At 50.6% G+C, this 263031-nt stretch overlaps 27 protein-coding genes, 3 long non-coding RNA genes and 2 pseudogenes across 80 annotated transcripts; 18 read left to right on the forward strand and 14 right to left on the reverse strand.

Annotated features, from left to right (window-relative positions):
* Positions 1-18548: 18548 nt before the first annotated feature.
* scrt (scratch) lies at positions 18549-32134 on the forward strand. Its single transcript, XM_076523523.1, has 3 exons — positions 18549-20953; positions 30094-30874; positions 31478-32134. The coding sequence occupies exons 1-3, from the start codon at positions 20620-20622 to the stop codon at positions 32124-32126; spliced, it is 1764 nt and encodes a 587-aa protein (XP_076379638.1). The 5' UTR covers positions 18549-20619; the 3' UTR covers positions 32127-32134.
* Positions 32135-57929: 25795 nt separating this feature from the next.
* On the forward strand, positions 57930-62657 carry LOC117221511 (acetylcholinesterase). Of its 4 annotated transcripts, none has more exons than XR_004490517.2 (10): positions 57932-58529; positions 58727-58933; positions 59022-59175; positions 59327-59512; positions 59593-59792; positions 59937-60102; positions 60242-60544; positions 60694-60826; positions 60942-61239; positions 61737-62657. XR_004490517.2 is itself a non-coding variant. In XM_033472538.2 (9 exons), the coding sequence occupies exons 1-9, from the start codon at positions 58320-58322 to the stop codon at positions 61177-61179; spliced, it is 1797 nt and encodes a 598-aa protein (XP_033328429.2). In that variant the 5' UTR covers positions 57932-58319; the 3' UTR covers positions 61180-61278. The 4 variants fall into 4 exon arrangements, 2 of the variants coding, with proteins under 2 accessions (XP_033328430.2, XP_033328429.2); XR_004490518.2 differs by having other exon boundaries at positions 61740-62657; XM_033472538.2 differs by lacking the exon at positions 61737-62657 and having other exon boundaries at positions 60942-61278.
* A 1401-nt stretch (positions 62658-64058) lies between these two features.
* On the forward strand, positions 64059-66859 carry LOC117221484 (juvenile hormone esterase). Its single transcript, XM_076518875.1, has 8 exons — positions 64059-64354; positions 64472-64609; positions 64712-64865; positions 64968-65153; positions 65255-65454; positions 65687-65849; positions 65927-66229; positions 66301-66859. The coding sequence occupies exons 1-8, from the start codon at positions 64148-64150 to the stop codon at positions 66531-66533; spliced, it is 1584 nt and encodes a 527-aa protein (XP_076374990.1). The 5' UTR covers positions 64059-64147; the 3' UTR covers positions 66534-66859.
* On the reverse strand, positions 66747-70820 carry LOC117221482 (juvenile hormone esterase-like; annotated as a pseudogene). Its single transcript, XR_013033834.1, has 8 exons — positions 70458-70820; positions 69912-70058; positions 69571-69727; positions 69295-69482; positions 68824-69032; positions 68539-68701; positions 67317-67455; positions 66747-67226 (listed from the first exon to the last, which is right to left on the reverse strand). The product of XR_013033834.1 is annotated as a juvenile hormone esterase-like (transcript).
* Positions 70821-70937: 117 nt separating this feature from the next.
* LOC117221500 (prestin) lies at positions 70938-84596 on the forward strand. 2 transcript variants are annotated; one of them, XR_013033818.1, is made up of 15 exons: positions 70938-71473; positions 75406-75519; positions 76067-76228; positions 76342-76452; positions 77655-77869; positions 77994-78161; positions 79771-79872; positions 79963-80096; positions 80181-80343; positions 80621-80797; positions 81093-81365; positions 81944-82105; positions 82360-82486; positions 83450-84233; positions 84309-84596. XR_013033818.1 is itself a non-coding variant. In XM_076523481.1 (14 exons), the coding sequence occupies exons 1-14, from the start codon at positions 71323-71325 to the stop codon at positions 83611-83613; spliced, it is 2223 nt and encodes a 740-aa protein (XP_076379596.1). In that variant the 5' UTR covers positions 70938-71322; the 3' UTR covers positions 83614-84272. The 2 variants fall into 2 exon arrangements, 1 of the variants encoding a protein (XP_076379596.1); XM_076523481.1 differs by lacking the exon at positions 84309-84596 and having other exon boundaries at positions 83450-84272.
* On the forward strand, positions 84432-85358 carry LOC117221502 (signal peptidase complex subunit 1). The gene is made up of 3 exons (XM_033472525.2): positions 84432-84590; positions 84769-84828; positions 84905-85358. Exons 1-3 carry the CDS (start codon positions 84546-84548, stop codon positions 85118-85120), a joined length of 321 nt encoding a protein of 106 aa, XP_033328416.1. The 5' UTR covers positions 84432-84545; the 3' UTR covers positions 85121-85358.
* Positions 85359-86382: 1024 nt separating this feature from the next.
* Positions 86383-87275, forward strand: LOC117221466 (signal peptidase complex subunit 1). The gene is made up of 3 exons (XM_033472478.2): positions 86383-86649; positions 86835-86894; positions 86975-87275. The coding sequence occupies exons 1-3, from the start codon at positions 86605-86607 to the stop codon at positions 87155-87157; spliced, it is 288 nt and encodes a 95-aa protein (XP_033328369.1). The 5' UTR covers positions 86383-86604; the 3' UTR covers positions 87158-87275.
* A 4784-nt stretch (positions 87276-92059) lies between these two features.
* On the forward strand, positions 92060-94435 carry LOC117221514 (uncharacterized). The gene is made up of 3 exons (XM_033472543.2): positions 92060-92284; positions 92939-92997; positions 93460-94435. The coding sequence occupies exons 1-3, from the start codon at positions 92264-92266 to the stop codon at positions 93713-93715; spliced, it is 336 nt and encodes a 111-aa protein (XP_033328434.1). The 5' UTR covers positions 92060-92263; the 3' UTR covers positions 93716-94435.
* A 225-nt stretch (positions 94436-94660) lies between these two features.
* On the reverse strand, positions 94661-95919 carry LOC117221481 (uncharacterized). The gene is made up of 3 exons (XM_076523697.1): positions 95774-95919; positions 94996-95072; positions 94661-94906 (listed from the first exon to the last, which is right to left on the reverse strand). Exons 1-3 carry the CDS (start codon positions 95789-95791, stop codon positions 94783-94785), a joined length of 219 nt encoding a protein of 72 aa, XP_076379812.1. The 5' UTR covers positions 95792-95919; the 3' UTR covers positions 94661-94782.
* Positions 95920-98184: 2265 nt separating this feature from the next.
* LOC117221480 (uncharacterized) lies at positions 98185-103826 on the reverse strand. The gene is made up of 5 exons (XM_076523545.1): positions 102844-103826; positions 101662-101723; positions 101383-101510; positions 99204-100383; positions 98185-99017 (listed from the first exon to the last, which is right to left on the reverse strand). The coding sequence occupies exons 1-5, from the start codon at positions 102859-102861 to the stop codon at positions 98903-98905; spliced, it is 1503 nt and encodes a 500-aa protein (XP_076379660.1). The 5' UTR covers positions 102862-103826; the 3' UTR covers positions 98185-98902.
* A 4407-nt stretch (positions 103827-108233) lies between these two features.
* LOC117221515 (uncharacterized) lies at positions 108234-113389 on the reverse strand. The gene is made up of 4 exons (XM_033472545.2): positions 113230-113389; positions 112577-112626; positions 111767-112090; positions 108234-110739 (listed from the first exon to the last, which is right to left on the reverse strand). Exons 1-4 carry the CDS (start codon positions 113239-113241, stop codon positions 109929-109931), a joined length of 1197 nt encoding a protein of 398 aa, XP_033328436.2. The 5' UTR covers positions 113242-113389; the 3' UTR covers positions 108234-109928.
* An 8163-nt stretch (positions 113390-121552) lies between these two features.
* LOC117221492 (uncharacterized) lies at positions 121553-124319 on the forward strand. The gene is made up of 3 exons (XM_033472508.2): positions 121553-121814; positions 122325-122386; positions 122842-124319. Exons 1-3 carry the CDS (start codon positions 121800-121802, stop codon positions 123254-123256), a joined length of 492 nt encoding a protein of 163 aa, XP_033328399.2. The 5' UTR covers positions 121553-121799; the 3' UTR covers positions 123257-124319.
* A 632-nt stretch (positions 124320-124951) lies between these two features.
* LOC117221479 (uncharacterized) lies at positions 124952-126581 on the reverse strand. Its single transcript, XM_076523658.1, has 2 exons — positions 126121-126581; positions 124952-125731 (listed from the first exon to the last, which is right to left on the reverse strand). Exons 1-2 carry the CDS (start codon positions 126303-126305, stop codon positions 125053-125055), a joined length of 864 nt encoding a protein of 287 aa, XP_076379773.1. The 5' UTR covers positions 126306-126581; the 3' UTR covers positions 124952-125052.
* A 488-nt stretch (positions 126582-127069) lies between these two features.
* On the reverse strand, positions 127070-128196 carry LOC117221508 (uncharacterized). The gene is made up of 3 exons (XM_033472535.2): positions 127909-128196; positions 127535-127590; positions 127070-127453 (listed from the first exon to the last, which is right to left on the reverse strand). The coding sequence occupies exons 1-3, from the start codon at positions 128098-128100 to the stop codon at positions 127285-127287; spliced, it is 417 nt and encodes a 138-aa protein (XP_033328426.2). The 5' UTR covers positions 128101-128196; the 3' UTR covers positions 127070-127284.
* A 2187-nt stretch (positions 128197-130383) lies between these two features.
* Positions 130384-135948, reverse strand: LOC117221477 (uncharacterized). Its single transcript, XM_076523509.1, has 3 exons — positions 134618-135948; positions 133881-133936; positions 130384-133234 (listed from the first exon to the last, which is right to left on the reverse strand). The coding sequence occupies exons 1-3, from the start codon at positions 134639-134641 to the stop codon at positions 131479-131481; spliced, it is 1836 nt and encodes a 611-aa protein (XP_076379624.1). The 5' UTR covers positions 134642-135948; the 3' UTR covers positions 130384-131478.
* Positions 135949-136084: 136 nt separating this feature from the next.
* LOC117221512 (uncharacterized) lies at positions 136085-139397 on the reverse strand. Its single transcript, XM_033472541.2, has 3 exons — positions 139094-139397; positions 137701-137764; positions 136085-136758 (listed from the first exon to the last, which is right to left on the reverse strand). Exons 2-3 carry the CDS (start codon positions 137728-137730, stop codon positions 136459-136461), a joined length of 330 nt encoding a protein of 109 aa, XP_033328432.2. The 5' UTR covers positions 137731-137764; positions 139094-139397; the 3' UTR covers positions 136085-136458.
* A 1183-nt stretch (positions 139398-140580) lies between these two features.
* On the reverse strand, positions 140581-144335 carry LOC117221473 (palmitoyltransferase ZDHHC3). Of its 2 annotated transcripts, XM_033472488.2 has the most exons (7): positions 143559-144335; positions 143238-143421; positions 142992-143177; positions 142739-142875; positions 142049-142133; positions 141768-141980; positions 140581-141677 (listed from the first exon to the last, which is right to left on the reverse strand). In XM_033472488.2, exons 2-7 carry the CDS (start codon positions 143316-143318, stop codon positions 141516-141518), a joined length of 864 nt encoding a protein of 287 aa, XP_033328379.1. In that variant the 5' UTR covers positions 143319-143421; positions 143559-144335; the 3' UTR covers positions 140581-141515. The 2 variants fall into 2 exon arrangements, with proteins under 2 accessions (XP_033328379.1, XP_076379765.1); XM_076523650.1 differs by lacking the exon at positions 143559-144335 and having other exon boundaries at positions 142992-143122; positions 143197-143421.
* A 314-nt stretch (positions 144336-144649) lies between these two features.
* Vps26 (vacuolar protein sorting 26) lies at positions 144650-148847 on the forward strand. Its single transcript, XM_033472487.2, has 6 exons — positions 144650-145076; positions 145199-145342; positions 145796-146190; positions 146274-146380; positions 146555-146766; positions 146874-148847. The coding sequence occupies exons 1-6, from the start codon at positions 145074-145076 to the stop codon at positions 147141-147143; spliced, it is 1131 nt and encodes a 376-aa protein (XP_033328378.1). The 5' UTR covers positions 144650-145073; the 3' UTR covers positions 147144-148847.
* A 1565-nt stretch (positions 148848-150412) lies between these two features.
* On the forward strand, positions 150413-153604 carry LOC117221444 (motile sperm domain-containing protein 2). The gene is made up of 9 exons (XM_033472424.2): positions 150413-150584; positions 150869-151012; positions 151143-151320; positions 151399-151768; positions 151837-151912; positions 151982-152091; positions 152197-152397; positions 152469-152600; positions 152672-153604. The coding sequence occupies exons 1-9, from the start codon at positions 150500-150502 to the stop codon at positions 152849-152851; spliced, it is 1476 nt and encodes a 491-aa protein (XP_033328315.1). The 5' UTR covers positions 150413-150499; the 3' UTR covers positions 152852-153604.
* Positions 153501-154910, reverse strand: LOC143259858 (uncharacterized; annotated as a pseudogene).
* On the forward strand, positions 154623-161697 carry LOC117221440 (uncharacterized). 6 transcript variants are annotated; one of them, XM_033472412.2, is made up of 13 exons: positions 154623-154763; positions 156680-156852; positions 156935-157158; positions 157236-157600; positions 157681-157850; positions 157989-158125; positions 158223-158373; positions 158472-158613; positions 158709-158981; positions 159096-159232; positions 159481-159596; positions 159701-159931; positions 160033-161697. In XM_033472412.2, the coding sequence occupies exons 2-13, from the start codon at positions 156723-156725 to the stop codon at positions 160093-160095; spliced, it is 2139 nt and encodes a 712-aa protein (XP_033328303.1). In that variant the 5' UTR covers positions 154623-154763; positions 156680-156722; the 3' UTR covers positions 160096-161697. The 6 variants fall into 6 exon arrangements, with proteins under 6 accessions (XP_033328303.1, XP_033328309.1, XP_033328306.1 ...); XM_033472418.2 differs by having other exon boundaries at positions 158871-158981; XM_033472415.2 differs by lacking the exon at positions 154623-154763 and adding an exon at positions 154834-155186.
* Positions 161698-163059: 1362 nt separating this feature from the next.
* On the forward strand, positions 163060-168740 carry LOC117221439 (ubiquitin carboxyl-terminal hydrolase 35). 3 transcript variants are annotated; one of them, XM_033472409.2, is made up of 4 exons: positions 163060-164681; positions 164818-165035; positions 165094-166076; positions 166229-168740. In XM_033472409.2, the coding sequence occupies exons 1-3, from the start codon at positions 163210-163212 to the stop codon at positions 166074-166076; spliced, it is 2673 nt and encodes an 890-aa protein (XP_033328300.1). In that variant the 5' UTR covers positions 163060-163209; the 3' UTR covers positions 166229-168740. The 3 variants fall into 3 exon arrangements, with proteins under 3 accessions (XP_033328300.1, XP_033328301.1, XP_033328302.1); XM_033472410.2 differs by having other exon boundaries at positions 166235-168740; XM_033472411.2 differs by having other exon boundaries at positions 163062-164681; positions 165133-168740.
* Positions 168741-168889: 149 nt separating this feature from the next.
* LOC117221442 (facilitated trehalose transporter Tret1) lies at positions 168890-172129 on the forward strand. Its single transcript, XM_033472420.2, has 4 exons — positions 168890-169203; positions 170057-170322; positions 170731-171155; positions 171324-172129. Exons 1-4 carry the CDS (start codon positions 169173-169175, stop codon positions 171949-171951), a joined length of 1350 nt encoding a protein of 449 aa, XP_033328311.2. The 5' UTR covers positions 168890-169172; the 3' UTR covers positions 171952-172129.
* On the reverse strand, positions 172092-197788 carry LOC117221446 (uncharacterized). 15 transcript variants are annotated; one of them, XM_076523619.1, is made up of 9 exons: positions 193902-194456; positions 188950-189064; positions 183882-184005; positions 183508-183593; positions 180187-180279; positions 176912-176974; positions 176274-176417; positions 175430-175655; positions 172092-174494 (listed from the first exon to the last, which is right to left on the reverse strand). In XM_076523619.1, exons 2-9 carry the CDS (start codon positions 189013-189015, stop codon positions 174361-174363), a joined length of 936 nt encoding a protein of 311 aa, XP_076379734.1. In that variant the 5' UTR covers positions 189016-189064; positions 193902-194456; the 3' UTR covers positions 172092-174360. The 15 variants fall into 15 exon arrangements, 14 of the variants coding, with proteins under 14 accessions (XP_076379734.1, XP_033328336.2, XP_076379741.1 ...); XR_013033841.1 differs by lacking the exons at positions 188950-189064; positions 193902-194456 and adding exons at positions 175106-175293; positions 185189-186659 and having other exon boundaries at positions 174355-174494; XM_033472445.2 differs by lacking the exons at positions 188950-189064; positions 193902-194456 and adding an exon at positions 197510-197788.
* A 148-nt stretch (positions 197789-197936) lies between these two features.
* Positions 197937-210157, reverse strand: Galk (N-acetylgalactosamine kinase). 8 transcript variants are annotated; one of them, XM_033472429.2, is made up of 10 exons: positions 210015-210157; positions 207327-207495; positions 206823-206990; positions 204882-205089; positions 202013-202127; positions 201681-201838; positions 200856-200996; positions 200241-200355; positions 199133-199337; positions 197937-198527 (listed from the first exon to the last, which is right to left on the reverse strand). In XM_033472429.2, exons 2-10 carry the CDS (start codon positions 207476-207478, stop codon positions 198362-198364), a joined length of 1428 nt encoding a protein of 475 aa, XP_033328320.2. In that variant the 5' UTR covers positions 207479-207495; positions 210015-210157; the 3' UTR covers positions 197937-198361. The 8 variants fall into 8 exon arrangements, with proteins under 8 accessions (XP_033328320.2, XP_033328316.2, XP_033328319.2 ...); XM_033472425.2 differs by lacking the exon at positions 210015-210157 and adding an exon at positions 208543-208796; XM_033472428.2 differs by lacking the exon at positions 210015-210157 and adding an exon at positions 208502-208796.
* On the forward strand, positions 209672-213496 carry Cog6 (conserved oligomeric Golgi complex subunit 6). Of its 3 annotated transcripts, none has more exons than XM_076523496.1 (10): positions 209672-209985; positions 210555-210913; positions 211011-211285; positions 211370-211514; positions 211584-211795; positions 211936-212159; positions 212226-212617; positions 212701-212862; positions 212949-213110; positions 213189-213496. In XM_076523496.1, exons 2-10 carry the CDS (start codon positions 210836-210838, stop codon positions 213420-213422), a joined length of 1884 nt encoding a protein of 627 aa, XP_076379611.1. In that variant the 5' UTR covers positions 209672-209985; positions 210555-210835; the 3' UTR covers positions 213423-213496. The 3 variants fall into 3 exon arrangements, with proteins under 3 accessions (XP_076379611.1, XP_076379620.1, XP_076379613.1); XM_076523505.1 differs by having other exon boundaries at positions 209672-209875; XM_076523498.1 differs by lacking the exon at positions 209672-209985 and adding an exon at positions 210180-210477.
* Positions 213497-213709: 213 nt separating this feature from the next.
* ValRS-m (Valyl-tRNA synthetase, mitochondrial) lies at positions 213710-218939 on the forward strand. 7 transcript variants are annotated; one of them, XM_033472406.2, is made up of 17 exons: positions 213710-213870; positions 214611-214699; positions 214790-214982; positions 215055-215301; positions 215391-215619; positions 215696-215875; positions 215959-216083; positions 216157-216419; positions 216508-216736; positions 216868-216990; positions 217233-217340; positions 217416-217575; positions 217667-217935; positions 218017-218229; positions 218312-218423; positions 218509-218687; positions 218766-218939. In XM_033472406.2, exons 2-17 carry the CDS (start codon positions 214612-214614, stop codon positions 218841-218843), a joined length of 2796 nt encoding a protein of 931 aa, XP_033328297.2. In that variant the 5' UTR covers positions 213710-213870; position 214611; the 3' UTR covers positions 218844-218939. The 7 variants fall into 7 exon arrangements, with proteins under 7 accessions (XP_033328297.2, XP_033328296.2, XP_076379574.1 ...); XM_033472405.2 differs by having other exon boundaries at positions 213710-213866; XM_033472404.2 differs by lacking the exon at positions 213710-213870 and adding an exon at positions 214012-214167.
* On the reverse strand, positions 218472-221319 carry LOC117221443 (kelch domain-containing protein 4). The gene is made up of 10 exons (XM_033472421.2): positions 221300-221319; positions 221030-221226; positions 220729-220899; positions 220382-220617; positions 220146-220312; positions 219941-220090; positions 219643-219861; positions 219201-219560; positions 218971-219111; positions 218472-218777 (listed from the first exon to the last, which is right to left on the reverse strand). The coding sequence occupies exons 2-10, from the start codon at positions 221141-221143 to the stop codon at positions 218746-218748; spliced, it is 1590 nt and encodes a 529-aa protein (XP_033328312.2). The 5' UTR covers positions 221144-221226; positions 221300-221319; the 3' UTR covers positions 218472-218745.
* A 192-nt stretch (positions 221320-221511) lies between these two features.
* Positions 221512-222555, forward strand: LOC143258859 (uncharacterized). The gene is made up of 3 exons (XR_013032800.1): positions 221512-221904; positions 221988-222336; positions 222420-222555. It is a non-coding gene; the product is annotated as an uncharacterized LOC143258859 (long non-coding RNA).
* Positions 222556-223087: 532 nt separating this feature from the next.
* fmt (phosphatase 6 regulatory subunit 1-like protein fmt) lies at positions 223088-229700 on the forward strand. Of its 3 annotated transcripts, none has more exons than XM_033472401.2 (19): positions 223088-223215; positions 223287-223533; positions 223992-224071; positions 224142-224293; positions 224366-224487; positions 224570-224740; positions 224889-225067; positions 225140-225253; positions 225350-225485; positions 225581-225733; positions 225842-225955; positions 226043-226107; positions 226191-226389; positions 226497-226565; positions 226707-226804; positions 227051-227129; positions 227214-227373; positions 227675-228272; positions 228348-229700. In XM_033472401.2, exons 2-19 carry the CDS (start codon positions 223474-223476, stop codon positions 228496-228498), a joined length of 2700 nt encoding a protein of 899 aa, XP_033328292.2. In that variant the 5' UTR covers positions 223088-223215; positions 223287-223473; the 3' UTR covers positions 228499-229700. The 3 variants fall into 3 exon arrangements, with proteins under 3 accessions (XP_033328292.2, XP_033328293.2, XP_033328291.2); XM_033472402.2 differs by having other exon boundaries at positions 223103-223215; positions 223390-223533; XM_033472400.2 differs by having other exon boundaries at positions 223105-223533.
* Positions 229701-230726: 1026 nt separating this feature from the next.
* Positions 230727-232673, forward strand: LOC143259854 (uncharacterized). 7 transcript variants are annotated; one of them, XR_013033862.1, is made up of 6 exons: positions 230857-230871; positions 230952-231653; positions 231722-231859; positions 231933-232075; positions 232155-232332; positions 232414-232673. It is a non-coding gene; the product is annotated as an uncharacterized LOC143259854 (long non-coding RNA). The 7 variants fall into 7 exon arrangements; XR_013033866.1 differs by having other exon boundaries at positions 230737-230871; positions 232138-232673; XR_013033861.1 differs by having other exon boundaries at positions 230743-230871; positions 232155-232673.
* LOC143259861 (uncharacterized) lies at positions 231143-233692 on the reverse strand. The gene is made up of 2 exons (XR_013033875.1): positions 233379-233692; positions 231143-231343 (listed from the first exon to the last, which is right to left on the reverse strand). It is a non-coding gene; the product is annotated as an uncharacterized LOC143259861 (long non-coding RNA).
* Between the last annotated feature and the right edge of the window lie 29339 nt (positions 233693-263031).

Raw genomic sequence — 263031 nt, forward strand, 5'->3', positions numbered from 1 at the left:
AATTTCGTTTCCTCGTTCGTTTCTTAGAACGGAGTATATCGGCGGAGTACGCTCGAGTTTTATGGAGAAATCGATAATGCACGAATCGTTGGACCTTCCAGAGGTTCTAACGTAGCGAACTCGCGCTTCCTACCGCTTCGACGAGCGAGATTCGAACGCGTACCGGGGATCTTGAAACTCTCGAATCGGTTTGTCGCGGGTAAACGTTGGACGGGGCCGCCCGAGAGCAAGGTCCGCTAAGATCGGGAAATCGGGAGGATCCCGTGGCTGTGCGAGCGAGCGAAAGATCGAAACGCGGAAACACCCGAGGTTAACGATTGCCGACAACGTTGAATTTGCCCCGGACGGTAACGGCTAGATCGTCCGTCGCGAACTTACTCGAGCATTTAGCCGGCGTTCCAGGACCAATTAGGCAGCATTTTCGCGAATCGCCCCGTTCTGTGTCGCACGGTCTCGGGCCCTCCTCCATCCACCTACGCGTAGGAATCCACGGAACCCCGTGCCTCGTCTCCCGTTATGCTAATCTTAGAAGACGATCTCGCCGTTTCCCAGGGTGTATCGTCCCTCGCGAAGCAACGTAAATACTCGGGCCTTGCATCGAAAGGGTTGTCCTCGATGGGCGCGCGTCGTATTTATAAAGGAAAACTCTCTCGCCGAGTCGTACGAAGGAGATAAAACTTGGAGCAACGAGACGGAAAGATGTTACGGGGGCCGATGCGGGCGAGACGAGATTTATTCCGGCGGCGCGCGAAGCGTCCGCGGGAACGCGAAACGCGAAACGCGAAACGCGAAACGCGAAACACGAGGATCGAGGGCTGCGCGCGATATATCCATGGAGATCTAATCGAGGGAGAAGGGTGCTCGTGCCGCGCCCTGCCGCAATTCCACGGGGTGAATCATGCCGCCGCGATACAATCGAGCCCCCGCGCTCCGCGATCCCGCGATCCTACGATCCCGCATCGCGCATCCACGCGAGCGGTCTGCGGCTCGTCGATGAGCGTCGAGCCGCTCGTCGACGCGATTCCATTTGTATCCTCTTCTATCAAGATGCAATCTGATCGCTGCCGAAACGACCCTGCAATTTCCTCGAGTGTTCTCCGGTGCGGAGCGAGCGTTCTTCAACCGCCCCGGTCGCGATTATCGTCGACCGTTCGCGCGCAATTTATTAAGAAATCTCGTCGAAAAGGAATCCTCGTATCGCCGCTCCGTCTTCGAGCTGGTATACGGTCTACGGCCTACAGGCCGAAAGCATCGAGCCACAGGTCCTGCGAGGTCCATCTTTCCGCGGGGGAAACTTTTAATCGATTCGATCTCCGCTAAAACTTTATTTTAATAACCCGGTAGATTCGGAGTTTCAACTTCGGACTATCTAGGATCGCGTAAACTCCCCGCGAATCGTTTTCCATACGTCCGTTTATAATTTCGTGAGAACATCGAATAAACGAATTTTGAATCGGAAGAAAGATTAAAAGAACGCGCGAACGTCGATGCGTCGCAATCGATCGAAAAAGCATCTTTCGTTCGATTTCCGCAGCTCGATAATCGAACGATCCATCGAACCCGCTCCTCGATTACGTTGCGATGCCAACTTCGACGCCGTTACGCTACAGCGCCCTTTCCCCTCGCGATCCTCTCGGCGCGAATTCCGCATAGCCAACCGGAAGGAGCCGGCAAGGAGCAGGCAAAATTGGAGCTCGAAGAGGGCTCGTCGAAACGGCTGCTGCTGCCGATGCCGCGCTGGTCTCGCCCGGCATTCGGTTTACAAAGAGAAGAAGAGCAAAACGAACGAAGAAAAGGAATTGCGGAAGGGAAAGAGTCTCCGCGGCTCTCGACTAGCGGCGCTCGATTTAAAAGGAGGAAAACTAAATCTCCTCTCGGGAGCGTACTACGTAGTTTTAATAAAATCTGCTCACCGCGGGGTGCATTCGATTAAGGCGAGCTCGAGCAGCGGGAGGGGGGCAATGGGGGAATGGGGGAATGGGGGAATGGGGAAACGGAACGAACGGATGGAACCACCGCTTCGCGGGTGACACGGTAAGCGAGCTCGGCCCTCTCGACCACCCTCGGCGCGGCGCGGAGCGGCGTTCCCGCCTCGAATCGCTGCGAGCAGCTTTCCTTTTCCTCGCGCGGATTATCGGTCGGAACCAGTTTCGCGAAAGAGCTCCCGGCGCTCGGATCTCGAATCGCAGGGCTCGGGGCGCGGGGCGCCGGGTTTTCCAGGAGCGGGCGGCGAGGGGAAACGCGGCGGATTCCGATCTCTCCCGCGGCTTTGCGCGACGCGGCTCGACGCAGCCCGATGCGACGCGACGCGACGCGCGCGACGAAACGAGCTTTTCGGTCGGACTCGAACCAGCCTCCCTTCCCCCGTTTCGTCTTTTTCCAGTCTCGCGGCTCGCGCCGTGCTCGTCGCAGGGGGTGCAGGTGGAGCGACCGAGGGACGGACGCGTTCGACGAATGTCGCGCACGCCGAAAATATCGACGCGACGCTGGAATTTACTGCTCCGACCAGGAATTTCGCGTGCTCGGCCCCTTCGCCGCTTCAATTTTCATCCTCCGCCCCTCGTTTCGTTTCGCTCTCGCCCTTCGCTGCTCTCGACCGACTCGGTAGACCGACCCGAGTTTTTCACGAATTATGCCAGAGCAGTCCGCGGAGAAGTCTTTCGTTACGATTTTTTTTGGCGGGGAGGAAGATCCGAAGCCCTGCGGAGGGTGGCGCGTCTAGGACGCAGGACGGAGCGACGACACCGTCGTTCGTCATTGCCGCGGTACCGCGCCGACGGCTAGGTCTTCTTCGTTTTCGGGGAGAGAGGAGAGACGTTTTCGAAACCGCCGATTATCGAAATTGTTTTCTCGTTCGGACAGAAATTGTCCTCGACTCTTTTTCGCGCAACTTTGTCTTTATTCGACAGGGTTGCCGATAGACCGCGCATTTTCTTGGTCGCGTTCGATAAACGCGAATGAAATTCGTCGACAATTTTTATCGCGTACGAACACAGCCGCGAATCGCAGCCCAGCATCTTCTTCCGTCGCAATCGAAGCGAAAGATCAAAAGTTGCGCGAGCTACTTCGAAAACTCGTGGAACGTTGTCGAATCGGCGCGACAACGTTCCGGTCGCGTCCGGAACCGTCCGAATCGTCGATCCTCGAGCAAACGCGTTCCGGGGGTGAAACGCCTCGCCGCCATCTTGGGCATCGTCCCGAATCCCTCGGCTCTAATCGGGAACCACCGGAAGACCAAAATCCTTCCAGAAAATGCCCCGTACCTCGCAACCCGCGTACCCGAACCATCGGAAAACGGTAAAATCGATAACGTCGAGTCGGCAACAAAATGGTGGCCGACTCGATTCGCGTCCGCGGCCGACCGTTCGCGGCCAACGAAAGCGAGCGAGCGAGACGAAAGACGGCCGCGAGAAGTTCGATCGGCGGTCGCTGGCTGGCCCGAAATTCGCGTTATCGAAAGTTTCTCGCTTATAATTGGCGGCGGTGGGTGGCGCACAGTCGCTTCGGCTCGGCTCGGCTCGGCTCGGCTCGGCGCGGTCGTTTAAGTGGCATCCACAGGTAGTTGATTTCGCTGGTGGCCGCGTTTCGCAGGCTCCGAGCGCTCGGAGCAGATGGCAACTAGTGGCCGAATACGACGCGCCGAGAGATCTCAAAATATTTCAACCCTCGAGGTGTCGGGGCTGCGAGCCGCGAGCCGCGAGCTGCGAGCGTGCTCGCGCGCGCAACCGCCCTCGCCGACGCAGGACACGGCCAGAGATACGCGAATACGCGCGCCGAGGCGTAGAGAGCGGAAGCGGGAGCGGGCGCGGGGGTGGGAGCGCTTTAATTAAATTCTTCGAGGCACTTCTTTTCCCGGATTTAAAAAACAACGTTCGCCCCGTACAAATACGAGGTCCTCGACGTCGCGCGATCGCGTCTCGCGGCCGATGCGCCGACGCAACGTCGAGCGTCGAGACGCCGCGGCCGCTGCAACGAATCCCCGAGGAAATTTTTTTTCGCAAGCTCGACTCGATTGTTCGCATCGAGGTGTTCGTTCCCTTTGTTCGATCCCGTTCCAACGGCACGGAACAAGCGTTCCAATTTATGCACGGTTCGTTGTCCTTGGGAACGTCCTTCCGCGCTTCTTCTCTTTACTCTTCCGCTTCCTCTTCCGCTTCCTCTTTCTTCGCTGGTTCTCGCTGTTCCTCGCGCTCGGCGCGAGTAACTATCCACCTCGAAACGCTTTGTCGGTTTCCACGATGATTTTTCTGCCGAATCTCGCGCGCTCTTCGAACGAAAAACTCGTCTTCCCGTCTAGGCCAGCGATCGATCATTTTATAATCGATTCGAAAACGTCGAGCGGTGCGCAGAGTTTTTATTTTCATTCGAGAATTTTCGAGGACACGCGCGCAACCGTGCGACCCGTTTGCAACGATCGTCGGTCGGGTTAAATTCGTCGAATATTGGTGCAAAAATGGACCGCGAAGAGTTCGCCGATCGTTCTTGTTCTCGGCTGTTCGTCGAGATATTTCCACGAAACAAAACGAGTTTCCAATCCGCAAATTGAAACGGAAGCGAGCGAGGAAGTTTGCGAGCTCGCCGACCGCAACGATCCGGGCTCGCCGAGCGATCCAACCGGAATCGAATAAAGCGACGCGTTACGAGATCGCGCGAGAGGGATTCGGCGGGATTACGTCGACGAGTCCCGGTAGATTTATGAATCTCGGATACGTTATTCTCGCATTGACCTTCCTTCGAAGCGGTCGGGGTCGGGGCCGTGGTTCGGGAGAGGGACGCGAGGCGAACGCGGACACGGACGACGCGGTCGACCGTCGAGAGAGAGGGGTTCCGTTTAAATCGGCCGGACGATAAATCTAACCGGGCAAATCCGTTTAACCGTGGACGCATTAGTCGCGCTCGAACGACATATTTATGTTTCGGTTTGCTCGAATTATTCCTGCGAAACGAGCCCGTATCGCAACATAGGACGTTCGGGTACGCGTCGGTTTCTCGATAGCTTCCGCCGCGCCCGGGGAAAGAGTTGGGAAAAGCTCGCGTTTCGAAAGTTCCCGAGAAAGCGTGGAAACGCCGTGGGAAAGCCGGAATGCTTCTTATCGTCGAGACGCGAACAAGGAACGCGTCGTCTCGCGTCGCGACACGGCGGCTTCCCCGAGGAACGGAAAGCCAAGGTTTCTTCGGTTTCTTCGGCTGGTTGCAGAGGCAGCTCGCCGCGAGTTCCGCGCTGACTTTTTAACGGACCGTGGTACTCGTCGAGCCGAATACGCCCGCACCTCTTCTCGGAACCCCGCGAATAATAGTTTACGAGATACCGACGCTTTGCCCGGTCGGAAGCTCGGTAATAGCTCTCTCAATGTCCGCTTTGGATCGAAAAGTCGCCGAAGGTATTTCCTTTTGCGCCGTAATCTCTCGAGGAGCCGCCGGTTTCGGCGAATAATCGGGCCGCGGATCTTTCCCCGTCCGCTATCGATTCCGAGGGTAGTCGAGTCCTCCGTCAAGGACGTCGACCTTTTTTACCGGCAGCGGACAGCGGACAGCGGACAGCGAGCAGACTCGAAAGAAGCCTTCCCGTTTATTCGGATTTCGTATCCGGAGGAATTAGGAATCAACGGCCGGCGAGCACGTCGATCCATTGTTATCGACGCGAGAGAGTCGTCGTTATCGCGAAGGTCCCGTGGAATTTCAGCGAGGTAAAAAGAAAACAGGAAAATCGTTCGTCTTGCCGTTTCACGCGGCACAAAGGTTCCATTTCAATAGCAAATCCCGACGTCTCTCTGGGACGGGAAAAGGATCAAAGGGGAACGCGATGGCAAGCACGTGCTCTCCCGTAATTGACTCTCACCCCGTTCGTGCCCCGATTTTTCGCGCTTCTTTTCTTTCTTTCCTTTTCTCTGTCTGTCTCCCTCCCCCCTCTCTTTCTCTCTCTCTCACACACACTCTCCCTCTGTCTTCCTTTCTTCCGTTCGTTTGCCCCTCCCCCTTGCCCCTATCCCCTTTGGCCGCGAAACTGTTTGCCCCGAAAAACGAAACTCTTCGACGATGCTTTCGAACCTCGCCTTTGTACTTTGTAGCACGCTTCCCATCGGCGAGGGCTGTTCGCTTTTTATTCGGTTCTATTCCGCGCGTCGTATCACCGCGAAATGTTGCTTCTCGCCTGAAACGCTACGGAGAAAACGGACGCGTTTCTTGTTTCTATCGACGACGCGACGCCGTCGAGCGGTTCCGAAGATCCACGATTTCCCTGAAAAACGATCCATCGATCGAAACTCGATCGGGCCTTCGTTGTCGCGTTATCGCGTAAATAATAATTTTCTTTGCCGCGTAAAAATTCGCGGCGGTATTACGATATCGTCGCGATTCTCTCCGGTCTGTTTACATCGGCGACGCGAAACGAAGCGAAACGAAGCGAAACGAAGAGAGACGGCGAGTTCGAAGATCGAATACGATGTTCGGTAATTCCCGATGTCCGATTTCTGTTCGGAGTTCCGCGGCGGAAGATTCCCCGTCGAAGGACAGGAAGAAAATGCCGAAACGCGAAAAGGGAAACGGGAAACGGGAAACGGGAAACGGGAAACGAGGAATCGGGAAAAGTTCGAGGGTGGAGAGGACGAAAGGAAGGAAATAAGCCAGAAGTACTTTCGACGTACGATGGAAGCACTTTGATCTCCCTCTCGGATGCAAGTAAATTGTGTGCTCTCAAAGGGCATCGCGATCGAAGTCACACGAACCGTGCAACGATCCTCCCTCCATTTGCCTCGTTTTATTTCTTTATTTAAGGAATCGCCTTAGGGGATCTCTCCTCTCTATAAATAATTGTTTGCTCGTTCCGCGCGGCTCGTTCGAATATCGTCCCATCGAACGGTTACGCGCGAAACGCTCCGTACTCGTCGCGTTTCTCGGAGCTGTCGCGATTTTCAGCCTCGACGAATCTTCGAATCCTTGCTATCAGGCCTCGGGCAAAGCGCAACGTCGATCGGCGAATTCGATTCTGTGTCGCGTCCGCGAAGTTGCGCGAAACGAAAGTAGGAGAACTCGCGTCGCGGCACGATAGGGTATTTCCGGTAGCGTTTCGCCGCGACGCGTCGAGCTATCCCGGTCCGGGTCCTCCGATTGCTTTTGTTCCAAATTCAATTACGAGCCGGTCGACGAAGGAACGAGGAGGTCCCGAGTTCCGCGAACGATCGATTAGGTGGCTTATGTAATTTTCAGAACGAGATCACGAAGTTTCCCGAGGAGCCGAACCGACGCGCGTCGTCGTCGTCGTCGTCGTCGTCGTTGTCTCTCCCCCTTCCCCCCTTTCGCTCTCGTCCACTTTCTTTTCTCCTCCGCGCGGAGAAACGCGGAAAACCGTCTTCTCTCTTCTCGCGACGTTTCGTTTTCGACGACGATGCTTACAGCGTGCTCCGGCTCCGCAGTTTTCTTCGAGCGGGAACACGCGAACGCAACAGCGAACGAGATTCCGCCGCGGCTCCACGGGTCCGCCGTTTCTCGCGATTCCATTTTTCCGCTCGTTTTCAACTCGAACTCCGCTCGTCGACGAAAAGTTTCCGCCAAGTTGCCGCACGCTGTCGCGAACTTCTCGAAAATTGTTCGAGACAGTTGGCGTACGCCGATTACGAGACCGCGGATTTTCTCCGTTCGCGACGACGATCGATGGATCGCGCGTAAAACCGTAAAAACGTGGGACAAATTTATGGATGCCGTTACAATTTTTTCTACTGCCTGCAATTATCGGCAAAGGAAAAGACGTTTTAAAACAACGATAAAGCTCCACGGCTCCGTCCGACGAATTATCAGCAATTCGTTCGAAACGATCGGCGTCTCCGCGCGCGCTGCGAAACGAAATAATCAACATTTTGTTTGGACCGCGCTGGAGGAAACATTTTGAAAAATCGTCGGAATAAAGCGCCGACAATGGCTGTCGAGCCGAAGCGCTATCCGATGATAACCCGCTGCCATGACAATTTCGCGTAGCAACCGTTCGGCTGCTAATTTCGAGGATCGTCCATCATTTTCGAAGTTTCGACTTTCCATGGATGTAACCGGCAGAGAAGAGCTCTCTCTCTCTCTCTCTCTCTCTCTCTCTCTCTCTCTCTCTCTCTTTTATTCTTCCGGTTCTCTGTCCGCTCGTCGAAAGTTCGAACTTTTAGCGAACGATCGATCAGAAGGGAGCATAAATTAATGGCTTCCTCCTTCCTTCGGCCGTGGCGAAAATCAAGGACGACAGGGGGTCGAAGGGGGTCGGAGGGTTCCGGATACGGCGACCTTTGTGAGCCGGCTCGAAACCTCGCCCCGTCAACGGGAAGAAAGAAATAGAAAGGAAAATGGAAAGGGAAAGGGGTGGGGATTGGGACGGGGATGGGGATGAGTCATTACGGGTGACTCGATGCAGCCGAATCCGGCATTAACTTTTCTTTCAACCGAGGCTATCGCAGGATGTCGACGTTGGCAAACTAGGATCCCGTGTTTGGTCCAAACGAGAGAATCCTTGCGATTCGACCATCTCCATCTTCGTTAACGTTAGCATCCATTGCGCGATCGCGCGCGCGATGTCGCAACAATCGACGAACAGCGTCCATCGCGCGCTTCCATGGTTATATTTTCTCAACTTCTCGTATGCTGTATTTATTCGGTGCCTCGTTCCTTGTTCCAAAAACTTGTGCGAAACAAAAATAGTCTTCGCGAAGCATCGTCGTCGAAGAGCGAAGTTTGCCCGATAAAATTGATCGGAACGGCAAGCTGTCCGGAGGATAAATTGCACGAGCAACAGCCAATCGCGTGGCAGAAGTATTTTGAAAATTTCGGAGCAGAGAAGATCCCCGGACAGAGGGAGCGAGCGCCGTTCAGGGGTTGCTCCCTTCGGTCTCTCCCCGAAGATTTATGCGCGCCGTCGCCGTCGCCGTCGCCCATCGCCCGCTGCCCGTCGCCCGCCGCCCGCCGCCGTCACAGATTATCGCGGACTCGAAATTATCTGCCGAAAGTGGGGAATGGTCGCATCTCCCCTATGCCCATTGCTCGTTGCCCGTGCCGGCGGTGTTCTCACCCTTCCGTAAGTGCGTGCCAACTGTTTGCAGGAGCAGGCTGGACGCGGTGGAAGGTAGCGGCGCGAGGGGTCCGGGCCCGGGCTGGTTGTTGCTTCGAAAACAATACGAACACGAACACGCCGCGCCGACGTGTTCCACGGACGCTTTATCGCGATACGGGACAGATTTACGATTTTCGAGGGAATCGGGATCCGGATTTCGACCCGCCCGCGTTCCCATCGACGATATCCCGATCGATCTTCGATTCGATAAACCTCCACAGCCGAAATCTACGTTGCTCGTAGATCGTGCTCCCTAAGATCGAGCCAACGATATTTCCAATATTTCCGCCAATTGCCGGAAGAACGATACAAATATTTATGGGGTCGCGCGACTTTCCGAATCGAGAATTCGAACGAAGGATCGACCGAAACGTTTTCGACTGGACCGCGCGGGGTTGCGTTACGCGACGATCAAGATCAAAAGCGACCGTGAAATTGGAAGGAGGTTCGCGCAACGCGCGTGTTTTTTTTCCCGGTTGCTCGAGGAATTTGCATTCGAGCGTAATAAATATCAAGCTTTTCGAGTCGAGCGACGCGAGGCGTCGCGGGGCTACGGGGGGAATATCGCGGCGCGGCTCGACCAGTTGCGCTTTACGCGCGCCTTCGCGTTTCAACCCCTCGAGGTCGAAAGCCGAGTATATTCCCTGCAGCATATTACTTTCAGCCACCCCTTTTGGCGCGGATTTAAATATTAGTTCGCGACGTCTTCGCTAAATATATTCCTCGCCGAGATTTTCATTAGCCGGGCCGCGAGGCAGCCCGGCGCAGAGACCGGGCCGAATCGTCTCAAAGAAGCTGCTCGCTCGAAGTTAACGAAGCCGAATTAACCGAACGGGAAAGCGATAAATAATGGCTCGGAGCTCCGATGAAATTTCCGAATCCTCCGCTCCGTTTTACGGGTCTCTAGATCTCCGATCGAAGGTCGAAGCGAACGCGAAACGGTCCTCGCAGTTCGCGAATACAATATTTAAAGCGAACGCGACGAGCGTATCGGGTCGGCCCGTAAGCGGGTCGATCCTTCCTTACTTTTGTTTGATTCGCGCGCATCGTGGACGCGGTTGTTCTTATTTCAGCTCTCTATATTTATGGAAGAACCTTTCTATCGATTTTTCTAAAATACTTTTATAAACATTCTCGTTTACGCGACGCGGATTTACGGAATCGCAATCGTCCTTGCAAACGATAAAGGTGTAACATCGATATCGTAAATATTAAGAAATCCGCGGCTCGTTTCGTTTCTTCCGACCGCTCGAAACCAACGTCTTCCGACGCTGTCGCGAACGGTGTCTTCGCGCGTGCAACGAACGCGCCGCGACCAAAGCCGTCGATCGAATCGTCGCTCTTGACGAGCGATCGTAATCGTAAGATCATCTTCGTTGACTCGAAGAAAGATCGCACGATTTCGAACAACGTCGAAACGTGGCAAAGATCGACGCGCGAACGATCCGTCCATCCTCGTAGCGTTCGCGACGCGATCGTCGTCGCGCGACGACGAACAAAATTGCGCACCCACGCGCTGCGAAAAACGTGCTCGAACAAACCCTCGCCCCGTCGAACAGCGACGCTAATGTCGTCGCCGCGATCGCCGCGTCGCGTCGCGCGGCCTCAAACTAATTTCAATCGGAAGCGATAATCGATTGCCAGGTGCCTCTCCCCTTCTGCACCCTGATTCGTCATCGGACAACATTAGCGCGCGCCCTCTTCCCCTCGTTCGTTATCCCCGATCGTTCGACGATAAAGTAAACATTCGTCCCGTCGCGCGTCGCGCGTCGCATCGGATCGCTGACGTTCCGAAAGGATGCGTCGAGGTCGGTCTATCCGCGTAAATCTCGAGGGTTTCGTTGAATTTTCTACGCGGGCGTAGCCTCTCTCTCTCTCTCTCTCACTCTTTTACACTCTCCGCGAATGTCTGGGACTCTATCGGATCCTGCTTGCGCGGATTTCTTGGCAGTTCGCCCTTTTGGTATCCCGGTGGCGACGCATTCGGCGGTGAACCGCGAGGATCGGGAACAGAGTCCTCCAAGCTACGCGCCGAGATTGCTCGACGACGCGAGTACTCGCGCCACCGATCGCATCGGGAGTCCTCCGTTTCGATCTCGACCACCTCCCAGGAGCACGGAAGCACGGTTTCACCTCTGCGTCCTAAAAATTGGAACCGCGAGGTTCCCGAATCTCCCACTCGCCGTTTGCGTGTTCGAGCTTTGCATAGGTTCGAAGGTTGGAGCAGGTTGGTCCGTGAAACGGCTCGAAGTTTCGAATCGAAAAGTGCCGCGTGAAAAAAGTTTGCAGTTCGAACGCGACGATCCTTCGAGGAATTTAAAGATTTCGAACGCGAGATGTTCGAAGCGGTCCGAATTGGAATTTGAACGGCTTCGGTAGAAGGTCCGACGTTGGAAATTTAAAAGACCGGCGCGCGAAGAAGCTCGAACTTCGAGACGGTTCGCGCCTCGAAAGAAGCTTTTCCCAAAACGCGGCGTGCAACCGTATCTCGAGGCACGGATTTCCAGACATCGATTTTCCGAATTTGGCAGAAATTCCAAGGACGCGCGGTATCGAACGTCGTCGATCGACGCGCACCCGGTTTCCACGGTTCGTCGTTTCCCGTTTCGCCGGGGAAAAGGCGATTTTCTTTTCTCTCTCGATTCCACCCCTGCCCCGCGCAGCTCCCCGCTCTTCGCTCCGCAGCCTCTCCGCCTCGTGGATCCATCGAATGCAGGCTCGCCCAAGGATTTTTACGGTACAAGGGTGAAATATCTCGTGGTTCCCGAAGCAGTCGGGCCGAATCGCGCGACTCCCTTGCCATTACCCGTACCCTCGCCCTCGCCCAACTGGCAACGCAACGCAACGCGGGGGGCTATCGGGAGGCCATCGAGTAATCTGGTAGGATGCGGACTCTATTCCCATCGTCTCACCCCTCCGGTGTCAAATTCGATCTTCTTCGCCGATCGCTGCGGCAAACCGAACGCGACGCCTGAACGTCCGAGATTTAAACGACTCGGTTATCTTCGTCTCTTCGGATCGTTCCAGGTTGGAAATTCGCAAGAATCGGCGCAGGAGTCTTCGGCGAAACGTCGAAACGCTGCGCTATGCGCATTCGTCGTCGCGCTCGTCGGCGACGGCTCGTTTTTACAGGACATCGAAGTCCGACGCTACTCCGCTTTCGGTTAATTTATGGTAGGCTCTCGCGTGGACTCGAGTCTCGAGTCCGAAGGTGCGGCAGTTACGTTACCGATTCCATCGCCCAGCCAAAACGTTCGACGCATCCGCGTCTCGCCGGTTCGAAAAATCGCTGGTTCGCGTCGCGAACTTCGAATACGGAATCACGGTGATTCGCGTATATAGTTCGCAGCAGTCGTTAACGGTACGAGCGATTAGCAAGAAATTCGAAAGGGGCGTTCCGAACCAGCGCGAATCCAAGTCGCGAGTTCGAGTTTCGCGGCGCGTGCCGCGCGGGGGCAGGTATTCTTCGCCGTCCTCGAGTTCCGGAGTGCCGGGATCCTAAGACGAAACTTCGACGAGACGCGAGAGCAAGGATTTGGATCGCGAGAGCCGTTTTCGTCGGGAACGGTGGTTCGGAGCACTTCGGAGCCGGGTCGATCCGGGGTCGCGCGACTCTCGGCGGCCGTCCGATCGAACGGAACCCGTGGATCGTTTTCGCCGTTCCACCATCCCGGTAATTGGTAATCGAGCAGCGAATAATTCGAATAGTTCAACGACCAGGGACAACGAAACTGCCGGAACCTCCGAAAATATCCGAACAATCTCGATATTTTGCCCACTTGTTGACTCGAGGGAGGAACCGCGACGATTCTCGATCGTACAAGAGAGGGGCGACGAACTTCTCTTCCCGAGGGAGCCACGCGAGCCCACGGCAATTACGCCAGGACCAGAATTCGGAACTTCGAAAAGGAACGCGCACCTGTTTCGATCGACGCCCAGCAAAACGTTCGAATGTATCTACGCGACGCGGATAGAATTCGATCGCGTTTTAGTTTCGTGTAGCGTCGAATCGAACAAAAAGAAACAAAAATTTGCAGAACGGAGACAGATGGATATTGTATTATATGTAAATATAGGCGCGTACCACACAGGGTCGTCGAACGTCTTTCTCGCGTTATTTTTAGCTCGATTTCGGATTTGGGAGAAGAGCGCCTGCTGCCTCGGCAGTTGGCACCGCCGCCGCTGACGCGTAGAAACGAGCGCGGAACGCGGACCGGCCTATCGCGTCTCTCCGTTCATCGTCGTTTCTCCGTAGTCCGCGAAAACCTGTCGCATCGTTCGAGCCGTATCTTTCGCGATATTCGCGAATTTTCTCCGTATCCCTTCTCCCTGTAAAACTCCGATCGTTCGTACCGGTTTTTAATTTGCTTTCGAACGCGTTCGTTCCGAAAGCGTTCGACGGAAGCTCGCGGAAATTTACTAGCGCGTCGCGCGGTAATCGCGGCTATCGAACGTGGAAATCGGTCAACGATCGACGCGTGATCGATCAAAATCAGCGCGGAGCCGCGACGCCGCGACGCGAAATTCGCTTTCGTCGAATGCACGGTCGACGAGCCGGACGGCGCGCGGCACGCGCACCTCGTCGTCTCGACGACAAAACTGTGCCCGACGGTACCGACGGACCGTCGACGATGGGGGACGGTCGGGTCGCTCGGGATGGCCGATCGGCCGAAGCGGCGAAAATCTCGAGAATCGTGAAAAGATCGCGCGAGATTCCTCCGCGACGACGCGTATCCGCGCTCGCGCGTCCTCGCCTCGTGCGTCCTCGCCTCGTGCTCCAGTTTCCTCGCGTAAACGAGTTTGCGACGCGCGAATTCCGATACGGAGATTCCTCGTCGGAGGTCCGCGCGCCAAGTATGTATATCGACGAGCATGGAAACGCCGAATCTTCCGGCCGGGCGTAATTCCTACGGATTGCCACAGTTTCGAGATTCGTTCGCAGTCTTTCGAGGGGGTGCTGCTCGTTTCCTTTCGCCGAGCAGCGCGTTCGGTTCCGGAGAAAACGAAAATCTCGATCCTGGAACAGGACGGTGGGCCCTTCGGCACGGTCCGGGACCGAATTCGCGGATACACGCGAGCGCGAGGGTGGCACGCTCGGACGGCGTTGCACCTTTCGGAGAATTTATTATCCGATACCTGGGTATCGGGTGGCACGTGCGCGCGTCGGCCAGGTGGGAATCGGGAAAAATACCGGTCGGACCGCCGCGCCGCGCCGGGTCAATAAACGAGATTAGGTCGTCGAGGTGAGAGTATGCACGGACACGCGCGTTTACGGGCGTGTACGAGCGTGTGCGAGGCGTGCGGGCGAGGAAGCGTGACAGGGCGGGGGCCCGGTGCCAAGGATGCATACGCGGAGGTCGGATAAATCACGGCCGAGCGGCGGAACGTGTAATAAGACTTGGCTCGCGCCGCCGTTTAATTAGCGATCGATTAGATAGGCCGGCCGGGACGAATGCGGCACGAGATACTGCCCGTGGAGGGACAGCCGGGGATATCTGGTCGACGCGAACCGGGCCGGCCGAGCCGGCGTAATCGCGATCGGAATTCGCGCGCGGTCGTACGCGGCATCGGCGCATCGAACGTCGAACGCGAAACGTCGAACATCGAACGCGAGGCACCAAACACGAAACACGAAACACGAAACAAACGTGAAACGCTACCGATCTCTTCGCGCGTCTCGAATTAAGCGGCCCCTGTTGGCTCGCCGACGAGTTTATTCGTCGGGATTATCGGATCGAAAGGTTACCGTCGCGCCGCGCCACGGCGTACGCCTACGCTGATCGATGACGGTCATTAAAGGCGAACGTCGTCTCGCTCTCGCATCCGATCGATTCTCCGCGCCTTCCTCGTCGTTTCTTCTTTCCCTCTTTTACGCTTTTCTTATTTTCCCGTTGCTTGTTCGTTTCCATCGCAAGAAGCGTCGATCGATCGATTTTACAGGTTCGGAAAAAAGATAGCGTCTACCAACGGATCATCGGTTGGGATTATTACGTTTAGGCGCACAGGGTTCGCGTTTACGCGTTGGTCGGAACTTTGTCGCAGGATGCGAACAACGGTCGCATCGAGTCGAATCGGCTGCTCGCGCAACGCGAACTATCGTCGAGAGCGAATTATTCCTTTCGGGTCGAGCTTAACTTAATAACTGGGACCACCCGGTAGGCGCGTGAATTTACGATAGCCGTCATCGATCCTCGGCACGCGTTCCACGACTCTTTTTATCAACCGCGAGACGCGAGGATCGAACGATGTCGGACGACTCGTCCCGCAGTCCGTTGCTATCCGATATTCGTCGGACGATTCGAAAAATATGGTTTACGGCTTGCGAGAATCGTCCGACTCCTGTTCGTAAAAAGGCCCGCGAAGAGGCCCGGTATTCCTGGCAGAGCGATTCGAGAAGCACCGTTTAAAAGAGTCGCCCCGAAAACGTCGGGCACGATCAAAATCTGTGCGCGACGATCGAAACAGGGCCGGCAACCTCGCGCGAGAAATCGAAGAAGGTTCGCCCTTGGCTCGTTTCGAACAGCGAAGCGTCTGCTTTCGCTTCTCCGAACGGGCTTTTTTAGGTCGTTTACGTAGTCGAGAAAAACCAGCCGAAGGCGATCCCTTTGGTCCCGAACGGTCGCGAACCGTTAACAAAAGTTCGTCTCGTCGAGTAAAACGACGCCTCGCGTACGCGATATCGGCAAAGGACGCGGCTCGCGAGCTATTTTATAACCCACTGACACATTTTCAAAGGAAATTTTCGGACAGACTGTACCGTGTACCCGGTACCTGTACCGTGCGAGCGCGGTAGGTATAATATTCGATCGCTCTCCTCCATCGTTCGTTTCGCGGAGTTAACCGATTTGTCGAACGAGCAGCTCGCATTAGTTCTTCGAGCCATAGCGTGCCTCTGGTCGTTACCGTTATTGGATCGTCGGTGGGACGCACCGTCGAGCGTCGCGCGTCGCGTTGCATCGATCGATCTCCGAAATTGAGAGGCAGAGTCGAACGCATCAGCTGTTGCGGCCCGGTTTTGTCATATGGCGCGCGGTTATTACGAGGGCCGCCGCTTAGAAAGTTTACACGCCTCTGGAAGAACGACAATGGCCCGCAAATGGGACACGCCGAGGCTGCCGAAGGAGCGAGAGGGAGAGAAAGAGAGAGAGTGTGTGTGTGTGTGTGTGTGAGAGAGAGAGAGAGAAGGGAGCTGCAACTGCAGGTTCGTGGAACCCGCGGCGAAACATCTGTTCCGCGAAACGGAGCTCCGAACCAATTTCGATATTGTCGGTTCCCGATCGGTACCCGGAAACTCCTTGGTTGCGGCAGAAATTGCGGTGATCGCTTGCGGTTCGAAACGCGCGTTACCCGCAACCGTTTCTGCTTGCGGTCCCCGCGACATGCTCGTTCCTGTCCTCGCCCTCGCCCTCGTCCTCCCTCGCCGATTAATTCGGCTTCGGCCCGCGACCTATCGATAGATTCCGCGAAAGCAGGTATTTCCAAAAACTGGATTTCTGTCCGGGATGGATCTTCCGTGGGCCCGGATTCGTCCGATATTCGTCCGCAGCGTGCCGCCGGCCGAACCTGGAGCACGGAAACGTATTTTTCGAACCCGCTTCCCCGTTTTATTTTAGCATCTGTCCCGAGTACCGAACAGGTGTTTCTCCGACCCTCGCTGCGCTTATTTTCGATCGATCGACGACTTCGATCGTCGTACATTTACGCGTTACGTTCGATCGCGTGCCGTCTCGTCGAAGTTTAATCGCTTCTGTCGCGCGTACGGTACGAGAAGCAGGCTTCGGCGCGAACGCGAACGCGTGTTCCGTTCGCCGATAAAAATCTTACGAAACCGTATCGCGACACCGATCGCGTCGCCGCGTTCGCGCGATCAAATATTTAAGGGCCGAAAAAAATGAATCGCGAATGCTGGGTCGACGATGCGCGCGCGTAGACTCCCGCTGCTCGTACAGCTGTCCGAACGCGACTCGCGTAGGAGAGGAAGTTCGCGTCGTCGCTTCGACGCGTATAATTTTGTAAACGGATAACGCGTCTTTCCGAGCGTTCGTCGAGGTTTACGCGGGGCACCGGGAGAAACGATTAATCGAGCAAAGCACGACCAGCTTCGTCGACCGCCCTGTAACAGCGTACATGCTTCGACTCGCGTGAGCCGCGCGGACCGTTCCGATATTTATCATTGATATGTAGATTAATGGAAATGAAACGATAAATCTGATTACGGTTTGTGCATTTAGATACCGTACGTAGACACCGCCATCGAGGAGGTACAGTTCGAAGCAAAAGCATCGCCGCGCGGCCGATCGGTCCGCGAGTCGCGACTCGAGTTCTCCTCGCGTTCGTCGGTTATTTTATCGCGAATCGACGCGATAAATTTTCGCTCCCCTCCGCGAGAAGAGCTCGCTCGATTCCATCGACGTCTTTGCCTGTCCCGGCGGCGACTCTCGACGAACCAGACGCGACGGAAGCTGCCGACCGTTTCCATTTTCCACGGACTACCCGGTATGTTTCTGGTCGGATGCTACAAATTGTCGTATACGGTGTACCGTGTATACGCGAGAGGCGCGCGTCCCGTAGCGGAGGGCCGCGTTCGCTATTAGAGAAAGCGGCGAGCGACGAGCGACGGTCCGGATTCGTCCGTTCCATTAGGAGTTTTCTCGTTGAGAGAGATGGAAAGAGACCGATACGATGGTTGGATAACGAGAGAAAGCGCGTATGCGTGTGAAACGAGAGAGAGAGAGAGAGAGAGAGAGAGAGAGAGAGAGAACGTTGAAAGGCACGGTTGGCGTGGGTCAGTGGACAGGACAGGGCAGGACGGGACAGGAAGGCCAGCGTGATATTCGATACGAGGGATCGCGTGCGCGGGGTGGCTGGTGCCACCCTAACGTGGCACGTGGGGCGCTACCAGGTGTTCCCTAGACGTCGCGCGTCGGGTCGATGCCGAGGCTCGGCGCACGCGCCGCTCGCCGCTCGACGAGCCGAATCGCGCCCCCCCGCGGCCCTCGCGGACCTTCGCGTCCCTCCGCCTAGCCGACATTCTCGTTTCTGGCTCCTCCACCCTCGACCTTCCCCCTTTTCGCAAAAGGGGAGATAGAGAGACAGAGACGGACGGCCGAGTACACCCTGTACAGCGAGCGCAACGGCGTTCGCAACGGCGTTCGCAACGGCGTTCGCCCCGACGAGCCGCGCGCGCGACTCTCCCCTATCGGCCTGCACCAACACCGACGTCGCCCAACCAACAAGTTCGCGTCGAGTCGCGTATCGGCGACACAGCGTCACCGCTATGCAGCCAATCTTCCATAGGAATTGGAATTACCATCGGCCCCCGGCTTCGCCCCTCCTCTCTCCTCCGCTCGTCTCGTCGCCACTCCTCTCTTCTCGGACGTTTACGTACTCGTTGCCGTTGCCGTTCCCGTTCCCGTTGCCGTTGCCGTTGCTATTGCCGTGGCCGGGGCCAGGAACGAGGCCGGTGCCCGTGGCACCCTAGCCAGCTGTTCTCCCTCTTCCGACCGCGACGTCTACTTTCGACGCGGCCTGTCCCGACGACGGAGCTACCGTATCGCCAACGTTTTGCTCCAACACGTGCCCGCGCTCGCGCCATCCTCCTCTCGTCCCAGGTTCAGCAGCCTGGAACGTCGCTAGATTTCCCGGATTTACGATCCGCGCGTAAATCAGCGAAAGAAAGGGAGAGAGATATATTCCTCGAGAACGCTTTACTCGGGAATCGCTGGTTCCCTCGGACCGGAGGAGTCTCGATCCGCGTCCGCGTTCGTTTCCGCCGGCACACACCCCCGCAGTGGCGTCGACGGGCGTCGACGGGCGTCGCTCGGGGGCCGGAGAAATTTTCGGCGTGGAATCGATACGCGGATGGATCGGCAGGGGTTAAAGGTACCGGGTGTCGCTGCCAGGAGCCAACAACGGCGTGCTCGTTGCGCAACAATGGGACGACGGCCGTTGGTACACGCCGGTTGATCCGGAGCCAACGGGCAGCTACGCCAATGGCCGCGCGTGCACACAGCGGCATCTCGAAACCGTGTGCCCGCGCGCGCGACCGAGCGAACGCATCGAATCAAAAGGCCTGCAGGAATCGAGAACTACCATCGGCAGCCTCGAGGGGTTGCGCCGCAGCCATCCCTTGCTCCTCCAGCATAAACCATCGGCGGCGGCGGCGGCGGCGGCGGCGGTAGAGGCAGAGGCGGAGGCAGCGACGATGACGGCAACAGCAGCGCCACCCCAGAATGCTGACTCAAGGGGAGCCGCAGCGGCGGGACGACGGGGGTTCCCGGCTCTGCGGCGGTTGGACTGAAACGGGGCGAGGTTCGACGAGGGCCGACGAGAATCGCCGTGGAGGGAAGAGGACCGGAGAGAGCGCGCCCGGTCGGAGTAGGGGTCGAGCAGCGGACCGGCAGCGCCACCGACCAAACAGTCGCACCCCGACGTCGTGATCGTATTCGAGGGCACCCCCTGTCACTGGCGAGAGCCGCGACAGGGAGCGACCAGAGTATCCGGACAGACGGACGGACGGACGGACGGACAGCAGGAAAGACGGACGGTCAGTCAGTCAGTCGGTCGGTCCACTTGGTGCAGCTCGTGGACTAATCGGTGATCGGAGAGGGGAGGCAATAGGCTCGAAACTCGAAACTCGAAATAACCCACCTGCAAGAGGGAGAACGGAATCGAAGCGAGATATATATACATATACATATACATATATATATATATATACATATATATATATATAGAGAGAGAGAGAGAGAGAGAGAAAGAGAGAGAGAGAGAAAAGCTAAAGACGGAAGCGGAAGGCGGAAGGCGAGAGACGCAAGAGGGAAAATCGGCGATAGACAGCAAGTAGAAAAAGCGTAAAACTAGTTCCGTAGCGGTAGAAGATTTCGCTCGAAGCGAATAGGGTAGAGAAAGCAACTGGGGTGGTTCCGGCGGAGGAGGGTGGTCGGTCGACGCGGTCGGAGGCTGGCATGGTGGCGGTGCATCCTACGAAGGAGCTGCCCTCGCCGTGCCGATGACGAGGCTGCAGATCGCGACCGATCGTGAGAAAGGCAGGTCGACGCGGAAGCCGTGCAGCAGCCGGCGGGCATCGTCCGCTTCGGTCCGCGAGGTAACCAGGAGGAGGTGGTTGGCGACAGGCGCGGGGCTGGGCAGCGACGACGGACGGCGGCGACGGAGACGGCGGCGTCGCTGCACCGGTGGCGGCCGGCTAGGCGGCCTCGTCGCGATCCTCGACGTCACCGGGATCGACGTCGCGGCTAATCGGTACGGTGGTGCGTTCGTTGGTGCGGTTCGTGAGGGTGTTGCTAGCAGTGCTGTGGTAGCCGAGGAGGAGCGGGACGAGGATAGCTTCTCGTCGTCGTCGTCGTCGTCGTCGTCGTCGTCGTCGTCGAGAGGATCGTCGGTCGATCGTCGCCCCCCGGTGATCGATCGGACCTCGACGGAATCGCCGGACGTCGACAACCAGCGTCATCGTCAGCAGCAGCAGCAGCAGCAGCAGCAGCAGCTGCGGGGAGAAGAAGTCGCGGTCGTCGGTCAGCATGCCGCGCTGCCTCATGGCCAAAAAATGGAAGGCCTACCCGTGGCCGGACCGCGTCGACGACACCCAGGACGAGGAGACCGATCCGTCCGGCCTGAGCATGCAGGAGCACGCGACCAACGGCGTGGTGGTGCACGAGATGCAGGGGTCGGGCAGCCTCGAGAAGAGGCAGCACAGGCATGAGCCGGAGGACGAGGAGATCGACGTGGTCGGCGACACCGACAGCAGGCAGGTCGATCATCAGCAGACCTGTTGGGGCCCGCACAGCCCGACCGCCGGGGCCACTGCGCCCAGTCCGCCGCCCCTCAACGCCTCCGGAGCGCTGTACTACCACGGTGAGTAGCGTGCCCGTCGACGACGACGGTAACGGTAACGGTAACGGTAACTGTAACGATAACGGTTACGGTTACGGTAGCGACAACGGTGGCTCTCTCTCTCGACCAACACCCTGCGCGCGTACGGTCCTCGTCGTATTCCCCACGTGGACCCGAGCATCGGCTGCCACCGAAAACCTGTAGAATATCCGAGATCGCGGTCGTCGAAACGATCGACGCTGGCATCCCCCGAACTAGACGTCGATAGACACCGGTCCTAGGCGCCACGCCCTGACGGTTCTCGCGCGGCTATTCGGAAAAAAGAGTCGAGCCAGCGGCCGCCAGCAGCAGCCAGCAGCAGCAGCCAGCAGCCAGCAGCCAGCAGGCCGCAGCCAGCAGTCGGGGAGAGAGTCTGGCCATGCGTCGAGCCACGGGGCTGACACACCCGCCGATTGGCCGATCGGCTGTGCTATAGAGAAATTGCGGTAGTCGGCGCGATAACGCGGCAGCCAGCCGCCCCATGGGGACGCTCGCCGGATAACGTCTCCTTTCGGGCCGGGTTAATGATTTTCCTCGTTCCGGCCATGCGAATTCCGGCCATGCGTGGCGCACACGCACGGGGCGAACGCGTCGACCACGAAGAGCCGCGCGCGACACACCCGTCGCAGACCCGATCGTTGATTTTATTGCGGATCTTTGGGCGGATCGAAGCGAAAGGGGAGGATATCTCTCTCTCTTTCCCGCTCCGCGCGTCTCTTTTCCACGTTCCATTTGGGTCACCCCGCTCGCGCGCACGGAGCGGCCAGCCAGCCGGTCGGCCAGCCTTTTACCCAGCAATTTCTCTTCTCGCGAACCGGAACGCGGAAATTCGGACACCGAACGGCCCCGAGGCTCGCCGGCGTCGCTAAGCGTCGCGAAAACGCAGTTTTTGTTCGGCGCGTCGGGCACACGCGGCGACCATCGGAGGCTGTTGCACGCGGCCGCTCGAGCCGTCGCGTCGCGGCCGATTAGCGCGGGAGGGGCTCCTCCGCGGAGCTGTTGGACGCTTCGAGGCTTCGAGGCTTCGCGGCTTCGAGGCTTCGAGGCTCGAGAGCGATTTTAGGGGCTTCCGGATCGGTTGGTGGCCGAGCTCTCCCCAGGGACAGGCAGGCTTTCGCGTGGTCGGGGCTCGGCGCTCGACGCTCGGCGGCGACCGGTATCGATGCGCCAAGATGCCCGCCGCCGCGTTTGGAAACAGATTTCTCTGGCATTTGGGTCAAGTTCCTCTGGAGTGCTGCCGCGCACCGGCGACTGCTTTCAGCAGCGATGCCAAAAAGCGCCGAGATTTTCGGCGACGCTTTTAGTCGCAGCCGTAGAGCCGGTAGAGCTTACCGGAGCCAGTTTATTTTGCGCTCAACGAGCGGAATTTTCGCTTCGTCGCGAACAATGGCGAGAGCTCGAATCGAGCCCCGAGAGCAAGCTTCGCGGCGATCTTTGCGCTTTATTTTGCCGGGAGTATAGATTTTCCGACAAATTTCTTTGATTTTCGTAGAATCTTTCGAGGAAAACGAGTCGCTCGACGGGCGAGAATCTTCCGCTTCTCCGCGGCACGGAAACTCGAACGAGCAAACTCCCGAGTAAAACGGAATTGATCGCGTCGCGAGGTGTGCGAAGTAAAAACGTTCGAACGTCTTTCGTCCGACCGTTCCAACCGTTTCTTCTATGAAAATGCCCGACAACGATCCGGTAACGACGAGCTCGCGCGATCGTCGAAGAAACGACTGAACGAGAACGAGATTCGAAAAATGCGACAGGTAACGTCCCGCGGTTCGCACTCGATCGTCGCTACCTGCGAGTATTTACGTGTTGAATACGCTCCACAAGTTGATTTACGTCCCCGTACATCGTACACTGTACTTATACGTATACACGTATACGTCGCGCGGCTCGACCTCGACCGACGCGGCGCTATCGGTTCGAGCATGATTTAAGAAACCGCGCGGGCTTGTAAATTGATAAGAGGACGTTCTAAAAAGATCGTTATCTCCGGCAATTTATCGCGTCGATTCGTTGGTTTCGCGAACGCCGCGCAGCCTCGGGCCTCGAGCCTCGGCCAACGTAATCGCCATCCGCTTTCGTCGATAGAAGGCTCCGCGTACGAACTACGAACTACGAACTACGAACTACGAACTACGAACTGCGAACTACGAACTATGAACTACGAACACGCGCAGCTGATAATTATAGGAGAACGTTACGTAACCGGGCGCACGTGAACCAAACGCGTAAGCGAGCGAATTACTGCGAAAACCGCGCGAATCCAGCTGTTAATTGAATTTCGTTATCGATTGTAACGCCCGACCGTGCCGGGTCTTTAACATGGCGCGAACTGTTATGTAACACGTGCGCCTCTGCGACAGCGTGGTCGACGTTGGGCGACGCCAGGCGACGCCAGGCGACGCGCGGCGACGCGAAGCGCGGATCGAACTTATGAAAATTACAGCAACTTGTTCGCCCGACCGTGTTTAGCCGCCCGTTCGCGCGCGCGTTCCGCGAATCGCCTCGCCGACGACGAGATTCTACGCCCTTTCGCGAAATTACGCGGCACTCGAACCATCGTCTTTCTCGTTTCTCTTACTTTTTCTTCAAACTTTTAACCCCGTCGCGGTTTCTACGTTCCGTCGAACCTCGCTCCGCTATTCCGTTCCGGTTTCTTTAATTTTTCTCGCGTCGGAGTTCGCGAGTTCGGTGGAACGTTCGTCGCGTCCGAATTTATCGTAAATTTGGCCAATTTATCCGATGGTCGCAGTTTCTTTTCAAATATTTATCGCGTTCGATAAACGTTTATCGCGATCGATGCTTTTACAGCCGTGCCCGAATTAAAAGGAACGACTGCGTTTCAAAGTTCGCGAGGTTTCGGTCGTTCGTAAAAGCGTTTCGTTCGTGTCCTTTTTATTTTGCTCGTTATCGACGTCGAGCCACCGGCGTAGGAGTCGTCGCGAGGCGATCAGAATTCAGGTCGAAAATATGTAACGACGGGGCGGCATCGATTAAACGGCTTCCTTTTGCCGTAATTCCATCGTGAATAACGAATTGCATTTTCCTCGTGTAGCGGTCACGTAACCCTTCATCGTTCGGTCGGGTTCCGCGCGACTCGATCGTTTTCGAATATTTTTCGCGCCGAACGATTCGATTCGAAACCGTGGTCCACGATATCCACGATCGGACTTGGAATTTCAATGAGAATGCAATTTTGATTTTTCCCGTAAGGTTAGATTATCTTTTTACGCGGTCCATCGACGCGTTGCTTTCTCGCGATCGGCCAAAAGACGAAGACGAACTCGAAGGCGACGGCGAACAAGAGGAAGAAGAAGAAGGTTCGCCGGCGTGTCGCGCGGCGTCGCGTTACCACGGTCGGCGGTGCAGCATCTGCATATTCTGCATATTCCGCACATGTTATTGCACCGGTGCGACGCAGCCTCGTCGGCGCGGCGCGGTGCGGCGCGGTGCGGCGCGTCGGCTTGGCTCCGTTTAAGAGATATCGGCGGAGGAGGGCTCGCCGAGGGAGCGGCGACGGATCGGGTTCGATCGCGGTCGGAACCGATCGACGAATAACAATGGCAAAGGACCTTACATCGGCCTTTCAAAGGCTAGAATCAACAGACTCGTGGGAGCGTGCGGAGCGTTCATTCGACATTATTGATTCTCACCCTCTCCCCTGCTGCCTCTCTTTGTCTACCCCCTCTCCGGACCACCCTCGCCCATCCTCTCTCTCTCTCTCTGCTCCCGTTCCTCCGGTCCCTCCGGTCCCTCTCGCGTTGATGAAATGCACTTCCAGACACGGCCACTCTCCTTTCCCTCTATGTGTCGACGTCGACTCCCTTTTATTTCAGCCAATAATAGATGCGCGCCGGCTGATCGATCGCCGGAACAGTTTTCTGATTTATTGCCGTCACGCGTCCCACGAGCCTCGAATCCTACGACCGGCGAACATACGTACGCGTAGGTGTAAGCGTAGGCGTAGGTGTATGCCGCGATTCGTCGGATCCGGAACGCCTTCGGCCGAGACGAGGGAACGTCCATCTTCGGGATCCCAGGGTCCTCCTCGGAACAGGTGCGATCGGCGATCGACGACTGCTCGCCTCCCTAGATCCTGGAGATTCTCCAGGCGCCGGAGACTCTCGCGGATCTTCGGTCTATCGTTTCCATCTTCGATCAACGAAATCTCCGAACGGCCGTTGGTTCGTCCGATCGACGCGATTCGACGTTTGCTTCGCGGAAAGATTCGCGACGTATTCGTTCGAGTTGCAGCGAGCGAGCCGAGTCCTTTTCGGGAAAGCTCGTCTTCGACGAGTGCGAGGCGTTCGGGCTTCGATTCGAGAAAGGTTTCGTCGTCCCGTCGGAATTCCATCGAAACGCCCGTTCCGGACACGGGCAACAAGTCGGTCCGGCGCGGTCCGAAACGTCGAAATCACCGAAACGACCCATACATAATTCATAACGGTGATCGGCGACAAACCTCGAACAAAAGCAGCAACAGTATTACGCGATTAACCGGCTTCGTTCCATATTCATGGGAGCATTACCTACGATTCCGGCGTCCGAGCGACAAGCAACAGCGTTCCGACTATCTCCGAGGACGAGGACGAGGACGAGGACGCAAGCGCCGACCGGCGCCAACCACCGCCGATCAGCGACGACCAGCGACGACCAGCGACGACCAGCGACGACCAGCGTCGACGAGCGTCCGCTGAAACCGGCACGGCGATCGTCGACGAACGACTCGCGATCGATCGCGCGACGACCGCCGGTCTCCTCGTTTTCTCGCTTCGGTTCTCGGTCTCGAAGCTCGCGAGTCCGAACAGGCTAATACGTTTCGTTTCAACGAAAATCGATCGGCCGATCGATCTTGGTTCGGTTACTTCGATTACCGAAGTAAACCGAATCAAAGCCGATTTTCTCTCTCGAACGATCGAACGAAAAGCACTCGATAGGAAAACATCGGCAACGAAGAACGTTCGACGGAGGTTGTTAACTGCGCGCGTATCCGTAACGCGAAGGGCTTCTCGCCTCGTTTCGATCCGCTGGAACAACCCGCGCGTAATTAAAAGCCACGGTCTCGTTGCACCGGCCGGTAAACAACGTTCTCGTTTGATCCGTGCAAATCGAAAGAAGCTCTCGACACCCGACGCGCGGCATTTTCGGCGGCGCGTCGCGCCGATGCCGTCGATGGGAATTTCGCGAATTCGTGCCTGTGGGTCGAGCGGCGGTGCGTTCGTTCCAAGTGTCGGAATATTTATCAAATTTCCTCCGCATTCGCGCGAAACGTTCGAAAACCTTGCCCGTCGTTCCCCGCGTTCCGCATTCGCCGCGTCGACGTCGATACGCTCGGATACGGATACAGATACACGGATACGCGGGACGGATGCGCGGACCGCGGAAGCGCCGATTTTTGTACGTCGAACGATCGGTTCGTTAACGCCGTTGTTCGTATCGAACTTCCGCGCGTTAATTTTTGCAACGATCCGCGAATAGAACGTTCGCCTACCGGTGTCCGACTCGTTGTACGTATGCGAGCGAAGATTTTTTTAGCGTGTCGTAGCTGCGAATGAAACAAAAATTCGCAACAAAAATTCCGGTTGGCGGAACTTGATTTACCGGAGGGGTCGACCGTAATATCGATGCGGGAAACAATGGCCGGTCGAGTGGCAGCGCGACGATCTTTAATTATACCGGAGCATTTTCTCGAGTGGAACGGAACGTTCCAGCGCGACGAAAATTAAAGGGCGCCAATAACGCAACGTTTCTTCCCCTCGCGCGCTGTCAGCTGGTTGCTGCTGTTCGCCCCCCCCCCCTCTCTCTCTCTCTCTCTCTCTCTCTCTCTCTCTGTCGACAGTCTTGCCATGAATATTTGAATTCGTGAATCAGACGGAACCGGTGCGCCGTTTTCATTTCCTGGTGCCGACACACGCCAGCTGCTTCCACCATGTGCCGCTGTTAACGAGAAAACGACGGGGTCGAAAAACCGAGAGGGTAAAAAGGCTTCTGTATAATATAGCGTGGGGTAACTGTTGCGCAGCCCGTTCTCCGTTCGCAACGAACGCGTCCCAGGCGTCCTCGCGATCGCTCGATCGGCTTCTCGTCGCGACTTTTCCACCGTGCTTCGTCTTCGCGGCCGTTCGATGCTCGAACAAATTGAATTTTTCATTTCCTGGGGACGCGGCGAAGCGGGCCAACGTGGACCGATGGAAAAGACTCCGAGGAATATTCCGATCGCGTTATCGACCGCTGCTCGCGGTCTCTTCTACGAGACGAAGTCGATCGATGTGAAACGGTCGAATCTATTTTCCGAGAAGAGCAGGAATCTTGGAAAACAGTTTTGGTCGAATTTCGAAAGAAAAGAACGTTTCTAGAATGAAATGCGAAGCGGACATATTTTTGGAATATAGAGTACCGTGTACGTGACATAAAAAAAAGAAATAGTACGAGTAGAAAAATAGACGAGTATTTTGGCCAACGAAAGAAGTTTCTTTCTCGTTTCGGTTTTTACCGAATCGATTGCGAACGCGAAGATGCAACAATTCGCGCAACGATCCGCCTCTGACGCGCGTCTCCGAGCCACGGTCTCGATGTTTTGTACGTTGAATCCATTCTTTCGTGGATGTAGGGAACACGAACGGCGAGGGAAATTACATTCGTGGTTATTCCTTTAGAAGTCTTTGTTTCGACTCCGACGGAAGACGGCTTTCTTTTGTTTCGCCTTGTTCGGCCTCGTCCGGCCTCGCCTCGCCGCACCTAGCGTTGCTTCGCGCCCGGCTATCTTTTGAACCACAAAACTGAACGCCTTAAGAACCCAATACGCGTTCGTTTCGAAACGAAAAAATCTATTGAAAAATATGTTGAGTCTATCGGTGATATAACCGTTGTTTTCGAGCGACGTTCGACATTCGGAGTTCCCGAATATCCCCGAGAAGGAATCGGAGACGTTCGAGGGCCACAGAGAGCCCCCAAAGAAATAGGGAAGCCCTTCGAATTGCGTGGAAGGTCACCGGAGGGTCTTTGGGAACCGACAGAGGTCTTCCACCGATCGTTAACAGCTTCGATCTGCGCTGGGAAACACCTAAAGTGGCCGGTTCGGCTGCCGACGCGAACGCGCGAACGAAGGCGCGACGAAGACGCGAAGTCGGCGAGACCGAGGCCCGTGGCCCGCGAGGCGGGTCGGCCAGTTCGCAGGAATTCGCGAAGGAATCCGTCGGGAGCGAGCAATTTTTCGGACGCGCGCGTCGATTCGCCGATATCCGAACGTTGCCCGAACAAATGAGAAAGTGGGAGAGACGGGGAACAATTACCGGGCCGGTAGTTGCGAAAGCAATTTCCCGAAACAGTTGGGGAACTCTGCCCGAAGCGGACACTCGGCCCGCGGTACTAATTAATTGTTCCCGTTGCCGTTGTCGTTGCCGTTCCCGTTCAACAGAAGCGAATCGGCCCGGTCCTGGCTCGACCTTCGAACTTTCCTCGAACCGTCGACCGGAGGGACCGGTCGAACGGTCGGCCGATCGGGTCTGGCGGCCCAACGTCGGCGAAGGGACTTTGCTCGGTATCGAGTATTTTCGATTCCGTCGGTTTCCTCTCGCGTGACGCGCCTCGCCGCGCTTAAATTGTTTAACCGGCCGAGCCAGTTGCCGTTTTTATTGCTCTCGACCACGCGACACGGTCAGCCTTCGATGCCTCGTTGCCTTCCAACTGGCAACTCCCAACTCCCAACGCCCAACTCCCAACTCCCAACTCCCAACTCCCAACTCCCAACTCCCAACTCCCAACCGCCAACTTCCAACCGGATGCGATCGATACCGTCCGCTGCGACAATCTAACGCGACGGTTCGCATTGTTGCGAACCCCGAGCCTCGAATACGTATACGTATATGTATACGCGTAGATGTACGAATACGAATACGAATAGGAATACGAGAAAGGAGAAATTACCCGGCCGAGCAATTTCCTTCTCGCTCCCTCGCAGCAGCCAGCATCCCCCGTCCCGCAATTTCTGGCTTCCGTCGTCCCCGTCGTCCCCGTCGTCCCCGTCGTCCCCGTCGTCCCCGTCGTCCCCGTCGTCCGACCGTCGGCTGTGCTTCGCGAATCTCGAGTCTCGAGTCGCGAGCGCGACAATCCCGACGACCGGAGAGCGCCGAGCCTCGGCGAAACACCGAAGCCGGAAGTCCTTGTTGCTTTTGTGCACGAGGACGGCGAAGGAACTCCGATCGATACACTCGTTAGAAACCGGTCGAGAATCCTCCATTGTTCGACCCGACAGGACCACTCGCGATGCGGATCAGCAGATTTTCCGCGTTTCGGGTGGTAACGAGGGGAGGAAATTGAACCACGGCGAGTTCGTCGCCGTCGAAAATGACCGAACCGCTAAAAATTTGGCACGCGACCGGCCGATAATCCGATCTTCGATCCCTCGATTGCCAGAATCGTTAATTCGCGTTACCCATTAACAGCCTCCGATCGGCTTCGAATTTCCCGTCGAACCATCCCCAACGCGCGCATCCGACCGATTAATATTCGGATCTAATTTTAGGCTCGACAGAGGCCGAACCGTTTCGTCGAACGAACCGAGTCAACGAGCGCCGTTATAACGTTACAATAATTTCGGAGAATGGCTTGAACTTTCAACGGTTTCCATTTTTTATCGTTCGTCGAACAGCCGCCTCCGACCTCGACGATCCAACTCGGACGCGACTTTTCAACCTGTCGGATCGTCGATCCGTGGATCCTCGAACTCTCCTCGGGACAGTGCATTCCGGCAATCGCTTACAAACGTTCGCCGCGCTTCCATCTTTCCCTCGTTCGGCGTACGAGCGAAATGAAAAACGAGGGTGCGAGGCGGAACGTGGCTTTTTATTTTATCGTAGCCGTCGTAACGGTCGTATCGGATCTATAACACCGTCCGTCGAGCGAAACTGTAGGAGTACGCGCGGTATCTCTACGTATACGTGGTCGGAGGTCTCGGCCGATCGATTGCCTCGGTAATTGCGCGAACCTCCCGCATGCATTCTCGGCTCGGTCTCGCGCAACTTTCGAGGTTCTACCGCACCAATCCGTATCGGGTCGCGCATTTCTTCGTTACAGCGTCAAACCGGTTCTCCCGACTAACGATCGTCTTCGTGTTCCCGTTGCAGGTTACACGCACGAGGCCTGGATCAACCATGAAGAGCCGCCAAAGTACGCGACTCTGCGCTCGGCGGCGGAGTTGGCCCGACCGGTGGTTCCGTCGCCTCCACCGCCGCCGCCACCGCCGCCGCAGCAGCAGCAGCAGCAGCCGCAGCCGGCAGCTCCCCAAGATCTGGCCGCGGTGGTAACCGGCTCCAGCTTGCACCAGGCCCATCCAACCGCGACAGCGTCGTCGTCGCCGTCGTCCACCTCGCTCGGCCTGCCGCCCCGCAAGAGTCTCGCGATGTGCTTCACCAGCACCGGCACGGCCCTGTCGCTGCCGCCGAAGAAGAAGGACATCTACCGGCCGTACAGCCTGCAGCCGACCTCGGAGATCCGGACTTCGGCCGAGGAGGATCTGTCGGCGGCGCAGGCCATTCTAGATCTGAGCGCGTCCCCGGCGGCGCCCACGCACTCCGTCTTCATCCACACGCTGTCGCCTCCGCCGCCGGCGCCGGCGCCGCCTCCGCCGCCGCCGCCTCCGCCACCGCCGCTGCCGGCAGCGGTCCCGCAGCCCGGCGCGGTGGCGGTGGCGGTGGCGGTGGCGGTAACGGCGGCGGGCCAGCTGCAGCCGACGCAACTGCAAACGGCGCCGGCGGCCCAGCCCATCCCGGTCTCCGTGCTGGTACCGGTGCCCGGCTCGCAGCCCACCGGCCAGCCGAGGCAGCAGGAGCAGCAGACGCCGCAGCCTCGGTCTCCCGCGACCGCGGAGGTCAACGCGAACCTCAACGGCAGCACCGGTAGGGACGGGTGAGTAGCCGCGAGCTCGACGATCGCGGCTCGCAACTTCTGCAGCGCGAGAATACCACCGATCCCTGTTTGCTCACCGATCGCGCGGGCAATCTCGAGACACAGTGGTCGCTCTTGGGAACCGAAGTCGGGGGCGCCAATCTTTCGGACTCGACCGAAATCTTTCGATAGAATATAATGGCGGTCGTATCGACGCTCGGGGTCACGGATATAGGCCTGATCGGCTAGCAGCGACCCGTTCTTACAGGAAACGCGTCGCAGTCGACGCGGGTTGCTTTTCTCGCTTTGGAATTACTCGCGCGCCGGGTGTCTCAAAATCGACCACTGTGCGCTACACGGAAAGCCCGTTTACCCCCGAACCAATGTTCGATGTGACGCTATCGTTGCTTCGATGTACAATCTTGCTTGCTGGATGTTGTTTCGAGACCGTCGATCGCGTTTCTATGGTATCTGGCTATGGTGGATGTTGTTGCGTTGATCTGTCGCATGATCGGCCTATCGCTAGTTAATTTCCCGAAACCTCGTCCTCGGACCACGAATCTCCGAACTTTCCGGAGCCCGGAAAACGATCAATCCCGTCTTACCGATCTTCTTAACCGGCAGCGGCGGCAACGGCGGCAACGGCAGCAAGACGGTCGCGTACACGTACGAGGCGTTCTTCGTGTCCGACGGCCGGTCGAAACGTCGCAGCACGAGCACGAACGGCGCCGCCGTCCCGGACAAGGAAGCTGCGCAACCCGACAGGCCCAAGTTCACGTGCACGGAGTGCGGCAAACAGTACGCGACCTCGTCGAACCTGTCCCGGCACAAGCAGACTCACCGCAGCTTGGACTCCCAATCGGCGAAGAAGTGCATCCACTGCGGCAAGGCGTACGTCAGCATGCCCGCCCTCGCGATGCACGTGCTGACCCACAAGCTGGCCCACAGCTGCGGCGTCTGCGGCAAGATGTTCTCCAGGCCGTGGCTGCTGCAAGGTCATCTGCGCAGTCACACGGGCGAGAAGCCGTACGGGTGCGCCCACTGCGGCAAGGCGTTCGCGGACAGGTCGAATCTGCGGGCCCACATGCAGACCCACTCCGCGGACAAGAACTACGAGTGCTCGCGCTGTCACAAGACCTTCGCGCTCAAGTCCTACCTGAACAAGCATCTGGAGTCCGCCTGCCTTCGCGACGACGAGATCCCCGGCCAACAGCAGCAGCAGCAACAACAAAGTGCGACGCAACATCAACAGAACACGAACTGCGACTTGTAGCAGCGCTACGCAGCGCCGCCGAATGTCGTCGGGCGTCCCGACGACGCCAGCGCCGCGGTGTTCGTTTCGGAAAGCTAGCGCTCGCATCTGGCGACGCCCGGATAAAGTTTTAAGCTGTCGGGGGAATTCGGGAACGATCCGGATATACGAAAAGGTTTGCCCGTAGGTTTTAAGTAGAAAAGTGCCAGTAGAGAATGATATGACGCGTAGCAAAACAAAAATGAAAACAAAAGAAAACGGTAATACATGATCGCGGAAGAGGATCGATGATGATGACGATGATGATGATGATGATGATGATGATGATGATGATGATGATGATGATGATGATGATGATGATGATGATGATGATAATGACGATGATGATGATGGTAATGATGATGATGATGATGATGATGATGATGGTGGTGATGGTGATGATGATGATGATGGTGGTGGTGGTGATGATGATGATGATGATAATGATAATGATGATAATTATGATGATGATAACGACGACGACGATGATGATGATGATGATGACGATGATGTTGATAATGATGATGATAATGATGCTGCTGATGATGATGATGATGATGATTTTGATGATGCGGAATAACGCAACGACGGTGATTATGATCGATGAGAGTAGAGAAGAGGTGGTGGTATCGGTTTCTTAAATAATGTCTAACATTAACAAAAACGTCCAGTAATGTTTAAGTCTTAAATCGAAGCAAACGAAAAGAAAACGAGAAAAAAGTAAACGGGAGTCGAACGATAGAAAATAGAGACGAGGATGATTCGAACGATATAACGGTTTCTCGAAGAAAAGAGTGAGAAACGAGAAAACGAAATGGGAGAGAGACGCGTCGAACGGTGACGTCCACACTGCAGTCTAGTCACTCTAGTCGATTATACCTATTACATTATGATATTATATTATTATATTATATATTATATTATTATTATATATATATAGTATATATATATTTACTAGCGCGTACGGTTCTAGTCGCGAGCTCGTTACGGAGACACTATTTATTAATACTTAGCTGCCTAAAGCGACGAAGAAGCACGACTCTCCGCGGATAAGATGACCGATGCAATGGTTAGGGGGGTGGGGGCAGGGGGGGGGGTAGATTCTCTCCGCGAACGTAGGCAAGCAGGTCGCGACGATCGCGGATTCGAGATACAATAATTGGGAGCTAGGTGGCTCCGCGGTTAGGGGAACGAGACTTCCGGCCGGAAGATACGCGGACATCTTAGTCGTCGCGTCGAACGGTACATCTCCCGTCAGGACCGTGCGACCGGGACGCACGGCGATCGCCGTCGACTCCGTCGCTTCCGCACCTCGTGGCTCGTGGACGTGGATCGTCTCAGAGTCCGCGACGATCCTCTCGCGTGTTCCTCTCCGACGAGTCGGAATTATAATCGACCGGGATCGCGACGCGACGCGTGGACGATCGACGCCATTCGCGGAGCCGATCGTGAAAGTTCTCGCGTTCCGAAGACAAAAGCCTCGCGCGCGCGCGCGCACGCGCGGGCCGACGCTCGTCGCGTCTACTTTTCGTCGCGATGGACGAGGGATGGTTCCCTTTCCGGATAAACGAGGCGGGCGAGTTTGTTTCCATGGGGAATTTATAGAGCCGGGTGTACTCGCGAGGCAGCCGACGCGGCTTACACGTACACGGTTAGCGTTAGAATAGAATCGGAGTCGGGGTTCGAGCCGGAGCCGGGCGACGAGGATACCGATACTTTCGGTCACGGTGTTTCACGGTTACCGACTCGGAGGGCTTCGAAGATAGGCGCGAAGTTGGCAAGACTCCTCTACTCCTCTACTAGGTTGAAAGTCGAATTATACAAAGCACAGTCGGAGAGCTACGTTGCGGGTATACCTTAAAAATGTTCTGTCCGTGGAACCAGCAGCCGCTGGAAATTACGAGAACGTATTTTGTAAGACGACGTGGCGTTGTACAGGAAAGGAGAGAAGGAAAGAAGGTGCGCAAGGGCCTCCGTTTTGGTCTCGCACGACTATTTATTTACCGTAAGAATAGCCAAGGGGGTCCGAGAGTAGCTCCGATCCCCCGAATCGTCCCTCGTCCACCGGGATATAGTAATTTTCTATGGAAGAGTACGATAGTTTTTCTAAAAACAAAAAAAAAGTATCGCTTCCGCCGGACATAGTCGTCTTTCTTTCGCGTCGGACGCGACGAGGTCGAGCGCTACCCGCGAGCTTGGACGCGCGGACGCGAAGAAACCAAAGACGCGCGCGTATTTAAATTACACTCCCGATCGTATTTACACGCAGAAAAACGTACACGTACATCGGACACTCACAATTCGAACACCGCCGCTACAGGTTTACACGCGTCGACGCGCAGCCACGCGCGAACGCGAACACACGCGCACCCACACGCACACCTACACACAGAGTAATATCTAGATCAGATTTCGACTAATAGACGCGTAATATTGTTATACACATATTTTATAGAAGCGATATAACGAGTAAGGGAAAATAAAAACTAAAAAACACATTAATAACGACGGCCCGTACGGTCAAAAAGCAATGTTTCGACACAACGAATTATATAATTATACATATAGAGGCGGACATCGAAGTTTAACGTGATAGGGAAACGACGATTTGCTTCGGCACGGAAATCCTTTTTTTTCGCGATCGTTTCGCGGCCACGTGCTTCCGGCCCGACTCGCGCGACGCAATTTCGGACGTCTTTTTCGAGGACGGCGCGCTCTTCGGTTCGCTTCTTCGACTTCGATATCGTTCGTCGATCCGATCGATCGTTGTAGAAATTTGCTCCACTCGTTTCATAATTACGATAGCTGCGAGATTTTTGATAATTCTACATACAACGAAATTTCAAGTGCCCTTTCGAGAGCTTCGTTCGGCGAGGTTAGCATCTCGTATGTATTTCTGATTTCGCGAGTACCGCGAGATCGATCTTTAACGCTTTATCTATCGGGTGGTCGAGCATATCGGTTGCTTCAAATTTCTGTAATTCCGTACGCTTCTTTTTAGATCGTCCATCGTTCGATGGACTTCGTAGCCTCGAACCGTGTACACCCGAAAGCAATTTGCTAGGTTTTCGCCAAGATTTTAGCGCGACCACCGGCAAAAGAGTTCGGCTGCTCTTTCGTTCGGGACAGGCTTCCGGTAGACGAAGCGAACAAACTTTCGCGTTTCCCTACTTTTACACCCGAAACTGGACGAACCCGCTTCGATCGAATAGACGTTTCTGTGAACGAACCGTCTTCGTTCGAAGTCTGAACGAAGCTTCGACGCGATAGATAGAGAGAGAGTTCAACGAATCGATCGTATCGGTTTCGAACGCCGTTCACCGTAACTTATTAAACGCGATTTCCTCTCGATCGTACCGAGAAACCCTTCGACCAACGAAACGGTGCGCGTTCGGAAGCGATAGAAGCACGGAACGAACCGAAGAATCGAACCCCGGTGCAACCCTCGCCGCTTTCTACAGACAACAATAGCACGATGTTATTCGACGAGAAAGAAAGTCCGACGAGCAGTTGGTTCGCGCGAGACAGTTACGGAAGATCGTGGACCGATGCCGGACGATCCGACGAGTCCTTTTGTAATAACGATTTGCCGACAAATAATTGCCGCGTTGCATGTACAGAGTAGCCGACCTCACCGCCAAGATAAAACCAACAAAACGATAAAAAAAAAAGACGGGAGAGAACATGGCAGAACGTGTCACGATCGCGATGCTTTGCGTACGGCGTCCGTGGATCTTCGCGATCCTTCGAGACGGATCTCAAGGATTCGCTACGATTTTTCACGCCGTGAGCGAGAATGGGAGAGAGAGAAAGAGTGTGTATGCGTGTGTGTGTGAGTGTGAGAGAGAGAGAGACGCTTTTCTCTAGTCCTGCCGTTGGCGACGTTTGTTTCACGTATTTCCCGACGCTGCGATCGTGTGCAAACGTAGAGCAATAAATCCCTAAGCAATATTAAGTAATTAACAAAGTTAAATTAGTATATCGGTGCGAATTTCAAGAGAAAGAAAGAGAGAGAGAGAGAGAGAGAGAGAGAGAGAGAGAGAGAGAGAGAGAGAGAGTGAGCGAACGAGTAAGAGAACGAACGACGTTAAAGGAGAAACGTAGAAACGAGAGAACGAAGTGCACCGTTTGACGCGCATTCGTTTAATTACAATTACAATTAGCGAAATAGAAAAAAGTTACAAGCGAAGCGTAAGAAAGCGTAAAGAACGACCAAGCTCGCTTCCGGTTCGTTCGCTTCGCTTCGATCGAACATCTCGACACCACCGACCTTCGCTCGATTTTTTTCTTAGGTATTAGGTACGGATCGATTGTTCGTTAAGCGACCACGGCCTATGCGATAAAAGATTACATACGCGTAGCTTACGTTTTATTTATATTTGATTTTTCTCTTTCTTCTTGCGAATTGTTGTCAGTATTATTATTATTATTATTATTTTTATTTTTATTATTATTATTATTATTATTATTATTATTTAATTATGATTATTATCAGCAACGTTTGCAACATTATTTATTATTGTCATCGATATTTATTATATTTATTATTATTATTATTATTATTATTAACCGATCGAGCATTTTATTTATCCTTACGCGGTCCTGGGTTTCATTCGTGATGGCGATGTTATTTGTTATCATTATTATTATTATTACTATTATTATCATAATCATTATTATCATTATTATCATTATTATTATTATTATTATATTTAACATTGTTGTTATTGCTGTTACGTTTGACGAACGATGTTGTCGGGGAGATATTACTGTCGATACAACGACCCGAGACAACGATCGGTATCGCGAAACGCAACGAAGAATTGGACCGTCGCGGAAGAAGAAAAGCAATTTCCGTTTTCGACGAGTCGGTATGTTTGGTCGGAACCGCGCGTACGCACCGGGCGCCGCGTACTCGTCGAGCGAGGTACACGCTCGTCGACGTTTTTAGGAAAACCGTGCGCGTTTAGGTCGCAATTGCGAAAGCAACGGCAAGGCGAAAGCTCCGAAGCTCTCGGATAACTTCCTTTTTTCAATCTTTCTCGCTACGCTTCTAGACGAGAAAGCACTTTTCCTATACCTGCTTACGATCGGTCGTGGGTCCACGTGGTTGTCCTTCGAATAGTATTTTTGTTAAACGCCGACGACTCTTCTGTTACACTCGTTCAACAATATTGAGCAACATCTTTCGTCTTTGGTAAACGCTCGAACGATTCTTTCGACGATCGTACTCCTGCGATCTCGAACGAGTATTTTCCGTCGGTGGCGGATCGTTCGAATGGGAAAAGAGAAGAATGGCCAAAATAGTTCCTAATTTAGTCATCGATGCGACGGAGAAGCTGTAGAAACTCCTCGGATAGGTATTATCGATAGACAAATTAACGTTTGTACACAAACTCCGAGAAGTTCGCGACTCGTTTCTAAGAGAGAAGCCCAAAAATAACGCGTCCGCTCGAGCGCGTTAAAGACATCGCTGTTCGTCGATAATCTGTAATCGTCCATGTATTTCTTACCGTTAGACGCGGCTGAAAATCTTCTCGTAGTATCTGCTTTTTCTTTCTATTCTACAACTTCTCCTCTCGGACAAACAATTTCAATATTCTCCGACGTAATAATCCTCGGAGACATCGAAAAGTCTCGCGCGCGATATCCGCGGCGCCGTTTTGGCCGTTCCCCGTCTCGAAGAATCTAGAAAGCGAACAATATCTCGCGAAGCGATTCTCGCGGATTTAATTTCGTTTTTCGGGGCCCGGCCGAGCCGAGTCGTCGTCGTTAATAATCTCTCGACGTTGCGTCTCGGACGCTTGGAGCAGGAGCGGACGGGCGCGATCGATCACCGATCGAATCGATCGACGATGGGAAAGAAGAACGTTCGGGGCTCGGTGCGACGAGGGCGGGGAGGTAGATAGGGGAGATCGAGGGCGCGGACGCGGATGGACGGAAATTGTATTCGCGTAAGCGGCATCGGGTGCCGTCGAGGGAGGTCGGAGTTCGTTACCGGGGAATCGCGACGGTTCGTTGGGAGAAGTCTCGCGGACAATTGAAGTATTTTAATTGACCGTCCAGATTTCCACGTTTGTCCTAACTCCGGGACATTATCAACGACAACGACCCGAAACGAACCCCGCGGCCGTTCTCAATGATCGAAATAATTAAGAGTTTTCCGAGCCACCGTGCGCGCAATCTGCTCTCTCTATTTTCGAGTATTTTCGAACGTTTTCGAGCAGTATTTTCGAGCATCGTCGCGGCCGCGGAGGGAAGGGAGGGAACGATCGTTGTCCCGCGTCGCGGACAGGAACGTTTTCCGCCGCTCGAACGCGTTAACTCAATTATCAGGGAACAATACGTATAGTTTTCGTTTCTCCCGAAATATCCGTCGGGAACCACTCGCGCGACAACGTTCGTCTCGTCGATCGGGCCGTCGCCGATCGTCGCCATTTTTCTCATTTTCGTTCCGAGCGCGTTCGAACGAATCGATTCGTTAGCATTTTAACGAACAACGTCGATATTACGGTTCCGCGGACAACGGGGCACGAATTTGAACGGAAAAGCGTACGAAAGAATCGAACTAAAATTGACTTTGAATCGACTCGATCGGCTTGGCAGTTGTTAGCGCTTATCGTAGATTGTAAACTATAGATCGTAGATTACGGATGGTCGTTTCGAAACGCGTGCGTGGCCAAACCGGAGAACCGACGCGACGATCGAGGCACGCTTCTGCGACCATTCGAAGGCGTTCGATTTCTAAATGGCGATCGCACCAAACTCGAGATAGGCAAAGGCGATGGAATCTATATAGTATTACGGTTCCTATAAACTCGGCGGTCGTTGTTATTTTTATTTAAAGTGCTTCGTCGATTCGCAAACTCTGGCCAAACTCGAACGCTTCACGCTTTTGGCCGTTGCTCCGAGCTGCTCCGAGTTGTTCGAGCGCGCGCACGTCGAACGATATAGGATAGAAATAGCGAGCGAGTTATTTTTCGCTAATTTCGAGTGATCGACGGTAACGCTTTCCAAGATCTCCAAGGGACGAAGACCGATAGATCGACGACGACGACGACGACGAGAGCTTCGCCACCGGAGAACGATGTTCGATCGAGTTCGGGGGGACCATTTTCCTCCAACACCCGAAACACCAATTTACACCAAACGGTTAATAAATTCCAATTACAAAGTGTTCAAATCTCGTAGCTCCTCGCGACGCGTAAGAGCGTAGATAGCATAGTACGCTTAATCGCGACGTTCGGTATCGTCGCGAACGTCGGTTATAAACGAGGAAGGTGTCCGCTGTTCTCCGATCGACCGACTGTCTCCATTCTCCGTTCTCCATCGTCGACGGCTTCGCGGTTCGTGCTACGGGCCAACACCTCCGCGATACCGCCCGGAAGCGACCTTTCGATCGACGTCGCGTCTCGTGCCCCTGTCTACGGAACATTCGCCAAACGCCGATCAAATTAACAAAGTTCCGCGACGTTTGCGATCGCCCGCATACTTATTCGACGGGTTCGGGTATAAAAAGCTGTAGCGACAGGAAGGTCCGAACGGTCGAACCCGTCGTTTCTTCGTTCGGCGCGAAATTTAGATCGAGACGTCGTTCGAAGCGTAACAGACTTCTGGGAAAACGTTTGCACGGTAATTTGCAACGACGTTTCGCAAGAGACCGATTTAACCTGGACTTTCGAGACAAGACGCTGCGCGCTGTCCGCGGCGAAACGAGCGAGATAAACGAGCCTATCCAGAGTTATCTGTGCGTCGATGCGCGTCGACGGTTCTAGCCAGAAGCACGAGTCTCTCTCGAGAGAGCGTTCCTCCATCGAACGCCGCTAATATTCGCGCGTTTTCGGAACGATTCGAACGATCGAAACGTTTCGAAGCCCGACGAACCGCGTCGTATCGTCGAAAGTTCGGGACTCTTTCGGCGGACGATCTCCTACGCTCGCACGCCTGTACGCTTGTACGCTTGTACGCTTCTTCGCCTGTATATACGTAGAACGTAGGAACGCGCGTACGCGACCAAATAGGCGCGCGCGCGCGCGGTCCGTAGAAAGATCTTCCTCCCAGCGGTACACCAGCGATTAGGATCTATTACTCTCTAGAACACTCGCGAACCAATCTAATAACCCTACGATCGAGCGGCCGCTCGATCTACGATTTCGAATCTAGAAGTTAACGTTACTCTTCTCGCGCCGATCGCGCGTCGGTGCTGTCCGGCGTTCTCCGTGCCCGGGAACAGCGACAGGATACTGGTCCGATCTCAGCTTCCGAAATCTCGAATCTTTTGCGGAGAAACGCGTTACGATTCGAAGTTGTCGAAGCCGTTTGCGGCGTACCAAGTATTTTCCAAAAGAGGGACCGCGATCGTCGACTTTTACAGAGAATCCTCGAGAGGTCTTCCTTCGTCGAGGAGTCGAAGTCGAACAACCGTTGCTGTTCCCGGACTTCGTGTTTCCTCGCCTCGACCCTCGACCGGACAGCCCATGCTCGAACACCTTCCGTTGCTATCGCTCGCGATGGCAGCGCACTGTCCGTGACCGGTACCTTCTCTTCTTCGGATCTTCGCCATCCCTATTTCCGGTCTCCCTCGAACGTTCCGCGACCAACGATCTTCGACTCGCTGTCTTCTGTCAAACTCGCCGGTCGTCCATCGGGAACCTGCCGGCCGGCTCGTCTCGTCTCGTCTCGCTTTAGACTTATCGTTAGACCCGCGTCGCGTCCATCCTAGTTTCGAGATAAATACGAGATAGATACTTCCAGTCCGCGTACGGATCTTTGCGCTACTCCGATCTAAATACGATTTAACGCAGTTTTTTTTTTTTAAATAAGGGTTTTCATCGTTCCGCTTTCCCATATTAACGAATATAAAGTAAAAATAGAATCGTTGTATCGTTGTTAAATTAATCAGAATTCTGGCCTCTCGAAACTATGTTCGTCCATTGTCGAGAGAGGGAGCATCGAAAAATGGCAGAAACGATGCATCCGGCTAAAAAATACGTTTCTCGCATCCACCGTCATCTTATAAACTGGAAAAAAACCTGCAACCTCGACGGCGAACAACGTGGAAAATCGCGGTCTCGAATAGAACGACCAGGGAGAAAAGCGAAACTATACGCCCCGTTGAATATATGTCCAGGGCTACGTCACGGGTCGCTTTTGCGCACTGTTCCCCGTTCTGCCGCAGGATTGCGTAACAACGTAAACACGTCATTCTTCGATCGCTCTCGGTTCCCAGGCAGACGGACGAGGATCCCGACGATCCCGGCCGATCGACGACTCGCTCGTTCGATCGTTCGATCGCCGTACCTCCCGATACGCGATCTCGAGATCCCGTTGTTTTTCGCGCAGCCCGCGCAACCCGGCTCGATCGAACGCCGACAAGCTCCGAGAGCTCGTTTCTCGTTTCGCGTCGAACGTTTCTAATCGGATGTCGGATATCCCGTGGACGAGCTGGCTCGGACTCTCGATGAAACGACCGATTCGTTGGGTACGAGTACTTTCGGCGACTCTCTGTCCCGACGCGAACCGATGCGAACTTGGCCTAAATCGAAACTCTGCATCCGCAACTTCGTTCCTTGGAACGCTTCCGGACCCTTTCGAACGCTTCCGAACTTCTCCGAACGCCGCTTCGACCGATCGTCGGACCAGACTCACCGGTCTCGCCGCGCACACCGCTGTCTCCATCTTCCGCGAAGGGCGCGATCAGCGGATCTCGTCCCTGGATCGTGATCCGGGTTTACCGCTACACTTTCCGTACCAATTCTACCAATTCGAATTCTTGTTCGGTAATATATCCGCGATGCTACGCGTACAAAGACCAGGCATTTCGCGCGACGGTTCCTCGTTTACTCTACTTTGCGCATTTATTCGTGTACTTTCGTATTCTCTTTCGAAGTCGATGCAAATTTCGACGGACCGAACTCCTACCGAGAAGAGCAAAGCATTTCCAACTTAAAAAAATATAAATTTTCCCCCGGATAGAAAACGGTAGGTGTAGCGTAGAATGTAGTCCCAGAAGCGACTTCGAACTTCTTACTTTCGCGGCGTGCTCGAGAGAAGATTCGAAACGAAACTACGTACGAGATCGAGAGAACCGACGCGATCGTTCGCGCGTAGACCGTAGACGGTCGAATTTCACGGACGAGACTCGCGCCCCGATAGAATCGTTCGATATTATAGGGCATAGGGTATAGGGTATAGGACATAGGACATAGGGCATAGGGCATAGGGCATAGGGTGTCGCGTCGCGTCGGAACGATCGCTCGCGAACGTTCGACGCGTCGCGTTTTGTAATCCTTCCAACGAGAGCCTTGACAATTTTTTAACTATTCGTTAGTTGCCTTAGCGTAAACGAAGAGAGCGGGAAGAAACGCGGAAGAACGGCCCTCCGGTCCAATTTCAAGCGATCCCTCGCGCGTTCTCATCATCGCCGGACAACGTTTCTCCCGATTCCCGATCCAGCTTCGAATCCGAGAGAAACTTCATGGTTTTCGATTTGTCGGGTAAGCGATTCGTTCCGCGTTTAATCGTTCGAATCGGCAGAGGGAGCGAGAAACGTTGTCGCGAGTCGCGAACCCAACGACCATCGCGGCGGACCATTTTCTCGCGACACCGTGCTCCGAGACCGAACGGACACCCGTCGACACGGCGAATTGTTTACCGGACCCGAGCCGGTGCCGGTAACGCCCCCTCCCCTCCCGCCGTTCCGAACGCGAATGTACCCTTGGAAAAATTCTCGACGTTTTTTGCCGCGCGGTTTTTTGCCTAATCTTCTTCTTCCTTGTACGTTCTACGATATTTTGTATATCGCACGTGCGCGCACGATGCTCCAGCGACGTCGAAAATTTTAATCGGACAAGAAACGCCAACGGATGCTGCAACATCCGCGCCACGTGACGCCGCCTCGCGTCGTTTAAAGTTTATTTTCTCGCATCTTACACATTATCGGGATCTTAGAATTTTTCAATTTCTGTTTCCCAGGAAAGTAGCGCGGTACGATGTAACTGTAGGCAAAGAGTGTTCGGTTCGGCGAAGGGTGAATTATTTGGGAACCGTTCCGACGAGAATTCGATCGGTAGGTCGCGCTCGGCGACGATTCGTCGACGGAATGCTGGGACGATCGGTGAAATCGCGAGTCCTTCGTCTCGATCGGATACAGCGATGGCACTCGGTCGTGCGACGTCGATTCGGACAAAGCGAAGAAAGACAAGGAAAGGAAAGGAAAGGAAAGGAAAGGAAAGGATAGGAAAAGGAGAATCCCTCGGAAGAAGGTAAACTGTAAACTAACGGAAGAGTCCGCGTGGAAGAGTATATGTAGAGATTCTATTATATGCATATGTAGGTATATGTATAATATATATATATAATATACATATATATATATATATTTTAGCAACAGATGCAACGAAGGACACGTTCGTTATATTTTGAGGGACGCAACTAACGACGAAGAGTCACGTAAACCCGAACGCTCACGCACATTCTTAAATGCATAAACATAATTCTACGATTATATTATATATATATATATATACGAGACAAGAATATACACCGATCGAACGATATACATAGACGTGTACCGTGGCGAGCATGAAACGAGAGAAACGCTAGAGGACTGCGAATCCCCTGATCGCATACCCGATTACGCAATTTATCCGCCGTTTCACGGTCCGCGCGGATCACGTGTTCGCGAGAGAAAGACGAAACGCGTTCCTTGTCCCTACCCTCGCCACCCCCTTAGGATCCGAACGCGTAGACAGAGGTACGCAGCCTTTCCTCGACAAGCGCGGAAAGGCTGTCGCGCGTAAAATGTAAATAAAAGCGAAATCTTGTAAAGAGAGCTCGTAGGGTTCTGAACGAAACGAAAACACAAAAATATTGGAACGGTATTGTAGAAAGGAGAGCGATAAATACTCGATTAAGCGGAAAAACGCGGATAGAAAAACCGCGCGAGGCGTTGCGTAGCTTCTAAGGGAAACTAGACGAGATACGCTATAATAGGGAATAAGTAACGTTATACCGGCGAGAAATGGGCTCCCCGGTCGGGCCAATATTCGATAAATATCGGTGTCAAGATAGACGGATAGGCTCTTCTTTTCCCGTTGTACTCTCGGTTCGTCCGCGATCGAGCGAGCGATCGTTGCACCGCCAAGCCAGGATGCCGATTGTCGGTTGTCCGTTGTCAGCGTCGGTCGTTCTTTCTTCTTGTTTCGACAGTTACGACCAGTTACCCCAGTTTCGATATTTCTTTCCACGGATTCTGCGATCTTCTGGATTATCTATCCCGCTTGTCGCGGATCTTCGTTCTCCGTATATAAATTTCAAAATATTATACGATCGATTTTCTTAGCAACGATAACGATAATATAGACGGAAAACGATTACGGGCCTTTCGGTTTCTATCGACTTTTTCGAGATTAAATTTCTAAAATAATATTGATATTTCTTACACGTTCGATGCTCGTTTTGGTCGCTAGGAATTTTCAAGCGTCGGAATAATTGCGTCGGGCCGGTCTTCGTTCGGGTCCAATGATTTCGGGGCGTTGATCGCGAATCGTTCGATGTTTCAGATTCTAGAAGAGTGAAACGACGCGCGGAAAATTGCTATTTCGTAACTATAGAGAAGCGACGCGCGTTTCAGTATTTTTTTCGAACCGAACGACGAAGGCGCTCGACGGACGATCGACCGTGACGCGGAACGGACAGAAATGGTACAAGGGATACTCGAGTTTCGCTATTTCGATGCCGTTGACGGGATCGAGTCCGATCGTATCGACGGTCGAGTTCGATTCGCGAGGATGACAAAGTTTCCGGCGCAACCGATCGAATTTTATTTCGCACGATTATCGTTTGTACTTTCTTCAGAAATATTGCGAGCATAGGATGCGAAACTGCGGTTGACCAGATTTTTTCGACGGTAGGTTCGAACGTTCGCAGAAATTCTCTCGGATAGATCAACGGAGAACGCGACCTCGGCGAACGTTTCCGTAAAAACGATACAAAAAGCTGAACACCCTTAAGTTGTTATTCCATCTCGAAGCATCGAGCCAAAGTTCTTCGAATCTCTCGTAGAAACGATTCAAAGCAGAGACACGTTTTTCTTTAACTTTTGGTTATCGCGATCGGTGCGAACAATTTCGTTGAAAAGTTCGCGCTGTCCAACGATCGAATTTCGCTTTTAAAGTATTCGTAGAAGACTCGCACGGAAGATCGTCGAATTTTAGAGAGGCTCGCACTCGATCCCACCGGAGTTGACCGCGATCGATTTACTCGAAACATCTGCAAAGCGGACATCGGCGAATCTCCTCCGAGATAGACGACGCTCGTTCGCGTAGCTGGATCCGCGTCGTCGATGTTTTCGATGATCGCGGAACGAAGCCAGACGAGCCAACGAAGCGTTAAACGTTCGATTATACTCGGAACCGTGTCGATAATATTTAAAATTTCAAGGAACACCAAACTCTTCTTTAAGGCGGAATAAAATAAAACGCGTCCGGACCAGCGAACTCGAACGAAAGAAAAACGAGCAAGGATAATTTCGCGCGCGCGCGCGCGCGTATCCGTTCGTCGGTGCGCACCAAAAACGGATGTCACGGATTGCCGGACACCGTTTCCGAGCGTGTCCACGATCGACCATGCTCGACGAACCCGAATCGTTCGCGACCGTATTCGATCGGCGCGACGCTCGGAACGGGCTCGGAACGCGAGACTCGAATTTTCGCGATTGCAAAGTTTTTCAAGGTTTTCGTTCGACCAACGCGAAGGAAAACGCTTCCAAAAAATTCGGAACGCTTTCGAACGCGTCGTCGGACTCGAAAAATTCTAAAGATGCGCGGCGTCCGCGGAAAACGACTAAAATTTCAAACGCGTTCGAAATCGAGCACGAACGCTGAATCGCCGAGACGCCGAACGCGTATCAAACGAGTTCTTCGAAGCGTCGCGTCGCGTCGCGTCGCAACGGAACAACAACGTTCGTAAGCAATAATATATTATTAACGCGATCGTTCGGGGAACAACGACGATAAACCGAGGTGCGCGTCGATCGATCGACTCGAATTGCTCAAGAACTAGAAACGAGTCAATAATCAGTCAATACGCGCGGCGACGATATCGAGTACAAATGGACGGGGCGGACATAACGGAGACCGTATGCGACTATCGGGTTTCGGCTACGTTCGATACGCGCGATTTCGTTGAGTCGTCGATCGCGCGCACCGTGCCGCGTCGGTTCCACCGAAAGATCGGCATTTCCTCGTTAGCGTCGCGGCGAGAGAGGCGAGGAAGACGCGCAACGATAACGAGGGAAATGGAAGCGGGACGCTAACGAGCGAAGCGGAGAAATACGATATGTAAGTACTCGTTAGTACTCGCATACCATTCGACGGAAGCGTTCGACCTCCCGGAGGTCTCGCGACGATTCGATCGAGAAGGGAGGGCAGAAGGGGAGACGTTCCTCTCCGTCGTCTCTCTCGCTCTCGAACAGCGTCGCTCGGAAATATTTATCGGACGCTTCCACGCGATTTTTGGAAGCTTCCCGGGCTCTCGGAACGCGTCGGGGAATCCGAAGGCGTATCAAAGACGACCGTTGACAAGGCCCACCTTTCGGCACAGCTTTGAATTTTCTATTTATCGGTTAATCGCACGGTGAGTCGTCGTTGTGCCGTTTGAAAAGCAATACGAAGCAATAAATACGAGTAGTATCGAGGGTTGTGATAGGAGCCTAAACGTGGATAGGATCATGGTTAAATTATTTAAAGTCCTCGACGACGACGCGATCGAACTACCGTCTAGGCGATAATAAATCGAGCACGCGCGGCTCTAATAATTAAGTACCTAAGAAAATTGCGGCCACTGTCGGCAAGCGGATATCCGCGGAACGCGACGAGACGCGATAAATATTTCCAGCGTACGCACGGCGACCGTGGCGACCATAGCGGCCATGGCGAGCGAGCGAACGGCGTGCGCGATTCGTCGCCAGGCAATTGCAGCTCGACGAATCGCGCGCGTTCGTTCCAATCTCGCTAATATTTCATGGATCGGAATCCGACGCTTTCGTATCGCGATTCGTCGAACGCTGCTTCGGTCCAGATCCTTCTTCGTCCGATCGGACGAATCTCGAACCATCCTCGAGAAAATCTTTCCGCGACGCGAGCGTTGCGCGGTCTGTGCGGGTAGGTCCGAAATATTTCGCGACTCCGTAAAGCAACGAGTCTCCTCGTTCGGAAGCCCACTTTCTTCTTCCAGTTTCCGTGAGCGCTCGAACACCGACGCGTCGGGATTTCAAAGATCGAGAATCGAACATTTTGCAGCAGCGGATATTTCGATTTATTTTTAGACTCTAGACTCTAAATTGGACGGTTGTTGGAAATTCGAGACCACGGAACGACTCTATCCTCCCTGCTCTTGTTCCCGCGTTTTCATCGCCTCGACGCCCTTTCGCTTTTCGCTGTTCACCGTTCCCCGTTCACCGTTCGCTTTCCACCCTGTGTGGGAAACGATACCGCGAATCGGATCCGTACGACGATTCCTCGTCGACGCGATACGCGCGAGATACGATTCGATCAACCTGTCGACTACGACCGTAATCTTTCGACTGCGACCGTAATCTTTCTTTCTAAACTCTCTCCGTTTCCATTTTAACCCTTGGCATCTTTCTTCGCGTACGATTCTTCGCTTCGCGAGAATCCTTCGATGTCTGGCGACGAGTCGACTCGCCACGCTCGAAACAAATCCAAAAATCTCTGATCCGTTTCGATCCGGGTGCGATCTTTTACGAGAGATCCTGCGACGCGTTTCCAGCGAGTACCTATGCTTCTCGCGACGAGTCAACTTGGTCGCTCTCGGAACAAACGGAACTATCTTCGGCCTGTTCCCAACAACTGCGACGCTCGGTGTCTCGCAACGCGTTTTCCCTATGTTTTATGTCCCATACCTTCTACGTTCTTCGACGGGTTAACTCGTCACCGCCAGTTCACAGGTTAATGTGTCTAGCTTTAAGAGACAGTTCGACGAAAAACTCCTCTCGATCGAGGAATCCTAAAAGTATCGACGAAAGAAACTTGGCGGAGCGATAAAACGAGTCTTTCTAAGAAGCGAGGAAAAGAGAGATAAAAAAGAGAGAGAGGGAGAGAGAGAGAGAGAGAGTGAGAGCGAGCGAGAGTGTGCAAGAGAGAAAGAGAGGGACTGAGACGAAGGGGGGAGGGAGAACGAAGAAAAAAAGTGCCTATACACATACACCAGTAAAATTATTCGTTAGCGTGTATAATGCGTTCCAACGAGTACGGACAGTGTCAATTACAGGTTAACCGAACAGATTAAGCGAAAAGCTGTAGGTACGGGCGTGCTTAAATAAAAAGGAACGCGGCGGACGAAAAAATCCGCGCGCGAACGCGCAAGGTTTAGAGAACAATCGGAGAAGCGAAACGCTACGGAAAAGGAAAAGAAAAAGAAACGAGCAAACGAAAAGCAATATCGAACGACGATCCGAAATTAGAAACGCTTGGGAGTACCAATTAATTGACAACGATTACGACGACGACGATGAACGATTGCGATCTACGATTACGATTATTATTACTGTTATCATCGATTGCGAACCTATTTACTAATTTGCTGGCCGTCGTGTCGTGGGCCGCGTCGATCGCGATCGCGATCGCGATCCGATAGGATAGGTTACGATTACGATTACGGTTACGGTTACGGATAAATCCGGACGAACGAGCTACAATTTTCTTTCAACTTTAATGCGAGATCTCGCGAAGCCGTTCCAAAGATTCTACTGTACGAAAGCTCGACGATTTTTCGAACGAAGGCGAATTCGGAGAATCGATCGCGATCGAGATCGCGGCTGGCCAGCGACGGATGTGATATAAGGCGAACCTTACCTATAGAAACGCGCATAGATAGCGATATTCTATCGCGATTGTGATAGCGAGAAACACGCTCACGCGAACGCGGAAGAGGAAAGCGAAAAGGAGGGAAAAACGAACGAAGAAGAAAAACCGCGTACCGCGATTCGAAAAAGCGATGCGAAAGACGAGGAAATCGCTCGACGAAACGAACGAAACGAACGAAAAAATCCCTGTCTCCTCCGAAGTGCGACTGATATTTACAGGATATTGTTCCAATTGGATGCTCCCAGGGAAGCCGGGGTATTCAAAAGCAATAACTTCGTAGAGACGGTCGCGGGTCCTCGACGAGGCGCACGCGCGACCGATTTATAATATAAATTAATTAAATTACGGCGCGGAGGTGAATGCGAGAGAAAGGAGAGAGAGAGAGAGAGAGAGAGCGTAAATGGACGAGTAAATCGGGAATAGCCGCGTAGACGAGAGGCGACAATTTTTATCCTTACACAATTTTAATCTGTAACGAGGGCTCGCAATTAGCGCTCGCGCTCGCACACACACGCGCGAACACAAGCACGCAAGACCGCGCACGCGTTCGGTGGAACGCGTGCGCGCAGGTAGAAGCATTCGTTACCCGGTAATAAAGCTGTCGAACGAAGCAATAATTAGCGGAAGCTGACATAGAGGTAAAGCGACGGAGAGTGTGCGGTAGAAACGTAGAGGATAACGAATCGTTTAAACTTTAAACACAGCTCACGTATTATACAAACATAATCGACACGCGTACCGTGCGCCTAATCGACGGTTTAGCAAGACTTATTACATTGTAATTATCGAGGGTGACTAGCGACGGCTTTTGTAAGGCGAGGACGACGACGACGACGACGACGACGACGACGACGACGGCGATGCAACCCGGTTGCATCGATGTACACGTAAACTACCGAGCGCCGAAGTATTTGTGTGTACGCATCGAGAGACGCGTGTGCACGTATTTACGTTGTTAACGTATGCGAGAAACGTACGCGACGCGTGTAGGTACCTAGGTACGTGTACACGCGAGGAAGTTTGAAAATCGGCGCGACACGCGTGACCAGTGCACGTTACGTATACATATTTATGATACATTACATTACGTCCTGAGAGAGAGAGAGAGAGAGAGAGAGAGAGAGAGAGAGAAAGAAAGAATCGCGAGGCGAGATGCTAGGAAAAACGGTAGGAGAAAGCATGAGAGCGTGTGCCCGTGTACGAGCGAAAGAGAGTAGTACGATAACGAAGGTAAATAGCGAAAGAAATTGCGCAAGTATCCATATTTTATAGCTTTTACTTCAAAGTATAGTACACGCGGATTGCGAAGTTAACTATATTTATAGAGGATACGTTGACAAAAGGTATTACCGATGAAATTCTATCGAGCAAAGGCAGGCTGGTAGAAGCTCGGTCTTCGATCGGCGAGACGGAGATCGAGATCGAAAGGTACTTCGCGAACGCGTTCGATCGGTCTCGGATCGGTCTCGGATCGGCCTTGGGATCGGCCGTCGAGATCTGGCCGAGGACGAATCGTTCGGGATCGATCGAAGGTGGTCGGATCCGCGTGGAGAGTACCGTAGCGTGGAGCGAAGGGGGGGCTACCAGTCGCCGCTGTGCTCCGTTTAACGAACGAGAAAAGCGAAAAAAAAAACATAAGAGATTATACCTTGCATGACTACGTAGGGCTATACTGCCGCCGAAGCAATACAAAGAGCAATATAGAATTAACGAGTAAAGAAAACAAATAAATCGCAGATAATTAACGAAACAAGTTAAAAAGGTAAACTAAAGGTAAACATTAATTATACCTGAGAGGGGACGCCGTAGGTTACGACTTCTCGTTACACTCGCGTACAGACGCGCGCGCGCGCGCAAACGCGAATACAAATACAAATACGAAACACGACTCTCGCGCCCGCGCGCGCACACACACGTACACACACGCGCGCTCACACACACACCGCGGTACACGACGCAAACAGAGACTCGAACCACAGTTATACCCGATACCTACTCGGACACACGCGAACATTATGTATGGTCATTAATTTATTCTGACCGTAGTGCTAAATGTATTTAGCATTTACGTAGATGACACTAATTGCCTAGGTCGAGCAGCTCGTACGGGGATCCACGGGCCGCCGTGGATCGTCCGCCATCTTGTCGATTGAACTTTCGATCGCGAGAGTCCAAGCACGAACCTCGCCGACAATTTCTTTTCCGTATACCGTATACCGTATACCGTATACCGTATACCGTGTATCGTATACCGTATCGAACGGGATACCGTCGAGTCAATATCTCTGAAAGATTTTCAAGCGAAGCCTGCAGAAAACGCGGAGCCAACGAATTCTCCATTATGGCGGGAGACGCGCGGCGGCAACGATGGCCGCCCAGCCCGAGCGAATTTCGGCTAACGAGAAACGGTAGTGATATAGAATTTATCGTAGTGATCGCTAATGTATTTCACTCGGTGCCTGTGACAGCTAAGCTCGCTATATCTGTTCAAGAACGAAACGATTGACAATACATTGTTGAGTGGAGAGCAACAGGCGTTCGGAAACCTGTTCATCTTCCTTCGCGGGCTTGGTGACGCCGCCACCTCCTCCTCCTCCTCCTTCTCCTCCGCCTCGTCCTTCTCGCCTTCTCAACTTTTTCTAGTGGCAAACCTATTTACGAACCTACGTTCTCCGCTCTATTCGTTCTCCCGATCCGGGTCCGATCTTCTCGCCAACTTCTCGCCAACTTCTCGCCAACTTGTTCGCCATCGATCGTCGTTTCTCCGCTCGGAAGCTCGAACCGAGCCGAGCCGGGTCGACCGACCGCCTCGCGAATCCTCTTCGGATTCGTCGAATCCTTTCGATCTGTCCTTCTCTCTTTCTTATTTGATCGCTGATCCGCTTTTGTTCTCGCGACAGACTCTCTAGCCGTTTTTCTCTCGGCAACAGATTTCTGTCGATGAAATTCGAGACGGCGAAAAGATTCAAAGTATTTTTAATGGAAGAATAGATAGAAATTTGTATTTTATATAGCATATTCGACTCGATGAAACGATCGAATCGGGGTCTCGACCGATAACCGGAGACAAAGTTTCGAAGTAACGCCGTCGAGACCGCTTCGAGAACGTCGCGGACGAAGACGCCGTAGAGGGGAAAGTCCGTCGATCGCGTAATTTCCATCGAAGTTCGGTCGATCGAAACGTCGTTAGTTTTTTCCTGTCGGCTCCGTCGGCTTCCGACTCCGACGCGTACAAATCTCCGAATCCTCCGCGGTCGGTCGACCCGAGCCTCGCATCGAGCGTTCGTCGATCTTTCGTCGAGAGCCTCGGCCTCGATTTTCCTCGATCGTCCTCCACCCCGCACCCCTCGCGCTTCTCGCCCTGTTTCTCTCAAGTCGGGTTCCGAGTTCCGAGTTCCGAATTCCGAAACACGTCGACGCGTCGACGCGTCGTCGCGTCGACGCGTTCGACCGACCACGACACGGCTGTTCACGGGTACCACCTGGAACACGTAGTATTAGCATGGTGTGAAACGAATAACGAAAAATAAAAAAACGCATAAAATAAAGTAAAATACCAAGTAAAAGTAAACAAGTAAAAAAACGTAAAACGCGATAGTGGAACGCTAGATGAATTTAGCTTTAAGCTTCTTTCTCGCTAAGAGGGAACCTATTATTATAACGAATATTTACATACATTTGTATTATTTGTAAACTAGCGCTAATACAAAACTCCAATTGTGCATCGAAACGCGCGAAACAAGAAAGAAAACCACGTCCCTCCAGCCCTTCTCCAGCCCTCGAACAACCTCATCGAACCAAATTTTTCCACGCCTAAACCCAATCTATTCCCGAGAATCCGAGAGAAATCGAATCCCAGACCGAAAACCTCGACATCCCCGATATCCTCGCGTCCTTGTCTCTTCGTCTCCGGATCTCCGCGTCTCCTCCTATCCTTGTAACCTTGCATCCTCGAGAGAAAGAGAGCTCGGGGAAGGAAACGAGCGATACGGTAACGCCCTTTTTCTCCGCCGCCAACACCCCCTCCAGCCCTTTTCAACGTCCCCTTCCTCGAATCCTCGCCTACTCCCTTTCCAGCAACCAGAAACCAAAAACCAGAAACCAGAAACCAACAAGCAACAACCAGAAACCAGAAACCAGAAACCAGCAGCCAACAACCAGAAACCGACAACACCCTCCCCACCCCCCCCCCCACCCCCACATTTTCACATTCCCTGCAGTTCCTGTTCCGCTCGATCGGACGATCTTCTCTGAAGAGATTCGGAAAACACTGAAACACACGAAAGAACACTAAAACGGAAAATCCTTTTTCTCCTCTTTTCTCCTTTCGGTTCGTAATTCTGCTCTATAAACGTCTCGTCTATTGTAATCTTCTCTGTATATCGGGCCTTTCCTTCGGACGAGGTTTCAAAACCAAATGAAAACCAACAAAAAAAAGAAACACGAGCGACGAAAAAAAAAACGTAATTACGAAAGAAGAAAACAAAAAAGATAAAGAAACAACGTAAACAAGCGAAACGACGACGAAGAGGATGAAGAAGACGACGAAGAAAGAAGAAGGCGAAGAAAGAAGAACGAACGAACGAACGAACGAACGAACGAACGAACGAAACGATGATAAAAGAAAACACGGAACGATAAAGTAAAAAACGCGAACGAACGTGGTAATAAGCGAAACACGACTTTACCTATCCTGATAAATGCTTCACATAGTGTTGGATGGTAACGTTACATGACGAAAAGGGAATGAGGAAAAAAACGTTAATTGAGCATTGTTATCTATGTAATACAACATAGGATGTTTTGTATTATATTTTCATAATAAATAGACACGTAGAAAAAGACGTATTAACCATATCAGTGTTATTTGTTCTCTCTCTCTCTCTCTCTCTCTCTCTCTCTCTCTCTCTTTCGCTCCGTTGACTGGACACCTCTATCGGTTTCCTTCGATTTTTATGTTTCTTTCGGGTCGGTGAAATTTTAATAAACAAGAACGCTTCGTTCTCGTCGCAATTGTTCGCATCGCGGAAAATGTTTCGTTATCGTATCCGTTACAATTTTTGCTTATCTTTGTCCGTTGTCGCTTATTATTTCCGCGATGGTAGCGCTCTTTCGGCCTGGTCGATCCTAAAGAACGTTTCGTTACGCAAACGAATATAGAAAGCCCGATTCTTTTATTTTCCCTCGCATCGTTCGGAACATGGAAAGCGTTTTAATTTCTGTTCCAACGATCGGAACATCGTTCCTTCTTCCGCATCTTCCCTATTTTCCACTTTTCAACCGTTTCAAACTGCCGCGGTCCATTTGCTTCCATTTGCGCGGCACGCAACAGCAACAAGATGAAACAACGCGCGAGCGACGACCGTGGCGCGCGTTTCACCGATAATTATCGGTTGCAACGAGCGCCGCTGCTTAAACCCTTGAATCTAACGAATCGTCGCATGGTGTCAACGATAAGCTGTCCGTTGGGCGAATCCCGATAAACGCGAGTACCGCCGCGTGGCGTCGTCCGTTTCATTCGTCGAACCGTTCCACCGCGGAACAACCGTTTCAAAAATCACAATAATTTATACGATATCATCGAACATCGTTCTCGAAGCTCTCTCGAATCGATCGTTTCCAGCTAAATCGCGTTTATATTATTCGTAGCATCGCTTCGCTATTTTTCTATCTTTGGGAACGTAAACTTTCATACGTGTACGTACACGTGTTAATCGAAGATCGTTTAGGCGAGACGCGAGATGCGCGATGCGATCGCGAAAGAAAGTCAGAAGCGAAAACGACGCGGGTATCGATGGCGCGAAAATGGCACGCTCGTAAGGCTATTAACGCGACGCGCCGGTTGAAAGTCTGCGAACGGTTGCATAAGCTTGTCGCAACCGGTTTCTAATCGATTTTGAATTCTTCCGACGACAGCGAATTCTTCCAACGACTAACGACAAACGACGCGACGGACCGCGCGAGCCACGAAACCCGTCGCCCGTTCGCGCGGATCGAGATTTCCCATCGATCCGGCGACGCTGTGCCAGGAGAACGATTTATACGCGTACACGTATATTCTACGATAACGTCGAAGGTCGAAATCGCTCGAAAAATATCTCGCAGCTAAAAAATCGCGCGCCTACGGAAAATTCTATTTCGCGGGATCGCTAAAAGCGAAAGCGAATGCTCCGTGCCCGGGTTCGGTAACAGATTCGACGTTGGACGGTGATGCAACCTAAATTCGTCGATCGAAGATCGCGAAGACGCTGAAACCGCTTCGGTCCCGTTTCGAAAGAAAAATCGGTCGCGTTATTGCCTGCGCCTGCATAAATTTACGTGCCGGAACAACTGACGGTCGAATGGTGAAAGAAAAAAGATAACGAGCAAACAGAGAGTAGACCGACTCTCTCGAACGCGCTCGCGACGCGACGGATCCAGAGATTCTCTCGCGTTTGTTGGCCGTTCTCGTTGCATCGTTGCATCGTTGCTCGTCTCTACGCGAGACATCGCGAGGTTACGACACGGTCGGAGGACGGGACGCAACAGAGGGAACGGTTTCGACGGCGTGGCACGGCCGTTATCTAACATCTAACGGCTCGCGCGGTCGCGGCGCGGCTCGTTGCACTTTCAGCAACGTTCGGAGAACCTATACAGCCGGTCACGTATTCACTCTTGCGTGGTAAAGTAACAGCTTCGACACCCTTTGCCGCCGACAGACTATAAAAGCCTGTACGTGTCGGATTTAGGGTGCCGGCCGTGGCCGCGGCCGCGATCCCGGTCGCGATTCCAGTCGCGATTCCGGCCGCGACCCGGTCGACGCCGAACAAAGGCTAGTCGGATCTTTCGACTTTCGAGCGGCCGACCGACGCGAAGCGTCCGTTTCGCCAGCGCATTTCCGGACGCGCGGCTGCCGATTACCACGAATCGCCAGAAATTCGAGATTGCTCAGGATTGTTCGAGCAGCCTTCTCTTCGACCGAATTTTTATCTCGCCGTTTCGCTCGTCCTTCTTTCCGTTTCTCTTATTTCGAACGCGAGCAATATTTTACCCGTTCTTCTCGGACGGTGCTCGTTTCGTATAACCGCGTGCAGAATATTACATTCGGAACTCTGCGTTACGTCGCCGACGACGAGTCGCGTCAGCGATTCTTCGCCGCGTCGCATCGTACAACTAAACTTATTAGCCCGGCACCGTTGGCGGAAATTAGTTTTAACTCGATCAGTGTCCAACGTTACGAATTTCTGCGAGTTTCGCAATGACGGAGATCGAGGGATGGTGTCGAGAGAGATCGCGAACGAGGAAAGCGAGAAAAGTCGCTGGAAGGATCGACGCGACCGATCGTCGCGAGGAAAGAACGAGAATCCGCGATATCCCGATCGCCGAAACTGTGCCGAAGCGAACGGATCCGGTTCTAGTGTTTACTACTCGGACGAAGGAAGCGCGTTTCTCGGAAGAGGGTGCGACGCGAACGACGCGACGCGACGTCCTTTCGACGTCGATTTCCTCGTTCTCGATGCAGAACTCTCGGAAAGGATGTCCTTGCTTCGAAAGCGCGTAAATCCTTCGGAAACAACGTACTCGTCTTCGAGGAGAACTCGAGACGAGTCCTCCGTATCCTTTGGACGTTTACCCATTTCCCTCGTCCCACGACAGAAACTATAGAAGTTCTCTCAGAAATCCGTTCTCGATTTCGAAGCGAATCCTCTAGAAATAATCGCGTTGCCGCTCCAGGTGTTCGATTTCTGGCTGGAAAAAGGCCAGACCCGGCGAACGGTGCCCGCGCGCGTCGACGCGAACCGTTCCACCGACCTTGACGATCTCGCGCTCCGCACCCTATCCATCATCCACGTGGCTTCGAAACTTCGAACAAACCGAACCGCCTCGATACAGGTGGTGCTCGCGCGCTTCATAAATCGCTCAACGAGGGTAAACATCCGAAACGTAATTCTTCCGCTCGACAGCTATTTACTATTTAGCATCGCGACACGGTGCGCAACCTTGAATCGACCTTCGAGCGGCATACATATAAGCCGGCAGCCGATCGATCGAAGCACGTTCCATTCTGGAAAGCAACGAAGCAACGACAACGACAACGAAGATGAAGTTCTTGTTGCTGGTCGCGATAGCTGTCTCGATAGCATCGGTGGAGAGCAACCCGCTCCCGCATCCTCTGAAATTGCTGGTTCCCGTCGACCCCGATTCCGGCGTCGTTCGCGCGGCAAGGAGAGACGCCGCGAGCGATCCGGCAGGAGTCGCGAGCCGCTCGCACCTCGCGAAGAGGGGCATCTGGGATATGATCAGCCAATTCTTCCACGATGTCCCGATGGGTTATCTCAGCGACATGGCCGTCGGTGGGAAACTAATGGGGAGCAAGGTCTTGGACGACCTGGGAAAGAGATCGATCCGGGAAGGACACCGCCTCGAGAAGAGAAACATCTTCTACGACCTGTTCAACATGCTGGTAGGAAACATCGAAGGCGCTGTAACCGGCATGGACATAATTTGACGAGACACGACCGTCTTCCTCGTCCACGATATTTCTATCGACGATCCGTAGAACGATCGCGTCGCTTAGTTTTCTGAAAATTCTGCAAATCTTTCGTAGATAAATAAAACGAACCCGTTTATCCGAGAACACCCGTCTAATTGATTTTACACGGTCCTCTTTCCCTCGTCGTTCGTTCGTCCTTCGACCAGCGTTGTCCGAGCGTTCTTTCTCGCCAAAACCTTCCGGCGGAAGGAAAAGACGCGTCCTCGATTCGCGAACGAGAATATCCGCGAAAATCCGCGGTCTGCCAATCGTCGACAGCGACCGTTGAAAGTTCCTGTATCAGCGATTACGTGGTTCGTAAGAGACGACGTACAATTTTATTCTTCCATCGACGAGTTGGTCGGGTGCGGGGGGGGGGGGGCATCTATGCATCGCGCGAGACGAGTTTCTGAACCCAGCGCGTCGTTGGCACGGTTCGTCCATAATAAGTTCGTAAAATGTTCATCGTAAAATGTTATATCGTATATATTATAAAACGTTATTCCGATTTAGACCGTTCCTCGCGGAATTCCATACAGGTCGGCGTCTGGAATTCTCCTATCGCGCGACGCTCGTATCGCCAAAATTTTTCGCTTCGCCCGATGAACGCTATCGACCGATCGCGCAACGTGAAACGCGAAACGTGGAACGTGACAGCACGATCAACAGTCGTCCGCGCGTAACGAACGATACCAAAACATTTCGATCAGCGTTCTCGGTATATAAGCGGTACGTTTCGGCAATCTTTTAATCCCGTCGCGTCGCGTCGCGATCATGCTGGAGCATCGAATACGAATAGCTATTTTATTGTTGGCGTCGTCGAGGCGGTGTCTGGCCGAAGATCTTCCTCGAACGGACGTGGTTCGTACCGCGAGCGGGCCGGTGCGAGGAGTAATCAAGGAAACGGTATGGAATTCCGTGGAGTACTCGGCCTTTCTGGGGATTCCGTACGCCGAACCTCCCCTGGCGAATCTCAGATTCAAGGTAACGTTCGAATCCCTAACGAAATTAACGCGTTCCGCGAGAAGAGAAAAATTCGACGCGATTTCAATTTCTCGCGAAAAGCGAGAAAGAAATTCGAATTGGAAGCGCGCGGAGAGATCGCGTTCGCGATACGAAACGAAAGACTTTGAACGGGTTACGTGGAACGTTTGTCTCGCATGCCTGTCCGTGCCGATCAGCCTCCGGTTCCGATCAGCCCGTGGAACGAGGTGCTGGACGCCGTCGAAGAAGGCAACGCCTGCCCGCAGATAGATTTCTTCACGGCTCGGTACACGGGCAACGAGGACTGTCTGTACCTGAACGTGTTCACTCGACACGCGAAGGTTCGTCGACGCGCCGCAGCATCGATATTCGAGTCCTCGAGGAATCTACGCCGACGTCGAAAGGTCTGTTCGTAGCTTCGGTTTCGAGTATTCGCGAACGTATCGCGCGTCGCGAGGATCGAAATATTCGTAAAAATCGTGTGTTACAAAGTTTCGAAACGGAACGGGACCGAGACCCGTGATGGTGTGGATCTACGGGGGAGCGTACCTGGCCGGCTACAGCAACGCGAGCTTCTACGGGCCCGATTTCTTCCTCGAAGAGGACGTCGTCTTCGTCAGCTTTAATTATCGCATCGGCGCGCTGGGTACGTCGTTCGATCGTACATTATTTGAGGAGAAATCTGTTTCGCTCGTTGCTGAAAAAAAAAACTTTGAAAGAACGTACGCGGCTCGATCGAAGGCGGCTCTCCGTCGAACCGTTCTCGGCGATCGGCTGATAATTCGACGCGTTCGCAGGATTTCTCTCGTTGGACCATCCGGACGCTTTGGGCAACGCGGGTCTGAAGGATCAGCATCTGGTTCTGCAATGGGTGCAGAAGAATATCGCGGCTTTCGGTGGGAATCCGAGGGAAGTGACGATTTTCGGGGAAAGCGCGGGCGCCGCTTCCGTAGGATTTCACATTTTGTCGGAGAGATCTATAGGTAACGCGCGGTCTCGGGGAAGACGGCTTCTCCGGATCGGAATCGAATGATAACGCGTCGACGCGTCTGTTTCGAATCAGGGCTGTTCCATCGATCGATCGGCATGAGCGGAACGCCTTTGTGCCAGTGGGCGTACCATACTCCCGCGGAGGCTTACCGCAGCGCCGCCGAGCTCGCGCAGCTTCTGGGCAAAGCGGAGATCACGAAGTCCGGTTTGCTGGAGCTCCTGCGCGACGTTCCCGCGGACGCTCTGGTCAACCAGGCGATGAAACTTAATCTGGTAATGTCGAACGTTTCCCGACTACCGGCTCTTACCCTACGCGCGCGTATCCGACGAAATCGATCGGTTCGCGTTCGTTCGTTCGTTCCGCTAGAAATTCGTGGGACGAGAGAAACGAAACCTGCGATTTTTCACCGTTTTCAGAACGACCTGCTGCCGTTCCGACCGACGATCGAGGATCCCGCGGTTGCGACCGACGACAGCGCGTTCATGACCGAATGCCCCATCAGGAAATACCTGACCGGCAACTTTACCCAGCACCCCATGATGATGGGACGCACTCACGACGAAGCGTTGTTCTTCTTAGACGGTGAGCGCCGTTCCCGAAACTATTTCCTCGTCGCCGATCGGCGTTCTTTCTTTCATTCGTCTCCCAAGATTCCTCCCTCCCTCCAGCTGTAAAAACGTTGGCAAGCGCGAACGGATCCCTGAATTTTCACGATCGACAGACTACGTCGGCAGCCCGTCGGACCGTGCCAAGACGATGTCGAAATGGCTCGGACAAGTCACGAACATCGACGAGATCTTGACCGATCGAATCTCCGACGCGATGGCGTTCAACTTGGATCAGACGTCGCCCGAGTTTCTCGAGCAGATTTTGACTATGTTAACCGACGTCTTCTTCACGGCACCCATCGACTTGACTCAGAGAATCGTCTCGAGATGGAACTCGGGTTATCCGATTTATTATTACCGGCTCTCGTACACGTCCACGTACAGCGTTCACTCGCTGGTGGGTCAAACCGTGAAAGGTAAGAGGTCGACGCATACCACCCACCCGCGCGTTCGGCGAATCGAGTTTCCTCCTCGATCCGGCTTTTACGAGATAACCTGGGAACGTTCGAACCCGCGCAAAGTTCCGCGATCTTCTAGAACGTTTTAGAGCGATTCGCGGTTTCAGGGACCAGTCACGTCGACGACATCGGAGACTTGTTCAACGTGGCATCGTTGAACGCGCCGACGGACCCGAAACATCCGTTCAATATCTTCCGAAGAAAAATGGTGAGGCTGTGGACGAACTTCGCCAAGCAAGGGTAACGTCGAATTCCAATTTCAATTTCAATTTCAATTTCAATTCCAATTCCAATTCCAATTCCAATGGAATACGCTGGAACTGAAACGGCACGAAATTCTTGTTGCTTCTCTCAGAGATCCTACGCCGAAGGTTTCGAGCCGTCGGTCCGGCGAAGAGTTCGACGTGATTTGGACGGACAGCACAGAATCGGGGATGCAATTGGATATCAAAGAGGAATCGGTGATGCGACCGCGTCTGGTCGACTACGTCGCTCAGACTTACGAGGAAGCTTTGTTCGCTCGTCTTCCGTTTCAATCGGCGTGCATCGATTTGTCGCTGATTCCTCTCGGCATCTTCAAATTGCAGCTTTGACGCATTATTCTCCGCTTCGAGCCCTGCCAAAGAATGCCACCGAAAATCTGTTCGTCTCGTGTATGTAGAACGGTACCTGGAATAAAAGAATACGCTATACGTACAGGCTCGTGCTTCGCGCGGACCACGTTCGATTCGCTTCGCGAAACTCGCCCCCCTGCAAAAATTCTACGGTCGACGTTGATCTTGCGCGAAAGCTGCGCCCGTCGATCGAACGCCGAAACGCGATAAATTACGTCCGGATCGCGTAGCTCCCGCAGCTGGCATCGACGCGACGATAGCGTTTCCCTGGCCTGTCCAGGCACCCACGTTCGCGCATCCTCGATCGACGCTATATAAACCGATCGACCGGCGGAACCCGGAACTCTTTCCGTTTCGAAAATCGAGCGAGCGAAGATGAAATTTCTGCTGTACGCGGCGATCGGGGTTTTGGTGTCGTCGGCGCGGTGCACGGTGACGAGAGAGATCGGACGAGGTACCGAATTATCCGCTCGCTATCCGTCGGAAAGCGCGTAAATCGTGGACGGTTTTTCTAGCGGAAACTCGTCTCGTTTCAGAAGCCGGCATCGCGACGCGACAGGGACTCGAAGCTTCGGCGCCGGCTCCTCGAGCATCGGCCGCGAGCAGCGGAGCAACCGACGTCCGACTCGATCGATCGACGGAGAGCTGGCTCTGGAATTTCGCGCCAGTTAGAATTTTCCGTCGACTGGCGGAATACCTGCTCGATATTCTGAATCCAGGCGGTCGAACACCGGCGGCTCTGCCGCCAGCAGCGCCTTCGACTCTTCCAGCAGCGCCTTCGATTCTCCCAGCAGCGCCTTCGATTCTCCCAGCAGTCTCGGGGCCCCCATCGGGGAAAGGGGACGTTGGATCGCCGTTGCCCGTTGGCGGAGACCTCGCGAGCAATCTGCTGCACGCCGGAGAAAGCTTGCCGAAAGCTTCCGTTCCGAAAATAGGAAAGAGGGATGTCCTCGAAGAAAGCGCGTCGGACTCGTACAGGCGGAACGAACCGTTCGGAATCGCGTAGAATCGCCGACGTCGCCGAATTCGAGCGACGTAAGCGCGATCGCGACTGGCACGCGGTTATAATTATCAGACTGCGGATCTTTGCGCGTTGTCCGAACATTTCTTCAACGACGGACAACGTTTATCGGTCGAAGTTGCGAACTCGTTCGTTTTAGTTTTATCCCGGGAAACGTTTCGGTCGGCGAAACCGTCGATTCGCGCGAAGATCCGCAGCCTAGCGATTAAAAAGTTCGTATACGCGGAACATCGATTGTCGCGAGATCGTGAGATCGATTCGATGAAATATTATTTCTTCCGTTGCCGCGTAGGTGCCGCGCGCGCGCGCGCGCGACGGCTTCGGATACGTTTCCGAAGAGCGTTACCGCGAGTGCGTCGGCTTTCTTCGCCCAATTTCTGGCCTTCGATTTCTACCTTACAAAGTTATTCAATAAATTTGTTTGTCGCAAAATAAATGTTTTCTTTCCTTTCTGTTCCAATCCTTCGTCTTCGTTGTTTAATTTACGCATCGATATCCGAAGAAACGGAGTGGTCGTTCGATTAAGCGGAAACGATCTAAACGATCTTTAGACGGAAGTTCGAATATTTTTCATCGTTAAAACTTGGATTTCTTTTCGAGGTACAGATGCTACACCGTCGATAACGTTTCTAAAAAATAGGGAAGCTCCGAGGACGGTTCGCCTTCGATGGAAACAATTTAACGATGAAACCACTGTATCGAACGGTCTTTTCGCCTCTTCGTTCGCGATATAGAAAGAAAAAGCAACGGTTAAAAATTAAATTAGGAGAATAGCACCTGTACCGTGTAGCACGCGTACGCGCGTATACGTGGAATTACAGTTTGCTCGTAGACAGTTTGTAGCTAGCCGGTACTCGAGATTATTTCGAATCGCCGTTGGCCGTGTATTTCCTCCGACTCTAAAGTACGATTTAACCGATGAAACGGGGAACGCGATGGGCAGCGAAACGAATCGTTATCGTTGACGTCGAATTCTTGATAACAGTGCCGCGTGCATCGACGAAACCATCGAATACGATAAATATTCTTGCGAGATCGACGCAACGATATTTCGTTCGAGAAAAAAAAACAGGAAATCTTTTCGTCCGGTATTATTCGAGCGATTCGTTTTCGATCCTGGCAATAAAAAATATTGTCCACGGAACGCGCGCGCGCGCGGTTTATCGAACGAAACGTTCAAGGAAGCAAGCTGTCCCGTCCGGCGACGGTTTCTCGCGCCAAAGAAATGGACCGCCGCCCGCGTCCGCCATTTTGTCGGCAAACCGCGTCGAAGCTTTCGGATCGTTCGAAGACGAACCGTTGCAAATCGTTTCTTGCGAATACGACGATATCGTGTCGACTCCTGTTTCAACGACTCTATGTAATAGATAATAGATGGGCAGGTTTAATCGAACAAGGAACAAATACATATATATTTTTATCGCGACGCGTTCTATTTAGCGTACGAACGTTTTTCCTTTTCTTCCTTCCTTTCTTTCTTTTCCTTTGTTCGTATTCGAAAGACTTTAATAATCGTAAAATCGTCGTTGAAACGATAAAAACGAAATGCTCGAAAAAGAATTGCTCGACGACCGTCTGGCGGTCCGGAACAAGCGTCGCTCCTAGATCGATTTTCGTCGGAATCGTTATAATCGGTCGCGATAATTCGAACGTTCGGTCGGAGCGTCCGCCGTCGTCGTGCCAAGTGCCACGTGCCGATGACGACGATTTTCGAAAAAATATATATCGCTTTTCCATCGGCAAACAGCATCGATCAATTTTCTGGCTGGAAAACAATCGTGCTCGGCGTTCGAACCAGCTGTGCAACCGACGCGATCGCGACGGCAACGGCTACGGAAACGACGTTCGCGACGACGTTCCCAGGGTATAAAACCGGGCGTGTCCCGATCGCGGGCATTATCGGATCGGGTCCCCGGGTGAACCGCGATGGCTCCTGTAACGAAGATTGTCCTCGTAGCGGCGTTGTCGGCGGCGCTGTGTCTCGGAGAAGAGTATCCTCGAACGGAAGTGGTTCGGACCAGCACAGGACCCGTCAGAGGTATCGTGAAACGGACGCCATGGCACAACGTCACCTACAACGCCTTCTTGGGCATCCCCTACGCGGTACCACCGCTCGGTAGCCTAAGATTCAAGGTAAGAGACAACGTTCGATGGACCGCGCGCGAGGATCTTCCATATATTTCCGATCCACTCGTTAAGGATCGAAATGGTGTTCGCGAGGCGCTGAACATGGTTCTCGCGCATTTTCAGGCTCCGGTTCCGATCGAGCCATGGAATAAAACTTTCGAGGCTACGCGGCAAGGATTAGTCTGCGCGCAGATAGACTTCTTCTCGGGCTATTACATAGGGGTCGAGGACTGTTTGTCCGTAAACGTGGCAACCCGAGAGGTAAGACGCGTAGAGAACCGCAACCGCGGCAACCGGCAACCGGCAACCGGCAATCGCGAGGACTCTGTGTAAGAATAATTATCGAAACGATGTTACGGTCAGATCGGCAACTCGTCGCAACTGAAACCGGTGATGCTTTGGATCTACGGAGGAGCGTTCTTCGCCGGATACAGCAACTTCTCCCTGTACGGGCCCGATTTCTTCCTCGAAGAGGACGTGGTCTTCGCGAGCTTCAATTATCGCGTCGGTGCTCCAGGTATGGTCGAGAGCTGTTTGGACGTTTCTCGAAATTGGTTCGACGGGGATGGGGGATGATTCGGTAGGATCGCGCGCGCGCGGTGACGGTTACGATTTTTAGGATTTTTGGCGTTGGATCTTCCCGATGCTCGGGGCAACGCCGCGATGAAGGATCAGGTTCTGGCTATGCAGTGGGTGCACAAGAATATCGCGGCCTTCGGCGGTGACCCCGACCGGATCACCATCTTCGGCGAGAGCGCCGGTGGCACTTCCGTCGGATTGCACCTTCTGTCGGAGAAATCCAAGGGTACGTCGACGAATGCCTAGAAAATCTTGTCCCCGGTTTCCCCGGTTGCTTCCCGACGAGAACCGTTGATCGTGCACGCTTCTCTCTTTCGTTCGATTCAGGACTCTTCAAACAAGTGATCATGCAAAGCGGAACACCTCTGACTCAATGGGGCATCCACACGCCCGACAAGGCGTACGTGAACGCTCGAAATCTCGCCGCCATTCTCGGCTACAACGGAGTCGGCGACGAGGGATTGCTCGAGTTCCTTCACGGTGTTCCCATAAAGGAGATGGTCTCGACGACCTTGCAAGTGGACGTTGTGAGTCGCGTCTCGACGACGATTCGATCGGAATTCGAGCCTTGTCGAAGTTCGATCCCAAACTCGTTCGATTTCGCTGCGATTCTATAGAACGATCGGCGATTTTCGCTACCGAACGCGCGCGAACTTTGAAAGGTTTATCGGTTCGAACGATCGGCGTTCGAAACACTCCGAAGGAAGGTGTGTCGGGACGCGTCGAATCGTGCTCAGCCGTTGGTCGAACGTCTTTCAGGGTTTCTTGCCGTTCAGACCGACGATCGAGAATCCTAAGAACTCGCTCGATGGCAGCGCGTTCTTGACCGAGTGTCCCATACATTTGTTCGAGTCCGGAAAGTTCAACAAGGTGCCTGTCATGATGGGTCGCACCTTGGACGAGAGCCTCTTCTTCATAAACTGTGAGTACCGGATCGTTCTCGCGTACGTAAACGCGCGTAACTCGACGATTTCTACCGTTTCTTCTTTCGTTTCGCAGACATGGTCGGCAAGGACGGGAAGCATTCGCAGTCGATAGCAGCGCTGCTGAGGTACGCGATGGGTGTCAACAAAATCGTGGACCAAGTGCTGGGGAGCGTGACCGCCATGATGATCGACATGACGCCCGACGCCTTGATGGAACTCGTCGTCGATCTGGGAACCGCCACCATGTTCACGGCTCCCATCGATCTTACGCAGAAACTGATGGCGAAAGACAACGGCGGTTTTCCCATCTATTATTACCTGCTCTCTTATCGAACGCCGTGGAGCGTGCACTCGTTGTTGGGCGACACGGTGAACGGTACGCGATATTTTTCTCGATCCGATCCGTCGCGAGCCGAGGAGAACGGCGAGTAACGCTTGCGATTTCAGGAACCGCTCACGTCGACGACATCGGCTACCTGTTCAACGTTGAAAAACTGAACGCGCCGAAGGATCCCGAGCATCCCTTGAACGTGTTCCGGAAGAAGATGGTCACCTTGTGGGCGAACTTCGCTAAATACGGGCAAGATTATTTTTCGATACGTTTCGCGACGCCGCGCGACGCGCTCGCGCGGGTCCGCCCGCTCGGTCTCGAGGTTAAATCTGCGTTTCCTCTCTCGTAGAAATCCAACGCCGCGCAACGTGAAAACCAAGGGACACGCGTTCGACGTGATCTGGCCCGACAGCACGGCGACCGGTGCGCAACTGGAGATCAACGAGGACGCCGTCGTGAGAGAGCGCGCGATCGACGTGCTGACGGCGACCTACCAGGACGGTCTGAAGGAGAGATTGCCCTCGGAAACCGCCTGCGATTTGTCGGCTTCCTCCGCCGAGTCCACGACCAAGGCGTCGGGCCTCCTGAGTGTCCTCTTCAAATGAAAATAACAATTACGCTTGACACGTAAAAACATTTATCGGCAAAATAATAAATATCGCTCTGGCAATTGAACCGCTTCCCTGTACGACGTCTAAGGCGCATCCCGAGTCCCGAGTCCCGAGTCCCGAGTCCCGAGACCCGAATCCCGAACGTGTTGGCAGAATCGGTCGACGATATCTCGACTACACCAGCGTTTCGGCCGTTGACGATTCCAGAGATGCTTCGGTTGCGGAAAAGTTGATCGTACGACGTTTCGTACGAAACTTTGTGGCAGCCGGAGACATTCGGTAGGAGCAAGTAGAACAAGATCTCGGGAAGGGGGTCTCTCAACGCTCGGTTTTTCATTTCGAACGACGAGCCGATGTCGAGCTGTCGTCCGAGCGCTCCCGACGGTTCCCAAACCACGTCGATGGGATTGGCAAACGCGGGCGTAGGATCCCTGCGAACGTAAAACGACAGATTTCAGCAAGGCGCGAGGCGAAAGATGCGCGGCACGCCTCGATCGGAGGAAAATTACGTTTCAACGTACCCGTGCTTCGCATAGTTCACCCACAACCGGACGAAACGGCGTCCGAAGATGCTCAGGCGATCGTTCGGATCGGTCGAACCGGCGATCCCGAATTCTCGAGAAACGAACGGAAGAGCGATGTCGTCGCCGTGAGTGGAAACTGAAAGTCAACGTCGATTACGATCCGGCGAGCATGGAAACTGGAACATGCTTCGAATCCGTCCGCGCGATAATTACCGTTCCCTTGATGTTGAGGACTCATCAGATGGATGACGGAGATCCTCTGAATATTGCACTTGGTGCCGACTACCTCGAAGGACCACCCACTGTAGTGGGACTATTTGTAACGCGCAACCTAACCGTTACGCGTATCTCTCTATAAGTTCTGTTCTGTTCTGTCTTCTGTGCTTTCTGTCTATCTGTCTGGAATGTTCTGTCTGTCTGTACTCTCTGTATGTTCTGTGTGTCTAAGAGTGTTCTGTCTCTCTGTACTCTAAGACTGTTCTGAGAATGTTCTGTCTTCTAGAGGACCGGAGTCATGTCTCATATCACCTCGGTCCTCCCTACTTCTCTTAACTTAGGGTGGGCGGCAAGGAATTACGGTCCAATCACTGCAATCCCAAATCCAGCGAGACTGCCCCAAAACGGTGGGCCGGGAGTTAGGAGGGAGAGTGACAAAATCTGCTCCTGCGAGACCTCCCGCGCTGATGGGCCTACGTGCCCGAACAATGCTAGACCCAACCGTCATTGACTGGACCGTAATCAAGGACCAGGAGACGTTATGACGGTGCCACATGTGCCCGGGAACGGCCCGGGACAGACCCATACCGTCCGGGTACCCAAGCACATGGCCCCTGCCATAAATCCTGGCCACTTGGCCCTAACACTTGATACGGAGTGAGCAAGTGACGCGGAAAGTCTTTGTACGTCATTAGGTAATAATAGACGGGACGATCGCCGTTGTGCGCAGCGAAGAATCTTTGGGTGAGGTCGATCTCGGCGGAGTAGCTGACGTTCGAGACGAACTGCGCTCGGAACAAGAGACACGTAAAAAAAAACCTTGCGAGGCTCCGCGCGTACGAGACCAGCGCCGTAACATCGGGCACCGCGATCTTCAAACGATCGATGAGTTGTGTAAGAAAAAATTCCCGTGAGAGAAATCGCGGACCGGCGTGTTCGCGCGCGCGCGGTATACATCGGCGCGGACGATGGACCGTACCATCGCGCGAGACGCGACACTTGCCATTCAAGAATGCCAATACTTCGTTTCTCACGAAGCCCAACATCTTCGGTCCCTCGCGTATCCGGCCCGTCGTCATCGACGAGATGGGGCACTCGTCGAGAAAAACGGCGTCGTTGCCGGCTACGGACGCGTCTTCCACGGTCGGCAGGAACGGCCTCGTCAGCTGCGGCATTCGACGTTCAAAATTACCGATCGACTCCCCGAGCACGATTCCACACCGCCGCCATCGTGGCAGCGGCGGCATCGAAACTCGAAGCCCAACGGGTTCGCGGGTTACGGTCTTACATAGTTCGGGAAGAGGTACATGTCGCTGGTCGCCTCGACGAGATCGTACGCGCTGGCTCTCAAGTAAGATCGCAACAGTTTCTTCTTGTCGGGCGTGTCGAAATCGAGGATGCGCGCCAAGAGGCGCGCGGCCACGAGGGCCTTCCGCGGCGATCGATAGAGGTAGAACAGCGAAGCGCCGCTCTGACCGATGCTTTTCTGGTAGAGGCCTGTCGACGACGAAACCACGATTCGATTCAACGTCGTTTCGCAACGCTCCCCCGAAAGATGCTCGTTCGCGAGCGCCGACGACGCTTTTACGAACCTCGGACAACGATTTTAGGATTTAGGAAAATGTCCGGAGATCGAAACGCGCGTCGGCCGACGTTGCCCGGGAACGAAGCGGAACATCGTCGTCGAATCGATCCGGAGCCTCGATCGTCGAGCGCGGATCGGACGATCGAGGCTCCGTCGTATTCAGGATTCGATCACCTTCCGACCGACGGGACAGTTCGTGCAGTATGACCGAAGAGGATCCCCGGCGCTTTCGCCGAACAGCGTCACGTTCCTCGGATCGCCGCCGAATTTCTCGATATTCCGCTGCACCCATTTCAACGCCAAGACTTGGTCCTTCATTGCCGCGTTTCCCAACGCTTCCGGTATTCCCAGGCTCGGAAAACCTACAAAACGGAGAAGAGAGGAAAATAGGAGATCCGCGAGCTGCTTTCGACGACGACGAATAGTTCCTAACGAGCCGAGCACGCGTACCTAGAACGCCGAGACGGTAATTGAAGGTGACCACGATCGCGCCTTCTTCGATGAAAAGATCCGGTCCGTAGAGCACCTGGTCTTTGTATCCGTCGACGTACGCGCCCCCGTAAACGAACACCATGGTGGGATATTTCGTCTTCGATTCAAAGTTCAGCTGCCGAAATCGACGAGAGAACGACGAGATCGATAACTCGGAACGACCGACTCTTGCCGCGGATACGCGCGTTCGTCAGATTTCAAAAGACCAAAGTCGGCGAAAAATCGTCGAACGTCGGTAAAAAAAGTTTTCGGTATCGTACGTTCGCGAATCGGTTACGAACGGTTGCAGAGATTCTTACCGCTGGAGAGTAGACGTTCAGGCGCGAGCAATCTTCGTCCCCCGTGGGCGCGAGAGCCCTTCGGATCAACTTGTCGATTTGCGGACAAATCGGACCCTCCTCGGTAGCGTCGGGCACTTCGGTCCACGGCGCGATCGGTACCGGAGCCTGTCGCGTCGATAGAAAATCAATTCCCACGATTCCACGGCTCGCTGGCTCGAGGCCGGTCGACCGACGAGCCGCCGACGAATCGAGGAGCTCGAACGTTCGTTCGAATCCCGAATCGTTTTCTAACGAAATTCTCATTTTCTTCGACCGCTTTCGAAATATTCCCCCCCCCCAAAAAAAAACAAAGAAGAAGAAGAAAAAGCAGAAGGAGAGGAAGAAGATTTCTCGCATCGACTAGAAAGTTTCGGACGCGATAGAATTCATCGATAAAGAAGCGCGAAGATCCGCGGGCGACGTATACGGTAAAAAAAGAAAAATCGGAACGGCGGAACAGCGTGCCGATGAAAATCGTAACGAAATCCGTAATCGGAGAAATCGGAACTCGTTGTTCGACCTTACCCTGAAACGGAGATTTCCAAGCGGCGGTTCGGCGAAAGGGATTCCCTTGAAGATGGAATAGTCGAGATTCCTGAACTGCGTTTGCTCAACGTAGCCTCGCACCGGTCCGGACGCCGTTCGAACGACGGCCGTTCGAACAACGGCCGTTCCACCGTGTCCGTAACAGCGAACTCGCGTCGTCGGTAGAACGAACAAGAACGCGGGTACAACCTTCATCGTTCGACACCGCCTATTTTGTCAGCGACGCGTCGTATCCGCTACCCGCATCCGGTGCTCCGGGCAGACTGGACCGGACCGGCGGTCGTCCGCGACGGTTTTCGCGCCGATTCCCCATGGCGGTACCTTTCCCCGCTGTCGCGTCGACCCGACGCGACACCCGTTAACTTTTTGCGTCCACGATCGCGGGAGAAAAAAAACTGGGCTTCGTCCGCGCGACGCGCGGCCGTGGACCCGTGTGAAATTGTACGCGCGTCGTTCGGATCTCGTCCTACGCGCGATCCGATCGCGAAACGTCGCGCGAGTCGAGCAAGAAAATCTGGCAACGAGTCGGACGAACCGCGATCGAGAAAGTCGAACGATGCTTATCGCGCGCGGCGAGAACCAACGTTCGAGCAGCCGCGACCGTAAAATATATCACGCGTTCGGAGGCGGAAGGAGCTTGGGAAATAAGAGCGGGTATTTTCTGCGATACGATCTCGCTCGCGTAACGAACAAAAATCAACCTTCGATCGATACGCGAGCGTCGCGTTTACGATCGATTCGAGCACGGCAGAAAACACGGTACGAACGCGGGAAACCGATCGGCCGGTTGCAGCTGGACGTTGGTTACTCGAGAGAACGACTTTGGACTCGACGCGGATGACCGATGCACATCTGCGTATACATTATCTACGATTACGCCGTGGGAACGAGAGAGAGAGAGAGAGAGAGAGAGAGAGAGAGAGGCGACTGCCGATTTCCGAAGAAGCATCAATTACCGCCCGACACCCGACAACGAGGACGACTCAGCGGTTACGGTAACCTTCGTCGCTCGCTCAGAGATGGCCGGCTCTGTCTCTCCACGGCGCGTCGCGAGACAACGGCGAACTCGCGGTTATCTCGCCCTATCCCGAACGCGTCAAATTCGCAGCAAACGCGAACGCGCGACGTATTCGTTGCGCGAACGAGGAAGCGCGGGCATCCGATTTCCGATTCGAACGTAAACGAGCAAAGAACGGCCGGCGGAACGTCGTCGCTTCGGATGCATCGCGCCGGGAAAAACGATCGCGAACCGGCGCGTAACGAACGAATCGATGCGTATCGTCGCGGGCAACGATAGGTACGCGGATACGATCGCGACAATTCGCGCTTCGGAAGTCGTTCGTCTCGGAGACGAACGCCGAAATTGTTTCCATCGCTTCTCGCCCGATCCTTTCGTCGACCGTTTCGGCTACTCGCTCGACGGCTTTTCTCCGAAATTCGTTCGACGGACGGTCTCGCGATCGAACGGACGAAACTGCTCGAAACCGATCGTTCCGATCGAATCGCGGCATCCTCGGACCCTCGCGAGTTTCGACCTTCCGTTTTCGCGATCCATCGTCTTCCCGCGCGGCGTAGGGATTAAGAAAAACTCGATCGCGAAAAAACGTTACCGAACGTTTCGAGAGACGAAGGAATCGAACGACGGATCGCGAGCTTCGACGCGGGCTCTCGCGCGTCTCGCCGTACGATTTCTTTTCTACGAAATCGCAGCGGTTTCTTCTTTCCGTTCGAAGATTCTATTCCCGTAACTTCCGGTTACCTCGCTTCGAAACGTTTCGTTTTTCCGATGGAAAATCGGGAGGTCGCGCGCGCTACTCGGAACCGACGATTTCGTCGGCGCGACGCGACGCCGTTATCGAAACGGTAGCAGCGGCAGATAAGGGGCGTTACGCCCATAAATGATCGAGAACCGCGATGCACGGTACCGTTTTATGTTCACGATCGTGAAATTTCAACGATACCTGTACGCGGGCGTACGCGAACGTCGCGCGACGACGCGTTCGAGAGAGATTAATTCGGAGAGAGAACGCGCGTTCTCGTCGTTTCCGCGGTCCGGGAAACGCGACAGTCGCGAACGGGACCGCCTTCGCGATGCACCGGTCGCCGGGTGCAGCGGGATAGAAATAGAAAGTTGTTCGAAATCCGTACGACGCGGCCTCCCAGCCGATTCGGATCCAGCCGGATCAGAGTGTTCGGAACGATCGACGTCGAGCGACGCCTCGATCCTGTCGGTCGCGATCGCTGGAAGCTGCGACGGGCGACGCGCGATACGCCATCGATCCCGATAACCGAGGCAATCTTGCCGCGATTACCGCCAAGTGAGTTTCTCGTTGCCGTTTCGCGATAAGATCGCTCCTGTTTCCTAGCTCTTTCAGCTTCTCGGGATTCTCGAAGACGAGGCCGCGCGAAACGGTGCCGAGTTCCGCGTTCTCTGTTCCTTTTCTGCTTCGAGACGGCGCGAGTATCGGGCGGTCGAGAATACGCCTCTCGAACGGTTTTCGAGAAGCCGCGCAGCTTTCGTTCGGAATCGCCGAAAACGCGCGCGATTCGACGGTCTCGGAGAAGATCGACGGGTCGCTCGCGGATCGCGCGTCGATTTCACTTACCGAGAGAGCGGTCGGCCGAGCGCGCTAGGCGGTCGCTGCGACAACCGTCGCTCGGGCGACTTTGACAGCGTCGACGTCGCTGCCATCCTATACCATGTACGCGTACACTATATACCGTGTATGCAGAGTACAGAGAATAGAGTATGGAGTACAGAGGGGTAGCCTGCATAGACTATAGATTGTAATCTACGAAGAAGACAATGGTACGTACGGACGAAGATACGGTGCCTCTCGTCTAGTCTCGTCTCCGTCTCGCCGATCGGTTTCGCCGTCTCGGCTTATACTTGGATCGGTCGACACGTGACTACGTAAGCCCGACGAGATGCAAGGAACGGCAGCGGCTCCCGTCGTCGTCGTCGTCTTCGTCGTCGTCATCGTCGTCCCGTACCGGATTCGTTCGCTCTCATTACGTTCGATTCGTTGGTCCGCGATAGACGTCGCGACGCCGCCGCTACTCTCGCGCTCGATCCGCCGCCCTTCGCCTCCTGCCTACCGCCTTCTGCTCGCTGCTCTCCGCTCTCGGTGCTCTCCGCTCGTCGCCCGACGACGCGACGACCTGCGTCTGGGTTTTGGGTCCATCGACGGCTCGCAACTTTGCCTTACCTCGCCATGACAGGTTTTCTTCTTGAATTTTTATCGCTAATTCGACTTTTTCGATCGGAGCGTCTTCGTCGTTGCGTTCCTCGAGTACGAGAAACGACGACGACGACGACTACGACGAGGGTTCGTTGTTCGCGGTATCGAGGTAGAAATCGGCTCCGACCGGTTTTTCGTTCGAAACGGAAGGAAGTTTGGGAGTCGATCGAAACATCGAGGACGCGCTCGAAAGAGGAAAAGCGAGGCCGCGATCTCGAATGCGAAACCGCGCTCGAGACGCGAGCGACGGGCCTCGCGGTCGCCGATGCGATCAATTTTTTTTTAGGCTCGCTATTCGAAGGAGTATCTTTAAGTTCGCTTTCGATAAGATACGGTCGACGAGAGTCTAGTCGAACGATCGCCGGTAGGTCGAGAATAGTTTCGCGCGTCCGCGTTCGCGAATCTAGCGGCCGATCGCGAGCGTCGCAACGGGAAAGACGTTCGACGCGTCACCGTTATCTTCTTCGGCAATTTCGGTTGCTTCGTCGAATAAGTTCGTAACATCGGATACTCGCGATACGATTCGCGACGAGGTTCGAATTCGAAGCGTTCTCGTCGCGTCGTATCGCGACGATATCGCGCGCCGCTATTATCAACGTCGTGAATCATCTGCCCGCCCGCCGGTTCCCGGCTCCCGACTTCCGACCGTTCGAATTTTACTTTCCACCGTCGGTGGTCGGTGGTCGGTAGTCGGTGGTCAGTGATCGGTGGTCGCTCGAACCTTCGACGCGCTACGTCGCGACCGCCTAACGTGAACGTTCGTACATCGTCGACGTTCGTACCGTGAAAACGATAAAAACGATCCAAGCGACGAAAACGTAAAGTTGATCGGTAATGTTGCCGTAAGAAAATCGTGCACGTGGTGAAATAATTGTCGCGCGTAACGTGTCCATTGTCTCCATTCCTCCTCTCTCTCTCTCTCTCTCTCGCTCTCGCTCTCTTTCTCTCCCTATACCTCTCTGTCCTCGAAAGGGAAGAGAAAGCATCGCGCCGCCGATCTTTATTCGAATAGCTACTTTCGATCCTCGGTCCGCCGAGGTTTCGCGGAATCGAGCGCGATGCTCGGGGGCGCTTTCCAGCGGTCCCTGAGAAAGACCCTCGCGCCACGTGCCACGCGCCACGCGCCACGCGTCGCGCCCGTGCAACGCGTAGGAATCTGGACTCTGAACGCCGCGTTTCAGCCCCGGTTCGATCGCGCGTCGCTCGCGCGCAGCTGCTCGTATTTCCCGCCGATTCTCGTCGGTCGCGCGATCCTTCTTCGAAACCACCCCGTATATCAACGCCGCTTTCCGCATTCGATAAACGCGCGTTATGCGTCAACGCTGTTGTTTTAGGTCACGCGTCGAGGCTCTCGCAAGACGTTGGCGTCCGACCAGTTCGCGCGTCCGAGAAACGCGTTCGTCGGAAGGTCGAGCCGCCGATTTCTCCGACGCGTTCCGAGATGCCTGGTTGAAAAAGTTGCGCAAAAAAATGTTATATTCGAAGTTAAACGATTCGAAGGCCGGAGAGTTTTCTTAGGAACGACGGTTCGTGCTCCCCGATTCGAGCGGGCCGTCGCGCCGATAAGAAATCGCAAGGCCGCGCGAGGTCGCGCGGAGATCCGAAGATGCCGTCGCGCGTCGTTCGGCGAGAACGTTCGAAGACGTTCGGCCAAACTCTGACCGGTTAACGCAAATTGTTCGCAGATTATCCGAGCGACGAGATGTCGGCGACCGCGCCGGAATTAACGGTGAGGCGACCGGTCTATCATCAGGACGAGCTGAATCATTTGTTCAGATACGTCAAGCCGAAGGAAACTCGTGAGTATCGCGAAGCGCGTTGCGAAACCACTGTCCGGAGTCTGGAGTCTGGAGTTCGAGAGTGGCGCGACGCGACTTAATTCCGATCGGCTGGTCCGCGTCGTTCCCGGCAGGATGGAGCCTCGCTTATCTAGTCCAAACAGAAACCGTCTGTGGACAATGGATCAAAAAGATTCGGTTCCTTCGCGATTCCGCTGCTCCGCGACGCGGGACGCCCGGTTAAATATCTATCACGGTTTTAGAATCGTCCGCGTCTTTGGCTTCGTCGAGCCCGACGAACGAATCGACGTTGAAATCTTAGCGGTCGAAACTGCGCTCGTCTCTAGGAACTCGAATCGGTCTCGAGCCTCTCCAAGGACCGTGGAAACTAGAATCGACCCGAGACGCGCGCTTCTCAAAGTCCCCGAAAACACCGGAGACCCCGAAGAGTCTCGAGCGTCCGACGAAGGCGGACTCGCGTAACTCCGATCGCCGAGTTCGGACGGTAACCGAGCAACCGAGCCGGTGACTGGACCGGCAGAAAATGCGAGAGCGGTCGATGTTACAGTTTTGCGGAGCATCTCCGCGAGATGCAAGAAGGTGCAGCCGCTGCTGGCTCTGAGGAATGCCGTGCCTCTGATCGGCTGGCTGTCCAACTACGATTGGAAGAACGACATCCTGGGCGACGTCGTCGCTGGAATCACCGTCGCGGTGATGCACATACCTCAAGGTAGCAAGATTTTTCCGCATCGGAATAAATAAGCTAGAACAAGTTATCGGTCGCGGAGGACGGAAGAGATTCCGAAATTGACGAATTCGTCGATTAAAACGATTGCCCGACAGGAATGGCGTACGCGATCCTGGGCAACGTGCCGCCGATAGTCGGCATCTACATGGCCTTCTTCCCCGTCCTCGTTTACTTCTTCCTCGGCACGTCCAGGCACAATTCCATGGGTAAGCGATCGACGCGTTTCGCCTTCGGGGATCTCCCCGTCGACGAACTCTCGCCGGGACGGTATTTTCCCCGTAAAGTTGCAAATTTGTTCGAGGAGCGTTAAAGTTACGACCGACGCGGACGAAGCTCGTTTCGCGTAAAAATTCGCGCGATCTTCGTCGATCGTTATCGGTCGCGCGATATTTTTGGCACGATGGCGCAGAGTCCGCGAATCGCAGCGAATACCGCTTCGAAGAATATCTTCGAAGAATTTTCCATCTTTCCGAACGATCCGTCGAACGTCGTAATTTCCGCTTCGCTCTCGACCGCCCTTTTCCCGTTTTCCTCTCCTCTCCTCTCCTCTCCTCTCCCTCTTTCCTTCTTCTCCCTCTTTTCCTCCTTTTATCAACCGCATCTCCGACTACTTCCTATCAAATATTTGCGGACGCGCGTGCCGATTACGGACCGACAACACCGACGACGCGAGATTACAAGTTCGCGGGTTAGTCCGAGTGCTCTGAAAAACATTCGAACACGCGGAACAACAGCGATTCCAGTCCGCTTCGACGTTCGCGTCGGAGGAAGTTTCGAAAGCGAAAACCTTCGCGTTCTTATCTCGCTTCGAATCCGCTCGAACGATTCGTTCCACGAACTCGTCTATCGGTCCTCGCGGAACGCGGTGTGTCGCCGACTTAGCAAGATTTCTCGATGTTCGTAGAAAATTTCATCTCGGTCTACGCTCGCGGTCGATTCGGACCGATCGATCGGAGAAACGATAACGGCCCGATACCGCGATACGCCGACGACCCGTGGCCCCGATGGCCCGATACCCCGATACTCCGGCGAACGGACGGAATTCGAAACGGTCCGAAACGGTCCGAAACGGTCCGAAACGGTCCGAAACGGAACGATCGACGTCGATTCCGGATACTCGCGATCGCGCACGGTCGAAGGTCGCGCGCCGCGGCTCCGAGGTCCTAATCTTTCGAAAACCGAACGAACCGTTCGGCTGGTACGCGGTTCGGTGCATTTTGCAGATTCGACCAGGCTGTAAATCGTAAACCCGCCAGGAGTCCCAAATCGTCGAACGATTTCTATTTCCACGTTCGTCGACTACCGCGAAGACGAACGACCGTTCCTACCCGATAATTACGCACCGCCGACGATTACGTCGTAAGTAGCGACGATTATTCTGAAGAGCAATTATTTCTTCCGTGTGAAGGCACGTTTGCGCTGATCTGCATGATGACCGGAAAAGTGGTGACGACTTACAGCTCGCGGACCGACGGCCCCGGCCCCGGCCCCGGCCCCAGCCTCGGCCTCGGCCTCGTCCTCGGCAACGGGACCGGAGCGAACGAGCCGCCGAACCCCGTCGCCGATCAATATTCACCGGTGCAAGTCGCGACCGCGGTCACGTTCACCGTCGCCGTCGTACAGGTAATTGCGCGTTGCTCGTCCTCGTGCCCTCGGCCCGAGAATCGAGGGCCGCGTTCGCGTTCGCGTTCGCGTTCGTTCGAACGCGCGCGACGTCTCGTTTCACGACACGCGGTCGATTCCGCAGATAGGGATGTACGCGTTGCGGCTGGGGATCATCGCCACCCTTCTCTCGGACAGCCTCGTCAGCGGATTCACCACCGCCGCCGCCATTCACGTTTTCACGTCGCAGGTCAAGGATTTGCTGGGTCTGAAGGGCCTGCCCAAAAGAAAGGGACCCTTCAAAGTGATCCTGGTGAGCCCGATCTTCGTCCTTTCACCGATTCGACGAGAATTTCGGTTCTCTCCGGAGAAAGTTCATTCGGGTACGAGGTCGGACGCGCGGCAGAGACGATCCGATAGAAAAGACTGTACACGACCGTGGAATGATTTTGTTCAAGGTTACATCGACGCGCCGGTAGTCGTGGAATCGACGAATCCCGCGGGTATCGCCGCATCGGTCGGCGATTAACCGGTTGATCGTCGACGATCAACGGTCGTCGGTCGATGGAATTTAAAGGCAAACCGGTGTTTCTCGGTAGGCGAACGTACGAATTCGTGCGACGCCAACGGCCGACGCGTTCGGTTCGGTCCATCGGTAGCGCGTCGACCGCGATCGTAAATTCGAAGCGATTAGTCCGAGGACGATCGTCGAAGCGAAACTCGTCCCCGTCTATTCGACGCGTTCGATCGGTCGCGCCGGTCGCGCGGCCAGCCGACGAACGAACGTTTCCTGCCTCCGTAAATAGAGACTCGGCGCAACGGCGCGCAAACGAATAGAAAACGTTAGGGAACGCTTATCGCTCAATTAACTTGCACACTTTTTATCGCCGAGCCGCGCGCGCGCGCATCTCGTATTCGTACCGCGTACGCGCGTACGCGCGTATGCATATGCATCGCGAAGAAAACGATCGAGGCTGGTAACGCTCGTTAACGGCGAAGGTAACGTTGGCTCTGGAACGAGTACGAAGCTCGAACTTTTCCACGCGATAACAACGTTTGCTCCCTGGTGGGACTTACTGGCGCGTCGAACGTGCGCGTGCCCGGTCCGCTGTATCGGTATCGCTACCGCAACGTTGGAAGCCTGAAAATCGTCGCGTCGGTACGATCGCGCGACGCGCCGACGACGGTACGCAACTTTTCCCCCCAACGGAACTTGGAAATTACTATCTTCGAGAAAATCGAAATCGCGGAGAAGGTATCGGTTCGCTCGCCGACGATGTCGATCGATCGATCGAACGGAGGGACGGAACACGGTTCCGTCTCGGCCGACGCGAGGAAGCGACATCGGAAACGCGCGACGGATCGATCGTTCGCCGCGAGCCCGAACGCTCGATCGCGTCCCGTCGCGCTGGAGGCGCGCTTTCGGTTTCGACGAAGAGTCCGTTCGAACGCGCAACGATTAAAAAGTAAAAGCAGCTGATAACGCGGCTCGCCGGCTCCACTTTCGTTCGTTCGGGCCAAATACGCCGATCGACCGATCGACCGATCGACCGATCGAACCGCGCGCAACCGTGTCGACGATTGCTAGTCTATTCGGGAAACGTAATCTACCGCCGTTTCTCCGCGGCAACGGACGGCGACCGTTCGAACGCCGGATAGAATTCCCGAGTTATCTAACGCCTCTTTTATCGAGGCGCGCGAGTCCGCTGCTATCGGATCTCTCTTCTCGGGGAACGCGACGAGACTCGCCGATCTTTCCGCTACCTTGAGATTTATCGCCTCGCCTAAAATTATGCCCCCGCGTACGCTTCGCGCGTCGAGCCTCGCGATCAAGATTTCGTCTCGTCTCGTCTCGTCTCGTCTCGTCTCGTCTCGTTTCGTTTCGTTTCGTTTCGTACTCGATCGAATCGCGACTTTTTCAGACTTACGTGGACGTTTTGAAAAACATCAACGGCGTCAACCCGATCGCCGTCGCGCTCTCCTCGGTGACGATCGTCGTTCTCGTCGTCAACAACGTTCTAAAGGTTGGTTCGAACACTGGCTATCGTCGAGATAACGAGAATCGCGCGAACGATCGCGGATCGAAAAGATGAAATCGATCGTTTTCTCCACAGCCGAGAGTCGCCAAACTGAGCCCGTTCCCGATTCCCATAGAAATGCTGGCGGTCGTGATCGGCACGGTGCTCGCGGTATACGCGAACCTCGAGGAGGCTTACGACGTCGCGACGGTGGGCCACATACCAGTCGGGTAATTAACGATTCTCCCGGAAGGCGAGACGGGGAGACGAGACGCGGAAACCTTCGAATAGAAGACGATCGCTTTTTTCCGCAGCTTGCCGGCACCGACGTTGCCGCCGCTGGCCCTGGTGCCGAACATCCTGATCGACAGTTTCGTGATCACGATGGTGTCCTACACCGTTTCGATGTCCATGGCGCTCATCTTCGCGCAGAAGTGCGGCTACGAGGTGGACTCGAACCAGGAATTGGCCGCGCAGGTGAGTTCGATCGATCGAATCTCTCGCGGACGATTCCAGGTATCTCCGTCGAAGATCTTTATCGGCGAGAGGCGAGGGCCGTGAAGCGAGAAGAATCCGTTCCACTCGTCGACCAACGACGAGCCGCTGGGACAGACGCCGCCTAAAAAAATTCCGCGATTACAGCCGGCCTAGTTCGCCGAAGTCGACTTCGATCGGACAAGGCCGGCTCCTTGGCCGCGTTGATCCGCGACGTTGATCCGCGACGTTGATCCCGATTCGACGCGATGGTTTTCAGGGCATCGGTAATTTGGTCGGCTCCTTCTTCTCCTGCATGCCTTTCACCGCCTCGCTCTCCAGATCCTTGATCCAGCAGACCGTCGGAGGACGCACTCAACTGGCCAGCTTGATCTCCTGCTGCATCTTGGTCAGCGTTCTCCTCTGGATCGGCCCCTTCTTCGAGCCTCTGCCTCGGGTAAGCGAAATCTTTCTTCGTTATCTCCGTTATCGCGATCGCCGACCGGATACGCGGCTTTCGTTTCGCGAATCGGCGAAAATTCGGCGCGCTCCGCAACGATGTTTTCCAAAGCCTAGAATCGCGACCAACCGAAATCTAAACGATCGCGAAGAAGCCGACTCTCGCTTTCGACCGATCGCGCGGTGTTCGAAGTTCGAAGCGCGACACCGGCTCGCACCGGCTCGGACGTTGTTCGCGTCTCGCGAAGCGAAAGATCGACGACCCCTAACGGAAGCAACGTTTTTCCAAATAGTGCGTTCTAGCCAGCATAATCGTGGTAGCTCTGAAGGGCATGCTGACGAAGGTGACGGAATTCAAGAGGTTCTGGAAGCTGGAGAGATCGGACGGCGTAATCTGGGCGGTGACCTTCGCCACCGTGGTCCTGCTGGACGTCGAGTACGGGCTGTTGGTCGGCATCGTCCTCTGCGTGGGCAAGCTGATTCTGTTCGCGGTGCATCCCTACACCTGCACGCTCGCTCCGGTACCCGGCACCGAGCTCTATCTGGACACCAAGAGATACAAAGGCGTACGAAGCAACAGTAGTCGTTTTATTCCCCTCTTCCGTCTTCCGTCGCTACGCTAATTTAGCCTTCGACGATGCCAATTTTTTATCTATTACGGAGGAATTTATAACGTAATTTTGCAACGTCGCGAAGCGGCCGCCGCCGACTGTGCCGCCAAATATTACAAATTACCCCACGCTAACGTGTGTGTGCGCGCGTAGTAGTAGTAGTAGTAGTAGTAGTAGCAGTAGTAGTAATAGTAGTAGTAGTAGCAGTAGTAGTAACAGTAGTAGTAGTAACAGTAGTAGTAGTATTAGCGGTGTCGGTTATATTTAGAGCCTCGGTGGAGCAAGCGAACGAAGCCTCGTCCTCGAATCGAGTCCTAGACCGCGCGAGCCAGGTTCTTCGGCTGCGAGAAATACGAACGGCAGCTACGGAAGAATTCGCAAAGTCTCTTCGTTCTCGAAAACCGATGCTTCCGAGTAGACGCGCGGGCCCCAACGACGCTCGGCCAACGGTCCGTTGCCTCCCTTTCTCGAAACGTCTCGGTCCAGGCTAAAGAGTCCAGAGGCGATTCTAAACGTTCGGTAAACTGTTCCAGACCGTCGAGCTGCCGCGGATCAAGATCTTCCACTACTCCGGAAGTCTGAACTTCGCCTGCAGACAACACTTTCGCAACACGGTGTACAAAGTTACCGGCCTAACGCCGCGGAAGGAGCCGGACGCGAGCTTCAGGCACGACGAACTCAAGGATATCGAAAGGGTGAGCTCGCGTCGCGCGCCGGCAGAACGCTTTCGCGGGTCGAACGTGGAAAGCGACTCGTAGAAAGCGACCCTACGACTTTCGTCGACGTTCGCGCGATCGCAAAAATAACCTAAACCCCGGTATTGAAAGCAGGGGATAGAATCGGCGAGAAGTCGATAACCTTCTATCTCTACCGGACGAATAACCGTTGCGCGACGGCAACGGGCCGGGCGCGTCGAAAAAAAGTCAATTTCCTCGTGATCACGTTACAGTTACGCACCCTGATATTGGATTTCACGGCGGTGAGTCGCATGGATCCGGCGGCTGCAACGACCCTCGGAAATTTGATCGACGAGTACTCCGATGCGGACGTGTTCGTGTACGTAGCCGGCTGTTCCGGTGAGTAAAATCGTCGCCGACGAAGCACGGGACTCCGACCAAAGTAGACCGTTCGTTCGACCGTTTTCGACCGCTGGGAAAAATGTCCGCGGACGGTTCGAGCGATCGGAGGAACGGTCGACCCGCGCCTATGCCCTGTGCCCTGTGCCCTGTGACATATAACCTATGACTCGTGCTAACCGGGAGGGCTGCCGCGATCCGCGGTTCGGTTTCTCGATCCGTTCGATTTCGCCGGATCTTCGATGGACCGCTCTCACCCCCTCCCCCTCCCCTACTGCCCATTTACCATCTTCGAGTTTCTCTCCCTAGTCCCTTTCCCAGCATAATTCTCTGTCCAACGTTTTTCTTATCGTTCGTTGGAATATGTATCGTTCGTTATCGACGGAGGCGCCTCTTGTGGGAAAAAACCGAGGCTCCGTTCGAGGTCCGTACGCAGCGTCGATCGGTGCGGTGTAGCTTCGGTTTTTCTCCGAAGGAGGCGCCACCGTCGTCCGCGTGTACGCGGACCAGGGTCGCTTAAAAACATTAATTACGGCGAAATTGGGACACGAAAAACTGAACCAAGGGTACGGAATTGTTCAGGAAAACCTACCGCGTCGATATTCTATCGAAAAACAAACGATTACATTTGTAATTTAACGCAACCGATCGCTCCTTAAATTATGGTTAAACGTTACGTAACTCGATTATATTTTGCGTTATCGATGCAGCAGATCCTTCCGGACGGTTCTGTGCTCTCGGTTCGCTTTTCCGTTGTCCAATTTAATCGTAATCGATGTTTAACGCGACGCGAACGTCGCTGGTCCACGGCTGTAATCGGCGAACGATCGCACAGTCGGTAAACCGAAATCGATCGAAAGCGGAAGCTACTGGAAGCTACGAACGATCACGGATCACAGCCGACGAAGAAGCGTCGCGCATTGTGTAATTACGAATCGCAACGTCCGTTCGAACGTGTTGCAGGCCCTGTGTACGAGATGATGAGAAAGTGCAACCTGACGGAATGCAGGGGCGGATTGTTCGCAGTGTTTCCCACTGTTGCGGACGCGGTGAATTTTGCGAGATCCACCAACGAGCCCGCGTGGAGCTCGCCCGTGTACGAAGATTCTGCCATCGCGAGATTATGATCCTGTATTCGGTACAACTATGCGCCGACTTCTCTCGATCTTTTTAGTAATCGGTGACACGATCTCGATTGTTATCGGACTTTGGATCTTTGCACGGATTTCGATCGTTTCCGTTGAACGCGAACCTGCGTAAAATCTGTTACACCTATTTACGTGCTTGTTTCGCGTTACCTATTTTGCGCACGTGACATCGTCTCGTTTCGGATATGTAAATTTTTGGTAAATCTACTCGATCGTCGACTGCTTTGGCATTAATTTAAAAAGAGATCGTGAAATTGGTAGCTATGTACATTCTTTTATACATATTTTGTTGTAAATACTCCGGTACTTCTGTTAACCGTACTTGTAAGAGAAATAGTTCGTACGAAAGACTCGACGAAGCTGATCTCGAAAGATATATTTCCATTGCAAAAATATTTTAACTCGGTCTCGTTCCAGATTCCGAGCATGCAAAAAAACTCGTGTCACTCGTGTCAAGGTTTTTCGAATCGTTATCGCTCGTTGTACGTTGCTACGAAATGCGAATGTCCGATATCGTTCTATGCCGTCGCTACAAGTGAATTTTCGATCCTGTGACATCACAAGATTGCTTTATCGTAACAGTATCGATACTCGACGTTGTACGTAATATTTTACATAATATACAATTGTAAACTTAATTGTTTTTTTTAATAAGAATTATTCCTTGACCGTAGACTTCGTCTGGAACGCACGATCGAATTTATTATTATTATTATTATTATTATTATTATTATTATTATTATTATTATTATTGGCAAACGCTAAAAATTTAAGCGTTTGAAATTTCCGCCACGGAGGAACGTACGCGCGGTGAGCGCGTGCGCGTGCAACGTCAACACTGGGCAACTCGAAGCAAGCTCGAAGCGGAGGTTGTTCCAATACAGCCGGTACATTACTATTATTTATTTACAATGAACGCGTGGATGCAATACTTCAAATCCATTCCTGTGCATATGGTAAATTTAGAAATTATCTCGATCGCGATGGAAACGCGTACCTTCGTAGTATCCGTTTAACCTCTTTGCGCGAGGTTATGTTCTCCGCTACAAGATTACAGCGAGCGTTACGCGTTGCGATAAATAGATAGCACGAGTGGGATCAGGATAGATGAACGATCGCGTTGTTCCTTTTCAGGATTACGAAGGCCAGGCACGAGCAGAAAATTTGTCCTGGGTCATCATAACGCTTTTTGGAGTAAGAGACCGTGCTCGAAGTACTCGTCGCCACCCAAGAGAAACGATTGCTATGTAAAAATAATTCGCACTTCCAGGTGGTCGGATTCATATGGGGATACGCGATACAGCAATTCTCGCAAACGATTTACATCATCGGTGCTGGATTTCTAATGGCTGCCGTAATCACGTTACCAGCCTGGCCCATGTACCGCCGTAAACCTTTGGACTGGCAGAAACCACAGTGTCAACACTGCGACGTCAACGTTAAAGCAGAAACCAATGCTTTGTCGAAATCGAAGAAAAAGAAGTAGTCGGTTGCCTACTATCGTCCTATTTAAAAATGTTACGTAAGAATACTTGTTCGTGTAAGGAAAGAAACGATGCTGTTGGAGCGATCTCGCATTTAAAAGCATGTATCCCCCGTGGCCGTTGAAACCACTGTATGTATTTGATCGCTCCGAATTTGTATAACGACAGCGAATGAAAATGAAGCGGTTCGAGGAATACGTGTAATAAGCATTAAACGCATTTCAATACTTGGAAGGAAAAGTGTGAGTTTGTTAACCGTGGTTTGCTATGTTCGACGTATCGTCGTAACGTTGCAAACCGTTGCAACGCGACGATTTCGACTCTCCCATTCGGATTCGATAGCATTGCAGAACGCGAACGACCGTCGCGTGTCGTTGCACCGATAGAAACGCGTTTGTTTTCTAACAGGTGTCGACATTGATCGGTCTCGTCAACATTTGAAAAAAGTAAAGCGTAAGTAAGTATCCGATCGGTGACACGATCTTTGGCACGAACCATAATGGAAACGTCGTCTGCAACCTCTTCCTACGGTTCGCGAAAGAGAAGGGGGGATAGGGAACGTGGAGGAATTTCAAGTAGAAAACTTTTCGTATCAATTATTTCTATAACGTGTGTGTGTGTGCGCGCGCGCGCGCGTGCGTGCGTGCGTGCACGTTCGAGCATAATGTAATATCTCTGGTCCGAATAAAATAATCTCCCTATACGAATAGAGAAATCCATCGTGTTCAACCGTTATTGAAAAGAAATATATGTATTATTGTATTATTAAATTTCTATCTCGACCCGTTCTCTCGTTAAATTTGTCCGACTTTTAACCGCGTTATTCGTAGTCGAACGCATTAGAAAGCAACGATACGCGTAATCCGTGCATCGCGCATCTGAAAAAATGAGAAGAAATCGCGCAAAGAGGAAGTTGGGCGAAACGAAACGATCAGGTTTAATTAACGATTACGTTGATTCTTTAATTGCTGTGCGCGAAAGTGTGAATCGATTCGCTCGTTACCTCATCGATGCGTGCACCGCTACGCGCAAGGATTCTCGCCGTTGATTACGATCGTTGAATCTCGAATTCGTTACGAGATCACGCGGTTATATTGTAGAAAATAATTTCGGAAGAGATTACGAATTCTCTCGGGCGCGTTTTCATGAAACTCGTCGAATCTGGCGCCAAAATTTGCTTCGCGAGACAACGATTCTTCGTCCTAGACGGAATTCACGATCCGGTCCGCGTTCCACGATTCCTTATGCTCCGCGTTGCTCCGCGTTGCTCCGCGTTGCTCCGCGTTGCTCCACGCCGCGCCACGCTCCGCAGCCGCACGACTGCACGCAGGCCATAGGCTATACAAGCTACGCGCCATGTGCCGTACATACGGCCGCACCGTAACGCGAACCGCAACCATCGCCGAGACCGGATAACCGACCATAACCATACTGCAGTTCGTCCGCGTGTACACTGCAGCTGGTACGTTCGTGTTATTTATTTAGAATGAGTGCGTGGAAGCAATATATTATGTCCATTCCAACCCATACGGTGAGTTCGTAATTGAACCTTCGATTAACGATAAACCACTGATACCGTAAGTAACGTATAAGCAATGTTTTGATTTCTATACGCATAGGTTATGTGCCACCAGCTGTCAAAGTCGAACACGACTTGTCCAGGTGACGTTGAACAAAGATACGTGTACCTTTTATTGAAACTGCTTACTTTTTTAGGACTACGAAGGCCAAGCTCGGGCAGAAAAATTGTCCAGAGTAATCATAACGCTGTTCGGAGTAAGACATCGCATACGAAACGCTCAAACGCCGAGTCGTAAATCGAAATTTATTCCAACACGGTTTATTATCGTTCGCAGGTGGTCGGATTCATATGGGGATACGTTATCCAACAATTCTCGCAAACGATTTACATTATCGGTGCTGGATTTCTAATGGCTGCCGTAATCACGTTACCACCCTGGCCCATGTACCGCCGTAAACCTCTGGACTGGCAGAAACCGCAGACAACGATCGCTACCAAACTAAAGAAAAAAAAGTAGCTACACGATCCTGCCACTCGTACTTAACGCATTCCTGTTGATATAAGATATATTACAACGTTGTATAATAAGCGCAGACGCGTTATTGTTTTGTAATTAAAATTCACTCACGATTCAATCCGTGCTTCTATCGACCGTACCGTCGTTAAATTCGGACGTATCGTTTAGCAATCGAGTGGCTCGCTTTTGATACGGTTATCGTAAGATCCTTGCGATCACGGTGCCGCTGTATTTCCTTCCGAGAAACAGAGACGCCGACCGTAGAGGCTCGACACTTTTGAAAACCACGATTTACGCGCATTCGTCGAACCGTTGCAAAATTAGCTCACGTAATTAGCGCCGCATCGCCGCGCGTCTACGAGCGAAATATTAAAATACACGTCGAGTCGCGGCAACGGTAACACACGTCCAATCGTGTAAATACGACGAACGCGCGATCGCGCAACGATATTATTTATCGGTGGAAAGCAACGGACAACGACACGGCTATTGCGAAACACGGCCGACCCGATGGTACGAGATATCGAGCTCGGAATTTCCCTTCCGCTTCCGAAACCGTCGGTGTTGCGCGATCGGAGGAAGGCGTCCAACGGAGGATCGGTCTCGATCTCGATCGCGAACAATTAATCGGCAATTACGATCGCGCGCGCCGCTCCCTGCGTCACCCGCGTTGGAACGGTTCCAAGGTTCGACTTTCATCGGCCGTGTTCTTCATTTTCTCCGGTCGCATATTTCCCTCAAAATTGGCCCAACCGTTGACTTTCACGGCACCGGCACCGGCACCGGCACCGGCACCGGCACCGAGAACGAGGCAGAGCGATCGTTGCGTAAACGAGCAGGCCGATTACGCGTATTCCCGCGTCCATCTTACGCGCGTGGTCGCATCGGAAACGCGAACGTGCCGCAACACCTTGGAACGCCGCTTTTGTCTCCTTCGTTGCTTTTTAACCGGCGACTCTTGTCTTTCGTCGTCGATGCGCGCAGAGACTCGTATCGCGATCGGAAAGAAGGACAGATTCGCGCGAACGTTCGATCGTCCCACGAACTAGAACGAAGAACCTAGAAACTTCCTTTTCCAATGTCCACCCTTGGCACTGTACGAGCCAAGGATTCTAAGCAAGGTTTACGATCGAGAAATCGACCACCGTAATACCATCGTCGTCCAGATTCTATTCAACGTTTTCTCGTACCGAGAAGGTTTAATTGCTCCAAACTTATCAATGGCCCCGAGATTTCTCACGATTCCCATCGAGCATACGAATTGTACGATACGCGCGCATCGTATTCGCGGGCCAATCGTAACAGCTTGGCCTCTCTCGAGCCTGGAGTAATCAGAGAGGGGGCTGCGGGGGGAGGGGAAGAAGAGTCTTCGCGACCATGTAATTTCCTCGGGTCTCGGTCTCCGCTTTCGAGAAACAGGTTACAGGATTACGCAATCGATTGCGAGCGTCGGGATCGCGATCGGTTCGTTGGAAACCAAAAATTGACCGGAGAATTCTTCGACCTCCATACTCTACACGCACACGTTGGACGATGTATCGCACGGTGTACGCGCACGCGCCAATGCATATACGTATAATCACCTAAATACGTTCTTTGTCCAAATACTCTTGCTTTTCGGCCAGGAACACGAATCGATACGGCCTCCCAAGAATACGGTCCAAAGTCGGTCGCAGCCTTCGGTTCCATAAAACGCGACTCGTTCCACCCCGTCATGTCGCATCCGAGATCGCGGAGCGAGAACCAAACGTTCGTAACAGCCGAGTCCCGGAAAGAAACAAGGACAATTAGGACATGCCCGGTGAAACGTTTCCTCCGTTCGTGACCGTAGAAGAAATCTCTTCCGGCCGCGGGACCGATTAACGCGAAAACACGAACGATTCGGGCAATCTAACGTGAGAAGAAAGGACCAACGAATCGGTCTCCGGGAATACCGAGGTCTGGAGTCGGGTTACCGAACTCGGAGAGACCACTTTCACCGGGCGAATTCGACCGATGGGCCAGGTCGGTAGGCGGACCAGGCCCGAAACAGCCCTTGCGCAATCGCGCGATCGCGCGACCACGCAACCGCGTAGCCCGCTAACCCGGTAGCCGCGACGATTCGAGCCACCGGAAAATCACGACGACGGGATCCCGTCCACCTTTCTCGTCTCACCTTGTTACCGAGTGCACCCGCCGCCGCCGCCGCCGCCGCGCAAGATACGCGCAGCTTACGAAACGCTTTCTCCCTCGTATGATGGATATTTTAAGTATGCGGCCTGCACCGCTTCCTGCAACACTGGACGGGCCAGCGGTGCGTGCACGAAAACGACGAAAATCGACGGGGGAAAAAAGCGAACGACGCAACGTGCAACGCGCGCGCGCGTATCTTGCGGTGGAGCTGTACGCGCGTCGCCGAGACCGTGGATCGTGGACGCGGTCGTTACCTTGCTCTCAACGCCGACTCCTTTCTGGAAGCGAGTCGGTCCGCGGCCGTTCGACCGGAACGCGACCGAACCGATTCCGCGATATATCGCGCCGGAAATCCAACGAGCCGAACGGACTTCGCATCCCATTTTTTCTTTCCGCGCGAGCGAACCGTGACGCGAAAACATTTTCCCTGTCGCTGGCCGAGACCGCGCGATTAGGCGAGCGTTACTCAACCTTGGTCGCTGTTACGCGCCGATTCGACCGTTGACCGTGATCGGATCGCCACCGACGATCGATCCGCTCGGACGGCTTCTTCCTACGGCCGGACCGGATCTTCGCGGATTCGCGCGTCGTCCGATCTTCGTAGGTTCCACGGAAATCGCGAATTTTCTAATCGATCGACGCGGTAAACCGTGCACCGGAACGAATCCGTTTCGAGCAAAGGGAGTTTGGACGGTTCTCCGGCGCTCCGTTGGGAAGCGTTGCACCGACGTCGGGTCCGCCGCGACCTCGTCTTCGTTGATCGGAAGCGTCGCGCGTCGACGGTATCGCGAGTTCGCGGACAAAACCGGGCCCGCGATCTTCCTCCGTTCGAGCCGTTCGCAGCTACGGTCGATAGCCCGAGTTATCGGATACCTACGACGACGAGATCTTCCCGGCCCGCTCGATCCACCGTGGTCGGCCGACGCCGAGCCAGACGCTCGGCTCGGATACGATTAACGCGGAATCGCGTAAGCGCGTTTCAATTTCGTACTCGCACTCGCGCGATCGTGTCAGCGACCCGATGTCAAGGTGTCTCGCGCGCGCCGACCGCGCCGAGATGGATCGGGAGATGTTTTCGGCGCGTTGCGTCATTCGGAATTCGAACGAGCGACACGCAACCGAATTTCTCTTTTTCGTCAAACGACGTCGATGCTCGCCGATCGACCGTCGCGGAAATTGCGGGGCGCGATCCCGACGCCGGCGGGATTATGACAACGGCTGAAATAGGCCGAGACAACGAGAACGCGATTTGCCCGAACGCGATTTGCCCGAACGCGCAATATCCTTTTCCGAATCTGCCGGGTCAAATCGTTCGCGGAATGCAACGTTTCGACGACGTCCGCGTCGGCACGGTCGTTTTCGGGGCCGCTCGGAAATTCCCGATTCGAGAACAGAGGATATCGCGAAATTGCCGAGATCGCGTCCTCGAACCGACGTCGCCTTTCGTCGGTTCGTCCATCTTCGAAAAACGTAAGAACGAACGAAACGAACACTTTTCGATTAGAATATCCATCCGACGATTCGACCGAACGGTTGGCGCCTGGACGCCCGCGTCCACGCCCGCGTCCACGACCATGCACGGAGCGCGCGTACGATTTACTCCACTTACCGGAGATTTTCGCAGAGCCGGATGTTGTTCGCGCAGCGGGGACCGATTATGGGGCAAGAGCGAGCGCCTAGAAAAATCATTCGACACGCGTTCCACAAATTACGATAACTCGTAATACGCCCGTTCGACGGAGCTTTCTCCTCGGCGCGGCGTCGTTACACGGGTGTCGATGTTTCGCGAGAAAAATGTATTCGATGCGCGATTCACGATGGATATAGGAAACGATTCGATTCGAAAGCGGCTACGAGGAAACGATATTCGCCGGGATTCGCCCGCTCCCCGATATCCGAAACGTTCTTCCCTCCGTCGGACGTCGTAATTTTTGAAAAACGTCGCCTCCGCCGAGTCGCTTCCGCTTTCCCGGATTCGATTCGATCGTACGACCGGTAACCGGTAACGAGCGGATCCAAATGTTCCGCTGCCGGACGTTGTTCCATGCTATAAAACCGCCGTCGATCGAGACCACGCGATCTCGCTACGTTGCAAAGAGTAAACTTTTCGTTCTTCCGTTCCGTTTGCCGCGAACGGATAAGTCGATGAAATATTTCGCCGTTCGAAGGTGTCCGGTAAACGTCGACCGACGACGCTGCCGCGGTCGCGCCGAGCCGCGCCGGGGAAGGGACGCGGAACCATCGAGAAGGCCGCACGGCCTCGGACATCGCAGAGATTCGCTTTCGAGCGGCACTTTTCCCGGATTTTCCCGCCCCGTCCCGAGCGTCCCGTCTCGCTCATCCATAATGCAGGCGATAATGGAAAGAATCGGCGCGTTACCGTTTTCTATCGACCGCGCAACGATCCCGCGCGACGGCGCTATTCGCAAAGCGTTCTCCGCCGTTCGAACAGCGTGCACGACTCGTCGAGACTTTATAGACTTTGTATCGTGAAGCGACGCAGCGATTGGCCCACGCGCTGCTTCGCGCGATTACGCAGTCGAGTTAGCCGACGACGCGTCCCGTCGCGGAACACGCGGAACGAACGTAACCGGAGAGACGGCCGCTTCCTAGCTTTTACGTAACAGCAAAGTCGAGCGACTTTACCGCTTGCCGGCTCTCCCACCCCGGTGGCGGTGTTTCGCCGGGTGGTTTTGGACACCTCGGATCCTCCTTTATAAGCACGCATCCCCGACCGTCCAAAGCCAGAAACGTATCGACACCCGTGAAACAGCGGTCGTCGCGTGTTCGCCGATCGTCTCATTCGTCGCTTTCGTTCGGTTCTCGCCTTCGCCGGTTCCCTTCGTTTCCGTGACCGTGCGTCGTTCGACGACGAACCGGATCGCCGATCGCCTAGGAAAACTTTACCCGACAACACCCGGACAGCCTACCGAGATGCGCTCCCAGAGCATCGTTGTGAGTAACGCGGATCGCGCGTTCGACGATTCACGATCGAGGTTTCCGCGATCGACGGCCGTGGCTCGCGTCTCGGATTTCATTCGTAGTCCGTTTTTAAACGTTCGTTTCTCCCGTTAAAGCCCCGCGCTCGGTTCTCGCATTTTTTCGCTTTTTCTCGTTTCATCTCGATTTCGATTTTTTCTTCTTCGAAGTCTCGCGCGCGATCGTCTTTTTTCTTCGTTGCATCGCGTCGCGTCGCGCCGATGTTTTATTTATTTTCGCGCGTAACTCTACGCGATTCTCTCGCCTACGTAAAAAGCAGGCGAAGCGTCCAGCTCGCGATCGCGAGGACGTTTGCTCCTTTCGAACGGATTTCGTTCGCCTGTTTCGATCGAGTTCGATTCGTTCGGCAGTCCGGTAATCCGGTAATCCTAAATATTTTCGAACGCGTTCTCGGTTATTTCAAAACGCGACGTTTTCGCGGAAGAAGCGCGCGTAGCGGCGAATCGCGACGCGTGCACGGTGTATACAACGGTGTGCACGTCGCGCACGGTGAAACGCGAAAGGGGAAAGAATATGCGGCCGCGCGTACGCGATATCGAAGCCTGCGAGCGAATCGCGAATGCGGTTGCAGTCTTATGGACGAATCAGAAATTCGTGTTCGTGTTGCAGTTGATCGTGTTCGGAATACTGGCCGTGGCCTTGTCTTCGCCGGTGCCGGGCTACCACGGGTAAGTCGTCCAAGCGTCTCGTCGCGTCTCGCGGATCGTTCTCTCCGCGATCGATGGCGCGTCTCCGCGGAGGCTGTTGCGCGATCGGTCCGGAGATACGATCGACGAACCGTGGATCTTCGCGCGCATACGTATATCCGCGAAAGAAAACTATCGGCGAACGTCGGTTTCGTTTCGCTGGCGTCGAAAATCCATCCGACGTCGAAGATTCGAGCAAGAGACGTTTTTTCGTCCAGCGACTCGAATCGCGCGGGAAACGTTCGTCGCGGGCGACGCTCGAACATCTTGGGAAAATTTCGAGCGTCGGCCGAAAGAACCGCGGAACGAATCGTTTCCGTCGATCGGCGCGCGGCGATCGCCGATACCTATCGCGAATTTCTGTACGTATGCTCGCGCGGACGCGGAGTAGCCCGACGCGGAAATAACCTCGTTTCGAAAGATAATCGATTCGTCCGATTGCAGTTCTTCGCACCAGCACGTCCGCATCCACGTGCCTTATCACGTGCACACGGTCCATCATCATCACGTGAAGAAGGTACCCGTGCACCACGTCGAGAAGGTGCCCGTGCCGGTGCCGATCCCTGTCCATCACGTGGAAAAGGTTCACGTCCCTGTCCCGGTTCATCACGTCGAGAAGGTTCACGTGCCGGTGCCTGTCGTCGAGAAGGTCCACGTGCCCGTGCCCGTACCCGTCCACGAGGAGAAGAAGTGGTGGTAACGGGAGCGCGCTTCGCCGTTCGCCTCGATCGTTGCCCGGGTGCGCGCGGATACTCGGACTCTCGAACCGTTCCGAACGCTTCCAAAATCCTCGCTCGTTTCGAATATATTCCGCCGGGCGCGGCGTCGCGCGAATCCAACTCGTCCAACGACGAGACTCCGACGGAGGATATCCGACCGGGGCTAGGATATCCGAGGATATCCGTTCGGATCGGACGGACGGACGAGGTCGATGCCGGATTTCTTCTTTCCTCGTCGAAAAGCTGCGCGACGACATCGAGATCCACCGCGCTTCGAAGAGCGGACGCTTTCGGAACGGGGTCGAAATGGAGGATAAATTTCTGGACGAGGAACGTCGGATCCGCGAATCGCGCCCGTACGACGAGCTCGCGTTTTTCGTTGCAGGTCGCGAAGCGAACGCGTTCGAGTTACCAAAACTACTACCCGATCTTGTCGCTCGCATCGGTCCACGCCGCCCAAAATTCGTTCCAGGTGGCGGCGGCGGCGGCGGCGGATCTCGTTCGTGCCGGAAAAGGAGAAGGCGGGGAATGGTGCGAAGCTGTCTCGAACGGGGTCTGGGTTGGTCGCTCGAGTACGCGCGTACGTAAAACGCGCTTCCGCGTACTTGCGATCGGAGTCTTGTATCCAAGACGCTTCTATGTACATATATTGGTATTACGTTGCATCATGTTATTTTTATACAATACACGTGTTTGAAAAACGTCGCGTCGACCGCATTATTTCGAGCACACCTTTCACCCCGGAAGAAACTTTGCCGTCTTCCTCGAACCACGGCGCCGAAGAATTCTTCGGTCGGTCGTTTTGCTCGGACAACGCGGCCAACGGGCAACGCGCGGAAGAGACCGCGCGTCGATCTCGCCGGAGGTAGAAACGAGATGCGTCGTTTTCGGAGGTCGGGGATAGAGTTTCGACGAAACGCTCGAACAACGGAACAAAACGTTTAATCGACGGTCAACGATCGCGTATGTACAAAGGAAAACGTAACGAACGATAACGAATACGGATAACAAATAACAAATAGGTAGAGAAACACTTGCTCCCGCGGCGTCACCACTCTTCTATGTGTTTGTGTCCATCGTCCTCTTCCTCGTGCTTCACGTGATGAATCTTCTTCACTCGAGTATGGTAGTGCTTATGAATCAACTCGGGCACGTGGATGACGAAGTGCGTGCTGGGGGAAACAAACATCGTGTTTCGAGTCGACGAGGCGAGCGATAAATATTTGACGTCGTTCGTACGAATATCGCGAATAATATTTACTGTTCGTGGTGACCGCCGCCGGGGATGGGCATCGAAGACACCAGGGCCGTCGAAACGACCAGAACGAAGAGGAGAATCTGAAACGAAGCACACGATTCTCGCGTCAACGAAAATGTCTCGGCTAAAAGACTGCTAAGGAAACGGAGACGAAGGAAACGGACTCGAAGGAAAAGACGAATTCGAGGATTCGTTGATTTCCGTTCGCGCGCGAATCGAGACGAGTCGAGTCTACGGCGGCTCGAGTCCGGAGCGATTCGAGCAAAATCGAAAAAAAAACGAACGAATCGTGTCGCGTTACGAGTTCGGGTGAAAGCGTCCGCGATTAAATCGACCGAATCGCGCGCGTCGTTCGGATGCTGGTCGGTGAAACGATCGCGTCGAGATACGTTCGTCGAACCTGCCGTTTCGACGTCGGCAACCGACGAATCTTCGTTTCAAAATTCTCTAATTATTCACGGCGAACGAATAATTTTCCATAGAATCGATCGTTCCGCGAAAAGATCGGACCGAGGCGAAAATTCCAGAATCGAGGTACGATCCGTCGCGATCGAAGCGAAAGAGGGCCAGAGTATCCGCGCTCGTCCGAGCTTACGAAATACGGAAGCGGAATATCGGCGATCGCGATAAAACGCGCGCGCGCGCGTTAGGAAACGTTTAATTTTACGGAAGCCGAGAGCGAATCGATCGCGGTTCGCGTGAAAAATATCCGCGGGAAATTCTTTGCGCGGTCGGATATTCGGAAAAGGCAGATTTTCTTTTAACGCGATTCGACACCCACGTGCGCTTTCCGGTCCATGGCGTCGGCGCGGCGCGTCGCGGCTCGGCTCGGCTCGGCTCGGCTCGAAGGCAAGGCTCCCCGAAGGCAAGGCTCCTCGAAGACGAGGCTTCTCGAAGGTAGGTTCTCCGAAGCTAACTAGGAATCGCGATTCTGCCGGGCCTTATAAACGGAAGCACAATCAGTGAATGGTACAGGAACCGACGGAATATTTCCTGCGCGCACCCCACCCAAATCCGTTTCCTTCCCTCTCACTCGGACGTAACAACGCGGAATTTCGCGCGTTCGGGTTCGCGCTCGCGTTCGCACTCGCTTCGAACGTTCCATCGTCTTGGCGTACGCAGGGTAGGCGTAGCGGTCGTCGTCGATCGAGCGAGGGCCCTTCGACGCGTTCTCGCTCGCGCGTCGCTTTTACGGAGAGGCTCCCTCGCGGGACGGAAGTAAGAGCGCGATCGAACCCGCGGGCAAGGTCCGTGTCCGAGGAGAAAGGATCGATTTTTCTGGAGATTCGACCGGAGCTTTGCCCGTGAAAGTCGGAACGCGATCGGCTCCACGCACAAATGTCACCTTTTACGACTTTAGGACCCGTCGCTCTTTCGTTCGGTCAAAGTTTCGGAATTTTAGCAATTTTCACGAACGCGAATAAATCGCGGTTCGGCGATGGTGCTTCGAAGGATTCGAGTGCGTCGAAAAGAAGGTACCGCATCTTCCTCCAAATAATAATCTCGGAAGAAGTCGATACCGCTGTTTCTATCGAAACGTTGCCAAATAATCGATGGCAAATAACAATTTAAGAACGTATTCGATTCCGACGCGAGCTCGACGTAAATTCAACGCAACGCCGTCTATCCTGATTTTGAAGAATATCGTAGCAATTCGGGTTTATCCGTCCCGACGCGACGCGGGTCAAATTCGATCGACGCGAACGCGCGTCGCCTCGACCCCGCCTCGTTCGGCCCAGCCGCGGCAGCGCGCAGCGTATCGTCGGCTTCCCGACAGATTCGTGGCCGATGTCTTTCGACGAGACGGACAGTCGCGACGAACGCGACGTTCTCTCGAGACGTCCGCGCCCCTTCGAGAATTCTGCGCTTCCCCTGCTCGGGCAGTTCGGTTTTGGTTTCGGTTTGCATACGAAATTTCTTCGGATGAACAAACGGGGTTCGTGGCCGAGGAAAGCAAACGAATCGGCAATTTTTGTATCGCGGCGTCGACGGACCGGGAACGTCGAACGCGCGCAGTCTTCGTTACGACGCAGAGCGTTCGTTCTTTTTTCGAGACCGCGCGAAGGCGAGAAAAACGTTGCAGTCGCGTCCAATCCTTCTTTCGCTTTCGCTGCTTCGTTGCTCGTTGACCCGCGACGCTTCCGAACGAACGTTCGCCGCTGCGAAAATTCGCGGCGCGATCGATCGACTTTCTCGTAAAAGATCGGGAAGGTCGTAACCGTTCGCATCGACCGCGACGATATTCGAGGCGTCGTTCGAACGAAAGGTTCTCGGTCGGCCGTGGACGAAGGACAAGATCGGTGCGAGCGGCGCGAATCCAACGACGCGCGAGTGAAATCGTTCTCCTCCGTGCGGCGCAACATCTGCTGCTCTCTTTCACTTTCCGCTTACTTTCCATTTCGAGTCGATTCTAGAACGTGCCGAACGCGCGCGACGCGCAGAACCTGCGGAACGCGCGGAACGATTATCGTCGTCGTTATCGAAATATCGTTGCGCCTGGATCGGAAAGTATCTCCAGGAATCGTCGGGCGATCCCCTCCGATCGAACCGAGATTCGATATCGAATTCCCGAGACGATATCGATTCCTCGGAAGTCGACGCGAAGGAGCGAGGACGGGAGAGATTTCTCTGGAACAAAGTCGTTCGACGTCGATTATCGGCACCTGCCGGTAAAATTAGGAGAAACCGTGAAATCCTTTGCGAGCCGCGAGCTACGTATCTCCATGCGAGAAAACCCGATTCGAGAGAGACGCGGAGCATCTCGACCGATCGACGAATCGCGGATTTTTATGAAAAAGAAAAAGCGTCTTTCTTCGTCGATCGCGAAACGCCGAGGCCCGATGGCACAATCGCTTTCTTCCAAAAACGATCGCATCGTCGACGAGTCGAGTTATGCTGGAACATCTTCGAATTCTGGATCGTTCGATGCACAGCACGGTTGCGATAAACGCGTAACCGTGGGACCGGAACGATCCGACCGCTTTTTACAAAATTCGTCGAAAAACGTCCAGCATCGTTCCGGTTTTAAAGGACGCGTTCGGTAAACGTGTCCGCGACTGTAGGAAAAGTACACCGCTTTAAAAATTCGATAGAAAAATCGTCGAGGAGACTCCGCCGATCGCTTGGAACTTTTCCCCGCGATGCTTCCGTGTTTCGTCGTTCGGTTAAACGACGATGGATAAACTCGCCGTGTAAAAAAGTAGAAAACAATTTATTTAAACGTAACAAAGCGGTATTTACAGAGCGCAGGGTATGTACAAAACGCAGCGATGGTGCAGCGAGCAAACGGTCGGGTATGCGGCGATACCGATCGCGGCAAGATAAACGGTCGACTGAAAAGGGACGCTACGCGATGGCGAGCGAACGGTCGCCCGCAACATCTATTCGACGATCTCGAAACGAGTGCAGCTAAAAGAATGTGCTTCGGACGTCGTTCGTTGCACGCGTCTCGGTAGTCCGTGCCGACCCTTCTTCGCGGTCGACCGGGAAACCAAAACGGCCTCTGGCACGACGGATCGGCGATCCTTGCCGTGCCGGATCGTCGGTCTCGTTCCGGTAGCGCTCCCGCGACGCTTTTTCGCATCGTTCGACTCCCGGTGTCCCAAGATCTCGTTTCCGCGAACAAAGGAGACGGACGATCGACCGATCGAAATGGCCGGACAAGATCGGTACGACGAAAATTACGGTTCGCGGTACGGGAAATTGGGATCGATCCCCGTCGAATCGGCGCGGCGCGGCGTTTCGTTCTCGCGTATTTACGCCGAACGCTGGATGCCGGATGCCGGATGCCGGATGCCGGATGCCGGATGCCGAATGCTGGAAGCTGGGTGCTGGGCGTTGAACGCAGGGCGCGATGCGACGATCGATGCCGAAAATAGGTCGGAAGGACGATCCTCCACCGCGGTCGGTATTATTTCTTCTTGTGGTAACCCGGGAAACCACCGTGACCGCCGCCGCCGCCTCCGCCACCGCCGCCTCCGTGACCGCCGGAATAGGAATCGTAACCACCGCCTCCGCCATGGCCACTGAAACAAGTATACTTCTCGTAAATCCGCGCTTCGATATTTGCGAATGTCGATCGATCGATCGATCGATCGATCGAACGATGAAACCCGGAAGAGCTATCGCCGCCGATATTTTTTAGATTCGTTCATCGTCGGAAAATTGATTTCTTCCGTAATTTATGTATAATTTCGTTAACCGGCCCTCACCTGCTTCCAAAGCCCGACGATACGCCCCCACCTCCGCTTCCGCCGTAGCTGCTGAGACCGATGTGATGATCGCCACCTCCGAAACCTCCTCCGTGGCCTCCGCCGCCTCCGAAACCACCTCCGTGGCCGCCGCCTCCTCCGAAACCACCTCCGTGACCTCCACCTCCGCCTCCTCCGTGTCCTCCTCCAAATCCACCTCCACCGAAACCTCCGCCTCCGCCGCCGCCGTGATGGTCTTCTATGATAATAGCAGCTCCTCCGCCGCCATGGCCGCCTCCTCCACCGAATCCACCACCGCCGTGGTGGTCGTCGAAGCCTCCGCCGCCTCCGAATCCACCGCCGTGACCACCGCCGCCTCCTCCTCCGAATCCTCCCCCTCCGCCGCCGTGGTGGTCGTCGAAACCACCGCCGCCGCCACCGCCGCCGTGGTCTTCTATGATAATGGCTCCTCCGCCGCCTCCGAATCCTCCACCGTGACCACCGTGACCACCGCCGCCTCCGAATCCTCCGCCGTGGCCACCGCCGCCTCCGAATCCTCCTCCGTGACCACCGCCTCCTCCTCCGAAGCCTCCTCCACCACCGTGGTGGTCACCGAAACCTCCGCCGCCGCCACCACCGCCGCCATGGTCTTCTATGATAATAGCTCCTCCGTGGCCTCCGCCGCCTCCGAATCCTCCGCCGTGGCCACCGCCGCCTCCGAATCCTCCTCCGTGACCACCGCCTCCTCCTCCGAAACCTCCTCCACCACCGTGGTGGTCACCGAAACCTCCGCCGCCACCACCACCGCCGCCATGGTCTTCTATGATAATAGCTCCTCCGTGGCCTCCGCCGCCTCCGAATCCTCCTCCGTGGCCTCCGCCGCCTCCGAATCCACCCCCATGACCTCCGCCACCTCCGAATCCTCCTCCGTGGCCTCCGCCGCCTCCGAATCCACCCCCATGACCTCCGCCACCTCCGAATCCTCCTCCGTGACCTCCGCCGCCTCCGTATCCGCCGCCGAATCCGCCTCCGTGACCTCCTCCGTGGCCGCCGCCGTGGTGGTCTTCGATGATAATGGCGCCTCCGCCACCGTGGCCGCCGCCACCGCCAAAGCCGCCTCCGAAGCCGCCTCCGCCGCCGTGATGGTCGTCGAAGCCTCCGCCGACTCCGGGACTCGTTATTATCACGTCTCCGTGACCGCCTGTGCGAGCAATTCGTTTCATTGTTAGATAGACGCTTCGAGAATCGGCACGCTTCATCGAATAATTGCGATGCGAATAAGTAGAAAAATAATTTTGTTATCCTTCGAAACGATTGTCCTGGAAATATATATCGCGATCGCCCAAAGAGAACGCGAGAGAAGAGGTTTCGTTATTGTTTCGGCCGAATCGCGGACCGCGGGTCAACGCACGCTCGACTTTCGATGTACGCCGTCTCGCCGTTTTTGTCGAATAAACGGCGAGGCGGCAAGACAATAACACGATCGACGTGCGTTGGCCCGACCGTCAAACGCTCGCCTCGGCCTAATGTATACATGCAGCGTTTTTGCCTTAGGAGGCAATGACCGGCTTTCGACACCTGACGATGCGTCACCTTGAGCATCGGCCAGGTGTCTATATATACTGCCGCAAATGTGATAACGGCGAGATTCTCCAAGTATCGTTATCGCTTACAGACAAGTTTAATTTAGCGCCCCTTGCGCCTATACGAAGCCGTGCTTCAATTGTTATACTTCTGTCGTAGCCGTGCTACACTGCATACGCCGAACGGAGCCGTGCTCCAAAAGCTTGTAAATCAAAGGACTGTGGAGTCCAAATCAAATAAATCGCGTGTCGTCTCCTCCCGAATTCCGGCGTTTTAATTTTGTGCCGTGCGCAACAGTTATCGTCTCGAACAAAGTCGCGAAACCGTTGCAGCGCGCTCGACGCGTTCGTCCGCGTGTCACCGAGGTCCGCGATATTCGCCGGGAAGCCAGTGGCCGAGACTCTCCTTTCCCTCTCGGTTCTATCGCGAACGCGATCTTCGCGGAGAAACTTTCTGCTCGAACCACGAGTAGGAATTCTCACCTTTCCGTGGAAAACGAACCCGTGGAAGATACGAATTCCGCGAGCGTCGATAACTCGAACCGAACTCCTAACCGCTCGATCCTACGCTAACCGGAAACGGCGCGGTTTACCAATTACCCGAGCTCGATTCTCACCTCCGCCTCCTCCGTATCCTCCTCCGTGACCTCCGCCTCCACCGCCGTGGTCATCGTGCTCCTCGTATTTGACGATCTTCTTCTCGTCGTGCTGGACTATCTCCGGTACATGGATCCTTATGTGCACGCTAGAAAGTTGATACGCGCCTCAGATATTTAATACCGAGTCGATGAAAGTTGCTACGGTCCCGATACAACGGGCTATGAACTTGACCGTTCTTCGACGATCCCGCGCGATGCGGGCCAACGATCGAAATTACGACGGTACTATGTACTCACTGTTCTTTGCCGAACGTCGCGAGCGCTGTCGTCAGGATCGTCGCGAAGACCAGGCATCTTATCTGTGGACAGATTTCGGCATTCTTTGATCTTCTCGTTCAACTTTTTCGTCGATTTTTCCATCCGACATCGACTCGGAATCGTCGCTCACGGCGGACGAACGATAGAAAAGATCGCGTTCGTATTTCCTACGAAACGGCGAGCGCGTAAAATTTCATCGAAATTCTTTAGGATGTTCCGGATCGCGAAATCGTGACCGATTTATTATCGGCACCTGCTCGAGGCGAAGCAACCGTCGTTTTTATTACAGCTCGCGTCGACGAACCGCAAAGCCAACGGTTGTCCGCAAATTATCGTCGTTCGCCCGGGCACAGCGGTTAGACGCCTCTGCGCGCGGTAGTTACCGCAACGAACGCCGTCCCCTCGAGTCGACGCGATGCTGGAAATGCTAGATTCGCGTCGATCGGGATACGGGACCCGTAAAACTGCCGGGAGACGTTGAGGAGAACGAACGTTCGTTCGCCTTCGAATAAAACGATTCGATGCGTCTTATTCGATGAACGAAAGCCGAATTATGCCCAAAAAGAAACCAAAGGTCCAGCGATCGATCGGCCCCGCGGTAACCGGCTCCGCTACCCCCTGTTCGAACAAATCTATTCTCGATGGCTACAAAAAAAGAAAAAACCGATCGATGTACGAATCTGGCGAAACTGCGTTCGACGTCGTCAACGTAAAAGCGATGCAAAAAATTCGGTAAATTATATCGTTGCCATCGAATCGGTACCCCTAGCTTTCCCAATCGATCGTCTCTTCGTCGCGATCCGATATCGCGTATAGAATCGATTTTAAAAAAATACGATCAACCTTGCGAAGCGAACCTCGAACCTCGAACCGGTTGCAAAGCTTTCGTATTTACTCTCTGTCGAAACAAAAGTTTCGTCGGTTTTCCCGCTATTCTCTACGAAGCTGGAACTCGGCGCGTTTAGCATAAATGTTTGCGGTTCGATCGACGCAAATTATCCATCGTTCCATCGATAGATACGATATCCTCGCTCTACCTTCTGGAAACTTCCCTTCGATCCTCTCACTTTCACAAAAATCTCCGAAAATTTGTCGCGGTCGCGTTCCCAACACCCAGCCACCCGTAGACCGTAGGATTTCCAAGCTCGCGTAGATCCTTACAGCAGCTATCGTCTCCATGGTCGTGGACTCTCTCTCCCTCTCTCTCTCTCCACACTTCCTGCCTCTTCCCGGTCAGCTCTTCTCGATGCTCAAGAACTCACTGTCATATATATCCGGCAAGAATCTTGCCTATATATAGGAGGCCCGAAGGAAGTACCGGAAGACGGGGGACCGAGTGGGGAGAGAAGCGACGATCGGGGCTTCCGAGGAACCGGAGGCGGCCCGGGCGGCGGGCCGGGCGGCGGGCTTGGAAATCGGAGGTGGCCGGAGACGGTGCAGAATCGAGCAACGGCCTACCAGGACGCGCAACCGTTCCGTGCGAATACCCGTCGCGTCGAGTGTGGAGGAACGGCCGTGACCCAGAGTCGGCCACCGGAGAAACTCGTGCTCCGGGCGGTTTATCGCCGCCTATGGAGGCTCGCGGCGTCGGTGCCCTCTGGGGTGAGAAGCCTCTCTGGCCGTGAACGCGGAAAGCGAGCGTCGAGTTCCGCGCGATTCGACCTCGAGGAATCCCGTAAGACGCGCGGCCCGCCTTCGCGTCTTTACGGACGGCGTAGTTTCGTCGTCGCGTCGAAGGTAAACATTTCGTCTTCCGCCGATTTTCGAACCGGTAAACGAGGATGTTGGAAATTATCGCCGATGGCGGCACCGCGGATTCGATGCACGAGCATCGAGGATTCGACGTCCGAAGAGCGGTGAAAGGTTCGTTTTATTTCGCCACGGTGAAAATCGATCTCGCACGGTGCTACGAGAGACGGGTGTTTTATGTAACGGTGAAACGATACACATTTTCGGCAGATTTTTTTGCGATCGAGCCGTAGAGACGCGCGCGATCGCAAAAGTTTCGAATAGAAAATCGAAAGTCTGTCTCGAACTCGATCGAAAACGGCAGAGTCGACGAACGTACGGCGATATTTAAACGTCGTACGACTATACGAGTACGGTACAGCCCGAGTAAAAGCGAATCCATTCGATCGCTGGAACATGAATTTCGGTATGCGAAATTTTCGCTTCGGCGACGATAGAGCAAAGGAACGAGAAAAATTCGCGGCGATGCGCCGACTTTCCTCGGGGACGATCGTTGCACGAATCGGTGGATACGCGAAGAGCTTCGCCGTTCGAGAACTCGGCGCTTTCCCCGATCTCCGGAATAGAAAGAAAACGTGGAACGGCGGGATGCTTTGTCGCAGTTTGTTCGCGACGCTAGAAAATCGCCGATATTCGCCGGAGTAACGTTTCGCTCGGCTCGTTCGCGTTACCCGTGGATATTCTCCATCGGCGATCCCGTTCAATTTTAGTCGGATGCGTCGAATTCGCTCGAAAACTATCTATAGACGATTTTATAGCGCATTCCTCGAACAACTTTTACCGCGACCTTACAGGCGGTGCGCGAAGTCGTCGTCGCAACGGCGCGAATGGACGACGATCGTTGTTGGACCGATTATTAGAACGTTCGCGAACCCAACGAGTCGAGTAGGTAATTCCAAATAAACGTCGGTCCTCGTTTCTCGGTTCGAGGACGGTCGACCGCGAGAAAAACGACGAAACGTTGCGCAACCTGCGCGGTATCGCGCGCTATCGTCGCCGAAGAGTAAAAGTGGATGGAATCGCTTTCGACTCCGAGCAGCTTGCTCGCGGCGGTTGTTCTCCCGTTCCGCGCGAGTAACTCGAGTACCTGTAAAATAACAAACGTACCTACTCGTCGGTTCGTTCCGATCGGAAATGGCATCGTTTTCGGCTCGCGTTTCGTCTTCGATGTTCGTTTCCGGTTCGGGTCTCGCCGCTGTCGCGTAAAGCGTAAAAGCATCGGAGCCTCGGAGTCGGAGCGTCGGACCGTAGGACCGTAGCAGAGACGGAGGTCGACGGCGATCGACGGCGATCGACGGCTATCGAAGACGGACGCGCCGCGACGAGAAACGCGAGCCGTCGAGCGGATCTCGTCGTCGGCGTCTCCGCGGAGAACGAGTTCCGATGCGCGAACGCCGAACGAGCGGGGCGATTAACCGATGCGAAGGATCTCGCGGTGCGGTAACGGGCGCGAGGGAATCGTTGGAGAGGCTACGGATTCGCTCGGATAGGCTCGACAACGAACGATCGTTAGCGGGATCTTCCCGCCGCGTCGCTTTCTTCCACGCGCCAACGAGCTTCTACCGTTGCGATCGAAGAATCGAACGCTTTCCGATCTTATCGCGCGCGCGTATCGGCAGTTTCGATTTTCGAAGGAAAAGAAATAAGAAATTATCCGAGGACGGCCATTTCGGAAGCCGTTCGTCCAAGGCTACGCGCGTTCGACGATTCCGTCGTTCGATCGTCGATCGCCCGTTTCTCTACCTGCATATTTCCCTAAATTTCGTAACAGAGAGACGATCCTCCGCGAAGCAAATTTTCGCGGAATCGAAGCAAGATTCGGAGATCGATCGTTCCCGAAGAACGCGCGAGGCCCGAACAAATTCGTTCGACGACCTCTCGCGACTCTCGCCGATCTCATCGGCAAAAAATAAGGAACCGGAAAGTCGCGGCTCCGCGAGTCCGAGGTCGGGCCGGGCAAAGTTCGCGCAACGTCCGAGCAACGCAGCCTCTCCGAATCGGACGCGCTTACGGACGGGTGGTGGACGGAACTACGAATACCGGATAAAAGGTAAGAAGTCGTGCCCGCGAATCGTGTCTCGGAGTCCTCGGCCGGCCTCGCCGCGTTCCGTCGACTCTGGCTGCGCGGCTCCGGCGAAACGCGAACATGGAAGCATGGAAGTGAAAGGGCAAGCGATTCTCCGTAAGAAGCGCCGTCTCTCACGGATCCTCGATCTCTCCCCGTTGCGCGCCGCATCGATCTTCCCCATCGTCGCCGTGTTCTCTTTTCTCCGGCGATAACCGCTCGTTCCCGCGCCCGGGACTTTCTATTTCGTTCCCCGGCAACAACCTCCGAGGAAAGACGAAAAGGAAGAGGAGCACGCGTCGCGCGGATCGGCTAATTGCCGGCGAAGCGAACGAGGCGAAGCGTCCGCGTCCGCGTTCGCGACAAAGGCGCGTAATCGCGTCGCGACCAAAGAAGCCGTTCTCCTGGAGGTTGTTGCCGCCGCCGCCGCCGCTTCGTCGTTATCGAGAATCGAGACGAGACTTTCTACTCGTTCCCGATCGCGACACCGCTTCGAAATATATCCACTTACGATTATAACGTTGTTCGTAACTCGTAACGCCGAGGAACGCCGATCTTTCGATCGAGGAACTTTCTTCCACTTTCTCCGAGGCTGTAAACCGTTCCGAGTTATCGGTTGGAGTAGCTCAAGGTCGTTCAAGGTCGCGCGACCGAGGTCGGCAACGTTCGCGGGAAACGACCGATCGAACGAGACGGGGGTCGTTGAAATCGTTTCGGCCGTATTGGCCGTTTCGGCCGTTTTGGCCGAGAACGATGCCCGAGAGGCTTCTCGAACCACCGCCAGGATGGTCGAGAGACACGGTCTCGGACGAGAGATTTACCCGTCGGATTTTTCAAATGCTCGGGACCGGTTTGAATCGAGGACTCCGAGGAGCCTGGGACGCGGTTTCGCGCCGCGTCATAAAGGTCTAGGAAAACGTTCGAAAGATATTCGAACGTCCGTTTCCGGTCGTTTCCGCGATAGCAAAAATGTCAAGGGAAAACGCGCGAAAAACGGGACAAAAAGGGCAAAGCGTCGGGAACGCGTAAGAATTCGCCATCTACGTCGCGTCGACGTCTCGCGTCGAAAGCGCGATCGATCGACCGGACGCTGGAGCGGAGTCGATGTCGCGTCGGACGACGAAACGATCGAACGCGGTTTCGATGCACCGGACGAGTCGTCGCGGCCGGTAGGATCTCCGACCTTATCCTCTCGTTAGAAACTCTCGTCTCGCGGCGCGCGGCGCGCGGCGTCTCGAAGAGCGAGTCGGGAAAAGCGATGCTTTCCCGCGAGAGAACTCGAACAGCGAGACAGGCGTGGGCCGCGTTGTCGGAAGCGGACGACGAATAACAAGCGTCGTCGTCCCTTCCCTGGGACGCGCGCGATATCGCGAAATTCCAAGCGACGACGCGACGTTTCGTTCGCTTTTTCCAGCGCAGCCTGCCGCGCGTCGCGAGAGTACCGGAGCGGAAAACAAGAAAACCTTTGTCTTTGATAATCGTCGCGACGATCGCCGCTCCTTCTTCCGTCTCGCGGAAGACGCTTCGATTTCCGACGTCCGGTGCCGTTGCGAACAGTCGTCGACCGTTTCGATTCGATCGCCGACCATGGAGCGGCTTCTTCGTTTTTCCGACGCGTCTCGATCCGTCGCGTTACATTTTCGAACGTCTGCGAAGCGTTCGGCGTAAAATGCGTTTAAACGACGTTAACGAGCGGAAAAGACGATCTTACGAAAAGTCGCGGGTCGCGCGCGACAGCTTCGAAACGGGTCCGGATCGCTTCGATTCGGCAACGAATCGAGCATGTTACGAATCGTTCGAACGAACGAACGAACGTCGAATAAAACGGAGCTCCGTTTCTTCTTTCTTTTCACACATCCGGTGCGTTCGAACTCCTACGCGCGTAAAATCGTGCTCCTCGAGAAGTCGCGGGAACGCGCGTTCGAACTCGATTCCACCAGGCTTTCCAGTTTTCCCATTTCCAGCGATTTTCCTATCGCCTTTCGCGAATCGAGCGGCGTGGGAACGTTCGCGAAGTCGCAGAACCGATCTCCTTCCGCCGCCCGTAGACGCGGAAGCGCGTCCATCGACGTTGCCTGTTTCTCGTTTCCCGGCGAAGGTGGGATCTAGTTTCGAAGCCGAACTTTTCGACTTTCGAAAAGGCGAATATATATCATTTTAAAATATATAAAAATATAATTTAATAATTTTGGAAATATAATTTTGGAAATATAATTTTGTAAATTCAGCGCCGGGAGGAATCTCGAAGCTTCTTCCCTCTTCCCGGTGCTTTTTCCCAGCGATTCCCTCGGAGCGAGGGCGGACGAGCCAGAAGAATCGAGAAGATCTCGGTCTCCCCGCGACGCGACCGAGCAACTTTCTCGACTTTCGAACCGTTCCGTCGGTCATCGGATCACCGAGTGAAAGTAAACACGGGCAAGACACGGTCCTCGCGGTCCTCGCGATCCTCGCGATCCTAGCGCTCGCTTCGCCGTGGCATTCGATCGGTGCTTCCTTTCCGGTTCGAGTCGGAACCAGAGCCGATCTCGAACCTCGAATTCGATCCGTATCCGCCGATACGCGCGTTTTTCAACGACGATATTTTAGAATCGTTTTGAAACGAGATACGCTCGCGTTCGTCGAAGCGGCTAATTTTCGTCGGCTGCCAACGTTTAGACGGAGGGTGCTCCAAATCGCGTTCGTTTCCAATCGTTGTTTTACCACGGTCCCAAGAAAAATACAATGTTCTTTCGATGAATTCGTGTTCGTAGATGTGTATTTCATAAACTCGTACAATATGGTAGTTGTCGTAAACGCGTCAGAATCAACGATTTATTCGTTATCCATCGCAACGTCGAGCGTGTAAATTCTAGATGGAAGAACGACGGCGACGGTCGGTGGACGCTTTTTCGAAAATCGAGGTTAACGGTGTCTTCGACGCGCGAGGGATTCGCATCGTTTCGACTTTCCGATTTTCCGATCAACGAAAGACAAATTAATCGGTGAAAATGCAATTTCGCGTCGGTGCGCCGAACGAGCGGACTGCTCGAACTTCGAGAGTAACTTAACAAAATTCGACGAGCTGGAACGCAAAGTCGTCCGTACCGTGCGAAATCCAAGTATTTTTTGCGGATCGATCGAAGCGAAAACGCGACGCTCGCCGATCTCGAGGCCGACGCGGTCCAGCTTTCGGCGGTCTCGAATGTTACAGATCGTTCGTTAACGAGTCCGGATTTGCATGGAATTCGGATTCGCGGCTTTCGAGCGATGATCGAGCGATGATCGAGCGATAATCGAGCGATAATCGAGCGCGTAACGAGCGCGCGAACGACGCTAAGGATTAATCGACCGCGTCCGGCGAGGGAACGTTTTACGGTTCCTTTCTTTCCGTGGCATCAACAGCTTTCTCCGGATTTCTCGCGCGGCTGCGCCCTCTCGTGGCAAAAGGAAGGATCGAAAGCTTTATTTGTTCGAATCGAAGCAAACGCCCTTGTCCTTCTCGGAACAATCTTTTTAATAACATTTGCCGAAACGATCGACGATTCGTCGCTCGGCGTATACGACAATGAAATGGAACGGAAAAGATCGCGCGATGTCTCCTAGCAAACGCGTTCGATAGAAATAGAAGTAGAAGTAGAAATTAAAATGGAAATGGAAATAGAAATAGGAATAATCTCTCGCTACACAGTTTCACCTCGATACGCGCACGCTCTACATCGTTTACGGCAAAAGTAATATTTTTGGGCGATTTTTGGTATCGCGACGCGTCGAGCGCGATCTCATCGAGGTCGACGCCGAGGGAACTTTCCACGGTTAGAAGCGCCTTCCAACCTCGACCTCCCGACTCTCGACCTCTCGACCTCTCGACCTCTCGACCTCTCGACCCGTCGCGCGTCGCGCGTCGCGTCGTCTATCGATCGGATAAACAGAGTAACTTTCACCGATATACGCAGGAACTCGGAGTTTGCTCGCGTTGGAATCGATCGTACCAACGGAAAGCCGTTGCCGTCGATCGTGCACGCACCGCGAACCGACGATCGGTTGAACGATCGGTCGAACCCGAGACGCGAAATTCGAAAAACGGTCGCCGCGCTATTTTCGGTCGTTCGGCGAACGATTCGCCGGATTTTATCGACGATGCCGCGATTCGAACGCGGCCGCGGGACGAATCCGTGGAAGAACGCGAGAGCATGGAACAAGAAAAAAAAGCTGCGTCGGTATTCACGAAAACGCAACGAAACAACCTACTACGACCGAACGCTCGCCCATTTCGTCGGGGGAACCCTATCCTCGCTCCGTCTTTGTACAACGATAACGCCTATGCTACCCTAATTGCGCACGGATCGAACGGTCCGCGGTTGTCAAGTCCGAGCGCGCCGCGGCGGCCGAGTTCTCGCGTTCGCGGAGCTCGACCGCGCGCGCGCGCGCGCGGGTCGCTCGGAATTCGATCGAGCTACCCGTTGACCGGGTGCACGAGCCGCGGAACAGCGGCGTTGACCTGTACGGGGGGGAACGACTGGGAAGCCGAGAACGGGTTGGTCCGAATCGGCATGGACCTGAAGTCGTGCGGCGGCTCCATGGTGTCCTCTTTGACGGCGTAGCCCTTCTTCGACTGCGCGACGTTCAACGGCCAGCCGAACGATCCCGCGAACGGAGAGGAGGTCTGCTGTTGAACCGCCCGATGATAGCCGTGGATCGGTTGCTGGATCTGGGCTTGGGCCAGGCCTTGGGCTTGGTAACCGTGAGCCAGCAGGCCCGGGTCCGAGCCGGCCTGGAGGAGGTACCGGGGCCACGACTCGGTCATCTCGCGCAGCCTCTGCTGGTAGTCGTCGAGGGACACGCTGCCTCCGAGCACGACGCCCTCCTTGCTGCCGCCTATGGTGGCCTCCGGGATTCCGGCCGGCAGAATCACCTCGCCCCGAGGGTGCGACGCCGCGTTCCCGTACAGCTCCGCCGTCTTCTGCTGGAGGAGCAGGAGCTGCTGCTTGCTCCGATCGATGGCGGCGGTCAGGTCGATCGGGCTGTTCGCCGTCGACTCCTTGCCGATCGACCTCGACGCGTACAACTTGTTCCGCCTCTCGTCGTAGCCGAGCGCCGTCTCCGGGTCCGCGAACAACGGGCCGGGACCCGACTGCGACAATTCGAAGGAATTCGAATTCGAATTCGAATTCGACGGGCCCGACTGGTACTCGGGCCCCGATACGGCGAACGAGGTCGCCTCGTACCCCGGCTCCTGGCTCGTTTCCTCCGGATCTCCCGGGTACCTGCGCACATTCGTCAATGTCATTGCTCCGTGTTGGAAACCGCGAACGCGAAAGCGCTGTCCGAGCCGCGACCGCGGTCCGGGGAGACGGGGAGAATCGTCGGCGAGCTCGCGATTCTCCGATTCCCCGGTAATTCCGTGTTTCGGGACGCGGGAAAGCGACCGGAGAGCTCGACGGGAGATTTAACGCCTTTCTTTCGATCTCTTTCGATTTCTCTCTCTCTCTCTCTCTCTCTCTCTCTCTCTCTCTCTCTCTGGATCGAGATTTTTCGAGAAATTCGAAGGTCGGTCGCGCGCCGTTCCGAGCCGACTCGGCGGAAGGTACCGGAACGATTTTTCGTTCGTTTCGTCCAGTACCGTTGACTCGCCGAAGTCGAGCGAGTCGAGTTCGTTGGGTCGAGAGAAGTCGATCGAGAATTCGATATTTCGAAAGATTCGCGTTCGCGCGTACTATAAAAATTCCCGCGGACCGCGGGCAGCGGCGTTCTACCGATAAAAGTGAAACGCGTCGTTCGCGGCCAGACGGTTACTGGCATCGCAAAGATAACGACGCCCCGCGTTCGCGACGCCCGCGCAAAATTCTTTCGGTTGCAATTTCACCGATCGCGAACCATATTTTTCTTGGACTCGTTTTTCTTAGGAAAAACGGGTCGAATCGATCGTTGTTTTCCGTACGTTCGAGAAACGTTTTAAACGTCCGTGTAAATTGTCGACTTATCGGTTGCACGATTACGACGTTGCTCGTCGCGAGTACGCGTACCGCGCGCGCACCGAGAGGGTAGAAACCGTGCAATCGTTTTATCTTTTATCTACCGAACTCGTCTCGCGCGCGTTCCGACCGTCTCCGACGATCGCGTTCGCTGCGGCTGCGGCTGCGGCTTACCGCGATCGCGGTCATCGAATCGCTTCGCGCGAACGAACGGTAGAATCGCGAAAACGACGAAAGGCTTCCGGACGAAGAGAATTCCGTTCGAGGGATCGCGAAGGGTGTTCGCGACTCGTCGACGGCGGCGGCATCGATCGCTTACTTTTCACCGACGAAGGAGAAGCTGCCCTTCGCGTGTTCGTAAGGTATGTAACCCTTGCCGAACGAAATCGCGTGACCGACGTCCTTTCCATAGGGTATTCGCACGTGGTTCACGGTCTCGTGACCTTGATCGAAGTCGTCTCCGCCATGAGGGTAGGGCAGATCCGCGTACGTGGGCCGCTTGCGACGATAGTACCCCTGCGGACCGTGATATCGACGGAAATGGGACTCGTGAGAGGATTTTCTGAATCGGGGTGTCACGGATCGCCACTGGGGTGCCGGGCTGCGTCTTATTTGTTGCGGAACCACCACCACCACCTTGTCGCTGAAAACCAAACCCAAAAATCTTAGTCGTTCGCGTTCGCGTTCGCGTTCGCGTTCGCGTTCCCCTCGACGGTTCGCGGGTCGATCGATCGAGCAGCGGTTGGAATTTTAAATCGTATTCGTTTGAAAATTACGCGATCGATGCGACGTTTCTTCGACTCGAATAAAAAGAAAAACGGTGACCAAAAATAAATTAATCGCGCGTATCTTCGAGTTATATTTTTTACGAGCGGGAAGAATAAAAGCCAAAAGATGTTACGAAATCCTCTTCCGATCGCTCGTCTTCGCGTTCGTACAAAAAAACAGGCTAAAGGTTCCTCTCGATCTCTTCGAAGAAAAGGCGAAAGAAAGTTCTCCTTTGGTCGCGTTACTCGTTGTTCGAAACTTTTCTTCGGTTAGGAGGGACTCTTGAGATTCGAACTTGCAACACGGTCCGTCGAGGAGAACGAGACCAACGTTTGTCGCGCGTCTCGCGCGTTATACTTACGCGAGGCTGAGCAGGGGCTCGCTGATCGCCAGCATCAGAATCCAGATAGCCTGTAGACGTTCGTCGAAGCGTTAGTCGTTGACCGGTAAAAATTAAACCACCGGCCGTCGAGCAACGGACATTGGACCGTACGAGTCGAGGTTACGAGTAAAATTCTGCCGGGTCGCTTCTCGTTTTTATCGCTCGACGAAGACGTTAGTTTCCGATCGGTCTTAAATATTTCTACCGATAAGGACATTTTCCGATCGAACGAGATCGATCGTAAAAATGTTCGAAGCGCACAGGAGTCTGCCGAATCGTTGGCATTCGCGTTAACGTTATTATCGATTATCGTTATTATTATTATTATTATTATTATTATTATTGCCATTGTTTCTACCTCCGCCGTATTCGGAGAGTCGCGGATGTCGAGCGAAAATGGCTAGGTCGGCGGCGCGTACGTACCGTAGTCGTCTACAAGGCGGATCCGCGTCGAACTTCGAACGAAACCTCGACGATCGTCGAAACGAAACATCGAAGATACGGCGACGTAAAAAGCCATCGATAAAAATATTCCGTAAACGTCCTCTATCCGGAAAAGCTATCGACCAACTGGAAAACTACCCGGAAAGAAAGCTGGCCGACTAAAAATCTTAGCGAAAGATCCAACTTACGGGCGACCACATGACGGCTGGTCCAGGCAGCGATCGACGAATTCGAGGGATCCGACGCGACGAGGCGATAAATCCTTGTCGGGACCGGGGTTGCAGCGGGTTCGCCGTTGCAGCGGGCTCCGCGTACTCGAACCAGCGCGGTTAGATTGCGAGCGTCCGGCGCGGGTCGCTTCGCTTTTATACAAGATAAAAAGAACATAATCGAGGTTCCGACGGACGGACGGACGAACGACCGCCTCCCACTCGTCCCGAAGGGGGGGGGGGGGTGGCTGGCCTGGAAAGAGATCGCGTTCCCCTGGAACCTCCGGTCCCGATGGAAACCGACGACGGGTGTGGGTACACCGTTTATCGCGCCGCGAGACCGGTGGCGTGCGAACGCGAAACGAAACCAAACCGAACGAAACGAAACGAAACGAAACGAATCGGACGACCGAGCGCGCCGCCTCGTCTCGTCTCGCCGAGGCACGATTTTTGTTTCGGGGGAAATCGACGCTTTCTTCGGGCGCTACCACGTGTACGTACGGTCGCAACGGCGCGGCGGCACGCGGCACGCGGCACGCGACGCGCGGCGTTCGCCGAGGCTGCGGCCGCCAGCGCCAGGACCTCGTTTTGATCCTTCCTCGACCGCGACCAGCGACTCCTCGGGCCCGTGCTTTCCAAAACGCGACCAACAAGAACGGGACCGACGTTCCACATTTCGTCGAGAGACCGTTCGCCCGGATACCTTGGCGTAAAAGCGGATCCGCGTTCGATTCGAACCCCGAGCCTCGCGAGAAACCGCGATCTCGAAATCGTTCCTACACCGAAGGGGGCATTTTTCTTCGCGCGATTTTCCATTTTGAAACTAAGAAGCGCGAATCGACACGGCGTGGCCGGTCGACGAAGCGTGCCGCGTTTACGCGCTGCGAATTATTCCATTTGCAGGGATTCGGACCGTCGCGAGACGAGTCGCGTCGTCGGAGCAAGGGGATCCTGCGATTCGTCGTTTTTCAACGGTGGAGAAATTTCATCGGAGAAATTCCGCCATCGTCGCTGCGAATAACGTATCGAGATATCGCATCGAAGCGGTATCGCGTCGAGGTAAGCGGACGGTGGTGCGACCGTCGCGTTCCAAACAAGTGGTAGAAAATAAAATGTCGGCGGCGGCGGCGGCGGCGGTTCGTCCTATTCGCGTCAACGAAGACGCCGATTCGAAGACGATCCCGCGATCGGGGCGCGATCGGGGCGCGACCGTTGGTCGATTCCCGGACAAACGGTGCACGGTGTATCGCTCGTATCGCATCGGACTTTCTCGTCGCGCGAAAAATCGCGATCCGCCAGGGAAACAACGGAGAATAGCGCCGTCGGGGCGACGAGAGTCCCGCGACCGGGCGATCGCCGATCGAAGATTCGCGCGCGCGCTACTTATCCGCGACGACGAACGCGTTGGGACGGCGCGGCGCGGCGCGGCTGCTCGCGATTGCATCGTTCGTTCTCCCGAGCGATTCTCCACGATGCCTGCAACTTTCGTTGGCGTTTAATTGTCTGTCCGGCGGATTTCGTTTTTCTTTTTGCTCGCCTCGCCGTTTGAATTTGCCTCGACTAATTGCGTTTACTTTCGCCGTAAATCGCCTACGCCCGTTCCGTAATTCTCCGAAACTATTCCACGCTGTTGCACGCTATCGTACGCGGCGATTAAATTTCGATCGCGAACGAACCGATAGTCGGTGCGACGTCCCATCGTTGGCCATCTCGCGCTTCGCCGCTTTATCTTCGAATCGAGAGAAATCGACCGATTAGCATTTTATCGCGACGATCTATCGGACCGCGGAGCGTTTACGCGTTTAACGCGTTCGATCTGGTAACAGCGTAAAAGAAACGGCCGTCGAGAAACTCGTTATACGAGCTTCGCGAGGCGTCGAACGAAAACGGTCGAGAGCGACGCGGATCGCTCGCGACGGTGTTCCAGCTGTTCTCACCGATATCGAGATGCTCGTCGGACGCGCGCGCGTCGTAACGGAATAGGAAACGGGGCTTGTTCTAAATATATCGTAAAAGAGATCGCATCCGAGGCGCGAGGATCGAAACCTAAGAAAAGAAAGTCCCGTGTCCCGACCATCCCGACCGTCCCGAGGTATCGGCACCGAAATTCGATCCGGTAGCGCGCCGCGGATGAAATATCATCGTCCGGGCTAGTCGCGGGAAGAGAAGATCGTTTCAGCGAACGCATATTCCATCCGCATATATTCCATCTCTCGACGATCCCGCTTCGCGATCCCGTCGTTCGCGGTCCGGTCCGCGAAATTCTCGATCGTTTTCGATTTCGCGCCAGCAACGCCGCGCCGATGCTCTCGCGTTCTCTCGCGCGTTCTCTTAAATACGCGAACTTCGCCGCCAGCCGCCAGCCGCCAACCGCCCGCGCTTCGACCGAGTCCAAGGCCGTGCTATCGTCGCGACGAGAACCGACCGGAGGCGACGGTGAAAGCGATCGCTGCGAAAGCATCGACGCGCCCTTATTTTTGTCCGGACCCGCGCCGATCCGCGCAAGGACGGGAAACGAGGCGGCGCGGCTCGATCGATGGACGAGCGACGAATTCCTTCTCGACGAAGAACGACGAAAGCGTGGAGCGATCGAGCGAATTCGTCCTCGGAGTCCCGAACATCGAATCGAATCGAATCGAATTCGCGATCGCGGTACTCGACTGCCGCTTCGGTCGATTTCGAAACGCGTCTCCAAACGGACCGTTTCGAAGGACGTTCCACGAAGTTCGACGGTAGCGCGACTTTGGCTGGCCGCCATTTCGGGGAGCCGCGCGCGTCTTTGGAACGATCTATTTTCTCGAACAATTCGAAGCACGGCCGATATTCCGTTTTCGATGCTGCGGTTTCTCGAATCGAAGTTCGGCGAAGAGGCGATCCGTTTTCTAAAACGTTCCAGACGACCGATCGAACGAGCGATCGAACACGCGCGCGTAAACGTTGGACGCTTCGTCGGGGCTTTCCTCTTTCCCGCGGCGATCGATGGAGCCGTTTCGCGCGACGCGGCGTTCGATACCGACCGAACATCGAATTCGATGGAAACGCGAACGCATCGTCGAATACCTTTTAAATTGGGAAAACGTCTTCGACCGGACGTCGTTTTTGAGAACGACGCTCTTCGTCGGGCCGTTCCTTTTTCAGAATTTCCAGTGGAGGGTTCTCGTTCGTGTTTCAACATCGATTCGAAGATAAAGCGTACGAATCGAACCGCTGCTGAGAAAATGTTCGAATTCGAAAGAAGTTCGTCGAGAACGGCAACTGTCCGCGACAGCGTCCTCTGTACCGTTACCGATCGACGCGCCGAGGCGCCAACCGCCGAGCGCCGAGCTCCGCGGGTAACTCGTTTCTCGAACCTCGAACATCGAACCGCGACGCGAACGGCTCCTCCCGAACCGTTTCTCGTCGCCCGTTTCACGGTGCGGCGGACGGATGCCATCGATCGACGATTCGAATTCCACGTCGCATCGTCGATCTCAAATCCGAAATCTAAAATATCGCTCGGGTCTCCGAGAAAAGTATTCGCGCGCGGTTACCGAGCGTAACGTACGAGCACTCGTGTTTCGCGTTCCACGCGTAAGCGTCGAACGTCGCGAGCGGTCGTCGCTTTCCGCTCAAATTTCTACGATACGTACGAATGGAACGCGCGAATCGATGGAAACGCGTCGGAGAACGTAGGAATGTAACCGTAAAGAAAAGAAATAAAAAATTTGCGAATTTCGTAAAATTGTAAAATTGTGAAATTGTGAAATTGCAAAATTGTAGTTAGGGACACGAGACGGTGCTCGAACGGTCTCGAAGGTATCGAAATATATTTCGCGGTATCGTTTCCGTTCGTGTTCGCGATCTCTGGCGATCTATCGCGCGCGAAACTTCCAAGATCCCGCGGGATACGTGCGCGCACCCGACAACTTCTCATTTTCGGATGCAAAGTTTGATTCGAGAAGAGGGAAAGAGAGAGAGAGAGAGAGAGAGAGAGAGAGAGAGAGAGAGCCGCGCGCGATTTCGAACGTTTCGCGGAGAAATCGGACCGACGCGACGGAGCGTCGTTGAACGGCGATCTCGAACGCGATAATTCCGGCAGACTTCTGTAATCCGTAAAACGGTCTGAATTTTAGGAGACCGAAGTTTGGATGACCCGGGTTATATTTTTCGCGCTGTTTTCCAAGCGAAAACTCGTCGCGCCGTTGCGTCGTCCAACGATCGCCGCGCGGCGGACGAAAAACTCACCGTTCGACAGCGATAACGACGATAACGTATAAAATAAATCCTTTCTACTTTCTACGGCGGCATCGGTGGCGCTCGAAGCCTTAGAAATCGCGATACGAGCGAAAAAGTAGCGGAGACTGGGCGTCGAACCCCGAGGTGGTGCCCTCGGAAGTTTCACGACGGACTTCCGGGGATCGAAACGGTACCTACGGTATATAATTTTCTACTCGTTACAGCCTCGCCCGTTTTGCGCTTTTTGTTCCAGCCGGCAGTTTTCTCCGGGCGCGGCTCGGCGCGACGCGGCGCGACGCGGCGCAACGCGGATCGATTATCGTCGATCCAAACGATTCAGCGATCGGCGTGAGAATCGGGGAGCGCGTATTTCGAAGGGGTTTCAAGGTCGCCGGATATCCCGCTCCGGTCGAAACCGAACGTCGCGTATAGACCGTCGGAATCGACTTTCCCGCGTGGTCCGCTTCGCCAACGAGCTTTTCGCTTTCAAAAGTTCGAACGCGACGACGAAAGAACGCGACGACGCTGTCGCGCCAAGACGATAGGTATCGTATGCAGCATGGACGTCCGATAAGACTGAAAAACGCTTTTAGAACTCGAAGCAAGCATCGCGCGTGTACCTACGACGGTTCCCTGCTTTCTTCTCTTCGGAAAACGTTGTCCAGCCGTTCTCCTCTCTGCCCGGCCGCGTAGACGGCCGCGCGAGTAAAACAAAATGTACGTCCATCGATTATATTTTGTAAATATCGAGTTGTTCGTTGTTGCCAGGGTCGGGTCTAATTTCGTCTCCGTTCGAACGTTTCCTTCCGTCTTCGAAATGTTCCACGCGACGCGAACGCGGAGATGGACCGCGCAGGTAGCTTCGGGCGGAGCTTCGCGCTTCGGAAACGATTTTTCCCGGGGTGACCGGGACGATGTACCTCGTCGAACGCGGAATCGAACCGGCCGGTCGAAAGCCTCGAACGGAATTCCTTCGGTAGAGAGTTCACTGTCACGGTCCCGCGATTCACGATCGCCGAGGAAAAGGATCGCGCGCTGCTCGTTTTTGTTTTCGCTCGGCCTCCCGTTGGAACGCGCCGAGAATTCGGTCTCGGTCGACGCGCTTCGCGAGGCGAGCGCGGACGGTTCTCCCTTTCTCCTATCGTTTTGCCATCGTCTGGAAAAGGCGAAGGTAAAGGCAAAAGTAACAGGAGGGAAGATCGTGGACGGGGATCGGTTTACCCGACCGCCGCACCGATTTCTACGTTCTCCACGCGAGGCGTCGTCCCTCTCGCGCTCGCGCTCGCGCTCGCGATCGGAATCGGAATCGGGATCGATTACGCGGAACCGTCCAGATGAAACTACGGTTCCCGGATGGCGCCCATTTTTTCCAGGTCTCGCGGTTCTTCTTCCATCGTCGCCAGCGGCTACCGATCCTTCTTTCCATCGCCTCTCCGACACGGGTGTCGTCGGAGCCGCGCGGCGCGTCCAAACACGCGGCTGGATCGAACGCGAAATAAAAATAATTTCGACGATCGAGCTACCGACGCTTTCGTCGATGATTCCAATTTTGTATAGACGATTTCGTGAAATCTAGAACAATGGAAATAGATTCGATGTTAGAAATTGCGACGAGAAACGAATGAAACGAATGAAAGTAACCGTCGCAGATTCGACATCGAACGCGACGAACGCGCTTACCGCTTGCCACTCGTCGCTCGTAAATTGCCACTCGCCTCTCGGCACGCGTCGAAATCGGCGTTGGTCGCGCTCCCCACTCGACTCCGTCGCGAAACGGTCGTCCGCTCGGTAGTCGGATATCCTGCTATTTTCTACGAAAAGAATACAATTTTCTACTCGCGTAAAACGCAAACTGTGCGAAACGATGCGACAAATTCGTTCGAGACACCGTTTCGTTCGAACCGGGCAACGATCGTTCGTCGTCGATAACGATGCTACGAGTTTCGAGGCCGATATCTCGTCCGCATACTTTCGAGTTCGAATCTCCTTGGGAAGAAAACGAGGATGGAACCGACCCGAAAATACGAATTTTGCGGCGGCGATCGAGAGTCGACGAGAAATCGACGTCCGGTCGAACGGCGAGCATCGTGTGCCGGTGGTTGGACGCGAATCGGCGCGGTGCCCACGCGCGCGTTGCAACTTATACGAGACCGAATCGTTGGATCGGGAAGGGAGACGGTCGAAAAATATTCAGCGAACTTTCCTCGGCGATCGAAACTTTCATAAACCGAGCGCGTTCGTCTTATTCGACCGGGCACGGAACGCGGCGCTACGATTCCTTTCGTTATGGAAATCGTCGCGAAAAGAATCGCGATCAACTTAATCGGAGATTCTTCGTTCGGATATGCTTGGAACGCGATAAGAACGTTCCTCTCCGATCCCGACTCGTTTCGGCGTCGGTATCGGTGCCGGTCTCGGTCTCGGTCTCGGTCTCGGTCTCGGTCTCGGTCTCGGTCTCGGTCTCGGTCTCGGTCTCGGTCTCGGTCTCGGTCTCGGTCTCGGTCTCGGCTTCGATCCCGCGACACGGCTATCTCTCGCGCATCGACGAGTGAAAACGCGCGCGCCTGTAACGAGTGGAAATTACTCGAAACAGCAATTATAATATTACAGGAAGCGGGTCGACGACCCGCCGCGTCGCTCTTGGTCGACGATCCTGTTCCGCTCGCTGGCCAACGCGTTTTCCGTCTCATCGAACTCGAACCGTCTGGCGGACGTCTGGCGGGCGTCCGCCGAGCTGCTTCGAACACCGCCGAGCAACCGGAGGTGCGAAACGACGAACGGGAACACGACGAACGTCGCGATCGCGCGGATCGCGTCGACCGATACCTATCCGACGGTTGCGAACGATGACGAACCGTTGTTCGAAAGCGATCGGAACCGCGAAGGACGACGCGTCCGTCGCAACGGTCGAACATCGGATCGTTCGATCGAAATCGTCTAGGACGGTTTCGTTTCAAGAACCTACGTCCGCGGCTGCGCCAAACCAAAACTCTCTTCGCGACCGGTCGAATCGAGGAGATCGATTCGGAACAAAGTCGAGAGCCAGACTATCGCCCGGATACTCTCGAAAGCTACAAATTATGCAAATATTTGTGGAAGAAAGGACGCGCGTTCGAATTTCCGATCGCGCTCGTTAAATATCGAACGAAATAAATTTCTAACGACTCGATTCCACGATGGAATCGTTCTCCATGGTGGAGCGCGGGTCGTTATCGGCTTCGAATCGCGTTTCGATCGAGAAGCGAAGCGTTCTCGGATATCGGAGATCGATCACGGTCCGAATCAGGATCGATCCTGGAGACAGAAATCGCGCGGTGCGCCTCGCGCGTAGAAAACCGAACGGACCGAATCCCTGGACGATCGCTGTCCGCTTCTCGAACTACCGGTCGAGAGACGAACTTCCCGATTAACCCGATCTTCCTCGGTTATTCTCTGTTGCAAGTTCTACGCGGAAATCTACGCGTTCGAGGGAACGAACGATGGGCCAAGTAACGTCGGTCGCGCGTCTGCGAAAACCTCGATCGCTCGAGGATCAAGAAGGAGGGTTGTCGGAATGCCGGAAGAACGCGGAAAAGCTGCCGGCGTAACCGTTGCCGTTGCCGTTGCCGTTCCCGTTCCCGTTGCCGTTGTCGCGAGTCGCGACAAGGAATCGCGTGCTCCTCCGCAACCAAGTAGCAAATAGTTGTTCGCGCGACGCGACGCGACGGGAAAAAGCTCGGACGCGTCGCAGTCGGGTCGACATCGATCCCTGCGAGACTCGATTCCCGGAGCACGCGGGACAACGCGAGTCGCGCGACGCGAGACGCGAGACGCGAATGAAACGAGAGATCGCGGAGCACCCACCTCGTGTTACGAGACTGATCTTGATCTTGGCCGTTCACCCGGCCAAATCAGCTTTCGTTAAAAAGACTACCGCGGCTCGCCGCGGAATTAGCCAAGGAGCAAGAGCGAGAGTCGGAGTAAAACGAGGAGACGAAGAAACGAACGACGCGCGTCGATCGAGGTGAAGGGTAGCCCCGGCCCCTTCCGCTTCGATCGTGGAGGGGCGCGGCCGCGTCGGTCCTCCGCGGTTTTTGCCACGTCTTCCCCATTAGCCGGATCCTTTCACGTGGCACCGCGGCCGATGGGTGCGAAAGAGATTCCCTTTCATTCTTATCCGACTCGAATCGCGTACATGTATAAAAGCGGCGAGCGCGTGCACACCGGCCAGCAGATCAAAACCGCGGCTTAAACCGCCAACTGTATCGCGAGGAGGAACCGGTAGCCGCCTCCTCTCGACGCGGGTGCATTCGTTCAGCCGTTCGTTCGCGTCGGATTCGCATCGATTCAGCAACATGACCAATCTCGCGGTAAGTCGACCCCGGCTAATTCCTCGGTCCGTCGATATTTATACGCATCGCGATTTTCTTGGAAGCAGCCTCTCCGAGCTCTGGGACAGCCAGCGGACGAAACTTCTAATCGCCCACGGAATCGTATTTTCTGCTCTTGCGTTCTCGAGAGACGGAGAGAGAGAGAGAGAGAGGAGGGGGGGGGGGAGAGAGAGAGCAACCCTGGTCGATGACTCTCCGAGTTAAAATTTGCGGACGCGCGCGTTCGCACATTTTTGTCCGCTTCCCTCTGTTGACGAATCGGTGGGAGAACAACTTTCGTATATCACGACAAATCTTCGAAACAAAGGGAACGAGCAGTTTCGTTAGCGAACGATGAAAATTTCGAGGAAACGTCGCATCGAGCTCGACGGCCGTTTTCGCGATCGTTCGAGCTCGCGCGAACCGAAACTCGATGCGTACAATTTCGACCGTCTCCGAAACGAACGAAAATTCCGTCCCGATCGACTAATCGATTCTTTCCGTTCGCAGACCGTTCTCGCGGCAGCCTCGCTGCTCGCAGTGGCCAGTGCCGGCGGGGGACACGGTGGACAGTAAGTGATCCTTTCGTTGTTTCTTTTGCAACCTGGAAGAAAGATGCCGGAGACGCGGCCCGGCGCGACGAATCGGTTGCTACCACGCGGCACGATGTTCGCGATAGCTCGTCCAACGGACGGAATAGAATAGAATGGAATGATATAAAATAGAAGGCAACGAGCCGCGCGCGCGCGCGATCGGTGCCGTTCGAACGTTTACTTTCTCCGCAGCAACTCGTCGGCCACCGGTGCTCCATCATTTTTTGTCGAAAGCAACGACAAACGAGACCGTCGATCGCCCGTGCTCGCCGCTCGTCGATTTTTCCTCGTTCGACGACCTCGCGCGCGCCGCCTTTCCGACCGTTTCCGAACGTTTCCACGCTGCTCGACGGCTACCGCGACCAACCGTCGGGAGCGAATGGACCGTTCCGTTCCGAGCACGGCCAAACTAATTCGTCGATTGTGTTCTCCAGCGACCACGTGGTGATCCACGTGCCATACAAGATCAAGACGGTCCACCATACGCACACGATCACCAAGCACATTCACCACGGCGGCGGCGGCGGTGACAAATACGAGGTCCTCGGATACACCGTCGGTCACCCGATCGATATCGGCGGTCACGGTGGTTTGGGAGGCGGTGGTCACGACTTCGGAGGCGGCGGTCACGACTTTGGAGGCGGTGGCGGCGACATCGGCGGGGGCCACATCGAGTACAGCAGCGGTGGCGGCGGTGGCGGCGGCGGCGGCGGAGGCGGAGGCGGCCACGTCGAATACAGCAGCGGAGGAGGCGACATCGGTGGAGGACACGAACTGAGCGGTGGATTCGGGGGTGGCAGCTACGGAGGCGGTTTCGGAGGCGGTCACGAAGACTGGGGAGGCCACTAGCCACTCTAGCCCGACGTTTCGCACAATTAGAATAGAATTCGTCCAACGCAGATCCTCGAAAGGGTTCGGTTCGTCGGTACGATCGAAAATCGCGATCCACGAATTAGAATATCATTTAGCCGTTGTCGCAAAATTCGCATCGTCCTTCGTTCCGTTAGGTGCACCAGCGACGACAGCGTTCTCTTCTCCATCGGGCAACGTCGAACGCGACTTTCCTTTCTCGTCCGGAACATCGCCGAATCGATCGTTCGTCGTTGTTCGCGTCTCGAAGGAATCGTTCGTGCTTTAGCGTGGAGCAACTTGCTCGATCTCGAGACTCGAAGCGCGACGAACGTAGCTTCGTAGCTTCGACGTTTCTGCGATCGCGCGCACCTGACGAGGAATCGCGGAAGACGCGGTCGCTGGAAATCGTGGGCCAGGTTTCTCCGTGGGGTAGCCTTCGTTTCGTCGGAAACGGTTCGGACCGAGCAACGAAGAAACCTTGTTCGCGGATAAACGATGAAAGCGTATTGGCGAGTTGGCGCGAGGACGAGAATAATTCGGGGTCGCGTTTTACGCTCGTTTTTCGAGAAATCAAAAACGTGGAACGGTCGAGTTTCGAGAAACCGACTCTGCTCGACCCCCTCCCCCCTCGCGCGAGCGCGACAATCGTTGCTTCGTTTCAGAGAAATTCCACCCGTTGAAAGGATAGACGCTTTCTCGCAACGACCGGTGTTTCCTGGAGAGTGCCGCGAGCCACGCCTTAGAATTTAGAACTTAAAACGCGTAATCGTCCACACCTCCCTCCTTTCTCTCTCTCTCTCTCTCTCTCTCTCTCTCTCTCTCTCTCTCTCTCACTCACTCTTTCTCCTACCTCTCGTCCTAGTCTCTCTCGTCGATCCGTCGACGCGTCTCTCGCACTCGCATGTAAATATTGTTACTCCGTTGTTTTGTTTGCCAGTTGTTTCGTTATAAATCACTGTACTCGTTGTTACCTTTGTTGTTTCTGTATCGCGACTCGGCTCGTTTAACCGTACGCCTCGCGTGTCGCGAGAAAGTTGAATAAATTGCGTGTGTACCTGAATCTCGCCCCTTCGATGTCCCAGATAACCGGCCATCCACCTTGCTCTCGCCGGCTAGAATCCGTCTCGATCGAATCGTTCGATCGTCTTCTCGTTTCGAATCGATTCGATCCGATGCGCCACCGATCCATAATTTGTCGAAAAATCCAACGATTCGAAACCATCGTAGATTCGGTGTTCTTCGTTCGTTCGAGCTGCGCGCGTTCGTTCGCGCGTCGCTCGTCGCTTTTATCTTTTGGCTTTTGGCTTTTGGCTTTTCGGTTCTGTACGCGCAGGCGCGCGCGCGCGCGGATAGACGTTCGACCCGTGCTCCGTATAATTTCGATTTTGGTCAAGAAAATCGTATCGCGCGACGATCGTCCCTCGATAATCGCAACGCGAACCGATGCTTTCCGAAATCGTTGCTCGGAAGAACTTTGTCGACCCTCGACACGAACGGTCGATCGAACGTCGGCATAATTTTTTACGACTCTCTTACGAGACGGAGCTGTTCTCGACGCTGACGAAACTTGGTCGACGGTGGCGCGAGGTACACGATCGATAACGTGCGCGGGGTAGCAAAGATATCCGATCCTAACGCACGAATAATATCGTCGTCGAAAAACGGCTCCTAGATCGGAGCATCGAAGATCGGTTGGAATTCTACCGCTTATTTATTAACTTCTACGTACATCGTACATATATACAAAATTGTAGACCGACGTTCGCGAGTCGTCTACCGGTCGCCGAAACGACTCAGGATCGTCCGAATCGTCGATATCTGCGACGTCCGTCCCGCTCGTCTCTGGTATTCTCGTATTCGACGTCGTCGACGATGTATCGTCCGGCGTCGGTTATCCCCGCGGAGTCCTCCTTGAACCGATCGCCGTCGCTCTCGTTCTCGTTCTCGTTCTCTCGATCGTCCTGCTCCTCGTGCCGATCGTCGTGGAACTCGCTCGTCTGACCGACGCGAATATGCCCGGTCTCCGATCGCGAACCTTTCCTGTGTCCCTCCTCGAAATCGTAGACCAGGGTCTCGCCGTTTCGGGGAACGTCGTCCGCTTCCTCGCGCACCTCGTATCCGCCGTGTTCGCGAATCTTCGGATTTTCTTCCAACCGATTATCGTCGACGTGAGACTGCGGCAACGAGGGATCTCCGTGGCGACCGTAACCAAGGCCATGGATCTTTCGGCCATTCGGATCCCGGGGTTCCGACGTAGCCAGCCTTTCCCGTTCGCTTCGATCTTCGCGATCTTCTTCGTCGACGCGATGTTTCGAATCGCGATGGTTACCGTAACTCCAGGAACTCCAGTTTTCGCGACGGTACTCCTTATGGTCGGTCTTGGGCTTCTTCGGCGGTGGTTCGTGAATAAACACAACTTTTGTGTGGAATCGGTGTTCGATCATGTCCGGCACGTGGATCCTCAAGTGGACGCTGAAATCGACGATGATCGGTATGTTGAATCGTCTCGTTTGAAATTTTATCGGGAAGACCTTGAACGATCGTTCGATCTACCGGACGTTTCGTTCGACGCGCGGCCGCTTCGAACGATATTTCGAAACCGATTTTGTCGTCCAAATTCGCGGCTCTCGAAAGCGAAAACGAGATCGTCTCGGTTTCGGTTTCGGTTTCGGTTTCGGTTTCGGTTTCGGTTTCGGTTTCGGTTTCGGTTTCGGAAGCGCTTCGTCGATGCGCTCGTTGGTCGTCCACCGTTGTCGCGGCGTCGCGGTGGAAGCGCGAATCGTCGACGCGTTCTTTTCTTATCGAACGATCGACGAGTATCGAGTTGCAAGTTATCGAAATCGATCGCTCGAAATACTCACTGCTTTTTGCCGGTGATTCCGTGGTGTGCGATTCGGAAGAGCAGAACGAGGAAGAAGCAGCTGAACGTTTCCTGGACAATCGACGCGCGAAACGATGTAAGTATATTCGACGTCGAGTTGTATATCGATATCGCTAAAGCCGGCAAAAAATTTCTGTCGCGCGACGATTCGCGTCCGATGCGCATCGATCGTACATCCGCGTGCGATTCGATGGGAATCTCGTGTCGCGAATCGCCGGGCGAAAGAGGCGAAAACGCAAAACTGTGGAAAGACGAAGGGAATCGTCGAAAGATTGCCAGCGACCGATTCCACCGAAACCGATCGCCCCCACTCTTAAAACTCGTCTCTATAGAATCTTCGATCGTCCGCTTACCTTGTTCATGATCGATCGAACGAAGATATTCCGCGCGCGAGAGGACCGGGCCGACCGACCAGCGACGCGGACAAACCGGTTGACGGGAACAAAGTGTCCGACATCGTCGACGATGCTCCAGTTTTATATCGCGTCTCCGTCGACTCGGAACTGCGGCGGATCGCCGCAGAAACCACGGAACTGCATCGAATCCCGCGGTATTTTACGGCTGGCGAAACGCTTTCGCCTCTTCGACGAGCTCGATGCTCGATTCGACGATCGGCGATGCTCCGGAAACGCGCGTTCGCGCGGTTAGCAAAGTTCGTGGTCGTTCGAAAATTCCGGTCCAACGACGAACCATGCTCGTATTCGACAGGGGTTCGTTCGGCGTCCGACGAGATCGATTCGATTCGACGCGTTCGCCTCGGCTAAAACAACCTACGCGTACGTAGGGGCAAAATCGATCGTTCGACTCGTCGTTGTCCACATTTTGTCTCGTCCGTCGAAGAATCGATCGCGCTCGCGCTCCGAGGAACGAACGAATTCGAGCAAAAGGGAGTGGCGTTTGCGGGAGCGGTTAAACAATGGCAGCGAACGAAATTTACGAAACGTTATTTATCGAGCTTATCCTTAACGGCAAACGGCATAATTATATTCGCTTAACTTATTCGGCAACGCGATGCTGCTCGAGCGGATTCGTACATGGTTCCCTTCGACCGAACGATTCGACGCTCGCACCCGCGCCTATCGAATGCGCGCAACGTTACGCCCACGATTCTATCGTATATCCGCGATCCGGTCGGCGCGCGGCTCTAGACGTCGTACTTGTCCTCGTCCTCCGGCTCCTCCTCTTTCTCGCGACGATCGTGATGCTCGTGGCGCTCGAGGTGCTCGCTAGTGTAACGAGGAACGATCTTGTAGATCGTGTGAGTGTGCTCCACCTTCTTCACTCTGTAGGGCACGTGGATGATCACCTTCTTCCTGCAAGAAATAATACGTATCCGATCGTACCTCTCGTTCTTTCGATTCCGTCCGAATACCGTCGGCGCGCGGTGTACGTACGTTTCCACGACACGATGTTGCGACAGCACGAGGAACATCGCCAGGACGACGCCGAACTGAAAAGAGAATAAACGCGTGACGCACAATTTTCCCGGAGAATCGACGTCCCGGAACAGCGGCCGCGCGCGATGCTTTAGAATTTGGAGCTCGGAACGTGGATACCCGTTCGACGTAGTCGCGATCGAACGCGACGAAACGGGCGTTCGATCCTGAGAATTCGCGAATCGACGAGAACGCGAACGCGAACGGCGCGAAAGCAACGAAAAAGAAATTCTTTCTTCCTCGTAGACGCGCGCGCGCGCGCGCGAACTCGTTCCAGACCGGAGTTTATAAAGGATAATATTTAGCGCAAGGGTGTCGCCAAGGTGTCGTACCAGAAACGTGGCCCTCATCTCGCAGTGTACGATGCCGGTGGTTCTATGCTGGTCGCTGGTTGCTGGATGCCGGCTGCCGGTTGCCGGTTGCTGGTTCGCGAGGGTACGCGACGTTGCCTGCTCCTGCAAATTACACCGGAGAAACGAACGCGTTCTGCGGGTCGTTGGAACGGACCCTACGTTTATATACATGCAGCTGAAATTACCGAGGCGAATCGTTTCTGAAAGAATACCGAGAAACTCCCGCCACCGTACCGTGGCAACGTGGCACCTTGCAACGGAACACGCTGCATCCGAGTTCGTTCGACTATATACCGTACTTTTCACTTTTTACCCATCTCACCGAAACTCCGCGGAGCTCGACGCGATTCGCGCGGGGCGGCGCGGCGGCGCGGCGGCGCGGCGGCGATCGCTCGGCCTCGTCGCGTAGCCCTGAAACGAGATCTTTGGCAGTGAACTTTTTCGATTTCTTTTCATTACGAATCCCGACTTTCTTTCCGTTAATCGCCTTCGCGGTTCGACCATTGGAAATATTTCGTTGCGAAACGATTCGAAGAGTTTCATGGAAGACGCCTCGCCGACGGATTTGCTCCAGGATCGATCCAACGAGCCAACCTCGATGAAAGCGCGAATCGTCGAGGTATCGTTGGCCGAAGAAACGATCGCTCGTCGAGACGAATCGCGAACCGATTACCGAAAGCGGTAGAAGCGACGCGACACGCGTGGAACATTGCGCGCTGCACGCTGCACGCCGCACTCCACGCGCGCAGTTCCCCCAGCTAGAATGCACCGTACCGCGGATCCGTTCGATCGATTCGCGGCACCTACCGTCGCGGGGAGACGCGCGTACGACGGATCATAGATACCGAAGAACGTAGACGGAGGGGATCGAAAGGAAGAGCGACGCAACGAAAAATGATTAAAGATAATTCGACAAAGTTTCGACCTCGAAAATTCTGAAATCCTTTTACTCGTCTTCCAATCGTCTCGAGCACGCGCGAACGTCGGCGAGTCGACAGCTCCGCCATGGTTTCCATACAACCTAGCCCCCTATGCTTGCGCGATCGAACAACGAGCACGCACAGGCCCCGTCGATCTTCATCTTTAATCGTTGGAAAAACGAAATTTTCCGCGGCTCCGATCGTCGACTCGGTTTCTTCCATGGTAATTGCTACGGTATTTTCCCGAAGTAATTTCCAGTGGGAACCGCGAGCCGCGAGCCGCGAACCGCATCGTTTCTGCACGGTAACAGAACCCAACGTTTATCGCTTTCCACAATTTTCTTTGGCCGGTTTAATTGCTCGTTAACCCAAACTAACCGACACGCGTTCGTAACAATTACGAAACGAGACGGATACGTACGATTTACGGTCGCGCGCCATCCGCGCCCCTCGATACGCGCCGATCGACGAAATCAACGAATAGCCAACGACAGGAAAGGCGTCGCGCGCCGGACGACGTTTCTTCTGGTTTAGCGATTAAACGACTTAATTGGCCAGGAGTTCGCGCGCGGTCAATTAACGGTGAAAATAGTCGGTGAAATTGAAAGCGGAGGTGGAAAAACTGGGCGTACGCGTGCAACCGAGCGGCGCGCGACGGATCGCCGCGTCGACGCTTCTTGCGTTCGTCGATCTTCGACCTAACTCGACGGTGGAGAACGGCGGAACCGAGAGCGGATCGGTTCTTCGATCGATCGATAATTTATTCGGCGGGACACGCGACTCTCGATCGTCTCTCGGTTTCGCTCTCGCTCGATCCGTATGCCGTATACGATCGATCGGGACGTCGATCTTCGGGGAAACGGTTCCTCGAAAGGAAAATAGAAAGGTCTCGAGCCTGGATCGATCGTGGAATCACGGTCGATTGAAATTCTTATCCTTGGACGCGCGATCCGGGGAAATCAAAGTTCTTCCTCGGGTCTTGTTTCTTCTCGATCGCAGGTTGCCATTTGCCGTTTGCCGTTTTCCTCGAGACGCTTCTGAAACTGTTGCGCGGAACACATCCTGGGATACGTTCTTACCTTTACGCATTTGCGTTTATACTCTTATTCGAGGAAGCGAGTTTCGCTTTAGAGCGTTTCGAGAGGTACGGAAATCGAGGAATCCGCGCGTTACCGACAACGAGAGACGCGTTTACGTGCAAGCGGGAGCGAATCGACGCTCGGTATACTAGAAAAGAAGAAAAATACGACGGCGAGCTCGCGAAGACGCGCCTCGAAACGATCGACGTTCCGCCGAAAATGTAACAACGCCGAACCGCGCGGACTTAAAATATTTACCGGTCTTCGAGAAACACCTGCCGAGTTATTTATTGGAAAGTACGTTCGACCGGTCGGGAGAGCGTCTCTCTCGAATCCCGACGATCGTTGCGAAAATAAAAGAATCCAGCGTCGAGAAGCGAATAGGCGCGCGAGATCTCTGCTCCGTCGGAAATTCGAGGGTTTCGGTGGAAGAAAGAATCGACTCGGACTCGAGGTTTCTTGCATAGAAAGTTCGATAGTTTAATATTCATAGAAACAATGAGACGCAGAATCTTCGAATAGAACGTTCTCGTCGAGATTCCACGTTCTACGAAACGAAGACGCGGACGGACCGGAGCGGCCTCCAGATATCCCGACCCCGGCCGATGCTCGAACGATTCGAACGCGAGGTCGGAAGCGCTATTCGCTGTCCGCTGTCCACCGTTCGCGCAGCGATTTCGACGCTCGGCGAAGCGCGATCTTCTCCGAGGCGAAGGCGAGAAGGCGTCGGAGAGAAAAGTCGACCAAGTTCGTCGGCTACTTTCGGTCGCTCGTTAAACCAATTACGTTCCTTCTTAATTATCGAATGCTACGATGCCCCGATCAATTTCAGCTATGCAACGGCCGTTACGCTTGTCCACGAAAGCATAAAATTATCATTCTCGACGATATCTCGTTAAATCGTTACGGCGAAAGCGGCGGTTCGTCGTTCGTTGCGCAATCGAATAATTCGTTGCTTCGAAAATGCTCGAAAAGACCTTGAAAAAGGAACGCGCGTCGTCGAAGCCGCGATTCGCGCGAACGCGTTTCGGCCCGTGAACGGCGAGAAGCGTTCGTTGCGAGCGCCAGTCCCTTCGGGGTTCGTTCGAAAGAAGATTATCGAACAACGGTTTCCAGTCGCTGGTCGGTTTTTCTCTCGCGATCGATCTCGGCTTCGATACCGATATCGGCGAAACTTAAGATTATCGTTCGAGAGAAGATTCCGCGCGGCTTTCGGTCGATGCGACGACAACGATCGAAACGGTTATACGTTACGGTGTGCCAGCCGACGAATCTATCGTGGAAGGAGAATGGAAAACGTCGCTTTCCCGGAACGAGAAAAGAAGAAAGACCGTTTCGAAAAATTACAGCCGGCGAACCGCGTTGTCGCGACCGTGCTCGTGCCGCGCAGCCTCGACTCCGTCTTCCGACGCAGTTTTCGACGCGGAATCGCGGCTCGACGCGAACGGAGCTCGCGAGCCGAAGCGGGCCGACTTCGCTCCCAAATACATTATTAAGAAAGAAGAGAGCCGGCCGCGTTCGTTCGGCGACGAAAATATCGAGACCGAAGGTTATCTCGATCTCGCGGCCGTTGTTCCGCCGAGCCGCGGACCGCTTTCGTTCTCGGTCTCGGTCGGGGTCTCGGTCGGAGTCTCGGTCGGGGTATCGGTCGGGACCTCGGTCCCGGCGTCCTTCTTCGCGCGTTCGTCTCTCTCTCCGACCTCGCCGTCGTCGCTTCTGTCTTCGAAACCCTTTCCCGTGGTCGCCGTCCGTTCGTGGCCCCTCTTGTTCCTAGGATTTCCATTTTTCAGCGCTTCCCAGTAGGCGACGGACCCCGACGTTTTCGCGTTCGACGGTTCGAACCGCTCGAAGCGTTCTTCCTTGCCGGGTGGCTCCCGAGGCGAGTCCACGCTGCCGTCCAGATTCAGGTATCTCATCTTCTTGCTGAAAAACTGAATGCTGTACCGGGGACCGTTCTCCTCGGGTCCGGAGAAATTGTTCGAGCGCAACTGCTCCCAGATCGAGGGCTGGGATCCGGGGACGATCGGATCCCATTCGACTCTCTGAAAGGCCGAACCGGACGCGTCCTCCGATTCGGGAGAACGAGATTCCTGGTTGTTGCCGATTCCTGCGCTCGTCGCCGTCGCCGTCGCCGTCGCCGTCGCCGTCGCCGTCGCCGTCGCGGTTGTTCGATTTCCCCGAGGGAAACGGTAGGGACCGGCAACCGTCGAGTCCCGGTAGCCGTTTGCCCGACGAGGAGGCGAATTTTGCTGTTGTTCGCCGGAACCGGGTTGGGCCACCGCCTTCCCGTGCCGAACGATCCTCTGAACAGCGATCGGCTCGCCGTTCTTTAGATTCACCTTGTACGTCCTCGAAACGTGGGCCGCGTTGACTCGGCTCGCTGCAGCAGCTTCGACGCGGTCGGCCGTGCTCGGTTCGGATCCTGCTCCGCGGCCGGCGAGCAACGCGTCCGGCACGCCGTGGTCGAGCTCGACGCGCTGTCCGTACGAGTTTCGGAGAGAATCGGTCGACGGAGGCGGGGGTTCGTGGCCGACGATCGGAACGTCGGCGTGGCTGCTCGAGTCCTGGCCCGAGCTCGACCCCGGGAGGACCGTCGGACGACGATGCTGCTGGGCCTGACGATGGAGATGCGGACGATGCCGGTCGTCGGCCTCGCGGCCGATCGCGAGGACCGCCGAGTGCTCGAACAGCTCCTCGGGGGGCAGGATGCTCTTGTCGAAGGTGGTCTCGATCTCGTTCACCGGCAACGACGAAACGAAACGGATCACCAGATTGTCGGGCTGCACGGATTCCAGAAGTCTGATGTAGACCTTCTCGCCGATCCCGGGAAAGTGGAACGGGCCGACGAGCGGGCCGACCGATTTCGCAGGATGCACCAGGCGTCGGAGAACGTTCAGCAGCGTGTCGACGAAGTTCTTGTTCTTGGTCACCCGGTAGACCGGCTCCAGGTGCACCGTGCCTTCGTCGAACGCGTCCGGCGGACCCTGCACGCTCTCCACCTGTTGATCGACGCGATTCTCGCCGGTCGTTTCGTAGGATCGGCCCACCCGGATCAGGTTGCCGGCATTCTTCCGAAGCTGCCTTCGCCGGCGACCGCCGCTCGAGCGGCCCCGACGGACCCAAACCGTCGATCGACCCGGTCGAGCGTCTACGAACGCCTGCTTCGGAACACCGTGGACGCCGGAGCGGGTGCTCGGGTTCCGCGTTTCCGGCTGCAGCGTGGTGAACGTGATCTCGCCGATGTCCGTTGCGTCGTCTCTCCGAGGCTGCGGCGGCGGCTGCTCCCGGTGCTTCTTCGCCAACCGTCTGCGACGAAAACGATCTCAGAAGTAGTTAGCCGCGAGAAGCGGGGATCGCGACGACCGATCGCGAGTATCGGCGAAAATCGATCGCGAGAGATCCTTTCTTTTTCTCTCGAACTCGACCGAAGACGAGGAAACGAATCTATGGAAACGCGAACGTTTCCACGGAGATCTCGGCATCGCCGACAAGATTTTAGCGCGAAGGGCGCGCGGCATCGAGATCGGGCCGATCGCGATAAAAACGAAAGCGTAACGGAAAAATTATGCTCGTCTCTATCCGCCGCGTTCGATTCTTTCGCACTTTTTCGCTCCATTTACGTTTTCGTTTCGTCGACGTTCTCGCGTCTCGAACATTAAATATCGTCGTATCTGCGAGAAACGAAAGTCGATTTCTATCGAATCGCCGCCGCTCTCGTGCCCGAGCGACGCGGACGATTTTCATTTCGGAAAGCTCGACGAATTTCCGCGGATCCGGCGACGGCGAGCGCGCCCACGTTTCGAACGACGATTCGGATTTAAGAATCGACGAGCGATGAAAATCTTCTCCCGAAGGTGATTCTATTCAGACTTTTCCAATCGTTTTCGAGATCGCCAGAAGATCGGCTCGTCGCGAACGTTGCGCGCGAAATAGTATTCGTTGAAAAACGTACCTGTCCGGTTGCACGGATTCCGCGCGATGAAACGCCAACGTTAACGCGGCACAGACCTGTAATCACACAGATATATCCTTGAAGACGGCAAGTCATCGTTTCTAAACTCGCGAGACGGAACGAGAACAACGATCGTATAGCGTGTTTCGACTTTTCAGCTTCGGTACGATCGTACGTTTCGCGCGCGCGTTCGTTGTCGGTATCGTACGCGCGCAGACGATCTAGCTCCGATTTCGCGTTCCGGCGGACTGGGCCGAACTTTTGGTTCTCGAACGAAACAATTTCGATCGTTCGTTCGACGAGGTACCGACGACGCGCGAGAACAACCCTTTTCTCGATCCGTTTCGATCCTTCCTTTCCTTTTTGAGGAACAATTCCGCGACGGATCTCCGCCGGAACAGAAAATTTCTAAACGATTCCGATACGATTCCGCCGCGAAGAAAGGCGAATCCACCGCGGGGCGCGCCGCGTCGACGACGACGTTTCGGGAGAACAACGCTTTCCCCAAAAAATCACGACGAAACGTTCGCAACCGAAGCACACTCGAACGCGAAAAAACTTTTAAACCAGCGACGCGAACAGATTCGATTTCAGCGATCCGATCTGCGAAATCCGTTCGACGCGACGAATTCGATGAAATCGTATCGGTTCGATTCGCTGGCCAAAGTCGACGAAGAATCGCGACGTCGACGCGTCGGAACCCGCGAAGCGCGGAAACGATCGTCCGATCGGCTCACCGTGATCACACGCGCGATCCTCATGTCGTCGATCGCCCTAGGTCCCGCTAGATCACCGCACCGATCCAACTATGGGGACCGCCGTTCATCGGCGAGGTCTTTTAAAGCTCCCCCGGAGCGACTGGTACCCGCCGGGCCCGGGACGTCGTTAAACTGGACCCGACAACATCGTATCGCGCGTACAGCGTATACGTGGTACCGGCGCCGTTAGTTTTTTCTAAACTGTAAGCGATTCAAAGAGTCGTTCGATCTGCCCGGGAGTCGGATAATCGGCGCATCGCACGCTGCTCTCGAACAGGGTTTCCTCCGAAACGATTTGGCGCGCGGCCGAAAGGGGGAGGAACCGTTCCGAGGAAAGATCGGGGAAATCGATCGAGGTTATTCGAACGATATCGAACGATTCGGAATCGCGACCGATCTCGCTACGTTGTCGCGCATTTCGAAACGAAACAATCGAAAGATCGACGATCGAAATCGATCCGATCGCTGCCGTTCTCGCGCGGTTCGAAGGACGACGGCACGCTTGTCCGCGGACGGATCACTGACGATCGTCCGTCGCGCTTCTCCATATATATATATGTATAAATATGCACGCCACCCGCATCTCGGCACAGCCGAAACGTCCCTCGCGCATCCGCGGGGCTCGCGCCTCGCGAACGTCTCTGCCGGCCGCGATACCGCCCACAGGCCCGCGATGGACCATTCCCGCGCGTCGCGAGCCACGCGGCACGCGTCGTCTCAACGAAAGCGAATTTCCCTAGGCTTTAATTGGCAGAGAGGCGCAGATGCCGACGCTGGCACGCGCTACGGACGCGAGCACGGTGAACCGTCGTCGCGTCGCGTCGCGCCGCCTCGGGTGCTTCTATCCCTGTCTCCGTCTGAAAAAGGCGCGGCACGAGGTCCCCGAGCCAAAGCGAACGCGGTACGCCGAACTCCCGAGTGGCGCGCGCGCGCGCGCGCGCGCGTTTCCACGCAGACCATCTCGCCGGACCCGTTTATAAATCAACTAATTGACGTGCATCGAAAGCTACCGGACGCGACCGCGACCGCGGCCGCGGACTCGTCTTGGCCAAGAAAACGGTAGCCGCGCGCGGCCATAAACGGCGCCGCGGGCGAAAAAACGCGGTCATTAGGAAGGCCTTGGTTAAAGATACATAAGGAATAGAATTTCGCTCGTTACGTTGAAAAAAGAGGAACATCCGTGTCGCCGAGCCCGATTAGCAATCACGGTTGGAGGAACGTCGAAAGCGAACGCGGCAGCGGTCGATTTTTATCATTTTATCGCTGCGTTTTCTAGACAAGGTTTACTTTCGGAATATTCGATTTCGATGGAAACTTTGATCGCTTTCGTTCGCGAACGGCCGGGGACGCGAATCGCGAGTCGAGCTTCGCGCTAGGTAGTACCGCTTCGTCGAGATGGGAGATCGCGGGATAAGGTTTCGATACGATGAATAAAATGCCGTAGCGTTTCGTGGTAAAAGCGTTTAATGTATACGGTGCGCGGAGTACAGAATCGTTTATCGTCTCATCGTTCCACGGATCGAAGCGACGGAGCGCGAACGACTCGATCGGGCTGGCTGGTCGGGCTGGCCGGCCGGGCCGGACGAAATACGAATTGCCGAAACGGAGAAAGACGGTCGACTCCGCGTTCGCGGATTTTAATTTCGGCGATAAGATCCGCGCGACTTCGTTCGACGGAGAAACGAAAGAGCGGACCGTGAACAAGATTCCATAGTCCGCGGCGCGTCGCTTCGCGGCCCGGCACCCGATGCGTGACGCGCGATCCGCGGCCGCCGAAGCGACGACGATCGATCGCCCGGACCCGCGGGACAGCCGCGGTTTTACTCGTAGTTGAAGCGACGCTTTCCATCGAAACGAAAACCGTAGGCCGCGCTGTTCGGAGCGTTGATCAGCGCCGGGTTCCTGAACTGGTGAAACGACCCGTGAAGATGAGCCGGTCGGACCGCGTTCTGCTCCTCTTCTTGAGATCCTTTCAGGTAGAACGCCTCGAACCGTCCTTCCGGCAGCAGGATGTCCTTCAGCGACTCGTCGCCGGGGTCGTAAGCGGTCGCTGTCCGAATCGGAGTCAGCGTCAGCGTCAGCGTCAACGTCAGCGTCACCGTCGACAGGACCAGACCTTGCTGCAAACGCAACGACTCGTCGGTACAGCGTATTCCCGATAATTTTAGATTCGCCGGCACACGCGATGCGTCGACGCTAGGCTTACGGACCGCCGAAAGCAGCTATTTTTTATGTCGCTTCGTCGAGCACGCGCGTCCAACGAAACGAATTTATCGAACACGTTCCGCGCGAGCGGCACCGTACGACGTCGACGACGATCGATTCGAAAACGTGGTACGCGTTGTTCGTCGTTGTTCGCGTTTGGACGCGCGTGCCGTAAACCTAGCGGTAAAATGTCGCGCGCCGACCGTAACAAGCGTCCACGACTCTGTGTTATCGATACCTACTTTCGATACCCGGCGGTGCGGCGCGGTCGGAAATTCGTCTTACAAAATCGGCCGTTTCCACCGTTTTATCGGAAAGTTGGAAAATTCGTCGACTTTCGTTGCAGAAGCGTGAAAATTGTCGCGTGAAAATTGTCGCGTGAAAATTGTCGCGTGAAAATTGAAGCGTGAAAATTGTCGAAGAAATCGTTCATCGGTGGTTGGTTCGACACCGTTAACGGAAAATACATAATGGAACGGCTGCGCGTCGTACCGAGCACGAGACAACCGTGTCGGATACGTATCTCGGAAATGTAGGATAGCGATAGCGCGCGTTTAAACGGAGATCTTTACGCACCGATGCCGTACACCGAAAAACCAAGTCGAATCGTTTAGATTTCGCGGAGATAGCGTCTTCGGCGTTACAAACGACGGTCGTTAACTCGTTTGCCGCGTTAACTTTTCATCGGCTTTCGAACCATTTGTAATTGGCAGAAGTCTACGGTGTTCGAATGCCGACGATGCGAAAGCGATATCGAAATACCTCCGCGCGCGTTTTCTACATGATTCTACAACGGGTGCATCGATTTTACGAAATACGATGAAAGACGAATATAACGCCGACCGAATCCAACGTACCGCCAATAAGGTGAAACCGTTCCGAGTCATCTTGGTGTCCCCGCGACAATGGCGGTCGAAGTCGCTGAAACGATCGAAAAACAAAACGTGTATGCGATAGCGTGTATGCGACAGCGTGTACGCGCAACGAGACGAGTATCGGGCGAGCTCGTAGGCTAAGAACGAGCGCAACGATCGTGAGCCCGTAGAATTTTCACGAATAACGCGTGCCAATTAGGTTCTCGCGGTTCGAATTAGTCAATTTCACGAGGCTCGACGGCTCGACGGCTCGACGGCTAGACCGCGCCCGCCTCGTGCTCGAACGCCGTGCAATCTCCGAATCGCCGTTTCGCGAGCTCGCCGTATCCAGCACGCGGTCGGCGCGGCCGACGAGTCTGGATATCGGGCAGAAAAAGACCTCCGTAGATTTCTAATCGACGAAGCGCCGACTGTCCGCTGTTTCGCGTTCGAACGACATCTCGCGGTATGTTTTGCTCGCGGAACGTTTATGTGTTTATAAACGTAATCGACGGCCGAAAGAACGCAACGCGCCGTTTTCTCGTCTTAATTACCGTACGCACGCGACGCGTTCGCGTATCGGTATGTTAACGACCGTGTAAGATACGTTTCGTTTTCTTTCTCTACGATCTCTGCTCGCTACGGATCTCTCGCGATTACTCGGGAAAAGAAATTACGCTTTTTCTCCGGCAAAAGGAACGTTCGTCGAACATTTTCGTTTCCGTTTAGGATATCGGGCGCTGGGCAGGCTCGAGCCCTCGTTCCTCCCTCTTCTCGAAACGTCCGTCTTCGAGCACCCGACGCGAGTTCCTCTAAACGCGATACGCGGCACGATTTTTAATCGTTTCTATTACAAAATGGTTCCGCGAACGAGTGGATACGCGCGTTTCGCGTCCGATCGATCGATTTTCGATTTTCGATTTTCGATTTTCGATTTTCGATTTTCGATTATTTTCACCGAACTCGATCGACCGACGAAGGTCCGGCCAATTCCACTTCCGCCTTTCGTCCGTGGATCGGCGAATCTCGAAATCGATCGTCTTCGAGCAGTTTCTTCGATTCGCCGATGTCTCTGTGAAACCGTGTGTAACTCGAGAGACGATGCGCATTTCAAACGTTAACGATCACCGTTCGTTTCACGAATTCGAAACAATTCTCTTACAGACAGTTTATCGATGAAATTGAACTTTTTTTAACTCGTCCGGCTACCATTTATGGTAGCAAAAACGATCACTTTGCGGAAAGAACTTCTCTCCGAGATATCCAGGATCTGACGAAGAATTGCGCGAGGACGATCGAAGAAGGATCCCCGATCGATGGATCGTGGAAAACCTTCGAAGGCGATGCCAGCCCTCGGCGTCGAAAAATCGAACGATCGTTCGTGGTTGAAACTCACCGAACAGCCGTGGCAAAAGTGAAAGCCGCTCCTCGAGCGTTCGTACGCAACAGCACGAGGCCCCCGAGACCGTTTCCTCTATCTATCCGATCTGGGCACGTTTAACGACCTTGCCACTCTGCCACCGTGAGCCGTTGTTAGCGCCCCCACGTCGCGCGGCGCGTCCAACGCGAATACGAAAACGAAAACGAGAACGAAGACCGCGAGCGGAGCGGAGCCGAGTCGATGATCGCGAGTTTGCGAGTTTGCGAGTTCGCGAGTTTGCGAGTCGATCGGCAGCCGATCGCTGTTGCGAGCAGAAAACGGAGCAAAGCGGAACGGAGCGGAACGGAGCGGAGCGAAACGGAGCAGAGAGCCGAGCCGTGCCGTGCCGAGCCGAGGCGAGCTGAATGGTCGAGAACGGAAGCCGATGAAAGTGGAAAACTAGCAACCTCGGGTTTTGCCGTCAGCGCTGCTCGGTTTTTATCGCGTTCTCGAGAACTTAAATGCTCGCGACACGCGCGCGATTAGCGTTAGAAATCGTTTAATGAGACAACTTCTTCGGGACTCCGACAAGAACGCTTCGGAAGCGCGTCCGTTGCGGCGGTAAACGCGGTCATTACCGAATACCGATCCTCCGTCTCTAAACATCTCACGAAATTCGAGCAACGTTCCTCCAACGAGTCCTTCGCGGGCTTCGATTATCGCGAAGATATTCGGAAATACCGATGCGTTGAATTGAAACTCGTTCAAATTCTTTTGACAACGGAAATAAATCGCAAAGGTCTAATCGGAAATTCGAATGAAATTCTCAGCAGTGATTTTCAACAAAATTCCTAAATTCGATCTCGCGCGTCGTCGCGTAGATACTATTTCAATTTTATAGCTTTGTTTGAAAAATACATTTTTCTCGCTGAAAGATCTAGCGCGAGGATTTGCATTCGCTTTCGCGGTTTCTAAATGAATAAACGAATAAATAAATGAACGAACGAACGAATAAATAAAACAGCTAAACGTATCGTTTCTTTTATCCGACACAGAAGCAGTTGCGAACAAATATTCTTCTATGTTATACGATTATTTTGTATCGTGTTGTTTTTCGCCTCTTTCTCAGCTTGATATTTACTACGAATTTTCCAAATGAAATCCAGAAAAATCGATGTAACCCACAAAACTATCGTTTCTAATCGTTCTTTCGAAAAGAATGTGTGTGAATTTTCTCTTAATCGTCTCGCTGAAATTTTCCTTCCCTTAACAACACCTTATCAGGGCACACACATTTTTAGAACGAAAATACGTTCGCACCGGAGTTTGTTCGAAGGATAATTCATTCTTTAATCACGATTAAAAATTACTGCGTCTTCGCAATTCCTTCTGACATTTCACGATGATACTTTCAGAAACTACTACTGGCACTACGCGCGCTCTCGAACGATAGCTAATCGCAATTTCTAGGCTACTCGAACGATACCGGTTCGAACTACAAAATAAGAGATACTGTCGGTAAATATAAGAAACTGTACAACAATTTATTTATACAAAAAATCAGGTATCCTCATATAAATACAAAATCGAAGGATAAGGAAATGGAATTAAATTATGATATGCTTGCTCGAAAAAATGAGACGTCTTACGATAAACTTGTAGCTGCTCGTAAAAATCACTGGATTCTTGACATTATTGTCTAGTCGAAATTTCCGTATCCTGACAATTCGTCAACTAATTACAGTCGATCCCGAAATATAGCGTACCCCCGTCGCGGTCTACGATCAATAATTCTAAATTCGTTTCGAAAATATGCGAAAATATGCGAAAATATGCGAAAATATGCGAAAATATGCGAAAATATGCGCTACGTATCACAATGTGCACTCTACATTTTAGCTAGAATCTAGAGTGTGCGAAACCTCGATTTCAAAATTAATTTGTCATGTTCCATGTATTCCTTGTCGCATTGTATACATGTTCGTAACACGCTAATGCTTACGATGCCGATTACGAACGTACAATATGCACCAAACGTATCACGGGTAAAACATTTACAGTCAGATTTTTAGTCGTGTCGCTAGCATGATACAACGATACCAAAATCTAAATACAAGAAGCTTTACGACAAGCATAACGCGATAATATGCTCGATAATTTACAAATGTTTACGTTTCTTTTTCGCACTTAAAATACCTGTGTGTATATAAGAAGTATATATTAAACGCATGCGCGCACTTTTAAGTACATTTCAAATATGGTCGCAATGAATCTTTAGATAATGGTATAAAATTACAAATTCTATTCTATTTACTTGTACACGACTCCATGATACGTCGTATACATATATAGTTTATACACATATATGTATATATATATATATATGTATATTGTATATAATCTATATTTACATGTATTAAATATATCCCTGGGATGTGTAGCCATGTAACCGAATACATTACACCGAGTATAAATAAGAATCTAGCTTCGTTTTGCACTTTGGAGGCGAGGTAAATGGCGAGAACCATGCGATTGAAAATCTTCCGAACACGGCTTGAATAGATTTCCATTTGCTATTACGGACCCATCTAGCTTCTTCTTTCTTGAGTTGTTCGATGCCCTATAACCGGAACGCGCGAACAACGAATAAATTACGCTTAAAAGGAATAAATAAATTTCATTTACCAACGTGCACGATTCATTTACGTACAGTTTCGTCGTTCCAAATGGCTTGCAGTTGCGTTCCCAACATTACAGCGGTAAAAATGGCAAAGAGAAGCGCCTCGAAAGCCAAAAAAAGCAACAGCACCACCGTCGCGGGTGGACTGAACGTAGAACATTCCTTCCACTCTTGTCTTACACACGTTGTAAACTGTTGTATACACAAGAATAAAGATTGCAACGACATTCCAGCTATGTAGAACTGAAATACATTTTATGAACAATTAATTTTAGTTCCGGTTTGTTTCGCGACTACACAGAGACACTCACCGTAAACAGTACAAAATACTTTTGATTATTTTCTCCCACACAATTATTCACCCACGGACAATGGTGGTCCATTTTCCTAATACATCTGTGAAACAGGTACGAAAGAACTGTCGTTCGAACGATACATAATATTAGGCGAATCTTATGTTTAAGGCAGGCAGATCTCGGATGGCCGTCGTTGTAACCGTCGCTCCATTTCAATTCGCTTGTATCCGCCGCATGTATGTGATCTTGATTTTCACGATTTTAACGCATACGATCAACAATACTTTACAAAATTGGACAGAGCCAAAACCAATTTCGAATTAATTGGGATTAGGTGCGGAGGAGGCGGGAAGCGCCGATCTAACACGGCCAAGCTCGATCACGCTCGCAATGTTCACATTTCGCATGGATTTTTGCCAAAATATGAAATATCCGAGAATTATTTTAATATTATGCATACTTTTCCGTAAGCATCGTCTGGATTAGATCTTGTTTTGGTCTTTCGTAAAATAAGTCGGATAATTTGTTCAACAATTCTCGAATATCTCACACGTTGCCTAAAAACTTGAGTCGGAATCGAAGATTCTTGCCGAGCGACGGTAATATCTACAGGGAAAACTTGTTCGGAACGATAGGTGGAGATCGTCCGACCTGCCTGCCCTAAACGTAACATTTATCCAATGAAATTGTACAGCAAAAATGTACCTTTGGCAAACGGAACAGTGATGCGCTCTATCCGGCTTAATAGAGCAGCACTTTGGACATTTAAAAATTAATTGTCCGCCTCTAAATCCCATTTGTTCTATCATCTCTTTCGTCGCGTTGCCTTTTGGAACAGCACCCTACGCATAAATATGATCGTTAATAGCCAGAATTACCGTGGTACAAATTATCGTGTACGACGTACGATAATATAATCCGTCTAATAAATGGGGCCCTACTATGTCGTCTTACTTACCGGATCTGTGAACATTGTCCTCAAATGAGAAGCAAAGGCTAAGAAAGTTAACGATTGAAATATCGCAGTGTTCAGACCAGAATATAAAGTATTTATTGTAGGAATAAGGATCACTGCCATCACAACAAATTCTGCGTAGATGATTAACAACCATGTTAAAACTGCGCATATAATTCCACATATGTCCTACAAAGAACGTACGTACCGTAAGCTGCCGTCGAAGCGAAAGGAAAAGAAAATACGTACTTTAATACACCATAATCTTCCGCCGTAACATTTATTATGAACATCTCTTTCTCTTTGAAAGGTAATATAATCATAATCCATGATTTAAAATTACCAACAATGTCCTTAAACATTAATTATATGAAAACACAAATAACGCTGATTAATATAATCATAATTTATTAATGCAATCATAGTCCATTGCCTGAAACGAATACATATGAACATTAAGATACAGCTAAATCATAGACCGTGACACTTTGCATCGAAAATGACAGATATTAGCGAAACAGAGTCGGTCGGAGAGTAAAGCTTAATTATAACCTCGTATAAACTACTTACGCTACACCGCTTTGCCTCGCGATAGCTGAATTACGCGTATTGTTATTCATTCAAATTTTCTTTATTCTATCGTCTCCGATAATACGAATAACATATATTATGAATATCGAGTAACAGAATTGATTTTTCTGTTGTCACCTGTCGCGTAATTGGCCTGGCTAGGTTCATCCATTAATAAACAATCACGCCGCTTCCACGGTGTTACCATTAAATATCCAACGAACGTTCTTTCATAAATAACGGTTCAGGTACAATGTACAACATATATCGCAAAGTAAGCCGACCACAAAACGGAACTTGAACTCGTTATCACGTGTAGTGTAGATTACGATGACGATGTGTACTAGTTCGGTTTCTAAACGTCATCGATACTCGCCATTGAACGGTACATGATACACAACATGTACATATGTACGTGTATTACGAACGTACTTGGCATTCGAACGGGAACGAGACGACGGGACCATGGACCTGACAGATGTTTTCGATGGATGAAAGTGCGTTAGTGTGCGTTAGCGCGCAGTATAAATTGCAGTATAGATGCGAGAACTCCTACAATTTTCAGGAATCAGTTACCGGCACGCATGCGTTCACAAGTAGGTCCATTTGTATATTCTACATGTGCATGTACATACGTACACGACACGATGAACAATGAGGTTTTTTCGGTTCTTCATATGTAACTGCTTCGATCGGAATCGATGTACATAATGCAACAGCTTGATTCGATTATGTACGACAACTTTTCAATCCCTGGTAAGAACATTCATTGTCAGTTTTGCAAAATCTTTTCAAATGTTTGAATCTTACCGCACTTTTTAACGTTCTCTCTCTCTCTCAGTTGAAACCATGAAACTATGAAATCACGGTACACACATACATTGAAATTTAAGAAAGGCTATTCAATTCGAGAACAAGATGATTGAAGATTCCGATACGTAGTTTCGGCTCTGATATACATCGTTCTGCGATGTTATCACGTGTTAATTACAATTACATATGTTATGTGTGTGCGTATATGTAGTCCAGTTTCTAAACGTCACCGTCCCCAATATCACCGGCAGTCGCCGATGCTCGCCATTGAACGTAATTACGAACGCACCTGGCCTGGTATTCGAACGGGGCAAATGTTTTCAATGAAGGCACACGATTGCGACTAGCAACCGCGCAGCGTTATCCAATTAAACCGATGGAAAGTTCAAAGTGAATAAGAATGGATTGTAAATAATACTAGATAGCACCGGTATCAATCGCCTGTCCGTCGCGTTCTTGCATGCGACTGCAAGTTTGACAGTACACGACGAAGGGTGGGGGCCGTGCTGCGCAGCCATATTGGCTACTTGTGACTTTTGGGAGGAAGCAAGCAAAAAATAACCCAACTTTTCTCGTTTCTAGACGAAAAAAATGTTGCCTTCAAGAATTTTTCATTGATTTTGCACGTTGCACTAATCAACGCGAACACGATTACTGTGACACGTGTCATCGTTTCTACAAGGTCGTTCTTTTTTACGAAAAATGGTATGTTAATGCTTTGATTAATGGATAGCCTATCTTAGGAACACGCAGAACACTCGTTCGTTGTGAAATTTCACGGTTTTGCTAGATTTCTTTACGATCTTTAATTTCGTTTCTCCTCGCAGAGTTTCTTTGGATTCGGTCAGTCGGCTGACATAGAGATTACTTTGGATGGTGCAGATACCAGGAAGTCTGCAGACATCAAATCCGAAGATGGAAAAAAAGAGCGCCACTTGTTATACTATGACGGGGAAACCGTATCTGGAAAGGTAAAAATGTTTGCTAAACAGCTTGTCACTGCTGCAAAGGTGCAAACGCTAACGGAGAATATCGTTTATAGTACGCAAGGGTTGATCGGATACTTTGAACGTATCGAAGCATTGTACACAATTTCAAGACATTCTTACCGCATTGTAATCCGATGTAGTTATCTTCTTTCAGTTTCAAAGAAGCTTTTCTTTCTATTCTTCGTACGATAATTCAATGTCCCATTGTATAAGCGTGCGCGCACATATATATATATATATATATATACGTGCGCTTTATGTAACATGTGGACAAATTGTAACACAACCGTTCGATGGATCAATATTGTTCGTTTATTTAGACTACTCGCTGAAAAGCTTGTTGCTCGTAAAGCAACGTTATCGAAACAGTTCTTATCTCGTTACGTACTAGTTCGCTCAACGAATATATGCTAACTGCTATATTATTAATTACAGATTAACATTAGTCTTAGGAAGGCTGGCAAGTTAGAACATCAGGGTGTAAAAGTAGAATTTTTCGGACAAATAGAATTATATTACGATAGAGGAAATCGTCACGAATTCACAAGCTTGGTTAAAGAACTGGCCAGGCCAGGCGAATTAACTCACAACACTGTGTACACTTTTGAATTTGCCAATGTAGAGAAACCATTCGAAAGCTACACAGGGGCTAACGTGCGGCTAAGATATTTCCTGAAAGTGACAATTGTCCGAAGACTTAGCGATATTGTTAAAGAACTCGAATTAGTTGTGCACACTCTTAGTTCCTATCCAGACATGAATAATCCCATTAAAATGGAAGTTGGAATCGAAGACTGTTTGCATATCGAATTTGAGTACAATAAAAGCAAGTAGGTTGATCGATTGTTCGTGCTGCTCTACTACTTTGTCGTAGTTTTTTCTATGCATTTTTATCATGCAAATTCTGTTTCAGGTATCACTTGAAGGATGTCATTGTTGGAAAAATCTATTTCCTTTTGGTTAGAATTAAAATCAAGCACATGGAAATCGCCATAATAAAACGGGAGACCACTGGTTCTGGTATTGTACACTTTCTCTCTTTTATCTAAAGAAAATTAATTACGTTAGCCGTTGTTATGATTTCAATACTTTTATCGACCTTCGTGCGCAATGGAGAAAGTATTTTGTTTTGTTTATATGTTCATTGACTGTAACTCAATGTACCAAAGTAATAATTAGAATACATATTTGAAGGTCCACATACGTTCACGGAGAATGAAACAATAGCCAAGTACGAAATAATGGATGGCGCACCTGTCCGTGGTGAATCCATTCCCATAAGAGTGTTTCTAGCAGGGTACGACTTGGCGCCGACAATGCGTGAAATTAATAAGAAATTTAGCGTTAGATACTACCTTAATTTAGTCCTCATGGACGAAGAAGATCGCAGATACTTCAAGCAGCAAGTAAGTTTGAAAATATAAAGTGTTGCGTTCGCGCGGAATTTTTAGAAAACAAGTAAGGTAGAAGCGCATGGTGTAAAATGGTGTATAATATTTTCGTTCGGTTCCAGGAAATAACACTGTGGAGAAAGGGCGAGAAAAGTAGAAAATCTCAGACAGCTTCGCCCCACATGCCGTCACACTTAGTCTCTGCAGAAACAGGATTCCCACAAGGAGCCGCTCAAAATGGTCCACCATCCGTGCCATCCACAGTACCACCAGGGCAACTACCATCCAGTAATCTAACAAGCGTGGAAGATACACCAGCTCCGATAGAGGGCATGACGCGCGAAGAAGGGGATGGTGAAGGTGAAAAGGAAGTTAACCCTGAAAGTAACTGAATGTTCGCGCATAAGGCAGTTAACGAAGACAATGGAAAATCTTACTAGTTCAGGGAAACAGTAACACCATAGAGGGGTGGATCATCACGGATGAAACTAGTAGCGTTGACTAGAATTTCTCTTGTATCGTAAAGAGAAATTGAATTTTAAGAACAGCGAGAAAATGGGAACACCTGCGAGCAAAGTTGTAAATATTTTGGATACCTATAAATAATGCAGGTGATAAATTGAATAAGTAGCCAATTATCGATCAAAATTTCAGATTATTGAGATCTATAGGAAATATGCTATGATGTCTGGTGGAACAGACCTAAAACGATTAAAAACGAAAGACAAAAAAAAAAAGGAAAAAATGTAATGTTACAGAAATGAAATAACGCAAACATGTAAAATGAGTATACATAAGCGGACGATTTAATGATTGAATTTTAATCAGTGGTACATTATTGAATGGCATCTAAATGTTACAGTGTTCTGAATATTTTATACAAACTTATTCTGTGTTATACAAACGATGCCTTCAGCCACTAGATTGATTCTTGAAATTCGAAGCCTCTCGCATGACTGCTTAATCGTCATGTGAGAGTTTTATAAATCTGAGATGAATATACATATACTCACAACGGCTGCCCTATTTTAATCCATTCTCCTAGTCTGCAATTACTATAAATAAAGGCATTTAATGGAGGAATGCTTTTACGTGCAACATATTGTACTATCGAAATAATTTGTGGAACAGCAAGAGTGTGATGTTTTGAAAAGAAAACTTCTACATTAAGATACATGGGGTATCATACAGTAATGTAATAACGATAAATTTTGTTTCAGAGTTTGATATAATTGTATATACAAATTATTGAAATATATACACCTATTACTTTTCTAATAGAATTTGTATGTAAACTTGAAGATTCTTGATATAAATCATTCTAAGAAATGTATGCCTTAGTATGCCTGCTCAATTTTAGCATGCCTTTATTAATATAAGAGTGGACTATGATAGATTAAAAATGGGATGGCTCCACATGTATTTATAGATATATACATACATATTACAATATGTGTGTGAATATATATATGCATATATATGATTTTTAATGATAAAAGTAGTAACAGGCTGGGTTATATATATACACACACACACACACACACATACACACAAAGTGTCAAGATCGATTGTAATAATACTGAAAACACGGTAATGAACTATAATAAGATATACTCTTCTATCAAGGTAGTAGTGATTATTACTATCATGATGGAAGTAATATCGATACGAAAAGGAATACCCAATGTTTTGTACAATTCTGTGTTAACACACACACACACACACATGGACTGGCTGTAAAAATCTTGTTAAAAAAAAGTGCATAATAGTCAGCCACGTGTATTTGAGAATTTTGTTTTGTGTAAATTAAAATTTTCATATTTCAAGCCTTTGTTATTTGTTGACAAGAAAGATATATGTGTACAAGAGAGAAAGCGAGAGAGAGAGAGAGAACGAACGAACGAGAGCGAGAGAGAGAGAAAGAGCGAAAACGAGAGAAAAGTAAAACTATTTGTGAATTATTTGACATGTCAAATATTGTATATACATATACATATTGTCATACGATATGAAACTAGTTGTATATTTTAATGCCCGCATAAGAATATTATATATCGTATACAGTGTGCCTTCGTGTGCACGTATATTGGAAAAGATTAGTTTGTTTATGCATACACCCTTCCTTTTCTTCTATACATATAATTGATACGATAATACTAAAATTCTATTCTCATTATTCGTAAGTTATTTTTCGTTCGAAATATATATTTATTGCAACTTTAACATATCCATATCATAATCAAAAATGTTATCAAAAAGTCGTGTAGACAACAATGGAATTTTATAATGATCATTAACGTTGATTAAAATCTCCCTGAACTTGATTTTATCTTTCCAAATTACTGTACAGAGTTACATAGATATTCATAATTTAATATAAAATTTATAATAAACATGTATTTCTACAAGCTACGTTCACAAAATGCAAGGATTTTTATGAATACACAATTGACGAAGTCATTTCATTTTCGAATAGAAATAAGACTCTTGTATATTTTAATATTGAATAATACAAATAACAAACTTTTTAATATCAAATTAAATTTACACACCGAACCGTGATGCTAAATATTTCTTAGAAAACTGCATCTGCATATGTATATATTTTCATTAATTCGTAATGTATTTTTCATCGCAATTAAGCACATCACAATTAATATAGTGACAATACCTAAGTGCACAGTTTACAATTAAATTATAAATAACAGTAAAATATATTCACACTTTTTCTCCATGCACACGTACATTGTGTATTTCGATATTTGTTGTTCTTTTTCTCGAAGAATTCGTTCACGCGTTAGATATGTAGATGCATATATGTATATGTATGCATACATATGCATACACGAACGAAGAACAGAATTCACGTGTATGCATTATGCAAAATCGATAGAACTCCAATACGTTCATGAATAAATATTTGATACTCACAAAAATCAAAATGCATACTTATTACGAGCACAACATTGAACTTTGTATGTACATAGGTACATACCTAGGAGTACATACTACACATGTACTACCTATACATACATACGTACACATATATGCGCTTGGAATGCGACTGTCAAAATCGGTTACAGAATGCAAATTACACTTTGCATGTACATAAAACGCATTGGTATCGAATGTGTACTAATGGAATTCGATTGAATAACTCTTCAATGTTGAATCGATTGATATTTATGAGCACGTACATGTAGATATCGGACTTGGTCATACCACTTCTGCCAGGTAATCTTGCAATGTAGATTACGTGGCAACTTCGTAAGCAGATTTAGACATTATAAACAGAGTTTGCAAAATTTAATGCAATAAACGATAAATTAGTTAATAGTTTTGGTAAATTTCAAATTTAACCAATTTTACAGACAATTGTAATCAAGCAAAGTTATACGGTAACAGAATTTCAACTCCGCTTCGATTAAAAAGAAACGAAACAAATCAATTCTGATTTGTATTTTTTTCTTTTTTTTTAATTCTAACGCACAATTCACGAATTTTGTAAAATTTTCGTGAATTAATACAATCAATACCGAATATTGATAAAAACAAAAAATGTAAATTCTAAAAGCATGTACCACCGAAGGAGGCAACTGCATAAATTAAATTGTACAATCTAAAGTCCGACTAGCATGCGCGTCTCTCTACGCGCAGATCTGGTGTCTGGATAAACAATTATCGTCTGGCAATCGTATTGTATAGTTCACTACCGGTCAAAGCTTCATTTCCTCCAGCAGGTTACTCAATGATGGAAGTACGGCCGGAATTATTGACCGAATTGAGTGAAAAGTTTTCCAAAAAATTGTTGGACACAGGAATCTCGGCTCCCGGTACGTATATTAAATTTTGTTCCTTAAAATTTATCTTCCTTCGCGTGTTGTTGCACGATCAACGAGTGACTCGAACAAAAGAGCAAGATCCGATCCTGGTGTCACGAGCCCAGGTCGATCCTTTTATTGTCACCTTATATACATATTTTCAATTAAAAAATAATTCTAACTTTGTATACTCCTCCACATTTTTCTCGTTTCATTTTAAATATTAAATCGTACAATATGTTGTTGGAAATAAATATATAATAGAACCGGTCCATTAAACTGAGATGAGATTTCAGATTTCTTTCATCCCGCCGACATTGCCAGAGTAGAGAAGAAATCCTGGTTGAAAAGATTTCTAGAACACAATGATTGTAATGTGGACGAAGCACTTAATATGTTATGGCAGACTTGCATCTGGAGAAAAACATTTGGAGCAAATGGTGAGCATTTAATTCCTGTGCGCTCTAACGTTCCAGCTCTTCGCTTGAGATTCTAGTTATTGCAACTATTTAATTTAACCATGTATCGATAGTAAAATATCGTTGTCGAATCGATGTTGTCTGATCGTAGAGCTCACAGAAGATGTGGTCAAACGAGAATACTTAGAGGATGGATTGTGTTTCATTCACGGCCATGACAGAGATGGCAAAACAATGTTTGTTATTAGATGTAAATTGTACACAAAAAAAGGTAAAGACTATGAGGAATTACAAAAGGTTGTAGTGTACTGGTTTGAAAGATTAGAAAGGTAACACAGAATTATTGAAACATTTAATGCGATTCGAGAAACATCGATGCCATTCGCGTACGCGTTTTATTATTTCAGACATACCAATGGCGATCAAATATCACTTTTCTTCGACATGGCAGACACTGGCATCTCGAATTTGGATATGAACTTTATCGAATACATGACTGGTCTTTGTAAAAATTATTATCCGAATTTTTTAAATTATATCATCATATTTGAAATGCCATGGATATTAGAAGCTGCTTTCAAAGTTATCAAATCGTGGTTACCACCTAAAGCAATTCCGAAAATTAAGTTTGTCCAAAAGAACAGTATTCAAGAATATGTAAATCAGAGTGACATACTTATCTCTTGGGGTGGTAGCAACGATTATACCTTTCAATTTGTACCAGAAGCACAAACGAACGCGGAGGCTACAATGAATGGTAGACTTGACAACAAAAAGGTATATAAACTAAGATTTTCTTATATAATGTATAATGAAACATTCTTAAAATATTCTTCAACATTTAGGTACATTTTGCAGAAGGTTCTCCATTATTGGAGCAATCTCCAATTAGTTTCGGAGAACAGGGGGACGAAGAGGAGTGTAAGTTAGAAATTTTATGTAGGTCTCTGTTTATGCTTTCATTCCATCCTAATGCATGGTATTTTGCAGTGTTGCTGTCTGTTGAACCAAAAACAATCGCATTCACGAAAACAGGAAATGAGACAGCTGGAACAATCACACTAAAAAATATAACAACTGACAAGCCTCTGTTTTATAAGGTATTAGATGTTTCTTCATTTTTTGCAGTGCAAACAATGTTACATTATTGTTGTTATTATCATTATTATTATTATTATTATTATTATTATTATTATTATTTGTAGGTGAAAACTACGTCTCCTGAAAAATTTAGGGTACGATCGAGTTCAGGAGTTATATTGGCACAAACTAAACGGGTTATTTCCGTTGTTTTGCAACCTGGATACAATTTACGAAATCTTTTGCACAATGATAGATTCTTAGTCATGTGCCTTCCATTGAAGGATGCGAACACATCCGCTCAAGAAATAGCTGCACTTTGGAAGGTAGAGTGACAACATTGATAAATTTTATAAAACATATAGCTGCAGAGAATTGTCAATTTGTTTCTTTGTAGAGTGAAATAAAGCCAGAGGAACATAAATTAAGATGCTGCGACGGAGACGCTGATAGTAATGATAAACTAAAACCTCATTCTATATTGTCCGGAATGTCCGAGAGCAGAACGATGGACGCACTTTTCCATAATGTAAGTGACAATGAAATGACTTGCAATAAACGACGAAGGAATCTCATTCGTAATTGAATTGACAATTGCAGGTAGCACAATTGAAAGAAAGTAACGCGAGACTTCGAAGCGACGTCACTTTCTTAAAATACTCACAATTATTTTCTATAATAGTGACTATTGTAATGGCTATGCTGGTTGTTTACGTTTTAAGGATCGACAGTAATAACGGGCCTATGGAGCAAGACGACTGTCATATTCCCCATATATAACTAGATACGTGTTTGAGTTATCTATACATGCAATAGACATATTTTTATTGTCCCGTATTTATGTTTACGAAGTGGTTGCATTCGATAGGCATTCGTTCTTTTCTTTATTCCTAGCTCATGTGGTTTTTTTGTCTCTTCGATATCGTCGTTGTAAAATGACGTAAAATCTTTTTAAATCCATCATTATTGGTACACAATAAGCAATAAGTTGCTATTATTTTTAATGAATCTTTATGTATAATATATTTATCAGGAAGGAAGATGTGTTATTATTACTATAAAAATATATGACTAAATAGAATTATTTTTATAACGTTTTACACATGTTTCTATATGCTATTCGTATTCGGCATAAATTATATACATACAGTGCTTTATATCGATTCGTCAGGAAGATTCAGAAATTTAATTTGCTTGTCGATCATTTGCGTTATATGCAAATTAAACTCTCCATTGTGAAAAACGTATTATGTAATACACGATATATTGTTTGTACGTTTTTTATATCTATGTAGTAATATACATATGTTTCTGTTACATCTATATACAAGGATAATAAACATTAGCATAGATCATACCAAATTTGTATTAAAACAACAAAGGAGACTTCTATTAAGTCCTCTTTATATTACATGCTAGGATTAATGTGTGTGTGTGTGTGTGTGAATAGTTAATTATATTTACACGTTTATACTTTCTTAGTAATGCCTTTATAAATTGTGTTACTACAATAAAATCTATATTTATTATATATTTACTATATTTACATTTAACGAGACATGTTTATTGTTCACTTGTGTGTTACCGACTAGTGATCGATCATTTAATTACTTTATATACTAAGAACATCATCAACCAATCATTCGATCGTTTATGTTTAAGAAGAGAATACAGTTATTGCACACTAATGTAGAAATGTATTACAATCCTCCAAGTACATAAAAAATGAAACCACGCAACACGTTTCGTAACAATCTTATACAATTATAGAACGGATGCATTTAACGCTAATCGAGCAAAAACTATTCGATCGATCGATGAAACCGATCGTGAATATAAATCGTTGGTTGTCAATAATTGATCAAATATATTCGTCTTAACGACAATTGATAAAATCGAGTATTTCAATTGCATCGAATGTTACCTAACTCCGGCTAGCTGAGTAGGTAAATACGTTTGCAACATTTTGGTAATAAAACCAAAAGAAAAGAAAAGAAAAAGAAAAAAGTAACGACCACTTTGGCCAACTTTGGCACTTTGGAAAGTGGGCAAGCAATTGTCAGCAAGTGTATCTCTCCCACTCCCCACCACACAAAATCCTTCATTTTTTCCCCTTTCCCAATCAGAAACTTTCCCGCTCTTTTTTCACGGCGTCCCTTTTCTATCTTGGCCAATCGCGATCTGCACGAACGTGTACGTAATAAATTTATCCGATCGCATTGCAAATCGTGTTCAACGTTACCACGGCTAGCAAATCGAACTGTGGCACGCGCGAGTACAGTTCCAGAGGTTCGCATGGTTGTAAACATAAAGAAAGGGCGTGCAAGATGAGAGGAAAGAGGTTGGCTCGGTCTGGTAAGGTCACGGAAGATTCAACGATTCAACAGCCGGAAGTACCTAAAACAACGGTCGTCCGGTGTAAACATGACGAGCGACGCGTGCCCATTGCGCAGCTGCCAACGCGCAGCATTTGAACGTTCGCAGTTCGATCGGCCATATTGCCCTCCGGGTCTTACACAACGCCCTCACACGAACGATCGTGAGTTTACGAGGTAAGACGAATATTTGGAGGTTTCGGTGGTGTGCTGGCCTGGCGCAACGTAGAAATACGTTTCCCTGTGAAGAAAGACGATTTTCAGTAGCAATCGAAGGAACCTGCAGCCACTGGTCGCGAGCGAAACGCGGTACATCGGTGAGTTATCCGAAGCACGTAGCAGAACGGACAGTATTCCCTTCCGTCGCGTCCTCCATATTGATGACAGCGCCGACGGTGATAATTTTCTGAAATTTTTGTCGTTAATGCCCCCTGTGTCCTGAAATCGAAAGCACCCGCGTTGTCTTAAAAGCTTTCCGACAGAATGCGCAACTTCGGGGACTCCGGTGTCCCACGAGAGGCTCGTTAGCGGTTTCGAGAAGCCTGCTGGACCGCTGCGTATTTCCACGCGCTCATTCGTCCATCGCCGCCGCGATCCTGCATTTTGCTTATGGCGTCATCCTCGTTCGCATTACCCGCTTCGCGTGTTACATGGCGTTCCGCAGCGGCATGCGTCGCTTCTGTCAATCCTGTCTTGTACTCGGAACGCTAATCACGCCTCTGCGCTATGCTGGAATTTCGGTGATCGTCAGGCCCGGGCCGGGCCCGGCCCGGCCCAGCCGTCAGTCGGGCTCGCCAATTTTCCCGCTCACAATCAGTCTTCCATGAATGCGCCCGTCCATTCTTTCGTACCTTCAATTTCTTCGGCCCAGATATTGATTTTCCCCGTATTTTCCACACAGTCACGATGCCCCGCGTGCATTACCGCCTTTATTCCCGGTAGTAATCCAGTCGGGCTCGTGTTAACTGTACGCACGCACGTGTTTCGTACGTTCCTCGATTCTAATACCGATTACACTTGCGCATTCCATCGACACCCTTGTCCGTACTTAGCTGTCGTATGTCATATCATACTTCGAATTCGTACTTATGTTCTAGTTTTCTTATGATTTTCCGGTGTACTTACTACTTACACGAACCGCAGCGTTCGTTCGATGATGTTCATTCATGTATTTGGCCGCGAAATATGAGATGTCGGTACTTAAATTGTTCACCACTTGATCACTCGATCGAGCGATTGTATGGTTTTTTCTTGTTACCTTTAAAGTTCATAGAGTTCTTCATCAGTTATTATTTACCTTCTCTAACTTTTGGAGCTCTGTCATTTTTTCCTGAAACTCTAGACGATCTGTATCTATACGACAGTGTTGTCTAATGAGATGAAACGATCCCAAGTTCAAACTTGGGCATTAGATGGCTCGTGTTAAATTCATTGCCATTATTACACGAGGTGCATGGAATTGAGCTGGTGCGAATGGGCGATCGTTTCCTCTTTGGTAGACGTCGTCGTGTGAAAATTCTCCGAAAGTTAAAAAAGACAAGAATGGTAATCGACGAGAAACCGTGTAAACTTTGAGATAACCAAAAGAAACATATACCTACAAATCGTACGCTTCGTATTACACGATCCAATAATACCGATACTTGTCCTACTCGGCTGCATGCTAAGCTCGGAGCATATGTTTTTCCTTTTTTCTTTCTTTCTTTTTGTTTTAAGTTGTACGTAGCTTATTTTTTTGTATCTGAACTCCGAAACCATGTTTGCAAGAAAATAAATTAAACTTAATGTCATTTTTTTACATTATAGTAGTAAACTTGAAACGACTTGGAATAAATTAATTTCTACCATTGGAAAGAATGAGAAGTTTCGTATAGAAAATATGTAAACTTTAAGAAAGGAAAGACTCTAGCTCCAGAGTTTAGATTATTTGTCAAAAGAAAATATATATCTTGTTTCCATACATTTATGAATTTGTACATTCCCCATTCTTACAACGTTTGTACGTGTTTGCATGCTACGACGAGTTCCAATTGTATTTGATTTTTCTAAATAGTCGTATGTTTTGTCATAATTCGATTTCTCTGTATAGAGTGTCGCATTATTTCAGACGAGACACCGTGTAAATTTTCACAATGATGCAGACTAAACGATACATTATAGTATATACACAATTTATATCTTGGAACGGCCTATTCGTACTGTAAACTGAATGCTGTAATTGATGTTGTTTCAGACTAATGACAGGCAATCTAATTGCATAATTTAATGATTCTACCATGACGAGTAACGTAGCAACAATTAAATTAGAAGAGGGGCAAGAATCTGTAACAGAGATACAAACGTACTTGGAGACATTTAATAAAGAAATAGAAGGAGGTCAAGGGGAGCAATTGCAGCATGTACAATGTTAGTATTATCGTATTCGATTCATGATCGTACGTGTATATCCATACGAGAACACAATCGCTATTAACATATCGCGCTGTAGTGCAACAAGTGGAGGGATTGTCGGGTGGCGAGGAAGGTGGAACTTACTTCGTTGACCAATCTGGCCAATATTACTACCAAGCGAATAGCGACGAGACACCTGTGATGACACAAGTGCAGATTCAAGAAGTAGAGGAAGCTGACGTACAAACCGAAGGTGATGGTTCTCAGGAAGAGCAATATCAGGAAATTGAGGAACTCGAGAATGTCGATGGAGACGAAGATGTACGTGAAAATAATTTATCTCGTGTGCCTATCGCTTTAGTATCTTAATACAATAACAAAATTTAATTAATCGACAGGGACAAGTGGCTACCAATGAAAACAATCAAGTTGTCATCAACTCCGGTGATGCGTATCAAACGGTCACAATTGTTCCATCTGACACCAACCCCGGAGAAGTCAGTTACGTCTTGATAGTCCAACAACCAGACTCCGAAGATAAAGAAAGCCGACCCGTGGAAAGAGAGGGAACAGAGGGCGAAGAAGGAGAGGGTGAACAAGATCTTACTGTTTACGATTTCGAAGACAACGAAGACAATGAAGCACCTGTTGAGTCAGAGGCAGAGGATGATAAAACCAAAATTATCAAGTTCCTACCGAAGAAATCCCAAACAGTTACTCAAGCTCACATGTGTAACTATTGTAACTACACAAGCCCAAAGCGGTACGCACAGCTTTCGTTATCGTAGCTTCGTTGGTCTTTCATTCCGATAGGTAAGAAAACAAGTTTTATTTTTTATCCAGGTACCTGTTATCAAGACACATGAAGTCGCACTCGGAAGAGAGACCGCACAAATGTAGCGTTTGCGAAAGAGGATTTAAGACGTTAGCTTCGCTTCAGAACCACGTTAATACACATACCGGGACCAAACCTCACCATTGTAAATTCTGCGACAGTGCATTCACAACTTCGGGTGGGTATAATATCCGTGCCGCTTTAGAATTCGATGTAACGATTATTTCCTTTTCTATGAAGAAGAGGAGTCAATTTGTTACGGCAAAATACCGGAACATAAAAAAGCATGGTGATCATCGTTAGTTTTTATTTGTAGGTGAACTTGTTAGACATGTTCGGTATAGGCACACGCATGAAAAACCACATAAATGTCACGAATGCGATTACGCATCCGTTGAACTGTCCAAATTGAAACGTCACATTAGATGTCACACAGGGGAGCGACCATATCAGGTACATTAAAGCCGCTACTTTGTCTAATACTTATCCTATTTAGATGCAATCATTACACACAATTGCGGTTGTCATCCATTCTGTACCTGTATTTTAGTGTCCGCATTGTACATATGCTAGCCCTGATACATTTAAGCTCAAACGACACTTACGAATACACACTGGAGAAAAGCCATACGAGTGTGATTTTTGTCAAGCAAGGTTTACTCAATCTAACAGTCTAAAAGCTCACAAACTTATACACAACGGTATGTAAAAATTTTATCTTTCCGTCTACAATTTGTTGGTACTTCGATATCTCTTCGAGGATTTCCTTTATTGTTTGCTATAACGTTGTCAATTGCAGTCGGCGATAAACCAGTATTTCAATGCGAACTGTGTCCGACAACGTGCGGCCGTAAAACAGATCTCAGGATTCATGTACAAAAATTGCATACCTCAGACAAACCTTTGAAATGTAAGCGCTGCGGAAAAACATTCCCAGACAGGTATGTGTGCAAGACACGTTGTATGCAAAACCAAAACGACATCATATTGTTTTGTCTAGTAAATATGAGGCACTTCATATTTTTTGATTTTGTAGATATAGCTATAAACTGCACAGTAAAACTCATGAAGGAGAAAAATGCTACAAATGTGATTTGTGCCCATATGCATCAATATCTGCGCGACATCTCGAAAGTCACATGTTGATACATACGGATCAGAAACCTTATCAGTGTGATCATTGTTTTCAATCATTTAGACAAAAGCAACTACTCAAGCGGCATTGCAACCTTTACCATAATCCTACTTACGTTCCTCCGCCACCGCAAGAAAAAACTCACCAATGCCCTGAGTGTGAACGACCGTTCAGGTATGTACACCGCTCGCTATTTTGACATTCAGAAAAAGAAAAGAAAAACAAATGATATAGTATACCACGCGGATATTTTCGAACTACACATCCTACAAACTACTTCTAATTCAGGCATAAAGGGAATCTTATTCGCCACATGGCTGTTCACGACCCAGAATCGTCTCTGCAAGAAAAGCAGCAGGCGTTGAAGATGGGCAGACAGAAAAAGATTCAGATCATTGACGGGCAAAGGGTCGAGGTGATGACAGGTGAGATTCAAAATTTAGCAAATCTTGCTTTGATTCACTTATATGTGTACGATTGGTAATTCGATAGCGCGATACCGTTACTCGAATCATCTTCAACCGAGTAAATTATTGACACATATACGATGAACAAATCATTGGAACTTGCGATCACAGGGACACTTACGATATGATCTGTACCCTCAGGTCATTGACTAATATCCATGTGTTGTGTTGAATGGTAACAGGTGATTTAGCTTCTAAACTTAAAGGTTACGAAGAGGAAGAGGAGGACGAGGAAGATATGATGGCGGTCGAGGGAAGCGATGGTCAGCAGTACGTAGTGTTGGAAGTGATTCAGCTGGCGGACAACCAGGGAACCGATCAGGTGAATATCTATGAGACTGTCTGTGTTCTTCTTGCGACAACGAGGAGCCTTTAGAAATCTGTACACAAACGTGGCGAACAATGACGTGTGTGTTGTGTTTGCAGATGGCTGTCGTGGCAAGCGAGGACGGCGACCTTGTAATGCAGGATCCTCTGAGTCAAGAAAGCGGAATCGTGACCGGCACAGGGGAAGAAGGAGATGACGTGGAAGAGGACGAGGCCGAAATGGACGAGTTGAAACTGGATACGGGAACGTCTACGAAAGCATCGTCGCAAAACACGCAGAGCGATCCAAAACTGCAGAAGGAGATGGAAACCTGTTTTGGATTTGACGAGGTACGCGATAATCGTACAGTTTTCTTTTTATTTGTTTCTTTCTCTTTCGATGAAACGAAGTCGATTAAAAGTTTATTCGGATCAAATGTTGGTGTGCTTAGGAAGAGGAAGACGAAGAAGAGGAAGGAAATAGCAATATCAATATATTGCAGACAATTTCGTAATGAGAAGAACACAGACGAGAGGACCTATCTACAGAATAGTCAAATGTTTTTTCGTCTCTTTCACAGTGTCAGTGCACAAACTGCGAGTGCGGTGTACTATTATTTCAAAGACTCTGTGCATAGCTCCAATGAAGCTACTTTTCAGGGCTAGAGTGGTCCACATACATGGTACAAGAACTCTTTCTGCCACTAGTGCATTAGGTGTATCTAATAATTTATGAACGAACAGTAGTCTCGTGGTTTAGTGAAAATATCAATCGAATGTGCAATTATAATAATGTAAAATATTTTACTTTATTATCGGTGAGAATTATATATTATTATATACGATATATATTGTATATAATATATAATGTATATTATATATAATATGTACCATATATAATATCCCTCTTTTTCTGGGAAACGTCGACTCGAGTCGGCTAAGCACATTACTATTGATATGAAGAAACAAAACAGATATATTAAGAGAATAGGTTGACATAATATTTTTAAACCGAGCTATTTAAAAACTTTAATATAAAAGCACGGCGCATAGTGAAATGTTTTGAAACCGGCTGAGCAGCAGTCGGGATTGTTGGAGCGTGGTTTAAGCGAGACCGAAGTTACAAGATAAAGTGAGGCTGCGGTGTAAATAAATGCTTTCCGATTACACCTCATTTTATAGAGACAAATACAGTGTTCTGTGAATGACTAGAATAATGGAAGGCGCTGAATTTTACGTTTACAACGTAAACGAAATTTATATATACATAGGCATGTATATAATGAATCGGTAATGACGAAAACGAACACGATTAGGGGATTTTCCGTTTAACCTGAAAGCCGTTACGTTCGTCACTGTATGTATATAGGTATTTCGTAATAATAATAAACTGTCATTTTACAAGTAAGTACCTACAAATCGCTATTAATGATTCTAGTTACACGGGGTTCAACTTTTTCGTTAATAAGAGTACGAATGCCAGATAATAACCCAACATTTGAGTGTAACGTTACAATTAGCAGTGTGTTTGTAATGTTTTATTTTCCTTCTCTTTAAAGAAATTATTGTCTTGCTCTCAAGAAAAACACGAGCTAGTTGAAACGTTGTTTTTTAACCGGGTTTAATTGTGAATATGAAATGAAGAAAAACGTACGTTGATCAAACACAAATTTGTGCAGGGAGACGTTCTGCAAACCAGTTTGCTTTATTATTATTATCATCATTATTATTATTATTATTATTATTATTATTATTATTATTGTCATTGTAATATGCGATTGTGTGATATCCAAACGCGACGGTTTTCTCATCGGTACAGATAATATAAGTTCCAATTGTAATCAATTTATTATTGTAAACGTAATTTAACACGCAGTTTTTTCGTACACTATTGCACGTAAGTTATGCTATGTACCTCGACAGAAACAAATATTGTAAGGAGAACAAAAAAAAAGATGGTAAACAAAGAACATGTAAAATTTTTTTACGCTCGTGCTGTAAAATTGTAATTGAGTGACTGATAATCATTACGTGCTCTACGAAACGAAGCACTTTCATACATTATCCCAAAGAAAAACGGTGTAGCATTTTCTCTGTAATAAACGTTATGTCATCGACGATGATTTTTCATGATTCCTCTACTCTAACTCTTATTCGATTTCTGATTATTAACATACAATTGTCGCTTAGATTTTTTTATTTGATCTACGAACGGAAGTTTCGGAGAATTATATTCAAAAATATCTTGATATTTAAAAAATATTGATAACAATAGACTGCAGTACTTACAAAGGATAAGAATTCTTTTGTCACAGTTGACAATGATCCATAAATCGTTGATTACTATCGTTAATTATAATTTGTTATCGATACGTGTTTTCTATTCTATCCACGATCTATGGCTGTACGATTGTTAATTAAAATACGATTTTCAATTTCTGTGAAATGCGAGATCTCGTCTGTGATAAATACATGAATTTCGGCGAAATTAGGATACAAGAAACTAAAGCAAGGGTATGTAATTGTTCCAGCAGAATCTATTGCGTCAATATCGTATACAAGCACAAACGACAATATTGCGAAACGTTAATTAATGGCTCCTCGAAGTTTGGTTAATCATTATATTAACTAATTATATTTTGCGCTGTCGTCGTTTGGTTTTCGTACACGATATCGATTCAGCAGATTATCCTGAACAATTCTGTTCCCTTGGTTTAGTTTTCTATGCTCTAATTTTGCCATAATTAATGTAATTTTCATTGTGCGTATGTGGACGATCGTGACGCTTCTTTTGAAGAAGAACAGAAGCTCTGCGTAATGTCTGTACAGCGCCAATCGGTGCAGTGACAAAACGTTTGAACCACCAGCTAAATTATCAATAGTCGATTTTGGCTAACAGTTCGAGCATTTTACCACTACTCCAATTGGCGCTATACGGATGTCGAACGGTGCTCGGACTCTCGCAAGGAGCTTCCAAAAACGATGAATTGTAAGATATATGTGCATGACACGGTATAAGTAGATTCTCCCGAACAATTCCGTACTCTTGGTTTGTTTTGTTATGCCCTAATTTCAGCAAAATCAATGATTTTGGGCCATGTACCTAAAAAAACGAAGCCTACAGTGTATATTATGTACATACATAGTTGCCAGGTATCTGGGGAACGAGTAAGTCGCGCGAAACGAGTTTCGTGGCATCTACGGGCATTGTGACGTTATCATGGGATATATGTGATAATTAAACTCGCCTGTAGAGTGCACTATACGCATACTTTGCCTACCGATATAGCGGCAATATATACAGTTTTACAGTTATATGTAGTTTTAACAGATATACAGTTTAGGCTTTAGGCTTTAGGCTTTAGGCTTTAGGCTTTAGGCTTTAGGCTTCAGGCTCCGTTCTTTAGGTCCATGGAGTCACGCAGCGCATACATAATGTACAACAGATTATAGATACTTTCTTCGCCGAGAAGTTGGCAGCTGTTTTTTATTCCTCTAGACTCTAGAACTATGAAGTCATTTATGTAGATTTTCGTGAAAGTCATTCTTGGTTGAGGTTAATAATAATTGTAATTAAAAATTATAAAAGAAATAGTGTAAGGTGACGCGAGTGCGATAAGTTTGGAACAATGGATATCGAACAAATTCATGGATACGACATTAAGCAATGTCTAAATTTGATAGTGATTGGCAAAGATGCAGAGGTTATCGAAGGATGGACCAAACTGAAAAAATTAGAAAGCGAGCCAGCATACGGACGATTAAGCGATTACGAAACTATTTTGAGGGAAATACTGAACGATCAGATATTCAATGTGCACGAAGTCCCAAAAATACTGGCGTGGTTCGCAAACTATGTGACCGAGCCATTTTCCGTTAACCCGATTTCGGACGATATCGCGGCGATGATAAGAAACACGGAAATCAGATACATGTCCGATTTAACGATGATACTCCAGACGTTAATGAAATACAGCGAATATCTGCCAGACAGCGCGAACCACTCTAAACTCTGCGAGGCGATTGTCATAAGACTGTCTACATTTTCAATGCCGCCCGATCCAAAAGAGATTTGCGAATTCACCGACAATGCAACCAAAGTTCAAAACTTCTTGGAAACAGTACAAAAGCAGTCTAAGAATATCGAAAGGAACAAATTAATTTTTATATACCTCCAAACATTGTATAGAATTATATCGGACACTAGACGTAAACAGGAGCCCGGACCTGGTTTGGCAGCTATATTACAGCTGGTAGAACCGTCCATCATACCCCAGGCCGTGGATTGGATTCTATCGGAATCGCAGTGCGACGCGCAATTGATCCACGCTTTAAAGGTGCTATGCAATTGGCTTCCAAAGTGGACGAGGGACAGACTCAGTATCTGGATCATGAAATTTATACTCGGTTTAGAGAAGCAACACAAATATTCCGTGCTGGTCGAGGTCACGAAGGCTACCCTCGACGTTATGTTTTACGCTTTGCTGGTGCCGGTGACTCGACAAAACGCTTCCGAAATCGTATATCACGTTTTGAGGAAACAGGGATCCGTGGCTCTGTTTCGTGCGACAGAGAGAAATATACAAAGAGCTTTGACTTTCTTAATGAAAGAAGATTCCGAATCGAGCAAGAAATGCATGCAGAACTTGATCGATATTTTTAAAGCGCACACGTTAAGGTTTCCGGGTCAACGTTTATACGGTAACATGGAAAACGGTTTTCCCGTGCCACCGAGAATGCAAGTCGTTAACGAGATTTTGGACGATCAGATTTGGGTGAGCGAAACGGAAGAGACAGAGCCGTTGATGGAATCGCCGAAATTACACTCTGGAAAAGTAGGGCTTTCCAATCTTGGAAACACTTGTTACATGAACAGCGTGTTACAGGCGCTGCTAATGACCAGGCAATTTTGTTACGAAGTATTAACGTACAAGCCGTCGAGTAATCCGAACGATCACGTCGTACTTAAAAAATTACAAAAGCTGTTCACCCTTTTATCGTACTCGAAAAGGATGTCATTGGCACCGAACGAAATTCTATTAGCTTCCCGTCCAGCTTACTTCCTACCCGGCCAACAACAAGATAGTTCAGAATTTCTCTGGTTAATATATTGCTATTCTTCTAACGTTTATAAATATTTCTATGTTATAATTGTGCTTTTTACGTCGGGTTTATCGATCGAACGTACAGCCAGTTTGTATAGCCTTATTTTCCAATCGATTTATTTGTTTCAACAGTCATCTATTGAATCTCTTGCACGAACAAGAAAAATCTGCGATCGTAAATTCCGAAGGCAACGACTCCAATCCGAGATACAAGGACGAGAAAGAGATAAACGATGTCTCGTCGATAAACGACGATGGAAGTTCGATCAAACGTTGGACGACCGAAGAAGATTTAACCGGAAGTATATCGTTGGAGAGGAAAACGCAATCGCTGGCTGATTTTTCAGAAGGTACCGTTCGCTAGATTCCAATCACCTATAGATCGTTAGCCGAACGAACTCGTTTCAGGTATCGAGCCGAAGTTTAACACCGAACGTTGTTTCGCAGGAGAAGACCTGGCACAGACGCAGCAATTCAGCGACTCTCGTTCAGACTCGACGGACAGCGGAATACAGTCCGTGGGCGGAGAGGAGACGAGCACGCAAGTTCCTCTGGTGCACAGGGTGCTAGGAGGAAAATGTAAAATTACTTATCAGTGCGCACAGTGCGATACCAGTTCGCACAATACGGACAAGTTTCGCGATTTGCAACTGTGTTTCCCGGAGGAAATACAGGAGAATCAAGAGGTGTCCGTGCAAGATCTCATCAACTATTACCTGACGCCCGAGAAGTTGACCGGAGAGAACAAGTACAGATGCGACAAGTGCACGAAGCTGTGCGACGCGCAAAGAATTATCAAAATCCTGCACACGCCGACCTATCTGATCCTGATATTGAAGCATTTCCGTTACGACTTCGACACTAGGTTAAGAACGAAACTTCGGCACAAAGTGATGTACAACGAAACTATACAGTTGCCCGTACCGACGCCTCTGTGCACAACCACCGAAACGTATCAACTGTACGCCGCAGTCGTGCACTCCGGTTACAGCATGGACTACGGTCATTACTTTACGTACGCCCGCGACTCGAAGCAGAACTGGTACAAGTTCAACGACAGCTACGTCTCTCAGACGACCTTCAACGACTTCAAGGACCTGAGACCACCCGACACGCCGTACATATTGTTCTACGAGAAAACGGTACCGTTCGACGGGGTCTACGACGAGGACAAACCGGAATTAACGACGCTGAGCAAAGCGCTGCAAAGCCTGGTGGCGAACGACAGTACAGCTTACATCAAGGAGCTGAGGCATCAAGCGGAGAAATCTCAGCACGGTCGACAAAGCTCCGTGCTGTTGCGGAGGAACGAGAATTCCGACGACGAAAATCCTCCACCCAGCAGTTGTCGGGGAGCGGTCAACATGCCCGCGAGCCGTTTTCTTTATTAGGTTAATTTTCCATTTCGTATTTAAATAGTGTGTATGTATGTATGTATGTATGTATGTATGTATGTATGTATATATATTCATACATATTCATATATATATATATATATATATATATATATATATATATATATATTCTTTTATAAAAATCGAAGTTCCAGGTGAATTTGTAACGCGTATTCCTTACGACGCCGAGAACAAGAGAAGATAACGGTTCCTTTGTAATCGATAACAGTGCTATTGCCTCGATCGGTGTATCGATGTAAGTGTTCAGTAGTCCCGAAGAAAACAGTATTTTATAAAAATTGGTACGCATCCCGGACCATATACATACGCATGTACTACCAGATGCGGCGCGTGCACGGTGCGTGTACAGAAAAGCCAAGAGTTCGGCGATGCGAAGAGGACTCGCGAGGAAACGGTTCACCGTGACGCGGCTGGACGATGGTTCAAAATGGCTGGCACGGCATCGGGCTTCGAGTTCGAACGTTGGATGCTATCGGATGCCATCCACTCGCGTTCACCGTCGACGATCGCGTTGCTTGAACTTAATTTTGAATGTTTTTTAAAACATCGGTGCGCGCGCACGCGACGTTTCAAAGGCTGGAAACGGAACGAAAATAGCGGTGGGAACGTAATTTTCCACCGAGAAGTATCTCTCGTTGCTTTTAATTCGGGTATTAGCTAAATGTAATATTTCGTATTCGATCGATCGAATTTTCTTTCTAAAATTTCAATATTTTCGCCCGCCCGTTAACGGTCGAACGTTAAAAGAGATCGACGCGTTTGGAACATCGATGCGTCGTTCTTTCGAAATCGCGGATACGCGTATCGTAGCTTCCGCATCGAGTTCACCGCGACGTCGCGCACACGATTCGTGTCTCGGCTTCGGACAAGTTATCCGAAGCCGTGTCCATAGTTGTACGTTGCTTAAAGTCTAAGGTGTACGTACGATCGTGTAACCATGGTAATTCTTTCTATTTTCCAATACGCGTTACCGTTCGACCCAGAATCGTACCCTGTACCACTGCGTAACGCGTCGCGCAAATTCTTTAATTTCGTTCACGACGTCGCGGTCGCGCGAGACAGGCGCGAGACAGGGAGGAAAAAGCATCGCCGTTGCTCTCGTAGGGTCGTGCGAAAAAGAAAGAACGAACGTTCTATCCTGTTCCATAGCAGTTTGTACAAAAGAGATATCCGTGTAACACCTTAGCTTAGGGCTTGGGCGACGCACACCCCCCTCCCCCCTCCCCTTCTCCGCTCCATGTATACTCCACGAGTCTACGATCGTCGTACGATTTTTGTGTACGACTTTCTTAACATTTTCTGGTAACGCGTTGCAACAAATTCTTGTTATAGGTCGGCGAATACGGCGTTAAAACGTTGTCGAGTACGGTGACCGAATTTTCATCGGATATTTCGAAAAGTTTGTTTCGGCGAGAGTAAGTTGTTGGTACGCGCGCAACAACTGTACGCGGCAAGACGAGCCGCGATAACTTTGTAAGAAACGCGACGCGATCGGCCGTGTTTCTATGTACGTACGCGTTTACGAACGAGCCGCAGCGTTTCACCGAAAAAGGAAAAGAAAAAGAGACGACGATCGGGTGTTCCGTGTTCTCGAGGCGCGGTTCCCGGCTCGTTCGATCGAATCGTCGTCGATCGTCGCGCGAGAAAACGCAGCCGCGTAATTCGTCGAAACCGTACCGCGTTAAAAATGACCGAAGCATCGTATCCTCGACATCGTATTCGAATTTCGTATTTCGCGTACAAGGTGTACATAAATTCGCCGCTTACTCGTCGAACGCAACGGCCAATTTCTGGTTTTGGACGAGCGCGGGAACGCTGGAACTACCGAGCAATCGAGGTCGTCCGTACGCTCGCTCGCGCACCGTCGAGACCTCGACCCGAAAGAGAACGATATCCGACGCGGACGGGCCGTTTCGTCCGTTTCGGTGGTTCCAGCGTCGCGAATAGAAAGGAAAACGCGAAGATTTCGAGTCCCGTTTGCTTCGACGGCGAGGGAACGGGAAAGGAACGAGATAACCCGAGGAAAAACGCAAGATCGATAGTTGTTATTATTGTAAATAGATGTATTTTAATCATAGTTACGATTTAAAAGGCGAGAAACACGAAAGAAGAAAGAAAAAGAAAAGCGAACACTCCAAGCATTACGAATCTGTGATAAATTTGTACCGTCGAATCGATAACGTTAATTTTTCTTAGCTCGGTATTCGGACGAGACCACCGTTGTATCGGCCGCTTTAATTTCGAACGAATCGAGGAACGCTCCACGATTCTACCGCGTACACACGCTCGCATCGTACAGTGTACAGTATTCGTTGGGTCTTATAGATTTGTAAATGCCCGTAGACCGTCGGCGTCTAGAAATTTGCACAAAATGGTGAGAGAGAGAGAGAGAGAGAGAGAGAGAGAGAGTGGGAGAGAGAGAGAGAGAGAAGGCGGGCGTCGCCGGAAAAAGCGGTCGTTCGAACGGATCGTTTTAAAAACTGCGCGATCGCATCGTCGGCATTCTTCGATCGAACGATTTTACAACGCGCGGTGCTTCTGGTTTTTATTCGCGTTATTATTTATGTTGCATCGACCGTGTGACCACAATGTAGACAGAGTGCGAAAGACTCGATTAAAATACAGTTCGAAACGATAAAATCGATCGTCGATGCTTGTCCATTGTCCGGTCTTTGGAGACCTCCGTAATTTGTAATCGTTTCCCATCGTTTCTCGTCGTTCCACGCTTCGTCGAGACAACGGGCTTACGAGAACGCTTACGAGAACGCTTTCGAGACGTTTCGGGAAAGATTCGTCGAGTCGGTAATTTATGCGTTTCCTACGTTTCGTCGTCGGAAACGCGTATCGGCTTCGAATCGTCCGCGAGATCGACGCGTCTAATTCGCGTACATATTTGTTTTGACTTTGCGCGTTGCAATCAAATATGCCCCGTTCGATAACGACTAATCCGTTTCGGGATCAAGATTGATTACCTTTCGTAGGACTGCCGTGATATCCAATCTCGACGGCACCCGAGCGGATCGACGGACTTCTTCATTACGTCGTGCGATCGATCCGACGCAGCTCGCAGCGATGAAGAAGGTTTACTTGGCCGCCGTTACCAGTAAGTCGATTCGAACACGTCGCCGTCGTAGCGCGTGCACGCGTACGTGCGCGCGTATATCGTCGAGGGCGGACGAGCAACGAGATTTTGGAAAACTTTGAAAGACCGAAACGGAAAGCTAGCCCCCTTCTTCCGTATCGTCCGTTCTCTTCGCGAAGCTTCGTTTCATTTTTCCGCTCTACCCCCGTATAACTCGCGCAACCCGCGGTCGCGCGTTTCCGGACGTTGGATTTTGTTGCGTCGCAACGGGGAATTCCACTCGCGGATCGTATTTCTCGCTTTTTCTTTTTGCCAACGATTAAACGGGAACGTGGTTCGGATCCGTCGGCGCGAGATACACCGTCGTCCGATCCGACGATATTTAAACGAGCGTTACACCGGTACCCCGTGTCGCCGCGACGCCGTTTCCCTACCCGTTCGATGGCATCGTCGGCTATACGCGTATCGTCGGATCGGTCTCGCGCGACCATCGCCTGGACCAGTCTCTGGACTCTGCCATCGCCGTTGCTACCATCGTTCGAGATTCTCGAATACGTAAAACGATTTGAAGAAAAATCCGCGAACACACCGTTCCCAAGACAGCGAACAGCTGTCGCGCGATGCAACCGCATTCAACGTCGCTCGATGTTTCGAACGCGAAGAGAATCGCGTTTCGTCCCTTTCCGTTTTACTTTCCTCGAACTTCCCGACGCCGCGAATAAATAACGCCGTTTCCGCGTAAGACCGTTTCGACGTAATTTCTCCTCCGGTTCTCCGGGGAAAACGTACGTTGGAACGTGTTTCGATTTCGAAACGAAACATTCGTTTTTCAATCGGCGAGTTTCGATAAAATTCTGTAAAATCGAATCGTCAGGTTGTTTGGGCATGATGTCCTACGGCCAAATTCTCGGATGGGCGTCGCCGTCTCTGCCCCGTCTGCTGGCGCCCGACAGTCCCGTGCCGCTGACGCAGCAACAGGCCACATGGGTCACGTCCTGTCAAATGTTGGGTGCGATCGGGGGCTCGTTGCTGTGCCCTTGTCTCGTCAATACCGCGATCGGCAGAAAATGGACCATGCTTCTTTCGGCGGTGCCGGCCATCGTGTCCTGGCTGATGATCGCTTTCGCCACTTCCGCCTGGGTAACAACTCTTTTCATTTTTCTGCCCCGTCTTCCGCGTCCGTATCTACACGCGGCGTACTTCGAGCAGAATCAGCGATACTTATCGATAAGAAGAATGAAATTACTCGATTAGATCCGATATCGTCGTTCGCTCTTCGCGATTCTTCGCGATAACGGTGACAATTTAAGCTTTGCTTCGCGATGGATCCGCCGTTTCGAGTAGCTTTCCCATCGAGAATTTTAATCCGTCGATCGCGCGCGTACGCGCGCACGGGCGCGCGAACCGTAAGAACGCGTCCTCCGCGAGCGTACGTTACAAGGCGCGCCCGCTCGTTCTCCGAACGAATGTCTCGCGAAAAGAAATCTGAACCGGGATCCCTCCACTCTCTCTCTCTCTCTCTCTGTCTTTCTCTCGGTCCACGCGCAGGAACTGTACGTCGCAAGAATCGTCGCCGGATTGAGCACCGGTTCCGGCTACGTGTCCTGCATAATGTACACCGGCGAGATCTCGCCTGCTCGCATCAGGGGCATTTTAACGTCGGCGTTGACGGTGGCGGCCAAGTTCGGCTTGTTCCTCGAATGGACGATAGGCTCGTTTCTGTCGGTGAGGGATCTCGCCCTCGCGTCCGCGTCCTTGCCGATTCTGTTCGCGTTGGCCGCAATCCGGTTGCCGGAGTCGCCCTACCATTCGATGCGCCGGGGAAAGCGCGAACGAGCTATCCGAACCCTGGCGCGATTGAGAGGGACCGCCGACGTCGCCGAGGAGGTCGAACGCATGGAGAAGTCCGTAAAAATGGACCTGGCGAACGACACCGGGCCGAGGGAGTTGGTCGCGGTGCCCGGGAATCGCAAGTGAGTGAAAACGACCGTTTCCTATTTTCCGACTTTGCGTTCGATCGCCATCGGACAGAGAGCGAGTCCGGTAGGGCGCGCTCGCTGTCTCGTCTCGTCTCGTCTCGTCTCGTCTCGTCTCCCACGACGGATTCTCCGGCTTCACGAATTTCTACCGACGTTTCGCAGAGCCCTGACGGTGGTGGTGTTCCTGTTGCTGATCCAGCAGTGGAGCGGCAGCATGGCGGTCCTGTCCTACGCTCAGTTGATCTTCAACGCGACCGGTAACAGCTTCGAGGGCAAATACGTGACGATGATAGTGGGCGCGGTGCAGACGGTCTGCGCCGGTCTCAGCACCGCGATCGTCGACAGTTTCGGCAGACGCGCTCTTCTGATGGCCTCCGCCCTCGGCACCGGCGCGTCGACCGCCCTCGTCGGCGCGTTCTTCTTTCTCCAGCGGACGGGAGCGGACGTGACCGACCTGGTCTGGTTGCCAGCGATCGGCGTGATCCTTTACATAGTCGCGTACGCCGTGGGGCTGGCGGGGCTACCATTCACCATGATCAGCGAAGTGTTCCCGACGAACGTGAAGGCGCTCGGCAGCACGATCGCGATGATGTGCCTGAACGCGTTCGCGTTCTCGGTCACGTCGCTCTATTCGAGCATAGACGAGGCCTGGGGCAAGCACACCGCCTTCTGGATCTACGCGGCCGTCAGTTTCGTCGGCTCGGTTTTCGTCTACTGCTACGTGCCCGAAACCCGCAAGAAAACGCTGCAAGAGGTGCAGGATCAGTTGCACGGACGGAAAATCTTTTAGCCTTTAGCCTTTAGCTTTCAATCATCGACGCGTTCTCAACGAATCGAGAAGGAACGGGATCGGGGGACGTCGATCGGCCGGAGACCGGAGAGGGACACGCGCGTCTGGAGCAGGCGGGAGACGATCGGATTCGGCTCGGCTAGAAAACCACATAAATTATTTATTGAAAACTTTTAAACAGCCTTTTAAAACTTCTCTTCGGGATCCTATACAAACAGGTATCGGTAACACGTTCGAATTTACGATAACGCGCACGCTATCGTCGGACGAGAATACGAAAAAAGAAAAAACGAATCGGCGTTCGCCAAAGTTGAGAAACGCGCGTTTGCTCGGTTCGCGTTCGATGCGAAAATCGCAGCCGCAATCGCGATCGACGATCGCACCCGTCGCGTCGGTCGGCGAGATCTCGGTCGTCGGCCACGGATGTAGGTTCGCTCCGTCGGGATTAGCTTCGGAATCCGGAGCTATCCACCCGGTAAAAGAACGAACGGCGACGACTTTCGTTGCTCGACTCGCGCTCGACCGGTTGCTCGCTGTCGGAAAAATTCTCTGACTGCGCGCAACGGCGGCTCGTCGTCGACGGGAACGAAAACGGAAACGGAAACGGAAACTAGTACTTTCGCGCAAGTATTTCCACGGAAGAGCGGTGGTGCGAGGTTATTCCTAGGATCGTAGGGGCACGCGCGAAAACACGATTTCGGGGCCGTGTCGTGGCCGCTCGTTCGCGTGGTTCGCGGAAACGAGCCGCTCGCCTCGAAGTCTCGGTAGACGGTAGACGGATCGCTTCCGCGTCGGATCACTCGACCTCCCAACGACGAGTTCCTCCTATCCGGCAACGACGGGCAACGATCGCGTCGCTTCGTCTCGTTCCCGAGCGACGCGAATAAATACGAAAACGCGGGCCCCCGACTTGCCGCGCGTTTTTCAAGGTAGAAGGACGGAACGAATCACCGTTGAAACCTAACGGATATCTCGTTAAAATCTTCGTTTTCGGCGATGCCATTTCGGTGCGAACGCGTTTCGTCGAAACGAATTCGATCGGTTCGGAATTTCCAACGGAAGCGAGCTCGCGAAGAAACTGTACAGGGTCCCAAAACCAACGGGACGAGGCGTTCGCGTCGCTCGGGGAACCGAGCCGAGCCGGTTTCGAGTAGAAACGAATAGAATTACTTTTAACGGTAAGTGGTCCTTCGATCGGCGCTTAGCTTGGTCCAAATAACGAAGAACGGAGAACGGAGAACGGAGAACGGAGACATCGGTTTTCGATACCACGAAATGCGAAATGCGAAAGCGTCGCGTCGCGCGCGTCACCGATCCGTCGATATCGGATCGAGCGGCGAGCAAACGAAAACGTCTTCGTTCGATCGGCGCATCGATCCGTCTCAACGTTTCCGGCTGTCCTTTCGAACGCGACACGGACGCGCCGTCGAACGACGGTCCCCATGCCGTCCACGAATTCTTCTTCGCGCGGACGTCTTCTCCCGTCGCTTCGACGTCCACCTACCTTCGCTCGTCTTCGGACGCTTCTTCCGACTATTTTTCGGACGGGACTATTTTGCGCGACGCCGCGTCGCGTTTCCCGCCGATTTTCCGTCGATGGAACGTTTCGTGGTATCGATTTGTTCGGCGGTTGCTACGTATTCGGTAGGCGAGCGCGATGCGCGGCAACAAAAGTCTAGCGATCGACGGCAAAGGCAGCGATCGCGGCGATCTTCGAAAACCGTTAGCGATTATCTGGAATCTGGTAGCAAAACCGAATCGATCGAGCGTTGCTTATCCTCCAGAACCGTGACAAAGCGAAGCGAAGCGGAGCAGAAAATATTACGCTTTACCGAAAAGCACGCGATTCGCGCCGCTATTTTAGTATTTCCCATCTATTTTACATACATCGAATTACCTTCCTATGCAAAAAATATGATGCGGAAAGGGAAGCGTCGCATTGGGATCAGCGTTCGTTTCTACAGAGACAAAGGATGCAACGACAAAGGAAGGTGGGTGCCACGATGTTCGTACCGTCGATCAACCGTGTCGGATGTATTCGACGTTTCCATCGCCGACTTGGGAAAACCTTTCGGAGATTGTGGAAGACGCTGGCCCGAGGGTAGAATCTCGATCCGGATCGATCGTCTCTCTCTCTCTCTCTCTCACTCTCTCTCTCTCTCTCTCTCTCTCTCTCTCTCTTCTTCGACAACTCGACGCGCTCGGTCGATTCGAAAGGGTCGATGATCCGTTCGACGGCCAGTTCCGAACGCTCGTGCACGCGCACGCGCAGGTGCAACAGCCTTACGACCTGCGAGAATCGACGATCCATCGGCGACGCGATCGACCGGACGGAGCCTTCGCGCCTCGGCGAAACGAGATCGTCGACGAGGTTACGGGACGACTCCGTCGTCGATGCCGGAGTCGGATTCAGGTGTGACGGATCAGACTGTTTCTCTGGGACTGGTCGATCGTCGGTTGGTCCTCGAGCCGCATCGGGGACGACGGCGTCGGATCGACGGCCTCCGAGTCCTTCTTCGATATCAAGATCGTGGTCGAGCTCTCTGAAACACGGGTAGAAAAGGCGAAGCTTCGCTTCAATTACCCCAGGCTCTGGCGCGCGACAGTATTTTCGAGCAGATCTCGAGATGGTATCTCGAGAGACTTTCGAGAGTAAACTCGAAATCGATCGATTCGATTTCACGCGACCGTTCGCGTCGGTCCGATCCGTCGTATAATATTTTGAACGCGTTCCTAAATTTTGTACGCGCGATCGATCGTACAACGCGTGGTAATAATAACGACGATCTTCTCGCAGCTTCCGTTTATAAACGGGCGCGCAAGGGCGTTTCGGGAAAAGCTTTCCAGGGAAAGCCTCGATCGATGCGATCGTCGCTTCCGATTCGAATCGCCATGCGTTGCGGCGACGAGCGTGGGAACGAGACGCAGGATTCTCGAGCACAACGTCGAGATAAAACGACCGCGTCGCGATTCCAGTCGCGCGCGAGCCGAGACAAATTTCGAGAAACGGGCGTGCTCCTTGAGAACACCGTCTCCGCTGGGAGACCGGTGGCCCGCGCCGGCGAACGATAATCGAATCGAATCGAATCCGCGCCGCGAAGCCCAACTGTTCCGTCCGGCGTTACAGTTTACTCTCCTTTGCCAATGCAATTACCGGATCGGTTTCCCACGATGCAGTTTACTGGAAATTTCTCGACGTAGTTGGTTAACGTCGCGTTATCGAGCCGGTGAAAACTTATCCGCTCCGTCGATACCAAATTACGAGCGACGCCCTGTCCACGGAGTCGGCCGAATCCCGACTCGTTGTTGCGAGATTCGCATCGACCACGCGAATATTTTTATCTTGCATAAATTACTTATGAATTGAATTGAAAAGAAAATTAATATTATGCTCGCGCGTAAATCGCGAGATCGGAGGGTACGGCATAAAATATGGCATCGATGCTCGCCGATACCGGAGCAGCGAATCGATTCTCACCGGATTTCACTTTCTGTTCCTCGAAGGCCGTGTCCGGAAATTGGACGTGCTTCCTAGCCGGTCTCCCCGTCACCGGACTTTTCTCCGAAGCGTTCCGACCCGCCGTAGGACTCTGCGTCGGTGTCGCCGTCGTTTTGGTCTCGTTGTTGGTCGGCGTTCGTCGGGAGCTCAAGCAAGACGTGGCGGTGGTCGTCGTCGGCTGCGTCGCGTACCTCACCGCTGGAACCTTCAAACGACGCTTCGTAAGACCCGTTCGACGATCGACGCTCGAGAACGTCCGATTATTTTCGGCACGGTTTCGGATGGATCGAACCTCGCGTCTACGCGCGATACTCGGAAGAAACGCGTCGACGCTCCCGTCGAGGGCGGATCGGCGATATTTTCTCGAAACGATCGACGTTCGATCGCGACCTCCTTCCGACCGTGGAATCTATATTTATGCCATCCGTATTCAAATCGCGCACATTTAAAAAAAACGTTCCTTCGCAGCTTGCAACGAGACAGGGCGGATCTCTTGGTCGGTAGGGGTAGCGATTTCTCGAGCTCCGTCGAATCGCGTCGAATCCCGTCGAATCCCGTCGAATCCCGTCGAATCGGTTCTCCGTCGTCGTTTCCCGACACCGACCTCGGACAGGAACGACGCAGCGACGTCGACTCGAACGGAGAGCCGACAGCGCGTGCCCGATATCCGTGCATCGGCGTACGAAGGCGTGCAGGTTCGACGTCGCGGTCGACGGAGCTCGCGCGCGCGTTCTTCCTTGTCGAAAACATCATAGGTTTTCGCGTACGCGCACGCGAGGCGAACAAAATGGAACGGTCGAACAATAGAATTGGTACACTTAACTTTTCGTCCTTTATCCCGTTGCTGTTTCGGCCGATCGCGAGAGACTCTCAAAATACTGACCCGGTATTCGTAGTCGTGCGCGGCGGTCCCTCGACCGGCCATATATTCTTGATACTGGGAGACGACGCACAACAGCGAATATATCTGAAGTAAAGGACAGCAATGAAGCACAGCCGCGACTCGGTCGTTCTCGGTACGCGATCCGATCGCGCGCAAACCATTGATTCTCCTTTCGCTGATTCTCGAGTAAAAATCGCGAGCTCGGGCTTAATCTTGATCGCGATCGCGAACGCGCGATCGGATTTCATTTTGGCCAACGCAGTTCTCCGCTGTTCCCGTCCAACGTTTCTTATCGTTGGTCGATTGCAGAGACATCCCCGTCGTTGGAAACCGAATTTAGCGAATTTAGCGAATTTAGCGAATTTAGCGAATTTAGCGAATTTAGCGAATTTACAGCGTCGAAAGGGGAAACGACGCGATTTCGCGTGGAAACGAAGAAGAAGAAGAAGAAGAAGAAGAAGAAGAAAAGGTTACGATCCGACGAACTCCAGCGATTAAAAGAGATCGCGACGAACATCGCGGAGGTAGAATGTTACGCGATCCGTTGTCGGAACCTTCGTTCGTGAAAATTTACTCACGTTCAGGCATAGAAGAAAGAAGTTCAGCGTGAACAGCATCACTTTCGCCGGGTCGAAGGTAGACTGAAACAGAACGTCGGCGAAATTAGATCGATCGATCGAAAAACGCGACGGTGCGATCGACGCTTTCGAAAAAATTGACGCTCCTCGCGAACAGCTTTCGTTCTCTCCGTCGACGTCGCTTTCGATTTTCTCCGAACTATCCGCTCTCGATCGTTCTCGGCCAGCAAAACGCGCGTACGAAAAATTCGATGCGCCGAATCGCGTGCTTCGACCGGGCTAATTTTTATAAGAATTTTTACGTTTATCCGCGAAACAAAGATATTCGCGCGGACAAACGAGCATTTTGATTTTCCAATGGCGCAACGCGTCGAGAGAGCAGCCTTCCAAAGGCGAGAACGATCGAACGGTTCCAGCTTCGTGGAACGATACGAAGGAAATATGTACCTGCTCTTCTCGTTGGAAGATCCAGCCGTCTCTCTTCCAGCGTCGACAATCCAAAGTCGAATCTCGCTAAAGTCGCGACGGTTTAAAAACGAAACGCGCGAGCATTTCGTTAAAAAAAAAAATGTTCGACCGACTTCGGTCGCGCGTTCATCGACGGGAACATCGTTGTCCGGAACCGTGGATGTAGCTTCTAGATCGCGAATGGCCGCGCGTAGTCGCGTTCTCGCGAATATACAGGGGACGGCTGCGAGGATCTCGAATCGGAATTACGCGTTCGCCGGATCGATCGATCGAACGATGTACGCGACAACGAACATAACGCGGACGCGGCGATGCCCGCGAGCAGCTTCCTTACGATGCTTCGTCTCTCGTCGATGCTGTCGTCGGCGGATTCGCAAGATTCGCGTACGCGTCGCGACGCATCGTCTCCCGTCTTCGCGAGGGAGAATCTTCGCGAGGTACGGCGATCCGTCGTTTCACGTTTTCGCATAAATTTGCAATTTCCTAGGAAAGCTTCGTTACGAGGTTGAATCGATCGAATTTCCAATCGCGAGGAAAGAAACCGATACGAATATCGGTCCGCGCGCGGCTCGGTATTCGCGACGACGGAACGCATCGATTCCCGACGACTTTTCCACGACGACGACGACAACGAATTATACACGGTTATGGAATCGGTCGCGTCGAGCGAAACTTCCGGCAGCGTCGCGCGGTTCGGAGAAGCGCGATTACGCGCGATCGGTCCCGTTCACTGGCGAGTCTCGTCGATGCAACTTCCGTCGAACGTTCCCGCGTCCGACGGGACGAGATTGAACACGGGATTGGACGGATCGGGTAGAATCGGGTCGAGTCGAGTCGGGTCGGGTCTGTCTAGAAAATTGGCGGATCGATCGCAAGACGGTTTCCGCGACCGAGCCACGGTGTCTCGCGAAAGACGACCCGCTTCCGCTCGGGAAACGAGGACTCGAGGATCGGAGAACCCGAGGACCCGGCAGGCTGTCGCGCGTAATTAAACGAAACGAAGAACGCGAGAGAAAATACCTCTCCCCAGGCATGCTCCCGCAGCAAAATCAAGGAACGAGATTCTTCTCGAGGAATTCCGATTTTTTGTTTGGCCCAATTATTTTTCACAAAGTAAGATATTCCGGTGAAATTGTAAGCGATCGTTGCATCGCGGAGAGGATTATTTACGGCAAACAGCAAATGTCGAGAGTCGGAGTCGCGCTACCGAGGATCGCCGAATCGTTCGTTCGTTCGTTCGTTCGTTCGCGTCGAATGCTTTTACATTTTCTCTCGTCGATCGCTCGCCGTAGAAAATTTATTCGCGACTTCTTTTTGAATCGTCGAAGATGATAGCGGGAAATCGGTGCTTAAGAAGAAATACGTTGCAACGCGAATTCGCTGCTTACTCGATACTTGTTCTTCGACGAAGATAGAGATTTCCGTTGTTTCCAGAAAATCGGGAAATCGAACGATCGGGAAATCGGAAAATTGCTCTCCTTCCGGATATCCTTTATCAGTTTTTGGCACTCGAAAAAAAGAGGCGGAGCGATTTCCGGCGATCGTCGGCGCGAACGTATTTTCAAAAATGACAAAATATCCGTCGTAAAACGTTAGCCGACAGCCGACAGCCGATAGTCCGTTCGCGGAAATCGATCCTCGAGAATCGAACGCGACGCGACGACGAGAACGTTCGGGCATCTTTTCTCGCGCGATCTCAACCTCGTTCGATATTTTCTTTGATACCTCGAGAGGCTATTTTCGCGCAGGTTCGGTCAATGTTTCGCGGTAAAACGGTCGCGCGTATACCCGATAGAAATCGATCGACGGCCCAAAGAGAGCAGTCCCGGCCGAATTCTATTTTTGCAACGCGCCACGGCGCGCGCGCGCGAGCGCGAGGCCGCGACTCGTCTTCGTCACGGGTTCGAGAACTCGTGTCCGCGGATTTCCTGTTTTTCCCCGAAGCGTTCCGCGAGAACCGACCGCGCGACGCTCCTCTCGCGTGGCAACGGGATATCTTCGCGACGATTGCTGGGTCGAATCGCTTCCGACCCCCGAAAACATTTTCGCGAGAGGAAAATGGGGAAACGCGGCCGGCGATGCTTTTCCGCGGGAAACCGCTGTCAACGCTGGCAACGCGCCGGCAAGAAACTCTCTTGCGAAGAAACCGTCGAAAGTTTTGTCGCGGCGGACAGGGTTCGCTGGAAATTGAAACGTCGTTTCTTTCGGACGGTTCTCGGAGTCGACGGTTGTTTCGACGGGACCGACACCCGACGCCGATCCGATACGATCGATCGCTCTTCCGCGACGTCGTCGAACGACTGCGAACGCGAATCCCATCGAAATTTTCGCGTTTTCGATCGTCGTTAACGTTTCGCCGATAAATTCCTGCACGAGCAAACGTCGCGTTCGAACGGTTAAATCGGTCCGCTTCGCACCGATCGACGCGTTTCACGATATTTCTACGCGATTTCGCGAATCCGATAATTCGATGCAAAGTTTTCTGCATTGCTCGCGCATACGCGAACCAAAAGCGTTCGCGAAACGTTGCACGGTGTACGTACGATCGATAAGCTTAAATTCTAATTCGGTTTCCGTTGTCCATATGATCCGACGAAAGACGCGCGACGTTTTCTATTTACAAAAGAACAAAAGAACAAACTTCTGAAAATGTAAAATTCTACTTCTATTTATGCGCCGATAACGCGTGCGTATACGGCCTCGACCGCTGCAATCTTTCATGCCGACGCGGCGTGACGCGCGCGTGCGACGCTTAGTTCTCTCTCTCTCTCTCTCTCTCTCTCTCTCTCGAAGACGGCGGTACTTACAGCAGCGACGAACAGGTAGAGGCAGTGGGCCACGTCGACGAAGCATGTCGTGGTCACGGACACGATCCACGGGATGAGAAAGCCGCGTTGATCCTGAAAGATCGGCGATCGTAAATATACAGAGAGACATGGAAACGAAACCGCGATGGGAGGAACGGAGCTTGGATCCCGGTTTTTTAATCCTTTCCGTCGGTTTCGTATTTCGAGAGGAGCACTTCCGGACACGCGTACAGTTCGCTCGAAAAGTTTAGGAGCCGGGACTGGCGGTCTCGATCCGAGCCCGGCTCGCGGCAAATACCGGGGGATCGAAAGTCTCGCGAGCGGAAGGGTGGCTCTCATTCCCTCCCGTCGCGTCGCGTCGAGGAGAATCGAGCAATAAAAAGATGCAATCCGTTGCTACTGTCCGCGATCGATCGTGGCTCCGATGCGAACGCGAATACCGACCGACCTCCACCGTCGCGGAGACCGAAAACTTTTTAAGCCGGCCGTCTTCGACGGAGGAACCGGTCGAACGAACCCGCGCGCGGACCCCTCGAACTCGGGATAGCGCGTTTTCCATTTCGACTCTGTCTTTCCTTCGGTAGAAACCGCGGATCTCCCGCGGGCATCCGGACGACGGCCCTTCGAATTATCCGCGTCAACCCCCGGCAACGATGCGCGGACTCTTGGCAATTTCCGAGCTCCGTTCGTTTCCTTCGACGATATTTCCGAGTGTTTCGGTGTTTTCGTTTCCCAAAGAAAATATCCGATTTTGGGGGACCTTTCGAATCTTCCGCGGGATCGTCCGAGGACTCTTCGAGATCTTCGACTTTTTTCGAATACTTCGAATTCGCGTTCTTCGAACGAATTCCTTCTGGAACGTTCGCGGCCCTCGGGATCCTCTCGCTTCTCTTCGCGGAGCTGCGCGAACGGCAGAGACGAGGGAAGGGAAAGAGAGGAGAACGACCTTGTTCTTTCGTCGAACTCCCAGGCTCTAACCGCGCCGGCAGCTCGTATTTCGAGCAACCCTTCGCGACGTCGAAGCGGAAGGCGCGCTCTTCCGCGTCGCGCGAGGTCGTTCCGTTCAGAACTTGACCGCAACTTTTATCGTACCTGAAATTAGCGTTACGGAGCTCGGGAGATCGAAGCGTCGGACAAAAATCAACCCGGCCACTGGCGAGCGGTCGATCGGTTCCGAATCCCGAATCCCGAATCCCGAATCCCGAATCCCGAATCCCGAATCCCGAATCCCGAATCCCGAATCCGGAACACGTTTAATCTCGAACAAGTTCCCTCGTCCGTGAGCGCGAGCGTAAGCCAATCGGGTCCGTGCCTCGAATTCTTCCAGCCGAACTCGGATCCAGCTTTCGTAATCCCTGCCTCGTCGCGTCTACTCGTCGACGATGAAACGATCGTTGCGAACGAATCGAACGCTCGCCTTTCGCCCTCGATAAGACGATTCGATGCTTCGTTAAAGAATTACGATGCCCGGGACGAGGATGCGTCGAGCGTCGCGCCCTACGTGTGCGTGTGTGTGCGTGCGTGCGCGCGCGCTCCCCCTCGCTCTCGCTTTCCCGCTTTCTCTCCCTCTCGCAAGCCCGAATATGGAGATCGTGGCGAAACGTTGCCATGGTTATTCCCGGTGGGCCACGATCGCGAAGTAGACGCGGACACGGACTACTAGGCTGCCGAGTTTCGCCGAGCAACGAGCGATTAACGGATGAAGAGATCGATGAGAAGGAGGAACGTCGGCCCGTCGGCCCGTCGGCCGTTATATTTAGAGTCAGAAACGTGTAGCAGAATTTTCGCGAACATTATCGACAACCCGTATACGATATCCATAAAATGAGAATCGTTTATTCGATAAAGTTAAATTCAAAAGTTAAATAACCGAAAATATATGCACGCACGTCGATATCGGGTCTTTTCGAATCGGCTCCGAATTCGTTGGTCCCGCGTGGACAGCGTTTTCTCTGAAAACTAAAACCGAGCGCCGACCTTTCTTTCTTTCTCGGTTTCTCCGTTCTTTCGTTGCTCTGTTACTCGCATCGGCAAACTGGATCGGGGATCCGATACGAATACCGAGTTTCCCGTTTGCTCGTGCAAACAGAGAGAGAGAGAGAGAGAGAGAGAGAGAGAGAGAGAGAGAGGAGAGAGAGAGAGAGAGAGAAAGAGGAGAGATATCGTCTCGGGTGCGTTAATGGATTCTGCTTCGTGGCTGGTGCCACGATGCCATGCCGTATCGCGTCGCGTCGTTCCGTGCGCGTCAGCCACGAGCAAATAAAGAGAAATTTGCTACACCGAACTCTTTGCGAATTCGTCCGTATTTAATATGTAGGTATACCGGTAGTCCGACAATTTTCGGTCGCTCGACGTTCTCCGGGTAAATACGTTCTCGTAAAAACTACATAGGCGCGGATGTACGATTTTCAACCCCGATTAAGCTGCCATCGCAACTTACCGTTGTCGTATTACTTGTCGTATTACCGACAATTTTACGTCCGGTTGCGAGAATCGGTCGAACGGTTTCGCGTTTCGATGCAAATATTTTGGAAATATTTCGAAGAAATTCGATTTAGAAGCTACAAGTTTGAATTTAGAACGCTCGCTGGTCGTGCTCCTGTCGCGTGAAATTTACAAACCCGCGCGAACGTCGACGAGGAGGAACACCATTTTTCGGCGAACGTTTCGATCGAGGAAACGAACGACCACGGACAAATTTCGCGACGTTTCGTCGAAACGGGACGCGACTCGAAGAATCCGCTCGCTGCCCCTTCCTAACGGAAGTTTAACGAACGCGATAAATAACCGCGGGTGCTCCGCCCACTGCGCGCGGTTCCCGTCGGACAGAAACGAAGATTCTATTCTGTTCCGAGGAAGCTCTCTCTCCCCGGGGAAACTGTCCGGGGAGATTCCGAGGTCGGAGGATGTCGACCGAGGGGTGGGGGTCGGTTTATCCGGCTCGTACATTTTTTGCCGTTTCGTTCCGGACCGGACACCGCGCGCCAACCCGTGCGTCCTACCGCACGCGATTTCCGCTTATCGCCGATGATCGAGTCCGCAACGACGAACCCTGGAGTGGAAATCGACCGACGTGTCTCTACGTACTCGCGCATACATGTTCCGTACAGCATAGTATGGTACATCGAACGAACGAAGGACGAGCGATCGCGCGTGGGTTTCCTTGGCGTTTCGGTCGACGAAACGTACCGTACGATCGTACGACCGAACGATTGCGCGATTACAGCGTACACCGGTAACCGTGCAACTATACGCGATATCGTATGGAGCATCGATAGAACTTTCGCGTACGATTCTTCGGAGCGAAAAAGATCGACTCACCTTGAAGAGACCGTAGAGGAGCATGATGCTGCAAACGACGCCGCAACACGAGCACAGTAGCAGGGCCACGTTGATCCTCATGGTTGCTGAATCAATATAACCGTGTCATACGGGTAACATATTCGTGGATCGCGATCTCGGTTCTACATGCGCATGTATGTATGTATGTATGTATGTATGTATGTGTGTACGTATGCATGAACTTATTCGTTATCGGTCAAGGGCTCGATTTTGGATTTCGGGGTAGGGAACGCGCGAGTTGCCTCGTTTTCTTGTTTTCTCGTTTTTTCGTTTCACGTTCCTCGTTCCTCGTTCCTCGTTCCTCGTTCCTCGTTGTCCGATGCGGCTACCGTTGTCACGATACGGGTACTCACTAGGGGACATGGTGTCCGACTCTAGAAAGCTGTCGGATTCCGGCAACGAACGATTTCCCCTCAGATACTGGCTCTCCCCCTGGAGCACGTTGCCGGTGGTTAGCGCCAGCACGGCGAAGTAGATCTATAAGGAAATACGGTATCGCGTGAACGGGATGCGGTTTTAGTCGAAAGAATACGCGGTGGAAATAGGCCGTTCGGAATCAAAAATACTTCAACGGCAAATACGTGGATTTATTTTGTTCGCATCGATATCGATTCGCGCGCGAAACGTTTCAAATGTTTTACATTTATTTCTTTTTTCCGGCAAGTTTTACAAAATATGTATTTAGAACGCTCGTTGCCCACGGTCGGAGGGTGAACGAACGAAACGAACGAACGCTTCCTCTCGCGATTCAGGAAATTTCCAAGAATTTTAACGAACGCCAACGTTTTCTCCGGCGAAACGAATTCTGCTTTACGGATAGAGAGAAAGAGAGAAAGAGGAAATACCGGTCGATTATAAGTGAAATTTCGAAAAAACAGGGCTCGAAACGAGTCGCGCTCGCCCGCGGAGCTCGATCAGGTTCGTTCAATCTCGCGCAAGCCGGTCGATGTCATAATCCGTGAACGCGTAGAAATTTCAAATGAAATTTCCAGCCGACGCTCGAGGGGCGGCTACCCCAAGATTGCACATTTTATTGCTTCCAGTCGGCGCTCCGGCGAAATTCCACGGGCTCGGGTCACGGCTCCGGCTCCCAATTGATTTTCCGACGATCGATCTGTATTCGTTTCCGCCTTCTGCCACCGGGAAAACAAGCCGTCCCGAAGGAATCCCGGTTGACGGTTCCCGATCCCCGATCCCCGATCCCCGATTCCCGATTCCCGAATCGGCTCGCGTCCCGCACGAAACCAGGCTGGTCCGTGTTCAAACAATTTCGTCGCTCGCGGAAACCGTTCCGGCTGTTTCGCCGTCAAATAATACCGTAGAATCTTGCCGCACCGTCGCGTCGCGTCGCCTCGCGTCGCCTCGCCGCGTCGATGCGTCGTCCTTGTATTTTTCCATGATTTTGATTAACGTCGGATACACCCTACGCCTACACCTTCTCTCTCTTCTCGAGGCCGGAGCTTCGATCGCGCCACCCCTGCCGAACTGCTCGATCGACCAAGTCGAACGACCATTTCGCATAATATGTATTCGATTTTCATCGGATTTCCGCGTTTGGCTACTTCACTCCTATGCGCGTACGCGTCTACGGATCCGAACGAAGCGTGTCAAAATTCGAACGAATCCGAACGTTGTAAACCGGATGTTTAAAGAATCTTACCGATCGCCTCGAAAGACTTCCCATAAAACTTTGAACCGTTTCGAGCGGAAATACGACGAATCGATCCATCGTTCGCGCACCGTGCACGGATCGAATCGCGGAGAAAGGAAAAATCGTGTCGGCCCAGGCGACGGGACGCGTTGTACGGATGATTCGTAACATCGTGAGCCGCGTATACCGGTACCCGACGATTACGAGCGCACGATTCTGCACCGCCGCGCACCCTGGCATTTCGAGGCCGTCGAGGAGACGCGTATTCTCCAGGGCCTAGAGTCTTGAATCGTGAGTCCAGAGGATGGATCGCGACGTACCCGTTCTTGTCCGATCAGTCGATCGCGATCGATCCCGCGTAACGTACCGCGTAGATCATCGAAATCGCTTCCATCTCGCCCCCTTATCGTCTCGCGTCGGTAGTCGGATCCTGCCCTTGGACCGATCTCGTCGCTTCGCGCTCGCTCGCGACCGTTTTCGCGAGCACGATATTTCATCGCGTTCCCATTCCTTGCGGAACGCGAGAGAAATTTGCAGAATTTTTGAAAGAAAAACGCGCGCGAGAGTACATTTCGAAGCAGCGTTTATCCGTTCTCGAAGCATTTTTTCAAGAGAAATCCACCGATAGGACTCTACGGCACCGAAACTGTCGCTGGCTTTTCCAACGTCGAAATCCTCGAACGACGCGTGTCCGAAAGAAACGATCGGATCTCGCGTTGCCGACAACGAGGAAGAACCGCCGATGTTACGGGAGAATTTATCGACGAGTTCCCGGCAAAAATAAACGCGGACAACGCGGTTGAAGCAACGCGTTCGATTAAAAATTCAGCGTATTTCGTTCGTGGGAAAACGAATGCTTTCTTTCGCGTCACAGGACGAAGGACGCGATCCGATCGCCCACGAGTTTCAAACGGTCAAGATATTTCCGACGCAACGGACAGAGCTCGGTCATCGAAATCATTTCATTCCCGTTTAATCGGTTTAATCGGTTTAATCGGTTCCATCGGTTTCATCGGTTTCATCGGTTTCATCGGTTTAACGCGATACGCCCCCATGGAATATTGCAACCAATCGACACGATGTTTAGTTACAATTTTATACCATTATCCGCTTCTAGTTGGATCGAGTCCGTCGAGTTTCGAGCTCGCTGGAATAATCGAGTCCCCTGTCCGTGTCATCGAAAGCTCGGGAAGCCTCTTTGTATCACGAACTGCGCGGAGCTTTACGTAAGCTCCGCGGAACACGCGTTTTCATCAAGGATAGAGACGAGACCAGAAGAGACGAGCCGAGACGCGGGTCCGCCGTCGCGCGCTATAATTTTCGCATTGCCGGCCGCTATTAGAATCGGATATTATTACGTTACGGTATCTCTGTCGAGAATCGATAACCTCGCGGTACTTCCGACGTCTCGACCAACCGCCGCGCGGCGCTGGTCCGATTCTCGCCGTGAACGCGATCGCGGAACGTTCCTATTCAACGAGAAAGCGGTACCTTCTCCTCCGATAAATACGAGAGAACGACGCTCGGTCGATCTTCTCGTTCGGCCGCTTCCGACGCCGCGGGGTTGCGCGAGCTTTCGGAGCTATCGATTCCTCCGAAGATCTCGAGTTTGTTGTTTCTCGCTTCTCGTTTAGGATTCCTTTGGTTTCGTCTTTAAACTTCTCTTCGACGAGACGAAGCGACGTACCTACGTACGTACGTACGTACGCGCGTCGCCGTAGGATTTAGAGTTTGGAACGTGGATCGTAGAGCGTGGAGGCGCCAACGCGGCGAACCGATCGGACCGTATATTCGTAATCGGACACTCTCCTTCGGCCGCGTCGCTCTTCTCGACCGTATCGTATCGTATGTCGCGCGCTGCTTCGTCCCTCTGTCCCTTCGTTCTCGAGCTTTTCGCTATCCAGCAACGAAATTCCGTTTTGCCCGTTTTATCCGAGCACCCTTGTACTTGGAACAAACGCGCGATCGCGGGACGTTCGAACCATATAATTGGACCCTTCTCGGACAATGTCTATTAATTACGGAAACCGAAGCTTATTTTTTGCACGAATCGGCGCGATCGACGCGATATTTTACCACCGAACTGGAAGCCGTGCCAAATTCCACCGCGTTCGTTTCTTTAAAATCTTGTCGAGTTTCTTTGTGGGAAAAGCGGTGGAAAAACCTGCTCGGAAACCGTCGAAGCGACGTTCGACCGTTCAACTTTTAATAACTCGCCGGTCACGGAACGCTTCCGACGGCGCATGTTTTATCGAACGACAAAGTTTCTTGCCGCAGTTAATTATTCTATTAGGAAGTTTCGCGAACGGGTTCTCGATCGAGCCAACTTTATTTTCGCCGGGCGAGTAGAAGCATGCAAGAGACGAGGGGAAGAGAGGAGAGAAAAGAACGAAGGGTACCGCGACGGAGAGATTTATAACGCGTCTTGAACTCTGGCCAATTAAAAATTTTTCCACTTTATATCCACGTTTCGCCAACTTTTACGACGCCCGCATTATAATTAGTCATCGTCGGCTCGCGCGAAACTCGATACTCGGAAAATTCGACGAGTTTCGTTCGATCGCAACAAATTGCAGTCGTCGACCATCGCGCGGTTATCGGATCCGACTTTCTTTAGACAGGTTTCTATTCTATTCCATAAAGGTTGGCGCGTCGACGTTGAAATCGACCGAAAAAGAAATTCGACCGATCGAGTTTATCGTCTCTATCGTCTGTCGTCTATCGTCGGATGAAAACGCGTCTTTTCTTCTCGTAATTTACACGTTTTAATTCTCCGTGGAATTACGCGTCGTTCCGTTCGCTCGTATTCCGGTAAACCGATCGGATCCACGGATCGAAAATATTCGATTCGTTTCGACCGATTCTTTCGAAGGTCGTTTCGTTCGAAAAGCTGTCGCTACGATTGCCGCGGCGAGCGTACGATAAATAATATAACATTAGGATCCAACGAACGATCCTCTAGAATCGAGGAGAACTTGAATATTTGCCGCCGAAAACGATTGAAAATTTGCAAGTTTTCACGGTCGAGTATTCTTGAAACGTCGTATCGTAATTCGGCGCGGCTATCGGCGCGAACCTGTGCGGACGACGCTGAAACGATAGGTTCGAAAGTGCCGCGGGTCTAGTTTCGAGAAGCTAATTCTATCGGGTGCCACTCGACGCGATTCGATCGAACGCGCCTCGCCTCGCCGCGATCATTTCCACGCTGGGGCTGATTCGGCGAGAGGAGTCGACGAAGACGAACGCGGCATCGGATCGCGACTTACGTTCGGTAGAAACAGATATTTCGATCGCGAGAAGCGTTCGTGCCCGAAAAGCATCGATCCGATCGCGCGATACGATACAGAACGTATCGTCCGATTCGCGTACGGCCGAGCGAGTTTTCGAATCCGAAAATCTTTTGCTTCGGCTCGCGTTACGAATCGAGTCGAAGATCCGGCACGAATTTCCTTTTCCGCCGGTATACTCGCGCGTTCTTTGGCGTTTTCCTCTTTCAGAGGTACAACGGATACTTTTGGAACGCGCTGGTCCGATCGCTGCTATCGAAGTTGATTCTTCGACGCGGATCGCCCAGAGTGGGCCGGTTGGATCGCTTTTGCCGCGGTACATTTTATCGCGGTACATATTTCCGAATACGTATTATGCATCGTGGTACACAGCAGTGCCTCGCAGCGACCGTGGCGCATTCTCCGGAGAGGGCTCGCAAAGCGCATTACCGTGCAATACGGTCTAGAGTCTACGTATACGTATGCCTATACGTGTGTACATACACGTATGTACGTATACGTGATTCCACGGTTCCACGGTCCGCACCGAATCTCGTCGACCGTGTCCATCGAAATTCACGCTTCGAGCGCAAACGCTTCGTAGAAACCTCCGACGATCCTGTAAAAGAAAAATAAAAGCTCTCGCGAGACGGTGGTGGTGCGCGTGGCGCGCAACGAGAAAAGTTCTACCGGACGTAATTATCGCCGAGTTCGAGCACTCGCGCGCGGAGTCGGAGAGGCGAGTTTGTCCAACGCGCGCGCCCTGTTGCTACGCTGTATTTTATAGTCGCGTCAACGACGCGAGTCTCCTAACCGATACGACGTCGAGTACAAAGAGACGCGGAAAAGAGAAGCGAGAAAGAGAAGCGATCTCGAAAAATCTTTGAAAGCACCAGGGAGATACGCTTTTTAAGGAAGGAAAACCGCATTCCGCGCAAAGTTGCGAGTTTATCCGAGCCGCGCCGGAAGCGCCCGGCTGTTTCGCGCTAAAATGGCTAAAACGGCTAAAACGGCTGTACGCGCGTAGAATACCGCCGCGCGTAGCTCGGCAAACGAGTTTACGCGAACCTTGTAGCCCGCCGCTGATCGCTCATTATTCGTCTAAATCGCATTCGACGCCGCGTCCCGTCCCACCCGTTCGATCGTTGTATCCGCGTCCGCGTCCACGCATCGAACATAGAAACAAATGCTCTCGCAATATCCGGTCCGGTCTGCTACCGCAAAGTCCAAATCGTTCGAACAATTTATTCGCATTTCGTAGACAACTGGGACAACAACGTTTCTCGCGTATCGACACTCTTTCCGAAACGTCAACGAGTAATATTAAACGTGCCGTTGCTCGCGTTCGTATTCGACGACGACGTTTAAACGCGTACCCGTACCTAGTCAGTCGTCGATCGTCGACTAATCGTTTTTTTCATTTTCGTCTTCGTTTTCATTTTCATTTCGTAATTAATTCGTCCGATCGAACGGCTCGCGTCGTCGGCCCGTTCGATCTCCCGTGGGTCGCGAACCATCGAATCGAGTTACGCGGTTATTGCCAACGATCGCGAGACCGAACCGAGTCGAACTACGAAAACTATTGTATTTAGGGAAATTCGACGCGCGCGGTTTCAAAGATCTTCTCACGGATCTCTCAGGGATCTCGCAGAGTCGATTCGACGGAATATCCCGTTTCCTCGATATTTCCCGATACACGCGTTCCGCACCGTTCCCCGCCGGAGGAATACGTACCATCGTCGCGGAAACACGAGACCTTTGCGATTCGTGAAAAGTATTGGCACGGATTCGATCGCGCTACCTACGTATCTATCCATGGTACGTGGTACGCGACGCGACGAGAATCTACGCGCATATTCTATCGTACGATATATTCTATGCACCGGTCGACGGTTCGACGCTTTCAAATTGTTACAAGTTTAATTATATTTTGCAGCGAAGTTTAAAGCTATACCACAAATTGTTAAAAGAGTTCTAGAACTTCCGAACGCGAGTTATCGACTACGGAAAAAACGAGCGAACATTCGTAATATCTATCGTAATATCGATCGTTTCGAGTTCGTCAACGATAAGACGGTCGAGTATAGACGAGGGAGAAATTTCTATTCGCCGAAGAAAATTTGTCTTTTGCAGAAATATCCGCGATTCGGCGATACATTTTTCAAATTTTCTTTTTCCAAGTGCCGCGCGCGACCGCGGATCGTGCTCCCGGTATTATTTACGATCTCTCGGGACACTTGCGCGAGTAGAGCGTCGTAGCACGCGACGCGGTTCGTTACGGGCACACGCGCCTGCTTATGTTCATCGCCCTCTTTACGAGCCCACCGTAGCGATACAACCCATTAACTCGGACGCGGACGTCCCTCGTACATGGGCATCGTTCGACGGTTACGCGCCTCCTACGAACGTCGAAACCGAATATGTAGGTCGTCTACTCGCTGCTCCACGCGTATATTCGTAGCGCTTTCCTTCTCTTCGAAACATATATGTAGCCGTAATCGTTCGTAGATTTCTTCCGCGAACGAGTGTCGCACGGTTGCCGGTTGCCTTCGATATTCGGTCTTCGAACGGTTCGATGCACGCTCCCGCCCCGTTTAGGCTGTACCGCTCGTTATCGACTACTCTCCGACTGTCGATCGTTGGAGCGATCACGGAGATACGTATCTTTCGCGTTCAACGATGTCCACGGACGAGGTTCGTAGCGTCGCACCTGTTGGCAACAGCTTGTTTTTATAGGACATCGAAAATCGATGGTCCGACGTTGCTCCGCTTTCGGTTAATTTACGGCAGGCTCTCGCGTAGACTCGAGTCTCGAGAGTCCGAAGATACGTGTGCGGTAGTTGCCGCGAACGCGAACGGGCAAAGTCCGGACGCGATAACCGGCACCTCGACCTCGAACGCGCTCGATTTAGACTCGGACACGCCGAAAACTATCCGAAAAATAGTTCCGACGCGGCGTCTGGCCATGGTCGGCGGTCACGGGCTTGGAAAGGCGGAGAGGCGCCTTCTCGCGATAGGGCCCCGTTCCGTTGGACCGCTCGACGCGCCTCGGTTTCTGGTCCAAAACCGTCGACGATAGCGTTACCTTTACCGATTCTATCCGGTGAAAATTTCCGACGCGCGACATCGTCGGTCGATACGCAGGGCGACCCAAAGGTTTCTCGAAATCGGGAAACGAGGGGTTCCCTGGGTCGTACGAGTTATCGACGAAAAACACCGACCAACGACGAGAGACGAAGAAACGAAAGTCCAGCGTTTTCGAGTTGGCAAAACGAAGCGGACAAATATCGTCCGGTGTACGTAGAAAACTCGACGAAATAAACAAGATTCCCCAGGGGTGGGAATTTTGCTTGCCTCTGTTCTCTTCGTTCCTAGCAATATACGTACGTATGTACACCGCGTTATTTCGCATACTTTTCGAAACGTGAAACGCGAGAAGCGAGAAGCGAGAAGCGAGAAGCGAAAATTGAAAAGTCAAAGGTCGAAAGTGAAAAAAGTCGATACATTTTCTTCGCTGTTCCGTGCGATCTCCGGAGTCTAAGAACAAAGCGTTGCGCTAAATTTCATAGAGAAATTGTAAAACGAGAGACTCCGACGATTCGACTCGATCGAGCGTACGGCTACGTTACGCGATCGACGCGATACATGCGAGTCGAGTCGAATCCGACCGACCGCGACGAAGGGTGAAATGCCGTGAAATTTTCATTTCGCTTCGACGCGGCCGATGCAACGCGAATTTTGAACCTGAATTAATTTAATTCGAATACACGTTCCACGCGTATTTCTTAGAATCGAACGAAGCGCGCTGTTTCGGCCGATTTAGTCGAATATACGGCAACGTTTCGCGCTATTCGTCGAGATCCGCGTCCCATTGTAAAACCAAAACGAAGCGGAGCGATCGCGGTGTATCGGAATCGTAAAACGAATACCACGGTCGTTTGCCCCAGTCGTTGCAACGACCATCGAACAAACGTTGTTTCCATGGAAGAAATATTCGATCGCCGCCGAGCGACAAATAAGAAATTTTGAAACGCCGCGCCATCCCTGTGTCGCCCTATTGGCAAACGACCGACTCGTACTCGTCCGTGTTATCGTTGTTCGATTACCGATCGTTGCGAGCAAACTGCGTTCGGGGCGAGACGCGGCTGCGCCGCACAATTTTTCACCGTCCAAATATTTTGTTCCCTTCGCATCGCGGAGTTTGTCGGTCGAAGAAAGGCGCGCGAGTGGGAGTGGGAGTGGCGATAGGAATGGCAGTACGGGTAAGAGTGGAAGTGGGAATAAAAGTGGGAGTAGGAGTGGATGCGGGAGTGGAAGTAAAAGTCGAAGTGGGAGCGAAAGTAGGAGTAGGAATGGGAATGGGAACGCGAATGCGAATGGGAGCGAGAGTGGAAGCGGTGGTGGAAGCGGAAATAGAAGTGGAAACGGTAGATACTCCAAGATCGTTGACAAACTCGTGCACTTTCGAGTCGAGCAGGACGGTTCGAAGTACGACAATTTTAACACGTTGAGCGCCACGCGTTTTTCTAAAGCAATCCCGTTCAGGCCACGCGCGCCGCTTTTACGCGCTGGTATTGTAAGGCCGGTGTTTCCGATCGCAATAAAAGATAGTTTACGTTTGTATCGTGATACCTATAGGTATTGGTTCAACACGTTACGCGCCAAGTCTGTTTTGTTTTCTTTACCGTTTGGCCCGCTCAGATAAGATTTCTTTGAAAAAAAATTAACATTATCGAATTTCGGAAACAATTAGCAGTCCATCTTACAAGTTGTGACAAAGAAAACATTCCACCGAGCAGAATTGCAAGAAGATCTAGAAAAAAACACAAACTCGAAAGAAAATCGGGAAAAGTCTCTGAAGTTCGAAAGTACTGTAAATTGTGTTATGACAAAAATGTAAGAAAAGATGGTAGAGTGATGGCAAGGAGAAAGACCAAGCGTGTTGTAACATTTTGTAATACTTGTAAAGAAAAACCATTTTTATGTTTGCCATGTTACAATGAATCCCATTAATCCTGAAATGATACCAAATTAAGTAAATTTTAAATATAATTTCTGTAATTCCGTAAAATAGTGTAAAATTTTAGAGTTCTCATGTTACACGCTGTCAGCCATCGATGGTTGACGCGGCCTGAACGGAAAGTCCAGTGTCAGCCACCGATGGCTGACGCGGCCTGAACGGAAAGTCCAGTGTCAGCCACCGATGGCTGACGTGGCGCTCAACGTGTTAAGTTACCAACGACGCGCGTTATCGCACGTTTTCAGCGATTCTCTCGCGCTTTGAAAATCCAAACGAATTTCTTCTTATTCGACCGTAATCGACCAAGTTTGAGCGAAAATTGCGCGAAAATTGCGCGAAAATTGCGCGAAAACCGACCAATTACCGAGAAACGAACAGCGAGAAGAATGTTCGGACGGGCGCGACGCGCGACGTCGAACGCGGCAAAGATGCTCACCCCGGTGTAGACCGCACACGCGAAACTGCCCCTCCTGACGGATCGCCAACAGCAACAGGACTGCATGATCGCCATGCTTCGGGCGCGCGGTCGATCGCGCGTTACAAACTGGAAACTAGAAAGTGGAAACACGGGCTCGACGAAAGAGAGAGAGAGAAAGAGAGAGAGAGAGAGAGAGAGAGAGAGAGAGAGAGAAACGACCGAATTTCGAAACACCGAAACTAAACGAACGGCACTGTACTACGGTATAGCCCGCGGGTCGTCGCGAGGATACATGGCGCATTCGTGTCGCACCACCGACGGTGTCACCGCGTCGAAAACATGATCGATTGGCCGGCGATAGGAAACAGGAAATTGAAAATTTAAACCGGAAGATGGGAGACGGGAAGCGGAACGCCGGATACACGCGTAGCAAGACATAGGAAGCAGCACGCGCGGTCGTCCGGTGCCCGGTGCACGGTGCTCGATGCCCGGTGCCCGGTGCCCGGTGCGCGGTGCCCGGTGCCGACTGGTGTGCCGACCGGTGCCGACTGGTCGGCCTTTGCGCCGTTCGCCGCGCGAAAACCGAAAGCACGGCTCGCGCGTGCGCGCTCGATACCCGCGTTCGATTCGCGAACCCCGAACGGGGCAACCTTACCGTTCGCGGACAAAGCATCGCGCCCCGAATCGAGAATAAAACGAACCGCGACCCCCGGTGCCCTTTGCTTTCGCCGCGGTGGAAACAACGGCGGATCGTGCGCGCTTCCTTCGTTCTCGATTCGGGACCGTTGCGTTTATTTCGTTTTATTCTCGCGTTCGTACGTTCTCGTTCTCGCTTCGACGAATACGAAAGATGGAAATTGTTTCGTTCGACCGGACCGAACGGAAACCGAACCGAAATTATCGCGGAGAAAAGGAAGACCCGAAGAAACAACGTTCTCGAAATCGTCCGAAACTTTCAACGTTTCCGACATCGTCGAAAGTGTCTGTACCGCGACGAGGACTCTTCCAGACAGAGAAAACCGTTCGCCGGAGGTGTAACGGCCAGGTGGAATCGCGTTACCATTTTCCAACGACGACGGATCGAACGAGGAGAATTCTAATTATCGGGCAAAACGACATTTCCCGACGTACGAGCAGCCCCGATTCCAGTATTTCCAATCTCCCGTTAGGCTTTTTCGCGGAGGATCACGCGTGGCTTGTATCGGGCGACGTCGGCGCGCGTCGTCGCGTCGTCTCGAAGGGTGGATCGCGCGCGTCTGGCAAACGGGACAACGTTAACCGCGGAATACGCGCGTGGGAGTCCATCGGACGTTGATGGAAAAACTTGGCCCCGGAGACGCGGATTTCATTAGCATCCCGAGTCCCGAGTCCCGAGTCCCGAATCCCGAGCGAGTCTCGACAGCGACGCGCGAATGCGCGGACGCGCCCGACCCGGCCTGCTTTATCGTTCGTCGGTGCTGGCTCCTCGGGGATCGATAAAAACACGAGCTCCGAATTGCTTCGCGAAGAAACGTTCTCTCGGACTTTAAACAAAAATGCCGAGTCGTTCGAGGAATACGCGCTTACAATTCCAACGACCATCCAGGCACGTGTACGCGCGTACGCGTATCCGTCGAAACGTACCGCGAGGCCGGCGACTTTGTATTTTTTTCGAATCTGTCCAGCGAACGTTCGTCGGTCGCGTCAAAAATCAACGAGATCGAATCCTCGAATACTCGAGTCTCTCGAGCTTTTCGAACCTCCTATCCATGCGCGTACATACCTCTTAATCCGTTTGCATCGGGGCCGAACGTATCCGCTCGTTTCTGGCCATTCGAATGGAAACGAATACGTCCGCGGTCAGCGACGCGCGACGTCCAAACGCGTCGTACAAAACAATTAACCGTCCCTCTTGACCCGGAAACCGAAACTCTTTCCTATCGAAGCTCGAGAGAACGAGGATTCGCGTCTACCGAGATCCAGAGTATTTAGAGTATTATAGCTGTTTTCCTTTCTCGCTGCACGGGCACGAGGATGCGCTGTAAATTGCGGCGACGCGACGAGCGACGCGACGAGCGACGCGAGACGCGCGACGGTCGGACGCGGACGGTTCAAAGACAACAGCAAAGAGAAACGAGAGGAAACGACGCGACGCATCGGTTCGAAGACTGCTGGCTTCTTTGCTCGACGGTCCGACGAATCGTCGGCGATTCGTAGGCCGACTGGAAAAATTGGCAGAGATACAACACTCGGTCTTTGTTTCGCGCGTTACATCGAGGCGAAGTTATCGGACTTTTCGCGGCTTGAGAAATGCTCGAAAAGTTCCAAAATGGCGAGCTCGGCGGATCGTCGAGTCGTCGGACGGACGATGAAGGCTACGAAGAGATTATTATTAGTCCGCGCCGCGAGCCACGCCCTCGTCTTCTCTAGAACTTTTTAATCGTTCTTCCTTTCCATTAGCCGCTTCGCGTTCCGGTAAAACGGGGAGGAACGGCAAGCTTCTCCTTTGAAAATCATCGTTCTATGCGCGGCAATTCGCGAGAACTTTCGAGAACGCGCTTTCGTTTAATTTTACGGATTTCGATTGGAACGCGCTCGACGGCGCGGTTTCGAGACGACGTTCGCTTCGAGTCGAGGTTCGCGTCGCGAATAACGATAATAGTAATAATAATAGCAACAACGATGGTAACGATAATAATAATAATACTAATAACAACAACAATAATAGTAATAATAATAATAATAATAATAATAATAATAAGCCAGCTTAAGAAGGATGGATGATAAAACGGACGACCCTGTAAATTCGTCGAGCCGGAAAGCTCGTTCGATCGCCTCGAAGAAGACGTCTTTCTTCGATCGAATTTTCGCCGAATCGCGCACCGATTTCTCCTCGAAAGCTTCATCGATACGGACGACCCCGGAAAATCAATACCTCCGTCGGACTTTAGGACCGCGTTCCCGGCGTCGCACACGGGCGTGCCGGGAGTGTCAGGCGTGGCAGGTGCCTTCGCGGTTTCGCAATTTCACGATTTCGCTTCGCGTCGCGTCCTCGGTAATCGGGCATCGATTGCCGTTCGCGGGAAGCAAAATCGAACTCGCGGAAATCGCGATAAATTCGATCGAAACGTCGAATCCTGAGAATTCGCTTCGCGCAAAGATCCCGAAGCCGTTCTCGTCCTTGCAACACGAAACGACCGCGCGTCGATGGAATCGAAATATCGGTTGGCTCGAAACGATACCTGCTACGATAGCGCTTTTCGTATCATTTCGTTGCGTACGAAAAATAAATACGAAACTTTATACGTTCGCCGCTTTATACCCGACTCGCTCTCGACGAGAGAACAAATTCGGGAGAACGTTTTCGATTCGACTCCGCGCGACCGGTCGAAAGCGACGCGCGTTCGAATGTTTTTAAAAGCGTGACAAAGAGGTCGAACATCCTGTAGTTTCGCGTTTACGTCGATCGGTTCTTCGCTCGCGAAAACAGAGTCGCGCGCCTATTATACGCCGTAAAGCTTGCCACGTCGCGCATAGACCTTCGAATCGCCGCGCGATCGGTGGGTCGGCACCGTCGACAGCGATCGGAGGGCAGATTTTACTCGTTCGTGGCAAACGCGACGCGATGGAAACTTGGATGAAAATACCTTCGCGTCGGCCATTTTCTTCGGGAAGCGGTATCCCGCTTATCCTCTCGAATCCGGGCTGGACAAACTTCCGAGGCTGTGTCGCAGTCGCTTGTGTTCGCCGCGCAGCTCCATCGTCTTTCGTCGATGCTCCTCGATCGGCGAGCCGACCCGATGCAAAAAGCGTTCCGTTCCGTTCCGTTTCGTTTTGGCGCGATCATAGGGGACGATTCGAGGGACGGGAGGACCGGACTCTCGCTTCCCGTCGGATTCGTTTTACGTTCCCACTCGTAAATCGATCCCGTACGATTCGTAGAGATTATTCTATCGCCGCGTTTTGGTACGTTGGACGGATCGACCAACCGATCGACCAACCCGCGTTTTTCATTTTCCGCGGTTCCATATGGACAGAGTTGTTCGAATTTGAACTGGGCGCAAAGAACGTATCCTCGATAAAGTGGGTCTTTATTTTTACATACGTGCGTGTACACCATAGCGAAGTGATTACGAAGGAATCGACGAATTCGTAGAAGCGTAACAAACCACTGCCGCAAATGTCAGGTCGAAGAACGCCTTCTTCGTGTCCACCGAATTTTGAGCCAACCAATTTCTCGATAAAACGTTGGGCTACTCCGAAATCCGAAACTCCTTGTCGTAAAACACCTAGATACGATACGAAAACCACTGGCGTAGTTCGTCGGCGGCTCCGGTATTTCCCGAGCCACGAGCCGTCGCTCGTTGGAATCGTCGTAGCCTTTGATCGCTCGGACCCGAAAATGTCGCGACCGGTCTCTTTTAAACGACTCGATCGGACCTGAAAGAAAGATCGGATCGGAAAGCGCTCTCATCGCGCGGCCTCGATCGACGATGGGACTAGATCGTGTAAATTGCGGCTCCCTGGTACGGCTCCACTGGAAAGACCAGGTCGTCGAGGTCGAATCCATCTTTGATCCCGACTCCGGCGAGTCGCTTCTTCAGGGCGTACACGAATCGCGAAACCTCGTCTTTGCTCGTGACGGCCACTATGCACCCGCCCCACCTGCATCAAACGAAATCCCTCAGGTGCGTCGCGAACGCGCAAACTATGCATAGTTACGCGCATACTTATGCGTAAATATGCAAATATCCAAATATGCAAATACGCGAACACGTCTGTATCCATTCGCGCCATCGCTCGCGATTGATTTCCCATGCGACGCGCGTTCGCGATTCTGAAAAATGTAAAGCTCTAAAAGTCGAAAATTTGAAAGCATTTGGACATTTGTGGGAACGCGGTTCGAGTACTTTCTCGACGATAAAATGATGGCAGTTGGCAGTGGGAGGCAATGAACCGGTCCGATCGGTGCTTCGCAATCTTCTCTCGAGCCAACTCAAACTCGTCGAGTCGATTTTCCCCATGACGGCGATCGCCAAAGAAAGAGAGAAAGAGGGAAAGAGAGGAGAGAGAGAGAGAGAGAGAGAGAGAGAGAGAGAGAGAGAGAGAGTGAAAGTGAGAGGGGGAGAGAGATCCGTGAACCGTACGATCGCAACAACTAAAGATCGTGCCACGAACGAATAACGCTCGTCGAGCATGCTCGGTAAGCTAGGAAGAATTTCTAAATTCTAGATACGAAAAAAAGATGCGACTCGATTTCTCGAACTTACCCGGCACCTGTCAGTCTAGCACCGAGCGCGCCACAGCTCGTCGCATCCTCGACGAGCGCGTCGACGCTGGGATGACTGCACTCGTACAATTTCTGCAGACTGACGTGACTTTCGGACATCAGAACACCCAGCTGTGCCAGCTTCTCTTTTTCCATGGTCGCGTTGTCCTCGCACACGCGCCGGAACGCTGCCACTCGACTCGCCTCTGAAAAAAGCAATCGCCGGAACATGCCGTCGAAGCATCCATCGTTCAACCTTTCTTTTATCTTTATCTCGAAGATAAAAGTGATATTTCGAACGGGTACATATGTATCCGAATCGCAGCCGACTCGACCAAACTTTTTTTAAAGTTTACTTAAATCCCCAAAGCGTGTTGGTATACGGTATACGGTATACGATCTACGGTGTACAGCGTACAGTATAATGGTATAGGGTACGGAATGCTCGATCTTGAACCGGTAAATTGAGAATCAAGAGGAAACAGACTTACGCGTTACAGTTATCGACCGGCTCGTCGACAATTTCGTGTCGCGCGTCGATCGTTGCAGAGAATCATCAGCCTGCAACTGTTCAAAATGGGATCACGATCGTCGTCACGATTCTACAAAGCTGTAAAACGAGAGCGATAATTCCATTATCGCCCCATCGATAACGAAACGATCGTAAGGCGCGATCGATGCGTTCGATGCGATCGTTACGAGTGCCAGGATCGTGTTCCGAGCAAACCGGCAGCGTGGTACGCGGAGAGTAGGGCTGGGAGAAAAACGTAGGGACTGCCTCGTCGCTCGCGCGCACCGCGACAAAAAGATAGCATTCTTTCGAACATAACGCGATTTTTATTCGTTTAAACGTTACGATCGAAAAGATGCTTTGGAAAGATCGCCGAATCAAAAAAAAAGAAAAATCCAAAAGACCGTCGAAACCTTTGCGTAAATCTTTGCCAAAGAGTACGCGTCGAGGTCGACGGGGAGCCAGAAAATATCGAGCAACGAGCGTCGTTCGTCGATTCGTTGCGGTCTATAATTTCTAGTCGAACCCGTTGAAATTCTTTCTTTCTTCGTATCGTCGTCGGTCAACGTTTACCGAATACGCGCGTACATTCTATTACCTTGAAACACGTGCAGAGCCCGTTGTTTCAGCTTGAACGGCTGCGACTCGTCGAACGATCCTAGACGCGAGATTTCCTTCATCTTCGGGATCGTTGTGCCCAGCTCTTCGCAGATCTAAACAAACAACCGAGCACCTCTTATCCGATCGATGACGGTTCAACGAGTCGATCTTTTATCGAGGATAATACGATTATTTTTGTTCGTTCCAAACGCATTTTTTCCTAGACTCTCTATCGTTTCTTCCAGACTTCGCAATTTTGTCCCGAGCTTCGTCAAAAATAACGTTCGCGTTGAACCTCCGATCGCGAAGGTCGAATCGTTTTTATCGCATTCTCGAAAAATTATGAAAGAAAATGTCGTTCCAGAAACTCGTTCGGATTTTCGATAGAAGCGTATCGCGTATCCACGAATAACAACTCGTATCGTAGTTTCGGGTAATTCCCGACGAGCAACGACAGAGAGTTCTTTTCTTCGCTACGATGACGCGAGACCGAGGAAAGAGTACGCGTCCCGATACCAACGTTTCCGTTATTATCATTATTAATAATTGTTGTTGTTGTTGTTGTTGTTGTTACGGTTATCGTTATTATCGATGACGAGCGCCAAGCGCGTACCTCGTTAAGAGTGTACGGTTCCTCGCGGAGGTTCGCGGTTACCACAGCCACCATTTCGTCGACGCTGATACCGAGGGCCTCTTGGACATCGATCAATTTTTGCACCTGCTCCCAGTTCTTCCTTCTTTTCTTCGCTATCATCTAGGAACGAAAGAAACGCGTTTGGTGGAGCCTGTCGTTATCGATAATATTATAATCGACTTTTAGCTACCATCTTTATACTACTATCTATCTATCGATAGAATTTTCTCTGAAAAACGATCCTAATGGAATATATATACATATATATACGATGCGTATAAACACCATTGGAAACGGATCGAATCGGATCGAAACGGAAACATCGGAATAATAAATTCCTTCGATTATGAATTGTTAACGACGAATCTTTTCGCGAGACCAAACTTCCTCGCCAAAGTTTTGCTGCCATTACTTTCAATTACGTTCGAGCGCAGTCGTTCCTCCTCCAGTTAGCTAAAAACTTTCGAGAGTTCGAATCGACCGAATGACCGAGCCCCATTCCATCGAAAACGGTGAAGCAAATTCTCCAAAATTTTCCTTCGGAAAAGGACAATATGGGAAGAGAAGATACGATCGTTCGAGCCTCGCGGTTCATTTTTATACTCGCCGATCGTCAACGGCTACTATAAAAAAAACGAACCGCGGGACTCGAACAATAAAATATCCGCTCTTCCGAAATTGTTCATTTTCGAGATTCTTATCGATCTTTCCGATTTTTCCAATTTTTTCCAATTTTTCCAACTTTTCAAATTTTTCCGATTCTTCCGATTCGATTCGATCGTTGTAAAATGGAGCGTGGATTACCTGGGCGGCGAGCCTGCACTCCGCAACCCTTAAATTGTAATCCGTGGTGGCAGCCTTGTTGTGACAAGCCTGACTGTGCGCTATCACGAACACCGCGGTTTCGGGTAGAGCGACGTTCGTTGCACGCAGCGGGTGGAATTCGATCAGCATCGCCGAACCTACCGGCATACGAGAGACGCGAGCGTTTCAATTTCAACGATCTCGACTCGAACGAACCCCGTGTACTCGTAGCAGCCGAACTCGTTCGATCGATCACATTTTCCCGAGCGATTTCATCGTTCGAGACGAATCGCGCAACGTTACGGAAGAATTTTCGAAAACCATCGATTTACCAGCTTTGCCGAGAAACGCGATCGCCTGATCCATTCCACCGCCCTGAGTGCCTATGTGCCTCTCGGCCCTGGCACCGATGTCGGCCAGATCGCGCTTCGACGGTCGCTTTCCATGCTGCAACAAAAATTCACGTTTCTTTCGATCGTTTAGCCAACATTCGAAGAACCGTTCGAAAATGTCGTTTCTTTCGATTTTTAGGTGCCGCGGAGACGCGCAGGATGGAATCGCTGCGGACCCGGTCCGATCGCGGAGAAACGCTTTCCTAGGTTCTAGGCATCGCGACGCGTCCTCGTCTTCGCAGGCCCCACAATTTTTCCTGTTACGTTCTACACTCTGATCTTCTCGTAACAATTCTTTGCAAAGATCGGTTCGCAAAGCCGGTCAATTATTCCGCAGCCTCCGGAATCGTCTCGCAAATGCTACAACAACTTTTCCAAAGGCCGTAAACAGCATGCCCAAGGTAGCTATCGTCGAGTCCACCCTGCGAAGGTATTAAAAAACTTTTTAACCGGCTCGATAGGGCCGTTTACGCAAACTACATCGAAACTCGAACTATGTATCTACGATGCGTTCTCTCTCTCTCTCTCTCTCTCTCTCTCTCTTCTCCCCCGTCCTCCGTTTCGTCTAATTCGTAATAAAATTTGTTACCAAACCGCACGTATTGGAATTCACCACGCTCGATGAAAAACAAGATCCAAGAGATTAGAAACAATTACATAATTATTCATCGTGCCGACAACGAAACCGGCGAGATTTCGGTCGCGACGCGTAGGAATAATCTTTCGCACGATTTCCACAAGCTATAATGGTCGCGAGTGTTTGTCGTCGTTGCGTACGCTGTGTACGCTGCAGACGATGCCCCGCAAAAACAATCGATCAGCTTCCGGAGCTAATGGCTCTCGGAACTTTTCGAGCGACCGCCGTGGAAATAGGTTCTCGGCGACGCTAGAAATCCCAGCAGGGGCTTGCGAGCGAAAGTCTTCTCGAAGATGGTTTTACCGGTAAAACCGATAAACGATATTCTTTCCATTGGAAACATGTGCGCGCGCGCGCGCGGGATCGCTTCTCGGTGTTCGTAGACTCTAAACAATTTCCTATTTCTATTTCATTCGACTCGACTCGGTTCCTCGCGAGGTTGCGTACACGTGTATGTATATGTAGCGCGGAGATCGGTACCATGGGCAGTTCCATCCGGTGGGAAAGGAAAAGGCCCGGGTTCGTCGAGGACGACGAACATCGACGAGCCGAGAGAGACGCGACTCCCCCTTCGCGAGAACGTTGGTCCACGGATTAACCTGTCGTCTACCTCGTCTCATCGCGCAACGATTACGCGATAACGCGATAAGCTCCTGTTGCGCAACTACGTCAAAGATAACGAAGCTCTCTTCTTGCCGAACGAAATCCTAGCGAATATGCGCCGGTTTCGTATTAAAATAATATTCTATGCGCGATAACGAGGCAATTTTTGATACTTTTGCAGCATCTTCGCGCGCAATGTAAGAATCGTAATAGTTGCGATTCGGGGATGCGACGGACCATTTTTCTCACCCTCCTCGATCGATGTTTCGCCTGTTTCGGTGTAATTCTTCTCGAGGCAAAGTTAAACGGATCTTTTATCGCCGGCGAACTTTTGGTAAAGCCCGATAAACGTGGAAAACATGTTTCTCTTCGGGGGCCGATAAACCGCGCGTCGATGACGGCCCAAAACCTTCCGAAATTTTTTAGCAAATGGGAGAATGGGAGACGATCGCGATCGATTTATTGGCTGCAGGCTGTAAGCCGATCAACGGTTATCGTACGATACAGTTTTCTCTTCCGGGCCCGTAAATCGTGTAACTATTTTAGCACAGGCATCGCGCGCGGCTCGATTGCCATTTCACGCTGGAACGATCGCGTTTCGAAGCTTTTTCGTTTCGCTTTTTCTCGCTGCCGGAACGTTTTCCGTTCACGGTTCACACCGACCGAAACGGCGGTGTTCCGTTAACCCGTTTTATCGTTGCACGCTGATCGCGCTTTTATCGCGCATCACGCGCGACGCTTCGTCGTCGCGAGAGAAACACGCGCGCGCGCGCGCCGGTACTACGGTGCGCAGTTTTCTGTCTACGATGCTACGCGAGATCGAATTGGTTTCGATCGTTTTCTTTTTAATTCGTACTTCGCATCGGGTCGGTCGGATTCTATTTCGACTCGTTGGCTAGTTGCAATTTCGATCCATGACCGCAATGGGCCTACGTACTATTTTTAAAAACAACGGGTATCGTGCAAAGCGAGTACATACGTTTGCTAAGTATACATAGATCGAGGAACGGATCGCTAAAAATCAGGAGACAACGATACGCGTAATATAGAAATACGGACAATCTACGCGCTAGTCTAGACGAAGCGATTTCCAGTTAAACGAGAATTTCCGACAGCTTGGAAACACTTCCGTAGCGAGTGGCGAGTGGCCGGTCAAGTACACCACCACGAGGTTATTCGAGTCTCGTCGCGCTCGTACTCAACTTCGCGTTAAAGAGTCTCGAGAATCGTTGCGAGTCGTTGGTAAATCTGTTCACATTTCGCATCTACCGCCGCTTCAAATAATTCGGCACAGATTCGATTTGAAATTCGATGCTCTTTCCGAGATTGATCGAAGCATTTTTCACGCGAAACGATAAATAGTTGAAACGACGAGTACATAAACGTTTAGTCGACCGAATACTTCTCATCTTCTCACCGAACTAGACGAACGTTTCTCTAACGCCGAAATGATAAATCTAGGTGGCTGGAATCCTTTCGTAATCAATGATAATGGTCGAGGTCGACGTTGCACCGAGGTCGAGGCGCGCAAAAAAGACGGCGATTACGATCGCGATCGCGGATGCTCACCTGATTGGCGTGCACGGTCAGAAGAACAGCGGCGGAGACGAGTGCGCTCGAGCTCGAGAGCCCCGAATTAGGAGGAACGTTTCCCCAAACTGCAGCCAACATTCCCGAAGGAACGACCTCCTCCGGCATCACCTCGAGGGCACCCTTCACACCGCAGAGGAAATATTTGTACCAGTCCGGGCCACCGCCGGCATCCTCGATGCAGGCGCTGTAAAAAATTATGAATTTCGGTCACCTCCGGTCGCTTCCGCTCTCGCTTCGCTATTTTACAGGTCCGGATTTCCGCTCGATCGATCGCCGATCGCTGGTCTACGATCAGTCTACCCGTCGAACATCGGAACGACGCGTCCACGTCTTTCCGCGTATTTCTCGAATTTTCCTTCAACGCGCACCCGCGGCATCGTTCGATTTTGCAATTTTTAACGAAGCATCTTTACGAGGGAAATCGTTGTAACTTGAAAAATCTGACAAATCCGACAAATCCGACAAATCCGAAGAAATCCGATACGAAATCCTTCGTTTTGGTAGAACAGTGCTCCGGAATAGCGCCAATATCGAGGTAACGTACATTTCTTCGAAATCGAAATAGTAAGATTAAACAATTTTCTCTCGATTATATCGAATTATTTGCAATTATTTCGAATTCTCGCGATCTCGACTACTCGCGATCGCTGTGTAATTCATTGTAAAAAGCAGTCGTTGAGGTAAATCGATTTAAAAAAGCAGAACGACTCTCGGTGGCAAAACATTTTTTACAATTTTATGGAGATGCGGTGGCAATCGAGAATTATTAACCGTACAACGAAGTCGTGAATACGGCCGATCACCGGTTTGTAACGGTACCACGTTCGATCGAAGATCGAGCAATGCAAAACGAACGGTCTCGTTCGTATCCGAGTGTACCCGACCGCGCGACCCGACCGTGTTCGAGCGCGCGCGGCAGAACGAAAAGCCAGAGCCTGCGTTTTAGCGTCGTTCGTTACAGACGAGGTAAACGTTTTAAACATACTCGAGGAACGTTCTTCGGAGAATGCCCTTTACGACGCGACATTTCCGAGCACCATAGTCGCGTGTATACCTCGCAGCGTAAAACCAGAGCTAACTCGTAAAAATCGATGGAACGTATACATGTATATCTACCCTTTGCATTCCCGTTTCTACCAACAACAGTTTTCATCCACGTCTACGCTATACAAATCGTTCCGCGTCAAAATCATCGAGAGTCCAAATAAAACTCGATTTCGAATAGTTCACACGCTTACAGAACGTTGTTGTCGATGTTCTCTCTCTCTCTCTCTCTCTCTCTCTCTCTCTCTCTCTCTCTCTCTCTCTCTCTCTCTCATAGGAAAATAAATATTTAAATCGATTCTACATCGCTCGCTGTCGGTGTACCCTTTTCAACGTTCTCGGAAAAACTAATTCGTTCTCGTTACAAGGGCGAAGGGCGAACGGTTTGCCCAAGATTCGACTACAAAAAGAGTCCCGTGGAAAATTCGCGAGCTCGTTGCGGATCATGCGTCGCGCGTCGTGCGTCATGCGTCGCGAGTCGTGCGTCATCGCGTTTCTCGTCGCTTGAAAAATCTGATCTCTCGCCCACGTTACATCGCGAATCGCGATCAACGAACAAGGATTAATTTAAGAGGCTGCTTCAACCGCGACGACCATCTCGGACATTTCTCGCCGACGCCTACCCCGATGCAGACGGAAATTGCATTCCGATGTTCCGGCCGGGAATTGTGAATTAACTTCGAGGCTCGTTTCGTCCGGCCGTTCGCGGTCGAACACCGAGAACGAAAATGCGCGATCAGGATTCCCATACTACCCGATTATCGACGGTAATACGTCTTCGACCGGGATCGAAGGTAAATGATACAACGACGAAAGCGAAGACGATTAAGACGACGAGACTGTGCAGAGATCGTTCGGTTTCGCGATACTTGCCTCACGTCTTTCATGTTGCACTGAAAATCCTTGTACTTCGATTCCATATTGGTTAGTCGGATTCGATCGTCTCGCGAGACAGCAACGGCAACGAGGATGTCTTGTTCAATGGCCATGGGACAAACAGCGTAACCGCAATAATCGATGTGCTCGCCGATTAAATTCACTCTACGAACAGACGAGCAAAATAAATTCGATTGCTCCCTTGGAAGAGGGAGCGGGGTGAGAGATCGATGCGGTCGATACCGGGGCAAACGATAGCGAAATATGTATTGGCAAAATATTTGAATATCGTTCGCATTCTACGTACACGTTCTTAGCTGAAATGTTTACCCGAGAAAGATCTTGCCGGTAGTTTTGTCCGTTTAGTTTCGACACTATATACGATACGACGCATTTTACAAAAGAATATCGTGTACAAATGGACGGAACATCGACTGCTAAAAGGAAGAAAGAGAACCGGACGCGTTAAGCGAATTTTATACTTCTTCTTTTCGCCGATACCTTCCAGGAACTCTGACGAAGAACGAAGGCGAAACGTCGTACTTCTTCGAGAAACGAGCAGCCAAGGTGCTCATTCTATCCTCCAACTTCCCATTGGGTTGTAAAACGGGAACCGTTTCTTCCGATTCCGCATCCGCATCGCCCTTTTTCATAGCGGAGTCCGTTGCCCCTGCGAAGCAAATTGTACCGACTTGAAAACCAACGCCGGACTTCGACGATACTCGAATATCACGATTTTCAATTTATTCGATACCGTATCGAAGAATCTTGTATTCTCCGTAGTCTCCCTTATCATCGACTTGTCGGAACGAGCCGTGATTTACAAACGGATGCACGATCGATCTTACGGTTTCGCTTTCGTAGTCTTTAACAAGATGTTCCGTTTCGGCTACAAAATGGCCAACAACGCGACGTTTCGATTTTCCGACAAAGTCGTGATTCGACGCGCAATTTCTTTTCAGCGATAATACCTTCGAACGAAAGTCGCGAACGACGTTAACGCCCCGTGAAACAGCGAGCACCCGCAGCTTTCGTATCGTTTCAAGCGTAAGAGAAGATTTTCCAGCTTTTATTTTAAGACGATCCGAAACAAATATCTAGAATACTTCGAGCGAAACGATCGTTCGTCGTCGAACGTTGCTTCCTCGAACTTCGAGACGTACACGTACACGCATGCATGCGTCGTACGTCGCGCGTACACATCCAAGCACCTGTTCGCGCGTGCACAATGCACAAACGCGTGCACAACCGAGGGAAACGATAACGTTGCGCCACGATAACGACCGAGTCGGTGAATCGTGTTCAACTCGAGATGATGTCGTGGTTAAATATTTTCATCGGTGCAATAAGCCGCGGTATCGGCCTGCTCGAACGTAAAGCTACGATGAAAACGGTCTCTCAACGGTGCACGCTTCGTTCTCAACGAGACTTCTCGAATGTAAACGACCGCGCGCGCGCGCGCGTCTTTTCGCTTCTATTTCCGTTTCCGTTTCAGTTTCTGTTCCTCGCACGCGACGAATATCGAATTGCAGATCGCAGACGCAACTGGCACAGCTGTTGCGCACTAAATGCGATTCGATGCTCCGCGAGTTCGCGGTCGAACGACAATCGGTTTACGCGTTCTACCAGGCTTTGTCGAGACTCTGTTCGTTCTCTCGTTTAAAAAATTACTTTACGTTACGCGATCCAATGGAATCGAATCCTCCGAGATCCATACTTAAAAGAAAGTCGTCGAGCTCCCGATGGGCATCGCACAGTTGCCGACAAGATTGTTGGCGACCTTCCAGTTGTACCCACTCGCGATCCAACTACTAAACGATCAACGACGAATACGAATTCTGCGAAAATCGGTTAACAACGAGATACACTCCGGGATATTCCGACAGACGATGAATCGACGCCGCAGCGACGTTGCTCGGGCACCGATACGCGTTTCATCGATAAGAAGGATCGTCGTAAATGCTTGTTACGCGTACGAGCAGTGTACACGCATACGTACATATACATAACGATGATAACAAACTCTGCCTTATTCTACGTACAATACCCCCGTCTTCTTTGTTATCCGTGATCAAGGTTATTTCTTCCGTTCCGACGAGCAAGCAATTTTCAAAATACATACATACGTGTACATACCTACGGGCTACAAGGGGAATAGAAACGTTTGTAAAAATATTCTCGCGATACGAATAAACTGTTGAATACGACTCTGGATTACATATGTACTTGCGTATGTACAATGCAAACGCATACGTACAGATGTATTACGCATAATGCGACAAACGAAAGACAAACGGGGCGCCCATTCCTCCGACCGGGCAAAAATATATACAGGGTTATACGAGAATATACAAAAGTCACTCGCGATCGAGAAACAAAGGATTCCTGGGGTCGTTTCAAGTAATTTTATCCTCGGCGCAAATGCAATCCGCTGCTTTGTTTACGAATCATTAACGAATCGTTAACGAAAAACAGCGACCAATCAGAGACGAGATCGGCTGACGCGAGACGGCCGAGCCCCGATAAGCGGAACTGGACTTTGTTCGCGCTCGCCTCTTTTCGAGAAAAAACGAAACTCCGTTTTATGTTCGCACAGCGCCGATCTAGGTAGCGGCAAAACGTTCAAACTTTAGCCAAAATCGACTGTTGCAAAATCGATTTGGCTACATAGTAGTTCGAGCGTTCTGCCGGTACACCGATTGCCGCTATGCGGACATCGGACGATGCTCCGGTTATTCCCTACGAGAGGCGCCACAGTCGCCGGCATCTGCCCAGTGCGGTGCAAAATGCAGCATCGCCTACAAATTTTTATTTTGGCAAAAACATTGATTAGGGCATAAAAAAAAAACTAATCTAAACTAAACCTGTAGAGTGCACAGTGCACCAGCTATTTTGCCTATCGATACGACCGACGACGATCCATGTCCCCTTCCGTCGTTTGCCTCGACCCACTGCAACTAGGCTTCATCCTTTAGATCTATGGTTTGCCTGGGTTTACCGTGTGGCTCACCGTATTATCTGATATCATCGTATGACATACAACCGCGCGCGTGAGTAAACGAACATGTATAATGTCGGCGGTCGCCGTACGACTTGAGGCTTAATGCACAAAGATGCCGAAGAAATATCCTCGCGATTCTTCTGGAAAAAAAGAAATCGGGTGAATTTAAACGATAAGAATCGGCGTACCTGTCCTTAACCGCGACCGCACTCTGTTTTCTTTCACTGCACACTGCGTGCTAATCACAGACTTCTATATGTATACCAAAGGGCTTGTATGTACATATTGTACATTATACACCTATGCAACTTGTGAATTATGTATACTGTATACACACAAATGTAAATAATGTAGAAACAGTAGCAGCGGTGTGTTGCCGGTTGTTGTTGGTTACGTTGTTGTTGTTGTTGTTGTTGTTGCTATTGGTGCCGGTGCCGGTGCTGGTCGGTGGTGGTTCGCTGGTTGATACATTGGTGACACTGCTGGTGCTGCTTGCTGGCCATTGGCCATTGCTGACTTGCTGGTGCAGTTGGGACTTGGGACCAGTTGGATGCAGTTCGAGGGAGTGATGATTCTTGATTCTACCACAGATATCGTTGCGAGAATAGCTTTTGTAGATTTTTAGTCCTATCTACGTATCTACATATATATGTACAAACACATCAACATAGTACATACATACATACAATTTCAGTCGTTATACATATATGGTTGTACGATTGTTGCAGAGAAGCGAACAACCATGTAATCTTTGTACATGATTTTTCTGTCGATGTTGATCATCGATCATCGATATCGATATCGATATCGATCGATCGATCGATCGCGTCGCTGCGTCCACGTTCGCTACGCCTCTACGTCGCCACCAGTCGCTACGTGTCGGCGTCAACCACGCTGTTGGCTGTCGTTGCCAATCGTTCCTACGTCACTGTGACCACTGTCACTGTCTCGTACATAGGTTATGTATATTTTCGAATAAATTTGACAGAAAAAAATCCGACTACTTAAAATGAATGAAAAAAATACTAATACTGCTTTGGTTCGACGAGTAAATAAATTACTCGAATCCAGGGTCGAACACGACAAGGTATTTCCGCAGTTTTTCCAATTTATTAATGGTTATTTAATAAACGAGATCGATCAAATCATTATCATCTTCGCTTTAAATATTAATCGATTCTTAGGATACGCTCGAAGCTTTAAAAGAATTGTCCACGTTCTTCACGGAGAATACGTTGAATGCACGCCGAAATTTACGAAGCAAGATAGAAAGACGAAGCTTGGCTATAAACGAAGAATTTCTGTCTGCCTTTAGAGAAGTCAAATCTTCCTTGGATGACGTCTATCGAGACGTTCTAGCCATGAACACGGCTGTACAGTGTATGACAAACCGTTTACAAAGCACTAAAACCCAAACATCGCAACTCATCGATCAAACAACCAAACTGCAAAGTAAAAGGTAGATTCTATTCGTAGATAAAATCATCTTTACAACACGAATCTTTACGTGTAGCATCCTGAATTATTATAATAACGTTTTCAGCCAAACTTTGTCCATGCAACACCAAGTTGCTACCGCGTTTGCTAAAAATTTTCAATTAATTCAATCCGAATTAGGTATGCTACACGGATCCGGTAGAGACTCTCCTATAACCGAAGAATTTTTCTCCGTGGTCGATCGTGTTCAGGTATACTTCTACGAATTAATACGTCCGCAGATATCGTAAGAACTTACGAATACATTGTTACGATTACAGGAGATTCATAGCAACTGTAGGATATTAATGCAGTCGGGATATCAAACGTTAGGTTTAGACATTATGCAAAGAATGACACTATTGCAAGAGTCGGCCCTCGAAAGATTATACAGATGGACGCAGAATCAATGCAAAAATATTGAAAACGAACGTCTGGCACCGCTATTAATTAAAGCAATGAATAAACTCCAAGACAGACCAGTTTTGTTTAAGTATGTGCGCTTGGCTTTAGCGATATGTATATATATATATATATATATATATAGGCTGTAATACGTATTCTATATCGTATATCGGATATTACATATTCCATGTTGTATATCGATGAATCGTCCAATATTTGTGCTTTTAGATATATCTTAGACGAATATTGTTCGACCAGAAGAACTGCATTGGTAGGATCTTTCATAGATGCGTTGACATTGGGGGAGGGATACGGTGGAACACCTAATCCCATTGAAATGCATGCAAACGATCCAAAGAGATATGTCGGTGACATGCTTGCTTGGTTACATCAGGTTATACCAGTTGAAAGAGAGAACATTTTAACTCTGATGAAGGGATGCGATAAAACTGGTAAAAGTTTTAAACGATTCTTTTCTGCCTTCCGTTTCGAGTTTCTTATCTAAGGCTTTTTTCCAGACATATCCGATCAAGTTAAACAATGTTTGAGTAATATTACGGAGGGTATTTGCCATCCGTTCAAGTCAAGAATAGAACATGTTGTTTCCGTGGACGCGCCAGCCACGGTGTTATATTCGGTGACAACGCTTCTCAGATTTTACCGTGACATAATTCAGCAAGCGATTCCCGATAGCACCCTGAACTTCACGTTATCAGATCTATTGGTACTCAGCGAAAAGAGCTTTCTTAGTAGATTGCAAAAGGAGACGCGAATCGCACTTGGCGAACGTGCAGAGCCTCCTGGAACCGATCTAGTACCAGCTCCATCCGTTTCGCGATTGTTAGCACTTCTAAATGAAATTTTATCTGTGGCGAGCATCGCAGAAGATAGAGAGAAGGATATGCTACAAGTTTGTAACGCATTCGATACTCTATTCGTCTCGCTAATGATATTTATCTCTGATCCTTAACTAATATGTTCTCTACATTGCAGATTGTATCGTGTATCATTGATCCACTTCTCCAAGAAGTGAATGAAACTGCATCAAGATTACCCACGGTGGACATGGCTGTATATCTATTAAATTGCATGCATCAAATACAGTCTACCTTAGCATTGTACGAATACATGGATCAAAGATTGGAAAGATTACAGGTCATTTTCCCACGTTCACTTTCAAACGAAATTCTCAACAGAAATTTTACGTTAAATCTGATGTGTTCAAATTACATTTGCTTTAGGCCCAATCTGATGCGCAAATCGATACTCTTACATCGGAACAGGCGAGCTCTTTGGTAGCTCATTTAAATCTTGGATCCATCTATACAATTTTGCAAGGGCACGAGCAAGGCCCGCTGTCGTCTATTCTCGGCATGGATTCTCTGAGCGTAAAAGAATTTACGGTACGTTTACTACCTTCGCAATGAAAAGTGGAAAGTAGAAAATGGTAAACAATACTATCAATCTCTGATATTTTTTAGAACAAACTCGAAGCTTTCTTAGTGATGCCGGACGTATTGTTACTGCCTCAAATAAGTTTACTACAAAGCAACAATCATCGTGTGATTACACAGAAACGATCCTTCGAAGTGATCGGCGCCATATACAAGCAACTATACGAGGCCTGCCATGATCCCAAAAATTTATATCAAAATGCGAACGGACTCTTTGCGAGGAGCCCGGAAGATCTTTTAAGGATCTTGATTGCCGAGTAATTAGCCACGAAACACATGTACATACATAACTGTAACATAATTTTTAATAAATTTTTAAGCTTGGTCTCTCCGTAGCCTCTGATGATCTCACAACAAAAACATAACCGAATCGCGACGATATTACCTAAAAGCCTAAAGGATTAAGGGCTAGATTTTTTTAAAAACCTATTCAAAGTATTTACATATATATTCAAAATTCGAATGTCTACTCTCGCTTCATGTGCAGAGAGGATGCGCGCTAGTATGAGCATAGAGTAGGGCTCGGAATTAACTGCACAGGACAAAGACACAGTATTATCAGAGCAGTCTTCGAAAATGCTCTGTTTCTGCCATGTGCAGTTAATTCCGAGCTCTGGAATACTGCATTCATAGAGAAAGAGAGAGAGATGTGATAAAGTCTCTTGAAACTCTTGAAACATTACTAAATTTCAACTACATATGTATGTACGTACGTACTTTATTCGATCAATGATAATTAAATAAATGTGTATACAGTAATGAAACCTAGTCTTGCACACCTCCAAGCCACAGCTTGATCCGTTAACGAGGGTCGATATAGAAATTTGTTTCGCTTTGACCATTCACTGCTGAGATATGCGCGCCAGCTTAGAGAGTAAGAAAAGCGTGCGGGAGTAGATCCCATTACTGTACATATATGTATACATGTGTATGTATTTCCGACAATTATCCGCCATTGGAGCGGACCAATCAACATCAACCAATTTAATCGGGGTGGTTATTAAAAGTATGTAGTGTGCATACATACCATGTATATCATACATACCTATCATGCATACTAAGTAAATATAACCTATGTACATACAATACCGTACATTCATGCATACAACTTATTATTATGGATTACAATCAATTACAATGTGTATGTATGTATATACATATGCGCATGTATGTACGTACGTACATTTAACTGCATTTAACTTACGGCGCTAGGTAGCTAGCTAGCTAGCTAGCAAAAGTCGTTTACATTTTGAGGAGTATTAGGATATGTACCTTAAAATAAATTAACAATCATAATAATTCGTATGATTCCGCAAAAAAATTACATAACTCATATGAAGTAATTTCAATGTCATGAAACAGAGAGTAATACATAGTACTTTAGCATTATTGGTTGTTTTCGTAAACACGCACGAAAACAAACTTTTTAAGCACTGTTCCTTTATTTAGAATGAATGTACTGCGATTCAACAGTTGTCTACGTAACAAATCTTATTACAAGCCCTGTTGTAGCAGATTTTCCACTCAATTCTTATCAGGTAATAATGAATCTGAAATGATATATTTCGAAAGCAGTGATATTGTTAGAAAGTTGAATTTGTTTATACTAGTAATACCTTTATGCTTAGATTTTCCAACAACTTTCAACCCTAAAATCTTTAAACATGACTGGTATAATACCTGGGAAAAGAATCAATACTTCACCGTCAAGTCCACTGAAGATAATGCATTCAGAATGTTGTTACCTCCTCCGAATATAACTGGAACATTGCATTTGGGACATGCGTTGACTGTTACAATTCAAGATATACTGGCAAGATGGTATGATTTGTGTGAAATTTTTTATAATTGCAATTGGTTCGTTTAATATAACTCAAAGTGTCCTACACCTAGGTACAGAATGAAAGGTCATCCTACTTTGTGGATACCAGGTTTAGATCATGCTGGTATAGCAACGCAAATGATGATAGAAAAGCATCTTTGCAAAACAAAAAGTATCCTAAAGTCAGAGATAGGGAAAGAACAATTTCTTTCGGTTGTATGGGATTGGAAAGGTCAAAAAGAAAGTGGAATAAAGAATCAGTTAAAAGCTTTGGGAGCCAGTTTAGATTGGTCTAAAGAATATTTTACAATGAGCAAGGTATGTAATACAGTTTATCTTTATGAAATCTATTTCAAGTATTTGATCTTGAACACGTTTCCTATTATTTTCTATAATCAAAATTACAGGATCATAACAGTGCTGTGATCGAATCATTTGTAAGATTAAACGATCATAATTTAATATATAGGAAAAAAGATTTGGTTAACTGGTGTCCTAGTTTATGTAGCACAATATCCGATATCGAAGTGGAGCATACGTTTATTACTGGGAAAACAGCTCTTCAAGTTCCAGGATACAGTAAGAGGGTAACATTCGGTGAAATCGCTTATATAGCTTATCCAGTTAAAGATTCAAGTAATACTTAATATGTCAAATATTTTCTATTCTACGCAAACTAATCAAAATTTATGATAAAACGATGCTCCCGTAGAAGATGAAATAGTTGTGGCAACAACCAGACCCGAATCTCTTTTCGGCGATGTAGCTATCGCTGTTCATCCAAACGACGAAAGGTATACGAAATATATTGGCCAAACAGTTTGGCATTCCTTAAGAGAAACCTATATACCCGTTATCGCTGATCAATCAGTCGAGAGAGATTTCGGCACTGGTAAGCGTATTACGCTTATTAGATACTTTTCAACATTACTGGTAATATCCATAACATCTGGTCGTAACAAGAATTATTTTCAGGAGCAGTAAAAGTAACACCGGCACACGATCGTACAGACTACACAATTGCTACAAATCATCGATTAAACATCATCCAAGTTTTCGATGAACATGGGATGATAACGGATGCAGGAAAACAATACAAGGTAGAGCAATATTTACACGATACTACTATGTCATAGTTGTTTATTACTAAAACGAAAATAAAATGTGTTCTAGGGTACTCCAAGATTCATTGCCAAAGAAAAAGTTTTAAACGAATTATCGAACAAAGGCCTCCTGAGACGTGTTTGCGATCATAAAATGGACATACCAAGGTGCTCGCGTTCTCAAGATATTGTAGAATACGTACTAAAGGAACAGTGGTTTGTCAGATGCGAGGGCATGGCACGAAAAGCAATGAATGCAGTGGAAAAAGGTCATTTAAACATTGTACCTACGATACACGAACAATTGTGGTACGACTGGCTTGGAAATATTAGGTGGGAAGAATTCTATGTAGGAAGCATCAAAACCATTTACAGTACTCTCTTGTACTAAAATCTCGTCGACGCAATGTTCTTGCCTTAGAGACTGGTGCATATCGAGACAATTATGGTGGGGTCATCGTATTCCCGCTTATTACGTTACAGTTGGAGATCGTACCGAATGGATAATTGCTCGAACTGAAAATGATGCGCGGCTAATTGCTCGAAATACGTATGGACCTGACGTGAAATTACATCAAGACCAGGATGTATTGGACACATGGTTTTCTTCCGCGATTCTTCCTTTTGCTGTATTAGGATGGCCAAAACAGGTATACACAAAGTGCACGTGCATGCAAATTGTTACGTTTAACGAGAACATCTTTCATATCTCTTTAATTATAAATGATAATAGACAAGAACATCAGAGTAATATGTGTCGTACTCGCAAATGTATTTTTAGACAGAGGATCTTAAGAATCACTATCCGTTAACATTGATGGAAACCGGACATGATATTTTATTTTTCTGGGTTGCGCGAATGGTAATGCTAGGATTGGAATTAACCGATCGTCTACCTTTCAACGTAAGATTTCTTTCTCCGCATAAACTTGTATATTGCCGTTCAAAAGCTTGGCGCATACTCTAATTTCAACCAAAAAAGAAAAGGAGGAGTTGAAGATAACAATAAAATTGTTCTCAACTGTAGTTGAAAATAAAATTTGTAATCGTAAAAGAATACTCCAAATTTTTGGACGGCAATTCATATTCTCCCTTTATATTATACAATGAAAGACTAAATTTCATTTAAATTTTGTTAATGCATAGGAAGTACTTTTACATGGTATTTTATGCGATGCCTACGGGAAAAAAATGTCCAAAACACTTGGAAATATCATTTTGCCAGAAAATATTATTAACGGTGCTACGGTTAAAGTAAGTGCCAACGTTTTTTTTCTTTTTTTATGTAGTTGTATCGATTCATTTTACCGAACATTTTGATGCAAATAGGATCTTAAAGAACAAATCGAAGAAAACTATAATTCAGGCACTCTTAGCAAAAAGGAATTTGACCGTATGCTATCTGGAAATAAAAAGATGTTTCCCAACGGAATACCAGAATGTGGTGCGGATGCACTACGTATGACGTTATGCAGCCACAATGTTAAAAGTTAGTACACATTCTACATATGCATATATCATATATACATCATATATTACATCGTTCAATGTATTATAATTTTTCTCTAAACGATCTGTAGATAAAAAGATCAATTTCGATATGATGGAATGTCAAGCAAATAAACACTTTTGTAATAAAATTTGGCAAGCAAGCAAATATATCATACTCGTAACAAGCGAAAAACAATGTCAGAAACCGAAATGCTTAACAATTATCGATCGTTGGATTTTAAGCCAGTTATCCAGAACAGTTCAGGCTGCTAACGATGCCTTCCTACAACGAGATTTTCATACAGCTATCGCATCATTAAGGTCGTTCTTATACTATCAATTTTGCGACTTTTATTTGGTAAGCCGATATTAACAGAAACATCATTTTGTATAAATGAAAGAATAACTCTAATCCATCATTCTGTTCAACATTACTTAGGAGGCTACAAAATGGGGATTCAAAACCGAAAATTCAAATGTTATGTTGAGTCATACCTACAGTTTGAGAACTTGCTTGGAAGTTTCGTTACGACTAATTTCTCCAATCATTCCATTCTTCGCCGATGAATTGTATACTAGGTTGTCAGATAAATTTCCAGAATTTTTATCAGTTCCATCGTTAATGGAAGCACCATATCCAATGCCGGAACAGGTATATCTAACTGAACAGTTTTAAACAGTGATACACTGTGACTATCTCAATATCACATTTTTTTTTTTTATTGTCGTCACAGTTTCATACATGGAAGAACGACATACTCGATAAAAGAATACAGGAGGTTAAAGATATGATTTTAGAAATTAGGTCTATAACAGCTAATATTAGTAAAAAATCAAACCCAGAAGGTAATTTGTTGCACACTTATGTACGCGCGTATATAAGGAAACATACTATTTTACAGTAACATTAAAAAAGTATTTTTATTCATAGTTCACATTCTAACTTGTGATTCTGAAGATTTTCAATTTTACAACGAGATTATACACTTTATTAAAGGAGGAAGCAAAATCTTCAATATTTATGTGTCTTTGAAAAGTGATCACACAGAAGATAAGAATGGTGTATATCATCGCTTAAGTTCCCATTGCGTATTGTTTATTACTGCACAGGTAAACTTTAGTCCTATATCATATAATTGATCTTCGCAAAGCTTATATTTCATATATTTTACATACGTCTATTTCCAGGATCCCTCGGTTCTGGAGAAAATTACACAAGATATAGATAAAAAAATGTCACAGAAGAAGGCCAGCTTAAAATCTTAATTCGTTCAAATTACTTTTCACTATAAAACAAGAAAAAACCGAACATAATATTTCAATGAAAATCGATTTTAATAATATAGTAATATAGTAAATATATATTTGCATCAATTTTCATCAATGTCCATACGTTCATTGTCACGATTGTTTTCATCGTTATCGTTAGTATCGCTGCTTTCGTCTTCCGAGCTTGAACTACTGGAATTATACCATGTTTGTGAAGATACGTCATCTGCCATTATTGTCCTCCATTCATCTAATTTACGGTAATCTAGAAGAACAATGCACGTTACAGTGTATATTAAAGTTTACATCAGCATCGTACAAAGAAAATTAAATACATTATTATAATGTACATACCCAAGCTGTAGAAATCGTTCAGCGTATACTGATGGTCTCCGTCCTCAAATATACCGCCGTACAAGTATAAAATATTATGCTTGATAGCAAGACCCGGATTTATTCTTGGGCATGGCACGAACATATTTTCTGAAACGCTGTCTTTCTTCTGTATAACAGGACCACTCGTAGTTGGTCCTATTGTCATCGTGAATATCCCATCTTCGTCGGTAATTGTCGATTGAATCGGGGCAAGCGATGATTTTTCAACTTCATTATCACTACCTTCCTCATTTTGGCTATTATTTTCTTCTTCATCAGCTTCTCTCACTTTTCTTCTGCGACGTCGTGCAGTTACGTCTTTCTTTCCAGTTAACGTCACTGAAAGTAACTACAAAATTATTAGTCAACGTGTCGTAATAATAAAAGAAAGCGCGATTATATTGTAATAAATTACACTTACCCGTGTGCCATTGTAATTTCTCCAAGTCTAATGCCATTAGATCATTATAAAATCTTCCATGAAGTTCTTCTTCGTTGTCTTCTTCATCGAATACCCCGCCAAACATATATGCTAAACTCGATTGAACGAGAACAGCTGACGCACTACAACGAGGCGATGGTCTCACTCCGCCCTGTTTTACAGACATCCACTTCCATTTTAAACCAGTTTGATCATTCCCTAACAAGTAAGATATGATATTAGTAATAACACATATCTTCGATGCATCTATAAAGCATCATTTCATTAATCGATTTACTTTCAGGGGTCATTAAAAACATGTCGTCGTGAATGTGTCCTTTATCCACATCCTTCTTTATTCTGTCTTTACTGTAACCACCGTATACAAGTAATTTATTTTCAGGCGTTGGCAACACTATACAGCCAGATCTTGGAAGTGGCGGGTTACCTAAAATTTGATAATTTCACCATCGCAGAACAGATTCTATGCGCCACAGTCTTACCAGTTAATTCAATCTTTTGCCAAGTATATGTTTCAAGGTGAAACGAGTACACATCATTAAAATATTTGTAATCCCTCAAATTATCATGAAAGCCGCCAAAAACTATCAATTGTCTTTTTACATGAACCATTCTATGACCGCTTCTAGCAGATGGACCACCAACAGCCCTATTCAAATTTCATTAGATTAACAACAAAACACTGCTTCTACTTAATATCAACAAACGGCGCGCATACTGAATCTTTTCCCATTTTTTATCTTCAATTCGATAGACCCATAAGTCCTTGTAATGATAAAATTGCGATTCCGATGGGCTAGAGAATTCACCACCGAATACCCATAGTTCCCCTCTATTCGTTGGTATCGCTACCATTTGATGACCGCAACGGGGGGGTGGAGCCCCAGGTGCTCTTATCACAGTCCATTCGTTTTTGTTTATGTTATACGTAAACATATCTCCATAAACAAACGTCTAAGTGAAAATTAAATTTTTTAATGTTCATTTGTTCTTCAAACTATTTTACGATGACTTATAACATCTACAATAAAGTATAAATAATGGAAAGAATATTCCTGAAAATACCGTTCGTCCATCATGAAATTCTCCTCCGTGCATAATAAGCTCATCTTTAAAAGGATGTGCTGTTAAACTAAAATTAACACGTCGAGACGGTGGTTCCACCGGCTTTTCAACAACACGTTGCCTTCGAGCTTCTTCCTTTTCGATTTCGGCTATCACATTTTCAATGTCGTCCTAAAACGAATTCATTGCAGAAAAAAATCACTAGTTTCACAAGAATACATTAATTGTTCTCTCTCTATTATAATGTTACAATATCTCGGAATTAAACCATCACTGTTGATCGTTTATACATCCGACTAACCTCACCCAGTGCGACTAATTCCTTTTTCTGTTTCGAGCTTAATTTCTTTTCAGTTTTTAATGCAGTTTTCACACTACCGCTCACTTTCTTCTTATTTTTGTCTTTCTTACCCATATTAATTGGAAAAATTTTTTCGGGCAATCAAGAAGAAATATCTTTTCAAATATTAATAACCCACGTGACAATTGGCAACTTCGCTGTACAAATAAATGGTACATGTATGCATAATATAAACTAAATACATAAAGTATACGTACAGTAGAGTCTCACCATAGTAAGCCGATGCGGGCGGGGACTACCGGCGTAGAATTATGAAGCAAGTAGAGAAACTGCTTCTCCTCTGATTGGTTGACGTTTCACAGCTAAACAGTGCCGCCCTCACAGTTTTAGACAAAAAGAGGAAGTGGCGAATGAGTAAAGAGAGCATGACATCAGCACATCGCAAGCGAAACAAGTCGCACCGATGACCCCATATTGTAGCTTTATAGTCTTACTTAAAACATGCTTGCGATCTCACTCTATTCGCGCATCAGTTTGCTTAGCGCTCCATCTGAAACACTTGGCGCGATATTCAACTTGTACTTTTCGTCCCGTAGGTACTTTGAGAGAACGTCTTGAAACGGCAATCATTTCTACAATTATCAAAATTCTCGAAAACACGTAAGCTATATTTTAGCTAATGGTTTCTACTTTATGAATCTACAAACTTGAGAGAACTCGTGAGTTCTCTTTCTAAAGCAATTGCGCGATCTGAATGCGCATTAAAATGGTGGGGGATAGTGTTTATAGTGTTTAACCTTGACATTATTTCGAAATTTGAATGTAGTTCAAAACGCAACGAATCTGTCTACGAATGGAATTCACTTGCTTACAATGTATTAAATATTATTATCTGCAATTTTATTTTATCACGGATTAAAGCAGCACACGATATTGTTTGATATTTTTATTTTTTTAGTGGGGAGAGAAGCACTGGAGAATGGCTCTCTTAATGTCAACGTTATTTTGCACTACATTACAGTACATTATTTCAACAGTTATAAGAAAGATGAAACTGTAGCAGGACATAAATATGGGAGAGAATTTATTCCCATTGAAAGTATGGCATTAATCTTTTTGGACTTCTATGAATACAGAAAATCCAGAAAAATGCATGAGATACAAAGATGGGCCCAAAAGTTACATGATTTATCGTTTTGCAAATCAACATAGGGCTGCTGTTTTGACAAGTTGGGATGAATGTCACCTTCGAAAGATTACGGAATTATTTCAGAGTTGGAGAGTACAGATCCTACAAAGAAACAAAAGTTAAACAATAATTTGCGTAGTACAAAATTTTTTAATTTTAGAAACAAAATATCTTCTAATAACAATAACACTTTTAATATAGGTGTGGCTTTCAAAAGACAATTAATATGCAGAACCATAATAAGAACGATGTTCAAGCAACATTCAAAGATGACAAGGCCATAGATGATGAGTTTGCGGACACCATGGATGTCGACCCGGATGACTTAGTAAGATAATAAGCAATGAAAAGTTTCCACATGCATTGTTTAATAATACTTGTATAGGTGAACAAGTTGTAAATCAGTGTGTCGAGTTGATTTTATCAATGGTGTCCCAGAAAAGATATTTTTACAATCGTCGTTCTGATGCTGTTTATTAGGTTATGAATTAGAACATAACATATTTGTGTATTTCTTTGTACAATGTTCGAAGAAACATGTACAGAAGAAGAGGACATGTTGCATATCTGAAATATAATCTAATATAAGAAACAATAATTTATATAACGAAGCTACCATACGTTCCTTCCCTTTAAGAATCTAGAAAATTGTAATTTCTCTTTCACGTTGAATGAAATTTTATTTTTATTCTCCAGCTTTAGTGTTCGAATCTCGTGAACAAATATTTTGCAAATATTTGTTTAACCTTCTAAAGAGACATTCAAATTTATCAAATCGCACAATCGAATGTACATTTTGAAATATGTACATATGTATGTATGTATGTATGTATATATGTACATATGTATGTATGCATGTAGTATTCTGTCTCGCGTTTGACTAGTCGAAGTCAGTCGAAGTCGAAAGTCGATTGCAGTATGTTCATATAGTATCGCTTCTGCAGCAAACGTCAAAGTTAAAACAATCGTCAAAGAGTTTCTGCTTTTGGAAGAAAAGGTGACATTTTGCAATCAATTTTATTTCCGAGGAAAAAGGGCACATTTCATTCGTTACTTTGGCTCTTGCAGCGATTGTCACTGCAATTACAGACAGCGTTGTCATCGTTTTAATACGTGTCCATGCGATGTTAGTTGGCTCTTCCTTTCGCGAAGTATTACGTTATTTTTTTAGTGGCCACCACTTCAATGTTGTGATTAGTTTCGCGTCCGATTAATCGTATTGTATTCGAGCAAAGACGAAACGAACGACCGCATCATGTTTTGGGCAAAGAATTACGTGTCATCGCCTAATATGGAGGCACTCCTTGATAAGGAGGTAAGCAAATCTATTCTCCGTTTACGAGAATGTAATTTCGCTAATTGTCGATTTACAAAAATTTATAACTGATTTAAAAAATTCAAGACGTACCATCTGGATTATTGCCTTTATCTTTATCGATAATATCGATGCATGAGATTACAATTATGTGCTCCTTCTTTTATATAGTTAATTTCCTTTACCTTCGTGCAACATCATTCTTTCGTCTCCTGGGTTAGCGAACCAACCATTTCATAAATGGAATTACAAATTATTAAGAAAACAATTTAATACGCATAGACGACACAACAGTAGATGTTATTAGACAATTTATAGTACGTTTCTAGAACCAGATAATACCGCACATATTTCTTTATCATTTGTAAAATGACAAACTGCTTTTTATCGTTCAGGATTTCCAAGCGCCTTGTTGGTACCAAACAAAATAATAAATGTAATCGTATCTCTAATTTTAGGATGTTACGTTGTACGAAGTAATGGACGAAGATGATATATTGATAGAATGTAAAAGCCAAAATAAAAAACTTGTGGAATAGTAAGTAAAGGAAAACCAACATTTATCGATTGTTAACATTAAATTAACTCTACAATAATATTACTTGTAGTTTAACTAGATGCGATGTAATGGAAGAATTGATAACACTCACAACCAAGGAACCATCCACAGACATAGAGGAACGTTCTCGTTACAAATATCCAAGTTTAGCTTGCGAATTACTAACTTGTGATATATCAGCTTTGAATGAGAAATTAGCAGGTAGATATTCACTTAAATTAATGGTAAAAATAATTATGGAAAGAAGAGTGTTTATATCATATTATATTTCAGGCAACGAAGCACTTTTGGCAAAACTCTATTCATTTATTGATACGGATCAACCATTAAATCCTTTGTTAGCCTCATTTTTTAGTAAAACTATCGGGGTACTCATCGCCCGTAAAGCAGATCAGGTGATTATAAATTAATACGTACGGTTCTATGAAATAATAGTTTAATTATAAAATAAATATTAAATTTTTCTTTTTTTACCAGAACTGGTACTCGTATCAGTTCACTTGTTTACAGGTGTTAGAGTTTTTGATAAATCGTGAAACATGCGTCGATCTGCTTTTGCAACATTTAGAAACCTCAGCGATTATGGACTTGGTACTAAAACTGGTTACCCAGGTTGAAGGCACCGATGTGCGGCAATATGTATTAAATGTGAGGAATCGTATGTTCAATATCTTGGTATCACGTAATCTTAGACAATGCAATATCTGTCACTTGCAGCAAGTCCAGATTTCACGATACTAATATAGTTGGTTACATTTCTTTGTACGAAACTTGATGTATATGTTTGCTTCGACAGTGGTTAGATAGTCAACAATTAGTGCAAAGGTTGGTAAAATTATTGTCTCCTAATTCTGAACCGAGTAAACATGCGAACGCTGCACAATTACTTTGCGATATGATAAGTGTTACGAGGGAGAACCAACATACATTAACAAAAAACACCGATCCAGATCCTATTTTAAATACTCTTGAATCGTAAGTATAAAAAAATCAAAAGAAAAGAAAATCATAATACATTGTAAGATTATCGTCCATGTTCTTTTATAGGTCAGACACAGTGAGTCTGTTGCTGGAAACTATTTTGAACGGAGAACACTTAGAAAGTAGTATTGTTGGAGGAATTCAGGTACTTCTCACGCTTCTAGACAAAAAATCTAACAAGTAAGAGTGCAAATGGTTCTTCATGTTCAAAATGTATTTTATCGTCTTATGGAGAATCGAATCTATTAAAAACGATAATATTTTTGTTGATATTAGCGCATTGAACGAAGGAGATGTCCATGGTAATGGTATAGGGGACGAGGTTACAGATAACGAACAACGTATAAAAATTTCGAACGCGACTCTGCCTTATTTAGAACAACTTCACAAAGTCTTGTTAGATCCTCCTTATGTAAGTGTACAAATACAGTATAGGTATCTTTTGTATATGTATGTAATACATGATATTTTTACAAAAATACTTTGAAAACATATTCTTTATCGCAGAAACCTCCTGTTAAAACAACTGCAGGAATCTTAGACTGTCCATTAGGTAATACTCGTATACATGTTGCAAAGTTATTCGCTGCGTTATTGACGGTAGAAAATGTAAAAATTTATGAGACCTTAGTAGAACTAGGAACATTCCAAACATTACTGGTGAGACAATACTTGTGATCATGGAATATGATAAATTAACGTAACGCTTAAAGTTACACTACTAAACTGACACACTATTTAAATCCCATGTATTTTTTTGTTCTTAAGGACTTATTTTTTAAATATACGTGGAACAATTTCCTACACACTCAAGTACAATCGTGCCTGGCTTTAGCTATTAATTGTGATTTTAAGGATGCAAATGACATTATTTATGCTAATGTAAGTATTAGATTCGGTGACAAGAGCACACCATGGTGGAAAAACAAAAAGAAAGAAACGTAAGTTTAATCACGTACAAACTTTCAGATATTTATCGAGTGCAGATTAATAGATCAAATTTTAGAAGCATGGGACAAAAATGATAATAAACAGTAGGTTGAACAGTCATGTACACATATTCACCTTTTACGTGGCTGCAAAAGTTTCATTCATAATTGTTATTGTTGTATTTTAGAAATTCCGAGAATGGTGTTAGACAGGGATATATGGGCCATTTAATAAATATTGCAAATAATATCGTTAACCAATGTAAGAAGAGCGCAAACTTAGATAAATTTCTGAAGGCTAATTTATCACGTAAGTGTCTTAACAAATGGAAAAACCTTGTGAATACGGATTTAGCAAAAATTAACGAAACTCATCAAATGCTACTGGTAGGTGAACATTTTTCACAAATGAATTTGTCGAACCTTCGATCCTGATGAAGCAATATGCTTGTAGCATCATATTTCTTAATACTTGATTTAATGTAAACTTTTAGAGTGGAAAAACTCAAGTGTCCGGTGAAAATCTGGATGGATATAGTTCATACCCTCAAGAAGTCACGCAAGTTAGTATTTCTATATCTTTTCTTTTCGTAAAGTAGTAGAGTAGTAGGGATAGTATAGTAGTAGGTTACTATAGACAACCGAGTTCTATCTGTAAACACAAAAATATTGTTATTTTCTATAATATTGTATAACATAAATAGTTTTACACCAACTATGTGGGCCAACATATGACACCGCAGTTTATTGAAAACTTTGGCTTTAACGATGGTGAATTTAATGGCAGCGAAAATGAGATTCAGTAAGTAATTTACATTATAGTTAAGAGTATTATGTGTACTTTGAAAAGTATCTCCCTATATCATGAATACCTTACCGCACGCGAGCTCTATACATATATTTCCCATTATTACCAAAGCATATTAGAGCTCGTCGTTCTGTACATTGTTTGAAAAATTTAGTACTTTCGAGAAATGACGAGAATACTAAATGATACTGTGCAGTATCGTTCAAAATACTTGTCTTCTTACGAAACAAAATATTTTAGTAACAAGGTCGACCAACTAACAACGTTGGCTTTTACTGTTAACGAAGATTACGAAGAAAGAGAAGATATGTTCAATAAGGTACAGGTAAAACGTTAATACAACGTTAAATACAAATTCTTAATATTTTCGAGTCGAGTTGATGACGAATCTTTTTATTTATAGATATGCGAAGAGAAGCAAAAGATTGGTTTAGAAGACTGTAGCGCAGGAGCAGATTGGGGCGACGAAGGCGAGCTAACTTTTCAAACTGTTGTAGAAAAACAAGCTTGGTCAGGGAAACAACATTGTAACGATTCAAACTCGTTCGACGAAGATGACGAAGGTTTGTGTTTTGCCCAAGATCATTCATTTTCCGTAAACAAGTTTCTGTTTACTATTCTCTACTATTCTCTGTATTTTTTCTTCTTTTTTTTTTTATTATTACCTACCGGTAGTTATTTATTAGTTTGTTCGAATTCAACGATTCACACAGTTGCGTAATCTGTTCATTTTTCTTTTTTCTTTTTAATCATTTATTATGTGAAAGATACATACCTTTTTATCTTTATAAATAGATGTACAGTATAGGTAAAACATAATGTATTCGTTAGGAATATTTTTCATAGTTTATATTATTGCGTTAGCTTGGGATTCAACTGAACCGTTGTCTACCGGTAACACGCTTCCTGAAGTGAATCCATGGGAGAGTGCACCTTCAGATGCAGTAGCTGATTCTACTGGTTGGGCAAATTTTGATACCAAATTAGGCGATGAAATTCAAGAAGAGGCAGAAGAAGAAGAAGAAGAAGAAGGAGACGAAGGAGAAGAACAAGAACAACAGGAACAACAACATCGACAGGCTTTACCAATGGATCCAAGTCAAGGAGAACCTGTTGCGCAAAAAAATAAACCGATGGTAGCAGATGTTGACACGGATCAAGTGAAAGTTGAAAATACAGCTGATGGTACAGCTTCGCATATAAAATCGAACACGAATCAAGAAAGTATCGAGGAGAATTCGTTTTCTCCTCCTTATGCCCCAGTTGTTACTGCTCCGGCTGTTACTGCTCCGGTTGTTACTGCTCCGGTTGTCACTGTTCCGGCTGTTACGGCTCCGGCTGTTACTGCTCCGCCGGCTGATACTGCTTCGGCTCCGGTTGCCACGTCTATTCTTTCTCCCGCCAATATTACTGCAGATAGTAATGCAAATCCAAATGAAATTTCTACAATTTCGGACAGCAGGTAATAAAAGACTGGATATATTTTGTAATATTATCTAATAATTATAAAATCATGCACTACGTCTCTATATTTCAGAGAAACCTTAAACGAAGAGAAGGTAACGAACATGGAATTCGTATCAACTGCGGTACAGAGTGAGAAAGCCTCGAATGATAATGAAAATGCATGTAGTTTAAACAATGTAACGTCGGAAGCCTTGTTGTCGCCACCGAAAGATGCCAAATGAAACGCTATTCCTTAAGTACGGCATTGCAATAGAACAAAGAAAATCATATCAGTATAAATTTGTACGAATGATCAGAGTATATATTACGTCCCTATATTTTCATTAGATCACGTTGATTGTGCTTGATTGCGTTGGCGCCCGGAGAACTATAACTTATAGCAGGGTATAAATGCGGATTGAAAAGTGAAACAAAAAATTCAACAACGCTCAACTATGTTTAGTGTATTACTTGATGTATATGTATGTGTAAGTTCTCAGATCGCCAACGTTTCGATTGTAGATACATCTACGTAAAATACAATTTTTCCAAATATTCTCGGCGAACATTGTTACTGCAAGGGTTTCTTCAAATGTCTTTATTCATCTACAACATGAAAATTCCACTATTTTCTTTATTTTCTGTTAAATGTTTGGCATTTTTTCATAATGAGACGAATAAATTACGATTTCTACAGCGATCGAGTCGATAGATTTTGAGATTGATTGAATTCTTGCTTGGTTGTTTAATACCTAATTCCGCAAAGTATCGGACACATACACACACACACAGAGCGAGAGAGAGAGAGAGAGAGAGAGAGAGATAATTTTATGGTCACACACATATATGTGTGTAACCATAATTTTATGTAATGTGTTTTTTTTTTAATGATATCGATACGAAGCTCTTTAATGAAACTCGCCCGTACGTAATGATATTTCACAAAGAACTGGTGCTTTTGCTTCTTCGTTCGATAAGGCAAAGGTACTTATGTATGTGCAGTGCCTATTATTTCATTAAAACGTATGCTCGTGCGACGAGACGTTACAAACAAGAAAGAAAAATTATGTATTTTTATTACGTTGATAATATTCAGCCAATGTATACACACCTAATGTAATTGAAGTATTTCAGTAAACTCTTATTTATTTGCATTCCAGTTAGAAAATTTTATAAGAACGAATAACATTAATAGTCTTTCAAAATGATCTTCCAAAAAATATAGTACTATACTTATTAAATTTCAGGGATCCAAACTTATTGTGGTGTATGCTTTGGTTAATATGTGTACAGTTTTTCAAAGGTGAGGTTCATCAATTAAATCCCTTAATTGTTCGAATGATTTTGTTTGTCTTAAGAATTTTTGCTATAGTAATGCGTTTATAGTACCATACACAAAGTATTGTACATAAGTAATAAACAAGCAGTGTTCAAAATTCCAAAAGATATTATTATTATCATCATCGTCATCATTATTATTATAATAATTACTTTTAATATTTTTATTTAATGTTAATTCTATACCTCTCACATATTATAAAAGTATCATCAAATGTTGCTCTACATCTGTTTCTAAAACTAGCCTAATTGGCGCTGTAGGGACGTCGAACGGATCTTCATTGTTTCTCCAACAAAGACTTTGCTTATACAGAATGCAAACTCCTTTTATTTAACATTTGTTTAGGTATTTCTCTCCTGCTGCTGCTTTTCTCTACTACTTTCGTTTACTTTCTTCTATTACCAATTTCAGAGCTAATATCACATCGAAATCACATCCTTGGAAACGTGTAATATCGTAGTATCATATAAAAATAACGGTGATGGTTTTCCTTCACACTCTACATCAAACGTGTAGACTCGAATCATGGTATGGAATGCGAATCGTCGCATATGTCCTCTCGGAATTATCGTCGAATCATCGCTGCCCCTTCAGAATTGTCGTCGTATCGAGGCCCGAATAGAGTAATTCCACTTATATTTTTTTTTTGGCGGCGGTCGTAAGTGTGGATGTTTGGTTGAGAAAAGGAGAGGGGAGACGACGTTTCGTCCGGGGCTCGTTAGAGGACTCATCAGTAAGGCTATCCTAGCGGGCCCTTGCCTTAGACGTGGGGGTAGGAAGGACGAAGTCTGTATATATAGGAATCGAGGGCGGATCGGTTACTAGCAGGAAGAGGAGCCATCTGCTGGCGGGTCTCTGGAGGTAGCCGTCACATACCTCCCTGCCAGTGGATAACGATATCTAAGATGGTGGTCCTTTCCATGCTAGATATTTGCTATACCTTATAGGCATCGACGCGGTCGTAAGGAGGAGCCTTCGTAGCTCTGCTCTGCTCGTTTTAATGCCCGAGGTAGAGCAAATGTTACCTGATCCTAACTGAATCAATCTACATCCGGGTCTAAAGCTACTATGTACAATATTTACAATGATGTAGGTTGATCGGGAGGTTGCGTCGTTGTGTTCGTCGTCGGGGTCACCAGTTTGGGTAGAATGGTTCGAAATGACTAGTACACTCGTGTGCGGTGGAAAAACTTCTTTATTTTGTCCGCGAACTTTGTCTTTTGACTAATCGCGATGCAATGAATGAGTCTGCTTTTTCCCTTCGCCGTTTGCCCTGGTAAAATTCTTGAACAACCCTGATTGGTTTATATAAATTTCTTTTAGGCGAATTTAACTAAAATAATATACAATTTTCAGGCTGCAAATGGACTTGCACCACTTTCATAATCAATGGTTACGCAATTTCTTTTACCGGCCTCATGTTCCTTGTGTCAAGTTCATAATTCTCTACATTCGTTTGAAATAACCGTTATCGATGCGAAACGTTGAACGTTAAACGTATCGGGGGATTCGAGTATGCGAGTTTGCAAAATGAATTCGAGGTGTCGATCTGTACAGGAGAACTATATTTACTCGACAGACGGTGTTTGCCCCATCTAGCGGGAAAACGCTGAAACCGGTAGCCAAAATTTATCGTCGATAATTTGGCTAACAGTTTGAGCCTTTTGTCACTGCATCGATTGGCGCTGTACGGATATCGGAACGGAGCTTCATCTTTTCTTCGACAGAGGCGCTACATGCAGCGTGTACTGCAGGATAACCAAAAAACAATAATTATGGCGATTCATTAATAATAACGATATAATATAGCATAGACGTTAAAAAAAAGCAGGTAAAGAGGACGTAATTCTAAACAGTTATCCTATTTACAGGTATACTTGTTATATTAGGTCGAACAGACAGTACAGAAGAACTTCTGACTATCGATACATAAATATTATTGTTTAATTTTTGTACCGAAATCTATGATGAGAGACGTAATAAAACTATGAATTTGAAGTAAACCATTAAGATATAAGAATATAAATTTATTAAGAAGGGTCGCTGGAGTGCTGGACGGTGGGTAAAGTATCGTTAAGCAGAAAACAGTAAAGTAAATTGGTTGATTTCTAGAATGCTAATTTCAGGTTCTAGCCTCTATAATTACAAGACTTGCCATAGCGGAGACTTTTTTTTGTAAAGATTACGGAATTTTCGCGTTGGACGAACCAAGAAGAAGTTTAGATGAATAAAAATGCAGAGAGTTTAGGAAATGCATTAGCTAGGTATGTTGCAATGATTAATATTAAGATGAGTTTAATCGAATAGATGAATGGTGAAGGTTGTTTTGTATTACAGATTGGTGAAATTGCGATCAGAATGTGAGATGATTTTTTTTTTGAACTGGTGAGAATTAGTGATGAGAAAAGGTTTTTGTTAAAATTGGCTGAATGAAGTGAAAATGAAGATAGTTTTGATGAACTATTTCTAAAGAAGAATAAGTATGCGTATGATAAATGTTTGTGAATATAAATGTGATTTGAAAGGTATGGCATGATTATAGTTTTCTGAATTGCGCAGTGGACGCACGACAATTGGACGGTGTGAAGTGGATGATGCGAAGCGAATGATGCGAAGGAAGATTTATGGTTGAAAGTTGAAAGATGGGAAGAAAGTAGGGTAGACTTTGCATAAATAAGAAAAAGAAAAAGATGTATCGGGGAGACTTGTAGGGAAGAAGACACTGGAGCTAGTTTCTGTAAGAATAAATATGGAGCGTTTGTTTTGAAAGCGGTGCAAGTCCAGTTTCTTTGGTTTGGATAAAATTGAATGTTGGCAGATGTTGTTCCATCGTGAAGGAACAAACACGAGGAGTTTTTGCGAGCAGTTATGACACGGACGTGACCAGGGTTGGCGTCCAGATTGTCTGGACGTCGTCCCCAATAGCCGGACATATGATATGTCGAAGAATCCAAGAATCCAAGAACTGCTTGTATGGTGGTAAAAGGTGTTTGAAAAATGGTGTAGAGTATTTAGTTGATTAAAATGTATGATTTGTTTAATAAATAAATGTTTTTTTTTGGAAGAAAGACAAGGAAAGATTTTGATTACTTTTCGGTTGACTTAATAAATTTGTATTGCTAGGTTATAATGGGTTACTTTGAATTGAAAATTCCTAGTTTGACTACATCTCCGATTCTAGATACGTGTTTGTATAAATTGTAAGAGGATATAATTGATGTATTTGATATGATGCACACACATTTGATTATTATATAGTTTAACAGCTAATTAGTATTATCATTAATACCTCCTCCCAAACGTCATCTCAAGCCGCGCAATGACAAGATTTAAGGGGGGGGGGGTGTCACAAGGCGCGGGGGAGGGGGGGGGGGTGCCGAGCGAGGGGGAGGGGGGGGTCGCCGCGCATGCGGCGTTGTGGGGGGGGTTTCACGCGAAAAACGCGCGTTGGGGGGGCGCCGCAAGGGGCATGGGGGGGCGCGCCGCGCAAAGGCGAGGGGAATGGGGGGCGCGCCGCGCGAAAGGCAAGGGGAATGGGGGGCGCGCCGCGCGAAATGGCGAGGGCGGAGGGGGGGCGCGCCGCGCGAGGCTCGTGGGGTGGAGAGAAACGCGCGAGGGTCGTGGGGTGGGGAGAAACGCGCGCAAAATGCACTCCTTGATTCTTCTATATTACAGTTCGTTATTCTTTTGTTTATATTCATGGGTCTTATTTCTATGTAAATTTATTGAAAATAAAATAAATATTCTCAATTGTCATAACATTGATTTACTATTTCTTCTTACCTATATCACTATCCGATGTGAATATGAAATTATCCATTGTTGGAGGAAAATAAAATAAGTAACCTAAAATAGTAACAATTGTGAAGCCACCGGTGGCCACTAACCCGCCACCTGTCTATGGAAATTGGAATTGTACCACTTTCATAATCAATGGTTACGCAATTTCTTTTACCGGCCTTATGTTCCTTGTGTCAAGTTCATAATTCTCTACATTCGTTTGACATAACCGTTATCGATGCTGTGTTGGGGCGTCACAGCGTCGTCAGTAATAGCGACGAATTATGACGCTATATATGTGGACGGTATAAAATAAAGACTGCCATCTCCCTCCAACGCACCTCCAATATTCGACGATTGGCCCTGCCCGATTTTTTTTGTGGCAATAGTCAATCAGTGAGTCCGTTCCAAAGCACACGTCCGCATCGCCCCGGCAAAGGCAGGAAAGTTCCTCCAGGCATTACCGTCATAATACAATGTCAGGCTGACCCTTCGGAACTTTTCCTTCTTTATGACTCGTCCCGGCCATCGAGGCCGAGAGAAGCGAAGTCCCAAAAACCTAAACTCAAAAAATAGCCGGCTAGGCACGTCCGTGTCATAAAGACATTAGTGCTGTGCACTAACAGATGCGAAACGTTGAACGTAAAACGTATCGGATGTTTTGAGTATGCGAGTTTGCAAAACGAATTCGAGGTGTTGATCTGTACAAGGAGAACTTTATTTACTCGACAGTGTGGCGGTTTGCTTGGTATTATGTTCTCTTAAACTGGATTCTCTGAGAACTGGGGACGATGGCTTTTCGGTAATAAAGGAAACAGTTAATTTGGCTAACTTGTAATGTGTTTTATTTAACTTTATGCGTACGTCTTTAGACTATTTGTACGTCTTTACTCTCGGGAGGTTGCTATTAGACTGTACGTCTACATTCTTGGGAGGTTGCTATTAGACTGTGAGAGAGTCCAGTGGTTTGCGTAGCAACAGCTAGTTACTAAGTTGTAGGTGGCGCTGTGTGCCGCTTGTACGGGCGTACGCCACAACAGACGGTGTTTGCCCCCCATCTAGCGGAAAAACGCAGAAACCGCTAGCCAAAATCTATCGCCGATAATTTGGCTAACAGTTTGAGCCTTTTGTCACTGCATCGATTGGCGCTGTACGGATATCGGAACGGAGCTTCATCTTTTCTTCGACAGAAGCGCCACATGCAGCGTGCACTGCAGGATAATTCAAAAACATTAATTACAGCGATTAATTAATAATAATAACGATATAATACAGCAAAGACGTTAAGAAAAAAAAAAGTAAAGTTGGTAAAGAGGACGTAATTCTAAACAGTTATCCTATTGAAAGGTATACTTGTTATATTAGGTCGAACAGACAATATTAATATTAGGGAGTGTTGAAAAAAAGGAAATTTTAGCCTCGAACAAAAATTAATCTATAGTTTACTTAGTACTAAGATACTAAGATATCGGATTACATTTTTTCGTCGGTTCCGTCAGCGGGCAACGACGGTGATGTAAACTGTATATAATAGATACCGCGATACATCATCACCGGTACCATTAGATACACATCGTGCCCTGACTGTTTGGGGATCCCAGCGTCACGTATACAATGTGAAGCGCGACAAATAAACGTCTCTGATTGGTGGATAAGACGAACCCAACAAGGGTATAAAAGAAGCGTCTTTTTCTTACCGGACTCTCAGTAGAGTTTGGTCGCTCGATCGTTTTCGCCCATATACCTTCTCTCAATAAAGGAATAAAAAAAAAAATAAAGTCTTTTTAAGAAAAGGATTAGAATCATATTCATTTTCATTCCATAATCCCAACAGGGAGGATAGACAGTACAGAAGGACTTCCGACTATCGATACATAAATATTGTTCCGTTGTATGACGGAACCCCTATAAATCAAGCGAGAAAAAATGTTGTCCTCGAGTCAAACATTATTTACCATCCACGTTCGTCCCTGGGAAGAGGAAAATTGTCAGATGTGGATAACCCAGGGACCGAAGGCCCTAGGAAATAGCGTATTTTGGACGAAGCAATCGAAATGCCAAAACACCCGTAGTAAGCAATTTCGTTGAAAGCCATTTCCGTCTTCTATTCAAGTATTTCTTTTATGATCCACAGTTGGTCACCAAATGTCATTCCTAGTCGTTTTTTTTTTTTTTTTTTTTTTTTTTTTTTTTACGATATGCATGTTCCACCGAGAAGAGGCATTTTCGGGATCATTGTTTGTTACGGCTTATCCTTGGGACACTCGGATTCCTTCGCGGGCGTCACCCGAGGGTACGAGCACTACCTGCGGGTGACCCTTAGTTTGGGGCGGTCACTTTCCTAATTTTGCAATCCAATCAGTCAGGGCGACCGTTTCCCTCCCTCACTCCTCGCAAGAATTGAACAATCCACGAATTCGACTGTCTCAAATTTAAAACACACCCACACCGAATTTACCTCCAAGAACACACAACACACAACAGTCATTCTACCATCAACCCGCACACGGAATAGTCTACTCTCTAAAAATTATACTCTGTATCGATGTGAAGTTGAATGTTCAAATATATTCCAAGTTAAAGAAAAGAAACTCAGCTTATTATTATCCCTAGCATCTTGAAAAGTCGTAGGGAACCGCGAATATCAAATACGCGGAAAACAAATATTTTTTAGTTATGAGTTGTGTTCTTGTAAATAACTGGTGCGTGCGGTGTAATTACTAACTTTATTTGATAAGTTGCGTAGAATCATTTTCGGGTAGCGTGACGTCGTAGCATGAGAGGTATGAGGAGTATCAGAGGTATGAGAGGTATGAGGAGTATCAGAGGTATGAGAACGAGCGTCTCACTGCTGCTCTTTTTATATTATCCTGTTTGCTCCCGGCAAGGGCTCTGGACACCCCTGATTGGTTGACCCGCGAATGGGTTTTCCCAATCAGCGTTGTCCATCTCCTTCTCACCGTGTTGTCCCTTACGCCCTGAGCGCGTCCTTTTTTTTTTTTTTTTTTTTTTTTATGATGTAACGGCCTGGGTTTTCCTCAGGGCTGTTGCGCTCGGACTTCCGGCGTTCGGGTCCGTTTTGTGTGCCCTTCGGAATTCCCGCTTATTTATCACGGTCTCGTTGACTATCGAGAATCAGGTAAAAAAGAAACTCTACAGGCTTATTGCCATCCGGACAGGAAACAGCTTACTCAAAGATAGCCTTTTCGAAGGAGAGTTATAAATATGCTAGTCGTTTGCACGAGAAACAAATCCTTTCTTATGCGCGCCGACTGGCTGCTACATATTATTCTGTAATTTTTTACCAAGAAGTAATGAAAATAATAATCCCCTTAAAATTTTTTAGCACTGAAGGGAAGGTTAGCGAATCGGAGAGCGTGTTTGAGGTTGCTATTAATGCAGTTTATTGAATTGTTATCGATGAGCGTGGGCGCGACTAGCGTGGTGTCGTAGGACTAGCAACTTAGGACAGACTGAGCTTTTGGAGTTGCGCGTTTGTCTCTTTTATACTGGAAGAGAAGAAAAGAATAGATGGGCTTTCGTAGGAAAGGAGAAAGTTGGGAAAGTCCCGCGTGGGTCGAGGTGTCCAGATGTGAGGAGAATTGCTTTATTAGGGGTGCGTAATTTTTTAGGGAATTTTGAGCATTAGGAACGGTACTTGTTTTTTTTATTGCTAGCGGCCGCGCTCAGGTAGAGGGATGCGACGCCACAATTTGTCCAAACAAATCTACCTTAGAACGTCTGAAGAATATTTCGAAATTTGTCGGACCCGAAATAATAAAGAATTTAACCGTGACGTCCGTTTTAATTTTCTAGTGTGCATGACACCTCGTGTGTAACATGTGAATTTGTTTTTAAGCAAGGTGGACAGTGAAGATTAACAAAGTACGTAAATTATATTTACGTACTTTGTACGTAAAAATATTTGCGTACTTTGTTAATCTTCACTGTCCGCCTTGCTTAAAAACAAATTCACATGTTACACACGAGGTGTCATGCACACTAGAAAATTAAAACGGACGTCACGGTTAAATTCTTTATTATTTCGGGTCCGACAAATTTCCAAATATTCTTCAGACGTTCTAAAGGAAAGGTGAACAGCGTCTTTCTTAAAAATATCACTGTTACGTAGTAAAAAATAATCCCGAAAGTTTTCGCTTCGTGATTTGTTCAATACTTCGAACGCGGCTCGAGTCCGTCCCGACCATCTGTCAAAGCCTCGTGCTGCGTATTCTTTCGCGGACTCTCTCTCTCGCACCGTCACCTCTCATTGGTCAGTGTTTTTCGTTAATAACTCGTAAACAAAGCCACGGATTGCATTTTCGCAAACGAAAAAGTTACTTCAAATGACCTCAGCTACCTCTCATTTTCAGTTGTTAAAGTAATTGTGGAACACCCTGTATAGTACAATTTATTTCTTCAAGTAATGTGAAGTTAATTTATGAGAACCCTGGCGAAGGGTTTTTTTTTTTTTTTTTTTTTTTTTTTTTTTTTTTTTTTTTTTTCAAGATGCTGATAATATTTGGATAAACGACGATGGATGTGTAGCGTTAATGTTACAATATTGAAAGGTTACATATTCCGGGAATAAATGTGCGCCGTAATTTTTTCGGAAAGAGAGGAGGGTACGAATGTCCGCAGAGTGTAACACGATACGGAGGGCAGTGTTTCGTTTAGGTTTCTCAGAACTCCTCGAGCCGCCTGACATTGTCCGAAATTAAGAACGCGAGAGGGAGTGAGACAGCGAATGAGAGTGAGAAAGAGGGAGAAACGGGAGGCATTTGTCACCAAGGCAAGGCAAGTTGGTTATGCGGGGCTACTGGCCAGAATCCTCCCCAATAACCGGGGCGGGGGCTACTGGGCTCGACTGCTCTATTATAGGGTGGTCGAGTCGGTGGTCCTCTACGCGGCCCCTGCTTGGGCGCACGTGGCGTCGAGGTGCGGCAACGATAAGGCCATTAACGCGGTCCAGCGTTCGATCCTGGCCCGAGTGGCCAGGTCGTACAGGACCGTGTCCCTCGACGCCGTTTGTGTTCTGGCGGGCGTGCCGCCTCTGGTGTTGGTGGCGGAGGAAAGGCTTCGCATTTTTCGCAGGCTGTCCACCCTCGGCCGGGGCTCGGAGGGCTTCGTGTCGGAGGCTGGGCGGGTTAAGGCTGAGGAAAGGCTTGTCACGTTACAGCGTTGGCAAGACAGATGGGACGCTGCAAAGCATGGACGCTGGACCCACCGCTTGATTCCCGTTATCAGCGAGTGGGTCCAGTGGGGCCCTAAAATTCTCAGTTTTCACCTGACCCAGTTTATCACCGGGCACGGATGCTTCTCTGAGTATCAGTCGAGGATGGGCTTTTTGTCGAGTGATCTCTGCCTGGCATGTGGGCGCGGGCCTGATGGCCCCGTTCATGCGTTCTTGGAGTGCGGGCGTTTTGCTGCCGAGAGGGGCGCCGCCGAGGGATCGATGGGAACAGCTATCAGCCTCGACAATTTTATGGCGCTTTTAAAAAACGACACCACCAGGACAATTCTCGTTCGCTACATCACCGGTGTTGCCAAGCAACGAGAAGAGCTTGACCGGATAGAAAAGCGACGGCACCGTAGGATGCGAGGCACCTCCAGTTGATCTGGTTGTGTCAATAGTCTAGGCGTTCACTATTTATTTATTTATTTATTTAATTATTTATTTAATTATTTATTCTTTTTCTTTTCACTTTTTATTTATGTACTTATTTATTTTCTATTTTATGTCCCTTATTTATAGATGTTTTTCTAGACTTCGGTTCCCCTAGGTTTGTCAAGGTTATGTCAAGGTTATGTCAAGGTTATGTCAAGGTTATGTCAAGGTTATGTCAAGGTTATGTCAAGGTTATGTCAAGGTTATGTCAAGGTTATGTCCCCTATGTGGTCGCCACCTTGTCGTGGTATAGGGGCTTAAGTAACTGTGATGAAGACTGGAGCGATGCCGGCGGGAACTTCGGTTCCTGGCAGGGCCTCCCTTGCCGGTAAGGTCCAGTCGGAGCGGTGAAAACTAAGCGCGGCCAACACACATAAACTAACATGGAGATGTCTAAAACGACTTATTCATTTACTGCTCAGGGGGCTTCGGAACCCCCAGAGCCCGTTGTGGACGGGTGTGGGCGAGCAGGCCCCGCGCAACGGTCATCCGACGACTGCTCATCGGGTAGGGTGGAACCCCTGGCTCTCCCGATTGAAACAACTACAGGGAAGAAACATGGGATGGACACAAAGAGTGCCTGCCCCAAGGAACAGACAGTCAGCAGAGACGCCCGAGTGAATCTTACCAGGATTGACTTGGAGACCATCGCTTCGGTGAGAAGCAACGAGGGACACAAGCCACCAGGGAGACCAGGATGTGGGGATTCCGGAGTGGCCACCGTCCTTCCTGCAAACAAACCCGACGGCGTCGGAGAAGCACGGCGCACCGCTGGGAAGAAGGTGAGCCACGGAGAAGGGGAGAAGGCGGAATTCAAACCCCCCTACCCTCCCACCAAGAGAATTCCAAGGACTTCGCCGTCCGACACGCGACAGCGCTCGTTGTCGCTGACGGATATTGCGCGGACGACGGGGAAGTACGAAGAGGATGGGACCCCTCGGTGCACTGAACACGAGCCGACACGGGTACAAAAGAGGAAAAGGCTGGTTAACTTGTCGGACCACAGTGAAGAAGAAAACTCTGACACAGCCTGTGCACCGAACGACCTGATGCGGGGCATTACAGACCAACTCAGGAAACTGATATCCTGCACCAGAGCAGTACAGGCGTACTGCAGATCACAACCTGGTATTGACCCGAGTTTATCGCAGCTGGTTGCCTCGCTGGTGAGCGAAACCAACTCGCTGAAAAGGACCACGAAGGAGGCCATCACCGGAGGGACTCACAAACATCGTAAAGGGAACGATAGCACAATCGATGTCCTCCAAACCACCGAATATCTGACGCGTAAAACGCATAAAACGCTCAGAACAATGGGGACGCAAACCGCGGACCCGGAGGCAGTGGACCCTGGGGAGGTCACAAGATATGCGCAGAGGGAATTAAGCTCGGAAGAGCTCCGAGAGGTCACGAGTCGTAGTTGGGCCGCCGACGCCTACACTATCACCAGGACCGCTGAAGCCGACACCCCACCGAGGGACGCCAGTGGTGTGGCGTGCTTCGCCCCGGCGGACCTACAACCCGCCGATGGGGGGGCACGCGAAATCCTGAACAGAGTGACGTGCCTGGAAGACATTCTGGTGCAGGAGACCCGCAGGGGAGAGGTGGCTTACCTGCAAACCACCACCACGATTCCGGACAGGAGAGGAGGCAACACCACTCCAAAGACCAGAAAGAAGACCCTTTACTTCCTAATACACAAGGACGACGCTAAGGGCGAGGTGAATGAGCACACCGTCTATCAGTGCGTCAGAAGCCTGGCGCAGCTAACCGCGAACTCCTCGATGACGGGGGACATTGCGCTGGTCTGCCCCAGTGGGACTAGCATGGACAACGTCAGGAAGATAGTAGAGCTGGCAGCCCCTCTGAGCAAGACGACGTTCTGCCTTTATCCTAACAAGGGAGGATCGGCGGAGAAGAGGGCAAGAGGTTCTGACGGCGGCCATAAACCGGCAAAAGAGACGGTGACCATATCCGGCAATGGTCAGACATACGCGGATATACTACGCGCAGTCAAGAAGAACGTGGACGTGGGCCGAGAGGATATAAGCATAGCTGCCGTCAGAGCAAATAAAAAAGGAGACCTCGTGATTTCGGTCAGGGGTAACAGAGGCAAAGCAACTGGCTTCACTGCACTAGTGAACCAGAAGATTCCAGATGTCAGGGCGAAGGTGTCGACCCGGAACACCAAGGCACTACACCTCAAGGGACTGGATGGGGATGCCACCCGTGAAGATATCCTAGGGACACTCGCTAAAGTAATAGGGACCAAAATGGACGCGCAGGAACTGCAAGTGAAGGCCCTAAGGCCGGGGCATGCAGGGAGCCAGAACGCCACAATAATAACCACAGCCGAGATCGCCAAAAGGCTACTGGAAGTAAAGCGCTTCAGGGTAGGGTGGGGTCACTGCCGTGTGGTGGAACGCGTTGAGGTAACCCAATGTTTCAGGTGCCGTGAATTCGGACACCGCAGCACGACGTGCAGCAACGAGGACCGATCGAAGTGCTGTCACAGATGCGGAGAACGTGGCCATGAGAGAAAAGGCTGCACCAAGGAGGAGAAATGCGTGATCTGCGGCACGCTAGGTCATACAGCAGGGGGGCGAAACTGCCCAGCATACAGCAGGGCACTAGCGGAGGCACGGGAGAAACACAAAAAGGCCAAAGGAACCAAGGAGCAACCGCCTACTGACGGTGCCAGGAAGAACACCAGGAAACCAAAGGCGGCAAAGGCGAATAGTGGGAATAAAACAGTGGACCCGAGGAGCGGAGGAAAGAATGGCGGCGGACGAGACTCGGATGCAACAAGAGCTAACGAGAGCGATCCGCCGACAACCCGCATGGAAATAGACCAGGACCCCGTGCCGACTGCAGCTAATCCGGACCATGGGATAAACAGGAAAGCTGGGGGAAGGGTAACGCTGATCGCCAAAAGCGTCGCAGAAATGTATGAGGAAGGTTCTCCCGGGACACGAACAACCTCTGGAGGGGAAGATCTGACCACAGAGCCAAGAGAAACCAGGACAACAACGACGACAGGGAGTAGAGCCTCCCTGCAAGCGCCTCAGGACACCACCACGCAACAATAACACTACAATAACAACAACAATAACTAGCACAATCAATGACAAACACACACACACAAACACATCCCCGTACAAACCCAAAAGGCAGGAAGAAGGGAAAGGATGACCATCTAAGTATCCTGCAGATAAATTTAAATCACTGCAGGCTGGCTCATGACCTGCTACAGCAAAATGCCGTCGACTGGGGCGTGGATGTGGTAATCATATCCGAGCCCTGGAAGGTTCTGAGTGATTGGTTCGGGGCAAGCGACGACAGGGCGGCCATATGGGTCACGGAAAGGGCTACCAGGAGGACGGCCCCGATCCAGAAACTAGCCGGAACGGATGGATGCGTGGCGGTTCAGCTTGGTGACATCACAGTAGTGAGCTGCTATTACTCGCCAAACGTGCGACTGGCCGAGTTCGAGGCTCGCCTGCAGCATCTGGAGGGCTTGCTGGGTACCTTGGACCACAGCCGGGTTATCGTAGCGGGTGACTTCAATGCGAAGTCGCCGGCATGGGGGTCGGCGGAGACGGACACGCGAGGCGCGTCCACCCTCGAGATGGCCAATCGGGCTCGAATCAGCCCGGTCATCAGCAAGGGGGGGAGCACGTTTGAGAGGAACGGACGGCACTCGGTGATTGACGCCATGTTCTGTGGAAAGGCGGTGCTCCGGAAGCATATATGTAGCAACATCATTGACACAGAAAGTGCCTCGGACCACCGATATATAAGGCATGAGTTCGCCGAGGACGCCGCTCGATACGGAGGGGCGCCCAGGCCGGTAGCGGTCAACGTGGACAAGTTCCTTGCCCTCTACAAAGCGGCTGCGAGGCTGGCCTCGCCGTTCCTTATCGAGACGGCGGCGGACATAGATGGCTACATACAGCTGATGACAGTACTCGTGAGGGAGGCGTCCCGCCCCCAGCTGCGTTCTGAACACAGAAAACCCAGATGGTGGTGGTCACCTGAGGTCGAGGCGGCTAGGATAGCGGTGGTCAAAAGCAGGAGAAGGCTCCAGAGAGCAAGAAAAAAGGGCACCGCATCCCGGATTGAGCTTGCAGGGGCCATCTACTTGGCACACAAGAAAGAACTGAAATGGACTATTCAAGACTCCAAGAATGCATGTTGGAGGAGGTTCATCCGGGGAATAGACACGGACGCCTGGGGGAAACCCTACAAATGGGTGGTGAGAAATATAAAGGGGAGGCCTCCCCCGGCCGCACTGGGCCGCGGGGAACAGCGGGCGTTAGTGGAGAGGCTGTTCACCGTCGCCCCTCCGCCACCCGACCGGGACGTCGCCGATGCTGCGCCCCGACTGACCGCTCGGGGAGGGCTCACTGAGGAGAGGAATGATCCCCCGTTCACGGAGGACGATGTCCGCGCGGCACTGAGAAGACTCAGGAAGCGGGCCTTGGGGCCTGATGGAATGCCTCTGCCGGTTGTACGGTCGCTGGCGGGATATGCGGCGGGACATATCGCGCACCTATTTACGAGGTGCTTGGCGATCGGATACTTCCCCCGTGATTGGAAGGTAGGCAGGCTTGTTCTGATACCAAAAAAGGCGGGCCCGGACGGCCGGCCTGCCTGGCGACCGCTTTGCATACTCTCTAACCTTGCAAAGGCTTTTGAGTATTGCATAAAGCGGAGGATCGCATCCACTATCTCCTTCTCCAACAACCAATACGGGTTCACGAGGGGGAGAAGTACAGTGGATGCAGTTAGCCGCGTGGTTGAACTCTGGGACACGGCGAAGAAAAGGAAGAGGCACTGTTTCCTGATAACATTGGACGTCAAGAACGCGTTCAACGCGGCAAGATGGGAAAACATCCTGGAGGCCCTCCGAGGGAGGAACATCACCCCCCGCCTCCTTGACCTGATGAGCAGCTACCTCCGCAGGCGCTGCATTCTGACATGGACGGGCGGGGTTGCGGAGCGGATACCCGTCTATGCGGGGGTGCCCCAGGGATCGGTTCTGGGCCCTCTACTTTGGAACGTCCAGTATGACGAACTGCTGGACATGGAACTGCCGCGGGACTGCTGTCTCCTGGGCTACGCCGATGACGCCGCCCTGATCGTGACGGCCGGGGACATGGAGGCGGCTAAGAACAAGGCCACCACGGCCCTGAAAGATATCAGGACCTGGTTCGACCGCAACCACCTGGAGCTTGCGGAGAACAAGTGCGAGGTCCTCCACCTCACGAGCAGGAAAGCCAGACAGCAAATCTCGGTGAGGATTGGTGACGCCCCCCTCAGGGCATGCGCGGCAACGCGTTACCTTGGGGTTGTGGTTGAAGGCAACCAGTGTTACCGGGCCCACATTCGCAGCGCCTGCGAGAAGGCCGCGAGGTATGCCGGCATGCTGGGAAGGATCATGCCCAACCTGGACGGGGGAGGCTACGGGGCCCGAACATTGTACTACCGCGTGGTGGAGTCGGTGGTCATGTATGCAGCCCCGATCTGGGCCCCGGCCGTCCGCATGGGAAATAACAGGAGGCTACTCAACACCGCACAAAGGGCGATACTTACGCGAGTTATCAGGGCGTATCGCACCACCGCTCTGGACGCTCTGTGCGTCCTGTCGGGGTTCCCCCCCTTCGAGCTGGTGGCGGCGGAGAGGAGGCGCGTCCACACGAGATTGGCGGGTCTGGTAAGGGACTCGCCGGAGTATGGACAACTGACTCTGCGGGTCAAGAGAGAGGAGCGAGGCAGGACGCTGACCGAGTGGCAGAGGAGATGGGACGCAGCCACCGGTGGACGCTGGACGCACGGGATCATTCCAAAGATCTCGGATTGGATAGAGTGGGGCCCTGCGCTGCTGGACTTCCGCATGACACAGGTGCTGTCCGGGCACGGATGCTTCTCGAGCTTCCTCGCGCGCATCGGGAAGTTGGAAGATCCAACGTGCCTGCTGTGCCGGGGAGCTGAGGACACTGTAGAACATGCCCTGATGGCGTGTCCGGCTCACGATAGTGAGCGCTCCGCCCTGGTCGGAGAGATCGGGGCCTTCTCGATAGACCAGATACAGAGGATTTTGAAGGCTGACGAGGACAGGATACTGTTTAAGGGATACGTCGAGGACTGTCTCAAGAAGAGGGAAGCTGCTGTCAACAATGTCCAAAGGAGGAAGAAGGCCAAGCCGCAAGGCAAAGACAAGTAGGTCGGTCTAAAAAACCGTAATTCCAGCCGCCCCCCTCACGAAGCAATGCTGAAAGGCGGATTCCATTGAGGGGGGCTCCTACAACTTGGCTGAAGGGAGGTTAGGTTTTAGTGGGTAAGCCGATTGCACCACCCTCGGCCAGTCCCACACTACCATGGTTATGGTGTGCGTAATGCATTTCCCCCTCCACTGGAAAAAAAAAAAAAAAAAAAAAAAAAAAAAAAAAAAAAAAAAAAAAAAAATGTCAAGGTTATGTCAAGGTTATGTCAAGGTTATGTCAAGGTTATGTCAAGGTTATGTCAAGGTTATGTCAAGGTTATGTCAAGGTTATGTCAAGGTTCCCCCCCGTGTCCGCTACCTTGTCGTGGTGGGGGGGCTTCGTGCCCTAATGATACTCAAGGCTGTGCTGGCGGGGAATTTATTCCCTGGCAGGTTCTACCATGCCGGAGTGGCTTGAGGGGAGGGGCCAACTAAAGTCGGACACATACCGTAAACCTGTGGTCATGTTTTACAGGAACGGGGGTCTTGCCTTAACCGGCCGGGCCGCGAGGATGACAACCTCTCTAAAAAATCCCTAGCCCCAAGCAGTGTTGCGCGGTGATGAGGGTGTAGCTGGAGTAAGCGCCAGCTACGGTTGGTGGGTGCACCAATCTTTAGCGGACAACCCCGGGGTACCTGGCGACCCCCGGGTGTATTAGCCTTCCCCGGGTATGGCGGCTCTGCCCGTGGTGACCTTCTTTCCGACCACACTCGTGGGACCAATTATGGATTCTTTTTCACAAATAACCGGGGAGGGGGGAAACGAGCGTGAGGTGGAGGTGCGCGGGCCTATCGTGCGCCTCAAAAGATGTACAGAGCCGGTGTCGCGGAGGCATTCGGCAACACGCGGCAAAAAGAGGACCGCAGCGGGCCTTGGTGAGTGCGATGAGGGGGAGGAGTCAGATTTCTCTGTCTCCTCAAACCACTCATCGCAGAGTGTCCCGGGCTCTTCGTCGGCGAGGAAGAGAGGACGGCCGCCGACGACCGGCGAATATGTTGGCCTCGCAGAGGCCAAACTTAGGCTGGCCGAGGCCTCGCAGTTGGAGGCCGAGGCAAGAGAGGTGGCGGCGATATTCGACCCGGGTGCCCCCGTGCCGAGACCATCGCGGTCGAGCGTTCCGCTCCCGGACGAGACGGATATCGCGGAAAATTTCCGTAACCGTCCGACGCGGGATGTCGCGGCCGCTATATTGGAGAGCCTGGATGAGGTGGCCAGGATCTCCGGTGTGTCAAAGGGGCTGAAGGGCAACTTGGCCCGCGCCCTGAGGGTGGCCGCCTTAAACGGCAGGGTAGGGGTGTCGGAGCTGGCAGTGAGGTCAGCTACCGACGCCACGCGTGTCCTGGAGGCCGAAAATGCCGTCCTCAGGGGGCAAATGACGGAGCTGCAGGCGGAGGTGGCCCGGCTCCGGCAGGTGGTGGAGGCGAGAACGGCTGCTGCCGCAATGCCTCCGCCACGATGCCCGGGAGAGGGTTCAGTATCGCCGCCGATCGTCGGCGCCCGGGATTGCCATCGCTCCAGGCAAGAAAAGTCCTCGCCACCACCTGCGGCTGCGCCTGCAGATTTTCTGGCGCAAATAGGCGCCCTGATAGACGCCAAATTGGCGTCATTCAGGAAGGAGCTCGCGCCGCGAACGGACTCGGCCCTACGATCGGTGGCCCCTGGGCCGTCCGTCCCCTCACAGTCTTCGGACAGGGTGGGGCGGAGGACGAAGAAGAAAAAGAAAGGTGAGAAAGCTGGGGCGGCTAAAGCGGCCCAGACGAAGCCTGCACGACCGCGAGCAGAATTGGCCCCACCCTCCGCCGCGCCTCCACCCCAGGAGGCATGGTCCCGGGTGGTTGGCCGGAAGGCCAAAAAGGCGGCTGCCAAGGCCACTGCGGCCGCGAATAAAAAAGGACGGGTGGTCCCGGCGGCCCCCAGGAAGACACCCCTGCCTCCTCGACCGCCACGCACAGCTGCGGTTACCATAACGGTTCCGTCTGGCGTGGACATTACTTACGCGCAGGCGATGGCCACTGCCAGGTCCAAGGTGGACCTGGCAGAAATTGGCATCGCCTCGCTGAGGCCGCGAAGGGCGGTGACTGGGGGGTTAATTTTGGAGGTCCCTGGCACCGATGGGGCCGCCAAGGCCACCGTCCTCGCCACAAAAGTGGCGGAAGCACTGGCAGGCACCGGCGTAAAGGTCGCGCGTCCGGTCAAAAAAGCTGACCTTAGGGTGCGCTGCCTGGTCGATTCGACCACGCCGGCGGAGGTCGCTGCGGCTGTTGCCCGCGTGGGCGGGTGCAGCGAGGGGGACATCAATACCGGCGAAATCCGGTCTTCCCCCTCGGGATTGGGCACCCTCTGGGTGCGATGTCCTGCCGCGGCCGCTCGCAAGGTTGCTGTCGCGGGCCGGATAACCGTCGGCTGGACCCAGGCAGCCGTGGAGGCCCTGAGTGCCCGGCCTCTGCAGTGTTACCGTTGCCTTGGTGTTGGCCACACCAGTCAGGGGTGCACTTCTGCCGAGGATAGGTCCGACTGCTGCTATAGATGCGGCAGTCGGGACCATAAGGTGGCAGCCTGTACGGCCACGCCCCATTGTCCGCTTTGTGCGGGCGCGGGCAAGCCGTCTGGCCACCGTCTCGGCAGCCGGGCATGTCCTGCCAGTGCGCGGCGAGGCAAGGGAGGCGGCCAAAGGCCGTCTGCCAGATTTAATAAAAAGAGGAAGGAAACCACGATGGCCAAGGCAGCGACCACCGTGGCCAGCAACGTAAAGGCGGCACCGCCTGATGCTACCGCCGCGCCCGCGGGGGCGGATGGGGCCACTAAAGTCCCAGACGCCACCGCATCCGCGGCCGTGACGGCGATGGACACGGCTGTGTAATGGGGCCCCCGGGCCCGATAATACAAGTTAACCTCAACTGCTCGGCCAGAGCGCAGGATCTCCTGTTTCAATGCATGGCCGATCGGGGTGCCGGGTTGGCAGTCGTGGCGGAGCCGCACAGGGTCCCCAAACATCCACACTGGATGGGGGACTCGATTGGCTCCGCCGCGATTATTTGGGCTGGGAGGCCGGGGTCCCCGCCGTGCTCGCTTATCGAGCGCGGCCTGGGATACGTGGCCGTCGATTGGGGCGGCACTGCGGTTGTGGCGATATACGCACCTCCGAGGTGGTCCCTCGAAGAGTTTGAGCAGTATCTGGACGGGGTAGGGAGATGCGTCTCCCGCTGCCATCCCCGTCCGGTGCTGGTCCTGGGGGACTTCAATGCCAAGGCCACGGCTTGGGGTTCTCCCGGGACTGACTCGAGGGGCCGGGAGGTGCTGGATTGGGCGGCGGGACTGGAGCTCCGTCTCCTGAACACGGGCTCGGTCCATACGTGCGTGCGGCATAACGGGGGGTCCATCGTTGACCTTTCGTGGGCAACACCCCCGGCCGCGCGCCGTATTACGGGGTGGAGGGTGGCGGAAGGGGTCGAGACGTTGTCTGACCATAGTTACATAGTTCTCGACCTATCCGCCGCCCCACCATCGACAACCCGTCGTCGCCCCGCCGATGACGGTTCGCCTCAGCCGCGGTGGGCGCTGAAGCGCCTCGACCAGGACGCTCTGATGGCGGCAGCCCACGTCGTGGCCTGGCCAGCAACACCGACCGGGCCAGTCGACGGGAATGGGGAGGCCCATTGGTTCCGGGGCGCAATGACGTCGGTTTGCGACGTCGCCATGCCACGGGCCAGGGTCTTCCCGAGGAAGGCGGTGTACTGGTGGTCGCGCGAGATAGCGGAATTACGCACCGAGTGCGTTCGCGCGCGACGCCAGTACGCTCGCGCCCGTCGACGACGACGAACGGACGACGTGCTGGCTGCCCAGCTGTACGGGCTATATCGGGAGAAGGTGGTCGCCCTGCAGCTGGCCATCAGGCGGGCAAAGGACCAGGCCTGGCGCGATCTCCTCGGCTCTCTGAACCGAGATCCGTGGGGGCGCCCATACAAGATGGCATTGGGACGATTACGTCCCTGGGCGCCCCCCGTGACGGAGAGCCTGGATCCGGGGCTGCTCGGGAGGGTCGTGGACGCTTTATTCCCCGTTGGCGGGGAGGCGTCCCGGCCCGTCCCTGAGCCAGAGGAACATGAGTGGTCCCCGGATCTTGAGGTCGCGACGGAGGAGATGGCCGGGGTCGTCAAATGGCTCCGGGGCAAGAATACCGCCCCGGGGCCGGACGGTATCCCCGGCCGGGTCTGGTTGCTCGCCGCGAGCGTCCTGGGGGAGAGGCTGAGGAGCCTCTACTCTGGGCTCCTGAGGTCGGGGACGTTCCCCGACCTATGGAGAGAAGGTCGGATGGTCCTCTTGAGGAAGGATGGGAGGCCGGGTGATTCTCCCTCCGCGTACCGGCCCATTTGTCTCCTGGATGAGGCGGGCAAGATCTTCGAGAAGATCATTGTTGCCCGCCTCTCCAGACACCTGTCCCGCGACGGCCCAGATCTGGCGGACTGCCAGTTTGGCTTCCGGGAGGGGCGATCGACGGTCGACGCAATCGGCCGCCTCAAGTCCCTCTCGGACAATGCCGTGGCAAGGGGCGGGGTGTGCTTGGCGGTGTCCATTGACATCGTCAATGCGTTCAACACCCTGCCCTGGTCCGCCATTAGGGAGGCCCTCGTCGATCACCAGGTGCCTCCCTATCTGAGGCGGGTGATCGGGGCCTACCTGCGGGACAGGTGGGTTGAATACCCGGGCCGGTGCGGGATGATACGGAGGGAAGTGGACCGCGGGGTCCCGCAGGGGTCCGTTTTAGGACCGCTCCTGTGGGACCTCGGTTACAACGCGGTCCTGGAGAAGGCCTCCCTGCCCGACGGTGCCACCCTCGTCTGCTACGCGGACGACACGTTGGTGGTCGCTGTCGGGAGTACCTTCGGGAGGACCATCCGACGAGCAGAGGTTGCGGTGGCAGCCGTCGTCGCGAGGATCCGCGATCTGGGGCTGAAAATAGCCCCGGAGAGGGCCGAGGCTGTCTGGTTCCACGGACGGCCTCGGTCTCGGCCACCGGCCAGATCGTGGATCCGGGTTGGAGAAGCCTGCGTCGAGGTGAAGTCCGAGTTGAAATATCTCGGACTGATACTCGACAGCCGCTGGAGCTTCGATGCGCATCTCGACCGTCTCGTCCCCCGAGTCGAAAAGGCGGCGGCCTCTTTGGGCCGCCTGCTGCCCAACCTCGGGGGACCGGGAGATTTGGTGCGCCGCCTATACCTGGGCGTGGTGCGGTCTATGGCCTTATACGGTGCCCCAATATGGGCGCCGTACGTGATGACCAGCCGGCGCAACACGCTGTTGTTGCGCCGGCTGCAGAGGCGGATGGCCATCCGCCTTATAAGAGGTTACCGCACCGCGTCTACCGTGGCGGCGCTTGCTCTGGCGGGAGAACTTCCCTTCGAGCTTCAAGCGGCGGTGCGCGCCTATGTTTATGGGCGCACAAGCATCGCCAGCCGTGCTCGAGGGGCCCCGCCGGAGCGAGAGATGGTCGGGGGCTTCGAGCTCCAGGCCCGGCGACTAGCGCTCGCCAGATGGCGTGCCGAGCTTTGCTCCCACGCCGGCGAGCGCGTCCCCGGGGCTCTCCTGCCGCACTTCACCTCGTGGCGGGAGAGACGGCATGGCAGGCTCTCCTACCGTGCGACGCAGGTGTTCACCGGGCATGGCTGCTTCGGTGTCTACCTGTGTCGCATCGGGCGGGAAGCGACGACGGTGTGCCACCATTGTGGCGCGGAGGAAGACTCGGCGCAGCACACGCTGGAGGAATGTCCCGCCTTTTCAGCGCTGCGCCGAGTCCTAAAACGAGAAGTCGGCCACGACCTCGCACTCTCCAGCCTAGTTGGGGCCATGCTGGAGAGCCCGGGGAAGTGGGCGGCAGCAATCTCTTTCTGCGAGGAGGTTATGTCGCGGAAGGAGGCTGCCGAGCGGGATCGGGAGCTTACAGATCCCGCCCGACGTGCCCGGGGACGGCGTGCGCGCCCACGCCGAGAAACCCCGGGCAGCTGAGAGTAGGCGGGCGGCGGGTGTACCAGTACATGCTGGTTTCATTGCCCGCCGCCCGCCAACAGAGGAGGACCTCCCCTGTTGTGAGTGGGGGATGACGAGTCGCCTGAAGGAGGCGAGGGATAATTGTGATCCTCCTCCAATATACTCGCCGTCCCCCCGGCGGCCGCTGTGATCAGGGCGGGGGCCCTGGTCACCTATCGCGCGGTCGCCGTGTCGGGGCGGTGCGGGGTGCGACCCCTCGCGCCGCCGAATTTAAATGGATTTTAGGGGGGAGGATTTATTTTATTTCCCCCCGGGACGCGGCCGGCCATCGTTACCATCCTGATGGCCGGCCAGGCGAGAGGGAGCCGCGGTAGTGTTCTTCAAGAGTTCCCGAGGCTCCCCCGTTGAATCGCCAGCGATCGGTCCTGCGTCCTCAGGTCGCCGTGGAGGTTTTAGTGGGTCAAACCCCACACTACCCTCGTCCCGCTCCCCCGGGCGGGGCGGGGGTGTCTGGCGAGCAGATTTCCTCCACGTAAAAAAAAAAAAAAAAAAAAAAAAAAAAAAAAAAAAAAAAAAAAAAAAAAAAAAAAAAAAAAAAAAAAAAAAAAAAAAAAAAAAAAAAAAAAAAAAAAAAAAAAAAAAAAAAAAAAGGTTATGTCAAGGTTATGTCAAGGTTATGTCAAGGTTATGTCAAGGTTATGTCAAGGTTATGTCAAGGTTATGTCAAGGTTATGTCAAGGTTATGTCGGTCGGATAAGGGACTGTCATGCGTAACTAAGGTCTTTTGGCCATAGCCTCTGCAGTTCAAGTCTTCCCCACCTTCACGTGGTACCGGCTGTTCTCGCCGAAGGGGTTCAGGCTCTCGAATGACGCAGCAACAGTGGTAGCTGTCGACGGGCACAACCACTCACTTTCATATACACACACGTTCTACGCGTGCTTCCGGGCACCCTCTGTCTCGGGGAGAGTGTAAGAGAGGCCTTCCCCTTTTTCCGGGGAGCCAGTGGATGAATTGAGTAACCCTATAAACGGGTTCACTCGTGAATGAAGGGGGCCTACCTATAAACGGGAATGCCCTGGCGGGTTATGAATGGTCCGGGTACCTGGTCAATAGGTGCACCGGAATATGAATGAGTCTCCGAGTTCGAGGGGTCGCTGTCTGGGAGTACGGTGCAGTGATCGTCGGGGGAGGGAATGATCGGGGGTCCTGAGGGGACTTCCTCGTGTCCGTGTGCGCCCCCTATCTGGAGGGTACAGCGGTTAACACCGGTGGGCACTGCCGGGCCGCCATTAGTAGGGGGGCCCGAACCCAGCCCAGCCAGTTGGGAGGCAGCCCTGCACAGTGGTAGGGCGAATACGCTAAATCCCGCTTCTCGTAGTAGTGCCGAGTGGCGTCCGGACGGGTACCCTGCTGCGGGGAGCGGGGGGGGAACCGACGAGGCCACCGGATTGTAGGGACGCTCGGACATCGGGGGGGTCCAGGACGGGCTGCCGGTGCCCCTTCTCCCGGCGATCCTCCTGACCATATCACACACCTACACTCTCTTACACTGTTTTTGTCCCCTTTTTGTTTAATTCTTTTTTTTTAAAAAATGAACAAAGATATTGAAAATAAGCAGGCTTTTACAGTGCCGCCTGCGTCCCTCGGTTTATCCGAGGTAAGGGTGCTTCCCGGCACCCGCAATTCCGCCAAGTCGGTAGGCAACCAGGCCGACTTGGACGTGCTGGCTACTGGAAGTCAGCGCCTCGATCTCGCGCAGGAGGGCTCGCCCTTTCTGCCGAGAAAGAGTTTGGCACGGTCTCCGCCGTCAGGATCTCGTGATCCTGCACGTGAGGCCGAGGACCGGGAGAATCCCCGGACGGCGGCCGTTACGGCCTCCTCTCCGGTGCCCAATCCCCCCTCCCCTCCCTTCTTCTCCCCTCTCCCTCCTTCCTCCCTCTTTACCTTCCCTTCTTCCCCCACCCTTGGCTCCGGAAAGGGGTCAGCGGGGAGGGGGAAGATCAAGAGGAAGAGGACCGCTTTTTCGTCGCCCGAAGAAGCACACGAATGCACGTCGGACGAATCGACGTCGGCCAGTGGTTATGTGAGTCCCCTGCCTTGCTTGGAGACTCAAGTTAAGAAGGCGGTTGCCGGTACGCGAGCCCTCTCCAAAAAGCTAGGCGCCTTAGCTGAGCAAGAGGAGGGCACGCGTAAGCTATTTAACACCATTATCAGGAGTCTCAACGAGGTGCAACATGCGGTCAAGGCTATGAGGAGGAACGAGCGTGCCCCTTCAACCTTGACTCCAGCCCACCGCCCTCCAACACGGAGCTCCCCAGCTCCGGACGCGAAGCCTGGAGGTCGCGGGGTCAATACGGGCACGCAGACCGAGCCTGCGACGGAGAGGATGGACACCGAGTGCATCGCCCCGCCGAGGACCAGGTCTTGTGGCACTCAGACCTGCGACCCGCAGGAGGTGGACGATCATGACGTTGCGGACTGGACGCGCGGGGCCAGGGACTGGCCATCTCTCCGAGCACTGGTGGACAGGAGGTGGGCGGAATCGTCGTTCGTGAACACGACAATTGTCGAGGGTAACCCCCTCGTTGGCTGTCCGGACGACGATCTGGCGTGCTTCGCCCCAGCTGACCTCGAGGTAGGAACGGGCCCTGCCCGCTTCCTTCTAGACCGGATACCGGGGGTTGCTGACCTGAGGACGGACCCTCCATCGGTTGGTGAGTCCACATTTCTCACCCTCAGGACATCCATTCCGCGCCGCGATGCCCCCCCCAGAATCCGCGAGAAAAGAATATTTTTCGCGGCTGACAGGGCAACCGGGTCCAGCACCTTCGCGGCGGAAAACGCGTACAGGGCACTCGCGCACTTAAGGGAGTTGGGAGTCAAGATGGCATGCAAGTGCATAGCCATTGCCTCCCACCCCGACATTCCTTCGGATCCTTTCCGAAAGATGCTCGAGGCGGTTTTTTCGGGAACCGGGGTTGCTATTAAGATCTGGGGGATCCCAGCCGGCCAAATGCGTCGCCCCCCCGAGCAGCCCTCCGACACGGTACTGGTGAGGGGCGAGAACCTCACGTACGCGCAGATGCTTCGGGCCGTAAAGGATAAGGTCGACATCGACGGCGCGGGGATTCTCGTCTCCGACGTCAGGACCAGCAGGGATGGACATATGCTCATACAAGTGAGGGGCGACGGGGCGAAGGCCAGGGCCCTCAGCTCCCTGGTTAACGAAAAGGTACAAGGGCTTAGGGCGTCGGTCGGGGTGGGAAGGGGCCCTCTCCGCACCTTGCACCTCCGCCGTGTCGAAGGCGACGCGACCGTCGACGACATAAAGGCGGCTATTCACAGGAGGCTGCCCGAATTTCCATCTGACAGCTACAAGGTACGCGCTCTCCGGCCGGCGTTTGCTGGGAGGCAGAATGCATCTATTCTGGCTCCCGCGTCGGTGGCGGCGCGTATCCTCGCCCTCAGCCCGCTACGCGTGGGCTGGAGCTGCTGTCTGGTAACTGAGCGCGAGGAAATCCTCCAGTGCTTCAGGTGCCGGGGATACGGACATCGGGCCGCTGATTGTAAAGGGCCAGACCGTACAAAGGTCTGCCGCAAATGCGGCGCTGATGATCACCGGGCGGGCGAGTGTAAGGGGCGCGAGAGGTGCGTGGTCTGCGATCAGGACGGGCATCGGGACGGGGGTCTCAGATGTCCTGCCTACCGCAGGGCCCTTGAAGAGGCTAGGAGCAAGGGGGGGAAGCCTCCTTCTAACGAACGACGTCCAAAAATAACGCCGCGAGCGCGAGCCTCTCCCCCTTCGGTTGAAAAGGTGATTAGCTCGTCCGCGGTGCGTAATCACAATATAACATCTGAGCAGTCTGCTCGTCGGGATGAAGCAGGCATTAGTTCTGGGGGCGGAGGTACGCGTGCGGGTGGATGTCCGCAGCCTGCACCGCGCGGTGCATCGGCCGGGGGGGTACCCCCTGTGCCAAGTAGCGCGTCGCCAACGCGCAGCGATGTCTGCGCAGACCAGGGCGCAGACTCGGCCTGTCGCCGCGAACCGTGCCGGAAAGAGCCGAAGCTCAGGCTGAAGAGAGCGCCGGCCCAGGGACGCGCGGGGAGAGACGGACTGACGAGTCCGAATGACGTCGTCTTGCGTCCGCGCAGCACGGAACGCGCAGGCGGCGGCGCAGGCGCGGCCGAGCTGGGCGAAATTACACGACAGGTGCCGAGCGGCTCAACAAGCACTGCGGAGCAGGGACGTGCGGAGAGGGACGGTCCTCTCCGTCAAAATATAGAAAATAAGGCTGACGTCACGTAACGTCTGTTTCGATACGCGACTGACACGCACGGTTTTTGTGCAAGAGTTTTTGTGCGAGGTATATTTCTTGTCGGCCTACTTCTAAAACCTTTTCTTTTCTTACAGTTCTTTTCTTTTGTATAACGTTAGCTTATCGGTCGTTAACCGATAAGTTTTGAAATTTTAATTTAATTAATTTTATTAGTGAAGTGCAGTGTGTGGGTGCAACGGCAACGCCGAGCTTAACATTGCTGCACGGAATTTACTGTTTGGTCCACCAGAATACCTTCGCTTCAATTTTAGCAGAGCGCAAACGTCTCGCCGACGGTAAATCCCATATTTACTCGCAATCTTCAATTTTCACGAGACGTTATACTAGTGCGGCGCAATGGCTAATATGGCCAGTTTACAGAGTATCCGGCTGGGGGGTCTCAATGTTCTCCAGATCAACTTGCATAGGTGTCGGCTAGCCCACGACCTGCTCCAGCAGGCCGTGCACGAGCTCGAGGTCGACGTTGTCCTCGTGTCGGAGCCCTGGACCGTTCCAGGTGACTGGCACAGGGACGAAACCGGAAAGGCGGCTGTCTGGGTCACGGGGAGGGGCGCCGCGGGGGCGGGAGCTAGGTATGTTGGTGCCGTTCGGGGGGCGGTGGCGGTCGGCGTGGGTGATCTCACCCTCGTTGGCTGTTATTTCTCCCCGAATATCCCGCTCACCGAATTCGGTGTCCTTCTCGGTGGGCTTGAGGCCCTAATTGGAAAAGTTCCTTTGGGCCAGATTGCAGTGGGCGGGGACTTCAACGCGAAGTCCCCGGCCTGGGGATCGGTCTGCTCCGATGCAAGGGGGCATGCCGTCCTCGAGCTTGTTAATAGAATTGGACTCGTCCCGGTGAGAAGCGCCGGGGCGTTTACGTTTGAGCGGGGGAGCCAACGCTCCCTTATAGATTTTATGCTTTGTGGCGGGGGCGCCTATGCAAGGTTGACGGAGAGCAGAATTCTCGACGTTGAGACTGCCTCCGATCATCGGTACATTTTACACAAGTTTGTAGACTGCGCTGCCGGGCGGGGACCGTTCAGTGGCCCTCCGCGCCGGAGCGTAGATATTAAACGTTTCATAAAAGAGTATCACAAGTTTGCGCATGAAGCTAACCCTCTCAGTATTGTTACTGTTGAGGACGTGGACGCGTACATAGACATGATTGTCGACCTGGCCGGACGAGCGTCTCGCACCCTCCACCCCGGGCTGCGCGATAAGCGTCCCGTGTGGTGGTGGAGTAGCGAGATCGCGACGGCCAGGAAAATGGTTTGCAAGGCCAGGCGAAGCCTGCAGAGGGCCAGGCGCGGTCGGGACGCCGGGGCCCTGGAAGTTCGTATCTTGGCGTATAAAGTCCTTAAAAAGGACCTGGCACGCTCTATAGCGATTGCCAAGTCCGCCGCGTGGAAAAAGTTCACCGATAGCGTGGAGGCTGACGTGTGGGGCCGGCCGTACCTGTGGGTCAGCGGCAGGGTCAAGGGACGCTCTCCGCCAGCATCCCTTAGTGCCGGCGAGGTGGCGGACGTCGTCCGCAAGCTTTTTGTAACGGAGCCTCCTAGTGGGGCTCCTTTCCCTCGAATTGAGGAGTTTATATCAGAGTGCCCTGCCTCTTCTAGGCAGTTTTTTACAGAGGACGAGGTCGAGGCGGCCATCAAAAAGGTCAAGAGGAAGGCGGCCGGCGTCGACGGCATAGCGTCCTCCGTGGTCTGGGCTCTTGGGAGAGAGGCGCTCAGCCACGTCGCCCACCTTTTCAACACATGCCTCGAATTGGGATATTTCCCGGAGGCGTGGAAGGTGGGCCGGCTGGTGTTGATCCCTAAGAAGCCTGGACCCGGGGGCGTGGTGTCGTGGCGCCCGCTTTGCCTTCTCTCGAACTTCTCCAAGGCGTTTGAGTATTGTCTCAAGGAGCGCCTGGCGTCCGTGGTGGCCTTCGCAAGCAATCAATTTGGCTTTGTCAAGCGCAAAAGCACGGTCGATGCCATGTGTCGCCTCATCGACACATGGGACGCTGCCAAGCGTACAGGATTGCATTGCGTAATGGTTGCCTTGGACGTCAGGAATGCCTTTAACACCGTAAGGTGGGACGGTATTTTGGGCGCCTTGGCGGGGAAAGGGGTCTCGGCTCCGCTGTTGCGCGTGCTGAGTAGCTATCTCAGTGGGCGCGTGGTGGAGGCGACGACCCCGTCCGGACCTGAGCGTTTTCCAGTTCATGCCGGGGTGCCTCAGGGCTCCGTTCTCGGCCCCTGGTTCTGGAACGCCCAATACGATGGCCTCCTCGAGATGTCTCTTCCCAGGCACTGTAGTCTAATAGGATTTGCGGACGACGTCGCCCTGCTCGTCGGCGCGCGCAGTGCCGACCGCGTGGTTGCGTTGGCCGAGCAAACGCTCGCCCGCATCCGCGCGTGGTTCGGGGACAACCATCTAGAGCTGGCGGAGGAGAAGACCGAGGTCCTGCACCTGACCAGCAGGAAGGCTCCGGGGCCCCTCCAGCTGGCCCTCGGTTCGGCGTCCCTTCGAGGCGGCGGATGCGTGCGCTACCTCGGACTGCTGATCGAGGGAAATCAGTGTTTTCGTGCACATGTCAGGCGAAGCTGCGAGAAGGCAGCCAAGTACGCGGGCCTGCTAGCCCGAATCCTTCCCAATATCCGGGGCGGGGGCTACTGGGCTCGGCTGCTCTATTATAGGGTGGTCGAGTCGGTGGTCCTCTACGCGGCCCCTGCTTGGGCGCACGTGGCGTCGAGGTGCGGCAACGATAAGGCCATTAACGCGGTCCAGCGTTCGATCCTGGCACGAGTGGCCAGGTCGTACAGGACCGTGTCCCTCGACGCCGTTTGTGTTCTGGCGGGCGTGCCGCCTCTGGTGTTGGTGGCGGAGGAAAGGCTTCGCATTTTTCGCAGGCTGTCCACCCTCGACCGGGGCTCGGAGGGCTTCGTGTCGGAGGCTGGGCGGGTTAAGGCTGAGGAAAGGCTTGTCACGCTACAGCGTTGGCAAGACAGATGGGACGCTGCAAAGCATGGACGCTGGACCCACCGCTTGATTCCCGTTATCAGCGAGTGGGTCCAGTGGGGCCCTAAAATTCTCAGTTTTCACCTGACCCAGTTTATCACCGGGCACGGATGCTTCTCTGAGTATCAGTCGAGGATGGGCTTTTTGTCGAGTGATCTCTGCCTGGCATGTGGGCGCGGGCCTGATGGCCCCGTTCATGCGTTCTTGGAGTGCGGGCGTTTTGCTGCCGAGAGGGGCGCCGCCGAGGGTTCGATGGGTACAGCTATCAGCCTCGGCAATTTTATGGCGCTTTTAAAAAACGACACCACCAGGACAATTCTCGTTCGCTACATCACCGGTGTTGCCAAGCAACGAGAAGAGCTTGATCGAACAGAAAAGCGACGGCACTGTAGGATGCGAGGCACCTCCAGTTGATCTGGTTGGGTCAATAGTCTATGCGTTCACTATTTATTTATTTATTATTTATTCTTTTTTTTCACTTTTATTTATGTACTTATTTATTTACTATTTTATGTCACTTATTTATAGATGTTTGTTCTAGACTTTGGTTCCCCTAGGTTTGTCTAGGTGCTCCATGGCTATTTTTTTCTTTTTCTTGACTTTAGGATTTTCTAGCATAGGCTTACCGTGGCCTTTGTCAAACGGTCATGACAGACGATCCAGACACCCACCGTGCAGGAATCCCGAGAGGGGACGCCGCGGTGGGTGTTCTGCGCAAAGGCTGAAGCCTGAGGAGGGGTTTAGTGGGTATACCAGGCATTGCACCTTTTTCGCCAGGGAGTCCCACACTCCCGCCCACCAACATCCAGGGGCGGCGTGCGCAAAGCATTCCCCTCCTCCTGAAAAAAAAAAAAAAAAAAAAAAAAAAAAAAAAAAAAATGTCAAGGTTATGTCAAGGTTATGTCAAGGTTATGTCAAGGTTATGTCAAGGTTATGTCAAGGTTATGTCAAGGTTATGTCAAGGTTATGTCAAGGTTATGTCAAGGTTATGTCAAGGTTATGTCAAGGTTATGTCAAGGTTATGTCAAGGTTATGTCAAGGTTATGTCAAGGTTATGTCAAGGTTATGTCAAGGTTATGTCAAGGTTATGTCAAGGTTATGTCAAGGTTATGTCAAGGTTATGTCAAGGTTATGTCAAGGTTATGTCAAGGTTATGTCAAGGTTATGTCAAGGTTATGTCAAGGTTATGTCAAGGTTATGTCAAGGTTATGTCAAGGTTATGTCAAGGTTATGTCAAGGTTATGTCAAGGTTATGTCAAGGTTATGTCAAGGTTATGTCAAGGTTATGTCAAGGTTATGTCAAGGTTATGTCAAGGTTATGTCAAGGTTATGTCAAGGTTATGTCAAGGTTATGTCAAGGTTATGTCAAGGTTATGTCAAGGTTATGTCAAGGTTATGTCAAGGTTATGTCAAGGTTATGTCAAGGTTATGTCAAGGTTATGTCAAGGTTATGTCAAGGTTATGTCAAGGTTATGTCAAGGTTATGTCAAGGTTATGTCAAGGTTATGTCAAGGTTATGTCAAGGTTATGTCAAGGTTATGTCAAGGTTATGTCAAGGTTATGTCAAGGTTATGTCAAGGTTATGTCAAGGTTATGTCAAGGTTATGTCAAGGTTATGTCAAGGTTATGTCAAGGTTATGTCAAGGTTATGTCAAGGTTATGTCAAGGTTATGTCAAGGTTATGTCAAGGTTATGTCAAGGTTATGTCAAGGTTATGTCAAGGTTATGTCAAGGTTATGTCAAGGTTATGTCAAGGTTATGTCAAGGTTATGTCAAGGTTATGTCAAGGTTATGTCAAGGTTATGTCAAGGTTATGTCAAGGTTATGTCAAGGTTATGTCAAGGTTATGTCAAGGTTATGTCAAGGTTATGTCAAGGTTATGTCAAGGTTATGTCAAGGTTATGTCAAGGTTATGTCAAGGTTATGTCAAGGTTATGTCAAGGTTATGTCAAGGTTATGTCAAGGTTATGTCAAGGTTATGTCAAGGTTATGTCAAGGTTATGTCAAGGTTATGTCAAGGTTATGTCAAGGTTATGTCAAGGTTATGTCAAGGTTATGTCAAGGTTATGTCAAGGTTATGTCAAGGTTATGTCAAGGTTATGTCAAGGTTATGTCAAGGTTATGTCAAGGTTATGTCAAGGTTATGTCAAGGTTATGTCAAGGTTATGTCAAGGTTATGTCAAGGTTATGTCAAGGTTATGTCAAGGTTATGTCAAGGTTATGTCAAGGTTATGTCAAGGTTATGTCAAGGTTATGTCAAGGTTATGTCAAGGTTATGTCAAGGTTATGTCAAGGTTATGTCAAGGTTATGTCAAGGTTATGTCAAGGTTATGTCAAGGTTATGTCAAGGTTATGTCAAGGTTATGTCAAGGTTATGTCAAGGTTATGTCAAGGTTATGTCAAGGTTATGTCAAGGTTATGTCAAGGTTATGTCAAGGTTATGTCAAGGTTATGTCAAGGTTATGTCAAGGTTATGTCAAGGTTATGTCAAGGTTATGTCAAGGTTATGTCAAGGTTATGTCAAGGTTATGTCAAGGTTATGTCAAGGTTATGTCAAGGTTATGTCAAGGTTATGTCAAGGTTATGTCAAGGTTATGTCAAGGTTATGTCAAGGTTATGTCAAGGTTATGTCAAGGTTATGTCAAGGTTATGTCAAGGTTATGTCAAGGTTATGTCAAGGTTATGTCAAGGTTATGTCAAGGTTATGTCAAGGTTATGTCAAGGTTATGTCAAGGTTATGTCAAGGTTATGTCAAGGTTATGTCAAGGTTATGTCAAGGTTATGTCAAGGTTATGTCAAGGTTATGTCAAGGTTATGTCAAGGTTATGTCAAGGTTATGTCAAGGTTATGTCAAGGTTATGTCAAGGTTATGTCAAGGTTATGTCAAGGTTATGTCAAGGTTATGTCAAGGTTATGTCAAGGTTATGTCAAGGTTATGTCAAGGTTATGTCAAGGTTATGTCAAGGTTATGTCAAGGTTATGTCAAGGTTATGTCAAGGTTATGTCAAGGTTATGTCAAGGTTATGTCAAGGTTATGTCAAGGTTATGTCAAGGTTATGTCAAGGTTATGTCAAGGTTATGTCAAGGTTATGTCAAGGTTATGTCAAGGTTATGTCAAGGTTATGTCAAGGTTATGTCAAGGTTATGTCAAGGTTATGTCAAGGTTATGTCAAGGTTATGTCAAGGTTATGTCAAGGTTATGTCAAGGTTATGTCAAGGTTATGTCAAGGTTATGTCAAGGTTATGTCAAGGTTATGTCAAGGTTATGTCAAGGTTATGTCAAGGTTATGTCAAGGTTATGTCAAGGTTATGTCAAGGTTATGTCAAGGTTATGTCAAGGTTATGTCAAGGTTATGTCAAGGTTATGTCAAGGTTATGTCAAGGTTATGTCAAGGTTATGTCAAGGTTATGTCAAGGTTATGTCAAGGTTATGTCAAGGTTATGTCAAGGTTATGTCAAGGTTATGTCAAGGTTATGTCAAGGTTATGTCAAGGTTATGTCAAGGTTATGTCAAGGTTATGTCAAGGTTATGTCAAGGTTATGTCAAGGTTATGTCAAGGTTATGTCAAGGTTATGTCAAGGTTATGTCAAGGTTATGTCAAGGTTATGTCAAGGTTATGTCAAGGTTATGTCAAGGTTATGTCAAGGTTATGTCAAGGTTATGTCAAGGTTATGTCAAGGTTATGTCAAGGTTATGTCAAGGTTATGTCAAGGTTATGTCAAGGTTATGTCAAGGTTATGTCAAGGTTATGTCAAGGTTATGTCAAGGTTATGTCAAGGTTATGTCAAGGTTATGTCAAGGTTATGTCAAGGTTATGTCAAGGTTATGTCAAGGTTATGTCAAGGTTATGTCAAGGTTATGTCAAGGTTATGTCAAGGTTATGTCAAGGTTATGTCAAGGTTATGTCAAGGTTATGTCAAGGTTATGTCAAGGTTATGTCAAGGTTATGTCAAGGTTATGTCAAGGTTATGTCAAGGTTATGTCAAGGTTATGTCAAGGTTATGTCAAGGTTATGTCAAGGTTATGTCAAGGTTATGTCAAGGTTATGTCAAGGTTATGTCAAGGTTATGTCAAGGTTATGTCAAGGTTATGTCAAGGTTATGTCAAGGTTATGTCAAGGTTATGTCAAGGTTATGTCAAGGTTATGTCAAGGTTATGTCAAGGTTATGTCAAGGTTATGTCAAGGTTATGTCAAGGTTATGTCAAGGTTATGTCAAGGTTATGTCAAGGTTATGTCAAGGTTATGTCAAGGTTATGTCAAGGTTATGTCAAGGTTATGTCAAGGTTATGTCAAGGTTATGTCAAGGTTATGTCAAGGTTATGTCAAGGTTATGTCAAGGTTATGTTAAGGTTATGTCAAGGTTATGTCAAGGTTATGTCAAGGTTATGTCAAGGTTATGTCAAGGTTATGTC

The sequence above is a fragment of the Megalopta genalis genome, chromosome 1 (assembly GCF_051020955.1).
Source record: "Megalopta genalis isolate 19385.01 chromosome 1, iyMegGena1_principal, whole genome shotgun sequence".
Lineage (NCBI taxonomy): Eukaryota > Metazoa > Arthropoda > Insecta > Hymenoptera > Halictidae > Megalopta > Megalopta genalis.

What these genes read in the sequence shown, in the direction of transcription:
- LOC117221502 (XM_033472525.2), top strand. Translation starts at nt 84,546, where the DNA reads ATGAACGCGTGGATGCAATACTTCAAATCCATTCCTGTGCATATG. An exon ending in AATCCATTCCTGTGCATATG is followed by an intron (nt 84,591 to 84,768) that starts GTAAATTTAGAA and finishes GTTCCTTTTCAG; the next exon opens with GATTACGAAGGCCAGGCACG. An exon ending in TCATCATAACGCTTTTTGGA is followed by an intron (nt 84,829 to 84,904) that starts GTAAGAGACCGT and finishes TCGCACTTCCAG; the next exon opens with GTGGTCGGATTCATATGGGG.
- Galk (XM_033472429.2), bottom strand. Translation starts at nt 207,478, where the DNA reads ATGAAAAAGGGCGATGCGGATGCGGAATCGGAAGAAACGGTTCCCGTT. An exon ending in TGCAACATGAAAGACGTGAG is followed by an intron (nt 205,090 to 206,822) that starts GCAAGTATCGCG and finishes AATTTTTTACAG; the next exon opens with CGCCTGCATCGAGGATGCCG. An exon ending in AGTGCAGGCTCGCCGCCCAG is followed by an intron (nt 200,997 to 201,680) that starts GTAATCCACGCT and finishes TTTCGTTCCTAG; the next exon opens with ATGATAGCGAAGAAAAGAAG.
- LOC117221443 (XM_033472421.2), bottom strand. Translation starts at nt 221,143, where the DNA reads ATGGGTAAGAAAGACAAAAATAAGAAGAAAGTGAGCGGTAGTGTGAAA. An exon ending in AATTTCATGATGGACGAACG is followed by an intron (nt 220,618 to 220,728) that starts GTATTTTCAGGA and finishes ATTTTCACTTAG; the next exon opens with ACGTTTGTTTATGGAGATAT. An exon ending in GAACGATTTCTACAGCTTGG is followed by an intron (nt 219,112 to 219,200) that starts GTATGTACATTA and finishes TTGTTCTTCTAG; the next exon opens with ATTACCGTAAATTAGATGAA.
- LOC117221440 (XM_033472412.2), top strand. Translation starts at nt 156,723, where the DNA reads ATGACGAGTAACGTAGCAACAATTAAATTAGAAGAGGGGCAAGAATCT. An exon ending in GCAATTGCAGCATGTACAAT is followed by an intron (nt 156,853 to 156,934) that starts GTTAGTATTATC and finishes ATCGCGCTGTAG; the next exon opens with TGCAACAAGTGGAGGGATTG. An exon ending in CAGGGGAGCGACCATATCAG is followed by an intron (nt 158,126 to 158,222) that starts GTACATTAAAGC and finishes CCTGTATTTTAG; the next exon opens with TGTCCGCATTGTACATATGC.
- LOC117221484 (XM_076518875.1), top strand. Translation starts at nt 64,148, where the DNA reads ATGGCTCCTGTAACGAAGATTGTCCTCGTAGCGGCGTTGTCGGCGGCG. An exon ending in TCTGTCGGAGAAATCCAAGG is followed by an intron (nt 65,154 to 65,254) that starts GTACGTCGACGA and finishes CGTTCGATTCAG; the next exon opens with GACTCTTCAAACAAGTGATC. An exon ending in GAGCCTCTTCTTCATAAACT is followed by an intron (nt 65,850 to 65,926) that starts GTGAGTACCGGA and finishes TTCGTTTCGCAG; the next exon opens with ACATGGTCGGCAAGGACGGG.
- LOC117221480 (XM_076523545.1), bottom strand. An exon ending in GCGACGTTCGGCAAAGAACA is followed by an intron (nt 101,511 to 101,661) that starts GTGAGTACATAG and finishes TCAACTTTCTAG; the next exon opens with CGTGCACATAAGGATCCATG. An exon ending in TCGTCGGGCTTTGGAAGCAG is followed by an intron (nt 99,018 to 99,203) that starts GTGAGGGCCGGT and finishes TACTTGTTTCAG; the next exon opens with TGGCCATGGCGGAGGCGGTG.
- LOC117221481 (XM_076523697.1), bottom strand. An exon ending in GGCGGCGGTCACCACGAACA is followed by an intron (nt 94,907 to 94,995) that starts GTAAATATTATT and finishes TGTTTCCCCCAG; the next exon opens with CACGCACTTCGTCATCCACG.
- LOC117221492 (XM_033472508.2), top strand. An exon ending in GGCGGGGGACACGGTGGACA is followed by an intron (nt 122,387 to 122,841) that starts GTAAGTGATCCT and finishes TGTGTTCTCCAG; the next exon opens with CGACCACGTGGTGATCCACG.
- Cog6 (XM_076523496.1), top strand. Translation starts at nt 210,836, where the DNA reads ATGAATGAAAAAAATACTAATACTGCTTTGGTTCGACGAGTAAATAAA. An exon ending in CCAGGGTCGAACACGACAAG is followed by an intron (nt 210,914 to 211,010) that starts GTATTTCCGCAG and finishes ATCGATTCTTAG; the next exon opens with GATACGCTCGAAGCTTTAAA. An exon ending in AAAGATTGGAAAGATTACAG is followed by an intron (nt 212,863 to 212,948) that starts GTCATTTTCCCA and finishes CATTTGCTTTAG; the next exon opens with GCCCAATCTGATGCGCAAAT.
- LOC117221512 (XM_033472541.2), bottom strand. Translation starts at nt 137,730, where the DNA reads ATGACTCGGAACGGTTTCACCTTATTGGCG. An exon ending in ACGGTTTCACCTTATTGGCG is followed by an intron (nt 136,759 to 137,700) that starts GTACGTTGGATT and finishes TTGCGTTTGCAG; the next exon opens with CAAGGTCTGGTCCTGTCGAC.
- LOC117221514 (XM_033472543.2), top strand. Translation starts at nt 92,264, where the DNA reads ATGCGCTCCCAGAGCATCGTT. An exon ending in TGCGCTCCCAGAGCATCGTT is followed by an intron (nt 92,285 to 92,938) that starts GTGAGTAACGCG and finishes TTCGTGTTGCAG; the next exon opens with TTGATCGTGTTCGGAATACT. An exon ending in CCGGTGCCGGGCTACCACGG is followed by an intron (nt 92,998 to 93,459) that starts GTAAGTCGTCCA and finishes GTCCGATTGCAG; the next exon opens with TTCTTCGCACCAGCACGTCC.
- LOC117221511 (XM_033472538.2), top strand. Translation starts at nt 58,320, where the DNA reads ATGCTGGAGCATCGAATACGAATAGCTATTTTATTGTTGGCGTCGTCG. An exon ending in AGCGTTGTTCTTCTTAGACG is followed by an intron (nt 60,103 to 60,241) that starts GTGAGCGCCGTT and finishes CACGATCGACAG; the next exon opens with ACTACGTCGGCAGCCCGTCG. An exon ending in ACGAACTTCGCCAAGCAAGG is followed by an intron (nt 60,827 to 60,941) that starts GTAACGTCGAAT and finishes TGCTTCTCTCAG; the next exon opens with AGATCCTACGCCGAAGGTTT.
- LOC117221479 (XM_076523658.1), bottom strand. Translation starts at nt 126,305, where the DNA reads ATGCGCATCGGACGCGAATCGTCGCGCGACAGAAATTTTTTGCCGGCT. An exon ending in GGAATCACCGGCAAAAAGCA is followed by an intron (nt 125,732 to 126,120) that starts GTGAGTATTTCG and finishes CGTCGATTTCAG; the next exon opens with CGTCCACTTGAGGATCCACG.
- Vps26 (XM_033472487.2), top strand. An exon ending in GGGAAACCGTATCTGGAAAG is followed by an intron (nt 145,343 to 145,795) that starts GTAAAAATGTTT and finishes TATTAATTACAG; the next exon opens with ATTAACATTAGTCTTAGGAA. An exon ending in TTTGAGTACAATAAAAGCAA is followed by an intron (nt 146,191 to 146,273) that starts GTAGGTTGATCG and finishes ATTCTGTTTCAG; the next exon opens with GTATCACTTGAAGGATGTCA.
- fmt (XM_033472401.2), top strand. Translation starts at nt 223,474, where the DNA reads ATGTTTTGGGCAAAGAATTACGTGTCATCGCCTAATATGGAGGCACTC. An exon ending in TCGCCCGTAAAGCAGATCAG is followed by an intron (nt 224,488 to 224,569) that starts GTGATTATAAAT and finishes TTTTTTTACCAG; the next exon opens with AACTGGTACTCGTATCAGTT. An exon ending in ACCCTCAAGAAGTCACGCAA is followed by an intron (nt 226,566 to 226,706) that starts GTTAGTATTTCT and finishes TAACATAAATAG; the next exon opens with TTTTACACCAACTATGTGGG.
- LOC117221444 (XM_033472424.2), top strand. Translation starts at nt 150,500, where the DNA reads ATGATGGAAGTACGGCCGGAATTATTGACCGAATTGAGTGAAAAGTTT. An exon ending in CACAGGAATCTCGGCTCCCG is followed by an intron (nt 150,585 to 150,868) that starts GTACGTATATTA and finishes ATGAGATTTCAG; the next exon opens with ATTTCTTTCATCCCGCCGAC. An exon ending in GTAGACTTGACAACAAAAAG is followed by an intron (nt 151,769 to 151,836) that starts GTATATAAACTA and finishes TTCAACATTTAG; the next exon opens with GTACATTTTGCAGAAGGTTC.
- LOC117221508 (XM_033472535.2), bottom strand. Translation starts at nt 128,100, where the DNA reads ATGTATATAAACGTAGGGTCCGTTCCAACGACCCGCAGAACGCGTTCG. An exon ending in AGATGAGGGCCACGTTTCTG is followed by an intron (nt 127,591 to 127,908) that starts GTACGACACCTT and finishes TTCTCTTTTCAG; the next exon opens with TTCGGCGTCGTCCTGGCGAT. An exon ending in CAACATCGTGTCGTGGAAAC is followed by an intron (nt 127,454 to 127,534) that starts GTACGTACACCG and finishes TATTTCTTGCAG; the next exon opens with GAAGAAGGTGATCATCCACG.
- scrt (XM_076523523.1), top strand. Translation starts at nt 20,620, where the DNA reads ATGCCGCGCTGCCTCATGGCCAAAAAATGGAAGGCCTACCCGTGGCCG. An exon ending in CGGAGCGCTGTACTACCACG is followed by an intron (nt 20,954 to 30,093) that starts GTGAGTAGCGTG and finishes TTCCCGTTGCAG; the next exon opens with GTTACACGCACGAGGCCTGG. An exon ending in GGCAGCACCGGTAGGGACGG is followed by an intron (nt 30,875 to 31,477) that starts GTGAGTAGCCGC and finishes CTTAACCGGCAG; the next exon opens with CGGCGGCAACGGCGGCAACG.
- LOC117221473 (XM_076523650.1), bottom strand. Translation starts at nt 143,350, where the DNA reads ATGTTTAAGGACATTGTTGGTAATTTTAAATCATGGATTATGATTATA. An exon ending in GGACAATGTTCACAGATCCG is followed by an intron (nt 142,876 to 142,991) that starts GTAAGTAAGACG and finishes ATTTATGCGTAG; the next exon opens with GGTGCTGTTCCAAAAGGCAA. An exon ending in CCATTTGGAACGACGAAACT is followed by an intron (nt 141,678 to 141,767) that starts GTACGTAAATGA and finishes TTCCGGTTATAG; the next exon opens with GGCATCGAACAACTCAAGAA.
- LOC117221477 (XM_076523509.1), bottom strand. Translation starts at nt 134,641, where the DNA reads ATGAGGATCGCGCGTGTGATCACG. An exon ending in GGATCGCGCGTGTGATCACG is followed by an intron (nt 133,937 to 134,617) that starts GTGAGCCGATCG and finishes GTGTGATTACAG; the next exon opens with GTCTGTGCCGCGTTAACGTT. An exon ending in GAATCCGTGCAACCGGACAG is followed by an intron (nt 133,235 to 133,880) that starts GTACGTTTTTCA and finishes TTTTCGTCGCAG; the next exon opens with ACGGTTGGCGAAGAAGCACC.
- LOC117221500 (XM_076523481.1), top strand. Translation starts at nt 71,323, where the DNA reads ATGCACATCTGCGTATACATTATCTACGATTACGCCGTGGGAACGAGA. An exon ending in GACCCTTCAAAGTGATCCTG is followed by an intron (nt 78,162 to 79,770) that starts GTGAGCCCGATC and finishes CGACTTTTTCAG; the next exon opens with ACTTACGTGGACGTTTTGAA. An exon ending in ACACCAAGAGATACAAAGGC is followed by an intron (nt 81,366 to 81,943) that starts GTACGAAGCAAC and finishes AAACTGTTCCAG; the next exon opens with ACCGTCGAGCTGCCGCGGAT.
- LOC117221439 (XM_033472409.2), top strand. Translation starts at nt 163,210, where the DNA reads ATGGATATCGAACAAATTCATGGATACGACATTAAGCAATGTCTAAAT. An exon ending in GATAGTTCAGAATTTCTCTG is followed by an intron (nt 164,682 to 164,817) that starts GTTAATATATTG and finishes TTGTTTCAACAG; the next exon opens with TCATCTATTGAATCTCTTGC. An exon ending in GCTGGCTGATTTTTCAGAAG is followed by an intron (nt 165,036 to 165,093) that starts GTACCGTTCGCT and finishes AACTCGTTTCAG; the next exon opens with GTATCGAGCCGAAGTTTAAC.
- ValRS-m (XM_033472403.2), top strand. An exon ending in ATGCAGGAAAACAATACAAG is followed by an intron (nt 216,084 to 216,156) that starts GTAGAGCAATAT and finishes AATGTGTTCTAG; the next exon opens with GGTACTCCAAGATTCATTGC. An exon ending in TATTAGGATGGCCAAAACAG is followed by an intron (nt 216,737 to 216,867) that starts GTATACACAAAG and finishes ATGTATTTTTAG; the next exon opens with ACAGAGGATCTTAAGAATCA.
- LOC117221466 (XM_033472478.2), top strand. Translation starts at nt 86,605, where the DNA reads ATGAGTGCGTGGAAGCAATATATTATGTCCATTCCAACCCATACG. An exon ending in TGTCCATTCCAACCCATACG is followed by an intron (nt 86,650 to 86,834) that starts GTGAGTTCGTAA and finishes TTACTTTTTTAG; the next exon opens with GACTACGAAGGCCAAGCTCG. An exon ending in TAATCATAACGCTGTTCGGA is followed by an intron (nt 86,895 to 86,974) that starts GTAAGACATCGC and finishes TATCGTTCGCAG; the next exon opens with GTGGTCGGATTCATATGGGG.
- LOC117221515 (XM_033472545.2), bottom strand. An exon ending in GAGCCCCTGCTCAGCCTCGC is followed by an intron (nt 112,091 to 112,576) that starts GTAAGTATAACG and finishes TTTGGTTTTCAG; the next exon opens with CGACAAGGTGGTGGTGGTGG. An exon ending in TTCTCCTTCGTCGGTGAAAA is followed by an intron (nt 110,740 to 111,766) that starts GTAAGCGATCGA and finishes GAATGTGCGCAG; the next exon opens with GTACCCGGGAGATCCGGAGG.
- LOC117221442 (XM_033472420.2), top strand. Translation starts at nt 169,173, where the DNA reads ATGAAGAAGGTTTACTTGGCCGCCGTTACCA. An exon ending in TTACTTGGCCGCCGTTACCA is followed by an intron (nt 169,204 to 170,056) that starts GTAAGTCGATTC and finishes TCGAATCGTCAG; the next exon opens with GTTGTTTGGGCATGATGTCC. An exon ending in CTTTCGCCACTTCCGCCTGG is followed by an intron (nt 170,323 to 170,730) that starts GTAACAACTCTT and finishes GTCCACGCGCAG; the next exon opens with GAACTGTACGTCGCAAGAAT.
- LOC117221446 (XM_033472433.2), bottom strand. Translation starts at nt 185,419, where the DNA reads ATGCCAGGGTGCGCGGCGGTGCAGAATCGTGCGCTCGTAATCGTCGGG. An exon ending in GAAGTCTTTCGAGGCGATCG is followed by an intron (nt 184,006 to 185,188) that starts GTAAGATTCTTT and finishes ATTTCCTTATAG; the next exon opens with ATCTACTTCGCCGTGCTGGC. An exon ending in TCCTCTACGGTCTCTTCAAG is followed by an intron (nt 180,280 to 183,507) that starts GTGAGTCGATCT and finishes CCGATCTTTCAG; the next exon opens with GATCAACGCGGCTTTCTCAT.